Source organism: Neofelis nebulosa, chromosome 4 (assembly GCF_028018385.1).
Source record: "Neofelis nebulosa isolate mNeoNeb1 chromosome 4, mNeoNeb1.pri, whole genome shotgun sequence".
In the NCBI taxonomy this organism is placed as follows: domain Eukaryota; kingdom Metazoa; phylum Chordata; class Mammalia; order Carnivora; family Felidae; genus Neofelis; species Neofelis nebulosa.
The window spans coordinates 68,241,377-68,471,195 of NC_080785.1; the positions used below are offsets into that span (position 1 = coordinate 68,241,377).

General features: G+C 37.9%; 2 protein-coding genes, 3 long non-coding RNA genes and 1 pseudogene across 5 annotated transcripts; 3 read left to right on the forward strand and 3 right to left on the reverse strand.

Moving 5' to 3' along the window:
• Window positions 1-2,417: 2,417 nt before the first annotated feature.
• On the reverse strand, window positions 2,418-223,439 carry UMAD1 (UBAP1-MVB12-associated (UMA) domain containing 1). Its single transcript, XM_058728726.1, has 4 exons — window positions 223,297-223,439; window positions 200,846-200,936; window positions 79,122-79,195; window positions 2,418-4,361 (listed from the first exon to the last, which is right to left on the reverse strand). The coding sequence occupies exons 2-4, from the start codon at window positions 200,925-200,927 to the stop codon at window positions 4,104-4,106; spliced, it is 414 nt and encodes a 137-aa protein (XP_058584709.1). The 5' UTR covers window positions 200,928-200,936; window positions 223,297-223,439; the 3' UTR covers window positions 2,418-4,103.
• LOC131510984 (uncharacterized) lies at window positions 26,532-27,430 on the reverse strand. Its single transcript, XR_009261287.1, has 2 exons — window positions 26,838-27,430; window positions 26,532-26,799 (listed from the first exon to the last, which is right to left on the reverse strand). It is a non-coding gene; the product is annotated as an uncharacterized LOC131510984 (long non-coding RNA).
• On the reverse strand, window positions 57,538-61,403 carry LOC131510985 (uncharacterized). The gene is made up of 2 exons (XR_009261288.1): window positions 61,315-61,403; window positions 57,538-59,401 (listed from the first exon to the last, which is right to left on the reverse strand). It is a non-coding gene; the product is annotated as an uncharacterized LOC131510985 (long non-coding RNA).
• Window positions 61,382-121,929, forward strand: LOC131510981 (uncharacterized). The gene is made up of 5 exons (XR_009261284.1): window positions 61,382-61,477; window positions 66,442-66,739; window positions 113,613-113,702; window positions 115,704-116,520; window positions 120,650-121,929. It is a non-coding gene; the product is annotated as an uncharacterized LOC131510981 (long non-coding RNA).
• On the forward strand, window positions 122,485-145,971 carry LOC131508323 (5-azacytidine-induced protein 2-like; annotated as a pseudogene).
• Window positions 223,440-223,479: 40 nt separating the features above from the next.
• RPA3 (replication protein A3) lies at window positions 223,480-227,799 on the forward strand. The gene is made up of 4 exons (XM_058728727.1): window positions 223,480-223,787; window positions 225,105-225,179; window positions 226,550-226,658; window positions 227,442-227,799. The coding sequence occupies exons 1-4, from the start codon at window positions 223,689-223,691 to the stop codon at window positions 227,522-227,524; spliced, it is 366 nt and encodes a 121-aa protein (XP_058584710.1). The 5' UTR covers window positions 223,480-223,688; the 3' UTR covers window positions 227,525-227,799.
• The last annotated feature ends 2,020 nt before the right edge of the window (window positions 227,800-229,819 follow it).

Consider the following 229,819-nt stretch of genomic DNA (forward strand, 5'->3'; position numbering starts at 1 on the left):
AAATAAAAACTTTATTTAATGATGTTTAACATACTGCTATTTTGACTGTGACAGAGCTCCCACACATCAATCAGTACCTCTCTTTCTCTTTTTCATGCACACCTATCCACCAAATCATTTGGCATAGTCATTTTCCTGGCACATAATACTTTATCTTTCAGGCCAATGTAATATCAGTGGAATAAGACTTATTTTGAGAGTTTCAGATTTTTCAATAATATTTAGGTCACGCCCTTAGTAGTAGGACACAAATGCTCTAAAGATAATATCCACAAATCCATATTTCTCAGTGGCTTTAAAAGATGCAACATCCTTCAGCCACCTATCCAATATACTTATATTTCATGTGAATGTTATTAAGGACATAATTAATAAGACAATGTATCATCTCTGAAATTAACATTTTTTGCTAGGTAACCGAAGGCAATGTTCATTTATTGATCATTTGTTATCATGATAGGTAAGGGAGTAAGGTGTGATATATCACTGTTTTAGAACATGGATGAGATTATTTCTTTGGTATTCCATATTTGTCCGTTAGAATTATAAGATTTCAGGACTATGGGAATATTTCTAATTTATCATTTTACTTTGAGAAAGGGAAAAAAGGTGTTGGTGTCAATGAATGTTTACTTAAACCCACAAAACTATTGCGGATTTCCAGAACTGTTAACAAGAGATGTGCCTTTGTTAACACTTAATGGTACAACTTAAATTTTTTTTAATGTTTATTTATTTTTGAGAGAGAGAGAGAGAGAGAGAGAGAGAGAGAGAGTCAGAGCATGAGTGGGGGAGGGGCAAAGAGAGAGGGAGACAAAGAATCCAGAATCGGAGGCAGGATCCAGGCTCCAAGCTTTCAGCACAGAGCCCGACTTGGGGCTTGAACTCACGAACTGTGAGATCACACAAACTGTGGGATCGCACAAACCCCAAGATCTTGACCTAAGCCAAAGTCAGATGCTTAACCAACTGAGCCATCCAGGTGCACCAATGGTACAATATTAAAAGTTCAGGTGAAGGTCGCCTGGGTGGCTCAGTCAGTTAAGCGCCCATCTTCAGCTCAGATCATGATCTCAGGGTTCTTGAGTTCCAGACCCACATTGGATTCTGTGCTGACAGCTCGGAGCCTGGAGCCTGCTTCCATTCTGTTTCCCTCTCTCTCTGCCCCTCCGCCGCTTACACGTGCGCGCTCTCTCAAAAATAAACAAACATTAAAAAATAATTTTAAAGTTCAGTTGATCAAAATTTAACCATATTAAGTTGGTCAGAATTATCTAATTTTGCTTTTAGAAAAAGATGCAAACGACTTTAAAGAAAGCTGGGGAAAAAATACATGCAACTTCCTGAATATATTTTAGGGCTAAAAATAAGATTCAGTCAAATCACTTGTATATTCTCTATCTACTGTACTTTCCACTGATGACTTATATTAATGACAATGACCATGATGCTTAATAATAAGAGGAAGAAAAAATGTTCCTTAAGGAATTCTTAACTAAGGAACTGCAGTGAGTCAACCAACATATTTTAGAATTGTTTTATAGTTAGGTATTTAATATGGAAAAAAATAATAGGGCAAGAGGGACCTACAGTAAATGTAGGTAGCTATTTTTTATATTACTTTTTAAGCAGTTCGGTTCATTCGTATTTTGCATTTTGTTAGACTAGTGTGCATGTGTGGTTAGTAATGAGAATTATAGCAGCACTCTTTCTCAGAACACCTATGGTGTATCAAGCTTTATGCTGCCAAGTATCTGACAAACACCGTCTAAAACTACACAATCCTGCAAGGTGCATACAATTACTATTTAACAAGCAAGAGAACGAAGAGCACCAGAAGTTAGGTAAGTGACCAAGTCCCACAGCTTGTAAGTAAGGGAGCCATTACAAACTCCATCTGGTTGCCTCAAATGCCCGAACTCTTTCCACCAGAGCATACGGCTTTGTTATAATTGATAATTATGAACACTATTAAAATAAATGTCTATCACTAACCAGGTGAGTTAGGTCATTTAACCCCTCTAGGCTTCAAGTTTCTCTTGGGTAAATGAAGTCAGCTGGCTGATCTCTAATGTTTCTTCCAGCTTTAAAATAGTAACATTGACTTATAGACAGGCTTAAGAAAACTAAAATGTTTTTGTTAAAAAACAAAAGAGGTCATGAACACTAGCCCTTACTCAATTTTGGGATGATGAGGATCTGTCTAGAGCAAGGTATTCATGTGATTTCTTCCAAATCTCTCTAGTCCTAGCGATCTTACCATTTTCAGTGTTACTTCTTAAAATTTATAGGTAAGTGGAAATTTCATACTTTGGCTGCACTGCACAAACTATAAACTTAAATCTTTGCCTCACAAAAGATTTAATAACTTGCATTCAGGTATGAATAATATAAAGAAAACCATTTTTCTCTGGATCTGAGAATAATCAAAATATCAGTTTATTTTATTTCACATTTATTTAAATATAACAATTATTTTAGACAAATGAAAATACTTACAAGCATATTTATAACATGGTAGACATAAATATAAATGAAATGTATAAGCATTTTAGATAAAATTTAACGCATATTAGACCAATTGATGACATACTTAACATTTAGCCTCAAGGTACATTAACATGGATATTGAAAAGGCTGTTTTCACAGAAACTGCTATAAAATGTTCACATTTGTGTTAGTAACATGTCACATTTCCTAGACTGATGTTTTATGAAAACTATGTAAAGATTTAATGTAATCAATCACCTCTCATGGGGTAATGTTTTTTGTAAATGAAGCCTATTTTTGTCAATAGAAATGTTCTTTTAACTTTTAAATAATACGCAATTTTTATCAAGACCATGCTACATTTATTAAACAAACATGCATAACACATTAAAACTTGAATGATTCACGTACCTTTTTGCACAGTGTTTAGTTTTGCTATGGCACTCTATCTTTGTGAAAAATATACTTAAAATTTGGCACAGAATCAATAAATTGTATTGCTTCTAATCAAAACAAATGTGATTTAAATTTTCCATGGCATGGAAAATACTCTGTCACAGTTTACCTCTCCCCTTTACAGTTTATTGACCAATGGCAGTTCTGTACTGTTTTAGTTGGAATAAATAAGGGATAGCCAAGAACTGAAAGTCCTAGTTAGGTGTTTTGCCTACACTCTAATTGGAAATGAGTCGATTTTAGTTTTTCTAGCAGTAAAACATTCCCATCTGTATTGTGGCCAACAAATTTCTAAATAAGGGTGTTATCAGCAATAATATGCATCGTCATGAGATGTTTTTCTTTAGGAGGCAGAGAGGTTGAAAGGAAACGTGGATCTCTTCATAAACTGGGAACATATGTGGTAAGGAGAGCAAATGCCAGCTGAAGTAGAAACAGGGGAAGCTCTCTGGAAAGCTGGAGAGAGCACACACTCTGAAGTTGCAACAAGGCAGAAAACAAAGGCAGGAACCCAGGAACCATTCAAGGTGGTAAGGACTGCCGTGGGTTGGAGGAAACTGATACGTATCACTCAAAAGAGACAGCATCCAGAGCAGGTACCACATCTGTGTGTCAGCAAACTACCACTGCTTTGTAGGAAAAGTTTTACATTTCCACCCCAGTGTCTAAATCCGGACTGAAGAGATTAAGCTAACTGGCAACATTTTTTTTTTTTCTTCTGAATTCATTCATAAACACTGTGGAAGAATAAAGGGAGTACCATTAACTCAAACTTCCTCCAAAGCAGACAAGTCACGCTCCATTCGAAGCACAGACTTCAGAGTCGTGGTAACTAAGAAAAGTGCCACAGCTCTTCTAAGACAAACCTGAGGTGTTCTATTTTGAGAGACCGGTTGAAGTCTACTCCTTTCATAGAACCTTGATAGCCTAAGTTTTAAATTTATTATCTGGGGGGAAAGGAGGTAGAACTTTAGTCCCACTTTTATACAAATATCCTTTATTCTAAAAAACAGAGTAATGAACACAATGACATTTGCTTTATGATCCTTGTGTTTCTGGGGACGGTTAAGCAGTGAAATGGCAAAGAACATCAAACGGGTTAAATAAAATAGGCAAAGCTTTGTTGAAAGCTGTTAAGGTGCAAATAGACATAAAGATTACAAATCACAGAGCACTGAATTTTCAAGAGTGAAATCATACCAAAACCGTGATAAATTTTCGCTGACATCATAGGAGAGTAAGTGGTCTGGAAGGTCACTGATGGTGCCCTGCACAGCCAGCACGTGTGGGGCCAAGGTGAAGGGTACGTCGTTGACGAGTTCAGCCATTAATGAGTTGTTTTCCAAAGTCTGGCCTGCCTTATTTTCCACCTCGGGGCCTGCTACAGTCACACTGGATGAGTTTTCTTTGCCAGTCTAAAAATACATATATATTTAAGTCATTTAGACCTTGTGGACTTTGAGGTTTAGAAATGGTAAATGTGGCATTAATATATCAAAATGATGGAGAAATGTGGAATATAGAAATATTCCCAGGTTGGAATGCTGCTATTTACTTACTTGAGAAATACATCCACCTAAATCTCTACTAGGCTTTAAAATGAATCCTAAACCCTTCTCTGACTGAGGCTGACCACTCAGGGCCCCCTAAATACAAGCCTGCATTCTTGCTATTTCCCTAGCCCAGATAAGGTCTACAAAGTCTGGCTCCCAAATCTGATGTAAGCTTCCAGGCTTTATAGAACTCCCAGGTTCCCTGTGAAATTGTAGATGATCATAGTCCAAAGTGGCCCTGCCTGCTTCAGAGAGAATATGGGGCAAACTGACTAGGATATTATTTGGCATTTCATGTTTGTGTTCTTGCTAGTGGCTATTTCCTATGCATATGTCTTATTTCCAACTAGACTCTAGGGTACCTGAGAGCAAGCTATCTATTTGACATTTCTTTGTATTCTTCACCTAGCATAGGTTACCTTGCATACTCTGTATGGATGCATGTATCCTCCACCTTCTATTCCCTAAGATAAACTTGAGCATTTACCTCCCCTGTGTACCCCAAGTATTGATTGATTGCCCGACTTTCGCTGGAACTAGTATGTTATGTTACACAAGCTGATGTATCTTGTTCAATTTCTTTAAGATTGGTAGACCTTGCATATAGTACTTTACCAAAAGATGTGCACTAGGGTGTTCATAGCACTCTACGCAAGCCCCGTACTGGAAACTACCTAAGTATCTATCCACAGGAGATTGAGTAAAAAGTTGTAAGTATGTTTACGAAAATGAGAACGAGTGGCCTGCTGCTCCAAGTGGCTAAAACCTAGCTTAAACCAGGTCAGGACCTGCTCTAGTCAGTCCCCACCTGGGGGATAAAACTCCAGAGTCTTTACAAAGGCCTACAAGGCCCTTCCTGATCTGGCCCCAGTACCTCTCTGACAGTTTCTCCAGCTAGTCTGTCCTGGCTCCCTCTTCTCCAATCCCTCTGCCCCGAAGATTCTTCTCCCAGACCCACCAGGGCTCCTTCTCCCATGTCCTTCTCAGGGAGGCCTTTCCTGCCCACCTTATTTTAACTGTCTCCTGGCCCTCACTCCCCCCACTCCAGCATTCCATCTTCCTCTCCTGCTTTTTCCTCTCCTTAGCCCTCAGTACCTTGTTACATGGTGTATAATTTATTCTAGTATCACCCCTTAGAAGCTTAGGGAGTTTTTATTTCCCATGTTCACTGCTGTATCCCCAGTGCCCAGATCAGTGCGCAGTGCTCAGTATTTGCTGAGTGGATGAAAGCAGACAAGATTTTTGCCTGCATGAGGCTTATATCATAACAGTTGCAAGTGCTGATAAATTCCTTCTGAGTAGAGGAGGATGGTTTTCTGTGTAAGAAATAACAGTTCTGTGAAACTTGTTATTGAAGTGGAAAAGACATACAGAAAAGGGTGCATCATAAGTATTGAGCTTGCTCAATTTTAACCAACCAAATACCTGTGAGCAACCAGCACCCAAAGTAATAAACAGAAATGACCAGCTTCTCCAGAGGCCCTCGAGGTGCTCTCTTTCAGTCACAACCAACTCCCTGCCCCTCAGTCACCATCCTGATTTCTAATAGCACAGGTTGGTATTACCTGTATTTTACATGAAGTCACCATACAGTATGAACTCTTGTTTCTGGCTTCTTTCACTTAATATTTTATGTATGAAATCCATCCATATTGTGGCATGTAGGCATTACAAAAATTTTGAAGAACATATTGTTGCAGAAGAGATGTATTCTTACTGATGTCAAAAGAATTGCTTTGGTTGCTGTGTTGACTATAGCTAATGGTGGGTGTGGGGGGTACTGTGGCCAGGGAAGGAAGCAGGAAGACCAGCTGGGCTTGTGGGTCAGGTGGTGATACTAAGGGTGAGACAGAATGGCTGGAATGTGGATAGACCAAGGAGAAAGCCAATAGGATTTGCTGATGGAATGGATGTGGGGTATGAGAGCAAGAGCAGGATCAAGGATGAAGCCAAAGTTCGTGGCTTAAGCAACAAGGATGGAGTCTCCATTTACAGGGATGGGAAAGGGTGTCATGAGGGAGCAGGCAAGGCAGGAAGATCAGGAGTTGTTCTGGATGTTCCACGTGCCTAACAGACATCCAGGTGGAGCTGTTAGTAGGTAGAGGGATCTCATAGGAGTCTGGAGCTGGAGGAGATCTTGAGAAGAAAGTCTGCTTGGTGTTGTGTTTAAAAGACAACAGGAGGAAGGCAAGTGAGGACAAATAGAACAGACAGCATTTCTAGACATTATACTGCAAATGGGAAAAGAGATATGTGCCGGTTGCTGGAAGGGGATGTGGGGTCAAGAGAGGCTTCTCCCAATTTTTCTTTTGCTTCATGAATTGAGAGAAATGATGGTAGTGATATGCTAATGAGAAGCTCTAGAAAGGAAAACTCCATGGAGATTCTGTAAGAGAGGAACTACTCTCTTCACAAGGCATGCCCAACACAGAACAGAGACCCTCAAGAAATCTGTTAGTAAATGACTTTGAATTAACCAAACACATCCCTAGCAAGAGTTGTCTTATGACATCATAAATAAAACACCAGAGCACTTTCTTAGGATTGCAGCTAGAACAAGGCAAGTGTGCCCTGCTATGACAAAGCTTATTAGAAAGGTCCATGTATGCGGTGGACAGAACCTGCCTCCTGAAACCTGACCGAGGCTTAAAGACAAAGGATCCCTGGGTCAGATGAGAGCACAGGTGTCACTGAGTAACGATGCCACAATTCTAGCCTCTTTAGAAAGTATCACCTATCTATCACTGGTTTCTTCAAGATGACCTACTCACAGGGGCTTACCCTGGAGCAGCACAACAGAGTGTTGAGAGCACAGATTGTAGAGACATACTGCCTGGGTGCAAATCCAAGGTCTCTTGCTTACGCCATGGGCAAGTTCTTTAACTTCCATGTGCTCAGTTTCCTTGGCTGTATTTCAAGATCAATAATAGTACCTATTTCATAGGATTGCTGTGAGGATTAATGAAGTGATGATGTTCCCAAGTAAGTACAATAATGCTTAGCACATGTTAAAGTAAGCAAATAAAGAAAAACTTTAGGAATGGCAGATGCCACTTGGCTTTAGATAAGGTCTGGGATCCATCCATCTCTTTTGTTGCTGACATCCACTGGTGGCTCAAATCATCTTACCTTACCCTCCGCTCTTATATCTTGCCTTCCCTCTTAATCTCACATGCAAATGTTTGTTGGATCTATTAGTAGCATCCCATGCTTGAACTTTCTTCTCTTTCTTCCTTGTATACAGAATGTTCTCCAGTTTCATTAGCCAAATCATCTCCTTTCTTAAACAAAAACATTTTTGAAATCTCACTCTCTCCAATGAGGAGGTACATTACTTGTACCACTTTGCTTGCTTATTTCTTTTTTTAAGGTTTATTCATTTCTCAGAGACAGAGAGACAGAGTGTGAGCGGGGGAGGGGCAGAGAGAGAGAGGGAGACACAGAATCCGAAACAGGCTTCAGGCTCCAAGCTGTCAGCACAGAGCCCCATGCAGGGCTTCAGCTCATGACCCGAGCTGAAGTCGGACGCTTAACCGACTGAGCTACCCGGGTGCCCCACTACTTTGCTTTCTAAATACATCCCTTCTCAGGTTTAACTCTCTGGCAGCAATATTTATTTCTTTGTGCAGGCTTTGATTAATCCCCCTTCCTTTCCTTTACAAATCATTCCTATGTGTCAGAGCACCAATTCCTTAAGGACAAGACTATGGCAAACTGCATCTTGGATAATAAAGGAGTTGAGACATGTGATTCCTTGTTCAAGTTCTCCTGATAAAACTGGCATATGCTTCATCCACCTGGACCTCACTTCTCTCTTCTGTAAAATGAGCAGTGAGGGATGAAAAATGAGGAGGAGAAAGATGGAAGCAAGCTGCATATACTGGACATGACCTTTGAGCCAGCTCCATCTGAGCTGTTTAAATGTACTCTCTCATTTAAGCCCTACCACACCTCTGGGGGTAGTGGGGGGGTGGTGGTGTACTACTATTGACCCCACGGTAAAAATAAGAGGACACAGAAGCACACAAATGTGAAGGAAGTTGTCCCAGGTTACATAGCTAGTCTGTGGTGACATGGAGAATCCAACTCAGTGACCTTTAATGCTCCACATTCTAAGACCCTGCACACCTTAGATGTACTCTGGATAGACTGGCCAGCTGAATGCACAAAGCCTTGAAAATTTCGGGGATGGTATTAGAAAATATGACAGGTGCCAACATAGCATATCTTAGCTTAATTTAGAAGGAAAGGAGACTCTCCTATCTTTTACCATTAGAAAGGACTGAAAAAATCATCAAGGTGACAGATCTTAGACTGAAGGAGGACAGAAAAGCAACTGTAATTTAGGAGGTATTTATCCCCGGAAATAAGTCTACCAGTTGTCTGGATGAACCACAGGGAAAACAGGGACAGTGAAACAAGATTGTCAATAAGTTGATTACTGTCAAAATGGAGAGCTAGAAGCTACGTGGGAATGTGCTTCGGTAGTGTTCCTACCTTTGCACATGTTTGAAAACTGTCCAAAATAGAAAAGTCTCCAAAACTTAAAAATTAATTAAAAATTACCATGGAAAAAGTGTTCCACCAAATGCCTCCTAGAAAGATCTGAATTTCAGCTGTGCTGTATGTATGACTCCAACATCTATCTCTTAACAGTTGGCTAGAGTGCAACATTACAGTCTCCAAGGAGGCTGCCTGCCCTTTGGCAGCAGCGTGAGGGCCATGGTGCAGCTGCTGTTGGCATGCTGAGAGCTGGGAGGGGAGAAACTACAAGGCAAAATGAGAGTAAGTCACAAAGAAAATGTGAGTCAAAATTCAAGGACCCCACACCCGCTACTCTGATCTCTGAGTCTAGCTTGGCAGCCAGTGGAAGCAGAGGTGGGGGCTGAGGGCTGAAACAGGTGCATGAGTTCCCCGGCAAAAAAGCAGCCCTCTCTCTTAGACACAAAGTCTTTCAATTTTTTTCATTTGCATAATAAAATGGGTCTTTAAAGGGAAGAATGAGTATGTTAACCACAATGGAGCGAGAAGAAAAGAATCAATTAACCTTATAGTTAATAGCCAAATTTTTGAAAATTACTTCGAATATTATGTTCATAAGGCATATTCGTTATTTTTGTGATTAATCCTGTTCACAGAAAGGCTGCTATGACAATGTTCTTGAGCAGAAGTTCCTTCATATAATCTAGCTTTAATACTTTTTTCAAATTAGTGTTTAAATAGAAGCATACCATGTCAGATTTTTTTTAATCTTGGGGAGAAAGTAAATTTCTTTATCTGTATCATTACAACAAATGAAGTTTACAAATAATAAGCTATTTTCGTGTTTGTATAAAAATAATTATTTCTTGTTCATCAGCAAACCTGCTAAAAAAATGGGCCAGCCAAGTTTATCTTGTATTCCTCACACTCTATTATCTTTGTTTCAAGTAATTCAAAAAGGTTTAGAGGCACTATTCCTCCCTTTCTTGCAGAGGGGTGGTAAAGATTCACGAGGTTCAATCTGTAAAATCTCAGAGCTTCAGAAAAAAACAGTCCAAGAATACAAGGCACATAACACTTCTCAGTAAAGGCTTAGAGAAATGAAGTCACTTCCCTGGAGCGACAGAAGGTTCGTGGCATCCTGGGAACCTCATGGCACAGAAGCCCCCCAAACCACCATGGAATCTATTAAGGAGTGCCAATTTGCAAACCCGCTAACAATTTGGAGACTTAATTTACGGAGCCATACCCGACTAAAGTATGAAAATGTTATTAATAGGAACGTCACCTATATTTGGCATTTTTTTTAAACCTCCTGCTTTCTTGAGGCAACCTGTGCCTCAGATAAGCAAAGCTAAAATAGTGTCGTATAAAAGCAAAATATTGATGCATTAAAATTTAGAAACCAACCTTAACCAAAACAGTAATAGAACCTATTAGAAGAATATGAAACCAGGTATAAAACACCTATCTAACACATTCAATTTACATACAAAGAAGGTAGCTATTTGCTAAAGCCTATTTCTAGGAAACGAGTTATAGTAAGAAGAGGGAATGTCAAGCTCTGGCTGTCTATGCCTTTAAATTCTAACAACTATAAATAAAAGACATGTTCCTTTGAACAATAGCTTGAACAGGCAACACTGTCACTTTATCTCCCCAGATAACTATCCATTCTATTCTGGCTTCAGCTGGTATCTGCTTGCATTACATCAGCGTCTTGATGGGGGTGGGTTGGGGGGCAAATCTGAGTCAGAAGCATCAGGGGACAAGAGGTTAGAAGGTGATACAAGCAATGGCACAGTTAAGGCCGTACTCAAGCTCCTTATTTTTCTCTAAGAAGCTGGTTGCTAATAAATGTCTGGCTGGCTGATAAAAGCCAGAGGACTGGTCTCTTACACCTACATAAGTCCGAAGCCACAGTCTCCTTTCACTAGGGAGAAATGATATTGCAAAAGTAGAGACTGTTTGCCATTTTTCTGCAAATCCTCCATACCCAGAACAGTAATGCCTGCATATCATGAGGGCTCATTTGTGACCCTTGAATGGCACCGAATCTGGTCCCCTTATTTCTGAGATATTCTAGGCACTTGACTTTTAAATTGTGGGGTTAGGCCAAAGAAACAAACAAAAGCCCAGAACACCTGACCACCGATACAGATAAATTAGGCAGGAGAGAAAGGAACTCACTGAAAACCTACTTCCCATGGGGCCGGGGTTCCCAGTTTGAGGCTGCCACATATTTGAACAGAAAGACCAGGTCAGAAAGTAGATAGATCTTTTCTTTGCTCCTTTCCCTTTCCTTTCTGATCTCTGACATCATTTCAATTTACGTTTTGGCTCATGATTTTTTTTTTGCAGTATTTGTTCCCTTTCCTCTTTCTCCCCCCTCTTCTCCCCCCAGTATTTCCACCTGCCTGTGCTTCCTGCTTCTTCTTTCTTAAAGAAAAAAAAAAAAAAAGTCTCCTGACTTCCTCTTTTCAGAACTCCAGCTGAATGTATGCAAGTGAAGAGGGGGAAGTAGGCAAGCTGGCACTTGCTTCTGTGATCTGTTCCATGCTTTCTTGGAAAAGTGGCTTCACTGAAGCCGGAAAATCTTCTGTACAGCCAACTCTAGCGGGGGGAGCAGTGGAAAGAGGAAAGAGAAGCATTTTAGGAAAGGAACCAGCAAGAAACAGTATGTTCAGCATGGGATCCTGTTTAGTTCTGGTTTGGGAAATAAAAAAGGCTATTCCAGTGATTTAAAAAAAAAAAAACATTTTTAGGAAGTTAATTTATGTAAGTTCATAATCTCTGACCTTAGGCTATCCAGAAATCTCATATTGTGCTGTAGGCCTTCCCTCTCATTCTTGCCAGCACGCTTTCACCCCTGCTCTCCTCTCCCCTGGCCCTACCTCCATTGCCCATCACCACCTGTCTCCTCACTGCCAGCCGGTGGGCTAGCATCCCACTCTACAGAAGAAAGAGGAACCATCAGGTGAGGATCTCCTCTACTTACGGCTCCCCAAAAATGTATCTGCATCTGTACCCCTCCATGCTTCTCCCCTGCCACCAGGGGCATGTTGCCCTCTTCCTACCCAAAGCTAATCCCTTCCCGGTGTTCCACACCCAATCCTGTCCCTAGTCTTCAAGGACATGGCTTCATCCATTAGGAGGTGGCTCCCAATTGCGAATCTTTTATATCGTCAATTCACCATTTACAGGAAATTCTCCTAAGGTCTTTCGCACCCACTGGCATCTTACCCACTGAACACCCACACTATCCTTCTTTTTTTCACAGCCAGGCTGAGCCGATTGTTGACACTTGCTGTCTGCTTCACTCCTCACCCACTGCCATCTGCCCCAGTACTGACACTACTTCGTCCAAGGTTACTAATAATCACACTGTGCTAAACTCAGAAGATGTTCTCAAGTGCTAACTTTATATGACCTCTTTGTAGCACGTAAGATGGGTCACTCTCAGAGTTTTTATTTTCTGGCTTCTGGGCCACTTCTTAGTGTTGCCTCTATCTGTCTAGCTCATTATTCTTTTGCCTATTTCTGAAAAGAAGGTATTCTCCCAGGGTCTCATTTCTGTTCCTTTATTCTTCTTAGTCTCCACACACCCTTGGAGGAGCTTATCCCTATCCATGGGTCCTTCTGCCCTACTCCTCCATTGCCCCAAAGTAGATCCACACACATGCACATATGTCCACACCCATCCTGAAACCACCCTGACTCATGTGTTCACCTCCTTATTATACCTTTTCTTGTGGCACATTAAACTCAACATGTTCTGGGGCGCCTGGGTGGTGCAGTCGGTTAAGCGTCCGACTTCAGCCAGGTCACGATCTCGCAGTCCGTGAGTTCGAGCCCCGCGTCAGGCTCTGGGCTGATGGCTCGGAGCCTGGAGCCTGTTTCCGATTCTGTGTCTCCCTCTCTCTCTCTGCCCCTCCCCCATTCATGCTCTGTCTCTCTCTGTCCCAAAAATAAATAAAAAACGTTGGGAAAAAAAAAAAATTAAAAAAAAAAAAAAACTCAACATGTTCTGAACCTGACTCTCAAGCCCTTCCCAGCTCTACCCCAGCCTAATGCTCTTCTAACTTTTTTTTTTTTTTTTTTGTATAATGAGTACCAAACACAGAAGCCTGAATTGTCTTTTACTTTTCCCTCCCTGTCACTTTCTCCATCCAGTAAATGGCTGACTCCTCCTGATTTTGAGGGTTTTAATGTCTCCCCAAGTTTCATTTCCCATTGGCCCCACTGTCAATTCTCTTACTGCAAGCCACTGCAGTCTCGTGTCATGGATGCTCCCAGAGTGTCCTGCATCTGGCCTCGCTCACCCTACACTATATGCTCCTTCTCGTTGGTGCTATTTCACACACATGCTCTTCCTTGCTTAACACTCCTCAATGCCTTTGGACAAGAGAACAAACTGCATATTGTAGTACATAGCTATGATCTGGATTTGCTTATCCCTCTATTTTCTTTTATTACCATTCCCTAACATCTTCATCCATACCAAGCTACCTGCTATTATCCAAACATGCCAAGCTCCCCCTTTCGCTCTGAGCTTTGGCTCATTCGATTACTACTGCCTTAATTAGGACATCTTTGTCTCTTCTTCTACTCTCTTCATCTTGCCTATTTCAACTTGCCCTTCAGGAGGCACATCAGGACTCTTCTAGAAAGATCTCCCCAAGTAACTCCTCAAACCTGGGCCAAGTGCCTGCCCATGTATTCCCATAACAGCTTGTATGTACTTCTCTCACAGCACAAATCATACTAGACTAGAGTTCTCTGTCACTCTCCTAAAACTATGGGCCGCTCAAAGCCAGGGACAACAGCCTTCATCTACATTTGTCTGGCAATCAGAGCAATGCCTGGCTCATAACTGGTGATCAATACCTGTTTATTGAATGACTAAGTAAGTTTCTTTGTGAACTTTATATTCAGATTTATTCAAACTAAGCCAGGAATTATTATGTTAAGCTGGATTTCCACATCTGTTTTTTTTTAATTTTTTTTTTCTCTAACCAGCTTTTGCTGTTTTTCACATTATCATCCACATGGTGAACCATGGTTAGTATTAAATACAGATAGAACTTAAAACTAGTTTGAGGCTCCAGTTACATCTATTTCCTAAAGAATGAGGTAGATTATTCTTGGCACACAAACTACTTCACAAATGTGTCTCCCAAAGGAAGTTCAATGAAGTGCTGCTACAGTGTAGATGAGGCCGTGGCAGCTGTTTTTACCACAAATCCACCTTTCACTGAGAGAGAGGAAGAAACTAGGCCGGTCTACTCCAAATTCCCCCTAATCAACTGTCTCAGTCCATTCTGGCTGCTATAACAAAATATTATGCACTGGGTGGCATATAAACAACAAAATCTATTTCTCACAGCTCTGAAGGCTAGAAAGTCCAAGATCAAGGTGCGGGCAGATTCAGTGTCTGGTGAGGGCCTGCTTCTTGGTTTGTAGACTGCTCTCTTTTCCCTAAAACATCACATGGCAGAAAAGGCCAGGGCTTTCTCTGGGACCTCTTTTATAATGGCACTAATCCCATGCATGAGGGCTCTACCCTTATGACCTAATCACCTCCCAAAGGTCCCACCTCCTAATACCCTCATAATTGAGGATTAGGTTTCAACATATGAATTTTGGGGGGACACATTCAATCTAGGGCATCAAGCTGCCTTACATGGCTCTTCTCTCCCAGGAACCAGTATTTCTGGTAGAGTCTGAAAGGGCTACAGTGGAGCCTATGCTTGAGGGCAGGGGTGTGGGGAACAGGACCAGCAGCAGGGTGGTAGGACTGGTAAGCACTGTAAGAGGAGGAAAGCCTCAGAGATGAGGGCTGATTAGGAGAGAGGATGGGTGGAAGTCTTAGAGATTATGGAATCATTTATTTAATTTAATTTCTGTTCACCCCCTGTTAAAGAGAAAAGCTTCTGTCTTACTCTTCTGGTTTCCATAAAGAGGGATTTTTCTCTAACCTCTATGGCTGTCTGCCCTGCCCCCTATCCCTCCCCAAGGAGGTAGGCTGAACTACCCAGTTGGTGGATGACAGCCATAGGTCCATGTTTCTAGATAACGGACACTAAACCATCAAAGGTCCTGAGGCCTGGAGAAAGTCTCTTTCTTCTCTCTTTACTTGGACCAGGGGAGACAAGTTGCCGGAGTAAAAGTGTCTTTTGTGCTGACTTACACTTTCCCCACAGGTCTAGACATGAGTTATCGGGAGTGTGGAAGTTCGTTTTAGCTACTGCATTAAGCTGTCTCCTCCAGCCTAGGCTATTTTAGTCAAAAGGGGGACATTTTGTTACTCTGTCTGCTGGCTCTTTGATCCTATTTCTCCATTGGCCCAGGAGGCAGAGGAGGAAAAGGAGCACCCTAAATAGGACATTAGGACCCCACCAATTTCTACCTCCCATGCATCTTCATTTACACCAAAAAAAGAGAGGCCTATTAACCACACCAAACAAACAAAAATAGAGTTGTGCAGATGTTAAATGATCTGGAAATAAAAAATATAACAAACTAATGGTTTTTAAAACTCACATGTGCTATTATATTCTATGAAACAACTTGCTGGTATGGTTTTATCAATTTCAAAATTCAGTTAAATCTGTGGGATAAGACAAGTTCTAATCAGAATCTTGGAAAAATGGCATTTGTTTATTGCTTCATACAGTTTTCAAAGTAGTTTCACACACGTTATTTCATTTGAGCCTCCCACCCCGTTAAATTTGATAGGTTAGCTACTGTTTCAATTCTCATCTTCTAAGGCTCAAAGTTTAAGGACTATCTAAGGTCACATCACTACTAATTGGCAGAGATGCGTACTCTGGCTCTCCTGATTTACAACCGATGCTCCCCCTTCAGTGTAAAGGCCTTCATCAAGGGTATTAAAGTTAACTTGCCTGTTTTTTTGTTTGTTTTAAGGACTTAGGAATTTTTCTATGGCCAAGTGTCATCCGGAGTAGAGAATGACGGTCCAAAAGTACAGACTGTGACACAATAGAAGTAGAGCTTAAAGTAACAGAACAACTAAGCATCTTGTTACTAGGTTAAATCTAGTAAGCAGGATCCAATACGTAATGGCTTAGAAAACTATAGCAACTGATCATAGCCACGGCTACACAATGGCTTAGCCTTTTGTACACAAACTCTTTAAGCTTATTATGTACACCACAGGTCTAAAGAATTTGATATCCCTTATTAGTCACACTGGATTCCACTTAACTTCCCATTTATATAGTTTTATTTTAAGTATCTGTTCAACTTCTTCAGAGCACAGTGCAACAAGGTCATATTTTTTCCAGATAATTTCAAAGAAAAACAATGAAAAATGATCTTTGAGATCTAAGCAGACTAAATATTAGTTTCACTCAAATGCTTGATTTTCGTTTTGTAAAACAACAAAGCACCTCAACCATCTGCATATACAACAAGAAGGGAAATGGAATGCTTCCTTTTTTAGAGATGGTAAGAAAACATAAATACTTTATATACACACTTTTGAGGTAATTAGATACGTAGGCATACTTGTATCATCTTGATTGAGTGGAAATAAATAGCATACGACAGTAGTAGGAAATCCAAAAAGAAAGTAAATCTAAAGATATTAAGTAATAGCTACATGCTGGGCTTTCTTGGTATATGCTTTGATGTAATGAACATTTAAAAATTCATAACCTAAGAATAATATATTTTTTAAGAACAACCATTTAGATGTTGTTAAAAAAATAAACATATGATTATGGCATGTTAAGGTTGTTGTTTGAAGATAGAAAGCTGATCTGTTCTGCTCATAGTTTACTCCGAAAAGTTTATTTTTTGTCATTGTTTATATTATCATTATGTGAAGACATAAATACATGCTAGTATGTACATAGAATTGTCATGTCCATAGCCGAAATCCGAAGACAATGATCAGTAGGACCTCATGTTCACCTTAAACATCTTTCTAAACTCAAGAAACAGAAAAATCTTTAAGAAATAGAAAAATATGGGACAGAAAAAGCCTTATTTTCTTTGTAATTTGAATTTGTGTGTGGAATAGGCCACACACTTGGAAATACTATCGTTGGTGAATATACAATGGAGTACAGAAATTATGAAGGTAGGCTAATTAAATTCCACTCAGAGGGCATGTGAGTGGTAGCATTACCCACACTCGCTGCACCTAACCCAGCACTCTGCTAGAAAAACAATGTTTGGCAAACCGAAATGGTGAGAGGAGTGCTGTGTCACTTGACCTTGGCTCTCATTTGCAAAAAAGGTTGTATTTCAAAATAGAAGATGGGGTTGGAAAAGTAAATACAGCTGTGTTTTCTCCACCCCCGTGTGAGAATGAAGGGGCTACTCAGAATGGCAAGAGGCTGGGTCCCTTCGTGGTATATGCTCAGAGCCCCAAGGAGAGCACTATTATTTTATGGCTAACTCAGGATAATATTTTTTTTTATTGTGGTAAAATATATGCAACATAAAATTTCATCTTAACCATTTTTAAGTGTATAATTTGGTAGAATGAAGTACATTCACAATATTGTGCAACTATTACCACCGTCTATCTCTAGAACTTTTCCATCATCTCAAGCAGAAACTCTGTACCCATTTAACATTTTTCCCTTCCCCCAGCCCCTGGTAACCTCTATGCATTATACTTTCCATCAGTTTGCCTATCTAGGTACCTCTAATTGTACAATGCTCATCCTGTAGTGACTGGGTTATTTCACTTAGCATGTTTTTAGAGACGATGTATGTTGTTTCGTGTATCAGAATTTCATTCCTTTTTAAGGCTAAATAATAATCCATTGTATGTACATACCATATTTTGTTTATCCACTTATCTGTTAATAGACATTTGGGTTGTTTCTACAGTATTTTTAAACTACAGTAAAATTAACGAGATAGAGAATTAGGAAATAATTCAAAAAGGACTCTCAGGTTTCAATGAATATAGGAATACAGAGTATTTATGATATGTGGAGCCACGTTAGCAAGAGCCTGAAGTGAGGGAAATAGAAAATGTTCCCTGCTTATTTTGAATTGTGATTTTTAAGGTATAATAAATTCGTATGCACCTTTTTATAATATATGCTTTGTTTAGTTTTAAAATCATGATTAAAGTAAGCCTTGCCAGCTTAATATTTTATAGATTGAAATCTGAGTATAATTGATGGTATTTCAATCTTGTTTGAAGCAGCACCATTATCTCTAAGACTTTCTACCCACTCTGGAACTCTGTGCTGTAATTCTTTTGTGTGTTATTTTAAGGGTATGAGATGTCATTACCTCCTCTGAGAGAAAGTCTACCCAACAAAATAGAGAGTGAATAATGCTAAGAAATGATTAAAAATGAGAAGCCACAATTGTGCCCAAATTTAGAGGAAAATTTAAAATTCACATAGCTCAATTTTTAAAATTTAATTTAAAATCTTAATTAAAAATTTTTAAATGCCTCAATAGAGTAACCAAAGGAAAATACACGGAATGGTTGAAAAGTGCTTTCAGATCAACAGCAGAAAAACTGCTTAATATATAACCAATTCTTAGGGACATCCTTTTTCAGGATTCCTAAGTTTTTAGGGAGAAAGTGGTAATTATCAGAATATATACTGTTTCTTGTACTTCAAGTTGAAAGTTAATCTGCAAGACTTAGGAAGAGGATTAGATTTAAGTCCCAATGACCATTGTCTCTACTGAAAAAAGCAAATTTAGTTGTAGGAACTGAACTTTGGTAAGGAATCTGGAAGGTACTTTGGTGTACTTTTAAGATTGTTGTATTGTCAGATTATTTTCATTAGAAATAGGTCTAGGAAATCTGGAGAGTTGTGTTTAACAGTTTTTGTTTTACTCTTATGAAGAGCAAGGTGACAAAGTAGAATTTTCCTGAGATTAAGTGGTAAAATCTAGTAAAAAGAAAGGGATTCAGAAAGATGCATGTGTATGACAAAAAAAGCAATGGTTCACTGGAAGTGGCAGTGACTGGTTATCAGAAGTCAAAGGGTGAACATAATTAACCTGATAGAAATGGAAGATAGGATAGGAGAGGAAAGAGCCTCACATAGTTCCCTTCTGGCCACCTAATGACTTCACCATGGGTCAGTTGGGTGATCATGATGACTGAATGAGGGACAGAAAGGCCTCATGAGCGGCGGCGGACGGAAGCAGCAACAGCAGTTAACTCTCTAGAAGCCACCGTTTCCACGGTGGCTATTGGTTACATGAGCACTAGCTTTCTTTTTCCCTCTTTTAAGTTTACTTATTTATTTTGAGAGAGAGAACAACCAGGGGAGGGGTAGCAGGGGACGGAAGGCGGGATGGGTGGGGGGTGGGCAGAGGATCCAAAGGAGGCTCTGTGCTGACAGCGGTGAGCCTGATGCAGGGCTCAAACTCACAAACCATGAGATCATGACCCTGAGCCGAAGTCAGATGTTTAACTGAGCCACCCAGGTGCCCTTGAGGACTAGTTTTCAAAGGTCTGGTATTTCTGGGTAGTTGATTTTCAGAACCTAGTACAGATTTTCTTTTAGCCTTCTAGAAATAATTGCTATGGCTTCAACTGCCAAAGTGTCTTAAAAACAAACACCTGTAATTTCTAAGAGTATTCTTAAATGTATAGAATCTACACTCAGAGTCCAGCAGAGTTTCTGTTTTCCCTTCCATGCCTACTTTGCAGGTACGTTGATGGAAATTCATTAAAGACACTAATTTATGGTCTCCCTGTGATGGTGGAAATAAGGATTTAGATTTGAGTTTTGATGTACACTAATAAGTAAATTCTATTAGTATTACTAATTCTAATTTTATTGACTTTGAGTCTGTTTTAAGGTTCTAATAGTGTACCTCCACTGCTACAGACATCGGATAACATTTAACAAGCACTTTATTGCCAGTCACTGTTCTATGCTCTTTACCTGTGTTATCTCATTGAATGTTTTGTTTATGATGTACATACTATTTTCATCTCCACTGAACAGATGGGGAATACTGAAACCCAAATAATTTAGTCTAACTCTGGAATTGCACTTTTAGCCACTAGTCTATGCTGCCTCCCAAACCCGACACAGTCCAAGGAAACTTCGCTTCATGTCTTTTAAATGTGCCGTTTCTAAAGACTTTTTCAAATTGTTTCAAAAGTATTTTATCAGGGAGTATTTTTTCAGAGTTATGGAATACTTTTCCAAAGATCATACTTTCTTTTTCTCCCAAAACAAAACAAAGAAAAGCATATATAATGTGGAAGAATCCAATTTTTTTGAAGAAAAAAAAAGAACAAGGGAAAACCACTGCATGTTGTATTGTCATTTTTATATCCAGCTGGATATGCTAATTCTATGTGGATCATGGAAACCCTGAAATTACAGACTATTTAGATAAGTTTAATCCCTAAAAAGCAGTGTTGTGATGCCTGAATAACATATTTTTAAAGTAACCTTTTTACCTTAACAAAATATATTCCAGTTATATTTAAGAAAGTAAAGTAACCACACACTGATGACACTTCCTGAGACAAGACTTCTGTGGCCACTGTCCAGTGACAGGAATGGACTGGATTCAACTGCCCACATTCTCTAGCCTATGGCACCTCTGAGCAATGACAAGAAGGTACCAGGTGTTGGGACCCAGGTTGCAATCTGTTCTCAGCAAACAGAGAAGTTACCTTGCCCTTAAGAGGCTCACACATGTGATCTGGGTCTACTTAACATGACTCTTGAACCAACTATATTAAGAGATTATATCACAGGCAAGAAAAGAGAATGAGAACATTTCCGGGACTCAAAGTAGTTGCAAATTTCTGGGTGGACCCTTAAATGTAGAAAAAAAGGGGAAGTACATCATCCCTACTTATGCCCAGAGTAGCACAAATGAAAGCAGTGTTTTCATGCTCAAAGCATACAGTTAATTTTTTAAAGGCCTTGTGTGTTTTTTACTTCGTGTTAATTTAATTGCTTTGAACTACAACCTAAACACAAAAATTGATTAAAGTGATGTACTTCAAAATAGAAATTTCATGGTGATTGCTTGAAAAGATACTTTAAAAAATATCTGGATCACCAACTACAAAAAGTAAAGCAAATCACAAGTTTAAAAACAATTTAAAAATTCTGAGCAGATAATCACTGAGAAGAAAACACAAAAACTTTCACTTTCACATACATTTACTCAATTTGTGCTATTCCTTCAGTTTCCTTTTTCACAACCCAAAAAAACTAATTTGTTTTTGAGAAGAGACCTATACAAACAATATATGTAAAGTATTATGCTTTTTTGGTAGCATGAGCTTTGTACTATCATGGTTTACATGAATTTAAGGAAAATCAATTAATGAATAAACCTTATCAATTAAATAATTAAAACTAAATGATCATCTAGGCTCAGAAAATTTTTTTTAATGTTTTTTTTTTTTTAATTTATTTTTGAGACAGAGAGAGAGACAGAGCATGAGCAGGGGAGGGGCAGAGAGAGAGGGAGACACAGAATCGGAAGCAGGCTACAGGCTCTGAGCTGTCAGCACAGAGCCCGATGTGGGGCCTGAACTCACAAACTGTGAGATCATGACCTGAGCCGAAGTCGGATGCTCAACCGACTGAGCCACCCAGGCGCCCCAGAAAAAAAATTTTTTTTTAAATCAAATACACTTTCACAATGAAAACACTCACTCAACTAGGAACTCAAAGAAACTTTCTCAACCTGATTAAAGGATTTCTCCAGAAAATCCAAGCAAGCATCATACTTAACAATGAAAGACTAGATGCTTTCCCCCTAAGATTAGGAACAAGGCAAGGATGTCCACTTTTGCCACTTCTACTCAACATGTTATTAGATGTTATACCCAGAGCAATTAGGCAATTTATCAGTAACAGATTTTAAAAGAAATAACTGGTACATAGATAGCATCCAGATTAGAAAGGAAGTAAAACTATTTCTATATGTAAGTGACATATGATCTTGTATGTAGGAAAATCTAAGAAATTCATTAAAATACTATAAGAAATTGTAAGTTCAGCAAGGTTGGAGGATACAAGATCAATGTACAAAAATAAGTTGTATTTCTATACATGTGCAGTAAACAATCCAAAAATGAAATTAAGAAACCAATTCCATTTATAGTAGCATCAAGCAATAAAATATTTAGGAATAAATTTAACAAAAGAAGTAAAAAAATTATACTATGAAAACTACAAATCATTATTGAGATTTTAGAAACTCTAAATGGAAAAACATCCCATGTTCATGGATCAGAATACAATATTATCAAGATGGCAATACTCTTCAAAGGCAATTTCTATCAGAATCCCAGCTGATATCTTTGTAGAAATTGACAAGCTGATCCTAAAATTCACATGAAATTCTCAAGTACCCAGAACTGTGAGATAATCTTTAAACAATATTACAGAACAACATTGGAGGACTTGTATTTTCTGATTTCAAAACTTTTTACAAAGCAACAGTAATTAAGACAGTGTGGTACTGGCATAAGGATAGACATATGTATCAATCAAATAGAATTAAAAGTCCAGAAATAAACCTATGATAAACTACTTTTATAGCTGCCTAGCTTTTATTTTTATTATTAAAGTATAATTAATATACAGTGTTATATTAGTTTCAGGAGTATAACATATTGATTCAACAATTCTAGGCATTATTTAGTGCTCTCCATGGTAAGTGTAGTCACCATCTGTCATGTTGTTGTTATTACAATATTATTGACTATATTCCCTATGGTATACTTTCCATCTCTGTGACTTGTTTATTTTATGACTGGAAATTTTCACATCTTAATCACCATCTGTTTTGCCCTCCTCCATCCCCACTTCCCCTCAGGCAACCACCAGTGTGTTCTCTGTACTTAAGAATCTGTTTGTTTTTGAGCAAGGGACAGAGAGGGAGGGAGGAGGAGAGGAGGAAGAGGGAGAGAGAGAGAGCGAGAGAGCAAGAAACAGACTCTTAGCTGTAGAAAAGGAACTGATGGTTAACAGAGGGGAAGGGGTTAGGAGAAATGGGTGAGATAGGTGATGGAGATTAAGGTGGGCACTTGTCCTGATGAGCACTGGATATTGTGTGGAATTGCTGAATCACCATATCCTACACTTTAAATATAACAGTATGTTAACTAACTGGAATTAATGTAACAAACAAATTCTTAGCAATGTGATAAAGACACTGTAAATGAAAACCAATTAAAAAAACAATTCAAGGGGCGCCTGGGTGGCGCAGTCGGTTGAGCGTCCGACTTCAGCCAGGTCACGATCTCGCGGTCCGTGAGTTCAAGCCCCGCGTCAGGCTCTGGGCTGATGGCTCAGAGCCTGGAGCCTGTTTCGGATTCTGTGTCTCCCTCTCTCTCTGCCCCTCCCCCGTTCATGCTCTGTCTCTGTCTGTCCCAAAAATAAATAAAAAAAAAAAAAACGTTGAAAAGAAAAAAAAAAAATAAAAAAAATAAAAAAAAAAAAACAATTCAAGGCAAAAAAGTCTTTTTATTTGTTTTGTTTAGATTCCACATATAAGGGAAATCATGTGGTATTTGTTTTTCTGTGTTCTGACTCATTTCATTTAGCATAATGCCCTCTAGGTTTGCCCAGGTTGTTGCAAATGGCAAAATTTCATTTTTTTTATTGCTGAGTAATATTTCATTGTACATATATATATATACACACACACCTTTATCCATTCATCTATAGATGGACACTTAGGTTGCATCCATATCCATATCTTGGCTATTGTAAATAATGCTGCCATAAACATAGGAGTGCATAGATTTTTTCAAATTAGTGTTTCCATTTTATTTGGGTAAATATCCAATAGTGCAATTACAAGTCATATGGTAATTCTATTATTAATTTTTTGAAGAAACTCCACACTGTTTTCCATAATGGTTGCACCAATTTACATTCTCACCAACAGTACACAAGAGTTCCTTTTTTTCCCACATCCTCACTAACATTTGTTATTGGCCTTTTTTTTTTTTAATCCATGTTAGTTAACATATAGTGTAGTGATGGTTTCAGGAATAGAATTTAGTGATTCATCACTTATATATAACACCGGTGTTCATCCTAACAAGTGCCCTCTTTAATGCCATCACCCAGTTAGCCCATCCCCCTACCCAACTCCCCTCCAGTAACCCTCAGTTTGTTCTCTATATTTAAGAGACTCTTATGGTTTGCTTTCCTCCTATCTTATTTTATTTTTCCTTCCCTTCCCTATGTTCATCTGTTTGCTTTCTTAAATTGAGTAAAATCATATATTTATCTTTTTCTGATTCACTTATTTCACTTAGCATAATACACGCTAGTTTCATCCACACTGTTGCAAATTCTTTTCTTTTTAATACTAGCTATTCTGAAGGTGATAGTCCCATTGTGGTTTTGATTTGCATTTCCCTGATTAGTGATGTTGTACATATTTTCATGTGCTTGTGGGCCATCTGTAGGTCTTCTGTGGAAAAATGTCTATTCTTGTCCTCTGCACATTTTTTAATTAGCATGCTTTTTTTGTTGTTTGTTTGGTTTTTTTTGGGGGGGGTTGTTTGTTTTGGTGTTGAGTTATTTAAGTTCTTTATATAGTTTGGTTTTAACCCTTTGTCAGATATATCATTTGCAAATATCTTCCCCCATCCACTAGGTTGCCTTTTTGTTTTGTTGATGATTTCCTTTGCTGTGCAAAAGCTTTTTACTTTGGTATAGTTCTGATAGTTTACTTTTGCCTTTGTTTCCATAGCCTGGGGAGACCTATCCATAAATATGTTATCCAGGCTGATGTCTAAGAGATTACTACCTATGTTTTCTCTTAGGAGTTTTATGGTTTCAGGTCTCACAGTTAGATCTTTAATACATTTTTTTTTTTTATGTATGGTGTAAGAAAGTGTTTCAGTTTCATTCCTTTGTATGTAGCTGTCTAGTTTTCCTACCAACATTTATTGAAGAAACTGTATTTTCTCCATTGTATATTCTTGCCTCCTTTGTTGTAGATTAATTGACCATATATGCATTGGTTTCTTTCTGGGCACTCTATTCTGTTCCATTGATCTATGTGTCTATTGTTGTGCCAGTATTAACTACACTGTTTTGATTATAATAGCTTTGTAGTGTATCTGAAATCTGGAATTATGATAGCTCAGTTTTGTTCTTCTTTCTCAAGGCTGCTTTGGCTATTGGGGGTCTTTGGTAGTTCCATACAAGTTTTAGAATTATTTGTTCTAGTTCTATGAAAAATGCTACTGGTTTTTTAATAGGGATTGCATCGAATCTGTAGATTGCTTTGAATAATATGGACATTTTAACAATAATAATTCTCTAATTCATGACCATGGTATACCTTTCATATATGTCTGTCATTTTCAGTTTCTTTCATGAATGTCTTCTAGTTTTCTGAGTATATGTCTTTCACCTCCTTGGTTAAACTTATTCCTAGGTATTTTATTCTTTTTGGTGCAATTGTAAATATGATTGTTTTCATCATTTCTCTTTCTGCTCCTTTATTATTAGTGTATAGAAATGCAACTGATTTCTGAATATTAATTTTTGTAATGTATAACTTTACTGCAGTTATCAGTTTTAATAGTGTTTTGGTGGAGCCTGTAGGGTTTTCTCTATATGGTATCATGTCATCTGCAAATAGTGAACATTTCACTTTTCCTTAGCAATTTGGATGCCTTTTTTTTTTCCCTGTCTGACTGCTGTGGTTAGAACTTAGAGTACTATGTTGAATAAAAGTGGTGAGAGTGGACATCCTTACTTTGTTCCTGCTCTTAGAGGAAAAGCTCTCAGTTTTTGCCATTAAGTATGATATTAGCTGTGGGTCTGTCACAAATAACCTTTCTTATGTTGAGGCATGTTTACTATAAACTCATTTTGTTGGGAGTTTTTAATCAGTGGATGTTGTATTTTGTCAAATGCTTTTTCTGCATCTATTGAAATGCTGATATGGTTTTTATCCTTCCTCTTGTTAATGTGATGTGTCATAATGATTGCTTTGCAAATATTGAACCATGCTTGCATCCCTGGAATAAATACCACTTGATTGTGGTGAATGATCCTTTTAATATATTGTTGAATTTCTTTTGCTAATATTTTGTTGAGGATTTTCAAATCTATATTCATCAGAGATAGTGGCCTGTAGGTTTTTTTTTTGTTGTTGTTAATAGTGTCTTTGTCTTATTTGGTATCAGGATAATGCTGGCCTCACAGAATGAATTTGGAAGCCTTCTTTCCTATTTTTTGGAATAATTTGAGAAGGATAGGTATTAACTCTTTAGATGTTTGGTAAACTTCACCTGTGAAGTTATGTGGTCTTGGATTTTTGTTGGGAATTTTGGGTTACTGATTCAAATTCATTACTAGTATCAGTCTGTTCAGATTTTCTATTTTTTCCTGATTTGGTTTTGGAAGATTGGGTGTTCCTAGAAATTTATCCATTTCTTCTAGGTTGTCCAATTTGTTGGCATATAATTTTTCATGACATTCTCTCATAATCCTTTGTATTTTGTGGTGTCAATTGTTATTCTCCTTCTTTTCTGATTTTATTTTTTGGAGTCCTCTCTCTTCTTTTCTTGAGGAGTCTGGCTAAAGGTTTATCAATTTTGTTGACCTATTCAAAGAAACAGCTCTTGGTTTCACTGATCTTTTTTTCTATTGCTTTTTAAGTCTCTATTTCATTTATTTTCATGCTAATATTTATTATTTCTTTTACTAGCTTTGGGCTTTGTTCTTTTTTTAGTTCCTTTAGTTGTAAGGTTCGGTTGTACACTTGAGATTTTTCTTATTTCTTGAGATAGACCTGTATTGCTATAAACTTCCCTCTTAGAACTGCTTTTGAGGGAAAGCTCAAAAGTTCCCTCTTAGAACTGCTTTTGAGGGACACAGCTGCTGTGTCCCAAAGATTTTGGGCCTTTGTGTTTTCATTTTTATTTGTCTCCACATATTTCTTGATTTCGTCCTTGATTTCTTCATTGACCCATTGGTTGTTTAGTAGTATGCTGTTTAGCCTGTGTGTGTTTATTTCTGGTTTTCTTGTAATAGATTTCTAGTTTCATACTATTGTGGTTGGAAGAGATGCTTGATAGGGTTTCAGTCTTTTTAAACTTCTGAGACTTGTTTTGTACACTGACGTGTGGTCTATCCTGGATAATGTACCATGTGTACTTGAAAAGAATGTGTATTCTGTTGTTTTGGGAGGGAATGTTCTGTACATATCTGTTAGGTCCATCTGATTTTATGTGTCATTCAAAGACACTGTTTCCTTATTTTCTTTCCAGATGATGTATCTGTTGATGTAAATGGGGTGTTACAGTTTTCTACTGTTATTGTATTAATGTCCAATTCTCCCAACCAGGTCTCTGCCCCCCTAGTCTTACTGAGGTGATCTTTTCTCTATGATGAGCTGTGCAAAGTCTATTCTGCCAATCTTCAGATCATTTTCAGAATCAGTTGTACAGATGTAGTTTTTTTTTCTCCTTCCTTCCTTCCTTCCTTCCTTCCTTCCTTCCTTCCTTCCTTCCTTCCTTCCTTCCTTCCTTCCTTCTTCTCTTTCTTTCTTTCTTTCTTTCTTTCTTTCTTTCTTTCTTTCTTTCTTTCTTTCTTTCTTTCTTTCTTTCTTTCTTTCGGTGTATCTGTGGAATGAGTTGAGCTCAGGATCCTGCTACTCCACCATCTTCCTACCCCTCTATGATCAACTGATTTTTGACAAAGTACCAAGACCATTCAAAGGGGAAGAACAATCTTTTCAGCAAATGGTGCTAGGACAACTGGATAATCACATACAAAAGGCAACTGGACCCTTATATGACACTATGTACAAAGTGAATTTAAAAAGGATCAAAGCCTGAAATGAGGTCAACTATAAACATCTTAGAAGAAAATATAAGGGTAAACCTAGATGGCCTCTGATTTGGCAATAGTTTCTTAGATATGACACCAAAGCACCAAAGTAATAAAATAAAAAACATAGATATGTTAGACTTTATCAGAATTACAAACTTCTGTGTTTCAACAGACACTATGCAGAACATGAAAATGTAATCAGCAGAATGGGAGAAGATATTTGCAAATCAAATATCTGATAAGGGACTTGCATCTGGAATATATATAAAAAACTCAGGGTGTCTGGGTGGCTCAGTCACTTAAGAGTCCAACTTCAACTCAGGTCATGATCTCACAGCTCATGGGCTTGATCCCCGTGTCGGGCTCTGTGCTGACAGTGCAGAGCCTGGAGCCTGCTTTGGATTCTGTGTCTCCATCTCTCTCTGCCCTCCCCTCCTCGCACTCTCTCTCTCTCTCTCTCTCTCAAAAATAAACATTAAACAAAAAAAACCTCTTATACTCAACAATAAAGGGAAACCCATTTAAAGAATAGGCAAAGGATGTGAACAGACATTTCTTCAAAGCAGATATATGAATGGCTAGTGGGCATATGAAGAGGTGCTTGATGTCATTAGTTATAAAGCAAATGCAAATCAAAACCATAAGATACCCACAGTGAGATTCTTTGCAGCCATTAGGATGGGTATAATAAAAAAAAAATCGGGTAACAACAACTGCTGGCTTGGATGTGGAGAAACTGGATTCATCACACACTGCTAGTGGGAATGTAAGATGATGCAGCCACTTTTGGAAACAGCCAGGCAGTTTCTCAAACAGTTAAACAGAGAGTTATCCTAAGACCCAGCAACTCCACTTCTAGGGTTATACTCAGAAAAATTAAAAACAGGTATTCAAATAAATTCTTGTACATGAATGTTTATAGCAGCATTATTCACAAGAGCCAAAAGGTAGAAACAACCCAAATGTCCATCAACTGATGAACAGATGAACAAAATGTGGTATATTCAATTAATGGAATATTATTCAACAATTAAAGGAGAAAAAAGGAATGAAGTACTATGTGCCTCAGCACAGATGACCCTAAGTGAAAGAAGCCAGTCACAAAAAAACACATATTATTCTATTTATGTAAAATATTCAGAATAGGCAAATCTATTGAGACAGAAAGTAGATTAGTGGTGAAAATTTCAACATTACTTCCAAGAGATTGAAGCTACATCTTTAAGTAAAAGGAATATGGATCAGTTATAGTGTTTTTTATTTTCTCAGCCTCTAAAAGAAACATTTTCATTCTTTGTCAACTTATTTTTAAATATCATAAATCTATATTCATTTTAAAATTTCATTTAACCTAGCTATATTATTTAGATGAACTTGAATATTATAGATTCTACTTGATATAATACACTTAAAAAACACGAATCCACCTTTGTAAGCCCTCATCCGGCCTTGTAATTTCTAGTGGTCCAATATCTTCTCTTCATTTTACAGTTAGTTTCAATCTAGTAATAGTCATCCTCAGATGCATGAAATAATTAAAGAAAAAGAAAACAGGCGGTTCCATCTCACCAAGGGATGTCCTTCTAAAAAAAATAAATTTTAAAGTCTATTATAAAATTTGTAACATATATATTGTTTTGACTGTATGCTAATAAAATAATAATTCAGAAGAAATTCTCTAAGACCTGGCCTTATGATCACAGTAAATATATTTTTTAAAAATAATTTATACCAGTATTTTTTAATGCCAGGAAATATGGTACAGTGATCAATAAAAGACTTTCAAGATAAAGGATAAAATTCTTTGGGGGAAGTGGATGGAAATCTGAGTTCAGGTAGAAAAAGGAATGATGTGAAATTTCTGATTGTTAAAGAGCTTGTTCATGTATTTTTTAAATGGGTGATGTCATGTACCAAATTGCTAGGGGATTTCAATTTCACTGGATATATTTGAAAGAATGATGTAATCATTTTATATTTAAATGTCAATATTTACAATGTGTGGGAAATTCCATCCTTTGCAACAATTACAGTTATGATAGAAAGCTTTTATGACATCTTGTTTTGAAGACTTCTTTTAAGAACAACTGCATATATGTACAAAATTGTTTTCACATTTACTAGATATTACCAATTTGCTCTCCAGAGTAGTTGTTTAGGCTTATAGAGGGTGTGAGCATTTTATGTCTCCACAACCCCACCAGAGCTTGGTGTTTGTCAGCCTTTTTAATCTTTTCCAATCCCAATGTGAAAATATGCTGTATTGTAATTTGCCTTTGCTCTCTATGCTTCACTCCAGCTAACACTTTTAAGTCACATCTTAAATACCATTTCCATGCAGAAGTCTGCTCTGTCCATCCTGTCTTAAAGTGGATCTCCCCCAACCTGTTCTCTATTTCCCTCCACTCGTTATACCCTTCACTCTATTTACCATGGCCTGACATAACTTTACCTGTTTGCCTATTTTTATTTTAGATTAGTTTTTGGTCTGTTGCTCCTACTAAAATGTAAGCTCCCCCAAGGCAAGGTCCCTGACCACTTAATTGTACATGTAGCAGCAGAGCACCTGTCCCACAAAGGACAATAAATACTGCTGAATGAATGAATGTTACAGGCCTAAGTAATGCAGTGGTGGTAACTCTACCCTTCCATCAGAAGACATCTGGTAATCCACTGGGATTGCACAGTCCCTGGCTTGTTTTCTTCCTCTTGGCCACACTTCTTTATTTTATTCTAGATGAGTTTATATGTGTTTACCCCCACAGATGCTTTTGCAGTGAACTATGTTGAATTACAGAAATGATAATATGACAACACTGGTTGAGGGCTCCCCAGCTATGCTCTCTTGGAACAGTTTTTCTGTACCTTGGTTATACTTAATCCTCATATGCCCCCGTTTCCTCATCTGTAAAATGGGAATAAGTGAACCTACTTGTAAGCGGTTGTGATGAATGACTGAAACAACACCGGTAAAGCTCCTTAATATAGTTCCTGGAACACAGTAAATTACCCAGTAAATGTTTGTTATTTTTCCTTGCCAGCTATCATGAAATTTGAAGCTGTCAGTTAAGTCTACCATATTCAGTATTATCCTAAATTTCTACTTAAAGGAAATAATTTATTCTAAGGAATTCAAGTAATATAAAAGCTAATCAAATCTTAAATAACAGACAGACTAACAGCACTGTAAAAATTTCGCATATAGAGTTTTTCAAAGAACAAGGGCACTATCATGAAATTTGAAACTGTCAGTTAAATCTGCCATATTCAGTATTATCCTAAATTTCTACCTAAGGGAAATACTTTATTCTAAGAAATTCAAGTAATAAAAAACTAATCATTATATCTTAAATAACAGGTAGACTACCATCACTGTACAAATTTGGCATAGGGAGTTTTTCAAAGAACAAGAAAAATCATTATCTTTGTAAATTGAGAAAGTAGTTTTAATAAAGCTGGCAGTAAAATATGACAGAATTGACGGAGTATATATAGCTTTAAAAAGATCTTTCCTTCAGAAATACTGATAATTGACCTAATAATTCTAAAAGTAGACTTGACTTTCTAGTTGTCTTTTCTGTTAAGTTTGATGACTGAATAATAAAAGGGCCAATTACAATTTTTATGATGATTTCCTGGCTTCCAAACCCAAGTGATATGGATCCAGCAAGATTTTATAAATTTCTCCCTTTCTCTTTTAACAATGTTCAGAGAATTACTTCTTCTAACAAGCATTTCAGTAACAGGAAGCTGGCTTCAGCATATCCTCTGCTGTCATTTTTGAGGCCACCAGAAGTGTCATTTGACTCCACCTTTCTTGGTGGAAGTGATACATTTGGTACTGAGCATAATTTTAACCAAACTGTGAACATTTCAGACACCAGAGCAACTGTTGATGTTAGGAACTGGAGACTTCCTGCAGTGAAACCACACATTTGTGTAACTTCACCCCCATTGCCAAATGCACTGGAATGCATTAAAAATTGCTAAAATGTCATCTCTTTTGGAAAACATTAATTGTATGTCATTTTATATTGAGATGGCAAACAAAATGCAGATTGACCATAAGGTGCATTTTGATATATTTAGTAGCATAACAGATTCTGTTAAATTTAGTTAAAGTTACTATAGAAAAATAAATGACTAGTTGAAAGAGGCCTCAACAATTTAGCCAATTAATATTAACAAATGTTAAAAATTATCATTTAAAAAATGATATGCCAGATAATGTATCAGTGGTTCACTTCCACTGGTATCTGAAACTTTCAAGAATTCCTTTCCTCATTTAGTAATAAGTTAAAAAATTCCTCATGGGCTTAATTCATATTGGCTTGAATACATCAAGAGATGATTGTCTACTAAAAATATTTTAAGAATTTTGTAAGTACATGTAAAGAAACCAAATGGCTTTAAGAAATTCAGCCAAACAGGTATAAATAATGACCTTCATTCTACAGTTAAAAAATGTGCATCCTAATTATAAAAAATGGCTAAGGCAGTATAATATAGAGGAAAGAAATGAATTAGGAATCAGAAGGTCAACTGCATTCATCTTTTCAAAAAATATTTGAGTCCCTATAATGTGTCTGGCACAATGCTTGGCAGTAGGCAGAGTGGGAAATAAACTGTCATGGTGCTACTTTGGTCAGGATTCTAGCACAGAGGAAAAATTTGACAAAACTCAAGGAAAACAACTGGGAAGTGTTATAAGTAAGGAACAGCAAGCAATAAGAAGAAATGGGGTGGGTAGGCAAAAAGAAATCAATTCTGATTTGCACATATGATCAAGTATTTTTTTTTAAAGGTGAAAACCCTTTAAAAGTATACTTATGGGACTCAACTGCCATACTTAAAATATTTGAAATCTGGGAACAATTATTATTGAAAATTGTTTGTTTCAATAATCTAATTCTTAATACACATCAAGTTTTAAAATCTAATTCTGTTTTAACAGTATCTGGTACAATAAACAAAGCATAACCAAAGATCATCACTATTCTACCATGAGTTAGAAAAGCCAAGTGAAATTCGAGCCTTATTTTTTCTTTTTTAGATTCCACATGTAAGTGAGATCATATGATATTTGTCATTCTCTGAATTATTTCACTTAGCATAATGTCCTCCAGGTCCATCCATGTTGTTACAAATGACAAGATTTCATTCTTTTTTATGGCTGAATTATACACACACACACACACACACACACACACACACACAAAACATTTTCCTTATGCATCATCCACTGATGGACATATAGGTTGCACCCATTTCTTTGGCTAATGCAAAAAATGCTGCAATAAACATGGGGATGCATATACCTTTTCCAGTTTGTGTTTTCTTTTTGTCAGATAAATACCCAGAAATAGAATTGCTGGATCATATGGTAATTTTATTTTTAATTTTCTGAGCCTTCATATTGTTTTCCACAGTGGCTGTACCAATTTACATCCTCACGAACGATGCACAAGAGTTCCCTTTTCCCCACATCCTTGCCAACACTTGCTATTTCTCATCTTTTTTGATAATAGCCATTTTGACTAGTGTGAAGGTTTATCTCATATTTTAATGTGCATTCTCTTGATGATTGTGACATTGAGCACTTTTTCAAGCACCTGTTGGCAATCTGTAGGTCTTCTTGGAAGAATGTCAATTCAGATCTTCTGCCTACGTTTAATTAAAAAAATACTATTCCTGCCCATTTATTAACTGAATTTTTTGGAGGGGGTTTGCTATTGAGTTGTATGAGTTCTGTGTGTATTTTGGATATTAACCCATGATCAGATATAGGATTTGAAAATATCTTCTCCTATGCCGTAAGTTGCCTTTTAATTTTGTTGCTTGTTTTCTTTACTGTGCAGAAGCTTGTTTGATATAGACCCACTTGTTTATTTTTGCTTTTGTCACTTGTGCTTTTTGTGTCATATCCAAAAAATTGTTGCCAAAAACCAATGTCAAGGAGCTTACCACCTGTGTTTTTAGTAGTTTTATGGTTGAAGGTCTTACATTCAAGTCCTTTATCCATTTTGAGTTGATTTTTGTGTATAATGTAAGATAGTGGTCCAGCTTCATTCTTTTGCATGTGGTTGTCCAATCTTCCCAGTGCCACCTACTGAAGACTGTCCTTTCCCCATTGTACACCTTAGCTCTCTTGTCATAAATTAATTGACCATATATGTGTGAGTTTACTTCTGGGCTGTGTATTGGGCTGTGTATTCTGTTCCATTGAGCTATGTATCTGTTTTAATTGCAATAACAAACTATTTTGACTACTGTAGCTTTACAGTATAGTTTGAAATCAGGGAACCGAATGCTTCCTTGGTTAAATTTATTCCTGGGTATTTTATTCTTTTTAATGCAATTGGAAAAATAATACTAGTTTTTAGATGAGCTTTTTATTTTATTTTATTTTTTTTAATGTTTATTTATTTTTGAGACAGAGACAGAGCATGAACGGGGGAGGGGCAGAGAGACAGGGAGACACAGAATCGGAAGCAGGCTCCAGGCTCCGAGCCATCAGCCCAGAGCCCGTCGCGGGGCTCGAACTTACGGACTGTGAGATCGTGACCTGAGCTGAAGTCAGACGCTTAACAGACTGAGCCACCCAGGCGCCCCTAGATGAGCTTTTTAACACAGTCTCATCTATTTGTATTTTGTTTTATAAATGCGGTATTTTATGGATATTATGTTTGCAATGAGAGTATATCCAGCTATAAGTACGGTAAGGATTGTGATAGCTCTCAGATAGTAATTAAGAATTTTTATCTCTTTATGGAAAACAAGGTATCCTCATAACCAGATAGGACCAAGAACTTTTACTTCAATGATAGAGGATTTCTGGGAAAGAGGGGGAATAAAGAGGCAAAAAGTATTTTAAAGATAAGAGCCAACACTTGCTCTTTTATTTTTTCTTTGTACTAAGATAAAATTGGTACTATGAGGTATCATGGACTATTATGCCATCTCTGTATGCTTTACATAGGTGTCATTCAAATCTGCACAGCCACCCTACAGATAAGTGGTATTATCCCTAATTTACAGACAAGGAAAATGAGACACAGATATTAAATAATTGGTCCCAGGTCACAGTCTGTACACCCCCAGAACACTATATTGCTCTTAAGAACTGAACTCTGAATGACTTTTCTACACATGGGTAATTCTTTAGCTCAAATAAAGGCTGTTCTCACAATACCAACACTGAGATCGTTAAAGCTTAGCAAGAGAAAATAACCAGTTGCCTAGCAATTCACCAAGGAAATCTATAGCCAGGAGGCCTTACTTTTTACTAGCATCATTTCCAGGTTATACACTGTAATGATAGTGTGACTTGAGCACACACAATAAAAATTTGAAATTTATGATATATTGTAAGAGTGCAATGAGATTGCAACTTTAGTGCAGTATTCACTAGATCTGTTTAAAAAAATATTTCCAATGCCACAGTGTCCTGTTTTAAGGTTTTCATAAGGAAAATTACCTCCATATTAAGAATAGCTAATAACTAAAATTTCAAACTTATAAAACAAACTAAAATTTTTATACTCACTACAGAAAGAATCTTCGCTCTGACTAAAGGACTGAGTGAACAATTCTTAAGGGGAGACATTTCAACTTATAATAAAAGTATCAGAGTCACAAAAAGCTGGTGTTACTGAAAAGGGCATTGGTCTTAAGATTTGAGTGGAATTTCTAGTCTCAAACTTTACTAAGATGCTATGTGGTATAAAGCAAGTCACTTAATTTTTCTGAATTCTCTTTGTTTTTATTCATCCATAAAATGAAGAGGTTGGATTAGAAGATCTTTAACTCTACAGGTCAGTTCTGTTAAATAGAAATTAATAAGAGCCACGTATATAATTTAAAATTTTTCACTAGCCACAGTAAAAAGAAAAGGAAACAGCTGGAATTAATTTTTAACAATATATTTTACTTAACCCAATATATCTAAGATCTCAGTCCAACAAATAATCGATATAAAAAATGTTGACATATTTTAAATTCTTTTTTCATACTAAGTTTTGAAATCCAGTGTGTATTTTATACACACATTTCAGTTCAGCACATTTCAATTCAGACTACCCACATTCAAGTGCCCAGTAGCCACCTGAGTATAGTTTTAGAAGTCTATGGACAGTGCAGGGGTGCCTGGGTGGCTCAGTTGGTTAGGCGTCTGACTTCGGCTCAGGTCATGATCTCACAGTTTGTGAGTTCAAGCCCCGTGTCGGGCTCTGTGCTGACAGCTCACAGCCTGAAGCCTGCTTCCAATTCTGTGTCTCCCTCTCTCTCTGCCCCTCTTTTGCTCGTGCTCTGTCTCTCTGTCTGTCTCTCTCTCAACAATAAACAAACATTTAAAAAACAAACAAACAAACAAAAAAGTCTATGGACAGTACAGTCTGTTCTCCAATAATTTATATAAAATGTTTCAGGAATACTCCATTATAAAAGTAAGGCACACCAGCAGAAGTTAGGCTTAATAAAAGTGGCTGTTCACACAGTGTGGTTTAATAGCAGCACTGTGAAGGTCCCCAACTACAGAAGTCTGAATATTCACCTTTGATGGACATTTCTTTTACAGAAAACAGAAGTCATCCATGTTTTTCAATACAATATACAATTATTATACAATATAGATTGCAGAAGATAACATATTGACAAATGAAGCTCTTAGTGCAAAGTGAAAATCTTTTTAGAAGCATATGGGCTGTAAATAGTAAAGGGTCCTTAACACATGATGTGTACGTGTTTGAGTTTATCCTATTACTTGGATCACTAGCATCTCCCATGACTTTGGGGAAGTAGGGATGAAGCCTATGGAAAGTAGACCGAAGAAAAAGATTACCCGCTTATGATTCAGCCTTTTATTCTTAAAGTCTAAGTAAAATGGGAAGAAAGGAAAAAAAAATCCAAATAATCACATGCTAGGTGAAGTCATGCCAAAAGAAGGGTTGTCCTTTTGACCTGCACATCAATTAATGGCAACAGTGACACAGCGATGTTGGGAAGGAATTAACACCAGCATCACTGTTGTATAATGCACCCCAGCTCCTCTGAGGAGTATTATTAACATAGTACGTTAGTAGAAGAAGCACAGTCAGACAAGCCACTTTATAACAACCTAAATGATAAATGAAATTCAAACCTTGAGCAGCACCTTGAGAAGAGAAATGGCTAAGAGTATGGCATGGACTGTGCATAATTTGTGCCCTCTTATCAACCAGTTCTCACTTTGAGATTCAGATGAAAGTTCTGCAGTAATTGTACCTGCAGGTGACTACATAATCGCATGTGGGAAGGCTGTGCCAGCCTCTTATTAAGAGGAAGGAGGAAAGGGAACCAGAGTGTCACCAAAGCAACATTAGCTGTGAATTTTTACCATCAGATGGATGAATTTAGGAAGTGTTCCTTCCCACTGGCGAGCCAGAAAGGACCACTGTGTAATAAACCAAGAATTTAGTATCTTGCTCAGTTTATTTTTATAAGCAAACCTCAATTTTAGATAACAATGTGTGTGTGTGTGTGTGTGTGTGTGTGTGTGTGTGTGTGCGCGCGCGTGTGCTCTCCCTGATTGTTTTTTGAGTTGGGCGAGTCAAAACTTTTCAAAGGTTTGGGGGTTACAGAATTGACATTACTGGGCCTGGAACAAGTAATGCCAATTCAGGAAATTCTGTAAGTGGTGGAATTGTAAAGTAGATCATTCTGGCTCCAGAGCCAGAACTTTTTTTTCCTGGATGAAAAGGATGTTATCTGTGAATCTTGCAGCGGTAAGGATTCCCCATTACAGAAAATATGGCAACCCTTTTACTAAGTCTTCTTTTCTATGGGTTCTTCAGGTTATCTCCAGCCTACTATTTGCGTAATATGAACAAGTTTGAATTCACTTCAAACACAGAGCTCAATAAAATGTTAGATGATATTAAATGCCATAACTATAGGCAGTACACTTGATCTTCATTTACTTTCTGTGTGTAAAAATAAGAATAGTATTCTTCACTGCCAATCCCTGCAGAGGCTGATTAAAAGAAATGGGGGTTTACATAAAGCTCTAGAAGCAATCAGAAGAAAAGTACGCTAAGTTCTGAAGATCTTTCATTTTAAAATTAGGTTTACCATTCCTCATTGAATAATTTGCAAGTCTTTAATAATCATTTTAGTACTAGAACCACCCAAGAAGCAATTGATTGGGCCAAGAAAGAGTTTCGTTTTGGCAATGAATCTGGAGAATATACAAGTGGGGGCCATGACAGAGACATCTGCAGGCCAAAGCAAATGGCCTTTCACAAACTTTGTACTCAAGTGCTCAACTTTAAAAACAGGAGGCTTGGTGGGAATGCAACCTGGTGCAGCCACTCTGGAAAACAGTATGGAGGTTCCTCAAAAAACTAAAAATAGAACTACCCTACAACCCAACAATTGCACCACTAGGCATTTAGCCACGGGATACAGGTGTGCTGTTTTGAAGGGGCACATGCACCCCAGTGTTTATAGCAACACCATCAACAATAGCCAAAGTATGGAAAGAGCCCAAATGTCCATCGATGTATAAATGGATAAAGAAGATATGGTATATATATATATGTATATGTGTATATATGTATATATATATGTATATGTGTGTGTGTGTATATATATATATATACATACATATATATATACACACACATATACACATACATACAATGCAGTATTACTCAGCAATCAAAAAGAATGAAATCTTGTCATTTGCAACTACGTGGATGGAACTGGAGGGTATTATGCTAAGTGAAATTAGTCTGTCAGAGAAAGACAAGTATCCTATGACTTCACTCATATGAGGACTTTAAGAGACAAAACAGATGAACATAAGGGAAGGGAAACAAAACTAATATAAAAACAGGGAGGGGGACAAAACAGAAGAGACTATTAAATATGGAGAACAAACTGAGGGTTGCTGGAGGGGTTGTGGGAGGGGGGATGGGCTAAATGGGTAAGGGGTATTAAGGAATCTACTCCTGAAATCATTGTTGCACTATATCTTAACTAATTTGGATGTAAATTTTAAAAAATAAAAAACAAAATTAAAAAAAAACTTTCCTTCCTCATCAGGAAGCAGAAGGTAGATCATGTTAACCAGAATATGTGCAAATCAAAATTAAATTAAAAAAAAAATAAAAACAGGAAGCTTGGGGTACCTGGGTGGTTCAGTCAGTTAAGCATCTGACTCTTGGTTTCAGCTCAGGTCATGATCTCATGGTTCTTGGGTTTCAGCCCTGCATCCGGCTCCATACCAACAGGGCAGAGCCTGCTTGGGATTCTCTCTCTCCCCCTCTCTCTCTGCTCCTCCCCTGCTCATGCTGTCTTTCTCTTTCTCAAAAAAATAAATAAACTTAAAAAAAAAACAGGGGGCAAAAACAGTATTCTGTATGTTTCTTAAAGTGGCAAGGAGACTTTAGTTTATGCCAACTAGATTCACATAATAGATTTTAAAATTTGTGCATCCAGACTGCTGTTTGAAGGGCTGGCTGTATGGGATGGACCATCTTAAACAGAATTATATTTAAGAAATGCAAGATTCTCCACTTGGCAGATTATGGTCCATGGTACCCCTCTTCATGGACACAGGACAGGGTGTTTAAGGTTTTTATAACTATTCCCCACAGACTGAAAGCTCTGGGAAGGCACAGACCATGTCTATCTTGTTCATAATTATACTCTATCTCCATTCCTGAGAAGCATGCCTGGCATAGAATAGATGCGTAGGAAATATTTGTTGAATGGTAAAAGAAAAGAATTTTCTGAGGAAGCGTTGAAAGAAAATGGACCTCCAGCTACCAAGATTTCTGAAAGATAGATATTGAATAAGAGATGTGCTCTTGATTTTTTCCCTAGGGTAATAGCTGTTTTCAGCTAGTGAACTTATTTTCAGTGAAACAGTCACACACAGCAGTCCATAAAATAAAAAAGGTTAACTTCATTTACCTTGCTGTATTGTACTCAACACCATCACAGGAAAATGCCTACAGATTATCAGAAAATATAATGCTGTTTTTCTTTTAGACCTTAATAAAGTATCCTACATTTTTGATCACAGTAAAATGTTTAGAAGGTTTTTTTAATGTTTGTTTATTTTTTAGAGGGAGAGACAGAGCAGGGGAGGGACAAAGAGAGAGAGAGGGAGACACAGAATCCAAAGTAGGTTCCGGGCTCCGAGCTGTCAGCACAGAGCCCAGCGTGGGCTCAAACCCACGAACCGCAAGATCATGACCTGAGCCTAAGTTGGACCCTTAACCGACTGAGCCACCCAGGTGCCCCCACGGTAAAACGTTTTAAATGTCCTAAGTTCCTATGCTCATATTGGCAATACCAAATCAAGTTTTACCTATTTATTTATTTTTATTTCTTTTGGAGAGAGAGAGAGAGAAAGAGCGCCTGTACACATAAGTGGGGGAGGGGCAGAGTGAGAGAGAGAGAGAGAGAGAGAGAGAGAGAGAGAGAGAGAGAGAGAGAGAGAGATCTTAAGCAGATTCCACGCCTGGAATCTGGAGCCCGACATGGGGCTCGATCTTACAACTGTGAGATCATGACCTGAGTCTAAAGCAAGAGTTAGACCCGTAACCAACTGAAACACGTAGGTGCCCCCCGACCAAATCAAGTGTTAAAATCCACCTTTTAAATCAGAAATATAGCTATGATGACAACAACAAAATGAATGAAAATGGCAACAAAAACCATTACATGTAGTAATTTCTAGTTTACGAAGTGTTTGTACATCTATAACCTCCTTTGCTTTTAATAACACACCTGTAAAGATGGTGGCAGTGGAGGTGGGGGGAAGAGGGAGAGATACCCTCATGTTGCAAAGGCAGAAGTGGAGTACATAGAGCTAAAATCACTCCATGTCATGCACAGAGTTAAGTGAATAGTTGGGAAATTTCAAGTGTAAAATAAGGACAGAAACACAGCTGAAGGTATATAAAAGATGACTGGTTTATAAAGCAAACTTTTGTTTAGTTTATTGCCTCTGCTTACCTAACAGAGACACTACAGAAATCACACTCTATACTGTAAAGGATCATTTTTCAGCCTTGTCATCATTATTTTTGTCGGGTAGGAGAAAAGTATATGCCTTCCTATATCAGATGATCGGTTTTTAAATTAGCTCTTCTATTCATTTAATACAAGCTGATGAGAACTATTTTAGAGGACAGATAGGATTGGGGAAAAGCATAGGAGGTTAGGTCTCTTTATAGCAAACTGAAATTTCGTTGGATATAAAGAGAAAGATGTATCTCATTCTTCTTCAAACTAAAATAGAACTAATCTGGAATGTTCCAGATGGGAATATTTTCCAATTATCTCTTTGACATTATCTTTTCTAAGATGTGCCTGCCAGCTTTCTCAGTGATCCAGTGAATCTGTATGAAAACATGCTTTTGTATGCAATTACACAAAAATAAGATTGTTACATTTGTAGTTTGTACCTAGAATTTCTTGCATTCTTTAGTGAGACCATGTCTTGAGAAGTCACTGTAATGCCTATAACTACACATTAGCTTTAAATAGTACTGTTGATCCTGATTAATACAGTTCTTTTTGTAGGGGAGGGGCAAGAATGTGAAAGATACAAAGTAACTGGAAAATATATAATATTAGAGTGTTATATATTTGATGTCTGATTTTGCTCCCCATTCTCAATCCTGCCATGGGAATGCTGAAACACAATTAAAAGGCTTTTAGATGCTTTATGGTAGGGAAACACCCAGCAGTTGCCTAGCCTTCAGGTTAGACCAGAGAAAATGGGTCTAATGGGTGACTGGCTCCCAAGGAAAGGGAGTGGCATCCAACTCCTGACCAGCTGACCTTTGATGCTTGCAGACTGCCATGTGAGGCAATGATGGGCTGAAGCTCCTCCTTGTTTTAGTATTTCTCTGGAAGGTCAAGGAAGAATTTTTAGTGTTTTCCCCCTCCAAATTTCCATTAGGAACCTTCCTTAGTGGTCATCTAAAATTAGTGGGTTTTAACCTCTTGTAAGGCCACTTTGAGAATTTAATAAAAGAATTGGACTCTCTTCTGACGGATAATGCCACTGTCACTAATAATGATGGTAACACAAAATAAAAGCTACTATTTATTGAGTGCACACACTGTATGTAGCGACTTAAGTGTCTTTCAAGGAGACACTGATCCTATGAATCATCCCTTCTTCCTTCCAGACTCCTCCAGCTCATCATACTTTTCTCTACCATGTCTCTTATGACCATTCTCAACAATGCCCATGTTCACGTAGACTCATGGTTCCCCATCCAGAATGAAGATTATAATTACACGGGGAGCTCTTCAAAATAGCAATTCCCCAGAAACCACACACAGAGATCCTGATTTAATTGGTTTGGGGCAGGGTCAGCATTGATGTTCTTTGAAAGCTCCTCAGGTTATGTACAGCCAGGGTTGAAAACCATGAATATACAACCCATCCAACACTCCTTCCTTGCAGGTCCATGTACTCCAGACTTGTTTCTGTTCAGCCTACAACAGCCATGTACTTCCATGGTCAACTTAGACTTTGAGATTGGAAATAAAAATCCTAGCCCCAGCACTCTGTTTTCCCACCATCACCTAACAGTCTGTCTCACACACTCTAGACGTCATACTCTGGTAACTCAGTGACCCCACAAAAATGGCAAATCTTTTTTTTTTTTTTTGGTCCAGAATGTCCTCATGTCTTTTCCTTCTTCATCCAGCTTGGATTGTGTGTTTCATCACTGTAACTGTCTCACTGCATATACCTTCAATTCCATTGCCATGTTTGTTTGCACATGGTTTTCATCTGGTAAAATGTCAACCCCAGCTAAACCCAATTTTATGTCAATGCAAACCTGCATGCACTTGAACAGCTGGATGTGGGTTGGAGGAAAGCACAGAGTCCTGATGACTCCTTTCATTTCAAATTTATGGCCCCAAATCTCTAGAGATCATCTTCAACTTCCCACCAAAAAATCTACCAACTTTGGCACTCCTCCAATCTCCATTAAATTGGTTGAATTGTCCTTAAGGCCAAACCATTTATTTGTGCACTGCATCACTTCTTGAGAACTTTGTTCTTGAAACTGGTAATTCTGACTTTCCACTCCTCTATGAGATCACTTATATTAGCATCCAATACGGTAGAACATCTACTATTAAAAAAAAATCTTAGTATTCCTATCTCCCTCCTAGTGCTCTATCACTCTGTTCTTCTGTATAAAATACCTCCAACAAAAAGGTGTCCATCTTTGCTGTTTCCACACTTCCTTACCCCATCTGCACCATGTATTTTCCTTTATTTCTTAAACAATGGGGACATAAATATATTAAAATATGTCTAAGGTATAAAGAATAAAATACAACAAACACTTATACTTTACCACTCAGTTTAAGGAATAGAACATTATGAGAAACTGAAGTTTGCTCTGTGTCCTTCCATCCCCATCTATTCCTTTCCCTCCTTGACTAGAAAGTAAATGCTATTCTTTTCTTTCCCTCAGCTTTATTGAAATGTAATTGACATACAACATTGTATAAGTTCACGGTGTACAGTGGGATGATTTGGTACATATATAAACATATATGTATGTACACGGTGTTGTCCCAAACATGTAACATTGTGTAAGTTTAAGGTGTCGAATGGGATGATTTCGTATACATATATAAAGTGAAATAATTAGCACAGGAAAGTTACACCGCAGTCAACCTCACATGGTAACCTTTTGTGTGTGTGTAGTAAGAGTATTTAAGATCTACTCTCTTTGCAACTTTCAAGTATTTAATATAGTATTATTAACTTTAGTCACCATTCTATACATTAGTTCCCCAGAACTTAATCATTTTCTAACTGGACATTTGTGCCATTGGCCAGAGTCTCCCCATTTTCTCGCCTCTAGCAACCACAAATCTACTCTGTTTCTGAGTTTAGTCTTTTAGATTCCACCTATAAGTGAGATCATACATTATTTGTCTTACTTTGACTTATTTCATTTAACACTAATGCCCTCAAGGTTGTTTACTGTTGCCACAAGTGGCAGGATTTCCTTCCTTTTTATGGCTAATATTCCTTTATAGATAGATAGATAGATAGATAGATAGATAGATAGATAGATAGATAGATAGATAGGCCTATCTATTGATTTGTATCTATATAGATAAATCTAACTATTGATATATACAGATATAAGGTCAACTAATATATACAGGTGGATATACAGATCTATATACAGATATATCTAGGTATCTCTCTATAGATAAGTCAATCTATATATACCACATTTTCTTTCTCCATTCTTCTGTCAGTAGAACCACTTAGGAGGTTTCCAAATCTTGGCTATTATAAATAATGTTGCAATAATATTTGTGTGCAGATATCGAAGAGAACATTTCATTTCCTTCAAGCATATACCCAGAAATGGAATTGCTGGATCATATGGTAGTTCTATTTTTAGTTTTTTAAGGAACTTCGAAACTGTTTTCCATAGTGGCTGTACCAATTTACATTCCTACCAAGAGGGCACAAGAGTTCCCTTTTTTCCCTATCGTCACCAATGCTCATTATCTCCTTTCTCAGATTCTAGAAATCAGGTGATTTCTCATTGTGGTTTTGATCTGCACTTCCCTGATCATTAGTGATGCCGATTCCCCTTTTCCCGTACCTGTTGGCACTTGGTTTGTCTTCTTTGGAAAAATGTCTGCTCAAGTCCTTTGCCCATATTTTAATTGGTTTATTATTATTTTTTATTTTTTGCTACCAACTTGTATGATTTCTTTATATATTTTGGACATTAACCCCTTATCAGATGTATGATTTGCAAATATTTTCTCCCACTCTATGTTACTTTTTCATTTTGTTGATGGTTTCTTTTGTTCATAAGCTTTTTAAAGTTTGATGTAGTCCCGCTTGTTTTTGTTTTTGTTGCTTGTACTTCTGACGATATATGAAAAAAATCATTGCCAATACTGATGCCAAGGAGCTTACCACATGTTTACTTCTAGTTGTTTTGTTTCAGGTCTTACATTTAAGTCTTTACTTGGATTTAATCTTTGTAAGTATTGTAAGATAAGGGTACAATTTCATTCTTTCTTTGCATGTGAATATCCAGTTTTCTCAACACTGTTTACTGAAGAGACCTTTCCTCATTCACTATTCTTAGCTCCCTTGTCAAATATTAGTTGTCAAATATTAGTGTGAGTTCACTTCTGAGTTCTCAATTCTGTTCCACTAGTCTATGTGTCTGTTTTATGCTAGTAGTATACTGTTTTGATTACTGTAACTTCATAATATAGTTTGAAGTTAGGGAGTGTGATACCTTCAGCTTTATCTTTCTCAACAGTGCTTTGGCTATTTGGGGTCTTTTGTGGTTCCATACAAATTTTAGGATTGTTTGTTCCATTTCTGTGAAAAATGTAATTGAAATTTAGAGAGGGACTGCATTAACTCTATAGATAGATTTGGATAGTATAGACATTTTAACAACATTAAGTCTTCCTAATCCATGGACAGGGTATACCTTTCCATTAACTTATGTCTTCTTCCATTTCTTTCGTCAATGTCTTATTGTTTTCAGTGTACAGAACTTCCATCTGCTTGGTTAAATTTATTCCTAAGTATGTTATTGTTTGATGCTATTATAAGTGAGATTGAAATTTTTTTGTTAGTGTATGGAAACACAAATGATTTCTGTATGTTGATTTTGTATCCAGCAACTTCACTGAATTTGGTTCTTACTGCTAATAGTTTTCTTTGGTGGAGTCTTTAGGGTTTTCTACATAATGCTATTTTGAATTCTGTGTAGGTCTTTGCTTTTTTTTTTAATAGCTGCATAACAAATATTTATAGCTCTAAACAATAGTTTAGTTTTAAATGTTTTGAACTTCTTATCAGTGTATTTATCCTTCTGTGGTTGCTTTCTTCTCTTATCACTATATTAAGATTCATTCATACTGTCAGGTGAAGCAGTTCTAAATCCATATACACATCCTCAGACGTGAAATCATTTCATTATTCATTTGTGAATAAGTATTATTTATTATTCTATGGATGATGAATATTTGTATTGTTTCCAATTGCTACTATCATTAATAGTGCTACAGTGATCATTCTTATGCACATTCATTGGTGTGCAAGAGTTCTTCTAGGATATATATCTAGGAGTGGAACTGCTTGGTCATTAAGGAATCACATATTCAATTTATGAAAAATGCCAAATTACCAAATTATTGTTAAAAGTGGTTTTACAAATTTTATTTGTTGATTGGAGGTTGGTTGATTATAAGATAACAATTTAAAGAATTTTTTTTTATGTTTGCTCCATGGTCCAGTATGTGACTTATTTTTATAAATGTTCCATGCATCCCTGAAAATAATGTTTATTCTGTATAGGTATGTGGTCATATCAACCTTGTTATGTCTGATGTTCAAATCATTCACATCCTTCCTGATTACTGTATATCTCAGTGGTCAGCACACTGGGCCAAATCTGGCCTGTAGTCTGTTGCTAAAAATGGTGTAAAAAGAAGTATGTGACAGAGACCATATACGTCCTACAAAGCCTAGCATTTACTATATGGCTCAGAAAAAGTTTGCTGATCCCTCAGCTATTTGATACATCAATTACTAAGAGAGGCATAGTCCAGTCTCCAACTCTGGTGTTAGATTTTTCCTTTTATCCTTGTGTTTTTGTCCATTTTTACTTTATAGAATTTTAATCCATGTTACTGGGGCATACAGCTTTGGAATTGTTATGTTGTCCTGGTGAAATGAACCTTTTACTAAGATCTAGTGACCTTCTGTCTCTAGTAATACCTTTGCTTTCAAGGCCACTCTGACTTTATTTTTAGTTATGTCATCTTTTTTTCTTCATCCTTTCTCTACCCTTAGGATTTACATGGATTTTGTGTAAATTACAATACTGTATTTAGATTTCTTTTAAGCTAATGTTTTCCAATCAATCTAATAAACTTTGCTTTTTTAACAGAGGCTTTTGTTAATTTACTGATATTATAGTGACTGATACGTTTGCATTTATTCTATCATCCTATGTGTACTTTTTGTCTCCTGTTTTCTACTTTTTTACTTTCTTTTAGGTTGACTGAATGCTTTTCTTTGTAAATATTCACTAATTAAACACTTTTTTAATGTTTATTTTTTTTGGGAGAGAGAGAGCAGAGTGGGAGAGGGGCAGAGAGAGAGGGAGACACGGAATCAGAAGCAGGCTCCAGGTCTGAGCTCTCAGCACAGAGCCCAACACAGGGCCTGAACCCACAAACCATGAGATCATGACCTGAGCTGACGCTGGATGTTTAATTGACTGAACCATCCAGGTGCCCCTGAAATATCCACTAATTTCAAAGTTGTATTATCTCCTTTATTTTAGTAATTACCCTAGAAATATTAGCATGCACACTTAAAAAAGAGCACATAAGTTCATGATTTTATCATCCTCCTACGTAAAACAAAGACTTTAAAATGCTTTAATTTCAACTACTTCTCTCTTAGGTTATTTGCTATAATCCATTACTGTTTTTGTTTTCTAAATTGATTTTAGCTGATATTTGTTTCATATGGGTCACTTTCTTAGTTTATCATTCCTTTATACAGTTTAGGTGTTCCATCTGGGATCATTTTTCTTCCGCTTGAAGTGTATCATTTAGAATTTCCTTTAGAAGAGGGTCTGTTGGTGTAAATTCTCCCAGGTTTTGTATATCTAAAAAGAAGTTTATTTGCCCTTATTCTTGAAAATGATGCTGAATGTGGAATTCTCGGTTTACAATAATACTTTCTCATCATTTTGAAGATACTAATTCACTGCCTTCAGGTTCCATTGTTTTTGGCAAGTCAGCTGTAAGTCTCTTATTTCTTGGAGATAATCTTTTAAGATATTTTATTTGTCTTTGATGTTGTGTAGCTTCAGTATCCTATGTCTAATGTGGATTTCTGGTGTGTGTGTGTGTGTGTGTGTGTGTGTGTGTGTGTGTTTTAATTTTTTGGGCTTCCTAAATCTTAAGATTGGTATCTTTCACCAGTTTTGGAAAGTTATTAGCTCCTACCTTTTAAAATACTGTCTCTGCCCCATTCTCTGAGTTGGAACTTTCTGCTTCTGGGATTCCATTAAGATGCACTTTAGACCTCCTCATTCATTACATTATATATTACATTATAATATTAGCTATTCTATTAACCATTATTTTATTATAATGCAATATATAAAATTAGCACTCTCCATGCTATGATTTTGCATTTCTGTTTATTTGTTACATTCTAAGTAACTCCTTAAGATCAATCTTCTAGCCCATAAAATCTCTCTTCATCTATGTCTTATATGCTAAATGTCAACCTATGCATTGAATTACTACTTTTAATTCCTAATGTTCTGTTTTGTCCTTTTCCACATATGCTTGATATTTTTTAAAAGTCTCATAATCCTTAACATATTTCAAGTTTGTTTTTAATCCTTTAAATATAATAAGCACACTTATCTTGTATTATATGAGACATACTAACCAATATCTGAGCAATATGCAGATTTGATTCTGCTGTGTCTATTAATTTAGCATGTGTACAACCCTGTTTCTTTATGGATTTTGTAAGTTTTGACTGAAGAATCAATATTGCTTTGAATTCTGTGAAAATATTTTAGGTCTGATTAAAAGGAGTTCATCTAGAGGGTTTTAAGTTTGCATCTGCCAGAAACTTGGGAAGCCATCAATCCAGACAAATTTAAGTTCTTGACTTCAGGTTTCTTTGAACCTTTAAAACGTATCACCAAGTAACTGAAAAATGTAATAGCAAAATTTAAAAAGATAAAATAACAAATAGAGAACAGAAGGAAAACAAGTGAGATCTAAGCTACTAATGAATATTTTGAGGAAGAAACCAAACTTGAGTCCCACATAATTTGCTATATATGGTAAATTTGTAAATTTCAAAGATAAAATAAACTATAGAATGAAACAGAAAAGACAAAACAAGCTACCTACTTATAAGACAATGAAGTAATATGTATAATTTGGGGGCAACCAAAGATTGTAACATGAGAATTTTATAGCCAGTAAAACTGTCCATTTGTAAAGAAAACAAAAAAACAAGTTTTAAATATATAAGAGCTTAAGATAATTATTCAAGCCATTTTAAAAGTAATTATATAAAGTTTAGCATCAAAATTAGGAAATTCAGGAAGATAAAATTATTTTATAAAGACTGATGGTAACCATTAAAAGTTAAATATAGAGGTAAATCAATTTAATTGTGGATATGAAACCCAATTATGAATAGGTACTTAATACAATTGATTAAATCTGACACTTAAGATTACATTAATAAAGACTATAAGTAAGGAGTATGGAAATTTTATATGTTACAAAGGGGAAAACAAAAGATGTAATTCTCAGATTTGACAGTCAAAATTTAGATCAGAGAGTGTTTTTAGAGAAAGTAAAAAGAGCCACTTATGTAAACAAAAGTGTTAACATCTTCCATATCATTGGAGAAAAAAAAAAAAAAAAAGATATTATCCAGAGGAATGAAAAGAATAAAAGGAAACAAAGAAACACCAGAAAACCTAAAATAAGATAGCTGAGATGTGTGATCTTAAATCAGTTATTTCAAGAAATGTGTTTTAAAGCCCTTCAATAAAGGACAAATAATCTCCTTTTGTTACTTAAAACCTTCATCTTATTGTGCTGCCTATCATGCTGGCACACAATTCTATTTTATTTTCTTCATAGAACATGCTACTCTTAGAATTGTTCTGTTTATTGCCCAATTCTCTGCCCTAGAATATAAACCTCATAAGAGAGGAATATGGCTGTCTCCTTCATGCCTGTATGGCTAGAACCTCAATAAATGTGTTGTATTAATCAGCAAATGAATGAATGACTAGAAATAACCAAGATTAAAAATAAAAAAGGCAAACCAAAAACCAGGATTAGAATAAAATGTCATGTAAAAAGTAACAGGAAAATGCTTTTAAAAACATATAGACCATATTTTGTTGTTGATAAGGACAGAATCCATAATTTAAGAGTCACAAATACTATTCCATCCAAAACAGGACCAACATATAGAAAAGAAAACAAAAACAGAAATACAGACAGACCTAGAATTACAACGATGATGAGCAGCTAATATACTTCTAATTATCTAATAAGAACAGAATATTTGAATAATTTACCTTTTTGATGTGTATATTTGTTCTGTATATGTATATAAATTACTTGGTACTCAACGGAGTATTTTCTAAGTAGACATATATTGTTGACTCAATCATTACTAAAAAGTACTTACTAGATTCCACTGGGGAGGGGGGAAGCTTGACAAACTTTATTCCCCCAAAGCTACTAGAAAAATTATTCATGGAACTGAAATAAAAATTTTGAATAGACATAAATTTATCTAGATGAGAAAAAAATTTTACATCTAAGTATCTGGAAACCATTACTAAGACTGACCTAACATTTTTGTAAATGTCAGATTTATCTATACCTTTTAAGGAACACAATATCAAACAGACAAATCACAGGAAGATCTCATAAGCACGAATGAGTGAACGGAACAATGGAAAAATGCTTTTTGAAGGCAGTATAGTTCAACAGCACCACAGGTTAAATGATCAATTTTCTACACAAAAATGAATTTGATATCAGGATGCTGTGTGTAATTCTATGTGCTATGCCTTCAGGAATGATATGTGTTGTTCTGATGTATAATCATTGCCAAAAAGTTTGTATTGTTACAAGCCCTGGGAAGGACATATAATACAATTAGGCGAAATACATTGTATAATAGTAGATGGTGACAGGTACTATGAAGAAAAATAAAGCAGAAAGGAGGCATGGAGCATGATGGAGTGGGGAGTTACCATTTTATCAGAGGGTAACTGAAGAAACACTTGTAGGAGATGCAAGAAGGGTGTTCCAGGCCAGAACAACCAATGCAAGGGCTCTGAGGCAGGAGTTTGAACAACCAGGAGGCAGTGAGACTGAAAGAGTATAAATAAAGGAAATGGTAGTAGGAGAAGAAGCCACTAGGAAACCAGATTGTATAGGGCCTTGAGGTTGCAGTCAAAGACTTTGGCTTGTACTTGAAAGTCAACTGCCTTGTGTTTGAAAAGAATTACTGTGTCCTTTCTGTAGTTGAGAACAGACTGCTGAACAACAAAGATGGAAGAAAGGAGTTAAGAAGCTACTATAATAATCCAGACAGTAGATAATATTTGCTTGAACTGAGGTGGCAGTGAAGAGGGCAAGAAGTGATGGATCTGGAAGTAGCTGAAGGTATAGCTGATAGAATTTGCTGGTACATTGGCTGTACGTATGAGAGATAGGAGGAGTCAGCAGAACGCCAAAGATTCAGCCTGAGCAACCAGAAGGATAATGTTTCATTATTTGCACTTTATAGAGAAGGTAACTAGATATATTCCAAAGCTCATAGTCTTTCCACAATGCCCCATTACTTAAGGAAAAAGGTGACGGAAATTATGTGTACAGAGCATCTACCATATGGATTATGGACTTTTCATTTTACCAATGACCGTTGAGAAGACTTTTTTTTTCCTCAATAATTGGTAATAAGTCCCTGAATCATGAGATTTATTGTTTAGTGACATGGTGAAGCATGAAAATGTAAAAAGGTTGGAAAGAGGCTAGGAAATTTATGGATGACAGAATTATATGAGGTTATCTGGGGGTTTTAGGGATACCTGGGTAGATCTCCACATTCTTGGGGCTGCTGGCATGATAAATTATCCATAGAACCTCCTTACAAACCAGTGTTTGACAGAATGAGATGGGGAACAGACTTTCCTAAGATTAGAGATGAGAGTACTATTTTGCTCTGGCTTCTTTATTTCAATTATTTTAAAAAGAAACTTTTAAAAGTAACTAGTAATATTGTAGCTACTTTTCAGTGACTAAAAAAATATTTTTAAAGCACACACACAGAGTTGTGTTTTGGACACTTAGCATGTATATAAAAGCACTCCAATTAGTTTTTCATAGTATAAAGGTTAATAGGCTCTAAGAAATGTATTTAATTTCTTCAAGCTTTCTGTTTATATGCTCTCATTTGTCATGTTAACAAGGCGCCCCAGCAATACCAGCTGATTTTGCTGTTGTTGAGATAAAATATACTTCCCTTCTACCATTCTTATTGGAAACATTACATTTGCTATCTAGAATTAATCTTCTTCTATCCTGCTATCGTTGTCTGTTTGTATAAACATGCCACAGTGTGGTAATTCCCAAGAGTTAGTGCTATTAAATCTCCCCCCCTCCTGACATCTCTATTTCAGTGAAAGGTACTTCTCTTTCTTCCCAGGCATCTTGACCTAGCTCCTTCCTGTCCTTCACCTCCACGTCAGGAGAGTTGCCAATATCAAGTAATACTAAGTCCTCAGCATACCTCGTGTGTCTAACGACTCCCCTTTTCACTCCCAATGCTAACAGTCCACAGAGATGACTGGTCTTCATTCTGGCACCATCTCCAAAGGCACCTCTCCTCTTCTACTCCGTCACACTGCACTTCATCCGGGATGCAGCGAGCCTGCTTCCCTTTTAGGCCTGGCACTGGTCATATTGCTCTATCAAAACCCCTATCATTGCTTCAATCTGACAGTTGAGATAAGTATGAATTTTGCTCCCTCCCTTGAAGGCTCTCCACAGTGTGGTCCCAGGCTGCCTTTCTACCTCCTACCACTTCCTTCACAAGGTCACTACAACTCTAGCAAAACCAACCACCACCCTTCCCTGAACCTGCCTCCATTTTAGCATTTTGCTGCCTTCACTCACCCAAAAACGTTCCCTCTTCTCTATCAAACTTTCCATTTTGTCTACCAAAATGTTGACCTGTCCTTCAGGTCCTATCTCAAATGCAGCTTTAGAGAAGCTTCTGCTGATGTCCCTGGATCAGTGTAATCCCCATTTCTACCAAACACCCTACCCCAGCACTTTGTTTGTACAACACTTACTGGAGTGTGCAGACCTGAACACCTTTCTCATCGTCAACTCTTGATACTAAGCTCCTAGAAGGTGACAAGTGTGCTTTGCTCAGCTCTGAATCTCCCATGGTGTAGGATGGTGTTCTGCACAAAGTCAAGTTCAAGGATGATCAGTGAGAAGTGTCAAAGTGTAAATATCTTAAAAGAGGCTGTTTTAAACTTCTCATTAAAAGCCATGAACATCCCCCCTTCCCTCAATAACAGGAGAGCAGTGGGTACAACAGTACCTTCCTGGTCTCTTCAGTATTCTTTCTACTCTTCTCTATATATAGAATTTACATTATAGTGATTAAAAATCCCATGTAAAACGGTGTCACAAAGCCACATCTGGGAAGAGAGGATCAGTACTAATCTGTTTCTTACTTGCTATTTAGTGAGTAAGGGTAATAAGAGATGATATGTTTGGATTAGAGACAGAAAAGAAATGGAGTTTTCAAGGGAGAAAAACATTACAAAAGAAAAACCTGTTTCACAAAATGCAGCCTGTGGAAAATCTTTCAGCTGAATGTCAAGATTAAGAAAAATCAATAAAACCTTTGAAACCAGAACTACGTGAAAGGGTTTTTAGGCTTGATGGCAAAATACAATGCTAGGGCTTCAAGAAAATAAAATCTTTCTCCAGTAACTGCAAGAGCAATTCTTCAACATTCAGGAGCCTCCACAGCCTCAAAATATGCGTAGCACAAATTGCTTATTACACAGATAGGGACAGTTAAGATTCAAAGGGCCAGCATTTTCAAAGGACTTTTACCAAGGCTGTAATTAGTTGTTCTGGCAAAAACTGCATACACGTCTAATTGCACACACAATTGGCTAATTGTATCTTCAAAATAAAGGGTAAAGGGTTAATTGTATCCACATCTGGCCACAAAGAAAGAGGTTGTCCTTTGAAAATATGACACTACACTTAGATGAAAATTTGCATTAAACAACCATCCCTATTACTACTAATAATTATAATAATACCACATGCTTACAAATTAATACCTTTCATCATGATCCTGAAAACACTTTACAAACATTAATTAATCCTACAATACTCCTATGAGGTATGAAAAGGCAATTATCTCAATGGTGTCAATGAGGAAATACAGGAAAGTTAGGTAATTGTCAAAAAGCCACAAAGGGAATTGGAGTTCCTAGCCCCTGGCTCTGAACACAGGACCAGGTCACCAGGGAGGTTCAGTGGGGAGTCTGGTTCAGATAATCAGTACAAATGAGGCTAAACCCAGTGCAAAACTACGTAATCAAACTTCAGAACAGTGAAAACTGACCTCTGATTTGGAGACTATTTTGACTTCTTTTACTCAAAAGAACACAAACTATCAAGAATGGAGCTACTAAAAGGCATCCATATCAGTAAAGTGAAGTTAAACTTTCACTACTTCCAGAGGACATGATACCATACATAGAAAATCCTAAAGACCCCACCAAAAAAAACAAAAAAAAAACAAAACTATGACAAATAATAAATTCATTAAATTTCAGTATTGAGTCAAGTTGCAGGATACAAAATTGATACACAGAAGTTGGTTGTGTTTTACATGATAATAACGAAGTAGTAAAAAGACAAATTAAGTAGACAATTTCATTTCCAGTTGCACCAAAACAATAACCTGCCAAGGAGGTGGAAGACTTAGACACTGAAAACTATAAAACACTGACGAAGGAAATCAAAGTGAACACCAACAAATGGAAAAATAGGAAAATATCTCAGACCCAGAGCAGTCTACAGATTCAGTGCAATTGCTATCAAAATTCCAATAGCATCTGTAATACAACTAGAACAAATAATCCTAAAATTTGTATGGAACCACAAAAGGACCTTGAATAGCCAAAGCAGTCTTGAGAGAGAAGAACAAAGCTGGAGGTATCAGAATATCAGATTTCAAGTAGTGCTACAAAGCTGTAGTGATCAAATACTGGCACAAAAATAGACACATAGATCAACAGAACAAAGAGCCCAGAGATAAATCCACGCTTGTATGGACAAACAAAGGTAAGAATATACAATGAGGAAAAGACAGTCTTTTCAACAAATGGTGCTGGGGAAGCTGGACAGTTACATGTGGAAGAATAAACCTGGACCACTTTCTTACACTATATACAAAAATAAACTCAAAATGGATTAAAAACCTAAATATGATACCTAAACCATAGAATTCCTAGAGGAAAACAGAGGCAATACTTTCTCTGACATCAACTACAGCTATGTATCCTTAGGAAAGGGAAATAAAAGCAAAAAGAAACTATTGGGACTGCATCAATATAAGAAGCTTCTACACGGTGAAGGAAACCAACAAAACAAAAAAACAACCTACTAAAGAGAAGCAGGTATTTATAAAATTTTTTTTTTTTTAACGTTTATTTATTTTTGAGACAGAGAGAGACAGAGCATGAATGGGGGAGGGTCAGAGAGAGGGAGACACAGAATCCGAAACAGGCTCCGGGCTCTGAGCTGTCAGCACAGGGGCCCGATGCGGGGCTCGAACTCACGGACCGCGAGATCGTGACCTGAGCCGAAGTCGGCGCTCAACCGACTGAGCCACCCAGGCGCCCCGAGAAGCAGGTATTTATAAAAGAGATATCCAATAAGGGGTTAATAGCCAAAATATATGAGTAACTTCTCCAACTCAACACCCCAAAAATACTCTGATTAAAAAATGGACAAAAAGGGGCATCTGGCTGGTCCAGTCAGCAGAGCACATGACTCTTGATCTCAGGGTCATGAGTTCGAGCCCCACATTGGGCTTAAGATTACTTGGAAAAAAAAAACCCGGCAGAGGCTCTGAATGGCCATTTTTCCAAAGAAGACCTACAGATGGCCCAGAGACACATGGAAAGATGTACAACATCACTCATCATCAGGGAAATGCAAGTCAAAACCTCAATAAGCTATCGCCTGACCCCTGTCAGAATGGCTAGAATCAAAAAGACAAGAAATAACAGGAGTTGGCAAGGATGTGGAGAAAAACAAAATTTCTTGTACCCCTGGTGGGAATGCTAACTGCTGCAACCACTGGAAAACAGCATTGGTGGGCGGGGGAGGGGCTCAAAAAATTAAAAACGGAAATACCATACGATCTAGTAATTCCACTACTGGGTATTTCCCTAAGAAAACAAAAACACTGATTTGAAAAGATATATGTACCTCTATGTTTATTGTAGCATTACTTACAATAGTCAAGATATGGAAGCAACCCAAGTGTCCACTGATAAAGGGATGAATAAGGAAGATGTGGTATGTGTGTAAAAATGTATGTATACATACGTACATATATGTATACATATATACACACATACACACAATGGAATATTACTCAGCCATCATCAAAAAGAATGAGCTCTTGCTATCTGTGACAACATAGATGGACCTAGAGGGTATTATGCTAAGTGAAATAAGTTCGAGAAAGACAAATACTGTATAATTACACTTACATATAGAAAATAAATAAACAAAAGGCAGAAACTGATCCAGAACTACAGAGAACAAACTGACAGTTGCCAGAAGGAGGGAGAAATACAGGCTTCTAGTTATAGAATGAATAAGTCACAAGAATAAAAGGTACACCATACGGGAAGTAGTGAATTGTATTCCAATAGCCCTGTGTGGTGACAGATGGTAGCTGCTCTTATGGTTTGCATAGTATCACATATAACCTTGTTGAATTACTATGTTGTACCCCTGAAACTAATGTAACATGTGACAACTATACTTCAAATAAAAAAAAAATGAATGGAACTAACAAGTAGAACTTGTTGTTCCTTGGTTTGATTTTATGATCAAATATGACAGATAATAAAAAAAATAGTATATAGAATCATATAATGCACCCCCAATGAATGGAACTTTGAAAAATATGTAAAGGGACGGGGCACCTGGGTGGCTCAGTCAGTTAAACATCTGACTCTTGATTTCAGCTCAGGTCATGATCTCACAGTTTGTGGGTTCAAGTCCTGCATTGGGCTCTGGGCTGACAGCGGAGCCTGCTTCGGATTCTCTGTCCCCCTCTCCCTCTGACCCCCCCCCTCTCTCTCTTAACAAATAAACATCTAAAAAACATGTAAGAGGAGTAAGTTTCTGCAAGAGAAAGTCTGGCTGTGGCAGCTCTGAGTTGAGGACATGGTGGGCATAAAGATAGGAGGTGAGGGGCTAAACCAGTAAAAGTAATGGTACCTTAATTCTAACTGTTCTGAATTTACATCAGATTACTAGTCTTGAGCACTCAATTTACACAAGCCCGGAATATCTAACTTAATACAAACAATACAAATAAATTTCCTTATAAATGAATAAGTGTATCATTAGTATTTATATAATCTTAATATTTTATCTAAGAATGAGAGATATAGGAGGATTCATTTTTAACAACAAAATACACATTTTAAGAACTGCTTATTTTTCAGAGAGCATGTGCACACATGTATGAGAGGGAGAGGGGCAGAGAGAAAGGAGAGAGAATCCCCACTGACCATGCAGAGCCCAACCTGGGGCTCGATCTCACAGATCATGAAATCATGACCTGAGCCGAAATCAAGAGGGGGACACTTAACTGAGTCACCGAGGTGCCCCCGGTTTATTGTTTATAATTAAGAAAAATTCTTGTAGCCACTTCAGGAAATTGATGAGAAATTCTGTATGCAGATACTTATATAAAGATGTAGGGATGGAAATATGCTCCAATTCAATTCACTTATCTGGTGGAGACAGTGCTAGAAGATACAAAGATGAGCAAGACACAGTTCCTGATTCCACAGACACATGGTCTATGCATTTATTTATATTTACTCAAGCGTTAGTATAGCCCTTCCTACAAAGGTTTTGAGGCAATACCTGATAGAAGATTAAAGAAAATACTGAAGTATATAGGGACAAGGAAAAGTAGAAAACATGCTAAAAGGAAGAATCAGTATGACTGTTTTTCTATATTTCAAAGTTGGTCCAAAGTTACTGGGTACCCATAGCAAAAAAAAAAAAAAAAAAAGAGAGAAAGAAAGGACTAGGGAGAGTAGAGACAGAGGGTGTGGTGTGGGGAGGGAGGGAAGAAGAAAGGGGGTGGAAGGAGGGAGAAGGAGAGAGACACATACACAAAGGGACAAAGACACTAGGACACAGAACTAAATTTTTTAAATGCCTTATAGAAGTAAAAACCCACTTAGTATGGGAGTGCCTAAAACAGAGACCCTGGCTTCCGATGGGGGGACCAGGGAAAACAGTTACATTCTGGGCTAGGCTTGAAGGTCAGGGCTGACCTCCACTGGGGCTACTGCGGAAAGGGCATTCCACCATGTGCCCAGCAAGCAAGGCAGAGAGCTATGCAAGCAGGAGGCATGTCTGGGAAGTGGAAGTAATAGAATGCAGCCCTGGAGGGGCCTGGCAGGAGCTGCAGGCTCACTGGTAAATGCCAAGCTCAGTTTTATGTGGTTCTGTTAAGTAACAGGTGACACTAGATGTTTGACAGGGGACGGGGGGAGGTGGGAATACCACTTTTTTCTTTCTTTTTCCTTTCTTAAGTACAAAATTCTGACACCATGTAAAGAATATACCAGAAAGGCAAAAGCCATGAGAAAGATCTGTCAGGAGGCTCTGTAATAAATCAGATGAGGGATGATAGGGTCTGATCTCTGGTCCTGGCATAGGAGAGGTAAAGGAAAGGACAAACAAGACACTCTCTGACAGGACTTAGTAAATAATTAAATGCAAGGAAAAAGGATGAGTCGTCCATGACTCAAGACCTTAAATTCTACCTGACCAAGGACATCCAGAAGGCTGATACTGCATCTTTTTCTTAGCTTTTATTAGGACTGGTGTAAAATTAACATATACCTTTACATCGTAAATATTTTTCATCACTGATATGAAGTATAGGGAATTGATTTTCAAAAGGATATCAGATTATTAACTGTATCTTTCTTTAGAATAAAAATGAAATGTGCTATTTCAGCGAGACCCATGATATGGACCTAAAGCACTATGGTTTTATTTCTAGCTCAGGCTTCAGCCTTTTTTTCTGTTCATTTACATTTATAAAAAGTAAAATGAGCTTTAATTTTTTATCCAGAGAGTCAAATGACCTGCACTCACTGAGTGTATTTGTATACCTCTCCCACATTGCCATGGATAATGCAGAAGTACGATCAATGCTGATGCTTAAAAATCATTTGCTGAATGAATACATTTAAAATTTGAAGTCAAATAGAAATCACCTGTTCCCCAAACCTATAACCAGCTTTTACTGATAGAATTAGACTGCCTGTTAAATGTAGGTATGTCATTGCTACTGTTCATTATATGACAATTTAAAATTTTCATCCAAAATCTATTTCCTATATAATTTACCCTCCTCACCAAATTTGGTTTTCTAAAAAATTGCTAGCTGCTATATCCAAAGCCAAGTCCTCATTAGCGTTAGTGCTAAGAATTGCCATAGATAGAACAAGAAAATGTTTGGTAGATATTGCAATGCACTTACAATGTTTCCTTCAAAAGTGACATGACTATACGGTCATTATATATAGAAATTTTACCTTATAATAATGTTCCTTCTTTGTGTTTTGATGAAAAACCACTGATTCTTTCGTCTACTTCTTGTTAGCGAGTGACCTGCTAATCACATACAAAATACAAGTTGAACTTTGAGATCTGGCCTTTAAAGGCCTTGATGATCTGTCTGGGTCAACTGACTTTGAAACGTAATTCTCTCTAACTTGGTCAGTGATTCCTGAAGAGTGAGGGTTTGTATCACCGGTTATGCAGGTGCTGAGGAGAAGAGTCATTGGGAAGCTGGGTTTCAGGAGGACTTCATGGGCAATAAGGCAGGCAGAGTAGGGGGCAAGATAGGTTGGGTTATCTCCTTTCTTTTCTGGATCCCAGGCTTTCGTGGCAGCTAAGCCCTGGCACGTGCAAGCATGACAGTGTGCACACAGACAGAGGTTGGCTGGGATGGTGTCCCTGAGGACTGACCTAGCTGCAGTTACTTCAGAACTAGGGGCTCTGCAAGCCTGTGGCAGAACTGGAGCTCCCAATTCTGATTCACTGACTTGGCAGTAAGTGTTTGGGTTGAGTCTGATACATCCAAATTCAAGTTTGAGTCACATAGTAGCTGAGTGCCTTGGGGTGCCTGGCTGGTTCAGTAGGCACAGCATGTGACTCTTGATCTTAGGGTTGGGTGTGGGGCCTACTTTAAAAAATTTGTAAAATAAATTGTTTTAAATAAAAAAATTTTAAAAACTGCTTCTAGGAAAATCTATTATAATATTAACTACAATAAGCTGTTTTTTCTAAGTATTTTTTATTTGAATTGATCCCATAAAAACGAGATAACACATTATTTGCCCTAATTTGGTTGTAAGATTATTGGTTGTCTATCAGTGGGCTGTTTCCCTTCTTTCTTAATTATAGGTAAGTATCTCGGCAATATACCTAGCAACAACATTTCCCAACCATCCCTACTAGTAAATACAGCCAAGTGAAAGCTATTGAATTGGGCTTTTGGAAAAGCTATTTAAAGGGGGCTTGCTTTTGCCTCAATCTCCTCCTTTAATGGCTGGAGATGCAGCAGCCATCTGGTAATCAGGAGGCAACCTGGTGTTTTAAAGCCACACGTTAAGGGTGGTGGGGCAGAAAGACAGAAGTCTAGTACATTGATGGTATCATGGAGCCATTGTACTGGCCCTCAATTGCTGAACCCAGGACATTTTTCAATGGAAAAAACAAACAAACCCTGATTCGTTGAAACCACCAGTTTATGATTGTCCATTATAGGCAGTCAAATGCAATTCCTGATTCATCCATGTATATACACTTTACAGATAGCACCTAGGTAATACTATTTGAGGGGAGATGAAAAGATCCCCAGTTTTTTCAAACACACTTTTTTCCTCGGTATTATGAAGTATATATTTACTATAAAGTGTATCATGCCAGTATTATTCATTCTTTGGAAATAGGGATTAAAAGCATTCATTAAAATGCAAGTGTTATCTGAGAGGAGTTACACTTTAAGCTGTCAATATAATTGAATATCTTGTTGTGAATTAATTTATTAATTAACTTCCATGATTGGGTAGGTCCCAAGGGGATGGAACATAAAGACAGATAAGTTTGAAGACTAGTCCAGAAAAGGAGCAATGTCAGGCTACTATAGTAAGAATCACTACTTCCTTATCTAGTGCCCTGCCCCCCACCTCCTGACCTCCAACCCATGACACAGTTCCCACCCCAAAAAGACTGATGGGCAGCCTTAGAGGTAGAAAGCACAAGAAACAAAAGGAGATACAGAACCTGAAGGCAAACTTCTATTACTCTATTATGTAAGGCTGCCACAACCACCCCTCTGTATGGGAGTACTTTACCCTATAAAAAAACTCCACAGTTAACTAATAAACAGCACTGGTAGATTAGTCATTCAGCTGATAATTGAGTCACTTCTCTATCTACCAACTGCTGTGAAAGAAAGGACAAAACTTGTGTCAGGGAGCAGCTAAAGCATGGGACCAGTTCAAGGGGACTGGATTTACCTAAAGTTTGATCTAGTGGATGACCAATCATTTCAGGAACTCAAACACATCTCCAAATGCTTGTTGTTTTCCAGGCTCTGCGCTAGAAACCAGAGATTTGGCAATGATGATGATGATGTCTTGTCCTCAGAAAACTTAGCAAACTTCTACAGCACAAAGGCATGTGAGTAAACCACTGCACAAGTGTATGCAAAAGTTGAAGTAGGAGAACAGAATTCACTGTAAGGATACGGAAGTGTGATCAGGGAAAGCCTCCCAGAGCAAATGATGCCTATACAGGGTTTTCAAAGATGAACAGGATTTTGCTAGGAAGATATAAGGAGATATACATTCCGGTCAGAGGGAACAATACACAAAAAGCTGGAGATAATGAAGAAGCTGGAGATAATAAAGTGGCATGTTTGAAGCATTTCAAATATTTTGCTATTTCTGTAGCATCAAGTGCTGAGGAAGAAGTAAAAGAGGGAATTGAGTAGAGCCCAGATCAGGAAGGGCACTGAATGCCATGCTAAGCAGCATGGACTTTCTCTGATAAGTAGTCACTGAAACAGACTGTGTAAGATTGTGGTGTGGTGAGATTTATGTTTTAGAAAAATTGCTGTTAGCTGTCAGTTTGGTAGGGAGTGAGGTTGGAGGAAGAAATATCACCTAGGAAACCTCAGTAATAATGCAGATGACAAGGGATGAGGACGTGCATTTTGAGTGGCTCTTCTCAGCATCTGTTATGTGGAGGGCAAGGTAGGAGAAGGGAGAGCATAGGGAAGTTTAAAATCTTTCACTTGGATGGCAGTGTTCACTTTGGAAAAGTCACTTTTCACCTGCCCTCCTCATTTATAAAATACACTGAATATGCATGTTCTCTCTGAATTCACTTGTTTTGAAGTTTTAAAAATCTGCTAGAGAGTTCCTACTAAATGAACCAAAAACACGGGTAAGGAGGATAATCCAAATTCTGCTATAGGTGGTCTCTTAGCTTTCAGAATAAGCCTTATCACTTTGTAAGAGACTACTTTCTCCTTTTTATTAAAATGAAAAGCAGGCAAGAGGAGAATAGAGTGTGCCCTTTTCTATCTTCCTCCAATGTGTGGATAAATGAGAAAACATACTGGAAGCACTTTGAGCTTCCAAGAATTGTAACTATATTATGATATACCTAAGAACTGGGTTGTGGTGGGACGGTCAGCAATCAGCATTGTGCAGAACATCCAAGCATAGAATTAACATAGCTCTGGAGTTCTTTGAATTAATAAGAAAGCTGAACTATGGTTATGGTTGCCAGATCAAATATAGATGACTTTTGTAGCCTAAGTATGACCCAAATATTGCACGGGATAAACTTATGCTAAAAAAAAATCTGTCATATATCTGAAATTCAAACTTAAGTGGGCATCTTGGTTTTTTTGTTTTTTATTTGCTACATCTGGAAGTCCTAGTTATGGTAGTACCTTAAGAGGAAAGAGTTGGCTCAATTAATGACCTATTTATCTTATTTGTGGCATTTTGCCTTCTTTTATGCAATTGGAAATGCTTTAGCTACATATGAGGGAATAATGAAGCCCATAACAAAAATGACTGGTAAGTTATAAAAACTTTCCCAGCAATACCAGGAATCTCTTAAACACTGTGCCATTTAAAACAGCAAGGAGCGGAGCATCCACTCCTACCTAATGAAACAGTATATTAACATTAAAAAAAAAAAGAATAATGTTCATTAACATATTGTAAATACTCCAACTTCAAAGACAAGTATTTCTGTAGAGCCAACAGCCAATAATAATATAGAGGTATAAAAACTTTTCTAAAGGAGTAACACTTAGAAAAAAAAAATTAACAAATAATACTTTTCGTGATAAATGACAGAAAAGACAACCCCACCAGCACCAAAAACAGTTTTTCATGCTCACGGAGGTCTTACTAATATGTCCTCAATTGACTGCAAAAAAAAAAAAAAAAAAAAAAAAAAAAAGATGACACGGCCATCTTTGGAATCCAGGGCAAGGTGGAAAGCCCAGCTGTCCAAATCTGGGAATCTTGCAGCGTTTACGCTAAAGCGTTGAGCTATTTTTTATGCAATTTCAGCTCTTTTTTTTTTTTTTATTACTTCCACACCTCTGTCCTCATTAAGGCACACAGATAAACTGGGAGCTACTTATAGGATAGATACCAAATAGTCTGCTGGTGAGATACAGACCTCCACCTTGCATGCATATCAGCTGGAGAAAAAAGAGCCCTTATTCATCAAATTTAAAAAACACTCTCTCATTTCATGCTAATTGTATGGTCCTTTGCATGATGTACAAAAGATTGCCTAAGAGGAAAGGCATTAAAAAGAAAACTACCAGTATTGGAGGGTTTTTTTTTTTTTTTTTTTGGAACAAGATTAACTTATTACGTTTTTAGAGAAATCAAATGACTGACTAATTCAAATATTACATTTATCTTCACAGAATGACCTTTATAGGTTTTATTATTATCAACGCCTATTCAATGGCCTCTCTGCCTAACATAACGTGACCTCATTCTACTAATCTCAGTGCTCCAAAACGTTTTAGGGTGGTGTCAAACAGTTCATAAATTAAAGAATTTAAAATAAAATATACACAGCTCTTCTATGATTTTTCCCCCACAAAGGAAATAGTTAAATCTCACTGGAAAAGAGGCTGATTATTAATAAGTGCCTGTGTCCCAGCTCTTACTACATGCAGACTCTGCTTCGGCTGGTTTCTTATAAAAGCACAGTATGAAAAATTCATTTTTGGTTATAGATATTATCATCAGTAATAATATGTAATGATATAATAAGTGACAGAATATTAGCCAAGGGTTGTATATAAGATGATAAGCCATGATAACTTACGACATACCATCATTTATAGTATATGGTAATATATGAATTGGGTCTTTGAAAACCTGCGTTTAGATTTATGTTACTATAAATATCAACCAATTATTAACGACGTCAAAGCCCTCAGGGGAAGAAAGGTGGAAAGGAGAGAAACAGTAGGTGCAGTTCATTCACTTAGGCTGTGTGACAACAAAGAGGCATTTATTCCTTCCATAACTATCTATCGATTGCTATCAGTCAACTGAACAGGGTTGGCAATTCCAAAGAACAGCTGCTTCAACCTGCAACCCTTGCACGGAGCAAAAGAATAAATGGGCTTCTCAAACTGCCTCCAAAACGGTCTCTTCAAGATGTTAAAAATCTGAATCAAATATGTCGTTAATAACCAATATTAACTATACATATTAAAGATTTTTTTTTTTAGCCTAGTAGATGAGCATAGTCCAAATTTAAGGTGAACCATATATGTGATTTTCAGTTTTCTGGTAACCATAGTAAGAAAGTTAAAAGAAAAAGGTGAAATTAATTTTAATATTCTTTTTTCAGCCCAGTATATCCAGATTATCATAGCAAGGTGTACTCAACATAAAATATTATTGAGATACTTGCGATCTTTTTTTCATGCCAAGCCTTTAAAACCCAGTATATACTTTACACTTCTCGCACATCAGAATTCAGAATAGTCACATTGCAAGTGCCCAATAGCTACATGTGGCAAGTAGTGACCGCATTAGGAAGTATACTTAAAATTTCACAAACTAAGGAAAAAAAACAGCCTTGCTCTTAATTACTACCTAATGTTTTCCTGTGAGTCCAATCTCAAGCCACTAGAGAAGTTACTTGTTCTTTGTGTTAATGAACACAGTGAAAACACAAACTACACCACTAAAAACAAGGATTGAATCCTAAGAAGGTCATGCTCAATTTTCGCTAATAACAAGTATTTATTTATTAAACTACTTATTTTCCCTGGCCGCATTTCTGATCCTGCCACAAATTTCAGGAGTTTTATTTTTTTCTCTGAGGATCTAATTATTAGCCACATCACCGTATATTCAGTGAAATATCCACATCTTTACCATTTGGTCTTTGAACAAAGTAGTGTTCCAAAGTAGTAAATTATGTAATTTCTAAATCCGAACTGGTTATGACTAATTGGTAAGAATCATGGAGTTTCCTCATGAAAAGAGTTCCAAAAAATCAAGAAAAGAATAACTAAAAACAAATGACTATCAAAATACACTAAATTCCAGGCTAACAAGCTCTTGGCCCTTATGAAACTACAAAAGACAGCTTAAGGGCTTGCATGCTAAACTGAAACCCAACAGACCATTTTAAAAAGCTGAGGCAGGGATGATCATTAGTAGAAAAATAAGTGACAGAGAGGTGCCAGTATTTAATCCTCAAATCTGAACATTCAAAATTTACAAGGCGTAATATTTTTTTTAAATGCCAGTTGAGTTTTTTTTTGGTCTCTCATTTGTTGTTAGACAATTTTAATTTCAAGTTTGGGTTTTGATTTGACTGACAATTGCAGGCAATATATTAGGAACCAAAACCAAAAGGTTAATAGAATTATAAATTTCATAATCAACACCTTAAAAAAATGAGATGCACACAGAATACACCTTTAAATCACTTATGAGATTAAGTAATACCTCAGAAAAAGAAAACATTCTCACATTATGCTTTCATCTGTAATTTATATGTAATTTAACCTTATACTTCTCATAATAAATCATTTTCCAATCTCATACTCTCCCGGGGTACCACCTTTCTGCATTAGTAAAACTCCTTAACACTTAACTTGTTAAGGAAAGCAGTGGTTACTGATTCATTTGGTTAATTGATGGTTGGTCTTAAAATTGGCTAGAGTGACAATTACCGCTGAAAACACAGTTATAGCCTCTAATCCTGGGCTTTAGTTATGGTCAACTGTCTTACATGATTTTGCAACGATGAGCTTTTAGCAGTGCAATATGATTTTTTTTTTAACCACAAATTTTCAACAGAGTAGTTATCCAGAAATTTTCAGACATGGAGAGCAATGTTTAACAGAGTTTTGTCCAAAATAGGTGTTCATGAAGTATTTATGGAAATAAATGAAATGGTCTGATATTTCAAATATGCTCTTTGGTAAGAAGCTAGGGAATTATAACTTATTAACCAGGCTAATCAGGTTTTATTTAGGCAATGATAAAGATACCAATGCTAAGTTACTAATAGGATGTTTTGGTGACTAAATAACCTTAGGCTAGAATCTGAACCCATTTTTCTTTCAGAGCAAAACTGCAACTAAGTTGAAAGGACACAATACTGGTTTTGGTTCTCAGTGTCGATAGGCATGAGGTGAAGGTTTAAAAAAAAAAAAAAGTAACACCCATGGAAATTTATCCAGCTAAAAATGGTACACCTCTTTCTGATCTGCTTCAGTGGCCCTTCTGCACAAGTGTGATTTCTGCCCAGCATGGTAAGAAACTGTAAACCACAACGGGGCAAGGCCAGGTAATGATGGCGCACGCGCCTCAAAGTCATTGGATTTGGTTCTGTAAGCAGCTGAAGAGCCCCTGATGTCATCAGGTAAGGCAGCTCCGTGGTCAGATCTGTGGGCAAATGGACTGAATGATGGCAAAATCTGAAGATAAGGAGGCCATTTCAGAAACTCTTCTCTGCAGTCCGTGTGGGAGATATTCAAGTCTGAATGACTGCAGCTGTGGTGGGGAGGTAGTGGAAAGGGCAGGTGAGGTAGAAACAAAATGACTTGGTGACCAACTGGCTTTAGAGTAGAGAGAGAGGTAGAAAAAGTCAAGGATAATTCCCTGGCTACTGACTTGAGAAGATACCTGTCTCCATGTCACATCATCCTATCAGCTTCCAATTTTGAATTCTGGCTTCCTGAGAATGGTTACTGGGGCTTTGCCATATTCCCTTTGTCCTAAGGAATGTCCCTAGGGGCTACTGACTCTAGAGGCAGAAACACAGAGGCAGCAACCACCAGCTGAGTGGTGATGATGAGAGGGAAGCACCAGCCTCGTCTATATAACCTTCAGCAACCAGCAGCTCTTTACATGATGTTCAGTTTAATTCTGTACACAAATAATTAGGTCAAATGTAGTTATTATGGACCCCAGTAGTACAAGGCACTATGGAAAATAAAAGCCGAGTGCAAGAGCAGGTTTCTTGAGAGTTAGACAGGAAAGCCATGCAGTGCAAAGCAAAGATTCTGTGGTTAGTCAGGTGCAAGTCCGACTTCTGGCTCCATTACTGTCACTGGTTGTGTGATCTTGGGAAACTGATATCCTTGACACTTGATTGCCTCCTCAGTGAAATATATAGATAATATAGCCTACCTCATCTGTAAAAATTAATGAGATATATATGTAAAATTCCTACCCACACCATGCCTACCTTATCATAGGTTCAAAAGGTAATAATAAAGTAAATATCCTTCTTTATTTCCCATCCCCTTTGACTACTCAAAAACCTCTAGCCTCCAATAGAGTCTAGTTATCTCCAGTGGGTATTTCTCTCTACATCCCTCACTCCCATCTACACCCATGTCTATTGTTAGAAAAATGAAGCTACTAAAAGCAAAATAGGATGATATCTATATCAGAGAGTGTTGCAGTCCATCCAATATTCATCTTTGCTTTCCTCCTCATTAATGAGTGCTGATTTTGCTGGGGGTAGCAAAGTACCAAGCTAAAAACATGTTCCAGGCTCCATTGCCATTAGGGGTAGCCATGTGACACATTAGGGCCAATAAATCTTGCTAGAGAGGTTTTGGAAAGTTTCTGGTCACAGGCACTTTTTTCCTTAATGTTTATTTATTTTTTCACTTTTTTGAGAGAGAGAGAGAGAGAGAGAGAGAGAGAGAGAGAGAGAGAAATGAATGAGGATCCCAAAAAGGCTCCACACTGTCAGTGGGGAGTCCAACTCAGGGCTCCATCTCAAGCACCATGAAATCATGAACTAGACTGAAATCATGAACTAGACCGAAATCAAGAGTGGATGCTTAACTGATTGAGCCACCGGCACTTTTATTCTCCCTTCACCATCCTTCCTTTCCCCAACTTCCTGGAAACTGGATATAATGGATGGAGCTGCAATAGCTGTCTTGCAAACCATGAGGAAAAGATCAAGATTCATAGGACATTGGCCTTGATATGCTTGAGTTCCTAAAACAGTGCCTCCACCACCTTCCAAGAGCCTTGTCATTACATGGGACAAATAAAGCCCTAAATTTAAGCTGCTACCTTTTAGGTGTCTGTAACTTTCATCTGGGCACAATTCCTGATTTAATCCCTTTAACCTTACTTTGGCATGATTTTCAAGGCATTAGCCATAATTTCCTTCCAATTGAAACATGTAGAGGGCCCAGTATATGTCAGACACGGTGCATATAGACATATAAATAAAAATTACATATTGACTCATCTAATTCTTATAAAACCTTGCAAGGTAAGTATCTCCACTCCCGTTTTACAGCAAAGGGACATGAAGATCAAAGAGGCTAAGTATTATCAAAGGTACTGGTATATGGCAAAGCCAAGATCTAAGCTCGAGGTCTGGTGATACAGCTCATGTTCTGGCAGCTCTCCATGCTACTGCAGGGGTCCTGTGAATCTGCTACTGTGAAGAATGACCCCAAAGACAAGATCTCTAAGTCAGGTAGTCACTCTTCCTAGATCTTCCATACTTGTCTAAAATCTGGTAAACCATCTAAAAAGTATGTCTAGAGCATGAAGAAAAAGTGTGTGTAGAAGGAGGCCACAGAGTGGTTGATGGGGCAAGCAGGTTGCAGGTGCCTAAGGTACCCTCTGCCTGGAAGCAGCTGGACAAAGTTACTGATCTGGCAAGGAGGCTCTTTTTACCTTTATCCTCCAGTCAACAACAATGCTGAAGAAATCACACTGACTGGAGATCAGTGTGTGAGCCCGAGGCATGGGAGAGACGTTAAATAAGTGCCCCGTGTCCATATATCCTCACAGTAAAAAGCTCATGTATAATTTTATCACATATTTTTAAAAAGAATAAAAAGAAAATTGAAATTGTGTATGTGTGCATATATATCTCTTATAACCTAGAAAAATAAAAACCACGCAGAAGAGATAGACTTATATAAGTGTTGCATAAATATATGTGTGCAAATTTTAACCCTTTTCTCCACCCAAGGAATCTGAAACAGACAAAAAGATTCAAAATAAATTCAAAGATCATGCCCAGGAAAAATACAGGAGCCTAGAGAAGAGGAAAATAAAGTATGCAGATCATATCCTCTAGGGTCCTAAATAATTACTAAAACTAAGCTGTAAATTTAGGTCTGAGCTTCCCCCTGCCACAGGAAAACAGAAAAAAATGATGAGGTACAGACTTCACAATGGCCCTGAGAAAAGGGAATATTACCACCTCAGGAAAAGCAAAATATTTTCTACGGATATAAAAGCAGTAAGAAACCAGAAAACCTAAGTGGGACTTGACACAGGGGAGACTATGTGACGTAGTAGACAATGTCTTAGTAATTCCTTCATAATAAATGTTATAGTGTATTCCACTCAAGTTTCTCACAGAGTTATTCAGTCAAGCTGTAAAACCATTCAGGGAAGGCAATCTTTGCAGGACTAAGGCAATGAGATAGAAATATACTCTGATGGACCGGCTGGATCTAGTGATGACAGACCCAGAATATCTAGATGAACAAATAGCATGTTCTCACAATTAGTCTCCAACCAAAACCAGCTTAATAAGTATGATTATGCAACAGTTTGCACACTCTTTTCAGTTCAAAAGGTCTGAGAAAGTTTTCATAGGCTTTTTATTACTATGGAGTGGGCACTTCAGTCCATTATCACTGTGCTCTCAGGTATAGTTTATGCCAGTCTTCTCTCCTTCAAGTGGCATAACAAGGCAGAGAAAATGTGGGTTGTTTTTATTAAAAAAAAAATTATGGCTTTTGGCTTTTACATTAGGAGTTTCTAGTACACAGACTTTCTATTATATAACTGGTGTTAGAGAAAATTTATGAATTCACACTCATAATGATTTCTTAATTTAAAAGCAATATGTAAAAGGTATGTTCCTAAGGATATGACATCCCCAAAGTGGACATTAAACAGTCCTTGAATGGGTGGAAATTCATGTTAATTATTGACCAGGGTAGAAGAACACAGAAATTCATTTAAAAAAAAAAAAAAAAGAAAAGAAAAAAAAAAGACATGTAAGGAGCAGTGCCTGCTAGGTCTGGAAAGAAATGTAAAAATTGACATAAACTTAGCTGAGCTTCACTAAAGTGTAAATTTTTTCTGTGTCTTCATATTGGTCCGTCCTCAGTTAAGTGTATTTACAACAAGAATCCTCAGTAAGGTACAAAGGAGAATATTCAGAAAATGCCAACTAGACCAAATACATATCTGCATGCTCCTTTTCCAATGCAAAAGAGCCAGATGAAATTCGTCTTTCAAAAAAGAATTTCTGGTTGTGTAAAGACCACATAAATATGGCTGGGCTTTAATTTAAACTCCCTATATAGTCACAAGAAGTTACAACTGTAACATGAACCGAAGGAGGAAAAAATAAGGACCATTTGTTCCTAATTAAAAAACAGGGGATTAGAAAAAAGATGGCTATGGGAAATAGGGAACAGTTGTTCTCCCAACATGGACCTCTCACCCTGCTGATTTTGTGGTTTTTAAAACTACAAAAGTGGGAAAACTGGAAAAATGACAACAAAATAACTACCAAAATATCAACAAAATATCTGCTTTTTAAAAATAATATTTTCTAATTTGGAGATGGACAACTAGATTCGCTAAGCAAAGCAGTGAGTATTTCCACATTTTGCCTCTTCCTCCTCCACATATCTAATAAACATACATTGGATTGGACGTGGCTCCATGCAATGCAATGACAAGGTTCCAATTCTCTGATTCTAATTGCAATCAATTGCAATAAATCAGCAGAGGAGGCAGGCGGTTAAAGTTCTACAACTTTAACAAACTAAGATCGGTGAAGTTAAATAAATATCATTGTGGTCACTTTAAGCTACCTAGCCTCATCAAGCAGAGCTACAAAAGCAGCAGGTTAGCAGGTTTCTGGCAAGGAATAATTGGTGCTGAGCAACACACTGTGTACATGAGCAGAAACATTGCGTAAAACTCCCATTACTGGCTTACCCACACCATATGTGCATTTTGGATGGAAACAGGGGCAGCTCTCATACACCTCACATAGTTTGGCCTTACTGACTAGGATGAATGAACATTATGTTGCAGTGTGTTAGTTAACCCCAATGGAAACCAGAAAACGTCAGAATTGTGACCTTTCAGTTATAATTTTTTCCAGTGAAACTGAAATTAGGACAAAGAGGTAGTGGGAAAAAAATATACAAATTTGAGGTTCTGGAAAAGATCTTTACAAACTCTGATAAACATGCCTCAAGTTAATTCATCTTGCCAGTGTTCTGGGCAGTCAACAACCTATGCTAATCTGATCGTCTAATATAAAAAGTTTATAGATTTTAAGAAATAATACAGGGCTTCAATTGTTCTTTACCAGTGGCCCAAGATAGATCTTAGAAGCAAGAGCAAGGATTTTGGAAGTCGTTTTTTCAGTTTGATAATTTACCAACAAGGACTATTGGACTATTCCTTTCTAACAAGTATAAAAGCTTAATCAATGCCTAAAATCTTCATAATGCAGCAGATCCCTACCTTCCCGTCCACACACCCACACACCATCATCATAGCAGTAATACAAACATTGGCATTTGGTGGCAAAATTCCAATTCACTCTCCAAAGAGGTCAAGAGCCAGGACTTCCAGGGGCGGGGGGGAGGGGAGGGAACCTCACATACCACATCTAATTCACCTACTTCATTGACTAAGAACTGAAGTTGAACAGAACCTTAACTTGTCCTTGATCAGACATTTGGTGAGCAGAAGAGGCTCCCCAAAATGTACTTTCTACTATATTCTTGCAATACAGTATTTCAAATGAAAATAAAGAGAAAAATTCACTCTACAAAATCTTCTTCCCAAAAGGTGTTCTGTATAGGGGGATGAACACATGGGGGATGAACACACTGAAGAATTAAATTTACCAGTTAAGTGACTGGTAATCCAACTGTGCTTCCCTTCCCCATCAATCAGATATTTGGAAGGGTTTTATATTAGGGGAAACAAAAAACAAAGATCCTTGCACTCATCTGATAAAATTATATTCTCAAAAACTATTATAAAGGGAGAAATAAAGATGTTCGACTAAGAGTCTCGACATCATAGGAACAAAGAAACAAGGTTTTTAGACAAATACATGTTTAAATGAAGAGCCCGCAACATGTTTTAGGGGGAAATACGACTTTATAACCAATACAATGACATTGACAGGTTGATCAATGAGAAAAGTTGGGGTCGTGTGACTTCCAATGAGATGTGAAGAATAACCTCCAAGTCACCTCACTTTTCTCCCTGCTGGAAAGGCCCCTGAGTGAGAGGACAGATGTTTTGACAAATCGTGATCAGATGTGGTGCTCTGTGATCAACTAATTAAGGGATCTTAAACCTAAATGAGCCAAGGCAGAAAAGTACCAACATATCTCCTGAAGATCATCCTCAGTAGCCTACTCCATTGTTTTTATTGCCGTATAAAATAGTTTTTCTATTAAGCAAAAACTGCCCTTGAGTAAATACATTGTTTCCTCATCACCGACCTCACTATCATTTAAAACAGAAGATACACTCATTATAGACAATTGGAAAATAAGAACATTGGAAAGAATGATTTATCTCCTGTATCTATCATCCCAAAGGCAACTCCTCTTAATGCTTTTATGTCCCACATCATCTTTTTCTGCACAGCTTTTACATAGCAGCAATAATACTGTATATACAATTTTGTACTTCATATATTTAACTGAAATAATGAAACCAAGAGTCTCTATTTTTTATTGAAGAATAACCATCAATTGCATGTATGAAAACCGAAAAATAGTCCATTGAATGAATTGCCATCTTTTTTTACACGTAGACCTTCTTGTGGATTAAAAAGACTATTTTCTTAGAATAGAATCCTGGAAGTGGAATTACTGTCAAAGGATATTAATGTCTTTATGGCTCTAGATACTTATTGCCAAAATGCTTTCCAAAAATGGTTGTACCAGTTTAAACTGCCTTCAATATCAATACTCATTATATCCGTATTTGGACTATGTATGTCTTGCAAGAATAAACAGTTTCATAATCATCTTTATAACCCCAGTACTTTAAATTAATAAAGTTAGATACTATGTTATACTAGAAAATTCTTAAAGCTGAAATCCTGACATCTGGTAGAGAAAAGTATGTAAAACTCTTTTTGAGAATCACTCACCCCAGTCTGTCTCCATTTTCCTGTACCACACGACCCCGATTCTTTTCTACACAGAATCCAGTTTTTAATGGGATAATCTTACTCCCCTTTTAAGAAATGATAGCCAAAGTCTACATCATATGGAATCTACAAAGCTCAAGGCTATTTTCATTCATTTTAATGACTATCTGAAATAAAAAACAAGAAAATTAGTCCCTATAGAATCAGAAGGCTCCTCCAGTTCTGTTAAAAGACTTAAGGGAAGCACAAAAACACATTAGAAGAAAAGTGGACATGTTTCATTAATATGTGCATTCCATGCCTATTTCAACAACAACAACAAAACTTATGTTTCCTAAATTACTGAACGGTGAATTCCAGATGTAACTCAACTATTTTCAAATACACAAATTAAAAAAAAAAAAAAACAACACAAATCCACTGTACTACAGTGGAAATGGGATGAACAAAGTCCCCCAAATCTTTACTTTCCAGAGATTCTAGTATTATGCACTCAACAATTTTAGCAAGCATTTTGTTGTTGCTACCTCAATTACTGTTTTGCAAGTGCTGCCTATTAAATTTCCTAGCACAAATTGGCTGTAAGATTGTTTTAGGTCGTCATTAAGAAATTTATATTAAATATGCAATAAGCTACTTCGGTTAAACAGAAGTTGGGGGGATATTAGTGTCACAGTTTATTATAATAAATAATTTTTGTGTCTTCTGTCAGCATAACCACAGTAGTATCTCAGTACCACCAGCTGATAATAATCTTTATAAATCCTACTTTGCAGCTATGCCATCTGTTAGTTATTATTTTATATGTGTTTCCATATGCATATGTGAATTAGTTGTCACTCAAGACAAATATATAAATAGAATTGCGGTTTTGTGGGGAGATTTTTATTGGCGTGTTTTTGTGTTTTGTTATCTTTAGGCCAGTGCACTAAATAAACATATTCCTCAGTCTTGGAAACCAAAACTAAATTCAAATTTTAAAATAATTTTTACGGTACAAATAAATTTAAGTTCAATACACACTTAATCTAAAAATCTATTAAAACTAGGTTGAAATTAAGAGTCAACAAAACTGGAGATGATTAAAGAAACTGAAACTTACATACTCATAGCTCTCAAAATATACCTACAAAACCAAAAAAGAATAGGCCCACTAGAAAAATAAGTAGCTAATATGGTTCCAGTTTTCACAACACAGAACACTTTCCATGATTGAAGATGAGAAAATAATGACTAATTACTTGCTTACTTGTAATGTTTATTCCCTGAAAAGATCAGAATGACAAAAACTCAAAACAGCACCCCCCCTCCATGAATCTGGATTTATACCCCTGAGCTGTAAGTAATAGGCTCCTAGACTGGCAGAAGGTAATAAGTAGCCATAACATCATTACAACTCATAACCAAATTTTACCCAGAAAGGCAACAAGATAAGAAAAAGAAAAAAAAAAAAAAAAAAAAAAGGAACAGAAGGAGGTGGATAATCCCCCAATTGGATAATTAGTTCCAAATTATAACTCTTTCCCCAAGTGCTAGAGTCTAATGACTTTAATTTTAATGAACCCAAACCTGGGTTTATAGGAGCTCAAGCTCTACACACCAAAAACATGATGAATTCTGTTAAAAGTTACCAGTCGTTCTTAAAAACAGAGACTAAAGCACAACTTGAGAGTAACCACGTTTGGTGACTACATGGTTTGATATCTCTTTAAGTTATGCTATTTTAGGTGATGATACTTTGGGATCATATAGAGAGTATGCCAAGGTAGAAACAGTAGTAACTAAAGTCATCATTAAAAGGAACCCTAAAATATTTAGGGAAGGGGACTGAATAAGACAAGTATACTGAGAAATTAATGTTTGTCTGAAAGGAATGCCTTATTATTTTCAGTTCACAAAGTAAAAAGTCCCACTAACTAATACAAATAAATATGCTGCCTTTCATAGTCTTTTGTGTAAAAATGTATCAACATAGCTCATAATCCAAATCTGTAAAAATTCACTTATTGATGTCCAAACCACACCCCCTTTTTGCAAATTATATTCCGCCTAGATGCTAGAGTCCTGATGTCGGGAGAGAGCTGTATTTGGAGAAGGAACACATTTTTTAAGTATACTTGGGCTATGAGGTGTAAGGAAAAATAGCACACAGTACTTAACAAAATATTTAACTACCATTAAAGCTACAGTACAGCATAGGCCGAGTTACATTCTTTTTTAACCCTTTATCATCTATCATTGAAATGCCTGTGTAGAAAGTCGTTTCATACTATGATTTGCTTCTAGATTTCTAAAACTTTTTTTTTCAAGTGTTTACTAAAATGTTCTTAATGAAGGATTTTATCAAGGAATATCACAGGAATTTATCATATAGGAATTAACTGTATAAATAGTAAGAAACATTAGTTCATGGTTCAATGCTCATCTAGTGCATTAGGCCTCCCTAATATTTCTTCCTTCACTGAAATCTCACTTACCTTTGTAGTTATGGAATTTATGAAATTTATTTATTCCATTTTATATTATAGTAATTGTTGGGGTTTTCTAATTTTCCATGAATAGATTGAGAATTTCTGCTTCTATAGCTGAGAGTCACAGTTGTATTTATCTTTATAGTCTCTCCACCCCAGGCCCAACAATTCCTTGAGAATAGCAGGCAATCTCGATGTTTATCTGAACTCACCAGAAAACCTATTTTGATATACTAAAAGCCACCCTCTCCAAAAGGTCCTTAGGAAAGGGAGTTCTATTTTGGCAACTATAAGTCTTATTTTTAGACATTATGGAACCCATACTAATTTACCAAACATTCTCATTATAAATAATATTTCAACATTTCTTATATAGCCATTAAAAACTAAAATAATGAGAATCCTTCCTGTGAAGGTACAATAGTAACAATTTCTTAATCAGACGTATATCTTTTTTTTTTAATGCTTATTTATTTTTGAGGGAGAGACAGGGAGACACAGAATCTGAAGTAGGCTCCAGGCTCTGAGCTGTCAGCACAGAGTCTGACGTAGGGCTTGAACTCAAACTGTGAGATCTTGACTCGCGCCAAAGTTGGACACTCAACTGACTGAGCCACCCAGGGTGGCTTTTTTTTTTTTTTTTAAACTGAAATCATACTTTTCCTTGCTAATGTAGTAAGAATGTCAATAGTGTAAATTAATAGATTTTTATGGGTAACTTATAAGAAATAAGAAAACTTTACAGTGATGAAAAAAAAATATAGCCCATGTGTTTATAGTGTAAGGAAAAAAACAGGATTTAATGAAGAGACTCACAAGACAGCATTTGCTGTCTTTTTTCCCTTTGTTAACTGATTTGTTCATTTATCCGCCCCAGAATCAATGACAGGGCTTCTCTGTCACACCACATGTGTTTGACACTAGGTTAGTGGCTGAAGCTTTAAAGCTGGTTAACTAAAGGTATAGGCTCCATCGTCCAGGAACTGGCATGATAGTGAAGTCATAAAAGACAGCACAAGCAGTACAAGGACATTGAGGCCATCTCTGGCTGGGAATGTAGGGAGAGTTCACAAAGGAGGTGCCGTATGAACAGCGTTTTGTTCTTAAGCTTTATTTAGCAGGTTTCAAGGCATTTGGGGGGCCTGAAGTAATAAAACCTGCTGTTTTTTTCAGAAAGGGATTTGGAAAAGACACTGCTCATCTAATAACAGTCTAGTGAACAGACAAAGGCCTAGCTGAAGAGTAAGGAACCAGACTTGGAAGGGTATTTGTGAGGTAGAATCAGTAAGAATTGATAGACTTGATAAGAATGTTGGCGACAGTGAGTCAAGATGACATTTTTAGGCCTTTAACTTGGCAGGCAGATGATGACATTACAGGAAATCTAGATTACAATTAACAGGTATTTACTGAGCACCTTGCATGTATCAGACACTATTCTAGGCCCACAGAGTCAGTTTTCATTCTAGTCAGAGGAGGCAGACAGTAAATAAATGAATAATCTGAGAATTAATAAAGTTTGTGCAGGAAATAAGATGGGGCTATGTGACAGTGATGGAGGGAAAAAGATACTTTAGCTGAGGTAGTCCTGAAAAATGACACTGGAACTAAGACCTGAATGACCTTAACAAAGGGACAGCAAATTGCAGAGGCTGAGGTGGGAAGGAGCTTAACATGACCAGGGGACAGAACAGCAGCTGGTAGGTGGGGTTGGTGTTTGGGGGTGTGGAGAGGATGGGGATGAGAGAGCACGTGTTGCTCCTGGTAGCCCGCCATAATATACAGCATGTGTTCTAGTTACAGTGGGCAGACAGCAGGTTTTAAGCCAAAGAGTGATGTGATCTCATTCATATTTCCATCTGCTGTGTGGAGAATGGACTTAAGGAGAGTCCTGGTGAGAGTGGTGGCTCACACCCGAGTTCTAACGGTGTCGGTGCTGAGAAGGAGTCAGATTTCACAGGTAGGTAGAGGGAGAGATGACCAGGCTTACTGATGGGCTGCATGTGGAGCGTGAGGAAGAGAGAGGCAGGGGTACATTAGGGGCTTTGATTGTAATGTTTTTTAACGTTTATTTATTTTTTGAGAGACAGAGAGCAGGAGCTGGGGAGGGGCACAGAGAGAGGGAGACACGGAATCCAAAGCAGGCTCCAGGTTCTGAGCTGTTACCATAGAGCTTGATGCGGGGCTTGAACCCACATCAGGAATCAGTATTTCTTCTTTGGTCACGTAAAGCCTGAACTGCCTAGAAACTTGTAAGTGAAATGGTACATAGGCGGTTGGATATAGTCTGGAGCTCATGGGAGAGGTCTCATGGAGATTTACTTGGGGAGTCATCAGTCTTCACGTAAGTTAAAACCACGAGACTGGGTAAGATTCATGTTGACTGATCAAGATTTTATTCATGCATTCATTTAACAAATCTTTTTGACTACCTATCCTGTGCTAGGCTTTGGGACTACGGTGATGAACCAAACAGGCCAGGTCCCCGACCTCCCTCCAGCTGTATGCAGCAACACCCTCCTGTACCACAGGAAGAATTAAGTAGGGGTATGTCACCATGTAGAAAGTTCCAAAATTCATGGGTATGTCTTCTACCAAATAATTAACATTCCCCCTAAATCTTAAAAATGATTATGTTAGTGATTAAAGAATGTTAGGATGTTTCTACACAGTATATGAAAAGGATCTGAATTACATTTTGAAGTACCCACAAGGAAAAAATAATTTTCTCATGTGGAAAAGAACCAATACCCTAGTCTTTCTACTGAACACTGTCAAGGAATATACTTTGATGCTGGAAATGGTAATGTAATACAGTTCTAAATAGGTTATTTGCAAACCTGTCTTTATAGGTTCAGGTATTACCTATTAATTCGAATGTATTAGAAAATAATCACTCAAAAATAGTTCATATGTTCTAACTTAAGTGCTCTCTTCCTCTTTTTTCAACTGAAAGATTCCATATCCAGCACTAGGAAAAGCTTAGCACTGGTGAAATCACCTGTCTTCTTTGTACTTGGCACCTATGTAGCAAGAGTAGAAGTTACTATTTATCCTCAGAGGAATATATAATCAGAGTGACTTGTTGAGTTTTGCCCCAAAAGGGCTTACTGAGTTTCACTTACCTCCAAAGGTTGGTTGCCTTCTTCTTCTGAAGTTTTACCTCTTGCTGCCATTCTTTGCTCATGTGCCGTATCTCCTATGAAGTGAAAAGAAAAAAAGAAAAAAAACAAAACACCTTTACCACACCATTGAGGCCAAGTGTCTTCAATTTATTTAAAATATCTTTTGTTGCCATATGTTTCACACTATGGAAGCAACCACTGTTTCCTTTGTTTCAAAGTAACTTAATTTTTAAGCACAGTAATTTTATAGAGGTTTCAGAAATCATCCATATATACACACATGCACACACACACACACACACACACACACACACACATATATAAACAATGTAAACCAGAGATCCAGAGATGTATCCTGCTTTGATATAGGTTTACTCTGGAAAAATCAAGTGAATTCGTATTTTGTAAATCAAGTCATATTTCAAATAAGTGAGGAGAGTTTATGACTTAAGGAAAATAAGGCAAGTTACTTTCAAATTAAAAGTCTCTATAATAGGAACTGCCCTCCATATTAGTTTTTTTTTTTTAAATAAGGGTAACTATAAGTGTTTACTTGTGTGTCTGTAGATTTGCCTCCAAGTAGATATGGATATTTGCATGTAATAATTAACCAAATGTTACACAATCTTCACAGAAGGAAAGAACAATGAACAAATTCATAAATTAGCCTTCAGTTAATACTTTGATTCCTAAGGCTGATGCCTGGGTGGCTTATATTACAAAATGAAGTTGGTAATAGGCTGGCTCCATGGACATAGGACAGACACAAACATAGGTTAAGTATAAGCATAATTTAATTTATTAATGACTTATTTTAATATATTAACTATATCTAATGATCTGTGATTAAAACATGGTAGGGAAAGAAACAATTAGCCTACTTATTTAAGGCAAAGTGAGAGGTTGGTTTAATAATTTGTAAACTGCTCTTCCTGTAAAATTAAGCCAGCTCAGGAATGCCCACAACAAGGAAGATTGTAAGATTCATAGATGATGATGTGGCCAACATTAAAGGTTAAGAATTTGTTAATAAGGAAGGTCACAAGTCTTGATTGGAGATAACAAAGTATGCAAGTCCTGGCTGAGCATAAGTATTTTTTTTTTTTATGAAACACAAAAGTTTAGCATACCAATGGCGATAATCAGGGAAGAGCCTCACTGAAATTTTAAAGAATTAGCCTGTTAGGCACATGAAAAGGTGTTCAACGTCGCTCCTCATCAGGGAAATACAAATCAAAACCACACTCAGATACCACCTCACGCCAGTCAGAGTGGCCAAAATGAAGAAATCAGGAGACTATAGATGCTGGAGAGGATGTGGAGAGACGGGAACCCTCTTGCACTCTTGGTGGGAATGCAAATTGGTGCAGCCGCTCTGGAAAGCAGTGTGGAGGTTCCTCAGAAAATTAAAAATAGACCTACCCTATGACCCAGCAATAGCACTGCTAGGAATTTATCCAAGGGATACAGGAGTACTGATGCATAGGGGCACTTGTACCCCAATGTTTATAGCAGCACTCTCAACAATCGCCAAAGTATGGAAAGAGCCTAAATGTCCATCAACTGATGAATGGATAAAGAAATTGTGGTTTATATACACAATGGAATACTACGTGGCAATGAGAAAGAATGAAATATGGCCTTTTGTAGCAACGTGGATGGAACTGGAGAGTGTGATGCTAAGTGAAATAAGCCATACAGAGAAAGACAGATACCATATGGTTTCACTCTTATGTGGATCCTGAGAAACGTAACAGAAACCCATGGGGGAGGGGAAGAAAAAAAAAAAGAAAAGAGGTTAGAGTGGGAGAGAGCCAAAGCATAAGAGACTGTTAAAAACTGAGAACAAACTGAGGGTTGATGGGGGGTGGGAGGGAGGGCAGGGTGGGTGATGGGTATTGAGGAGGGCACCTTTTGGGATGAGCACTGGGTGTTGTATGGAAACCAATTTGACAGTAAATTTCATATATTAAAAAATAAAAAAAAATAAAAAAAATAAAAAAAAAAAAAGAATTAGCCTGTTAAATTCTAACATCGTGAAGCATTAAATTGGTATTTTATTTACTTAAGATAAAGTATCTGTCCTCCCCACCAAATGTTTAAAATGCAAGCATATCGATGCATATTCCAGTTTATAAGCTCCGTTCTCAGCTATGTGCAACATTATCATTGGGCAAGACCTAGCACATAATAGGTATTCAATAAATACTAGCTGAATAAATTAGTGAACTTCTCCTTATAGTTTCTAGTCCATAAAACTGAGATAAAATATTAGGTGGCATGTGATAAAAGCTATATTTGAGCATACAGTTAAGGTCCTTCTACACATATTCGTGAAACTTAAAAGGCAACTGTAATTTTTTAAACATTTTTTAAAAAGTTTATGTATTTTGAGAGACAGATCCCAAGCACGTGAGCACAGCTGGGGAGGCAGACAGAGAGGGAGAGAGAGAATCCCAAGCAGGCTCCACCCTGTCAGCACAGAGCCTGATGTGGGGCTTGATCTCCTCAACTGTGAGATCATGACTGGAGCCAAAATCGGGAGTCAGATGCTCACCTCAAAGACAACGGTATTAAATACCACTACAGTGTATTGCTTCTAGGGATCTGTAATTGTGGTATAAGTTATTAGATTTTAAAAACAACGATTTATAAATAAAAAATACTACTGAAACCAAAGCATTAGGAACTTTTGGGTTGTATCTATTGGATAATAAAGATAATAGCTATTAAGTGACCAATTACATCAACCTACTTTTGTGACCTAGCATGTCAAACCATTTTGATTGGTTTTTCAAGTGATTGTTTAAACTGACCATTTATCTCGAAGAGCTTTCTTTTCAGAAATCTATCTTCTCTCTGAAAGTTAGGGACAAGATAATCAACCTCCAGTTTATAGGTGGCAAAACCAATGCAAGGGGAGTTTCATTTCCTTGGCTAGCGGCGTGAAGTAGCAAAGGTAATGCAAAGGTCTGCACATTAAGGTCAAAGTATGTTTAATAACTCACATGCCTGACGCTTATTATATGCATCGTCCAATATTAAAGGTCATTTACGCAAGAGTTTTTCCCTTTTAAAATGACTACTGCTCTATCCCATAGCCACACAAACACTTTTTGGCTAAAATCATTTGACACAAAGTCTGTACTTCCTTTGCCATTTTCTGACTTCAAGCTGGGTATCTGCACAAAGCTTTCTCCATTTCTCCCTACTGCTTGAATAACCAGAAAGGTTATCAGTCAGTGTTCCTGACATCACACAACACATCTGCCTGGAAGCGATTGTAGAATCACTATTTACTGAAATGCCATGTCTGGCGATGACTCAGATAGGACAATAACTGATTACAAGGAAAAATGCCATCTGCAAGATTATTCTCTATAAACAAAGGCACAGAATGAAAACTACACAAACAAATGGAAAACAGGTCACAATGAAATATGATTTTTGAAGGTTTTTTTCTTCTCATTGAAGAATTTTATCATGAGAAAAATTCAGTTATTTTCTCTAATTTTTTATAACCTACATGAAAGTTAGATACTTCAACAATAAATAAAGATGCATGTGACAAATGGGATATAAGGTACTTTATTTTTCAAGTTGTCAGTTAACTAATTGATACACTGGATAGATTACAAGTTTTCATTTGCTAGTCAGCTGTTTAAAAAGAACAACCAACATGTTCACAGAACTCTACATTTCCAAGTTTTTTTTTGTTTGTTTTGTTTTTTTACAGCACCGCATTTGATTCTCACTATGGTGAAGTAAGACATCCTCCCCATCCACCCTGTCTCCCCAGTTTAGGGAGAATGAACCCTAAGGGGCAGAGGCACTCAGTGACTTGCCCAAAGTCTCCCAAGTAGAAGGCAGTCACAGTGGGACTTAGAATCCTTCTGACACCTCTAGAGTTTCTGTGGTCTGGTGGAAGGTTCCAATGAATGTGGGCCAAGGTGGGAGGAATCAAATCTGAGTTAAAGAACAGTGAAGAGAAGAGCCCAAGGATGTGAAAGGGAGCTTTGAACACAGGATCTTGGACTGATCCAACCCGCTGGGCCCCTAAACACTTCTCTCTACTCTTTTCTTCTTCCATAAGCCCCATAGATTATCTGTTCTCTTCCCTTTCCATTGATGATGTCTCTCTCCTTCCTTCCCATCCTTCAAAGCAAACACAGTCCCCCTGATGTTTTTCCAGAAGTTTCTAAGGCTGGAAACACTTTCACAAAAGGCAAAATCCCTCTTATACTACAACCATGCAATTTCCTTGGTTTAAAATGTAGTTGTTATTTAGAATAAACAATAAAGCCTAAATATACACACTAAGGAAGCCCTTTTGGAACTCAAAGGGCTGAAGTGAAAATCATCCATATTTTAGATTAGATATTGGTAAGTTTTTCCACTTAAAGTCCTAGACAGCAAACATTTTAGACTTTGTGGGCCCTACTGTTTCTGTCACAAAATTCTCAACTCTACCCTTGTGGCTGAGAACTGTCAGAGAAAATATATAAAGTAACAAATGTGGCTATGTTCCAATAAAATTTTATTTACAAAAACAAGTTTCGGGGCGCCTGGGTGGTGCAGTCGGTTAAGCGTCCGACTTCAGCCACGTCACGATCTCGCGGTCCGTGAGTTCGAGCCCCGCGTCCGGCTCTGGGCTGATGGCTCGGAGCCTGGAGCCTGTTTCCGATTCTGTGTCTCCCTCTCTCTCTGCCCCTCCCCCGTTCATGCTCTGTCTCTCTCTGTCCCAAAAATAAAAAATAAAAAACGTTGAAAAAAAAAAAATTAAAAAAAAAAAAAAAAAAAAAAACAAGTTTCAAGCTGTAGTTTCCTAATCTCTGGGGGTTTATTATTTTTATTTATTTTTTTATTAAATAATCTCAATGCCCAACATGGGCCTCGAACTCATGACCCTGAGCTCAAGAGTTGCAGGCTCTACCAACTGAGCCAGGTGTCCCTCCAGATCCCTATTTTAGAGACTATATGTATTCTATCTTTTCTAGGATAAAAAGCTGAATTGGGTTTTAGTTATAGGAGGAGACAGGGGATGGTCATTAGGGTATCATCATGATCCTATTCTACTGGGTGAATTGGGTCAAAGGAGAGGAGAAATGGTGGTCAAGAGTGAGCACTAGGTATAAAGAGAAGGATAAAAGGAGAGAAATCCCCAGTGACGGAAGGGGAACCCCAATGCCTATTTGGGTTACCCAGAGGACACTTGTTTTGGCAGGAGAGGGGGTGGGGGAGTATCCTTACTCTTAGGCCTCCTTCAATGTGGAAGAAAATCTAGTAACATTAACCCCAGGCCTCCCTCCACCATCCCATCCATCGCTTGGTAATTTGGGGACCTTGTGCATGTGATTCTGCCCATTCCTCTTCCCCTTCTGTTGAGAATGAGAGGACTCCAGGCAGCATGTGGTTCTGTCTGCTCTGACCCTCCACAGGGACCTCCTCCCACCTGGGGAAACCTGCTCCAGCCCAGCATTTCCTGCAACTGGATGGGGCTCAAGCTAATTTTTGGGGTTCAGAAACCTATCTGGTCCTTGACAGATCTTTAACATCAGCTCAATAGGCAATAAAAGTGAGAATTTGGTCTCTACTTGTTGGGGTTTGCCCCCCTCAATTGGTTAGATCTTATCTGAAGAAGAGAGGTGTACCCGCTGCAAGACCCTAGGGTCTAACAGGACTGGGAATGGGCTGATGAGGACAGGGCTGGAGCCTACCTAAATATGAAAAGCTGTGAATACAGAAAACTATTTTCTTTCTTTTAACCAGAAAAGAATTATCTAGAACTGCTTATCTGAGAATGCAGTCTACAAAACACTAGTTTCGAGGGGTTCACATGGAAGAAATATTTCTATGGTCAAAAGTATGAGAAAAATCTGCAGAATGTGTTCCCTTCCAGTTGATTTCCAATGCACTTTAACATATTAAAGCCTGTGAGAAATTCTTCAGTAAAGAACTTTACAACTTTTTTTCACAATGTATTTGACTATGGAGCATTGTATTCACTGATACCTATTAAACATTTCACAGGGGTCTATGAACACACCATGGGAAATGCTGATAGAACATTTCTAAAGTTAAAATTGGTTAGGGAATATATCATTCTTACCTGACTCTTCAGTAGACCCTCAAAATTGCCAAACTTGTTATTCAGCTTTCGAAGAGTCATTTTCCACAGTGCTAACCTACACTTATTTTCTTTTCTCTATCTTTTCACAACCCCCTTGTCAGTTTATCCAATGGCATTTGGGGCGGACTAGCAGGATGTGTCTGCATTCTACTACATACTTCTGATTCCAGAAGAGTTGATAATCCATAGAGGAGAACAGGAGAGCCAGGCACCTTGAAGACACAGGAGAAAGCCCCAGTGATCAGAAATATCTCCCCCACATATTCCGCCAATTAGAGATTCATTAGGGTTAATGAGCTCCTCTTTTAAAATGCAAATACCCTCTGGGAGTGTTTGCTTATTAGTCATTCACCAAGTGAAGTAGTGGAAAGAACAGTGGAATGGCCACTCCATTAGCTCCTTTTCATTCTTCAGTCACACACTCATTATATGAGGCAGCCCGGTGTGTCAAGGGAATGGCTTTGGAATCTGACAGAACTCGACCCTAATCCTTTACCAAATCCATGACCTTGTGCAAGGTACTTAGCTTCTCAGAGCCTCAATTTCCTCATCAGAAAAATGGGAATAATGATACATAATAAGGCTGCTACAAAGATGAAAACGAGAGAACATGTTAAATGCTAACTGCAAAGAAGCCAGGGCGGGGAGTAGAGTTGGAGAAGATAAAGGTTTCGTCTTAAGCATAGTCCTCTGTGCTTCTGCCCTTGTCACATAGCTGTTGCTGTTGCCCGCCCCAGAGGAGAGAGGATAGGAGAAGCCTCATGTGTAATCTCATTTAGTGCTCTTGGCAGTGTTGTGAGGTAGGCTTTATTATATCCACATAAGAATGGCAGGCCCAGTGTTGGAATCCAAGTCCACTGACAATGCCAGATCATTACATAATCTCACGCTGCCTCCCATTACTTATCAAAACTTGAGTTCTCCAACTCTGCCTAATACACTTCACACTGGAGTCTCCTCCAGTTTGGATTAGTTTTCCCTTCCATGTTTTCCAATACTATCCTTTTGCTCCTTGTTTTCCATTATAATGAAGAATGGAAGAAAGCACAAGTACTAATTGCTCAAGACATGCCCTGCCCAGGAGCCCACTGCTGTATTCTGATGACAACTGTTCTAACCCCAAGGCGGGGGGGGGGGGGGGGGGGGGGGGGAAAGAATCAAGAAGAGCAATCGGCTAAGCCACAGAGGGAAGTTAGCAAACCAAAATGGCAAAGGGTTCAAGCTGACTAGGAATTAAAGAAGAGCAAATTAAGAGGACACCAAGAACATATTACCGAAATTATTATGCCCCAAATTCACTAAGGACAGGATGCAACTGATACAGTGGCATCATTCTGATAACAGAAGTCAATAAACATCTGTTTATTTGACTGTGGAGGGTGTGGTGAGGGGAACAGGTAAGAAAGTTCGACACACACAGTAATGGCTGATAAAAAGAATGAATTCTAAATGCTTGTTAAAATAAATTTTTAAAAAATGTTTATTTATTTTGGAGAGAGAGACAGAGCATGAGCAAGGGAGGGAAAGGGAGACACAGAATCCAAAGCAGGCTTCAGGCTCAGAGCTGTCAGCACAGGACTCTAAGCAGGGCTCGAACCCACCAACTGTGAGATCATGACGGGTCTAAAGTCAAATGCTTAACTGACTCAGCCACCCAGGCACCCCCGAATGCTTGTTAAAATATGAAAAAAAATTAAGGGTTCAACAGAACAATCTTTTTACAACATTAGTGTGGAACTTAATATATATTTGTATACAACTTTTAGGCATCATGTTAGATTTTAATCTTCTGACTGCCATTAAAATCACACAGCTAAAACCTTGCTTACTACTTTAAGAACTTAGGGTCACACTGAGTACTGAAATACTCAGGGAAGTAAAAATATCAGCAAATCTGAGGTCGGACCCACTGATCAGTCCTACTGGCCTGCTCTTAATTAACTTTTCCTGGGATGTCACAGATATCTTTAGGTCTGAGTCTTGTTATGTTGTAGCTATGGGTAATAATTTTTCTGGAAGATCTCAAAGCAACCAGAAACATCAATTAAGCTGTAACACTATGTTCAACAGTTAAACCCAGGTATTCTTACCTTTGGACTGGAAGACTAGAGATGCAAAAGCCCCACCCCACCCCACCCCCAATTAATTTTGTACAGTATTGCATTATGCTGTACAAATCTGCCTTCAAAGGATTTTTATTACTCTCTTTCCTCAATGTGAATATACTTATATACTACAAGAGTAAGTTCGGCTGACCATTCCTGACTCTGGATGGCAAAATGTTGAAAGAAAGCTCTACAAAGGGCTGCTCTGAGCCTTCCACTGACAACAGGTTCTATAGGCTCTGTGAAAACAAACAAGACTGACACAAAAAGGATTTTCAGTGTGTATGGCCTGAGGCCAAAATTTGTAAATAGAAAAGGGTAGGCTCACTCTACTAGGTTATCTGGTATCCTGAGACACAGACTCAAATGCGATGCCTGTTGTAGGTAAAATGATGGCATTGATCTATCACTAATAATGCACCCTAGGTAGGAGACATATTGACATCATGTCACTCACAGTCAGAGTGTTCAGTCTCCTTACCAACCAACAGAATAAATTTGTGAAATTACTGGTGGATGTCAGGGGTTCTCTACAGTCCGTTTTCAACATAGAAAAATAAGTGATCCCATGAGATCCAATGTATGTTTCAAACGTAGCATCAATTGGCCCAATCAGAGATATTAGATTGGTAAGCTTCTCAATCTCTTGAAATGGAGTTCTCAGACTGATAGAAGGGTTTTAGTCTAATAGAAAACTGCAAAGAAACTTTCTAGCAGAAACAATAAGACCGGTATATGAAATTTAATCAGCTTCAAGTTTCATTCAATCAAGAAATATTTGTTAAACACATGCTGTGTACATATATCATGCTGGCCACCATGTGAACTAGTGCAGTCCTTTCCCCAGGCTCACAGCATTTACATTCTGGAAGGGATTACAACCCCAGCAAATGCAAATCACAAAAACTGGCTGTAGAAACAAGCCAAAAACTAAAAATTATGGGAGTCCCCAGTTGTTAAGGAATAGAAAGTTTCACGGAGCACCCTGTGAAAAAGGTGGCCAGCTGTAACAAAACCAAATTTCATTAATAGGGCTTTTCCCCCACTACAGTGACCGTGCCTTTCATTATATATATATATACACATATACATACATATGCACACACACACATATATATGTACATATACATATATGTGTGTGTATATATGTATATATTCATCAGTATCATTAGTCAAATATTAAACATGGTCTTATATCACTTACACAAAAGTCTGAAGACAATATTTCTGAAAATACATCCACATTATTTGAAGAAAAGCTGGTATTAAAAGAAATGAATCACTTGCAAATCACAGATCACAATTAGAAGCAAAGCTACACATGGCAGATAGGATGAGGTGGCATGATGTGGTAACTGGATAAAGACCTAGAGTTTGATTTCAAAATGCAGAAGAACCTGGTTGGTTTTATTGAAGATGTCACACTTGTCATTTGGTTATACAACATAAATGTGTGAAATCACTATCCTGAGGATCACAATATACTGTGCTATCTTTAAAATATTCACATAAGAAAAAAAAAGAAGTGGTCCCTTTAAGAACACAGGTAAACCTAGACACCACAAGGCCTGAGGAAGTCCTCACCTGTTTACTGGCCCCTTACTGAAGCAGGCGGACAGCCACAGTGAATAGCCACTTAGCATCCTGAGGAAGAAGGGCCTTGAATGAAAAAGGGCCCAGATCAAAGTTTAGGGTTGCCAGCTCAGGCCTGGCCATCCTTTTGCTATATTTATAAAACTTATATAATATATATATATATATATATATATATATATATATATATATATACATACACACACACACACACACAGTGGAAAAGAAAGTGCATTTATTTATTTAAATATATAAACAGAGTGGAAAAGAAAGTGCATCATGGGATAGCCAGGGATCAATGTGCCCCACAGTCAGGCAGAGAGCAGAGCCTTGACATGCATTAACACAGGTAAATTCTGAGACATCTCCCTCCCAGTGGGGCAGTACGTCTCACATTTCAGTGTGTGTAAGGATCACCGGGGGTGCAAATTCCTGAGTCTCACAAGACATTCAGACTTGTGAACTCTGGTGAAACACTTAAGAGTCAAAAGTTTTAGCAAGCGTTCCAGGAGATTCTAATGCAGGTAGTTCATGAATAACACTTGGAGAAACACTGAAACAGACTTAGATAACCTTAGATGGCTGACAGATTACCATCTGCTTAATTTTTGGAATGACTGTCCCCTCCCTCCTCCTCTCCTTCCTCCCCACATTGTTTAAATATGTAGAGAGTACGTGTCTCTGTGTTAAGGTTGGGGCTCAATAAGGTAAGTTCTCAAAAGAACTGAAAGCAGGGTCTTGAAGAAGTATCTGTACACTCATGTTTAGAACAGCAGCATTCACTGGAGCCAAAAGGTGGACATAGCCCAAGCATCCATCAACAGATGAATGGATAAACAAAATATGATGCATGCACACAATGGAACATTATCGAGCCTCAGAAGGAAGGAAATTCTGACACATGCTGCAACATGAATGAACCTTCAAGACATTACGCTAAGTGAAATAAATCAGTCATAAAAAGACAAATACTGTATGATTCCCTTTATATGAGGTGCCTAGAATAGTCAAATTCATAGAGGCAGAAAGTAGAATGGTGGTTGCTAGGGCAGGAGGGAGGGAGGAATGGAAAGATGTTTTAATAGGCACGAGAGTATGAGTTTTGCAAAGAATGAGTAACAACACTCTGAATGTACTTTACTGAACTGTATGTTTAAAAATGGTTAAGATGGTAAAATTTATGTGTATTTTACCACAATTAAATATAAGACACTTAAAAAAATGTTTATTTTGAGAGAGAGAGAGAGAGAGAGCGTGTGCACACCTGCGAGCAGGAAAGGGGCAGAGAGAGAATCCCAAGCAGGCTCCACGCTGAGCTCAGCACAGAGTCCAGCCCAGCGCACAGTCCGACACGGGGCTCGATCCCACAAACAATGATATCATGACCTGAGCTGAAATCGCGACGCTTCACTGACTGAGCCACCCACGTGCCCCTAAATATAAAACATTTTAAAAATAAGATAGATTATCCTCTTAGAACAATAAAGTGATAGAAGTTAAAGATATGTCTCCTACCGGTTAATACTCTATTTTATAATTTATTCTAGTTTCATTTTAATAAGTGTTCTCATATAAATCTTTATTCCATATTCTTGTTATTTTAATAAATTCACATATTTAAAGAAAAAAGGAAAATCAAGTGAAGGAAGTTGTGTTTTCTGTCTCTCTGCCACAGAATTGGTTATGGCTCAATAAAGGGCCTGGCTGTAAGCAACAGTTTGAGTAGCTGTTCAATTCCAATGCACTGCAGTAAAAACTAAGAACCAGTGTCAGGAGAGCACATTTTGGCCTCTCTGCACTAGTACAACGAAGTTGTTTCTGTAGACATGTACCTGCAAGCTTATCTGTGCTCACAGTAAACAACACAGTGTTAGTGATGGGGAATACCAATATGCTGTACTTAAACATCTCAACTGCTGGTTATAAAAATAGAAACTTTTGAGTAACTTGAATCAAGAAACCTAAAATATAAAGTACCAGATATACAGATAGAGCACAATTATAGATTATACAACCTCACAGTTAACGTGCATACCCTTTAATGCTCTAAAGCAAAAACAAAACAAAACAAAACAAAACAAAACAAAAAAACCCGAAACTTCCTTTAGGGAACAGACATTTTTCCATCACCTTAAGCTCTGATGTCACTAGGATGAGGAGGGGAGGTTGTAGACAATGAAATCCAGGTGTTCAGGGGAAGGGGTTCAATGTCAACAAATCACTTCTTTTTTTTTTTTTTTAACTTTTTTTTTTAACGTTTATTTATTTTTGAGACAGAGCATGAACAGGGGAGGGGCAGAGAGAGAGGGAGACACAGAATCGGAAGCAGGCTCCAGGCTCTGAGCCATCAGCCCGGAGCCCGACGCGGGGCTCGAACTCACGGACCGCGAGATCGTGACCTGAGCTGAAGTCAGATGCTTAACCGAGTGAGCCACCCAGGCGCCCCTTTAAATTTTTTTTTTTAAATTTTTTTTTTTAACAAATCACTTCTAAGGTGCTCACTGCTGGCTTGTGCTTTCCCACAGAAATCCCACCTATGAGATTAACAGAGTTAATGGAAGGAAAAAAGAGAGTAACAGGGGAGGAGGCAATGGGCAAATGAGACTTTAAAAGCCTGAGACTAGGACCTCAGGAGCTCCAAAACAGGCTAATAGTACAAAACCAGAAAGGTGAAAAGGAAAAGCCTATTAAGAAGGAAGAAGCATTCATGACCATGAGTGGCATGGATAACAGTAAGAGAATTTGCTTCATTATAGGGTGAAAAGTGATGATGAAAAGGGCAAAGACCATTGCTTGCCTGAAATGCTTCTCAACCCACACCTCAATAAGCTAATATTTATTCAGTCTTCACATCTCAGCTTCCACCTCCCTAACCCACGCTCCCTTTCCACACTCCCGTATGTTCTTGTTCCTCTCCAAAGCACCTCACACATTTGCAATCATTTAACTGTACACACTCACTTGTTTAATTAGCTGTTGTTCCCACTAGACTGACAGTTCCACCAAGGCAGTGATGTGTTTATTTTATTTGTCACAATACTCCCAGCATTTAGCATGGTGACCGGTACCAAGAATGCACATAGTAGGCCCTTAGGAAATAGCTATTTTCTGACTGATGCATTACTGCAAACGTGGCATTGTCAAAAGGACGTTGTAAAGGAAGCTGAAGAGGATGCACCATGATTGGTCAAAGGAAATAAATTTATTCATAGCGCTTAGGACTGGGTGAAAGAGGTTGAACAAAAGGCTTAAGGAGAGATCAATAAGCACAGCTCTGATGTCAAGTTTGGACAAGATTTCTGTAACAAGGAAGCAAGAGGTAGACCAGCTGTAAAATACTTGGAAACACTTCTGAGCAGTCTGTTAAGGGTAGAACCAAAAGGACAAAGAGTCAATAGTGACTTTGAAATCAGAGAAGAGATTTTTACTGGGTTCTATGTAATTACAGTGAGTTTAAGATAATGGCATGAAATAGGAATGGTAGCTGGGATTCCAAAGGACTTCTGATAAAATATTTTTATTTATCTTATGGTATTCAGTGCTGTATTGGTAAGTTCACTGGTGTGTATTTAATAAATTTTACAATATCTTCTTAAAAAAAACATAGTACCACTTTAGAATATATACTAATATATTTGTGATACAAAATGTCTCTAAAAATAGTTGTAATGTTCAAAAGAATCTACAATTCTTTCAGTTTGTAAAGAAGGATTCGCTCATTTCATGACTGGTTAAACAGTATAACTATTTGCCATCTTAAAGTTAGGAAAATTGAAGATGGTTTATGTGCTTTAAACTTATATTTCTAATTTATTACTTCCTAATTCCACAGTATTGCTCAGTTTCATAAATTTGACATTCTTGAAATCAGGGTTTGTTTAGTAAACCCTCACTATATATTTATACCTTCATGACTCAGTGATTTCAAATGAATTCAGTAGTCTTCTACGGGCAGGCTTAGTGAAACTAGGATTCATTTGGACATGTGCCTAATTGCAACACATTAAAAAAAAGTTCCAATCTCAAGCAGCTCCTTTTTTTTTTTTTTAAGGCTTAAAAGACTAGGACAGAAAGACAAACATATTAACCAACCAGCTCTGTTATGCAAAGTCGTCTCAGAGTAGCTGCCTCATTCCAATCAACCTGTCTCGATCTGATTCCTTAACTTCTGAACTTCCCTACCTCACCCACCTCCACACTTAATAAAGCAAACCTCCTACCTGTTGCTATCAAGATTCTCTCTCCTCACCTTACCCGAAGGCACATCAGCCCCAGTGAGAACAAGGCAATAGGGAGAGCCTAACAATCAAAGAAAAAAAGCAAAAAAAAAAAACAACAAAAAACAAAAAACAAAAAACAAAACCCAACCCAGCTCTCCCAACAAGGCTTCCTGAGGAGGAAATTACTATATACTTACTTCTCTATATAGGGCCAGATGATCTATAGACCATGCATCTACTTACACATCATAGAACAGAAGACGCTGGTAGGAAAAGCATAAAGAATATGGTTTCTTGTTAAGCCTGACTCTAAAATTATACCAAATAGTGGACTTAGGAAGACAGACTGGGAGACCATATAACAGAAGTGGGATTAAAAGAGCTGGAGAATTTAGGTTGGTTTCGGCCCTGAGTTCTCAAAATAGTAAGTGGACCCATTTTCAAACATGAGTAGACAACAGAATCATTCTACTATGGTCTCAATGTGTCCTCTCAAAATTCATATGTTGCAATCCTAACCCCCCAAAGATGATGGTATTAGGAGGTGGGGCCTTTGGGAGGTACATAAGTCATGATGATAGAGGTTTCATGAATAGGATTAGTGCCTTATATAAGAGACCCCACAGAGCTCCCTAGCCCCTCTTACCTGGTGAGGACATGGGGAGCAGATACCTGCTCTGAACCATGAGGAGAGCCCTCACCAGAAAGCAACCGTGCTGGCGCCTTGATCTTGGACTCTCCAGCCTTCTGTATCATGAAAAATTAATTTCCATTGTTTATAAACTACCTAGTCTCTGATATTTTGTTATAGCAGTTCAAATGGACTAAGACACATTCCAAAATTAAAATAAGTAAATTATGTGGGGCATATCTATCATTTCTGATTATCCAAATATCTGTTTCCCTGTAAGATTGGTGAGATAGTCTTTTACTTCCCAATTTTTATGGGAAGAACATTTTTTTGAAAGTCAGTCAGCCTATCTGTCTATCCATCTGTCCATCCATCCATCCAGGTCACTCTTGCTCCTTCTCTCCCTTCCTGAAGAATCGAGTCCCAGCAGGTAGGCAGTGGCAGGATTTCAGAGCCCAGGTGAGGAGAGGAGGATGTGGGGGAGACTGTGGCAGCAATGGTGTGGTTCAGACTGTTGGAGTCCAAGCAGGGTGAAGATGGATCTAGAACATCTCTGCCATAAAGGGCTCAAACAATGAGGAGGACAATTTGAAGGGGCTCCCACTGACCAAGTCTGGGACATTTTAAGCATCAAAATAAGTAATGATAACAAAAGACTATAATCCATTAAAAATATCCAGGGTTGCCTGGGTGGCTCAGTCATTTAAGCATTTGACTCTTGGTTTCAGCTCAGGTCATGATCTCCCATGTCATGAGATGGAGCCCTGCATTGGGCTCTATGCTGACAGCACAGAGCCTGCTTGGCATTCTCTCTCTTCCTCTTTCTTTGTCCCTCCCCACCCCCCCGCCTCTCTCTCTCTAAAAATAAATAAATGAGAAAATATATCCATAAATCAGAAAATAGTTTTCAAAATCCATGCACCCATGCTCATATAAATAAAAGAATAAAAAAAGAAGTGAAGGAAGCTATTCCTTGCAGTAGAATGCCAACTGATGAATGCAGAAGGAATGAAGGAATTAGAAGATCACCATTTGGCAACTGTCACAGTAATAATTAATTCAGCCAAGAAGCCTAGATAGATGCTAAAACTAGTGGGTGGGAGGTTGATAAGAAACAGGATATTACACAGTCTGAAAGCACCACTCCCCACATACGGATCATAAAGAGAGAATGAGTAATTTTACAATAGAGAAATCTGGTAGACATAACTAAGTAAGTGATCATGGAATGTAACAAATAGGAATTGTGCACTCCCTTATAGGATGCAGTGAGAAGAACAAATGCTTCCGTGATATTCCTAACAGAAATGCATCACCTAAATCCAATTTTGAGGATGGATCAGATAAACCCAAACCAAAGGATGTTTAGTAAAATAAATAGTTTGCAATCTTCCAAAGTATCTAGGGATTGAAAAGTCAAGAAGAGACTGAAGAACCGATCCAGACTGAAGGAGACTAAAGGGACAGGACAACTCAGTGCAACATATAAGTGTGAACAGGATCCTTTTGCTATGAAGTACATCATTTGAACAAAACCTAAACAGTGGTCTATGGCTTCGATGGTTAATTTCCTGATTTTGATGACTGATGTAGGAGATAGGTCTGCTTTTAGCAACTAAACTCTTTGGAAGTAATGACAGGTCATCTTACTAATTTACTCTCAAATGGTAAAACAAAAAGCTCTTTGTTTTTTGCAACTTTTCTGTCAGTTCAAAAATTATTTCAAAATAAACAGAAAATAAATAAGAAGAGTAATTAAGATGGTTAGAATACATAGATATGATACAAAGATAGATACCAGACAGAAATATAGGTGGAGGTGGAGATAAGGATCTCAATGGCTCCATTAACCCATTAACTCACCAACTCAAACAGAAGCAATCCTTTACTCTTTCCACCTTTTTACCATTTTCACTTGTAAATGACTCCACAGAAAAGTAGTATGCACAACCACTCAGGTATGTTTCATAGACAACAAAAACTCTAACATAGGTCAGACCATTGAGCAACCTCTTTCTAAGGAGAGGCAGAAACTAACTCAACAATAGAATCAGATTATACAATAACCTGTAACCAGGCTAGTCTTGTTTATTTTCTTATACGGCACTCGTCTTTAAGAGATTTTAAGCATTTTTTTCCCCTACTTTCTAAGGAAATTGTGACAACTTCATGAAAGGGGATAATCCCTTCACAACAACATTAAGAAGGAATACTTTTGCTTATTTAACAGGTAAGGAAAATACTGAAAAAGAGATTTAAAGTTCCCAGCATCACAAAATGCCTAAGTGGTAGAGTCGGTATTCAAATTAAACTCTGTCTGGGTTTAAGGCCCATGTTCTTTCTAACATAATTATAAAAGGAAACCGTTTACTCTGAATTCTCTCCATGAATAATATCTGCCTTCAGAATGGCATACTGTCATGCGCAAACTGGATCCATGTATTGTCTTCATTTTCCTCTTCATTTTGCCTCCTTTTTGTGAATGTATTGAATTGGAGTAGACTGAGCACAGTGTCTATTTCTGGTTTTATTTCACTTAACCAGAAGTACACTCACCATGTACTTTTATAACATTGTGCCAGGGGTGCCTGGGTGGCTCAGTCAGTTAAGCATCCAACTTTGGCTCAGGTCACGCTCTCACAGTTCCTGAGTTTGAGCCCCGCATGGGGTTCTGCACAGAGCCTGCTTCAGATCCTCTATCTCCCTCCCTCCCTGCCCCTCCCTTGCTTGCATGCATGCTCTTTCCCTCTCCCTTTCTCTCCAAAATAAACAAATTTATAAAAATTAAAAAAAAAACAAAAAAACAACTGTGCAAAAACAAACCAAATACCATGTGGAACAAGGTGCCTGTTGAAGCAGTTTTGTTGTTGGTTTTTAACTATGCTGGTGGTGTAATCATTTCTGGCTCTTATGTTTCATTTCTATTTTCTCTTAAGGATTTGGAACCAGTTTTACATCTCTCTAATGAAAGCACATCACTTTACCTCTACAGTTTCCAATAGTTCATTGGGAGCTAAGACTCGGAAGCAACCTTTGAGCTAATCTTGACTGCTGCCCTCCATCCTTGCTCATGAACCCACTTTACAAGTGAGATCGGGAACAAGGTGGCCTCATTGCTCATTCTAGTTCTCTCCTCCCAGCGTAACAAACATCCACAGAAACACTCCCTACAGCCTCTGCCTTTTTAAAAATATAATTTCTATTCTACAAAAGATAGGATTCTTATGTTCTCATACTCTAATTCTACTGCCATTATAGAGATAGTGAATTCTTTTTATTTTGACAAAGTACATATATATTTTACTAACACCAGCCTTGGCTTACAGACCACATAGGGCAAGTTACAACTATCTGTAGTTGATCTGACCTAGTTTCACTTTACAAATTAGATAAGACAGTGCAACCATCCTGTCTCTTATGAGGATTAAATGAGATCCTAGTTGTTATTTTCCTAAAAATCAGCAAAACCATCATCCCAAAAGAGGATCTCATTTCTAGATCAGACTTGGCCAGTGGATATGGGTGTCCACACAAGAGATTATGTACCAGACATTCTGCTATTGTTGCTGATGTAGGCACAGAAGGTCAATAATGTGGATTAACCAGGATTAAAGTATTATTTTCTGATTACATTTATGCTTCAACTTTCTACGTATTTAAAACTATTCTTAAGATTAAGCAATAAAAAAAAACCTACAATTTAAAATGAATAAAAGTCATAAGGCAACAAATTTAAATGTTTAAAAAATCAGAAGTCAACTATTTAAACTAAGAAAAAATTATTTTTATTATATATGCAGCAACATGTATATATATGACCTAGACATATTTTCTTACCTCTGAGAAGGTGATACAAAAAATGTGACACAAACATGTATATCTCACATGTGCATATGTGTAAAGCTTTCAAATAAATAAATGGTATATAAGGAGACAGAGAATTATGGGAAATATCCAGAAGAACAGAAAGATATAGGAGAATGTAGGGGGAAAATTTAGAGAACAAAACTGAAAGATTTTCATTTTTTCCCTTATTTACTCTGAAGTTTGTTTTCTATTAGTATTTAAAAAACTTCTTCCCAAATTACTGTATTCCTAAAAAGAAACAGAGAAGCAAAATAGACAAGTAAGAAAAGAGAAGTTTAAAAAATGAGAGAATGGAAAAAAGTACATTTAGAGCAACACAAATGGTAAGTGACATGGTTTTCTTTGTAGGAGCGATTTACCTAATGTGATAGACTATTTTCACATTTAAACATTTCATTAATTTTATGTTTAACTCTGTGACTTGCTTCTTAATTCAAAATATAAGGCTAGAGAAAATGGTTTGGATTTGGCTGAGACAGCACTGCAATGCATGAAAAAATGGAGTTTACAAATGATCAGAATTCTACAATTCTATTTTTAAAACAGTTTTCCAGGTTACTGTTTTTCTCTATCTTTATCCCAGATATCAATTTCTCTCTTTCTGAATTTAGAAACTAAATGGTCACAAACCCCAAAGCATAAATGGTAGCAAACTGAAACCAAAAACTGTTAGCATTAATAAAAGCTCAATAAGGAGAATAAATACAAAATAAATATATGAAACTCTGTAGATTTCCAATAACTAGTTATCAAATATAAAGAAATTATCCAATTCCCAAGAGCCACAAAATATGTGTGGAAATTAAAAAATTTTGAAAGCTAGGTCCCTTGTGAAAAACTTATAAAACTTTACTAAGGAGTGCTTAATAAAAATACTTGAATAAATGGAGAATCATCCCTGGATAGGATTATATACATAGAAATATGTCAATTCCTATTACATAAATTTTAGAAATACCAGTAAGGTAATTCCAATGAAATCCTCATTTTTTCTGCCTGAAGTTGGCAGTCTATATATTTTAAGACTGTACTTGCAAAAATTTAAAACACAAGAACAATCAGATAATTTTTTAAGAGATTCAGAAAAAGAATTTGTGCCTTATACACTATTACACTTTCAAAAATCTAAATTGATTAAAAAATTAATGAACTAGAAAGAAGACAGATCAGTGACACAGAAAATTCAGAAATGGATCCTAGGATATAGAAGACTTTAGTACATTCGGTTCACGTCAATGAAATTTAACTGAATACCTAGGTGTCGGGTACTGTGTCAACAGAAAAGTCAACTGGTATTATCTTTCCAGAAAGCAACATGGCAATGTGTATTAAGAATTATTATTTTTTTTAACGTTTATTTATTTTTGAGACAGAGAGAGACAGAGCATTAACGGGGGAGGGGCAGAGAGAGAGGGAGACACATAATCGGAAGCAGGCTCCAGGCTCTGAGCCATCAGCCCAGAGCCCGACGCGGGGCTCGAACTCACGGACCGTGAGATCGTGACCTGAGCTGAAGTCGGACGCTTAACCGACTGAGCCACCCAGGCGCCCCTATTAAGAATTTTTAAAGAGTTTATATCCTTTTAGTCTGTAAATGCATTTCTAGAACATATTCTAAGGAGTGGTCAGGCATTAGTTTAAGTATTTATACAAAGATGTTTGCAATAGTAAAAACCTGGCAAAAATAATAGGAGAATTAATAAATGAATTATAGTATATCTGTACAATGGGATAATATATAGCCATTATGTTTTAAGACATATTAATATAGGTTCACACAACAGAATAATATGTAACAATGAAAATAGTCAACTACACCCACATATAATGTGAGTGAATCTCACAAACATATTTTTTAGTGGAAGAGCAAGACACAAAAAGTACACAAATATGAGTGTATTTAATATGCATTTCATACACAAAAACAATCTCCGCTTTAAGAAGTCAGGGTAGCTTTGGGGAGCTGGATAAAGTAGCTGAAGGGGGCTTTGGGGGGAGATTCTAGGATTCTGTAATTTCTATTTCATAATCTAGAGGCTAATGACATTGTATGAGAAATCATTGAAATTAAAATGTGTACATCTCTGTATGTATGCTATTCATCAATAAAAAGGGTCTCAAAATTAATGACATGAAAAATTTTCCCCAATATTAAAAGTAAGAAGAAAATGAGGCTACAAAACTGTGCATGAAACAGAGTCTCAGTTGCGTGAATAAAAGAACAGCATGGAAAAATTGCCCGAAGGAAACCGGCAGTTGGGGGCATAAGATGGGGTTGCGGAGGATCAGAGGAGCTGGTACAAAACAGGAAAAGAGCCCTATGGTATCTTTTAAGAGTCATTTATTAGGAAAGCTTGGCTTGGAGAAGAGATGGTGATGGCCAGAGGCTGTGTGGAATAAAGGGAGAACTTGCTTAAATTCTGATGGAAAAGAGTCAATAGAGAGGGAAAGGTACAAGAAATATACTGAAAAAGAGCCAATTAATGCCTCTTTGCAGGCTGGTAATTTTATACATAGGAAGCAAACTCAGAAAAGGGGTAAAAAGGGCTTGACTGCGATAGGTACACAAAACAGTTCTTTTTCACAGAGCTTTGCAAATTATTAACATGTCAAGAAACTTGACAGTTTTCCTGTGTACATCCACTTGTATTCTTTCATGAAGACTTCAGATCATCATATTATCCAGATTAGGAAATTGTTACAAGAGTTTTAGCCAAATGATAATATCTCTCACTTCAGAAGACTTCAGGCCAAAATAAAGACCAGGTCAAGTATAATGACAGCAGATCTGGCAGCAAGTAGCATTTCTACCACATGTTAGCTCTGTGATTTGAGGCAAGTTACTTAACCTTGCTGTGTCTGAGTGGCTACATCTGAAAAATGATGAAGACAATAATAGGTTGATAAGAGGCTTAAATGAGATCATCCACATAAAATGCTGAGTCCAACATGGGGCAGAGAAGAAACCCTCAACAATTATGAATTGTTACCATCACTTATTTTTTTTAATCTGGAGGCAAAGTTTCTAAGATGTCTTCAAATTTAGAAACAGCAAAACAGGGGCGCCTGGGTGGCGCAGTCGGTTAAGCGTCTGACTTCAGCCAGGTCACGATCTCGCGGTCCGTGAGTTCGAGCCCCGCGTCAGGCTCTGGGCTGATGGCTCGGAGCCTGGAGCCTGTTTCCGATTCTGTGTCTCCCTCTCTCTCTGCCCCTCCCCCGTTCATGCTCTGTCTCTCTCTGTCCCAAAAATAGAAAAAAAAAAAAAAAGTTGAAAAAAAAAAGAAACAGCAAAACAAAGACCAAGAACATAAGTAGGTAATGAAGCTGCCCCTAATTCACAGCAAATAATTTCAGCAAAGAATATGCTTTCTCTCAAATTTTTATTTAAAAAAATGTTAAATCTATAGAAAATTTGAAAGAATAGTACAATAAACATCCTCTATTATTCCCCTTCACCTATATTAACCAATTGTTAAATTTTCCTATATTTACTTTCTCTCTCTCTCTCTCATACAAACACACATATACAACCAGTATTGCAGAAGCCAAGACTTCAATTGGTTGGCTTGTTATGTAGAAGGGCATGCCCCATCTATCTGTCTTGTGTACAAAAAAAGTCAGCCTTTTTCAGAGAATCCAATTTATCACATAAGACCTAATTAATACTAAAGCTGCAATAATTGGGAGAACCAATGGAGGATTATGCACTGAGAGTAGGTAAGAAGATATTTTGGACAACTCCCCTTTGGGAAAGACAAAGGGCTCAGAGCTCTAGTCTTAGGTCTGTCAATATGGAGAAAGCAAGGACTTTCATAAACAGGCAAAGAAGCCTGACACAGCTGGACCAGGCTAAGAGTTAGACATGTCACTGAATAAAGTCACTGGCAAAGGACTTTGAGAAATATCCCTGTGTGTGCATGGGCATTTTTCCCCTTAGCTATACTGAACAGAACATTTACACAATGCATCTCCACACCCTTTTTAGGCATCTAAATTATCATGCACGTCTGATAGTTGAGCAGAAAATCCAAAGGACACTAAAGACTTTGTCTCCAATAATTACACATCTGAAAATGCATTCTATAGATACTAGGTTGAACCATGTAAATTTTTTTCTAGATTAAAAAGTCAGTATGGGCAATTTCATGTATTCACATATATTTGTTCAAGTAGGAAATGTCATATGTATAAGGATATTCCCTGCAATACTGTTTACAAAAGTGGGAGTCTGGAAATAACCTAGTATCTACATATTATGCATAGATGTGTGTGCATTATATATACAATCTATGTAATATATATATAATATTACACAACTGCCTCTGTATATATATGTATGGAAGGTATACATTTAAATACATAATGGAATATTATGCAACTGTCAAAAGAAAAAGAATTATGAGGCTATCGCCTTATAAATTTAAGATACATTGTTAAGTGAAAAATGTAAAATATTCAATATAGTAAACTATCTTTTGGGTAAAAGCAGGGAGGAGAGTAAAAAAATATGTTTGCATTTGCTTGTATACATATAAATTCTGGAAGAAAACACAAGAAGTTAATAGTTGTTTACTTTTGGGGAATTATATGAATTGTATAATGTAAGACAGATTTTGCAGTAGACTTTTCACTGCATCTCTCTTTATGTATTTTGAACCATTTGTATGTATTATCTAGTCAGAACAATTTAACTAAGACTGTCTGAGAAAAAAAATTAAGGTATTCCATGTTTAGATGGGGAACCAGAAACTGGAAGATGATTCTAGCTATGGTTTCTGTATGCAACAATGCAACATTAAGTTGCAATCATCTCAATGAAATCCATTTCTAGTGTTTGTATGGTAAACATTATAGATTTAACATATAAAAAATTGATGGTTTCCCATCAGAGAAGACAAAAATATCCAGTAGACCTTTTTTAAAAGAGCAACTTTTTATTTTGAGATAATTATACATTCATTAGTTATGTATTACATAGTTGCATAAATAGTATTGAAAATTTCCATTTATCCTTCACCTCGCTTCCCCCCACCCCCAATGTTACTATCCCTAACACCTGGCAACCAACCACTAATCTGTTCTCCATCTCTATAACTTTGTCATTGGAGAATATTGTAAAAGTGGAATCATATGGTATGTAATCTTTTCAGATTGGCTTTTAATTATTTTAACAATCTCAATCCCCATATTTCATTTTCCTATATGCTTTTTTTAAAGCCAGAGTTGTTGAGGGATAATTTACATTCTGTAATATTCATCCTTTTCAGTGTGTAGTTCTATGAATTTTTTTACAGTTTTATTGTGGTATAATTAATGTATAACAGACTGCACATTTTCAAGTGTCAAACTTGATCAGTTTTGACATGTGTATACATTTGTGAAAGCATCATCACAATCAACCTAATGAATATATCCATCACTCCCCAAAATTTCCCCATGCTCCTTTGCAATCCATTCGTCCTACACCACATTCCCATTCACAAACAACAACTCTGCTTTCCATCACTGGATTTTCTAGATTTTTATACAACGGGACTCATACAGCATGCAGTAAAAACCTTGGCGTGGAATGGCTGGGTCACGCGGTAGGTCTCCCTTTAGCTTTTTAAAAACCTTTGGAACATCCAAAATGACTGTACCATTTCACCTTCCTACCAGCAATAATATATGCAAGTTCCCATTCCTCCACAACCTCCCAACATTTGGTAGGGTCAGTAACTGTGATCTTAGCCATTCCAGTGGGTGTAGTGGTAGCTCACTGTGGTTTTAATTTACATTTCCCTAAGAACTGATGATGTTAAACATCTTTTCATGGGCTTATTTACCATTAATAGATCTATTCAAATCTTTTGCCCATTTTTAAAAATGAGGCTGTTGCTTCTTATTACGCAATTTTGAAAGTTCTTTGTATTCTGGATACAAGTCTTTTACGAGATAAGTTTAAATATTGTTTCCCAATCTGAGGCTTTTTTCATCTTCTTGACAATGCCTCTCTAAAAGAATATTTGCTTTGAAGAAGTCTAATTCATCAATATTTTCTCTTTTCTGGATCACATTTTTTTGTGTTATATCTGAAAAATATTTATCCAAATGTCACAAAGATTTCCACCTATGTTGTTACCAGTTTTATAGATTTTTATCTTATATTTAGGTCTGCTACCCAATTTGAATTAATTTTTCTAAATTGTGTGAGCCTTGTACAGCATTTTAGGGAACACCCACCCTTAGAGGCTGAGGAAGAGAGAAAAGCAGTCAGTGAAGAGAACAAGGAATGTACTGACACAGAGAAGCCAAAGGGTGAGGGCTGTAATTAGGAGAGGTGAGGCTGTGAAGGTGGGCATGGAACTTCACATGGAGACCAGTGGAAGCAAACACAGAGTAATGGTCACTGGACTTCAGCATGAGATCACCAGCTGCCTTTGAGACACAAGTTTCAATATGAAACAGACAGAAGCCAGACTAAATGGGATCAAAATAAAGCATGGATGGCAAAGATAGAAAGTATTCAAATCACTCTTAAAAATTTCATTCATGGAAATAAAAAAAAAAAACACATAGGACACTGAACACAGAGTCTCTTGACTATGAAGGAGAACCAGGTGAAAAGAATAAGAGAAAGGAGATCATCGGTGAAGCAAAGTTTGGGATGAAGTAAGATGAGAATGTGTCAAGAACACAGTCTACCTTTTGCATGGAGGCGACAGAAGGAGAGAAGGAAATGGATAAAGACAGGGATACTTCAAGATGGTAGGCCAGGGAAGCTCAAGGGCCTTGCTTAGCCCTCCTGGCAAAGTAGGGGAGGAATTTTTCTGTGCAGACTGAAAAGTGGGGGCTGGGCAGGGACTTGAGGAGGGTGAAAGGGTTTGGAATTGGCGTTGTGGGGGAAGTGGTGTGTCGGGGGTCCAACTGAGATAAATAATGCGGTTCTTAAGAGCTCTAATAACACTCAATGTTTGTCAAATTTAATGTCTGCTGCATTCTCTCCTTGCTGCCAAGAGTTCCTCCCCATTCCCACCCCTCCAGAAAAGATACAGATGGGCCAACTGGTTCCATAACTACACCATAGGACTTTACTGCCCCACAACTGTCTTTCTCTCTCTCTCTCCCCTTCTTTCTTTCCTAAGACTCATAACCTGTTTGGTATGTAGAGTACATACTGCATTTCCACCTTATACACGGAGAAACAGAGGCTGGAAAGGACTTCCCCAAAACACTCGGCTAGCTGGGACTTAAATTCAGATCTTTTGATTTTAATTCCAGTGATCAGAATTTCCAGTAATTTCTTCATTGCAACACACTCCTCCCTTCAATGCTCTCCGTTGCCATTCTTACTTTAAAACTTGGCCTCAGAGAATTTCTTTATTGTTATTCTACTTTTCCAATCCACCCCACACTCTTCTTGATTCACCTTCCTGAACTCAACTTTGCCCAGGCTCTGTAGATGCAGGAGTCTGAAGAAGAGTTTGGTGCACATGAGGGCTCGATTCAAACAGAAAAGTCAACTATCAAGCTGCAGCCACGGTTTGACATTTAGAATAAACTCAGGTCTGACTCTGAGTTTTCTTAGGGCTTCTGGTGAGGAAAGACATAAGGAATCAAGCGAGAATGGCCACCAAAGAGTAGGGAAGGGACAGTTGGGATTCTTCTCAAGAACAGCCAGTGTAGAGTCCTCCTCTGAGAATTGCCAGGATAAGGGCTTGAAGACTGGAAACAGCTTACAACTTATGGGCTGGAACTCCCTGCCCACTCCGCTCCCTTCCTATGGCTTTCCAGAATCCGCTCAGACATAAAACCCGAGTCTTCCATACACAGTCATTACTATAGGATAAACTCTTATTTTGTTTTTTAATGTGTTGAGCAATCCAGATAAAAACTTATGATCAATGAATGTCTAGTACGAATCTTGGTTTATTTATGAGCACAATAGTTTTTTTTTTTTAATTCAGCTTCCTCTGACCTTGTAACAGTTATTTTTCTACTGTAGACTATGATGCAAATTAAGGCATTTCTATTCTTATTTCAAAGTCTGCTGCATAAAATAAGTATATGCTTTTCAAAGCCAATTGACAGCCTAATGTTCCACATTTAACTACAACAAATCAACACTTCACCAGATTATTTCATTCTCATTTCACTAATTCAGTTAAAAATTTATCAAGAAAACTGTGATTTTCATCTCATAGTTTCTCATCATCAAAAACAGTTAATTCTCATGTTCAACTTGTATACAAAGTGAATCTAAAAAGCAGCCTCAAAACACTTTCTCTACAAAAGTAGATCACTAACTTTCATAATGCACTAAAGTCAACGTAAACATAATTGTGCAGTTCCTGATTTTAAACGTTATTTGGAAAGCAGATCTCTCACAAGCCAAATCATCTTAAAACCCCTACTTTTTAGTTTGAAACTGTCACAAAAGCAAACAATTTTTCTGTCGTAGGGTATCTTATATCTGTTAGAGCTAAGTGATACTGTGAAATAGTAAAATCTTGTAGAGCAGAATTGTAGTGATATTTCTGCTTTTTAAGGATTAAAGAAAAATGAATAAATTTAAGGTGAATGCTCCCCCTTTTTCAAGGCTTCTTCTGTTATATTTAATCCACTTTCACACAGTTTTTCTTAATTACACTACAGCTGTCTGGTAAGGCACAACTGACCACTTCCATCATGAAAACAAACTGTAACCCACCATCCAAAGTTCTCGATTAAAAAGCAAATGTTTTTGTGAGCCCAGAGAAAACGGGCACAGCTGCTCCATTTCACGAGGCGGGCACCTCTACTCCATTCAGCTGTGAAGAATGGCAATGACTGTAAATTGTTCTTCCTGATCGGTTCCACAATAAAAACAAACCACACTACTTTCAATTTTTCAAAGCCAATTTTTTTTAAGCCTCCAGTACACTGGAAACAAGAGTTGTGTTCTTCTGATTCATGGCCTTTGATTTCTGCATAAATGTCCCTGTATGCATGTAAAAACAGGTCCCTGCAGGATACTCACAGAGACTGTATATATTAACTTACCAGATGTACCAGAAGATAGAAACGCCATCAGCCTACCTTTTAAAGCGAGATACTATTGAACAGTTTAAACTGCCTGTGACTAAAGCATGGCTGTAAAGCACACACCGTGCGTGGAGGGACACTAGGTAGTTCATGAGAAACCGCGGCATGCTTACAGAAAGGGCAGCAAATGGGTTTGAACTTGCCTTTTGATGCTCTCGGTCAAAATCCATCCTGTGGAATTAAGGTCAGGTCACACACATCTGCATTTGCAAGTAGAACACTTGGACTCTGATAATAGCTAAAATTATTGACAGAGTTTTGTTAAGAAACTTCTAAATGTTCCTGATTTACCCACAGCATTCAAACAGTATCTAGGATTTAAAGTTGAGGTCTCCAGAGTCTATTCCCGAACAAACACCAACTTAAAAATAGTTGAGCATGCCTCCTCTATATTTATATCAATATATAATTGACTTATTTGCAAACATGGAGCACTGAACTGATCTCTAATGAATGTTCAAAAACACACAAAAATTGGCAGGTTTTTTTTTTTTTACGTTTATTCATTTATTATTTTGGAGAGAGAGGGAGCGAGAGAGCGCACAAACAGGGGAGGGGCTGAGAGAGAAATGGAGACACACAATCAACAGAATCTCAAGCAGGCTCTAGGCTCTGAGCTGTCAGCACTGAGGACGATGGGGGAGCTCAAACTCACTTAACTGTGAGATCATGACCTGAACCGAAGTTGGACGCTTAACCGGCTGAGCCACCCAGGAGCCTCAGTTTTTTCTTAGGGTAAGATAGAAATAATTTGTAAATGGAAGTTTTATGACTTTCTTTGCACACCTCCAGGGGGCCCTCTTGCACAGCTCCTGAGGCACTGCCCACCTCCTACCACCTCCCATGGAGGCCCAAAGTGGGATCCGGCTAATATGAGGCCAACTTAAGTTGTTAGTGGCTTTTGGATGAATTCTTGGATTGCTATAAATTTCTACCCCTGCCCCGAAAAAGATTTTTTGCACAAACATAAGGATATAATCTAGTTTATAACAGTGTTTAATTTTGACTCACGACTGGAGTGTTGCAGTGGAATGTAAATGTGACCAAACATCATGGAGATAAAAACAAAAATGTTCAGATTTGCGAACTTCCACTATGGTGGCAAAACCGCTGGCATGAAGTTACCAACGATTTCTCTCTAACAAGTCAGTCATCAAGATCGCCTACATCAATAAACAAGTTGCTATTGAAAATAAAATCCTGTGGCTGCTGAGTGATTGTTCCCTGAGCACACTAGTCACCCAACTTTTCCATGTGTCTCCTATTGACATCCCAAACTATCTGATTAACAAATGCATTCTTTCCAGAAACCCTAGCAACATGTGATTTCAGGCAAAGGAACTTCTTCCCAAGTGTTAACTCTGTTTTCAGCGGGTTCTATCAATAATGGCATATATTAGATATTGATTGAGTCTACACAATTTTAATAAGGAAATACATATCAGCCTTTTCTTCAAGGAGCTAAAACAAATCTAACAAAAATTACACAAGGCACCCATGCATGCATGCAGGCACGTGCGCACGTGCACACACACACACACACACACACACACCCCACTCTTTATCCTTCTTTCTCTCTGGCTATTTGTTCTCTGTTTCCTTCATAGGTTCCTCTTATTCTACCTCCTCTGTTATTCCCCAAGGCCATTTTCTTCTTACTCCATCACTTGGAGATCTCACCCAACACTATACCTCAAGATATACCAGTATGTCTTTTGACTACCAATGTTGTTTCTAAAGAACCAACATTTTTCTTGAGCTACAGATCATACTTCCAATTGCCTACTCAATTTCTCCAACTGGATGCCCTAAGGGCAGTTCACCCCAACACTTCCAAAAGGGAACACACTGTCTTCTCCCTAAAACTTGCTCCTCCTTCTGTATTCACTCCCTCAATTCTGGGGGTCATCAGGGATTTCTCCATCTCCTTCTAATCTCCTATCCATTTGAAGTCTGATCAGTTCTACCTCCTGTATACCTCTCAGATTTGTCAGCTCCTCCCCACAGTCACCACTTTATCTTCAACACCCTCGTAGCTGATCTTTCCCTCAAATTTCTGCTTTCCTTCACTTCCTCCTCCACCTCATGGCCAGGTAATCTTTCTAAATCCTCAGACCACCTTCCTTGCTTAAGTAAGAAGAAACACAGGACATCTTGAGAAAAAAAGAAAAGTCAAAGAATGCAGTTTCAAGGCTAGGAGAGATCTGAGAATGTTAAGGAACTAAAAGGAAAGAGCCTGTAATAAGGAAGAAATAAGAGCACAGATGATCAACACAGGAAGGTCCCACAGCCCAAAGCAAGCTCAAGAGCACTGCAGGAGGAGTCGGTGCTGAAAAAAGTGAACACATACTTCCCTCTGAGGCAGAAAGACTGTAAGGATGGCGGGAGGCAAAGGGAAGTCTGGATGTGGAGGGGAGGCAGACTGAGGCAGCACATGCCAGATCCTACCTATTTCCTCAGAAAAATGACAAGGGCAATTAGTCATTACTTTAAAAGGGGGGGGGGGGTCATGAGAGCTGAGGTTCCTGAGAAAAGTTGCTGCAGTTTAGAATACTCACTATGGTAATTAAAAAATGCAGCTCATTAGAAACAGGTTGGAAAATTTTTTTTTTTAAAAGAGAAGAGGGGCACCCAGGTGGCTCAGTCAGTTAAGCGCTTGACTTTGGCTCAGGTCATGATCTCACGGTTCATGGGTTGGAGCCCTGTGTTGGGCTCTGTGCTGACAGCTCAGAGCCTGGAGCTGGCTCCCGATTCTGTGTCTCCCTTTCTCTCTTTGCCCCTCCCCTGCTCATGCTCTCTGTCTCTCAAAAATGAATAGATTTTAAGAAAAAAAAAATTTTTTTAAAGAGAAGAGAGTCCTCCTGAGCTCTGAGCTAAGGGTATAAATCAAAAATCTGTACCAGAGTCAACCAGCACAGTAAGAGGAACGCTGGTTGAAAAGGTGGTGGGCAGGAGACCAGGGGAAAGTATGTTTACTGTGCTGATGGGTTTTAAGTCCCCAACAGCTCTCAATACCCACTTTCATCCATGTAGCTCTGTTTCCCCAAGGCCTGTGGCAACTTCTTTCCTCTTTTCTCCTGGACCCTGTGTTCCGACCACCATGACCATGCTGTACCATTTCTAGAACATGCTGTGCTGTCAGAACTCTGTCTTAGGACATGCTGCTTCTTCCATATATATGTACTTCCCTCTGTCCCTCTCCACCTCCCTCCATTCTTTATGGAAACAAAAAAGAACGGTCCAAAATAAATTTGATTGCCCAAGGTCAGCAGGCCACCAAGACAACTACCTGGGTACAGAGTACACACTCTACAAGCATTTGATGAGTGAAGACATCATAGGATTTGTAGGGAAAACCGTCCGGTGAGTGAGACAGGTTTTCTGAGGCATGTGAAGAGAAGAGAATAAGTATCTTCGAGTCCTCTGGCCTCCCACAGTACGGAATAAACTTGTATATTATTTCTGAGGTTCTTGTTTTGATGACTCAATTTAGAACTTAAAATATGATAAAGTTCACTATATCTTAATAAGCAGACACATTATTTTTTTTTGAGATTTTTTTTGCATAAGTTAACGCCATTGAAGTTTCCCTAATTGACAGAAGAAGATTTATGCAGTATTCACTGAGGGTCCTATCTCTAGAACTACTCCCTTACCATGTTACCCTCAAAGACAAATGAGTATTTGTGCAAACTGCAGACATGCAAAAGCTAAATTTCTGGACAGATGAACAAAAGGGGACATCTGGTCTTGGTGCTTCTGCTCTTTTCTAAATTCAGAGTTCTAAAATTTCTAATGCACTGGTCCTTTCATTTCTATCCATTATCTCTCCTCCCTTTAATCATCCCTATCTAGTGCCACAGAGATGGACGAGTATTATTTACTCGCTCATTCACTAATTCAGTAAATATTTACCGACCTACCTAATGCATTATAGACAGCAGGGAAAATGCAAACATGAGTGAGAGAAGAAGGGGAAGGACAAATTCATGTACCAACTATTAAACTATTAAATACAATAAAGTGAGTGTTATAATATAGATGTGTCTTCATTCAGCAAATATCAAACCCCTAGTATATATCTGGCAGGATCTTAAGCCTCAGGATTGAGCAGTGTAACTAACAAGAAATACACACACACACACACACACACACACACACACACACACACACACACACAAAACCTTGGCCTCAAGGAGTGTAATTAGTTAACAACACAGCAAAGTCAAGCAGATGCACTGAAGGCAGCAAATCCTCAAGACTGGGAGGAGGGCACAGGCCCCGTCACAGAAGCTGCCATCAGCTGACCTGGGAGGAGGAGCAGAAACACTAGGCAGGAGAGGAGGCCAGGAGCCAAACAACACAGGCGCGTTCAATACGGTGTAGAGTCACAACAGCAGAAATACTTGCTCCAGCAGGAAACCCAAAGGGATGAAAAGTAACCCAAAATATTGCAGTGGGCTGAACATGAGGTCGGCAAAACTGTGCTCCTCTTTATGGGAAAACAAGGACTGCTTTTCTATCTCCACTGCTCTCCAGAGGCACAGAGAAATAAAATTTTGTGTGCAATGAATTTGACTAAATTTTCGTTTTAAAATGTGATAAATCTGCCAGGGTACTAGGTATAAAAAAAAAACACATTAAATAACAAATAAGCAAGCAAAACCATAAAGAACCAAAACAAATGAACTTCCAAATTACTACCTGCTGGACTTAGAATTTGAAAAAAGCCTTTGTAAGATAAGAGAGTTATGAACATGGAAAAAAACCCTAATTAAAAAGTCAGTAGGTTCACTTTCAGAGTAAGGTGTGTATGTTACACAAGTCAATATTTACGTATCTGAGAGAAAGCAAATTACTAGGACACAAAAAAGCAAGAAGGGTAATGAGAAAGCATATATTTAAGTCTGAGAAGTGTAGAGCACAGAGGCGGAGAACCAGACTGCCTGGGATCTCATCTCAGCCTTGCCTCCTGCTAGCTTTGTAACCTTAGGCAAGTTACTTACTCTGAGCTCCATGTATGTAATACAGAGGTATAATAATAGTATCTACCTCAAAGCATTATTTTGAGGATTAGACTAGTCAATTTATGTAAAGCTCTTAAAATAGTACTTGGCACCTAAGTATAAACTGTTATTATTGGGGGGGGGGTAATTGTTATTATGATCTGGAGCAGAGTACTTTACTGTAGAATTCATATTAGCCCCTGATGATCTCCTGGAAAATTGTTTATCCTCTTACAAAACTTGGTCAAAATGCTGCTTTATTAATGAAATAATGCCAGCTACTAATACCCTGGAGTTGAAATCTAAAATAAACGTGCTTAACAATGCACACTATTTAATCCTACTTTTGGTTACCAGCTTAATTTCTTGGAATGCTCGCTATTCACGATAAATAGTCACCGCCATCTCTGAAGCAATACACTCATGCCATCATTTTAAAGGGAGCAGACTTTAAAAGACAGAACTTGAAAGAGTCGCCTAGATTTCATCAGACAAGAGGTTCCATGAAAGCCGAATAGGCAAGAGTGCTTACAAAATCCACCAAAATACAAACTGCACCAGACTCTGAGTTTCCATGAGGGCAGGGACTTCTGTGGCCCTCATCAACATACCAGCAACATCTAGACCCATACAGAACATGGCAAGATCATAATATTTTCTAATAAGTGAACAATAGGGCTTCAAATGAACTGTCCAAATCTTAAATAAATGATCCATTACACATCTGTAGGAAATTACATATATATTTAAATGATTAAAAAGGAGTTTTAGGTAAGTTTTTAAACAATCGCACCTTTGAGCTTTAAAGGAGTGCTGAGTTTATCCTTAACGCTAACCAGCTCACAATGGAAGAAGGGGGGAAAGAAAAATTAAGCACCTTGGAGTTCTTCTAGATTGCCTAAAGAGGGTTGTATGTTTTTACACCAAAGTAGCACCTGCACCATTTAGAAGAATAAATTCAACGAGAAGTGGTTATGAATCTATAAATTATAAGGCTTTGGGGGTTCCTTTATTATGTGAGTAACAGCACGCATTCTTCTGGGTCTGCAGCTGCTGTACTACTTCTAAACTGCATGAGGACTTATTTTACTCACAACAAAGTTTGAAACCTGAGGCAGTATCAGTTTATTCATCAGATGAACTTTAATGCTATACAGTAAAAGTTTTACTTCCTAATATAAATTGTTGGCCTGCAGATACAAGTAACAAATAATAATAGGTCACTGGGTTTGCCTGCGATAAGCAAGAACTTGTAGTAAAATATATTTTTAAAAATTGAGTTTAACTACATATATACCCGGGAAGAAAAAAAAAAAGACAAGTAAATTTTGCTGCTTCTTGGCAAGGTTGCTCTAGAATAATCTGATGCCATGGCACAATCACAATTTTATTAAGATGAGAAAATTGCTACAATTCAGTTCTAAGTGCCATGTTTGGATCCTAACAAAAGAGCCTGTGCCAAACAAATGACCAGAAGGGCAATTCTGATTAAAACTATTATTTCACTACAAAAATGAGTTGTGACTGAGAAGAACTGTTCTACCATTTATATATAATACTTTTATGTGTATACACATACACACACACACACACACACACACACACACACACAATACTTTCTTGGCTACAAATTTAATAAGTGTTCAGAAAAATATCCCAAAGACACTAAATCGGGGCAAGAGAATTATTTCCAAGATTTTGGGTAGGACCATATTTTATTTCTAAAACTTCAGATAGATATCTATGCCTATTAAATGAGCCTGTAAGAACCCCAGGTCTCCCTCCAGCTACCAGCCCTCCTCCCTCCTGTCTTGAATAGTTCAAGTCACCATTCCCCAACTGAATCTACAGTAAATTCCTATCAACCTTCTTTCAGTTCTACAAGCACACTGGGCTCTCAGTACACAACACCAAGGTCAGCCCCATCTTCCCTCCTCCTACAGTTCCTGCTTGCTCATCTACTAGGGTAAGTGCTCCTAAGTACACAACACCTCTGGACCTGCCACTTTATTAACTGTTTAATGATCGCTCTCCCCAGCTGATTGAAAGTCATGTGGCCAATGATCTTACGTGTCTTGCTTACCGTAGTGTATCCCCACTCCCTGGCACAGTGCCTAGTGTAGAGCCGGAAGCTCAGTGAATATTTATTGAATGTATGAAAGATTTCTCGGTTGCTCAGCCAAAATTATTGCCCATAACCAGAATGTAAACTTTCAAGGCCAGAGACTGCCTAATACTTGGTGCAGGCCTGGCTCTACCCCTGGCATAGAGATGGAACTCAAGAAATGACTGATAGTTCAATAAAAGATAACAATTCAATGACCTAAACAATTTTTGATTTTAAAAAGTAACTTTTAGGGCTTTAATATTAAGCTAAAAATATTATTAAATTTGCTTAATGTATCTAATTTCTGTTTTTGAGCTTAAATAAGAAAATATCAAAACCATTTTAATCTAAGTTAGAAGTTTCATAAGTCACTAGTAGTTTGAGACAATGGTATTGCTTTATTAAATATCATCATCATCATCATCATCAAGCACTAGAGTGTTGTTGCAAGAAACAGAAGGAATATTTTGAGAGAAAGATCTCAAGACCCGATTAAGAATTTGGCTACCAGAAGAAAGGGACAGAAAAGAAGGGACATAAAAGGCAAAGTGGTGAAAGATAGGATATAGTGAGGGTTAGAAGGAGTTCAGCCTTTTGATCAGTGAGACGCTGTCCTCACCAGCATAGGTGGAAAGCTGTGGATTGGTTAGATTGGGAATGGAAAGACTGAGAACAGAGCCTCAATAAATTGAGTATTTAAATTTAAGAAGCCAATAAAACATCTGATTTGACGTGTCCTTAAGAAAAGTAGTGATAATAAGAATTACAGCAAAGATGGGTCAGCACTAGCAAACAGTGACAGGTGGAGACAAATATGATCAGTGCTGAGACAAAATAGCAGGTGTATACAGGGAAGGAAGTGCTCTGAAAGCAGAGGGCCAATTGCAGAGGTAAGAAATTAAACCAGTCAAAGAAATTCTAGAAGCCAAGATCAAAAAAGGTGCTAAGAGAAAGGGCAGGGTACCCTGGCAAAGACATCTAAATGGTCCTAGACTATAAACACTGAACCAAAGATTGTAAACAATTAGGCAGAGTAATCTGACCAGTATAGACAACAGTAGAAATACTACCTCATTGTTAGAACATGCTGTTTCTAATCAATTCTGGCACTGTTACTTAGTGAAGTTCTTCATGAACTCCAAACTTACTTCAAGAGACCCAGCTCCCATCACTGCCCTATGATGCTCTTTTGTAATCTACACAATTGGCCTAGATGTTAAGAATTGCCTATAAAAGTGTTCACACTAATCCCAGCTTCTATGGTCTCAATTTAATCTCAACAATTTTGTCTTTCAACAAGTTGCTTATATCCATCATGTAAGTTCATATTGTTTTATTACTTAAACAAAAGGTAAGACCTTTTATTTTTAAAACCTTTTTTTTTTTTTTGAGGTCAATTCTTCCCTATTCCAAACACTGTAATTTCTGTTTTCCAAATTACTCACAACATCAGTGGCTACTGTTTCTGGAAGTTTGGGGGTTAGTATAGGACAAATGTGTTCTTGACACTGTCAGTTTGTAAGAGATTTCTGCTTCCTTTCTTTTTACTGTAATGAGTTTGCAAGATGGCTCCCCAAGTGGCAACAGGTCTTTGTGCCTGCCATATCCCATTGCAACATTATACCTGCTTTGCTGTCTGATAGCACGTTGGCTCCCTTTCAGCATTACTAAGCATTTTCTCCCATTGAATATCTCTTTCAGATTACTTGCCCTTAGATGTATTATCTTACTGTTTCCTGTGATACTTTCAAATCTTTTTAAGCATCTTTGAGGTACTTCTCTTATTTCGCTATTTGAGATACTTCCCAATTTACTATCACCTATAAAACTGGTGGGCATACTGTTCGTTTCTGATTTTAGGTTTTTAAGGAAGATGCCAAGGAAAACTAGGGGATATGCCTCCATGCAGCTACATTTTTCATCGTCAGAAGAATGAATTTAAATAAAAGTTGCAAGCCATCACGTTGTCACTAAAGCTGCACTGTTTACTTAGGACACAAATCGTACGCTCCGTTTTGTGACTAGCTTTAAACAAAAGTTAAAATGATTCTTCAGCGGCTTGTATTTCGTTTAATATGTATACTTGGTTCATTTTCACTCATTCTTTTCTGCGGGATTGAGTTAATGTAGAAGAAAGGACTCTTTTTAAAAAGCAAAAGTAATTTTTTGTTTAAATTTCAAACCTTAAGTACATTTAACATTTTTAAATTCACATGGCTTTGGTTCTCCAGTAATTGTAAAACTGTCATTGGTTTTACTTAACTCTAAGGCACCTTAACTAAACAGCAATAACCCATTCAAGTATTTTACATTCTACCTCACTGTATTTATGAGAGTTACATTTTTTTCCTACTAGGCTGTTTGTAATTTTCTTTTGCCTGTACTCAAAACATATTTTAAAATATAATTTGGCTAGGGAATTTCAGGGTATTTATTTCCTAAGTACTGGGCTCACATAAACATAAGACCAGTTTTATATCCTTGCTTATTTAATATCACTCTAGTTTTCTCTAATTTCTTTGGATAGTACCAACTTAAAAGCAACTTAAATAAAATTTCTAAGAATCAAGTCGATATTATTCGATGTATTTTTAGTTAAATTCTGTTAAATCTTAATTTTCAGAGTATGTTTCTGACTTCAGAATCTTTCAAGGAAACACATTCTAATCCAACTCAGGTAAGTTACGAGTTAAACGTGTACAATTCAGAAAAGAAATATGGCAAGTCACGTATGTGGCTCAGTCTTAGAGTGATGTTTACACAGGGGGTCCTGGCTCTGTCTGCACTATATTATGACCCTTGTCATCGCCTGCCCTGGAGCAGTTACATATGTGTCTACTTCTCCCATTAAGCCAGTCTCTCCTGAAGGGCAGAAGCAATCTGAAACCTTTGTATCTTCAGTGAAGCCTCCCACAGCACTTTGCACAAAGCAGACACACAACACATGTTTGCAAAGCTGTGTCAGAAGAGCAAAGTTCTTGATCTCCCTTGACATACAACCCCATGAAAAATGAAAGCAAAAGTAACCTAGGTGAATGGGTTGGGGGCAGGTGCAGGTGGTAGGGTTAAGAATGTTAACAAGCAACCTCAAATGAAAATATTTAAATGTGATCTTGCTTATTAACTCATCACTAATCTACTTGTACAAAAGTCGAGATTTAAAAAAAAAAAAGAAAAAAGAAAGGTAAGTTTTCATCCTTCCCAAATTAGAAGACAGGGAAGCTTCATTATTTGGTTTGAAAGTATTTTCTGAATTATACATGCCCATATGACACAGCCAATATTAACAATTTGTTCTCCTGGTGTTGCCACTACTGAACAATGATGAACAGATCAACAGTACAGGAATTCCCCAACAAAGAGTGACCCATTGTGTAGAAAACAGATCCTAAAACAAGGAACTGTATTTAGTGTATGTTCCTACTTTCTGAATTCTGGCACACCCTTAGTCCCTAGCACCAAAGAGTCAGTCTCTCAGTAAACCTGAAACTAATCTTTCAAAGGCAATGTAATTCAACAAACATTTATTGTGCATCCACTGTATGCAAAGGCAGTAAGAATGAAAATCTGAGGGGAAAAAGGGCCTGCAAAGGAGACTGAGAAGCAATGATCAGGAAAGAAGGAAAAGATACAGGGGAGAGAGGGGGTGAACGGAACCCAAAAGAGCGAGGTGATTGGTAACCATTCTCAGATGTCACAAAGGGTGGAAAGCTGAGACTCCAGAAGAAAAGACAGAATTCTGTGTAAATGCAAAATACTGGGATCAATGAACAAAATGAAGAACTTGTAGAATCTTCCATGTTTAGAATAATTGTTTTATGAACCTATTCCCCAAGAATAAGTTCCAGTTATACTAATGTTACTACCAATTTCCCTACCATTCAGACTTGAAATTTCTTCCTTTTCCCTCTGATAACTAATGTGACCAGTTACCACGTCCTATCACTCATACCCACATGATTATGGTTGCAGATATGGTAGTATAGGTTGTGTACTGCACAAGAGTGCCACATCTACAGGGAGGAGTGTTCACATTATAGATGCATAGGTTTAATTTTCCAGTAGATGGCAGTCAAGTGTCTTATTGTAATTAAGTAAATATATTACAACAATTTTCTAACAGATGGAAGTAAAATGTCTTAAAGACAGGGCATCTTTTTAATTCCCAGAATGCACTGAGCGGGTCAGTGGTAGCTCTGTTCACAATGCTTCCCACCTGTATTCTAGTATTCATTCTGCCTCCAGCCATGACAGATCCGACTCCTATGACATCTTTCAACGGCTTCCACCCTGATCCCTTAATTTCTCCACACCTGAGTCTATACCATAAATATCTGAAAAGTTTCCCAAAGAAAAGTTCCACTAGTATAACGTTGCTTTCCCAGAAGCCTTCAGTGGCTCTATGTCATAGTCTCTTCAACCTCACGCTCAAGGCCCTTCATACTATGTCCTTAATCTTCCTTTCCAGTCTAGTCATTCACTACTAACCAAGAGACACCCTACTCCCAGTCACAACTAATTACTGTCTGCCTTCCGTATATCCTGTCCTTTCCTATTTTGCTATCTTTGTCCATGCCATTTCCTCTGCCTGGAATTTTCTCCAAACCCTGTCTTCCTGCTAGAAGTTCTAAATTACATTCAGTAGTATATTTTGGGAAGAGGTTTTGGATGACTAAATACTGTCTTCAGCAAGCATCAAAACAAACCAAACAAGAGCAAAAAAGAAAGTATTCCCCTCCTCGGTTTTTGCAGGTATTCCTGTGAAGTATTGGTACATAACAAACTACTCCAAACTTAGCACTTAAAACAAGGACAATTTTTATCAGACCTCACAAATCTGTGGGCCTGAAATTTGGAAAGAGCTGAGCACTTCTGTTTTCTGTAGTAGTGCGAATAGTCTCTCAGATATTGGTAGTCAGCTGGCAGATGGGCTATCTGGAGGGTCCCCACTTCTCCTGCTTGTCACGGACCTACAAGGTCTTCGTTCTTTAGGGCCCAGCTGAAATTCCCCTTCTCCCAAGAATCCTTTCCACGCCCTTGAGTCAGGTTTAATCTCTCATTGCTTCAGATTCTCTAGTACCCTTTTCTTTGTTATAGGACTTTGCCTATTCGTCACCTTACACTAGGTTTTCATTTATGTAAGGAGAAGAGAGAAAAAGGCCAAGGGAATAGCAGAATGCTTTGGCTATATGAATTCTCATTCAAGTTTAAAGAGGAAACAAAATATTCAATGTGACTCGAACTCTGGAGGAATCAAGTACAGGGACTGATCTACATGTAGACAACATATTTTACTTATGTGTAGAGTCATGTTTACTCTAAATTATTAGTTTTTGTAATTACTCTGGATTCCAGGAAAGAAACAAAACTGGGTAGAAAAACTGAGTGTCTTGTGTCATCATGCTTAATGATAATTTCTAATATTGCATATATTTTGTCCTCAAAAATGTTCAAAATGGAACTTTCCCTTCCATCAGTAAAATTTATATCCTACAGAAAATACTGCAGAGACACACTAATGGGACTGGGAAATTATACTAATTAAAATCCAATGATTCAAACTATCCAGTTTAAATAACCCATATAAAAAGTATAATTTTGAGCTAGGAAAGACAGAAAAGATGTAGTTCAGACTTATTTTGATGACGAAAATAATGAGGCCCACAAAATGTGACCAGACTAAAAAGAATTCACTCCCTGTAGAAAAACAAACAAAACAAAACCTAAGCTACATAGATCTGTGAAATAAAACATGTATAGAAACACTGATGGCAACATGGTCTGTAAGAGAGAGAGTGTGTAAATGTCTACTGCCACGAGAAGGGATAAATAAACTATGCTATCTTCATGCACAGAAATACCTTACAACAGCTTAAATGACTGAGAGTTACCATCAACATGGAGGAATTTGACAAACACAACACTATGTAAAGAAAGCAAATTGCAGCAGAAGGCAACAAAAATGACAGCACTTATATAAACTTTTAATTAGGAAAACAATACAATATACAGTTTGGAATTATACATAGTATGCGGTATAAGAAAATGGCATGTGGATGAGTGGCTACCTCTCTAGGGGTTGAAGGTGTATACAAGCAGCTTCTGTGGTATCCATCCATAATGTTGTTCCTGAACCGAGTGGCGGGGACATGGATGCATGTTGTATTCTACTTTATAACTGTAAAGCTTTATTATCTTATAAGAATATTCCAAGGTAAGGCACCTGGGTGGCTTAGTTGGTTAAGCATCCAACTTCAGCCCAGATCATGATCTCACCATTCTTGAGTTCAGGCCCCACGTCGGGCTCTGTGCTGACCGCTCAGAGCCTGGAGCCTGCTTCTGTTTCTGTGTCTCCCTCTCTCTCTCTGCCCCTGCCCCGCTTGTGCTCTGTCTCTGTCTCTCAAAAATAAAATTAATGTAAAAAAAATTTTTTTTAAACAAAAAAAATATTACAAGGTAAAAAAAAAAAAAAAAAAAAAAAAAGAGCAAGAGACCCATAAAAACTTCTCTTCCACTTTTGTCTTTTGAGATAGTCACTAAAAAATTCTGCATAAAACAGAGAAATAACAGTTGTACTGTCAACCCCACTGCTGAGGGGTTCAAAACCACTGGGATAGGCTATGATATGAGAGACAGGAAGCAAAGAAGTTTCTGGTTCTCAAAATAACATAACAAAAACAAACAAAAAACCCACATAAGCAAACACATTTTTAAAACAATTTTAAATAAATCACACTCCAGCCCCTTCCCTCAATTTTTGCATGTTAATTTTTTTTTTAATTTTTTAATGTTTCTTTATTTTTCAGAGACAGAGCATGAGCAGGGGAGGGGCAGAGAGAGGGAGACACAGAATCTGAAGAGGGCTCCAGGCTCTGAGCTGTCAGCAAAGAGCCCCATGTCAGGCTCGAACTCAAGAGTGGTGAGATCATGGCCTGAGCCAAAGTCGATGCTTAACCAATGAAGCCACCCAAGCACCCCGCATGTTAATTTCTAAGAGCGCCTCACAACCCCAAAGCCTTCACTCTGGATGGACCAAAAGGAGGTAAGATCAAACACCACCAAGACCCTGCTGCACCTCCTGGGATGATGGCAGCAGCAGAATCAACAACATAACTAGGATTCAAGGAGAACATACTGTGTAGCAGGCACGGATAGCCTAGAGCTATCTGCATTCTCCGCATTCTCTATTCAATCCGTAGAACGCCCCTACAAGGTGGGGACTCCTATCACGTTCAATTCAGAGAGGCGAAAGGGCTTGCCAAGGCCACACAGCTAGCAAGTGGTGGAGCTGGGAACCTAGCCAGACCCCGACACATAATCAGTGTTACTCTGCCTTTCTGTCTACCCAAAAGTATAATGATCAGATATCTGTAAATTAACCCATCTTCAAAAAAAGTTACTTCATTTACATCTGGCTGCAAAACATGTTTAATTACTTTAAAGCAGCTTTGCTGTGGTGATTGAAGTATTTCCCCTTCTGCAGCACAGCACAAAGAACTTTATAGATCACTCTCCTACAAAACCACCTGTACTATGTCCACATGGTTGTCAAGGTTAAAAACGAATACAAATAATAACAGAAGCAATTCCAAGGGGGAATTTTTCTTTTGTGGGAGAGGATTAGATGGAAACATTCTAAAAAATGAAAAAGAGGCACCATCTGGAATAATTTTATTTTCTCACATCTTGGATACCTCATAGTGTGCAACAATGTCAAAAATAAAGGATCAAGAGTCCTGAAGTTAAGGAGTTTCAAAATCTCAGAATCTAACAAGACACCTTGACTATCCAATATAATTGATCATTGCTTATGAAGAGACACCTCTCTGGAGTTTCCTTCCTACCTTCTTGCCTTCCTTCCTTCCTTCCTTCCTTCCTTCCTTCCTTCCTTCCTACCTTCCTTCCTACCTTCCTTCCTACCTTCCTTCCTACCTTCCTTCCTACCTTCCTTCCTTCTTTCCTTCCTTCCTTCTTTCCTTCCTTCCTTCTTTCCTTCCTTCCTTCTTTCCTTCCTTCCTTCCTACCTTCCTTCCTACCTTCCTTCCTACCTTCCTTCCTTCCTACCTTCCTTCCTTCCTACCATCCTTCCTCCCTTCTTTCCTTCCTTCCTACCTTCCTCCCTTCTTTCCTTCCTTCCTTCCTACCTTCCTCCCTTCTTTCCTTCCTTCCTTCCTACCTTCCTCCCTACCTTCCCACCTTCCTTCCCACTTACCTTCCTTCCTTCCTACTTACCTTCCTTCCTTCCTACCTTCCTCCCTTCTTTCCTTCCTTCCTTCCTACCTTCCTCCCTACCTTCCCACCTTCCTTCCCACTTACCTTCCTTCCTTCCTACTTACCTTCCTTCCTTCCTACTTACCTTCCTTCCTTCCTACTTACCTTCTTATCTACCTTCCTTCCTACCTTCCTCCCTCCCTTTCTACTTCCCTTCCTTCCTAACTTCCTTTCTTTTTTTTAACTAACCACTAATACATTCTTATCATTCTCTCTTAATACAAGTAATAACTCCTCTCTCAAAGAAAGGCAAAGTTTTACTCATTTAAAACAAAAACTTTTAATGCATATTACTTTGCCACAAAACCGGTCAATATGCAGGTGTTCAGTCAAACTCGTCATTTCTTCTGGGGTGAGTGGGTACCCCGCGATGTGGCAGTACCCAGCAATCCTGGGAAGACTTTCAGCAGCATGTAAGCCAGTGGTCCCCAACTTGTGCTACACAGAATCACCCAGAAACCTACAAGGAATTCTGAGCAGACTAGAACTCTAAATGTCATTGGTCCAACAGCTGGGTCTTCTTTAGTTAAGATAAATAAGGGAATATTTTCTCCATCTTCGGTTGGCAAGGATTACTTGCACAGGACCCACAAAGTGCTTAACCGAAAGGTTAAAATTCAACACTATATGGAAATGTATAATTCAACATTAAAATTAAAAATTTGTTGATCAAGACACTCCCACAGTGTGGGACGCAATAGGGACTAGCACATACACCAAAGAACTATGTAACAGCTACAGCCATCCATCCGCCAGAGGAGTATCAGCCCTCCACAACGAGGACCATCGTCAGAACCTGCATCAGGACAAGCCTCAAGTCAGCCCAAGCCATGGGCTGTTTGATATGAGACAGTGAATGCCCCTTTTCAGCTAAGCCAGGATCAGCTAGATTTTCTGTCACTTCCTTCATGAACAGTGTTAAACACATTCTGACCAGACCTACTTACACTTTAATTCTCAACTTCTCTGAACACCTTGACGAGCTTGTTTTCTGTCAGTCCTCCACATGCCCTCACTCCTGATTTCATTAAAACCAGAGTCTGAAAAGTTCTAGTAACTTCAAAGTGAAGTGGCCACTTGCCCAGACTCACACATAAATGACTATCTTTTCATTTTTCAATCATTGTCTTCACCCCCTGGCGTCCTATTTCATACCACCCTCAGTTTAGAGCTCACTGCTTCTCTGCAATCACTTCATATTCTTTTCTCTCTGCTTCCCTCATCCCTGATTTCTTCAGTCCCCTGCTCCCAGCCCACGATGCTCTTAACACACGCTACTTACTGAAAGCAACATGGTTCCCTTGTTTATTCATTTGTTCATCCAGCACATTCATTCAGTGATAAATGTGCTCCAGTCCATGTGTTTCTAACTATCACCGTACCTTGCACCATAATCCCTTTAGCTGTCAATAATCATAAATCCTCCAAAATTCTACATTCCTAAATTTTAAGGTTTAATAGGTCACAGTAGTCTGCCTTACACTGGTGGCACCAGAACAGCAACATTACACGCACTGTGAGCCAACACATTTTTATTTTTCATTGTTTAATTTTAAAAGTTGCTTCTTATTTTGTACTGCTCCAATAAAAAAGGTTTTTTTCCTAAAGTTTTTCTGCAAAACTCTTCCTTTACTTTTAATAGGCTTGGAAACCATGTTGGAGTTTGCTTGCCAACGTAAAAGGCTTTTCCTTAAGTCTGGCATAGGCTGGACGGCAGTTAGAGGCATGGAGAGAAGGCAGACAGATTTTTCTCCTTTTGCACACTGATTAAAAAAAGTGTCACCAGATGTGAAAAGGAAAATTTAGACTCTCAATTCTGAAATTTAATCTAGCAATAAAGAAGCACCAAATTCTTAAGACACAGTGTACTTCAACTATCTGCCATAACACCATTTCCTCCCTCAAATGTGCTCTTGATTACAGAGTGCCTGCAACATTTTTTACTCTGGTTAACAAGGTTTATTTTTCCTCCAGTGAGTGCTATTGGGGAGGAAAACACCGGATTTCTTTGCTTTAAGAGGAGCTGGTGGTGGTCAGATAAGTGAGGAACTAAGTAAGACTTTACATTTGATTAATAAGAGACTTTGTTTTACTGGTGACATTCCTGACAGAGTTTTTAAAAAAAGACTCAAGTACCTGTGTTTAATCCCCATCTACACATTAACAGATGCACATGCTACCCTGAACTTAGCAGAAGAACAGAGAGGACACAGCAGGTCAGGCCTTAGAGACCTACTAAAGACTTGGGATTTTATTTTGAGAGTGATCTGAAGCCATGGAAGGGTTTTAAACACAGGAGTGACATGATCTCACTTAAATTAAAAAAAAAAAAAAAAAAATCACTCCAGGGCCACCTGGGTGGCTCAGTCGCTTAAGCGTCTGACTCTTGAGTTTGGCTCAGGTGAGGATCTCATAGTTTTGTGAGTTCCAGCCCCACATCGGGCTCTGTACAGAGCCTGCTTGGGATTCCTCTCTCCTTCTCTCTCTCTTACCATCCCCTGCTCGAGCTCTCTTCTCTGTCTCTCAAAATAAATAAGTAAACTTAAAAAAAATTTTTTAAAAAATCACTCCAGCATCTATGTGGGAAAAAAAGATCATACAAACAGAAAAGAATATTATGCAGCTAATAAATGAGATATCTGTAAGTTAGTGAGCAAAACATATAATTAAGTTAAAAAGCTAAGATGTAGAATAGTGCATGCAGAGTATTATCCTTTGTGGAAAAAAGTGTATATGCATCACACAGGTGCACACACGCGCGCGTGCGCACACACAAAGGTGCACACCAGTGTCATATAGATTTCACAAAATTCATGGCTGAAGTAAATTAACATACCCAAGTTGTTCTAAACATATTTAGCAGTATTTTTAATCAGTGAATTGGGTAGTGGTTTCACATTTCAATTTAAATTCATTAAATTAAATTTTAATGAAATTAAATGGAATTTAAATTAAGTTAAAAATTCAGTACCTTAGTCACACTTAAAGGGCTCCATAGCCACGTGTGCCCAGTGTCTACTTTATTGGACAAAACAGATCTAAACATCTGAAGAAAATACACAGGAAAAGTTAAACCTTTCTTACAGGTTTTCTTCTGAGCTGAGAAATGGGGGATGGGGGAGGGAGCTTCTACGTCTCATGCTAGGCATTTGGGAATACGTGTGCTGCATGATATTTTTTCACATTACAAACTATCAACTACAGACAGGTGGTGTGGGGTCTGAAGCTTACAGTTTTAGAGCCCTTTTAAAGATGAAGAATACAAAGTTAGGAACACAAAATTAGATACAAATGATAACGCACGCAGAATAAGAAAAATGACCAAAAGTTAAATTGTAAACAACTGAAAATACCACAAACTTCACAAAATCCAGAGGAATACTATCCTCTTTTTTATTAATCAATCATCTGGCACACTTTTCTAACGCTTCCTTCCTTAAACTTCTGACTCTGCACATTTTGGCAAATACCAATTTTGTGATATAACGTTCCACATGAAAAAAGGAAGAATTTGGGGTTTCTTCTACTTTGGGCATAGAAATCTTATTGTTTACAAATATATGTTTAAGAAAGCTTCTAACTTCACAACTCTTGTCAGGTAAATTTTTAGGACCATTGTCAAATTTGGAGAAACTTCCATATAATTTCTTTTCATATATAAACTGCGAACTTTCAAAGTTTCTTATGTGGGGAGTACTCCTAAATACTCTTTGAATTGAAGACACTGGTGAACTATAAAGCTCATTATAGACACATATTATCAAGTTTTATGTTATCTTTTTCTGTGTTTGTATTTTGTGGTCAAATCAGCCAAGCAACACAGCTCTTTCCTTCCCCAAGGGATTCATAGGATTCATTCTTCTTCATTAACTGCATTTTCAGACAATTCATCGAGCCTACTTGCTACTTCTGTTCAAAAGTTAGCGCTTTTTGAATTACTGCTTTGGGGAGAATCTGATTTTTGGGGGGGGTATAATATACTTTTTGCCATCAGAAGAATTTCTATTTCATCATTCACCTTTATTGCTTTAATTTTATGTTCTATTATCTGAATGTTCTCAGTTCTTTAATAAATAAAGGTTAAGGTAAAAAATAAAGTAACTCTTCATATTTGCCTAAATTAGGAATCTGTGATGTCTCAGTTGTCTGATTGAAACATTCCAAACCATCTTTCAAGCTGAAGTTAAAGTTACATATTTATTCCCAGTTCAACTTCCCTCTAGCCAGATTGCAACAATGCCTGTGATCACGCCAAAGCAATGCAGCAGGTGAGCAAAGTGATGGAAGGAGGGTCAGGGTAGAGCCAGCAGTTTTAACCGTGTGGTTTAAATATCCTCAAATTCTGAAGAATTTTTGAAAATTTTGCAAAATAATATGGCCATGCGAACACAGAAGCAGAGACCCTCCCAAATCCTTGGAAGCGGCTGGTGTAAGGAAGGGGCCCTGAAACCTAAATCCAATAAATTAGCTCCTGCTAAACTTGACTGATTACAGGTAAACAGAGTAGTTAGAAGATCCAGCTTAAACCAAAGGTCCTTAATCCACCCCCAGAGGAGCTGGGGTAGTGACCACCTGTCACTCCACTCCCACATAAATATTCAATTTTAGGCTGAGTACACTTCTAGAACATCTCATAGCAAAGTCTAATTTACATTCCTGGACTTTCCCACACTGCACAGCTCGGATCGCTTAGTCTTTGTGTTTGCCAAAACTGAAATTCATCTAAGTTGAAATCTTAATTAATCAAAAACTTCTAAGTCTTCTTCAGAAACTTCTTCGGTTGTAGTGTTACCAATCCATTGTTTCAATTGATGCATCCAGCCTCTCTCTCTCTAAAGCTATAGCATCAGTCCTATTTTAACCTAAAAACTCTAAAAGCCTCATTTGTCCCGTATGTCCAAAGGAAATGTCTCTCATTTATAACATATGGATACATGTAAGTGGAGATGACATGAAATAGTCGTCACAGAGTTCAATACTTGTTCATTAGTGGAAGTAATGTAACTAGCGGTACAACACAGGAAACAATAATGACACTATGTGCACACTGGTCAGCTATATCCATAAAGAAGAGCTTGTACAACATCAAACAGACCCTACAAAGTAGGAGGCTCAACTGGATTTTAACACAATTATAGCTGTTTTCAAAATTCATCTCCGATTTTTTTTAAAGTTTATTTATTTTGAGAGAGAGAGAGCATGCATGCCAGCTGAGGAGGGGCAGAGAGACAGGGAGAGAGAGAATCCCAAGCAGGCTCCACGCTGTGAGTGCAGAGCCCTATGTGGGGCTCCATCCCATGAACCATGAGATCATGACCTCAGCTGAAATCTAGAGTCAGACACTTAACAGAGTGAGACACCTAAGCGCCGCTCTTCTTCCATTTTTAACAAAGAATTCCAAGGTCTTATTGGGGGTTATTATTCTTACTAAATATTTTATTTACATTATTTATTATCTCTATTTACCCCTTTACACTTCTCAGTCCAGGAAGAAGTTTCAAACAATTATTGCTTTCACCATATTCTATAAAATCTGAAAAACAGACAGTGAAGAGCACAAACTCTGAGGCCAAAGTGACTGGGTTCAAATCCCTGCTTGGCCACTTTCTACCTGTAACTGAGCAAGTCACTTAATGTCTCTGTGCCTCGGTCATCTTATCTGTAAAATGGGGAAAAATTAATACCTATATCCCCATGGAGATACTGCGAGCATTAAATGAATTCATTTTCATAAATACTCAGGGCAGCACCTGATGCACACCTGGGCTATATACATGTTTGTTAAATACAAGAAAAATAGGCATCCATGTGTAGTATGAAATAGAGAGTGATCAGAGAAGATTAAATCAAAATAGTCATACTAATTTGAGTGGAGTTTTACTATCTTCCATCATGTTACAAATCGCAAACTGCCAAAAGACAGCTAATTCAAATTTAAAACCACAAACATTTCTGAGCCAAATAAATTACATATTATCAATACCTTTTCTGTCTCTGAACACAAGGTAGTCAAACATGGACAAGCAGCTTGGCTCAGTGAGGTCCAATGTATGCAAAATGGCCTCCAGCTGGGAAACTTTAGACATGTCTTTTCATTTCTTGCAACTTCAGTTTCCATATTCGGTCAAATGGGTGTAATACCATCTGAACTTGAGATGTTTGCTTCAATTACTTCACATGAAACACATAAAGAGTTGTTATGTGGCCTGGTGTATCTACCAGATGCTCAATAACTAGTAATCATTATGGTTGTACTTGACCGTTATCATTCTATTGTGTTAATATTCCTCTCCATATATCAAACTATATATTCAAGATCAGTGCCCTCACCATTCTAGCCGGAAAATACAGGAAAATCTATCTTTCCCATTCACTTTTGTTAAGACTGTCAAACATAATCAATGTCTGACCTCGTCCTGGACTAAGATTGAAAAACTCTGGTGAAAGAGATCCTTCATGGATATTTATGAATGCAAATGAGACACATAAGGTCCTTTCATTAGTATTTAATGTTATTAAAGTTTTAACAGAACTTAAATATCACAGAAAAGAGTAATTAAATCTTAGATGTTTTCTGCACAACAGTTTCAGTTTATGTGACCTTTTGTGACAACTTTCAAAAATCTTTATACTTTATGAATCTTTTCATTGTATCTGCATATTAGATCACAGCAAATATCAATGCCTGGTTTCATTTTAGAAAAATATGAAACTAAGATTTATGACCTGCCCTCCTAAACATACCAAGAAGGGAATTCACATAATTTCTCACTATTTCTAGAGGAAGCCTTTGACACCAGTACTGAGAACGCTATAAAATTAAATATTAGAGGCTCAAATTGCTAAATATTCTATAAGCTATGAAAAAAATACTTACCCACTCCCATTCCTGGAAAATGCATTAACTAATGTCCCTCAAATATTTTTCCTTGGATTAGGTGGAAACAGTTCAAACCCCAAGAAGACACATAGCTTTAACTTGGAATGTTGGCTGTTAAGAGTGTGCATTGCTGGAAAGTAATTAAACCACCTTGTATCCTCACTTAAGAGAGATTATAAAAACCCAGAAAAGAGTCCTTCAAGGAAAAAATGTTAAAACTGTTTAAGTTAATTTAGCACATTAAATTTCATGGTATATACTATGGAATTGTTACAGCATTCATTTTAACTTAAAAAAATAACTGATAATATTTGCCTTGGAATCTCATACAATTTTTCTTCACATCTATTGTAAAATACCAACACTAAGTATGGAAAGGCTACAGGCTAGAACTTTTAAAAGCACTAACAAGGGGAAAGTTTTGGAAAAAAAAAAAAAAAGGAAAAAATCCAAATAGCAAATACAGAAATCAGTGCAATCACATCGATTTAAGCAAAGTCCAGAGTATAAAAAAAACCTTGTGTGATGGGAGATCTGTAGCACAGCAATAAAAGGGGATGCAAAGAGGTATTAGGAATCTGGGAACCTTGGTGGTTTCTAGACTTATTGATAACCATGACTGGTTCTAGAATGACAGAGCTAATCCCAAAGTATTATTGTGAAAAATATTCTTTTTCCCCAAAGTTTTCTAAAAATAGAAAACATATTAAAATGTACTATTATTCTCAAAAGAAAACATGATATATAGCATTTAAACAGGTATAAAAAGGCAATAGCTATTACATAAAATTCGGTAAATGTTTGAATCAGCATTATTATATTATCAATTCCCCACCACAGCACAATGTGGATTACTTTACTGTAAATGTAAGTCCAAGGCAAAAATAAAGCTCACCTTACCAGCTCCCATAAAAATAAAAAAATGAAAAAATGAAAATTCTAGGGGCACCTGGTTGGCTCAATCAAGCCAGGTCTTGACTGTGGCTCAGGTCATGATCTCACAATTCATGGGATGGAGCCCCATGTTGGGCTCTGGGCTAACCACACAGAGCCTCCTTGGGATTCTCTCTCTCCCTCTCTCTCTCTCCCCGTTTCCTGCTTGTGTGCACATGTATTCTCTCTCTCTCTCTCTCTCTCTCTCTCTCTCTCTCTCGCTCTCTCTCTCTCTCTCTCTCAAAGAAATAAACTTTTAACAAATTCTGCCAGCTCTAACAAGATTGATTGATTCATTTATATTCCAATTCCAGGATTGGTCATTTGTTTTATAGCAGCAATTTCAAATTATCATTGTTCCATAATAGTTTTATAAGTATTTATTTATGAATTGGTACTGAATTATACTATGTTCTAATCGATGGAACAGAATTTGGTTTCAGGAATTATTATATCATGTAACTTTATTACATAAATATATGACCAATAATAAAATATTTGTATATAAAAGATAACATATAATGAATACAATACAACATAGGCTTTAAACATATGCTTTGTTAGGTGATTACATTTTGTTTTCCTATTTTTCGGCCCAGAAACAGCATATTCTCTGATAACTTAATGGTTTATATTTAATTACTATACTTTCTTCCAAGAACACAAGCAAACTCTCTCTTCCTTTTAGGAAAATTATCTGTTAAATTGAAAATAATGAAGGCCAGATTTTCAGTTACATAGAGAAATAGGGTAATTTGGCAAACAACAATGAAGACTACCCATTTCCAGAAATCTTGACCTAGTGGGCTCAGTCATAGAGGTCAAAGAACCCAAAACATCCATCTCTGCTTTTGAGTTACTACAATGGCAGCAGCCCATCTGGCAGTTTTGACTGGTTCAAAGGTTTATTATTTCTTGGCAAAAATATATTATATAACTGTGAAGTATCACAATAACCTAAGATTTCAAGCTTTGTTTTTTTCTTTTTAAGGATTTTTAAAAAAATTTTTTTTTGACGTTTATTTATTTTTGAGACAGAGAGAGACAGAGCATGAACGGGGGAGGGGCAGAGAGAGGGAGACACAGAATCGGAAACAGGCTCCAGGCTCTGAGCCATCAGCCCAGAGCCTGATGCGGGGCTCGAACTCATGGACTGCGAGATCGTGACCTGAGCTGAAGTTGGACGCTCAACCGACTGAGCCACCCAGGCGCCCCATTAAGGATTTTATTTTTAAGTAATCTCTACACCCAATGAGAGGCTCAAACTCACAAACCCAAGCTCAAGAGCCACGTGCTCTACCGACTGAGCCAGCCAGGCACCCCTAAGAGTTGGAGCTTTGTGGGTGGCACTGTAGAGTAGTGGAGAGAAAACCATCCTCTGCTACCCTGTGGCCCCTACCAAGTCACTTGGTGTGTTTCAACCTCAGCTTCCCACATCCCTAAACCAGTAGAGAAGTGTTTGTCTTGCCTTATTCCAAGGATTTCTCAAAGAATCAAAATTAAGTAGCATGTATGAAACACTCTGTAAGACACAAAGTGTTCAAATGGAGTGGTATTAATAATTACAGCAAAAATCATAGTGATTATTCAGGAAATAGAGCATTTATCTATAATCGGGTTTTCTAAGACTAGGACTCTCTGGGTTTAAGAATTTAAAGAATTGGGGGCACCTGGGTGGCTCAGTCCATTAAGCATCCGACTTTGGCTCAGGTCATGATCTCAAAGCTTGTAGGTTCGAGCCCCCACATCAGACTCACTGCTGTCAGCACAGAGACCACTTCAGATCTTCTGTCTCCCTCCCTCTCTGCTCCTTCCCCTCTCGTGCTCTCTCAAAAATAAGTAAACATTAAAAAAATAATTTAAAATTTATAAAGCAAAAAGCTGAGTGAACCTTCTAAAAAGTAACTTTGAAAAAGTACCAATACTTCTGAGCAAAACAAGGCTAGAGTTGTCCCCTGCCCTAGGACAGACATCAAAATATCTCTACATAGCATGGTCTATTCTCCCCTGGTCACTCCAAAACAGTAAGATTTATGAACCCCTTCCATCTCTATTATTTAGAGAAAAGTCCTCCTAAGCCTAATGGTTAATGAAGGCTTCTCATTACTCATTTTTCACTATGCACTTGAAGGCCACTTTGCCTACTTAACAAACCGGCATCATTTCTAATTAGATATATTGAAGTATCTAAAATAAACACTGCAACAACTTTCAGTAACAACTATACAACACCATTTTTAAAAAGAAATAGGAATGTTTAAAAAATTCGTCTAACCCTTTAGGGCCTTCATACCTGAAGATAGCAATAAAAGGGGAGATCATTTGTGTAAACTGTACCAAAATAATGAGACATTTCCAAGTTTGTGTTTGAAGTTCCTTAAACAAGGTGGCCTTTTTAGTGAGTTGAGATAAAGGTTTAAACCATTTTAGGGACAGAGCATTTGGCTGACATCCTGCCACTTTCTACACCAGATAATTTCGGTTGCTGCTGTTTGTCTCATATGTTTTTTATTCTCCCTCTAGGGAAGTCAAAGCCTTTTCACTTGCAGGCAAATTTTACTGTAGCTCTGGTAACTACTTTACAAGGTGATAAGCATTCACAAGAGGCTTTTATTAGGCCGGTAGCTAAAGGAAAAACTACATGCACATATTTAGACAACATGTGTGAAATGGAAAACTTTAAACATATGAGAGTTCTATGTCAGCCTACTAAAAGTGCATATCCCATGAAAAATATGGGGGTTTAAGGAACTGACATGCTCAACAGGCTAAACAATATCTAAATTTGTATATTTTCATTTCCATTAACTCAACATAATAGCTTTTTAATGAAGTATATCAAGTCAGCGTCTGCTAACCCACTGCTATCTGATTTTTCCCAGATTTTGTTTTCCTTTATCACTTTTCCAAATGATTTTGCAAAATTAGAACAGAATCCCTTGGTTTTACCATGTTTCTTCCATTCAGCCCCATGGGTAGCGTCCCAAAGAAGTCAATGGTCTGAACTGGAATATGTGCAAGCTATGAGGACAACCAAACATTCATATAGGAGGCTATTAGTTAAGACACATTTAAGGTTCAAAAGCACACTGAGGAAAGAAAAGATCATCAGTTATCAGAAAGATGCCTGTCATGAGGTATCTTAAGATAGGCCTTGGAAATCAGATAAGACTTGAGTAAATGGGGAGAAGAAACCACCTAGTCAATGACAAAAATAATGACCCAACGTGATGAGCTTCCAGGGCCCAGGGCTCTGATGAGGGGCAGTGGAAAACATGGCGCAACAGACCATTTGTTGGAAATCACTGTACTAGGTTAGTTTTTACACACCACGAAGTAACATATACTCAATGATATTCAAGCTGATCTCCTTCAGCTACTTGCAAGTTTCTATCATTAATCTAGTCAAATAAACTCTCCCTGGTTTGTAAACATAGAGTGATTTTCCTGACAACGTAACTTTTTGTGACCTTTTCGCTAGATGGTAAACTTACAGAGAGTGAGTTCCATCTCCTACTGCCAGAACTTGGTCCCAGTGTCCAGCACAGTAGCAAGCACCAAAATAAATGCCTCCCAAATGCTACAGCACAGAACACAGGACTTTGCTGGCCCAGAGAAATGTCATTAGGAATAGGAGAGAAGAAACCATCAAATCTCAAAAAAGACAACCTACAGAATAGGAAAAAAAAATTCTAAGTCAGATTTGGTAAGAGACCTGTATCTAGAATATATAAAGAACTTCTGCAACTTAGTAATTGAAAAACAAATACTCAACTTAAAAAATGAGCAGGGGCGCCTGGGTGACAGAGTCAGTTAAGTGCCCAACTTCGGCTCAGGTCATGAGCCTACTGATTTGTGGGATCCTGCTTCAGATTCTCTGTCTCCCTCTCTCTGTGCTCCTCCGCCCGTGCGCGTGCACACACACACACACACACACACACACACTAAAAAAAATTTTTAAAATGAGCAAAAGATCTGAATAGACATTTGTTCAATAGACATATCAATGGCCAATAAGCACATGAAAAGATGCTCATCATTAAGCCACCAGGTAAATGTAAATCAAAACCACTGTGGGTATCACTTCACAACCACTAGGATGACTATCATCAAAAAGACAGTAGCGATCAGTACTGGCCAGGATGTGGAGAAACTGGAATCCCCACACACTTTACTAGGATAGCAAAATGGGCCACTCGCTTTGCAAAAACAGGCTGGAAATTCCTCAAATGGTTAAACATAAAATTACCATTTGATTTAGCAATTCCACTCCTATGCACGAACCACGAGAAATGAAAACATGCCTACACAAAACCTGTATGCAAATTTCATAGCAGCACCATTCTTAATGTCCAAAAAGTAGAAACAACCGAAATGTCCATCAACTAAGGAACAAATAAAATGTGGTGGAGCCACACAATGAAATAGTATTCAGCAATAAGCAAGAATGGAGTGTTGACACATGTTCCAACGTGGAGGAGCCCTGAAAATACACAACTCAAAGAAGCCAGTCACAAAAAATCAGATATTCTATCATTTCATTAATATGAAATGTCTAGAATAGGCAAACCCATTCAGATAGAAACCTGGGGAGAAATGAAGCTTAACTGCTAAAGGGTAGAGTTTCTTTGGGGATGATGAAAATGTTCTAGAGTTGACTGTGGGGATGGCTGCACACCTCTATGATTGTATGAAAAGCCACTGAATTGTACACTTTAAGTAAGTTATTGTCATGGTATGTGAATTATATCTTAATAAAGATTTCATTTTTAAAAATACAGTTTGTTTCGAATGATGAAAAATTTTGGAAATAGATAGTGGTGATGATACCACATTATTGTAAGTGTCGTTAGTATCACTAAAATGGTTAAAGTGGAAAACTTTATGTTATATATATTTTACCACAATAAAAGAATTTTTTGTCAACAGTGCAAAACAGAAAAATCCAACTTAATTATTAGTAAAGTACTTCTCTAGTACATTCATGTTATCCAAAGTAGGAAAATCCCAAATCTATAAGATTTTATAAGCCCATACATGTACAGAGGAAAAATATTAACATGATCTTGGAAAATTTATTCAAATAAACCAATTAGTGTAACAAGAAAAAAATCTATAAAGGACATCAAAAATCAATTATTACTGAACATTCTGTTTTCAATTTTATAATTTATATACTTTGTATTTGTGGTTCTTTAACCTGCCTTAATGCTGTTTTTCACAGATGATGTTTCTTAACTGCTTTGCTATATCCTATTGTGAGAAAATTAAGCAACTGTTGTAATTCAAGTTTTAACAAATAGCATTTCTACTATCCTTTGCCAATTATGCTGTGGTGGAATCTGTGTAACATTTCACACCACATTTTTTCTCTTGCTTTGATTTTAGATCAACTTATTTCTAAGAATGTGAATTTGTATACATTTCCTTTTGACTCACCAGACTAGATCTGATTATGTTGCTTCTGGACCAATTCTAGACAGATACTTAAACAGAAATGCACACTGATGTGAAAAACTAAAAATAACATTTAAAAATATAGCGCCTCTTTCAGGTTTCAACAGGAATGTAAATGTACATATACACATACAGACCAAGCAAAAACAACCTACTCCATAACCTATGTGCTTTACCATAAATATTTCTCTGCAAGTCTTCCCTAATATACTGAGAATTATTATTTAACATGATTATACTTGCATGTTTATCACTTTGATGGGCTTAGTATACAGCAAGTCTACTGTAACAGAGACAGGAATATTCCATCAGAGTGCCATTTTAGACCAAATAAAGCATTAACATCAGAAGCCAGAAAAATTTAAATGTCAAATACTAACTTTCTCATCCATCAAGATTCTTTTAAATGAATGAACACAGAATTTCAAATCTTTGATTATTCGTATATATTTGCTTTTCAACTGACAATCTTGAAAATCACTTTATCTGAAAATTTTGGTTGTATTAAGTTAATGAATTAAAAGAATTAATCCTTCTAAGAAGCTGTGACTTGGAAGAGGCACCTTGAGGAACAGAGCAACAAATACAGGCATAAATTATGTCTTAACGAATTATGATCATGTAGACACTATGGTGTCTGGTGAAATCTCAGTTTCTGTGATGAAAAAGAACTGTAATCTTTTTAAATTCGAGAAATAATTACTGACAAACATAAATGCAAGGGCTAGGAGACACCAGAAACTATATTTTTTATAAAATCCTTTAAAAACCAGTACATTTATGAAGTGCACGCTTTGTTAAAGATATTTTCTTCAGCATTTTACACACTTAGCTTTATTAAGTAAACCCTCACAAAAATTTTGTGAGGTAGGTATTCATTATGAATAGGCATTTCACACATGAGAAAACGGAGGATGAGGAGATTAAGTAGCCTGTGCAAATCTGCAGGAGTAAGAATTAGAGCTGGGATTGGAGCCAAGTCCATGGTCTTTCCATTAGAACATTCTTCCTTCCGGCAGCAAACAGCCTATCATTTAGCAAGATAATTCAGTAGCATCAGCTACTGCAACTACAAAAGGGCTCAGGGAATACCAGACACATTCCTGAGTCTGATTGGTTCAGCTATATTACCCAGATAAGAAGGAGCAATTGAACACGTATGCATGGCAATCCCTACTTACTTTGCCAAGTTTTGGCACACGAGAACGAACAAGGAAAGAACCAAAACTAAATTCAACATTAACACTTATGTATCTTAAAGCTCTATGAATCCAGGGGCGCCTGGGTGGCGCAGTCGGTTAAGCGTCCGACTTCAGCCAGGTCACGATCTCGCGGTCCGTGAGTTCGAGCCCCGCGTCAGGCTCTGGGCTGATGGCTCGGAGCCTGGAGCCTGTTTCCGATTCTGTGTCTCCCTCTCTCTCTGCCCCTCCCCCGTTCATGCTCTGTCTCTCTCTGTCCCAAAAATAAATTAAAAAAAAACGTTGAAAAAAAAAAAAAAAACTCTATGAATCCAACCAGCAGAGACAAGTTAATGATAATACATGGAAATGGAACACAGGACGCAGGTTTTATAAAAATCTTGTCAACTTGCATTCTGCATGTTGTATATTCCCCACTCTGTATTTTGGACATGTGTTTGAACACGTCTTTGTTAACTGTACATTCAGAAAAAGTAGTCTAAAATAGAGTCCACCCAAGATCATCTCATTGGTTAACTTCATTTTTAGTTACACTGTGGTTTGTTTTTTGGATACCAATAAATAAAAAGGCATTTTCTAGGAAAAACATACATGCACATAAATTATAAGACTTACTACAATTCTACAAATTTATACACAAGGATGGGCCTAATTCTTACCAAAGCACTTCCACCCTGGCTTTCATAACCCATTCTCTTTAATATTCCTCTTGATTCCAGCTGTTCTTTCTCAGCCCCTTGTGAGTTTTTTCCTACACTACTCAAGCTCTAAGTTTTAGATTTCCCCAGCTCTCTTTCTCAACATGCCTTCCTTATGTAATCACATCCATTCACAGAGATGTAAATCCTGAAATTTACACTAGAAGCCCAAACCTCTGCTATAAACCTCCATTACTACATAAAAGTTACTTTGTCTAAAAACTGAACTCTTGATCTTCCCCCCCCACCCCCAAACCTTCTCCTTCTCTGGACTTCGGTAACCTCTACCCTGCGGCTCATGAGAGCAGACATGGAGATTCGTTCTAGGGTACCTCCTTGTCCCCAAATTTAATCCATCACCAAGTCCCCAAATACATACGCAACACATCCATTTTTCTCCATTTCTATGGTCACCATCCTAGTCCAAGTTATCACCATCTCTCGCCTAGACTATTTATTATTGATTTAGGCCACTTCCTATCCATTCTCTTCAACAACAACGAGTGAGGTCTTCAAGTTAAAACAAACAAACAGGGGTGCCTGGGTGGCTCAGTCAGTTAAGCATTCGACTCTGGCTCAGGTCATGATCTCACGGTTCGTGGGTTTGAGCCCGGCATCGGGCTCTGTACTGACAGATCGGAGCCTGGAGCCCGTTTCAGATTCTGTCTCCCTTTCTCTCTGTCCCTCCCTGGCTCGCATTCTGTCTCTGTCTCTCTCTCTCAAAAGTAAATAAACATTAAAAAAAAGAAACAAAACAAAACAGATACCATTACTCCTCTGCTTAAAAACCTTTCAATAATATCCCCTTGTACTTTAGAACAAAATTCAAACTACCAAGTCTTGTATACTGTGACCTGTCTCTTCTCCATCTTCATTCTGTGTTCTTTGCTTCCCTCTCCATACTTCAGTGTTACTGGTCTTCTTTCAGTTCTTTCAGGAAGTCAGAATCCCCACTGCCTCTGGGCTTTTGCACATGCTGGTTCCTCTACTACCACCTAGGTCTATCCATGTTGTTGCAAATGGATACACACACACACACACACACACACACACACGGGTGTGTGTGTGTGTGTGTGTGTGTGTGTGTGTGTGTGTTAAATGCCTGGCTCTTCTACCAGGCTATGAAACTATAAAATTCATGACGACAGGGACTATATCTTGATACTCCCAAAATAACGAACACTTTGCAAAGTATCTGCCATCTAATGGGTGCTTTATAAATATTTCCTGAGTTACTGGTGAAGAGTTCCCTTCTCTACCAACACCCCATTCCCAGGCCCTGAAAGCAACCATTGTAACAATTTCCTTTTTATCTTCCCAGATATGGAAACATGTTTAAAAGGGAAAGCATTCACAATAGCCAAGATATGGAAGCAAGCCATGTGTCCACTGACAGATGAATGGATAAATAAGATATGAGATATATACACACACACACACACACACACACACACACACACAATAGAACATTACTCAGCCATAAAAAAGAATGAAGTCTTGCCATTTGCAACAACATGGATAGACCTAGGTGGTAGTATGCTAAGTGAATTAAGTCTGAGAAAGACCAATGCCATATGATTTCACTTACATGTGGAATCCAAAAAACAAAACAAACAAAACAGACTCTAACATAGAGAAAAAAACCTGGAGGTCACCAGAGGGGAGGTTGGAAGGAGGATGGGTGAAATAGGTAAAGGGGATTAAGAGGTACAAACTTCCAGTTATAAAGTAAATAGGCCATGGAGATGAATAGTACAGCACAGGGAATATAGTCAATAACACTGTAATAAAATTGTATGGTTAGCAGATGGTGAACTACATTTAGTGTGGTGAGCACCGAGTAATGTACAGAATTGTCAGATCACTGTGTTGTACATCTCAAAGTAATGTAATATTGTATGTCAACTATGTTTTAGCAATTTTAAAGAGGGGAAAGAGCTCAAACATAAACCTATTTTAGTATGTTTTCCTAGTACAAATGTTCACATTGCATTTAAATCTAATAAAAATTTTTAGAAAGATAATTAAATAGTGCTAGAGCCTAGATAATTAAAATGTAGTAAAAACACCTGTTGACTATAAAAAGGAACTGTTACACAGAAAGAGGCCATTACCATGTGAATCGTCAACACGTCAACAAACCTCTGCTGAGCATCTATTACGTACTAGGCTCTATGCTACACAAGACAGGTGGCTCACGTCAGTAACTAATTAACCAACAACTTTATCACTATGGTAAGTTTTAAGAGTCAGTTGGTAAGAAAGCTTTTTCCAAAGAATTCTAATTACAAAGTGGTTAGTTTCATTACATCAAAAAAATTAAATATTTTAGTTAGCAGTAGAAAAATCACTTTATTTTGTTATTTTTTTAAGTTTAATTTTTTTTTTTTTTTAAGAGAGGGAGAGAGAGAAAGAGCATGAGCATGAGCAGGGGAGAGGCAGAGAGAGAGGAAGACACAGAATTGGAATCAGGCTCCAGGCTCCTGTCAGCACAGAGCCCAACCCGAGGCTCAAACCCACGAACCCCAAAATCATGACCTGATCCTAAGTCAGACGCTTAACTGACTGATCCACCCACTTTATTTTGTCAGTTTATAAATGTATTGGATTTTTAGTCCGTTGATTTAAGAGTCCCATATTTGAGGAAAAAGAAATGCAGGTTGTGCTCGGTCCTTATCATATTAATTGTAGTTAACTGAAAAGTTCACAGTTCTTTCTCAGCAAGCCAGTGGTGTCATGTGTATTCAAGTTAATGTTGGCTTAATAAGCGGGGAGAATCTCAGCTTTCATTGTAATTGTTTTCATTCACTGTATTAAAAATTGTTTAAAAAAAAACTACTTTATTTTTTTTTCCTTGCACTTAAAAGGATTCAAACTTCTAATAAGTTAAACACCTGGGGAAACTTCATTAAGCACTATTCCCTGAAATTATTGCTTCACCATGCAAAATGGGGGCTTTATAACCTGAAGAAGTTAATGTAACGTGCACTACTGCTCAGGGATTCACAGTGGCAGTGGGAGACGCTGCCATGCTATTAACTTAATTAATGTTTCCATCAAATGAATGGAGTGCAGGAAAAAAAAAGTATGCCTAAAAATCAGGGTTTAACAAGGATTTAGAGAAACAGTGAATTCCTGATTTCAGTATTCAGCTGAGGAAGACTTTAAATTTATTTCTGCTCACAAACTGTCTTTAATTCTCATAGCTACATGTCAAGACATAAACGGACTCTGGATGAAGTCCAGAGAAACGGAAACGGAAACAGATTACGAAATCTATTGACTGCTATAGGTAGTAAGCTATAAAAAGGGTTATGAAGCTTCAGAATGGGAAGAGTAATACAAAAGGCAGATTATAAGAGTGGACAGTGTTATGAACGGTTACACAAGGAATGTCCTACTTGAATTTGCTCACCAAATTTCAAAATTCTTCAGATTTCTACACCAAAGCCAATCCCAACTTAAAATCTGAAACAATTTAGGTCAAATAAAGTATTACCTTAAGCTGTGAAGAGAAAACATCAATCTTATACGAACTGGTGTAAAGCTAAATTTACAACAGTTTGAAGGAGGATTAACAGGACACTTTTAGTTGATATGTGACACACAGGGTAGTCGTGAATTCTCACACAACATCTTTCAGGTGGATGTAAAAAATATACAGGTTTGGACGAAATAACGGAACTCTTTTGCTTCGTATTAAAATTTGCTACTGACCAGTTTTCAACGAAAGTTTTAGCCTGCTGTTCAGAATTTCAAATATGCCTCATGCCTTGAAAGTAGTAGTGATTCCAGGGTTTCAAGAACTTTTAAAAATTATGCTCCTATTAGAGGGAAATAAAGGGGGCTCACCACATAGTAATTAGATACTTAGCAGTCTTAACTTGTTTAAGCTGCCTTCCTATTTTCCCCATTGACACAGGAACTGCAAAGCTTTACTCAGATTTCTCTACAGGCAAGCCCTGGCTAACCTTCCTGTGCTCCCCTTGGTACAAAGACGTACAATCTGAACATCTTTATAGGTTTCTTGAACCAATCAATGACAAGTGGGGTCATTTCTTCTACTGTTCATGAATTCATCATCTTTCCAAAGTGGCAACTGGAAAATCCTATAATTTCTCAGAAGATCATGAAATACCTTGATTAGTATAAACTTATATTTTTTATGTATATATTTTTATGTATATATTTCAAGAAATACCAACTGCTTTTGACTCTAATATAAATATCCCAAGTTTCTGAAGGTTTTGCTCAACCTGCTGCGTCATTAGAAACACCAGTCAGCTTCCTTGAGAAAAATGGATCTTGAAGAATCCATTTAGCTTTGATAGCTTTGATATTTCTGACCGTTTTTGGACAGCAAAGATACTGAGGTTAAACCTTACTACACAAGAGTAAATAATCATTTCAAAGAAACACTGGCTGAGCTACTGACGCTTGCTGCAAAGAACTGTTTTAGTTTGTTGAGCACAACATGGAAAGGGCAGATGTTAGGAATGGGGAGAAATGCCAGATCTCACCTGACGTTACAGCAACTTACTGCGAATATGGTGAATTTCACAGAGGCGAAGCAAAATAATGACAGTGAGACAGAGACTAACTGCTCGGTGAGACCTCGAATGCCTGCTGATACAGTTCATTACTAAGTATGTGTATGGTCTCATCTGCGCTCTGTCAAATTAAAAAGTTGTTAATTTCACAAACTAGGCTAAGCTCTTAGTTTAAAAATACATAGCCTAAGCTACTTAAGGTATACTTGTGTAATAATTAACCAACATCTGAAAGACTTCATTTTAAAAGTTTATAACTCATTCAGATATTAGGCCTGAATAATGGGGCCGAGAAGTAAAAGTCGTTTCTTACCCTTTCTCTTAAAATTTCTGCCAGCTCGCTAAGGTATTCGAACAACAGGATTCCATTCCGTAGCCCGTCTCTCCTTTTTATTTCCTTTTCCCATTCTCTGTCTCACCTGGGAACTCTATCTCACCTGTGAACATTGACCTTGAAACTCAGGCTACCAGCTAATTCTAAATGCAGCTGTGTCAAGGCAACTGAACATGGCAGGTGTAAAAAAAAAAACAAAAAACAAAATGAAACACTGGCACTGTACTGTCCAGGGCAAAGACAGTGCCACTTTTGAGCATCAGCAGCATTCCACAGAGGAGGAAGGCTGGGGCTTCTGGCCTATAAAAACACAAAAGCAGGAGAAGCACATAAAGAAATGCCTACATGTGTTGTTAAGTAGCCACAGCCCTGAGAGCTCAAAAAAGGAGCAAATTATTGGTAAAGCTAAAGCAAGAAAATGTTCTTAATGCATAGAATTTGTCACATAACCATAAACCATAGTATATTTGGTTAGAAGGACATATAAAGTTCATTTATATCCAGTGCTTAATGGAAGTTTTTTTTTACATTCATATTATTTCGTAATGCTTTAATATTGAGGCAATGACCTAGTGTCAACTGACCTTGAACAATAGTCCATTAAATGTCACCAGATCCTGCCTGAACCAGTGGTTAGCATCAAATACTACCCTAAGGTATCCAACTCAAATAGAGATGATTTAAATTTTATGACTTGATGAATACAGCAGTGATTTATTTTCTGGCACCATGGGCACAGGGAGAACAAGCTTCTGTTTTGTTTGTTTCATTTTCAAGTTCAGCGAGTCAGATCCCATACTGGAAAAATTTCATAAAGTATAGTAAATCCTTCCAATGCCTACTCTATGTCTTGGTCATATGCTGAACATCTTTAAGAAAGTGCACTAATTCTTTTAATAGCTAACTATTGTTTAATATTCTGTAGACACTTTTATCAATTCAAAATAATTATAATCCTATACATATCAAAATGACATTTTTCTATTAGTTTGGCTTTCTATTAGTTTGGATTTTAGAATCCATGTTTTCAATTGATAACGTGAAAAATTGGATTATGTCGTTGCTTGGTTTAAGGTGATTAGTAAGACAACATTTTAATAACACTGTATCTTCCATTACATAATAATGGCTAATGTTTACTTTGGACTTAGTGTATACACATGCTGGGCTAAGCCTTTGGTATACATCATCTCATTTAATCTTTATAACAATCTGATAAATTAGGCATTATTATTCCATTTTAAACATGGGGAAACTGAGGCAAAAAGATAGTAAGTGTCCTGCCCAAAGACCAATAGCTAATTAATGTTAGATATACCAGATTTGAACTCTGGTCTAATGAGCTTCAGAAGCCAAGCCCCTGGACAGTAGGGTAGACGGTCTCTCACTGGGATCTCCTACTGTAATTCAATACAGATAACATGCAGGAAATGATATGGTCCAATAAGCCATGAGAATTACTCAGGCTAGCTTCCTACCAATGATGAAGGACCAGTCAGTAAGGAAAACCTAAATTAAATCTCAGGATGAGTTCTGTAAGTCAAATCTATAGACGCTTATTGAGAACATGCAAAAGAGAGGAGAGGCAAAGAAAGAAACACACTTCAAGAAAAAGAAAATACTCAGGATTAGCTCAAAAGAAATGAATACACCAACTTTATACTATGGTGCTTCTACATTTTATCATAAAACCTGGGTACTATAAAATTATGCAACCTTCCCACATTAGACACTCTTTCTTATATAACTACACATAAAAAGACAATATGCCAAGCTTCAAGACCACCAGTTTAGCAAAAATGTGCAGATAAACAAAGCAAAAACAATCATTTTCTGTTAGATGAAAGTGTAAGGGTCACTAAAACTGTGTAAATCTCAGCATATACATCAAAATAATGGTACAACCATTGATGTGTCATCAAAACGAATAAAACTGTCATAGGTTAAATAAATCAAGTAATACTGAGTGTTTCCTACTAATTTTGCTTTTTACTTCTACTGTGGCGGTAGTCTTTCTTGAGGCTTTTGATCCTCCAACATGACCTAGATGATCTGCTCTGGAGATTAAATAATGGACCATACAAAACCCAAACTTAAGAACTGGAGACAGGCTTAGGCAGAAACCTCGGCTTTCTGCTGGTCAGAAGGAGAAACTGCTGTTGAGTGAGCACCCATTCTGTGCCCTGCGGTGGGCTGCACAGTTCACATCAATTATCAGATATAAACATCACGGCAGCCCTACTGAGACCATGTCATCATCCTCCTTTCAAAACTGAGGAAACTGAAGCCCAGAGAGGTTAATTAACTCACCAAAGTCCCAGCCGGCAAGTAGCAGAGCAGAGATTCAGACCCAGATGTCTGATTCAGTAGACAATGAGTTTCTCCTAAATTAATATGTAAAAATTATACATTTTTGTGAGCTTAACTCCTTTTTCTCCAGAAGACACCAGGACTCTCAAAATGTAGGTTTCCAGAACCTGTGGGGCAGGGGTGCAGACCAAGCCAAGACAAGGCACACCCTCATGGAGCAAGGCAGCCATCACTTCAGGAGAAGCAGAGGGGTCTTTGGGGAAACCAGAGGCCCTGTGACCTCTGGCCACCCCAGTTGTTTTCAGTTTGTTTTCTAACACAAGGGGAGGAGAAGTGACCATCTCTTTAGGCAGCCATTGCAAGCCAGCCTCCAGCCATGCTGGATTACTTGTTAGGGGATGACACCTGCCCTCCAAATTGTGGAAAAGCTCTGAGTGACACAGTGACTCTCATCTCAACCCACTGAGGTACAAGTCTGTTATTTCTTATTTTGCCCTGTCATTTTATATGAAGACATTAAGAAATAACTTTAGGATTCAAAGAGAGAGAACTGATTCTTAAAGAATAAGACTTCTGGAAGAAACATTTATAGGAACTTGATTAGATGAAGAAAAATATGTTCTGTGAAAAAAAAACCAAATAAATAAGGGTTCTGTGCACATCAGAAGGCCTGCATGGATAAGATCATCTGAAGAGCACATTAGAACAAAATGAATAAAGACAACTAAACCTGAAAGTATTGAGTGAACAGATACAATCTAAATAAACAGAACTCTTCCAGATAAAGACAGAAGTAGAAACTCACAGGCAAAGAGGCACATACATCTACCTTCATCAAACTGGAGAGGTGGAAAAATGGAGCTGTACCTGAAGACCAATGGTTGAGCACAAGTGCTGGGACTCAGGAGGAAGAAATGCAGTGATCTCAGAATTGAACTACAAAAATCTAAAACACTAAAAAAAGGGATCATTCTCAGGAAGACGGTCTGACTAGCAGGCATCTCCAAAGACTATGCTTCTCAAGTCATACTATGCAACATTCGTACTGGGAACCAAGGAGAGAAATGACTAATTTATATCAGTGACTTAAGTGCAGCCTGAACTAATAACACTGAAAACCCCAACTGCAATCTGGAAGGCCCAAAAGAATGCACTGAAGTCATTGGGAAGGATAACACAGAAATCCATTTGATGTATTTTACCAGAATATTCAAAAGACAATACTATCTCTCAAAAGACAATACCAAATGGCAAAGCCCTTTGTAATAAATATCACCACTTCTCCTTTATCAGGAGATAGAAACATTTTATCCGAAAAAGCAATTCTCCAGTCATGGGCACACAATGAAAGATCCATTCCTAATGGTGGCACAAGATTTCAGGAACACAACTACTACTGCAAAAATTGTATGGGAGGGAACTCGTGGGTGTTCCCAGGTCCTCCAAAACTGAGTAAGGTGACCTTCGGGGAAGCTAAAACTTTAGGATCCACATAATCAAAACTGACTTTATAGAAATTAATTCTGAAGATGAAGACGTGACATCTTTCCCAGTGTTTCTCCAAGAAATGTGTGTAACAAACTAAAAGTGGACTTGGAAAGTCCACATTCTTGTACCTTAAAAATTACCTTTAAATTATACTATTTTTCCTTCAAATCTAATACCATTATGGGTTATTTCTAGCTATAATATCTGTGCCCTCCAGAGTGCTATGCTATCAATCAGCCAACGTCAACTTTTCTCTTTGACTGACCTTGCAACAATATTCATTTAAGGCATAATCACTCTTCGCGGACAAATCATTGTCTATTAAACAGTAATTTATATGATGTGTTCCTGAACATTTTTTTACACCATTGGTTTTATGAAACCCAAGTGTTCCATGGTTGAAACCACTAAAATAACACCACCCTGTTCACAATAGAGCATTAAGTATACTTTAAGGAGCATAAATAAAACACTTTCTAATCTTATATTTATTATATAATACAATTCAAATTGAATGAAAATGTTTTTTAGTATCAGAGTTTTAAGTCTTAGATATTTTGTGAGTATTATGGGAGACTGCAAAGCATTTTTAATTAATGCATTTGGGATTAAAAACATTGTTTTTTTAATGAAAAATAAAATTAGTTGGCATACCATTTCACTTCAGAAACAAAAAGATATAAAGTGATAATGAAAATTAATGGAAATTATAGGTGACTATTTCATTTTAAGGGAATGAATGGAAAATGAAAGATCACAAAAGCTTCTCGAAGGCTAGGCATTTACTCTGAGTATGGTGTGGTATATGGCTTCCTTTTAACCATGTTCCTCAAGATCTTAAGTATTTATGATGAAAATAGTAATGGTTTCTTCATACTTTTCCATAAAATTGAGAATAATGAATCTTTCTATTTTACTTTGGTGAAAGCCAAAATAAGAAGAGAGATTTAACTCTGAAAAGTAAAAGCACCAAAATATAGCTAAATTAAATAGATCAGATAATTTCAAAAGCATAAGCTTCCTACATTCATGAACTTAAGGGTTCAAATCTAAAAGCCTTAGTTAAAATGAAAAGTCTTAATAAGTAAAAGTTAGCTACCACACCAAAGTACAGAACCCAGAGAATTTCTGGGAACTGATGGGATTCACATCCACACCAGGGTAAATCTAATGGTTTAATTTCACCTAGCTTTCTACAGTAGAGTCACCTCTGAGACTCCATGGGCAAACAGCAGTCTCTCCAGGATTACAGAACTGGGTACAATATCTGAAAAGGAATGCTTTAACTAAGCTTATAATTCTACACTAACTTTATAATAACTTTATTTTTAAGTTTATCTATTCTGAGAGAGAGAAATCGCAAGCTGAGGAGGGGCAGAGAGTGAGGAGAGGGCAAGAATCCCAAGCACGCTTTGCACTGACAGCATGGAGCCCAACGTAGGGCTCAAACTTATGAACCGTGAGATCTTGACCTGAGCGGAAGTTGGACGCTTAACCGACTGAGCCACACAGGTGCCCCTAACTTCATAATAACTTTGATCATAATAATGTGGATCAAAAGGTTTTTTTTTATAAGGTGGGGAAGGATAAAACTATGCAACTAAGGCATACACTGCTAATTCTTAACAATAACCACAAAAAAAGAAAGAAAGAAAATGTTGATCGCAATCATTTGAAGATACAAGAAAATTACAAATTCAGAATTATCTAAAAGAGCCAGAAATTGCACTCATATTTTCTTCTCTAAAGAGAGATACTTGTACTATGTATTATAGAAATCAAAAATTTTATCAGCAAGGGGGAAATTTGTCTTGGTGTGTGGTAGCTGGATTCAAGATAGTTCCATGTTACTAATACAAATAGAGTAGGTTAAGCACATAAAATAGGTAAGTATAAATAACCCATATGTTTTCATAAACATTTAAAGAAAGATTCAGTGACAAGTTGAAAATTAATAAGATATTTTTACAGGAATATTGAAATTCCTAACTTCAATTGACATGGGACTGGCTAGTAGGAAACACTGCCCTGGGATTAATTCTACACGGTGTCTGGCCAACATACTAGCCTGTGTAGACATAATTACCACAAATTGCTATGTTTTCTGTGTACCATCCATTTCACGTAATCATATTAATTTCAAAGCATGAGCAATATCTATTCTAACAAGAGGACCACAATTCTAATTTAGGAATATGAAATTTATACTGGTTTGCTTTGTTCTCTCGGATAACAATCATATGGCTGGGGAAAAGATATTCCCACTAAACCAATAAATATAATCAACAAAGGAAATGCATCAGTGAAGGACCCAAAAATGTCAGCCTTCAGTGCACACTTATAGCCTAGTAATATCTTCAGAACTATATGCCAAGACCACTGATGTCTTTCTGAGGTTTAACTTGGCATCCATCCGACGACCCAGAGATTCTGGAGTTTCCTGCCAGATAAAGGACAAATATACCAACTGGGTCTGGTGCGTTACTTGCTGCTGTTTTAAAAAAACAATGCCAGATTGCAACACTCTTTGTCGACAAAAATGTCTGACATTTCTGGCTTAAGACCTTTTGAGTCTAATAAATAGCTCCATTTCTTATGACAGAGGTTTCTTTCATTGATGGATTTATTAAATAAATAAGCAGTTCATCAGTTTACAGAATGTGTTATTTCACACAATTTACTATGAAAGAACTAGCAGGTGGTACTATTAAGAGCCATCAGTAGTAGGAATTGTTTCATAGATGACCAACTCAATCTACATTTGGAACACTGCCATCCTTTATAAGGTTTTTCCATATAACACATTCGAAGTTTTAGTGCACATCTACTCAGGGTGTTTATGAAATCCTTGTGCAACTTTAAACTTGACCTATCCCACTGAACTATATTTTATGGGACTCTGTTAAAACTGCTGTGTATTCATCCAGACCACATTCTTTAAAGGAACTTCAAGCCAGGATCATGAATGCAATTTATGAAATCACTCGGCAGCAGCTGGAGAATGTTTTCAATGAGGTGGAAAATCAGACTGAATGTTGGATCACCAAAAAATGGTGGTTATGTTGAAGTCTATAAATTTAAACTGCAATGTTAAAGTCTTACTCACACTGATTTAAGTCATTTTTAATTTTTTTCTGTCACAAATACAACAAAGATTAAGGTTTAAAGTTAACATGGAAATTTTTAAAACACCCAAAATGGCTATGATGTTATATATTTCTGTTAGAAATTTTATTATTTTTCCCATGTTAGAAGACTAACAGCAACCCATTAGAAAATGTTTTACAGTATCCTAAAAAGGCTAACATATATTTTATAGATCACTGATTCTCCAATTGACTTAAACCACATTTAAAAAATTCTACTATTTATAAAGATGCATATTTGTAAGTAAACCATTTCCTAATGGGTTGTTAAAAGAGAAAAATCAGCAGGAGAGAGATTCATTCACATGTAAAAAGAGAACATGGCTAAATGCGATGTAGTACCCTGGATTTAATCCCAGAACAACAACAACAACAAAACATATATGGAGAAACTGGTAAAATCCAGACAAACTCTGTGGTTTAGTTAATACTATTGTACTAATATTTATTTCTTTGTTCTAACAAATCTACTTTGGCTGTGTAAGATGTGGATGAAAAATATATTTCCAAAATGCTCTATAGTATCTTTGCAACTTTTCTATAAACCTAAAATTATTCCAAAATAAATTTTTAGCTTTTTTTCTTAAAGTTTATTTATTTTGAGAAAGAGAGAGAGAGAAAGAGAGCGAGCACATGCACATGAGTAGGGGAGGGGCAGAGAGAGAGAATCCCAAGCAGGCTCTGAGCTGTCAGCACAGAGCCAGATGCAGGGCTCAATTGCATGAACCATGAGATCATGACCTGAGCCAAGATCAAGAGTCACAGGCTTAACTGACTGAGCCACCCAGGTACCCCCAAATTTTATTAGTTTTTTAAATGTGATGAGAATATTGGTACCTTCCGTAATTACCTTTTTCTCTACCTTACCTATAATCACTGACTGGGACACATTTTATTTTCCAAAGTCGGCCAAAACATCTCCCATCATATGTGTTCCTTAGCAAGATTTTCCCATCAAGACATGGTATTTATTTCTCTATGCCTTGAATCTGGGAACACCCTGAGGCTCTTTGACCAAAACAACATGGTGGAAATGATGCTGTATCAGTTCTGGGGGTAGCTCTTAGCCGGCCTGCTAGCTTCTACTTACTGTGTGTCTGGATTAGTGATTCTTAGAACCCAGCCACCATTTTATGAGAAACCCAAGTGATATGGAGAAGCTATGTACAGGTAATCTTTTTCTCAGCCTTAGCTTGACCTAGCATCTACCGATAGTCATATGAGTAAGACACTCTGGATATCAAGCCCAGTCCAGCTTTCTAATGATGGCAACCCTAGCCAACACCTGATTACAACCACATGAAAGAGTTCAACTACGAGCAGCCCAGCTACATTCAGTCAACCCACAGAACTATGATAATAACAAATTGTCATTTTTGTGCCACTAAGTCTTGGTAGCTTGTTAAACAACAAAAGATAACTGGGACACTGGCAATTAACAAAAAGGAAGTTTATGCCCAGATGTATTCATGGAGGTGTCAGAAACAGAAGGTCTGACACAGAAGATCTGGAAAAAAAAAAAAATTTGTTTCTCTTTTCTCTTTTCTGCCTACTTATTTCTCCTCACAGAATTTATTGATTATAGCAGTTGAGGATGATAAGCAAATTTTAGAAAAAAAACACTCAACTGGAACTTCACAGGAGAATCAACTTTTTTATATTTACCAAAAGTAAAACTTATCAGTTCACTAATGTCAATGATATTTTCTTAAAAGGGACAAGAATTACTCACTGCATTTGCTTACTAAATAACAAGAATACTGTCATGAATCTCAATGGCTGGAGCAAGAATTCCAAGCAGAAGCTATAAGAATATTTATCTAAAAAAAAAAAAAACAACTATATATATCTCTATATATAGATATATAATTATATATAAGTTAATATATATATATATATATATAACCCAAAGAATAATAGCTAACATTTATATCAGATATCCCTCACAGTCCCATGAGGTGGATCCTCTTACTTTCTCCATTTATAGATCAGGAAAATGAAGCTTAGCAATGTTAAGCAACTTGCCAAGGTCACCAGGTCAGTTAGGGTAGGAGCTAAGCTTCAAATCCAATTTGCGTCCACCGTGTGAGCCCTTTCACTACATTTCAGGTTATATTTTTATACCTAAGATACCTAAGGCATCTTTTTTTTTTTTTTTTAAATTTTTTTTCAACGTTTTTTTTATTTATTTTTGGGACAGAGAGAGACAGAGCATGAACGGGGGAGGTGCAGAGAGAGGGAGACACAGAATCAGAAACAGGCTCCAGGCTCCGAGCCATCAGCCCAGAGCCTGACGCGGGGCTCAAACTCGCGGACCGCGAGATCGTGACCTGGCTGAAGTCGGACGCCTAACCGACTGCGCCACCCAGGCGCCCCACCTAAGGCATCTTTTATCCATTTTAATAGACCATTAAAAAAATCATTCCAAACAACTAATCAAATAGCTTATTTCAAACTTGGTCTAAAATTACATTTCAAAAAAGAGACTTAAATTATTTCAAAAATTTTTTTCTAAAATATCTTTTTTTACTGGGCCAGTGCTATAGAAAAAAATGTTTGTGCCCTGCCCCCAAACCCCATCAAATTCATATGTTAAAATCCTAACTCCCAAGGGGATGGTTTTGGAGGTGGGGCTTTTGGATCCCACCTTTGGGAGGTGGGGTGATTGGGTCATGACAGTGGAGCTTCATGAATGGGTTTAGTGCCTTTATGAAAGCGACCCCAGACAGATCCCTTATCCCTTCCACCATGTGAGGACATGGCTAAAAGTCAGCCATCTTTGAACCAGTAAGTGGTCCATCACCAGACACCAAATCTACCAGTGCCTTGATCATGGACTTCCTTGTCTCCAAAACTGTAAGAAATAAATTTGTGTTGTTTATAAGCCACCTAGTTGATGGAAATTGTCTTACAGCACCCAAGGAGAGTAAGACAGGTAGCTTATAAATAGACAATTTAGCAAAAAGTCTTTTGGGTTATTTAATTACTATGAGCAAATCAAATACCTGGGAGTCTTGAACATTATACTCTAAAATGAAAAGTGACCCAATCCTCTTGATCTTTACCTCTAAAAATCTCTCTGGAAGGTATTTTTCCCCTTTATTGAACTTCCCTACTAGTTCAGGGCTTCATCATTTCTTGCCTAGACCATTACAAATGGCTCCCAAAGGTCTTCTGTGTCTCAAACCTGTTTCCTCTACAGACCATGGCCCATGCGGCTACCATAGTTCTGTTTTTTAAACAAATATTTGATTATTTTACTCCTTCCATTCAGAAGAAAAAAAAACTTTCAAAGTTTGATTTGAAAATCAAAGTTCACCAGTTTGAAATGCAAAGCCCCCACTCCCACTGCTGCCCTCTCCAGTCCCAGCCATCTTTCAGGTATCACTTCTCATTGTATTTCATCAGATACTATTTGCTTTGAAAATCATCATTTTTCAATATCCTGCTTATGATTTTATAAACTCAAGTTTGAGTACTCCCAAGTTTTGTTTTTATGAAAAATGCATGCTTATCATCATATACCCACTTCTTAAGCCTAACCATTCGGATCATCTGGCTCAATCAGGAGTGGAGGAGAAAGTGATACCCAGTACACCTCTGAAGGAGTTAAACATGAGGATGTGGGCATATTTTTTTTCCTCTAAAAAAAGAATGAACTAGGCAACTATGGATGCAATTAAAAGTCGGGAGGTCTAACACTAGAAAAAGGAAGCGACGTTGGATGAGACACCATCATCTGCTTAAAGTGAGGGCTAGCAGAAAGCTCAAGTGAACACGTCATCAACCTTTGTGGGCAGGTTAGCACAGTGGTTCTCAACTTGGCTGCACATTAGAATCATCTGGGGATGTGGAACCCTTGAATATGCTCCAGGCCTATTACATCAGAACCTCCAGGGGTGGAATCAAGTCTCCAGGGGTGGAATCAAACACACTCAGGTGATTCTAATATGCAGTCAAGGTTGACATTCACTCTGTTCAAAGACACAGCTGATGAACAAGGACCAAAGAAGAGTGCTGATGGCGCAGATAACTAGAAAGCAACCATATATTCTAGTGTCCACAAGCACAGTTATGATTTTCTCTGGGAATGTTTAGTAGCCTGGGAACAGAGGCAGATAAAAGGAAAGGCTGGGTTTATCCAAAGGGGATCCAAAATGGATCCAAAAGGATCAAAATAACTGAGGGGTCCCATCTCACAGCACTGCAGTGACTGACCACAGGCTCCAGACTGGATAAGGAGTCAGGAAGCGGTGAGAGATTGAGCAAATGACAACTGTCAATTAGATAAGCCAACGGTGGCATGCAAGAGGGACATCTTGACTTCAGAGAAGAGGATTTCTGGGTTTAAGGTTTAAGATTTAAGATTTCAGGTGAGGCCCCAATCTAAGTGATTAGATAATGTAAAGCAAGGCCACAGCAGAGAACTGGTAGAGTAGAAAAGGTAAAATCATTGGCTGGGAAAGTCTTTGGAGAACAAGGGATTGAGGTTACGGTGTTAGCTGGGGCACCATCATGGATGTTAGAGATACCCAGGCTGATTACAGGACCTGGGAAAGGGAGACAGCCAAGTCCAAGGGCCTGGGAAGTCTGGAGCATAACCTAGAGCGAGAAGATGGTGTCCTTATGAATGATGTAGAAGAGAAATGGACTGAGGTGGCAGGGTGGAAGCAGAACGACAAGTGATCTCAGAAGCCAAGTCCTAAGTGTGTGAGAACGAGCAGCATCCATCTGAAAGGGCTGAATCCTCTCAACCAAAGGAAGACAATGGAGGAGCATCTTTTCAAACCATATTTGTTCATGTCACTCTCACAGCTTCATGTTCATCAGCAGTTTCCACTTAAAGATAAACATATTAGCAGAGCCCATGAGGTCTAGTGTGAAGGTCTGCCTGACTCCCTCCTGGCTCTCTGCACATCAGCCTATAGGCCTTTATTCCGATTCACCAAAAGTGCCATTTGCCCTACCACCAAAAAGCCATTATGATTTCTTGTTGCCTCAGTCTGGAACCCTCTCCCTTCCTTCCTCTCTCCATTCAGTTAACTTACACACGCTTCCGCTCTCAGCTCAAATTTTACTTAGGGAAGACTTCCTCAAACTTCCACACATGGTCATCTGCTCTCACAGCACTTATCAATGCTGTAGTTTTACACTTGTTTAGGTGATCATATAATTAAAGTCTGTCTCTCCAACTGGACTGTCAGTTCCAGGAGGGCACAGACTGTAGAATGGCATATGGTAGACCCACTACAAATGCTATTGAATGAATGAATACATGAATGGATATGCAAATGAACAGTGAAAAGGCACTAGATGGATTCTTGATACTATTCTCATAGCAGCAAGAGATAACATTCCTCGAGTACTTCTTCCTATATGTGAGATATGGCTACTCACTGAATCGACACATCAACCTCCATAATAGGTTTTACCATCCCAATTTTATAAATGAGGAAATTGGTGCTCAGATTAAATGACTTGCCTGTCACCGCCCGCCCCCCCACCCCCACCCCCCCCCGAGCCAGGATTCTCCCAGGTAGAGGTACTCTATCTCTACATACAGCTGGCAACAGGGGTACCTACAGTGAAAGCCAAATTATTGCACAAAACAGCAACTCTAGATGTTTACACATATCTGGACTTGGATCAGTGTGCCTGGCTTCAAGCTGGTACTCTTCACCATGATATTTTACAATAGAATGGAGGTCCCAAGGGTGCAAACTGGGTCAGTGGAGAATACAATTGGGTGGGGAGCTCAAAAAAAAAAAATCACTGAGGGGACAGGTAGACAAATCCTCATGGGCAGTCACAAACGATGAGAGAGAGGAGGAGGAGGAGGCAGAATAAGAAGTTGACTCACTGACTCACAGAGATCTTCCCTGAGATGGAAGGGAGTTTTCATTCAAGTGAAGCATCAGGAAGGGTAACCAGTTCCTGCTCATATGGAAGCTCTTCCATATTTTATGGGGCAAAACTCTGAAATCCTCATTTAGTACTAACTCAAATACCTGAGCTTCTTTTAAAGCAAAACCGGGTTCTAATGGCAGGAACCCCAATGGCTTGTGCTCACACAGAAGTAGAGTGGTTTTCGGTTGGGAACAGTACTAAACTGGTTCCTTGACATTGCAAACACAATTCCAACTTGCCCACGGCGCCAGGTCCAAAGCACATGAACCTCTAGACACAAATAGAGTATGTGAGGAAAGAAATTTCACGGTTTTTCTTTTAATCTAGTTTTGGTCAAAATCCAAATAAGAGACATTCACATGCTGTATTAGTTTCCTAGGGCTGCCATATTAAGTACCACAAACTTGGTGGATTAAAATGATAGAAATTTATTCTCTCACAATTCTGGAGCCTAGAAGTCTGAAAGCAGGGGTCAGCAGGGCCATGTTCTCTCTGAAGTCTCTAGGGGAGGACGCTTCCTTGCTTCTTCCAAGAATTGCCTAGGTTGCTGGAAATCCTTGGTGTTCTTTGGTTTGTAGCTTCCTCACTCCAGTCTCTGCCTCCATCACTACACAGCCTTGTGTGTGCGTGTGTGTATCTCTGGGTTCAAATGTCACTCTTCTTATAAAGACACCAGTCATAAAGATTCACTCTAATAAATATGACCTCATCTGAATCTGATTACAACTGCAAAGACTTTATTTCCAGAAAAGGTTATATTCATAGGTACTAGAGGTTAGTGGGTCTTTTTTTTTTTTTTTTTTTTTTTTTAGTAAATGAATACCTTCATTTATTTGTTTTTTACATTAGTTAATATTCAATTTTTTGCTTAGAAGCACAAAATCCTAATTAGCACAGGAAGATCTAAAGAAAGTATCCTAATATGAGACTATTAAGAATTTATTAATTTATATATTAAAAATAAACATTGGGGCCCATCGGTGGCTCAGTCAGTTAAGTGTCTACTCTTGATTTTGGCTCAGGTCATGATCTCAGGGTTGTGAGATCGAGCCCTGCATCGGCTCTACACTGACAGCATGGAGCCTGCTTGGGATTCCCTCTCTCCCTTTCTCTGCCGCTCCCCTGTTCTCTCTTTGGATTTTGTGTCTTCCTCTCTCTCTGCCCCTCCCTCGCTTGAGCAGTCTCTCTCTCATGCACAAATAAACTTAAAAAAAAAATAATTAACAAAATAAACATGTTAACTATTCTAGAATAAAATAAGAAATAAAAAATAAAAATAAACACTTGTATCTCTCAGGAAAATCACTATAATCAATTGGAAATTTAGCCAGCTACTAGGATATAAGGGGGAAAAAATCCTTAACAATTAAGGCATATAAAAATCTCTACCTCCACACCTTCCGCTTAACTCCTTCAAGCCTTTTTGTTCCCTGCTCTACTCCCCGGTTTTACTGAGATATAATCAACCAACAAAATTGTATTAGTTTAAGGTACACAACATAGTGATTTGATACATGTCTGTATCACAAAAAGATTACCACAATAAGTTCAGTTACCATCACAGGAGACTCAAGTCAAACTGCAACACACGCTAACCCCTCATTCCTCCAGGGAGTCCAAATGCTACCTTTCTACAAATTCAGATTACCAGAACGTGGCACACCTGCATTCAATTCACTTCATGAGTGAGTTCTTCAGTAAAATGCCCTTTTTAAAAAAGTTTAAATAAAAACATATGAAAAAATACGCTGGTTTCTTCTACAAAACCACAACTGAATACAATAATCATTATGTCTTTTCAAAAGGCCTTTTTATAATTACCATGAGAAAAGTTTACCTGTCCTGATGATAATGAAAAGTTTTCTTTGCAAATTAGGAAGCTAGGTAGTTTATACTATAGTAGCAAACTTACGCTTAGTAGTCTACACTATAGTAGTATACTTACACTTAATCGTCTATACTATAATACTATAGTAGTCTTGGTTGTATCAGAATCACTGCGTAGGAGGGTAGGGAGGAAGATGATGAAAATGCGTGTCTAGGACCCACACCTAACCCACAAAATCAGAATTAATGGGGATGAGGCCCAGACATATGCACACCTTTTTTTTTTTTTTAATATATATTTTTGAGAGAGAGAGAGAGACAGCGCAAACAAGGAAGGGGCAGAGAGAGGGAGACCCAGAATCCGAAGCAGGCTCCAGGCTCTGAGTTATTAGCACAGAGCCCGACTTAGGGCTTGAACCCATGAACTGTGAGATCATGACCTGAGCCAAAGTTGGACGCTTAACTGACTGAGCCACCCAGGTGCCCCAGCATATGAACTTCTGACAAGCATCCAAAGTGATTCTGATGTACACAAAGTGTGAGTACTACCAGGTGACGGTTTGACAATTTTTTCACCCCCTTTCCAACCCTTTATTCTCAGGGGTGTGTAGTTTGCAAGTTATATTTCAATGGTCTTATGGAGTTCATGTCCTTTATTGAAAGCTATACATTTTTCTATTTAAATTTAACATTAATAGGCAGTTTCTAAGCATTCTACCTCTGAGATACTCATTTGAAATAATACCTGTGACTGTACTTTAAGTCCAATGCATTTTTTTTTCCCCAAAGATGACATACATTCTCAAACAGATGGCTCTATTCATCCTCACCACTCAGGAGTACGCTGCAAGAAACTATTATTCTCTTCAAAGATGAAAAATAAAGGTTCAAGCCCAACTCAAACTGAGTATTTATTAAACACCTTTAATGCTCAAGACACTGTTAAATATCACCTCATCAGGAGAGGTTATACTGCTAGGGAGGTAACTCTCTGAATATGGAAAGGTTAGTGTTGCACTGAAACACTCCCCTGGCCCCTGATTCACCAGCTCCTGCGTGCACAGAATTGCACAGTCTGAACAGGGGAATTATCTTAATTGATCAGTATAAGCAGTCGTGAACAATTCGGCATAAGAGCGCCAAGTACTTTCTTCTTGCCATGCTATTTTTCTCATCTTCATTTCACATGTAAAAATTAATTAAAACCTCTCAAATTTAAGGCTATCAAGTACCACAAAGAACTATTGTCACTAAGGCGAAAAATATATATATTGGTTTCCACGGGTTTCTATAGTTGAAAGTATGTGAAAAATTATTTAGTTGGTTTGAAGTCTTTTGTGAAATCCCTTGCGAGACCCAACTGTTGACTGTGGTTAGAATACGTTCAAAAGTATAATCAGATTGCATCATCGCCATCACCTGCTCAGAGGCAAGTTGAAGAAACATGTGCTCATGAAGCTGAGGCTGCCTTATTGTACTACGCTCTCATGTGGGCTTGCCAGAGAGATTAGTCACCAGTTTGCAGCTGGTTTCAAATTCAGTTGCTGCGATACCAGTGCAGATGCAGTGGCTTACCCTAATTATACTGCTCCAGTTTAATCTTTCCACTTGTAGCGTACTATATACTGGATCGAATGCAAGACTCTGAAAATTGGTTTCAAACAGAAGAGACTTCAAACTCACACACTCGTGACCCTCCCCGACAGCCTGCTAATCCTATTTCATCACTGTATCACTGGGGTCTTCTGAATCCATCCCAAAGGTGTCTTTACCTACCTCAGCCATCACGGAATCTCATTAACAAAAAAGGCAGGAAAAGCTGTTCTTAAAAAAACCACTTTTGAAATAAAAGTTTTGTCATCTCCAAAGGTACTTTTTAATATTTATTTACAAGAATTTCCATTTTCTCCCTGCTTGCAATTCAACATACTAGCAAATCCTAAGGAAATTAATCTTAGTCAGTGGTTTCTAAATTTGAATGATGATCAAAATCACCCCAGAGGCTTTTAAAAAGACCCACAGATTTCCCTAGCTTTATCTAGGACCTACTGAGTCATAATTTAGAGGTGAATAAAGCTTATGATGGTACTGCTTCTGAGAGAGAGAGAGAGAGAGAGAGAGAGAGAGAAAGAAAGAAAGAAAGAAAGAAAGAAAGAAAGAAAGAAAGAAAGAGAGAGAGAAAGAAAGAAAAAAAGAAAGAAAGAAAGAAAGAAAGAAAGAAAGAAAGAAAGAGAAAGAAAGAAAGAGAAAGAAAGAAAGAAAGAAAGAAAGAAAGAAAGAAAGAAAGAAAGAAAGAAAGAAAAAGAAAAGGAAGGAAGAAAGAAAAGGAAGGAAGGAAGGAAGGAAGAAAGAACAGGTTTTTGCCTATCTCAGGCAGGTCTCTTTGTTGCCTATTCCTATTTGTAATAAATGCCCTTGTGTCAGGTATGAGGTCTATACAAGGAAGTGGGGTAAATTAGAACTCTTTAAACAACAAAAAAAAAAGAAATAAAATCCTAGCACCACAAATCCATAGAAGATAATCAGAGGAGAGGCTGCAAGAGGATATTTGTGGGTGTGAACAATAAAGGCGAGGGGTAAAACACGTATTTTCATATAGTCATTATTTTTCAGGCATCTGTTTCAATTTGCTGGATGCATTATAGTTTTTTCTCGAAGATAACATTTCCTTATGATTTTGACAGTATACATTTTAAACTTTATGCATTTCTATTCTCTTGTTTCTTAATAATGCATTCATGCCACATTAAGTGGTAAACAAGAATAGGCAATCCATGCCTTCGCCACACATACCATATCCTGTATGGTATTAAAAAATTAATATACTGAAGATAGTTCTATGAGTAAAATAAAGTATATTATAAGAAATTCACATCAACATATTACAGAATACCCCTGGGGATAAAGACAACACATTAAAGTTACAGTGAAAACATCTGAAAAAAAAAATCACTCAAGTTCTGCAATATCTCTCCTTACCAAATGAATAATGTCAGTTTTACTCTATCGTCTGATCTAAAATTTAGAATTTATTATATACAAATATGAAGTTAAGCATTCTGCTGTAACAGGTTACTCAATACACTGCTAAAATAATGAATCACTGTGTCAATTTTAAATTTTTTTTTTAATGTTTATTTTTGAGACAGAGACACAGCATGAACGGGGGAGGGGCAGAGAGGGAGGGAGACACAGAATCTGAAACAGGCTCCAGGCTCTGAGCACTCAGCACAGAGCCCGACGCGGGGTTTGAACTCACGGACTGCAAGATCATGACCTGAGCCGAAGTCGGACGCTCAACTGACTGAGCCACCCAGGTGCCCCCACTGTGTCAATTTTAAAAACTGGATTTCCCTAAAGGCTAAAAGCTACACAACAATGATAAATAGAATCTACAGTACTTTCAGGTACTCTGTTGAGTATTTTTAAATAACTAGTAAACACCCAGCTTAGTTGATGGCCAACTTGCCCAGACAGACTTTCCTATGACAGAATATGTTAATCTGACAATTATTTATGGCCAGTTATAAACGTAAACAGCAGTGATGAGATTCAAACAAAATCTGAAGGTCAAATTTCAACTGACTCTCTCATCCTGACCCCAGTTCCTGACCCATACTGTTACAAATTAATTTCTCTGTTATTTAATATTTGTTTTATATGTTCAAAATATAACACAAGTTGTCTTACAACACTCAATATTGTTGATGCCCTAGAGAGGGCAAAATAGATGGATTCAATGAGGCAGAGGCCATCTTCTCCAATATGACTGTAACTACTTCTTTATTTAATAAGCATTCAGTTAAGTGGGAAATTATTTACAAATGCATGCCTTCAACATTACATTTTAATTCAAAACAAGTGGATTATATGCATTTAATAAAGTAAATATTTTGAAGTTACTTAGAAGAAATACAATTTTTCCTGGCATTGTCTTTTCCCATATTATATTGTTGAACGCTGATTCAGGCCGTTATTCCGTACAACATAAAAATGTTTCTAGGGCATCTATATTATATGACGAGTAATTTTTGGTGCTAGATTGCTCTTATCTTCTCCTTCTCTTCATATTTAGATCCATCCTTTTCTGTCACAGCCTGTACGGTTTCTGCATCAACCATAATTGCATTTAAAACAAACAAAAAACCGTGACTATTAGCTTACCGTATTGAGGCTCTTACTCATTGACAGAAGTCTTCCATTTGAGGTGGAACAACAACAACAAACTATGTTGTTCAGTAACTCCTGTAATTCAGAATGTTCTTACATCATAGTTTTCACCAAAGTTTAGTAAATGCTTCAGTGGATTTTGCTATGTGCTCTCACTTATACCTACTGTTTTTAAAATGTTTGATGTTATCTATTTTATATGACTGCCAGTTTTGTCTCATACTGTTTTTTCCAAATTAAAATTCAAAGCTCTTGAGGCACCTGGGTGGCTCAGTTGGTTAAGCATCCAACTTCGGGTCAGGTCATGATCTCACAGCTCATGGGTTTGAGCTCTGCGTCGGGCTCTGTGCTGAGAGCTCAGAGCCTGGAGCCTCCTTCGGATTCTGTGTCTCCCTCTCTCTCTGCCTGAACCCCACTTGCCCTCTGTCTCTGTCTTTCAAATATGAATAAACGTTAAAAAAAAAAAAGTTTTTTGTAATTCAAAACTCTTTTCTTCATATCTCCTCTTTAAACACTCCAAAATCTTCTGATTTGAAGGTTACAGCAAAGACATTACATTCAATGGCAATCTATGGCATTTAGGTCACTTTCTCGAAGATCCTACGGGCAGGGATGGGAAGAAACTTAAAGTACAGGGAACAACACTGTCATTTCAGTTAAGTTTATTTTCAAGTGTTTCTGTGCTGACGGTACATATGAATAGGAGAAAACTCTAGAAAAATTTAGGAAGTCCATTAGGTAAAACATGAAGAACCATATAAAGTATGTTATTCTCGAGTTGTAGGATTTGTGAATTTGCCTATAACAAAAACTACAGTTTGTTAGTTTGAGTTGCATTGCTGCCTATGACAACAGTTAGTCTCTCTGAATTTTTGTTTTGCTGCCACGTGCTCTGCTTTTCTATGTCAACATTTGGAGAACAGTTTCAACTACATGGCATAATTGACCTGCAATAAAACTGTCATTATAGATAAAAGACAAGTTCTTTGTAAGTTTTTGAATGGGTTGCTCAGAAGACAATTTCTCCCTACAAGTGGCCAACACCCACATCTGACTTTCCCCCAACTTTCCACCCATCTGTTGCTTGCTTTAGCATTCTCACATAGGAAAGATTTGTGGGGAGGGGCTGTATTTGTAGAAGAGCCACCTGATGAGATTTCTGAGCCTTTCTTCTTAGTAAGCCCACCACCTAATTTGTTGTATACAACTTCCGATTGTTTTGAAGCAGATGAGAATTTAAAGACATTTGCAAATCAGTCTGATGGTTTTATAAGTTATGGCAGCCACACCTAAACTGACAGCTCTTTCTTTTTTATTTTAGCAATTAAATGATGGATTATTTCCACAGCACTTAACTATGTTTTTGTAGAAATAATTACTTCTTTGTTATACTTACATATTTTTTAAATTGCATTGTGCAATTACAGAAACAAACACGCATGTGTAGGAGCAAAGAGTGTGACATATGAACAGATCACCAGTCTGCTGGAGGAGCAGAAGCATGTCCGCTCAGTAGAGAAGAGCCGGTACACTGCCAATATTCAGGGCTTCGCGGAAAAGGTGAACACTGATCATTTTGCAAACTCACCTAAGTGGAGGTCATTTAAGACTTCCCTTCTATACTATTCTTTGGGGAAAACATGGGACCCCTCTTTTCCAAAGTAATGGACAAAAGAGGCACTGAAATGGAAGCAAAGGTATTTTGGAAGAAATTAAAGAAAAATAACATTTGACTTCCCCAGTCTTTGTCAAGGGCCAGTCCTATACTTCCAATTCTTATTTCAAAGATACACTTGTTATTATTATATTTGTAAATAAAGGTTGTGTGGGGAGGATTGGTGCATATGTAATTAAATAACAGAAGTCAATCACAGAATTTTTCAATAGAAATGTTTACTTAGTGAAACAAAACTCCTATTTCAAAAAATTACACAATAAAAGCAACATTTCCATCTTGATACAGACAATATTGTATCTTAATTAATGCTGAAATCTGACAATCAGAACTCTACCGGTCAAACCTAAAATAGCTGATGCTGACTATCCACAAAGCTGTGAGCAGCATAGAAGAACCTAAAAATGCTAACATGAACAGATAAAAAATTTTCCATTTGTATTTAACTGGGTTACTCTCTTTGGCAACAACACAAAGCTTCCTCTAATGTAATTACTTCAATGAATCAGCAATGAAGATGGAAAGAATTTCAGCCACAAAAATTAAGAATTCCTGAATGGAGGGGTGGCTGGGTGGCTCGTTTGGTTAAGTGTCCGACTTCAGATCAGGTCATGATCTCACCATCAATGGATTCGAGACCCGTGATGGGCTCTGTGCTGACAGCTCGGAGCCTGGAGCTGCTTCAGATCCTGTGTCTTCCTCTCTCTCTACCCCTCCCCTGCTCACGCTCCATCTCTCTCTCTCTCTCAAAAATAAATAAACATGGAAAAAAAAAAAAGATTTCCTGAATGGAATTTCTAACAATATTTGCAGAATAAACGCATTTAACTTGAGGCTTTAATGACTCCAGAAAAAAACAAAAAGCCCAGCTCACAACAATAGACAGTTGTTTGGAAGACCAGATGAAATCAGATATGTCATTGTGCGCTGAAATGTTTAAAGCACTAGGAAATATTAGGCATTCTTACTAATTAATATGTATTAGTTAACTCAGGGTGCCTGGGTGGCTCAGTCAGTTAAGCATCTGACTCTTGGTTTCAGCTCAGGTCATGATCTCATGGTTGGTAAGACCAGCCCCACACTGGGCTCCACGCAGACAATGCAGAGCCTGCTTGGAATTCTCTCCTTTTCTCTCTCTCTGTGCCCCTTCCCCACTCATGAGCTCACACGTACTCTCTCTCTCTCAAAAATAAACTTATTATGATGTAAAACTTCTTGAATAAAGATCTCAAAACTTATATTTCAGGACTTTTGAAATTTTCAACAGTTAATAACTCTCTGAAAGTTAGACTCTAAGTAGTCCGCTAATAAATGTGGGTTCAATAGGATATTCAGTTTTATAAAATCTTCCATGAAAAAAGGAGTTTTAGGCCAGTATGGAAATGCTGAACACTATAAACCCAAGAAGATATTTTCAGGACAGTAATAAACACTAAAAAGTTCTTGCAAAACATCTTTTACCATTTTAAGCTAATTTCCCAAACTTAATTTACACACAAGACTCCTTTTTTACATCAACTATTAACATTCCAAAAAACTAGTAAATGTTAATGTTTCTAATTTAACTCAAATATTACGAATTCTTCTCTTACTCTGTCCAAGTATGAAAGATTTGAGATCAATTTACATTGGTAATTTACCTTTTGTCATCTGTTATACATGACATGTTTTCACCACTAATTCTAGGTGAAATATATATCTATATTAAACTACATGTTGAAAAACCAGCAATAAGGGCACCTGAATGGCTCAGTTAGTTGAGCATCTTGACTCTTGATTTCAATTCAGGTCATGATCTCATGGTTCATGGGACTGAGCCCCGAGTCAGGCTCAGTGTTGACAGCACAGAGCCTGCTTAGAATTCTCCCCCCACCCTCCCCTGCTCACATTCTCTTTCTTAAAAAAAAAAAAAAAAAAAAAAAAGATTCTTTCTCTGTCTCTCTCTCTGCCCCTCTCCTGTCCACACATGCTCTTTCTCTCAAAATAAGTAAACATTTAAAAATTTATATTAAAAAAAGGGGGCACATGGATGGCTCAGTTGGTTAAGCATCTGACTCTTGATTTTGGCTCAGGTCATGATCTCACGGTTCAGGGATGGAGCCCTTTGATGGGCTCTGCACTGATAGGGAGGAGTCTGCTTGGGATGCTCTCTCTTCCTCTTTCTCTGCCCTTCCCATGCTCTTGCACTCACACATGCTCTCTCTTAAAATAAATTAATTAAAAAAAGAAAAACAGCAATAAAGTCATCTAAAATCCAATTAAATAAATACAAGAAGGTAATAATGCATAAAAAATAAAAAATCAAATGTCAAAATTAATAGCATTCATAACAATAAAACAATAGTTTTTTCACAAAAACAAACATTTAAGGTCTGTCACATCAGCAGGAAGTTACAAAGTTGAGACAAAAAATTAGAGAGAATTACCTTGTTCTTCTTTTAAGTAATAATAATTCTGACCTTGAAATGGAAGTATAGAGGACAATAAACAGGCTACTGCCAGGGCTTACAAGCTTGAGCTGTTAAAAACAGCTTTTGTAACAACAGAAATTTCTTCCAAGCTCTTTATACTCTAAAGTGCTAAAAAGGTAAGTGGAATATAAAAATCCATCAAAATAGAATTTATCCTCACAAAAGTTAAAAATTATCCCTTTCCTCCCAAAATATTCTATAAATGTCATGTACTAGGCTGTGAATTAAATCTCAACACATTTAAAGATTATCATTTGGCCCACATTCTCTGACCACAATGCATTAAATTAAAAACCTTCACCAAAAATATAACCAAAACAAAACATCTCATATACTTGGAAATCTTAAAATATTTTTAAACAACTCAGCAATGAAGTATAGAGAGTGAAAAATATATAAAACTGAAAACTAGTGGAAATAATACAAATTAAATTTGGAGGCTGCTAATTTGCATTTGAAGGGAAATACAGAGCATTTTAATGAATATATTAGAATATTAAAAAGCTAAAAATTGATGAGCCTAAAGTAAGCAACCAGCCTAAGAAGTCAGAATGAGACTAACAAAACAAATCCCAAAGAAAATGAAAAAAATTTTAGTTAGAAACAAAAGAACAATGAAATAGGATATAACAATGCAATAAAGAGGACGATAAATTCTAAAGTCAATCTTTGAAAAGACTAAGCAAATAGCAAAGGAAAAAGCAAACAATATTCGGGAGAGAAATCCAACATAACAACAAAAATCCCGGAGATTAAAAAAAAAAGATGTTATTTTAAAATCTCTCTGGCAATAAATTGTGAATTTTTTTTTAAATGAGCAATCTCCATTGAAACTATAACTTAACCATATTGACTCCGTAGACTAGTCATTAATTATTAATAAATTCATTCAGTAGATAAAAAGCTACCCACTAAGGAAACACCAGGCCCAGAAAATTTTGCAAGTGAATTCTAATAAAATCAAATGTTATACAAATTTTTCCAACAAATTGTTTAGAAATAAGGAACACTCCCCACTCCATTTAATGAGTCTAATGTAACCCTTAACCAAACTTTTCAAAGACAGCACAAGAATGGAAAATTACAAATCTCACTCATAAAAATGTGTTGCAAAAATCTCAAGCCAAATATAAGCTAAGCGAATCCAATAATTTATTTTTAAAAATATCAAAAATAAAATATACTTTGACTTTACTTGAGGAATGCAAAGTTGTTTATACATTAAAGATTAAAGCAAAAAGTTACTTGATCAAGGGATCTAAAAAAAGGCATTTGATAACACTGCCAATTTATAATAAAAAAAAAAACAAATTAAGAGTAACCTGATAAACAGTATATACTGTATTTACTAGTTGAACACCGTAAACATTATAAGCGTTCTCTTCACAATCAAAAATGGAAAAAAGATGCTTGCTTTCACATTTCAACATACTTGACAGAGATCCTAGATAACTCAATGAGATAAAAAATAAAAGCCTTAATGATTGGAAAGAAACAAAACTCTGAAATTATTTAATGTTTATGATTACCTACTTAGAAAATCCAGAAGAACCTAAATTATTAGAATTAAAACTTTCATCAAGATGGTTGCCACAAAAATCTACATGTTTTTATACTGGCAACAAACAGAACATACAATCTTTAAAAAGAAAACATTTTCAGAATGACAACAAAGTGAACACCCACATACCCACCACTCAATTTAAGAAATAGAATTTATGGTTAACCATGAAGTCGCCCTATCTCACTCTCCCTTCCCCCCACTTCAGAAGTAAATTCTCTCTAAATTCTGTGTTTCTTATTCTCTGTTTTAATAGTGCTACCATATTTGTTTATATCCCTAGTTTAATGTTTCAGAACCATATAAGTGGAATCACAATGACAATGTATACACAATGCTCTTTAGCAATTCGCATTTCTCATTCCACATCATTTATTTATCTGGGATTTATCCTTATTGCTGCATGTACCTTGAGTTGCTTTGTTTTTATATGAAAGTGCATTGTACAAATAAACCACAGATTATAGATCTATTCTGATGATGAACATGTGCTTTACTTTGTTTTACCATTAAAAGCAACATTGTTATTGGATATTTGTAGCTAACACCCCCCCAAAAAAAACAAAAACAAAAACAAAAACAAAAACAAAAAGAAAACAAAAAAAAAAAAAGGAAAAGAAGAAAGAACCTTGACTTAGGTCTAACACTTTATACAAAAATTACTCAAAACAGACCGCTGGGTTTATGGTATTTTTGCGATAGCAGCCCAAAGGGACTAAGACAGCATAAGCAAGAGGCAACAATAATATCTGGTCAGATCTATCACTTTAATGACCTTAACCCCAGCTGGTCACAAGACAGCATTACAAAATGTAATACAGGGACACATCAACAGACCCTTGTCTGGGACAAACGATTTCTAAGCAAACTCTAGTTAACCTACACACCTAGCTTTGTCCCTGCAGACTCAGTGCCTGACCTGTCAGCTCTAAGTCTCCCAATGGTTCACCTTCTCTCTAGAGTTTCTTCTGCTTTGTTTTACAGCATTCTACCCAACTTGGTTGGTGATTTAAAAAATTTTTTTTTCAACGTTTTTTATTTATTTTTGGGACAGAGAGAGATAGAGCATGAGCGGGGGAGGGGCAGAGAGAGAGGGAGACACAGAATCGGAAACAGGCTCCAGGCTCCGAGCCATCAGCCCAGAGCCCGACGCAGGGCTCGAACTCACAGACCGCAAGATCGTGACCTGGCTGAAGTCGGACGCTTAACCGACTGTGCCACCCAGGCGCCCCGGTTGGTGATTTTTAAAATGAACACTGACCTATGGCCAATCCAGCTTACCCTCAGGGCTTATCTTCACAAAAGATGGTGAGGTAAACAAAGGGTAAGTCTTCCGGACTCTCATTGGTTAAGACCACAACTGAGCAAGTTTCCACTGTTCACATCCACACAAGTTAGTATCACTTAAATCTACATTGCAAGTAACCTCGAGCATGATATCAGTATTCACACATATATAATTCTGATAAATTTGAGAATATGGATAGAGAAACAAAAAAATAGAAGTTCATTTCAGACAAATAGGAAAGAACATTCCTTAACCATGATAAGAAATTTGTAAAATAGGTGAGGAATTATTATGCAAGGTGCCAAAAGACAGGGTATTGAATAGTTAATTAGCATTTTTTTAAAATGTTTATTTATTTTTGAGACAATGTGAGAGACAGCATGCAAGCAGCGGAAGGGCAGACAGAGGGAGACACAGAATCTGAAGCGGGCTCCAGGCTCTGAGCTGTCAGCCCAGGGCCCGATGCGAGGCTCGAACTCACAAACTGTGAGGTCATGACCTGAGCCAAAGTTGGAAGCTTAACCAACTGAGCCACTCAGGCACCCCAAGTTAATTAGCATTTTTAAGGTTAGGGCTCTGTTTCTCCTCCCCTTCTCTTACCTTCACCTCACTTCTCCCTCCCTCCCTACCAAACCCACACACAGTCTCTCTCTCTGCTGGTTAAGAAATTCATAAAAGAGACCCATAACTGCCTATATTTGTATTACACAATATACACATGTGTATTTGGTATTTTGCATTCTTTCTTTTAAACACATTTAATGGCAAAAAAAAAAATCCTAATATTTATGCCCACTGTATCTGTTGAAACACTTTGTCTCCATGGGTACTCATTTCAGTCAAATTAGCTTAGCGTGTACTGACTGTAAAATTTTAAGATGGCCAAAACATAGGAAAGCATATTGTTATATTAGTAGTAGAATTTGCATCTACTTTTGAGTTCTATCCTACAAAGGACAAATATACTGACTCATTTTAAAAGGTTTCCTTTAAATGTTTCAAGTTATAAAGCATGCAGTTTGTAAAAGATAACTATTAATTCCTTAATAGAGCATTAAACCTGGTCCCATTATATCCAAAATGGTAAATGCTGTCTAGCAAATATGTGGGTGATTAAATTAGGGTCTCTGTCCTTTGGGTGCCTGTTTAGTATAGAAACAATTTATAATACATATACCTCTACAAACTCAAGCTGAGCAATCAATAATTTTGTCTTCCTTCGTCTACAAGCAGCTTATTCAACATTAACTAGTAAATCAAGGGTGAAAGGGAGGGTTGTAAATCACGAAGAAAAGATTCATTTTACTCTTAATTCCCACTTGAATCTATGTAAAATGTTAAGTTACAGACAGTTAAGGAGAAGCTGTTGTTTTTGAATATGTAATTGCTATTTAGATGATAATGGCGTGGATGTCGCAGTAGAACCAGGATCCAAATTTGAATAAGGTCTTAATGAAGGAGGCGAGGAGAAGAATGAGGAATGAAATACAACAGTGTCAGCAACAGACCTTAATGAAGCAAATTACTCTCAGTACCTTTGTAATTCAGGAGGAGCTGCATAAAAAAAGTGACAACTAACGGATCAAAAGCAGGACCTTTGCAAACTAAACATGCTTAAAACATGACATCACTGTCTGGGCAACAAGGCATTGTGGAAGGCAGCCTCCGTGTTTGGGTTTTGCAGCTCAGATCGCAAAATAACTACATTAAAAGATCTGGCTAGGCAGACCAGTTTCCTTAGAAAGCATCTTTATATTTCAAGTTAATGACATTTGTGAACAGAAAAAGAATGTAAATGTCCAAAGATATCTTGGCTGATTTTTTAAAAGCACTAGATGTTAACAGTAAGAATAGTTTTAAGGCAAAATTAAGCTGAATTCTGAAACCTATAAAACTAAAGAGGTCTTTTTTTTTTTTTAAGTTCCAAACTATCATCTATTCTCTTATTAGATTTATGAAGCACACAATGCATTCTGCTTAACAGGTGATAGAATCGCTGTGCATATTCCTCTTAAAATCAATTTCACTTTTTGCAAAATCGCATTTAGGCAACATGAGAGCATATGGCATTCCCAGTGCCAAATGGAACATACGTTTAGCATGTTTAAATGATTTACCAAAGGTAACATTGATGATGGTGCTAGAAGCGGAACACAAGGCTTCTGATTTCCAGGGAAGTCATTCAAGGCAAGTGAAAAGTGCCATAGTTACAGATTTAATTTGATTCCCAGAAGGGTATTTTCTCGTCTTCTAAGTAACAATAATTTAATGACCAAATCCATTTCATATTAATTTTATAGGCAGGCCAACAAACGTGGTGGATATACTTTTTGCTGTACAGACTGATATTCACAAAGGGCCACAAAAATTGATTTTTGCCTATTTATCCCAACTCCTCAAATATGTGTAGAAATAATAATCCTCCTATCCAAAGAACGCTAGCATTTATCGTTATGTATTTCTGACAAGAAAAAACTTCTCAATACTAATTAATAAGTGCCCTGACACAGTCACGTTACAGTTTCTAGGGACCGACTAAAAATAATTTAACTTCAAAGATACGAATGAGACAAAAACATAAGCCTGGCAATAAGAACGATTTGCTGTCATCTCCCTGGGCCACTGCTAAGATCTTAGGCACCACTGCAAATGTTTGTACTGTATTGGATTATTTTTTAAATCTAAGTTAAGATGGTCTATCCAAAAATAACAGAAACAACACACAGGATGGAGAACATACTGGTTAAGAGCACAGACTCAGGCAATCTAGTTTAAAATCCCAGCTCTGGCACTTATTAACTGTGCAATCTTGGGCAAGTTATTCAACTTCTCTCACAATTAGCTTCCCCATCTGTGAGTTGGGGATAACAGTACTAAGTTCTTAGAGCTGCTATGAAGATAAAATGAGTTAAGATCATGTGTCATCATGGTTATTTTCAGTGTGTGTCTTTAGATGAGTTACTTAAGCTTCGTGTACCTCATTTTCCCAACTCTAAAAAATAACAATACCTAATGTTTTTAGCTACAATTTAATTGAAGCTTCGGAAAGTGCTTAAAAAGACCAAAAACAGTCAGTGCGCCTGGGTGGCTGAGTCGTTTAAGCATCCGACTCTTGATCTCAGCTCAGGTACTGATCTCACGGTCTTGATCTCAGTGTTGTGAGTCCAACCAAGCCCTGCATTGGGCTTTGCATTGGGCACAAAGCCTATTTAAAAAAAGAAAATCATACACATACTATTACCATTGTTATATTAGTTTTAATTTTTCTTATTAGAATCACTAAACCTTGTGCAATTCCTATGTTCTGCTGATACTTCTTGAACTTGTCCTTCTCTCTTCCCATCGCATGGCCTCTAACCAGCAATGCTGACAAGTGTGCTAACATGACAGGCCCCACTGTCTCCACCTCTTCTAGCCTTTCCTCAACCCTACATCAATCATTCATTTTGTAGGGTTTTTTGATGATTTTTTTTCTTTTCAAAAAGATCATCTGATTTTTGGTCTGATTCAACATGGCTTTTACATATTTTTATTAATCCCTACTCACTCTCTTCCCAAAATCACACACCACACGCAAACACTACTGGGTATCGTCTACTCTTTTGAACACCTAGACTCCATGAGAACTTCGAATGCTGACTTTCACAGCTTATTCTAGGGAACACTGATTTCATCTACTTTTGTTCCATGCAAAATAGCAACACAGATTTTTAATAATAGATTACAGGGCACAGATACTTTTTGTTTTTAAATATGTTCAACAGTTTAAGCCTGAATTTTAATTCACTGCCTTAAAATGGAAATACTCAAATGATTATCAAAGTAATACATTAGATAAGTACAGTACTTAGAGCCAGATGATTATATAAAATACCTATTAAGCATTCTGTGATGAACACACTGAACGTGAACACTGCACAAAGCAGGTGACCCAATCCAATCATATTTACTTTACCCTACACATTTTATTATGTTTACAACATAACTTGAGTGAGTACCTTCTTGGAACACTTGAAGTTACTTTTATTGATTTCATTCATTGGAGGACTTCAAAGCACTCTAATAATGTAGGTGGTTATTATGATTAAAACTGCAAAGATCCTACTTTTTATCAGCCAGTTATGTTTCCAAAACACAATCTTAATTTTCCTGAAAAAAAAAAAATTGTAGTGCATCATTTATATAAACTTCATTACAATCCTCCTGAAAGTGCATGTCCTCATTTCTTTTTTTTCTTTTATTTATTTTGAGACACACACACACACACACACACACACACACACACACACACAGAATCTGAAGCAGGCTCCAGGCTCCAAGCTGTCAGCACAAAGCCAGACGCGGGGCTCGAACCCACGAACCAGGAGATCATGACCTGAGCCGAAGTCAGACGCTTAACCGACTGAGCCACCCAGACGGCCCTATATGCTCATTTCTTATTTTATGCAGTTCGGTTGGAGCTGGTCTAAGCAGAGATCTCTTCTGACCATTGCATAAAGGTTTTAAAAAGAAAGACTGGTTTGCAAGATGTGAGAATAGGAGCTCCCTTCAATTCAGAATAATAAAAAGGTCAGAGAGAACGTCAGCAGTGCTGAGTTATGTGGCTCCTGTGGTATCATTTCTCTTCTGCATGTGGACCTGCATGCTGGCTCAGGCCACACTCTCTCTCCATCCAGAAAATGAACACTGTTCAGGATCAGTCTCATCTTCCCTATTTTACTCCTACCCAAATAAAACACAGCACTATTTTTTTCAATTGATGACCATTTTATGATTAAAAACTGTAAATTAAACTGACATTTTGGTATAGAAGCATTCTCTAAGGCAACAGTACTTTTTAAAATTTATTTTTAATTAACTAACTAATTTTAAAAAAATTTTAATGTTTATTTATTATGAGAGAGAGGGTAGGGAAGGGCAGAGAGAGGAGAAAGAGAATCCCAAGCAGGCTCCATGCTGTCAGCACAGAGCCTGCCACGGCGCTCGATCCCACGAACTGTGCCAAAACCAAGAGTCAGACGCTTAACTCACTGAGCCACCGGGGCGCCAACCCCACACCTACCCCCCCACCAAGGCATCAGTTCTTAAACTTTGTGATCTCAAGACCAGTGTTATGCTCTCAAAAATATTGAGGACGTCAAAGAGCTTTTATTTGTGTCAGTTATATCTATTGATATTTTATCATATTAGAAATCAAAACAGAAATTTTAAATATATTTATTAATTCACTTAAAATTACATTTTGCATGTTAACATAAATAGCATGTTTTTATGAAAAATGACTATATTAAAATACACAAATGTAGTGGAAAGACAGGCATCTTATATTTGTGAAAATCTCCTTTAATTTTTGGGTGTTTTTAAACTTTTTTTTATGTTTATTAATTTTGGAGACAGAGAGAGAGACAGAGTGTGAGCAGGGGAGGGGCGGAGAGAGGGAGACACAGAATCCGAAGCGGGCTCCAGGCTCTGAGCTGTGGGCACAGAACCCAACGCGGGGCTCGAACTCACAAACTGTGAGATCACAACCTGAGCTGAAGTCAGACGCTTAACTGACTGAGCCACCCAGGGGCCCCTAAAATCTTTTTTAATTTTTGGCTTAAGAGTGGACAGCTGGATTCTCCTATCTGCCTCTGCATTCAGGCTGTTGTGATCCACTGTTTGGCTGAAGTATGTTAAAACCCAGGGTCACACAGATAATGCACTTGGAAGAAGGAAGGCTTCATGGAGTCCATGGAAGTATCTCCTTGAGAACTGCCGTTCTAAAGTAGGTGTGTGTAATTATATTAAAACATAATTAAACATCTCACTGGCCGAACAAGAAATAAGTAAAAACAAACAAACAAAAAAAGAACAATCTCTCAGGGGCTCACCCTACGCCTCTGAATTGGTTAAGACAAATTCTTGGAATCATCTGCACTGAAGGCAGCTGTACTCTGGGATGGTTTAAGGTCTGGGTGGCTCAGTCGGTTGAGCATCCAACTTTGGCTCAGGTCATGATCTCACAGCTTGTGAGTTTGAGCCCCGCGTCAGGCTCTGTGCTGACAGCTCAGAGCCTGGAGCCTGCTTCGGGAATTCTGTGTGTCCCTCTCTCTGCCCCTCACCCGCTCACACTGTGTCTCTCTCTCAAAAATAAATAAATTTAAAAAAAAAAAAAAAAAAGACCTGGGTCAGGACCTCTGGAATTCACTGCAGGTTAGAAAAGATGCTTTTTAAATTAATAGGCTATTTCTTGCCACATATGTGGTTACATCCATACGGTGGACAAAGTTTATTGTTCTTTGTATTTAATAAATGAAAAATTAAGAGTCCTAACAAATTGGTACTTCACTTTTTAAAAAGTTACAATTTCTACAGGTGAAATAAATTGGAGTGAAAATTGGTTCTTCATTCTAAATGTTGATGAAAGACTGGTTTAAGCGGCAACCTTACATAAGAACAGGAATTTGTAATTCAGTAATTCAAGGAACTGACATGATTCTTACTGGAGAACCCTCATTTTAGGCACATTTTCAAACTCTTAGAAAAAAAGAGTTACAAACACTGAGTGGGTTTTAATCGCCATTTTAGTGAGCCACAGTAATTATTTTTGGCAAATAAAATAAACTACATCTGTGCCCAATTATACGAAGAGTCATTCACTCAAAGTTTGGCAAGGAAGAATTTCAAAAGCAGGCAGTAAATTTAGTGTAGTACTACCAGAAGACTGGCTGATGGCATTCTCCTGAAATTCTGCTGTGGCTAGTCTTATGACTTCAAAGAACACATAATAAATTTATATTCCAACAGAACTGAAGAATAAATATAAGCAAAAACCAAGTGCCTTTCCCCTGCATCTAGGAAAGGGAAGTTGTACAGGTGGGCATAGCAACTGCTCATCAACACAAACTATTTGCTTTGTGAGCATTTTTTACAGAAAAGAAAACGGGGTACTCATGGTCAGGTAGGGTGGGTAGTCTCACAGCTCGAATTAGGATCAAATTTTACTCACAGTAACATATTTCAAAGATTATAACAGAGGTCAGTGGAAAAATAAGATTCAATTTAAAGAAAATCACTTTACAGGTTATTTTTAAAATATCTGTCTAATGCATTAATAGGTGCCTCTCAGGGAGCCTGGGTGGCTCAGTTGATTGTCAGACTTCAGCTCAGGTCATGATCTCACAGTTCATGGATTCAAGCTCCACGTTGGGCTCTGTACTAACAGCTCAGACCCTGGAACCTGCTTCAAATTCTGTGTCTCCCTCTCTCTCTGCCCCTCTCCCACTTGCACTCTGTCTCTCTCTCTCTCAAAAATAAACAAACAGTAAAAAAAATTAAAAATAAATAAATAAATAAAAGAAAACAGGTGCCTTTCATTTTCGTCCTTGAGGGCTGTTCATTTAGAAATTTTAAGAAATGATTAAAAAGGGGTGCCTGGGTGGCTCAGTCACTTAAGTGTCCAACTTCAGCTCAGGTTATAATCTCATGGTTCATGGGTTTGAGACCTGCATTGGGCTCTGTGCTGATAGCTCTGAGCCTGGAGCCTGCTTTGGATTCTGTGTCTCCCTCCCTCTCTGCCCTTCCCCTGCTCCTACTCTGTCTCTCTCTCGCTCACTCTCTCAAAAATAAACATTAAAAAAAAATTAAAAAATAAATAAATAGGAGCACCTGGGTGGCTCAGTTGGTTGGGCATCCAACATCGGCTCAGGTCATGATCTCATGGCTTGTGAGTTCAAACCCCGTGTCGGGCTCTGTGCTGACAGCTCAGAGCCTGTAGCCTGCTTCATGTTCTGTGTCTCTCTCTCTCTCTCTGCCCCTCCCCAACTCATGCTGTCTCTCTGTCTCTCAAAAATAAATAAACATTAAAAAAAATTTTAAAAATAAAAAAAATAAATAAATAACCTTAAAAAAAAAAAAGAAAAAGCAATTTGAGTGTGACTGAAACCCAGGTTTCCTGCCTTCCAGACCAGAATTCTCCTACTTCATAAAATATCATATTTTAAAAATTAGACCTAATAAAATATGTAACATTAACACTGTACTGAAGTATTTCTTTAGAAGTGCAGGACTTCCAGGCCCTGAACAAGAATATCAATTATATTACCAACTTGTGAAAGAGTGAGTTAATAGAAATTTCGAGTCCTAAAATGTGAAATAGCCTGTCATTTCTGTACCGATATTCTCAAATGCCATATTTTTTAAAGCCAAGCTACAAATAATTTATCCCATAAAACTTAGCTTTCAATCATAATAATGGAAGTAATGGAAAAGCAAGATAATTAGACATCTATGTAGCGATCACTTCTCTACCTTGGGAATCCCTCTGCAGAATTCAACTACATGTGAATATATTTCCATATACCTTTTCTGCCTGGGTTTCAATCTGAATTTCAGCTCCACTCTTTATTAATCATGACCTCCTCTTGTTGAGGAAATTCATAAAAGAAGACAAGAGAGGTCAGAAATAGAGAAGTACACCTGAGAGCACAGAAATAGCAAAAATGGTTACAGTGAAATCTTAGAAAAGATAAAGAAAAATGGCAGAAATTGAAGACATCTGGGTGTCCTCAGTAGCAAGGGATCGGAGGCACACGTAAGAAAGAGCGTCTCCCGTGAACTAACCACAGTGGGACCTACACCTGCAAGATCTTGGATATGCAAAGGGGAGGCTAATAAACAGGCATGCGAGCCTGTTTAGGATGTTCTGTTAATCATCCTAATCACACTAGTCTAAGGCCAGGACCCTGCAAGGCAGGAGAGTAAGGTCAACTCTCAATCAGAAAAGCAGAGAGATGCAGAACATTTAAGTGAAGGAGGTGAGGGGATCAGAAAAAAAAAGGCTACTTTATAAATATTTCATCCTCCACAAAGCAACACAAATTTACAAGCCTGGGAGAGAGAGAGAAATCTGGAAGCATTCTTAACAAACAAGGCATAGGAAGCAGAACCAAGCAGTACAGCTTCCAGTATCATTTTTTGAAGGTGTGAAGTGTCATGTGAATTGTCGTTAGTGCACTTTACTGCTTTCTTTCAGCAAATGCGGAAACTGTCACAGACACAGCTCCAACTGAAGGCCCCCAACCTTAGTTTCCCCTTAAGGTTTGAAGTTATAGGCTACAACTTCATCCTTATTAAGAATTTTCTGGGCCCCAGGCTCCACAGTGAGGGAGGAAACTATATGGTTCACTCCTCTAAAGCTATATGTATATATTTAAAAGGTAAGATGGGTTCCATTCTGCCTCACACATTTTTCTCTATGCGGAACAGAACATGCTAATTAAACGCTGACACACAAGTGAAATATTAAACAAATCTCTGCAGAGGTCCAGGTGTCAATTATATGATTATTTCTTTCCATAAATGTTTAGGTTTAGAGGATCTCCACACCCGCCCCCCCCCCGGGAAAGAATTACTTCCTTCAGTGAGCATCTCTAAATATTTGAAAGGCTTATAAGTGGGTAAAACATCACCACCCTTCATGAGAAGAAAGTATTTTTACTTTGACTTTGATTCAGAACTTTCCCTCTCTTTAAATATAGTTTTCTGGATATAATCTGACTAGAAGTAAGCAGGAGATTTATTTCCACTTATATAAATAGTATTATTTATTACTCAGAGACTAGTTTAGAGGTTTTACAATGCAAATTCATCTACTCTCTCTCACTCAACTCAAATATTTACTGAACACCTAATATTTATATGGCATTATATGAGCACTAAGATTGTAGACCCTCACAAGTTGTGGTTCCCTGGCAGTTGTGAAACTGAAAAATCTATCTGCCCTTCGTCAGTGAAGCTTTAGGGGAAAATGTGAAAAGCTTGGAGGAAGGAAATAGTCTTTCTGGTCCTAAACTTAGAACTAAATCTATTTCCAAGATGACCTTCCAGATTGGAACATCACATCCACAGACCACCCTAGGGATGCGGGGAGTTTCTGAAGTGAAAATTTCCAGTGCTCCTGGTTTAGGTCAGTCTGGTGCCACTATTTTTAAACAGTTTAAGATTTTCCTATTTTAATGTAAGTAAAAATAAAACAAATCTGCACTTTGAATTCATAAATTCTTATAAAATTCAAAGGAAATTAAAATCTCAACTTCAGGCCCAAGTTTATGAATGGTTGGTTAAAGCATAAACATATTTAACTTTCAAATCATCAGTTAAAAAAAGAATCTAAGGGACTTAAAAAACTCATTCTATATTACCTTAAAAAAAAAAATGAGCCCAAAAAGAAGGAAAAGCACAAAATTAAGAAAGGTCTGACATTCCCCCTAATCAGTGACATCAGCACCCCATCCAGTCGGGGGAAACCAATACTTATATGTTGCAGAAAAATTCAAGGTCTACTTTTGGGGATGCAAATCACTTTGAGAGGTGTTCATTTTAAGACAAGATTCTCATCCACCTCACCGTTAAATACTTGCTAAGGAAGAGAGGTGGGTCACGATAACAGGGGCTGAAGAGGCCAGGAGGGAAAGAGGTCGCTACAAACAGAACCCAAGAAGCAAAGCTGTAGTCCCCACAGGAAAACCTGGCTATCGGACAGTTCAAAAGCCTGGACTGAACTGCCCAAACAGGATCTCCAACTATATGATCTACCACAAAAAAAGGAAAAATATTCAGACAAGCTAACGTCTGCTGCAATGATTCAATCTCAAGCATGTTTTGTTAAGTCACATGGGTCTGGTTCGAGAAGCAACTTCTAAGGAAAAGGCTAAGTTCTAAAAACACTGAAAGTCAACAAACATTTCTCACTTGAAACTTCTACCAATTTGGTTGAAACTGATGGCAAAGAGGGAGGGGGAAATTGCAGTCACATATACTTATTAAAAAAAAACACTAAAGGAATAAGTCTCTATAGTTAGTTTTTAAAGTGAGAATTGCTATATATTGCAACCTTCTCATAGAAATTTGACCTATCTATATCTTCATTAATTTCATCAAAAAAAAAAAAAAAGATTTGATGAAGCTTATAGCAATTCACAATAAATAAAATCCCTTCACCAGCACAGTGTTTAGCCAATGGGCACTCAATAAGTATTTGAGTAGGCACTTGATAAGTATTTATTGAATAAATGATTAACTTACTGGAAATTCAGGAATGGTTTACAAGGATTCTGTGAATCTCGTGAACTTGTAGGTGAAATATTGGGCCCATGGGTACATGGGCATTTTTTCAACAGATCCTCATACAGTCCATATCCAAAAAAGGATACAGCTTACTTTGAGTAATGGATGAATTATTTATCTTTCAGGCAGTCCACTATTAATATTGCTTGCTACTGAGATTCTGATAAGAACTTGACAACCAAAAGATTCAGATAACACACTTTCTGGGTAGAACCTGAAGTCCAGAAATTCTCTATTTCTAATTAAAAGCAGAACTAAATGCTTGGACAATCAAACAAGTAGAGGGTCAGACTGATAAGGAATCCACTCCAAGCAATGGCAACTCCCCCAAAGACAAGGCCATTTAACAGCCCTTATGAAGTGGGCTGAGGGAATACCAAAATTTTCCTACAAAACACTTCTGGTCTCATTAAACACAGTTATTTAAGCAACCAAGGAATTCTGATTTATGCTTCTCAAACTGGAGGATGAATACCTCCAGGAGTATATGTGGCATGTGAGAAGATACACAATGACAAAGGAAAAACACTGCAAATCTTTTAGCATCTCATTTACTGTTTGATGTTACACAAATTAAAGCATTTTATGTTAAGGGGCACCTGGGTGGCTCAGTTGGTTAAGCATGGGACTCTTGGTTTCGGCTCAGGTCATGATCTCATGGTTTCATGAGTTTGAGCACCACATCAGGCTCCGTGCTGGCAGCATGGAGCCTGCTTGGGATTCTCTCTCCCTCTGTCTCTGCCCATTCCCCGCTCATGCTGTCTCCGTCTCTCTCAAATAAATAAACTTAAAAAAATAATAAAGCATTTAAATTTTTTTTAAGTTTACTTATTCACTTCGAGAGAGAAAGAGCACAAGAGGGGTAGAGACAGAGAGAAGGAGAGACAGAATCCCAAGCAGGCTCCACACCATCAGTGCCTGATGTGGGGCCTGAACTCATAAACGATGAGATCATGACCAGAGCCGAGATCAAGAGTCGGATGTTTAATCGACTATGTCACCCAGGCACTCCCAGAAAAAAAGCATTTCATGTTAAAACAATCACAGCTATACTATGCACTGAGTGCAAATTTCACATGAGTTGAAGATAACACTAGCTCTGTCGGGGAAAAAAAAATCCTTGAGACAAAGTGTCCACCCCAAAGGCTTTAGGGGGTGCATATTCACGCTCCTTCACCATTGGGGTGCTTTGGAAGATAAGTTCAAGCAGAATTGCCACAGAGAGACACAATAATTGTTCAGATTGGATTTTACATTAGCCATTTTTTAAAGTCTCTGAAGGATACCTATATGCTATCTGTTTTAAAGCAGATACGTTCAAGGAAACCCTTCAAGATGAAATGGGTAAGTTATCTGTTTCATCGGTCTTTTAGAGATAAGCAAATTGAATATTGCAACTTGTCTGGCAAACACGACGATTCTGATGTTAGAGCAATAAATACTACGCAGTTCTTTTGGATGAAAATTAGATAGCAGAAGTAGCAGGCAGTGAGGGACGTGTCCAAAAGAAAAAACAAAATCTACACAATCAGCACTGTTGTAGAAGATTGTAATCTCCCCCTTCAGTCTAGCAAAGGGTCAGGTGCACAGTTCATCAAGAAGTGGTATGTGCTCATCAAGATTTTAATGGGTGAAAAAAATAAGAATTTAAAAAAATAAAAAAGTGCAGGGGCACCTTTTAACTGATGTGTCCCAGTCAATGAAGCATCAAACTCTTGATCTCAGCTTAGGTCTTGATCTCACCATTGTGAGTTCAAGCCCCACACTGGACTCCTTGCTGGGCCTGAAGTCTACTCAAAACATAAAAATAAAATAATAAAATAATGAAAAATAAAAAGAAGTGCAAAACAACCTAATTTACCCTGGCTGAAAATTACCTGATCTGCCACAAGAATATTCCTAGAGTCTGCTTAGAACACACACTAAGACTGAAGTTCTATAGAACTTGGAGCAAGGAGAGAAGGTGTTTACTAAGCGCGCCGAGTTTAGGTCATCGCTGGTTCCATTTCACATAGTCAGATGCCCAGGAAAAATCAATAAATCTGGGACCAGTTTTATGTTGTTCTTAACAGGTTTCAGATGGGATGTCTGAAAAGGGAAGTCAACAAAACAAAACAAAACAAAACAAAACAAAACAAAACAAAACAAAACAAAATGGGAGAGAGTCTACATCTGAGTCTGGTCTGACAGGCCCTACCCATGGAGTTATCAAGGGCAAACCAGTTGGCAAGGATCAGTGCCCGCTAATCAAATCTGACTTTGAGCAGTTCTAGAGGCAGAAAATCTTTACAGAGTACTTTATTTAGCTTGAGCTTGTGAGTCATTTGTTCTGTACGAGGGAGAGTTACTGGCAACAAATAAGGAAGAGCCTTGAGATCGATAAATTTCAGGCAGTTGACATCAGTTAATAGCTGGGGAAAAATATGCTTCTCCACGATCAAATGGGATCTGAATTTCCCCAACTTTACTTACCAAATTCATACCACAAATTATTCTATTCTCAATTCAGGCCTCATGGCCAATTCTAGTGGCTACACTCAGGTCTTCTAAGAAGTGTTTTTTTTCTAGAAAATTATTATTTTATGCTAAGACACATCTATTAATATATGATATAATTTTTACAAAGCATCTTTATCATGAAAATTCACAAATCAGGCCATATTTGGTTTTATGATTTTTTAAATCTAATCATTCTTAGCAATTTCAACTCTGAAAGAGTTTCATATGAACTCAAGAAGAAAACAAATCACACTGATAATAGTATTAACAGAAACACACAGAGATACAGTAGGTTAAAAGAACCTCATATAAAGAAAGGTTGACAATCCATCTCTCTTCCACACCCTTGCATTACTAAACCCAACTATGAGTGCATAAAATGTAATAATGTGAATAATGCTGCTTAATTTATAATCAACATTTATGATCAAGTGAGAAGACAGGTGTAGAAAAATAAAGAACCTAAAGATGATACCTGACTGATAATTAGCAACATACAAAGATATAAAAGATGCTGAGTCTACTAAGAACAAGAGTGGACATATCCGTGTCGAGGTGCACATGCTCAGAAGCAAGGTTTCTTCATTCAGGGCCATGGTACAAGGGGGTGGGGGTAGGGGTCAGATTCTGTCCATAAAATTTCACTGCCAGAAATTCAGTGTGTTACAGCTGCTAATGCCAAAGAACATGAAAAGCCTGACTGTTCTTGCTCTGAGACTAAATATTTAGGAAGTTCTATGGCTACAAGTAACAAGGAAAGAGCATGGTTGAGAAGCAGGTAACAAAAATTAAATGGACAGAATCAGAGTAAAAATCAATTTACTAGGTCTAGAAAAAGTTAGGAGGACAAAGTTAGCAGATTTTTTTCTCTTCACATCCTTTCTTAATAGAACATAACCATTCTTTGCTATAAATCAATCCCAAAGTTGGCTGAGCTTGAAAATTCTGTCTGAGATCAACTATGATGGGGGAAATGTTGACAAGTAAACAAATGATTGAACGCTTACCTGCTTGGGAGCAATAGTGCTCTTCTCTACCTGGAGAACATGCTAAGTTCCTTCTTCAAAATGTTCAAATGTCACCCAGAGATAAACTCCCAACTACTTAACAGTGCTCTTCTGTAAGTGTGGAAAAAAACCAAAGGCTTGTTTTCTTTTAAAATTAAACTTTCTGATATATTTGCTACACGTGCCTAATGATTTGATTGAAATAAAAACTCAGCCTTCGGCCAAGACATCATTAACAGACATTCCAGATCAACTGACAATAACGGCAGTGAAGACAGATTGCCGTCCTCAGAGAGACCTTTATTAAATAACCAACATGTAAAAATAACACGTGCTTTTAACTTTATTAACTAAACAATCAATACAAAAAACCAATGCAGAGGAAAAATTATTATATATATATTCACAGTATAATTAGAATTTAAAAGTTTAAACTTAAAATTCCAGAGAAACAATTGTGCAAAATAATTTAATAAGATGACATAAAACTTCATATTCATGTTACTAAAATTACTGAGTAGACTATAATAAACTACATAGATATGTATGCAAATGGATTTTAATGCAATCCATTAAAAATGATACAGCTTACATAAAAATGTTTTAAATATAATAAAATTTCACCTTAAAATTGACCTTAATGTTTAAAGGATGTCTCCTAATACACTAGAAGTTCCTGATACACACAGGAATAAAAGGATCATCAACATCCTGGAAAACATGAGAGAAACTCAAATAAAAAGTTCCTTAACTTCTTTCCCCAAGATATATTTTCCTCCTAGAAATGCTATAAATTATTAAGTTATTGCGAGATGAATGAAAAGTTTAGGATGAGATTTTCTTGTATTATTATAACTCTAGCCTTAAATCTACCAAAATAATATATATAATTACTAATATAAATATTTTAAGAGAAGCTAACAGTATTTATATCTACTCAATAAATGTTCAGTGAACTGAATTATATCCTGAAAACAGGAAGCACAAAGAAATTTCAGTAGTAAAGTAAAATGCCCATCTACTTTTGGGAGAACTATGGGAGAATCGGGATTCAGAGGCCTATCTCTTTGGGGCTCCTTTAGACTTTGGGTTTAGATAAGTACTATATGTTCATTACAATAAATAGAACTAATCAAATTGGGTACATATAAGTAATAAAAAGGAGAAAAAAATTAAATCACCTGAATTCATAAGGTCCATAGGCAAATAAGTGTTTTTCCTTCCAGAGATTTTTAGCATATAAAATATGTATAAGAGAAAGGTTCATGCTATACAATGGGATATTACTCAGCCATCAAAAAAGAATGAAATCTTGCCATTTGCAATGACATGGATGGAGCTCAAGAGAATAAGCCAAGCAAAATAAGTCAGAGAAAGACCTGTATGACTTCAATGATACGTGGGATTTAAGAAACAAATGAGCAAAGAGAGAGAGAAACCAAGAAACAGACAAGTATAGAGAACAAACTGATGGTTACCAGAAGGGAGGTGGGGGAGGGGTGATGGGGAAAATAGGTGACGGGGGCTAAGGAGTGGACTTGTTGCAATGAGTACTGGGTGGTGTATAGAAGTGTCAAATCACGATTTTGTATATCTGAAACTAATATAACACTATATATTAACTACACCAGAATGAATAAAAGCTTAAAGGTTTGTCCTATAAACTGCATCTGTTTATGTTTTCATGACAAACTACCAAAAGTAGAATTTCTAAGGCAAAAGGTCTACTTCTTTAAAGCTTCTGATACAAACTGTCAATTTTTCTCCCAGGAGGAGTATGTAAATATAAATTCCCACCAGCTGGAGGCAGGCTGGTACACACAGCACTCAATTCATTTGCTGGTTTCTCTTACACTTGCACCCAGAGTAACTCTTCTCTCTTGGGAAGTCTTTTTGCTCCTGTTGCGACCACCTCAGGAGTACATTTAAAAAATTTCAATTTCTGGGGTGCCTGGGTGGTTCAGTCCGTTGAATGCCCGACTTCGGCTCAGGTCAGGATCTCGTGGTTCGTTGAGTTTGAGCCCCACATCGTGTTCGCTGCCGTCAGCCTGTCAGCGCAAAGCCTTCTTCAGATCTTCTACCTCCCCCATCACTGCCCCTCCCCCACTTGCACTCTCCCCTAAATAATTAAATTTTTTTAAACATTTTCAATTTCCAGCATCACTGCTACCAACACCAAAGTTATTGCTGTAGCTGCCTATGTTGTTTCGCTGATGGGAACTGCCTCCCCATTTGCCTCCATTACCACCAGTCCCTCCTCTATCTGCAGACCACCTGTTTTCCAGAATGAAGAAAGATGGTGATGTGTATGCCTGCAGTACAAGAACAGGGAACAGAGTACTCTGCTTCCTTCTCTGGATGGAACCCCAGTGGTAGAGAGGGGTAACTGTGACATCCTAGGTGTTTGAGATGTAAGGCTCAACACACTGTACTATGTGCAGATTAGTTGGTTCCTTCCTAGTCTGACTGTAGCCCAGACTCTGCCATTAAGCTACCTGTCACCCTTGGGTTTTAGCATGGTTATAAAATGTTTCCCTAAATATTTAATAAAAGATTTGTCAGGGATACACTGGGTCTACTAGCTAGATAAAATTTTTAAAAAACCTTCATACTGACTTTTGTTTCACAGTTGGTACACTGATTTCTTGCCCTCTTGAAGAAGAGCTCAATGTATCAGAACATGCTTTACTACCATCGATTTATTCCAACAAAGATAAGAATAAATTGAGGGATTTGTGAATCTCTTTAAATACATAAATCAAAAAAAGTATTACTGAAATGTTAAGCTATTAAAAACAAACCAAAACTTTGGAGATAACAATCTAATTTCCTCTCTCATTTACTAGATGAGGAATCTGTGTCCCAGTAAAGTGATCTGAACTGTATAAGATAAAAACTGCCATTTTCTTTGAAATGTAATCTCGGGGTGCCTGGGTGGTTCAGTCAGTTAAGCATCAGACTTCGGCTCAGGTCATAATATCTCAGTTCACGAGTTCAAGCCCCACGTCGGGCTCTGTGCTGACAGCTCAGAGCCTGGAGCCTGCTTCGGATTCTGTGTCTCCCTCTCTCTCTGCCCCTCCCCGGCTCACCTTGTCTCTCTCTGTCTCAAAAATAAATAAGCTTTGAAATGTAATCTGTTCCCACAGTGAATGTCATGAAGCCTCTGAAAGTCAAAATGCTCTTTCCGGGGGCGCCTGGGTGGCTCAGTCAGTTAAGTGACTTGATTTGGGCTCATATGGTTCAAGCTCCAAGTTGGGACTCAGCGTGGAGACTGCTAGGGATTTTCTCTCTCTTTCTCTCTCTCTTTCTGCCTCTCCCCCACTCATACTCTCACTCTAAAATAAATACATATGTTTAAAAAATGCTCTTTGCACAACATTATGAAATACTGATACTTAAAATTCTATCACACAAACTACAGTTTTAGACAAAATTTTATGTTTAGTTATTCTAAGTTTAAATTGCTATTAATATTCAATTTATTTTATTTTATAGGTTATCAAATAAAACATAAAACCATGACTATGACTAACAAATGTTCAAACAGCAAAGCAGTCACAGAAGTACATATAATTGTCTGTTTGCAAGTTATTCCTCTAATTACCATTTGCTCCTATTCATACATGTTAATGGCCTAATACCTGCTTGTAAAATTAATGCTGGTTTTCTCTAGAAGTTAAGGAAATTTTCAGAATGAAAACTTTAAATTCCATCAGGTCATTTTTTCCTACAAACTGTAAAAAGACCACCATTATTCAATTTTGTCTGTGTAACATCCCTGCCCTGTTCCAGGAAGGTGCACACAGAACACAACTTGAGAAATACGTGTTTGTACCATACTGAGCCCTACGCGCTTCAAGGTCCTGTAAACTTGGAGACCTAAAGAAGCTGAAAGAAAATGCATTCTTTCAGGGAATAGAAAACATTTAAGTCTATCTGAACTGAGAATATTAAAATATACTTAGATTCATTAGCATATTTTAGTAACAGGTAGAAACCATAATTGAATTTTTGTGGTGGTAAATTTAAACCACCTTTGGCAATACAAAGATGCCCACAGGCTGGAAAGGCATTTCTGTCTCACCAGGAAGGGAATCCTTTTACTCTAATTGGTTCATACAGTAATTTGGTATTTTATCTGAAATAGCTTCTATACTATATTTACCTTCCTTTCTCTCCTTAGCAAACAAAAGAATTTACATAAAGTACTTTGAATATATAACTCTCAATCAGGAAATATTTACATATGAGGCTGTTTAGAATTATCCCTAAAATCTCCTTCAACAACTAGTAATTATATATGGCATCATTCCCACCCTTCAACAGCAGAATGTAATAAATTGTAGCTGGATTTATAATTAAAAAATGCAAACGTTTAAAAATAAGATTAACTTTAAAAACTCTTCTTTAAAATTTGACACACAGCATGATTGACATACAGTTCAAGTATAAATATAACATATAATTGGTTTTAAACTTTAAATAGTGACTTTAAAACTATAAATTTGGGATGATAAAAAGAAACATATACATTTCAATTTTTCCCCCAAATTTCCACATTTAAAAAAAGGATGACAATTTCATTTATCGCCTTCAGCATTTTTGGAAATGGTACGTTTCTAAATATATAACACATGAAGATATGTGAGTCATATAGATGAGCTGCTTTAAGACTGTATTAAGTGTAAGAACATATCATTAGCAGGATTGCTGACTTTGCAAAATTCCTGGTCCAGATTCGCACAGGTATCTCCTGCTTAATATCAGTAATCCATTCCTGAGAATTGGACTTGTAAGAAAATGCATTAGGGATCCCATTTCCCATTACTCTGGGCGGGAAAAATTATAATGTGTTGCACATCAATTTGAACTTACAAACCAGGGACACCTGGCTGGCTCAATCAGAAGAGCATGCAACTCTTGATCTGGGAGTCACAGGTTCAAGCCCCACAGTGGGTGTAGAGATTACTTAAATAAATAAAACTTGAAAAAAAAAGATAATCTTATTAAAAAAAATAAAAATAAACCTACCAACCAATTTCTTCAAATATAACTAAGATATGGTAAATTGCCTACACACAAGTAGCAAACTATTATGTTAGTATGTTAAACTTGCTTCCTGATCACCAAATGGTTAATATGATTGTTCACCAATATGATTGTTGCTTTGTAGCAGCAACAGAGCCCTCCCTGGGCACCAGCAACATCCAGGATGCACACAGCCTTTCTGATGCCAATAGGGACATCTTTCAAAATGTTTACATGTGACCCTGACAACCTGTTCATTTCATTTGCAATGTAATTCAAGGCTATTCCCATACACTGTTTTGTTAAATTGAGTTTTGGAGGGCATAAGTGCAAACTTTTCCTTTATACACATCAAATGAAGAAATATAAATTATATATATATATAAACTCTATGAAGTCTGGACATTACAAACATACCTGTCAAACATCAGTCCAGCCATTTTCAGCTGCACATAACAGAAGTGTATCTAAAAGTGGCTTAAACTTTAATGAGGGAATCTACTATCTCACCTAGGAAGAAGTCCAGAGGTTGACAGATCCCAGGCTAGTAAATGTATCAGTTCAAAAATGTCATCATGGACCAAATTGCTTCCTCATTTTATTCTGCCATCTTCAACATGTTATCTCTGTCCCGAGCTACCTCCCCTCAGCAAAGGTGGCACCCGTGTATGCAACCTCATCAGACATTTCGTCCGGATAAAACCGCTGCCAGGGGAAGAGCCTGGAGATCTCTCCAGTAACTGCCTGTGAGCCCCTCAGCCGGCTTTCCTTCACATCCAATCAGGCAGAAATGTCACAGGTCTCCATTCTGAAACTAACTGCTGGCAAGGTGGATCGGGCCACCCCTACTCGCTTACACACATTAGAACTGACCTCCCAGGGCTAAGAATGAAGCCATTCTCTCCTGAAACACAGGGCCACGAAGAGGAAGTGAATACTCAGAAGTGTGGAAGAAAAGGGAACAAATTTGGAATAGGCAAACCTGTTCTGAATGCTTATTCAGTTTGTATTAATAACTAAAATTAGTATAATTTAAGTCCAGGTGACAGGTGACATAAGTTCAACAGAGATCCATTTTCACTGGAAAAACACCTTAATAGAAGACATTACCAAGTTTTCTAACCAAATACTAAATGATCTAGAAGTCATTCCAAAACCTGTTGACAATATGTAGATTGCAGATAAATTTTATAGAAGTAACTGTGCTATTAGGGAAGATACACGGCAGACAAGATGTCTGTAAGGAGGTTATAATACAAGTGGTAAAATTCAGAAAAATGCAAGTTTAAATAACATTACAAAACAATGATGTAGGAGGTACTACAAGATACTATGTGATTGAGGAGCAAATAAATGATGAGAAAAGGTGTACTAGGAGATGAAGGACAAGCCATCCAGAAACAGTAGAGACCTCGAGACAGAATTTCATCTGAGATCTGGAGACTGAACAGGATACAGACAAAGTGAAACAGGCTGGGCATTCTGCATAAGGAAATACAGGCCTGCAGTCCTGGAGCAGAAAACATCCCAGTTAGAACAGTAAGAGCTCCATGCAAAAGCAAACCAAGAATAAACTATCGTTACTAATTACTAATTAGATGTTTACTACAACTAGTGAAAGAGTTCTCCAGTCACAACTTAGGATCTGTTCATCTCTATTATCATTTCCCTGCTTTTAGTTTTTGAATGAAAAAACTAATTGCAGTATCATGTCCCAAATGCATCAGTGGAAAAGTATACACATTTATTCACACCAGACTGACAAGACAGAGAAACACCAACAAACTAATGAACTGTATGGGACTATGCATATGGTACAAGTCATTCTACCAAACACCTGGTGTCTGACATTATTGTGTTGTAATGTTATTTAATTTTTATTTTTGTACGTCTTGCCACTTAGGTTGTAACTTCCTTACAGATATCCCATGTACTATGTATCTTACATTACAGTAATTATTCCCTGATTTTCTTTTAGCTGCTCAAAAGTCATTCTATTTTCTGAAGCCAAACTAGTAAAAGTGACCAATGAGATATGATGCATCTCTGACAATGACTATGCTACTTCTGACACTAAAATAAAAATAACCTGGGGAGTCTGGGCTAAGTCTCAGTCAGTTAAGAGTCAGACTTCGGTTCAGGTTGATCTCCTGGTTTGTGGGTTCGAGACCTGTGTCGGGCTCTGTGCTGACAACTCGGAGCCTGGAGCCTGCTTTGGATTCTGTGTCTCCTCTCTCTGCCCCTCCCCTGCTTGCACTCTGTGTCTCTCTCTCTCAAAAATAAATAAACATTAAAGAAAGAAAATAAAAATAAAAATAAAAATACCCTAAGATCACACAACCCAAGGGGCTTGTAAACATGGGTATACATAGCAACATCTACAAAAGTGATTCTTTAACCTTTGAAGGGTCACAGACCTTTGAGATTCTGACGAAATGCAAAGACCCTTCTCAGAAAAATGTAAATACAAAATTTTGCCCATAAGTTCAGGAGGTTTACAGACCACTCCGCTCAGCCCCCTAATGTCATCATGGCTAAGAACCCCTAACATAGGGAGACCAACAGACAATGGCTGGCTGTCACAGTTATCAACTCTTTCAACCAATCCATCAACAAACTATTTTAAGGGTTACAGTTTTCCTCTGGCACTGCCAAGCATATTTTCGCCTTGTACATCAGGAAATAATAGATGCCAGAAATAAAAATAAATCATTCCATAAGTTGAGAACTGAGTTATGTGACTTAGAATACTGAAAATTTTCAGAACAATGACTCCTTTAAGTCACTAACACTATAATGTAAGGCTTTAGTATACTTAATACTTCTCATTAAAAATATAATGTATGTACGTGTTTGTATGTATATATAAAATACATGTAAAATTAATCATAAAAGTATGACTTTCTAATGAAAATAACGATTGTAAGATATTGATCAGTTTATAACCTAACTGATGACCACAGTGTAGCAGAAATTTTTTAAAATTCCAGTATAGTTGACATACAGTACTGTATTAGTTTCAAGTATACAATATACTGATTCAAAAAATTCCTACTCAGGTCATCAAGTGTACTCTTAATCCGCTTCCTGTACTTCAGCCATCTCCCCACCCACCTTTCCTCTGGCAATCATCAGTTTGTCCTCTACAATTAAGAGTCGGAGTTTTCTTTCTTTCTTTCTTTCTTTCTTTCTTTCTTTCTTTCTTTCTTTCTTTCTTTCTTTCTTTCTTTCTTTCAAGTTTATTTATTTTAAGAGACAGTGCAAGTGGAGAAGAAGCAGAGAGAGAGGGAGAGAATCCCAAGCAGGTTCCATGCTGTCACCATGGGGTTCATCATGGGGCTCAATCCCACAAACTGTGAGATCATGACCTAGAGTCGGATGCTCTAACCAACTGTGCCACTCAGGTACCCCAATTTGCTTTGTTTCTTAAATTCCACATGAATGAGATCATATAGTGTTAGTTGTCTTTCTCTGACTTATTTCACTTAGCATTACACTCTCTACATCCATCCACATGTTGCAAATGGCAAGATTCGTCTTTACAGCTGAGTAATATTCCATTGTGTGTGTGCATACACATTCCCTTCTTTATCAATGGATACTTGGGCTGCATCCATAATTTGCATATTGTAAATAATGCTGCAGTAACCATAGGGGAATATATATCCCTTCGAATTAGTGCTCTCGTACTCTCTGGATAAATACCCAGTGGTGGAATTATTGGATCAAACGGTAATTCTATTTTTGATTTTTTGTGGAAAACCTCCATATTGTTTTCCACAGTGGCTGCACCAGTTTGCATTCCCACCACCGGTGCATGAGGGTTCCTTTTCCTCCACATCCTTGCCAACACTTGCTATTTCTTGTCTTTTTTATTTTAACCATTCTGACACCTTATTTTTAGGAGCATCTTTTTATGTGTCTGTTGGCCATGTGTATGTCTTCTTTGGAAAAAATGTCTATTTAAGTCCTCTGTCCATTTTTTAATTGGATTATTTGGGTTTTTTTGGTGTTGAATTGTGTAAGTTCTTTATATGTTTTGAATATTAACCCCTTACCAGATATCTCATTTGGAAACATTTTCTCCCATTCATTAGTTTGCCTTTTTATTTTGGTGTAGTCCTAACAGTTTATTTTCGCTTTTGTTTCCCTTGCCTCAGGAGACATCTAGAAAGATGTTTCTACAGCCGATGTCAGAGAAATTACTTCCTATGTTCTCTTCCAGAAGTTTTATAGTTTCAGGTATCACATTTAGGTCTTTGATTTATTTTGAGTTCATTTCTGTGTATGGTGTCAGAAAGTGGTTCAGTTTCATTCTTTTGCATGTAGCTGTCCAGTTTTCCCAGCATCATTTGTCTTTTCCCCCATTGTATATTCTTGTCTCTTTTGTCATAGAAATGCCACGTGCATTGCTTTTTTAAATGCGGATTCTTGGGCTATGACTCCAAAGATTGTGTTTCACTAAGTATGGGTCAGGCCCAGGAATCTGTAGCATTTTTAACAAAGAGCAGAGCACCTGCGACAGACAAAGTCCTCAAGCATGTTGACTTAGTGATCACTACAATAAGACTCCATCACACAAATTTAATGTTTCACTTCTGGCTTAGTTTATTTGATAACGCTATTCTGAGATAACACCATAATTCTGTCATGATATAATAAAGGAAGAAGATACATTTTTCAGAAATTCACATTTATGAAGATTAATGTGTAATCCTAAGTAAGAACCCTCTCCTTCATAATAGGCTTTGGTCACATTCAAAGGGAAAAAACTGATGCTGAGTATGATAACCACTAAAACACAAAAGAATACTGTCTTATTATTAAGATTACCAGAAAGACAATATTTAGGTCTTCCAACCCCATCTGAATTATTACCAGTATGAAGTGCAATGCTCACACTGTACATTCTACTTCGATTCTCATCCTTGTACTTTATTTCCTTAGCAGGATGAAATAAAAATAAACTTTTAAGTTAAAATATAAAAGTACTCATCACAATTTTTCAGTTAGTCTCATATGTGGAAGATATAGCACTAGGAAAGCCTGGAAGGAAACACGAGAGGAAACTCATTTATGGAATATGGTGTGCACACTTACATTTTCTCCCTACTGGTATCGTACTAAGTAAGTGCCCTCCAGGAAACAGCACCATAGTAAAGCAGGCAATGACCCCCGAATAGCTATACTAAAAATATGACTACCTGAAGTGTTTAGTTCAAAGAAAAAGTACCTTGGAGTTGCTCTGGTGAGTGTATAGGTGTTAATCTGTCAAACAGATATACCTTATGACTGAAGACAAAAAGAGTTAGAGGCCACCTGGAATTGACATTTGTATAATTAAGTTAATAAAATGCTTCCCAATTGTTTCACTGATTAAAAAAAAAAAAAAAAAAGATTAAGGTTCCAGATATATTGCTTTAAGAAACTCAAAGCTTTCTGTTTCTTTATCTATTTGATGTTTGAAAGGAAGTGTGTTTAACCCAGATTTTGTGGTTTTATTTGCTTTTTGTTTGTTTGTTTATGGCTCAAGTACGGTGGAAGTGAAGCTGTAACTCTATATTTTTATGAGGTCTTTTTCAAAGTGTTTCATGGCATACAATTACTAAATTACAGAGAGTGAACTGCGGTGGTTCTCAGCCCTGCGTGTATGGTGGAACTGTCTGGGAAACTCTAAAAAAAAAAAAACAAAAACAAAAACCTCACGTCTGGGCCAAACCCCAGGCCTATCTAACCAGAATGCAGGGATTCTAGAGGCCCCAGCATCAGTATATTTTCAAAGTGCCCCCTGATGCACAGGAGGGTCAGCATGGAGTTAGAGAGACAGGTCATCCAATTGACATTGCTGAGCCCCAGTATGTGAATGACTTTTTCTCAATTAATTGTAATGAAACAGAGGGCTCAGTTCTGCTTCTCAGTATGGTCAACTCCTCTCCTTTGCCCTAAAAAAGTTCCTTCTAATTTGCGCAGTCAAGGAGACAAGGCGGGGCAGTACACCCCACACAGGATAGCCTTGCCTGAACACTTTCAGCTCTCAAGTGCCACCATATGAACAGGTGAACCAGAATTAGGAACCAGGGAATGTGACAATTCTGTCAATTCTACCACTAGACACACAGAGTTGTGTGTAATCTGAGTTTTTCTGGATATCATGATACATGGGTAAAGAGGTATTAATATGATCAGTTGCTTTTTTAATCCATAAACACTCATTTTTTTTTTAAGATTTGGTATACTTCTGTTTGAAGAACAGAGAATAAAAACAGGAAGCACACTCTAAAAATCTGTTCAGTTTTTGTCTTTGTTGTTTTAATTAAAGACTTCAGGCCTAGACAAAGCAAAGTAACTTACTGTCCCTCATTCCTTGGAATGTAAATTTTTATCGTACACAGCTATATTTCCACTTTTGAATAAAGGAAGGAACATTGAGGCAAAGAGATCATCTAAACATTCCATATAAAAACGGAATAGTTTAGGGGCGCCTGGGTGGCGCAGTCGGTTAAGCGTCCGACTTCAGCCAGGTCACGATCTCGCGGTCCGTGAGTTCGAGCCCCGCGTCAGGCTCTGGGCTGATGGCTCGGAGCCTGGAGCCTGTTTCCGATTCTGTGTCTCCCTCTCTCTCTGCCCCTCCCCCGTTCATGCTCTGTCTCTCTCTGTCCCAAAAATAAATAAAAAATGTTGAAAAAAAAAAAAATTAAAAAAAAAAAAAACGGAATAGTTTAGCTTTAGCATGTATGCATGGTTTGAATGATTCTGAGAATGAGGAATTCAGTAGGGGTCAATCTTAAAAATTACCCACATGTTTCAAATTCTGATTTATCATTTCAACTGGAAAACACTAGGTGAGACTCAGTTACAGTTACACATTGCAATATCAATATTGAAAGGATGAAATCCAAGCTGCTAAATTACTAAACTCTGATTCTCAATTCAGTGTTACAAAATAATTAGTTTAAAGGAGACCACAGGTCCTTATGCCCTACTTTCAGAAGCACCTGCATATGCTGAATGTCAGTTGTACTATAACCCAATTTCTTCAGTCTCTATGGTAGTATTTGCCCCGTTTCATTCTGCCTGCTCCAAAGTTCTACTCAATACTGGTCAACAATGTCAGTGAACATAACAACAATAATCTAAATTATTCCTTTTCATCTCCGATTCCGTGGGTTTTTTTTTTTTAAATTGCTGTTCTTTTTCCTTCTTTTTGCTATAACATAATAAGCCAATTCATGCCTTTGTCTTAGTTTCAGAAGGAATTATATGCCAACATCTAGGCAACAGATACCCTTTTCCTTAATTTAAAATAACTATGAGGTTGCACACTACAGTAGTAAATTTGTAATCAACTTAAAGATAATGTCTTAAAATTACAATTAAACATGTCATAACACAAGAAAACCCTGGTAATTACAAATAGTACCATGCTTGCTAGGGTTTTAAACAGTAGTATAAAACTAAGAAAAATCGCCACCCAGTGATGCAAATGAAAACTGCAATTTGTTTTTGTGTAAAATGAGTACCCTGGAGGATTACTTCAACTTCATTACTGAATGAACGAATAGCTATTACCTTCTTATGTGAATAGGAACTGGTTACAAGGGAAAGGATGTTTTTCTACGAGGCTTTTTTCTCCCCTTTTTCTTATTCAGCACACTCGACATTTTACAAAGGCTAAACGCTTTGGAAACCTTAACAGGGAGAAAGCTTTCTTTCTGTCCAAAAGTGAGCTAATTGTATACGAACAACCCAGATATTCCTATTATCAACAAAGTGCCTAGGCTCTGCTTGGACCCAAAATTTCAAGTCATGGGGTATTTACTTCAGCAGTGCCATCTAGTAATTGTCACCTGAAACCTATTTGTGTTAAGTAGGAAGGCCTTCCCAGGGTAAAAGGTCCTCTCAAGTGGGAAAAGAGAGATAATTTATACCTCTAACAACATAATTTACTCTCACCGTTTAAGAAAAAAGTATAAAGACTACATACAATGATAATCTAAAAAATTCTGTAGACTCCATATTGGTAAGTTGTTGCCATAAATATAACTGTTTCTCAGTCTTCACTTAGTTTTATCACTTCCCAAATACAACAAAACCCATCGTATATATTTATTTTCCTGCAATGTGTCTACTGCACATGAGGACCAAGAAATAACCAAAATATATGTGTGTCAAACATGAAACATGTTAATAACAGCATTTCATATCTACCATTTGACCTATTTGACATTTTCCAAAATATTTCACACCGTATGCACTGAAACTAAAGTAGGTATTACATTTGTCAGTGTATAATCACATGATAAAAAAGCGTAACTTAGTGGAACAAATCGGCTTAAAAAAAAGAAGTAACCACTCCTTTTTTTTTTTTTTTTTTTTTTTTGAGAGAGCGCCAGTGCATGAGGGAGGGGCAAAGGAAGAGGGAGAGAAAGAACCTTAAGCAGGCCCTGTGCTCAGCACAGAGCCTGGTAAGGGGACCCAATATCGTGACTGTGAGATCGTGACCTGAGCCAATCAAGAGTTGGATGCTTAACCCACTTACCCAACTGAGCCACCTAGGTGCCCCTCACCACTCTGTTTTTTGTTTTGTTTTGTTTTTTAATGTTTATTTATTCTTGAGAGATAGAGACAGCATGAGCAGGGGAGGGACAGAGAGAGAAGGAGACACAGAATCTGAAGCAGGCTCCAAGCTCTGAGCTGTCAGCACAGAGCCCAACGCGGAGCTCGAACCCACGAATTGTGAGATCATGACCTGAGCCGAAGTCGGATGCTCAACCAATTGAGCCACCCAGGTGCCCCTCACCACTCTGTTTTTAAAGACAACCTACTAGGGGCACCTGAGTGGCTCAGTCGGTTAAGAGTCCAGCTTTGGCCCAGGTCATGATCTCACGATCTGTAAGTTCAAGCCCCGCATCAGGCACTCTGCTGTCAGCATGGAGCCTGCTTCAGACCCTCTATCCCCTTCTCTCCCTCTGCCCCTTCCCTACTTATGTGCTTTCTCTCTCTCTCAAAAATAATAAATTTAAAAAAATTTTAGCAAAGACAACCTACTGTATTCCTAATAATCTGTCCTAACCTGTACCAGTCAAATCAACTAGGTCCCTAACTGCTGATGCATTTTTTTATTAACTGCATAATGTATAGCATCCTCCAACCTCAACCTCATTAAGGAGATTACAGTTTTCTGCAATATTTTAAATAGTTTAAAGTGAAAAGTCTGGGGTAGCAAAATTAGCCAAATTTTATGATATACCAACCCTCTTTTACTTAAAAAGCAAAAACAAAGATGGGGTGCCGGGTTAGCTCAGTCAGTTAAGCGTTCAACTTTGACTCGGGTCGTGATCTCGCGGTTCGTAATTTCGAGCCCCACGTCAGGCTCTGGGCTCACAGCTGGGAGCCTGGAGTATGCTTCAGATTCCGTGTCTCCCTCTCTCTCTGCTCCTCCCACACACACACCATCTCTCTCTCTCAAAAATAAACAAACATTAAAAAAAAAGCAAAAACAAAGAAACAGAACACTTTTCTCTTTGAAACACGAAGGAATACAATGTAAAAATTTTTTTAAAGAGCTTAAAACGTCATTAATGTCTTAAAATTTTAAATGATAATATGACATAAAAAAAAAAAAGATGGATAGCTTTGTGGTTAAGAGGATGACGTTCTAAAGTCAGGTTGCCTGGACTAATCCCAGATCTGCTCTACATTAGCTGGAAGAACCCAGAAAAGTTCAGTCCTCACCTGTATGTGGATATAATACTATCATTTCATCCAGAGACTTGTTCTAAGTATTTTATACATATTAACCCATTTAATCCTCTCAATAACCCTATGGGGTTCATACCGGTATCACGCTCATTTTCTCAACACCCTCTCACCCCCAGAAGTTATCTAACTTGCCCCAAACAGCGGAGGGTGGCAAATATACCACCCCAAAATATGGTGCTTGAGCATAAGGATTATTTTGAGCTAAAGGCACTTGAAAAATAGCAGGTGCAAGGAGGGCGCTCTGACCTCTCCTTTCCTTCCCAAAAGCAGGAGATAAAGCCCCCCTCTAGAAGATGCCAGGAGGAAAGAAGCATTCTTATCACCAGAGGTGGAGAGTCAAGGCCAAGAGAACTCTGTACAAACAGACCCTGTTAAAATAACTCTTATCTTCCTTGAGTCTCCCTACACAATCTACTTTTCCACAGTGGCCTCTTTGTTCAACCTGGTACATGAGCACATGGGTTTTGCCATTTCTTTAGGTCTTCATTTTCTTGGTGGGGGGGGGGGGGCTCATGTGTACACATAAAAGCCTGTATATGCTTCTCTCCTGTTCATCTGCCCTTTGTGTATTTACGTCTCAGGCCCAGGCACAGACCCTGAGAGGAGAGAGGAGAATTTCTGCCTCCCCTGTAATGGAGACTCTGGCAAACTATAGAGCCAGGATACAGAGCCAACAAGTCTGGCTCGAGTCAGGATCTCATCTGCCCTTCACTGCAGTGTCTCTGAGGTGTTCCTGAGAAAGAAGGGAGGTGGTGTGATCAATGAGAAGAGAAAGAAGACACAGGAGGAGAGAGCCAAGGCTGATGCTGGCTGACATCCTCACAACTTCAGGAGAGTAACTAAGCTCACAAGATAGTAGGCACGCAGGGATTTTTCATGGAGGGTGGTGAAGGGGTAGAGCTTTGCACCTAGAGACGGGCTCAACACTCATGGACGCTGAAAGAGAAGAAAGCCTCAGCAGACATCTAGGGGACTCGTCTGGCTTGGGTCATTTGAAAGACGGTGACCACCAGCTGACTTCAAACTACATCACTGTCCTGGAACGATGACGGAAGTGATTCCTCACCATGACTGCCAGGGACACTAACGTTACAGGTGAGGTACGGTGCAGGGACAAAACCCACCCAACTCAGTCCAAGATGGTCCTGGGAAAGCACCCTCCAAACACAGCATGTCACCTTTTGGGAAAGTGCCCCCTCAGAGCTTAGGTGTATAAGAGGGAGCAGCTAGAACATGAGAGCAGATGAGGGTAATAAAGTGCTGGAAATTCCCTCATGAATTAGCAAATCTGAAAGTTTCTGTGTCTTCCGAGGCTCGGCTAAAAACTACTTCCTAAACCAGCGTCTCTTCTAGAAGAGGAAAGGTCCACAGCAGATAAGCTTCAGCTGCTGAGGCAGAAGACACTGGAAACTAGGCCCGTGTTGGGCTAGCTACAACTGAAGCATCCATATGCTTTGAGCTACCAGACAGTGGAGATTTTAGAAGGACCAGCAGCAGGGGGTTTTCAGCTGTGGTTAAAACTTACCTCCGAAATGCTGCAATGTCGCAGGCCACACGGCAATTTCAGGTGCTTCACCAGACAGGTGAAGAAGATATATGAAGAAAATTAAAAGTTGCACCTGCTCACAAAGATGTCTGTGTACTACCCTCACATCCTTTAAATGACTATCTGATTACAAAAAGAGTAATGTTGATTTCTAAACATGATACAAGAGAAAACAGCAAAGCTCTCTGCACATGTGTTAAGACTACAGAGAAACACAGAACAGAGTTTGGAAAACCAGGCTTTGTTGAAGCACATTTCTGAGAGAAGAGTTTTGTGTGAAATGCTTAAAGAAGCAGACCAGAGGCATCCCTGAGGTTTAGTTAGTGAGGCTAATTCAGGAGGTAAGAGGGGAGCAACACTGGCAGCTTTCAAGGAACAGAAGTTGGGACTGATGGAGCCAGTTCGGACCTGGAAGCTGAGGCATAAATTCTTGATGCGATAAGAAGGGCCAGAGGAGCGGTCATGTGTATGGGACCCCAGTTTATACCCATCAGAAAGTTCCCCAGAAAAACCACTGGCCCTGGTCAAACAATGCCTCACTATTTTGCCTCAGGCACAGGGGATGTGGACAGAGAGAAAACAATGCTGAGCACCCAAATTATTGCCCCTATCCTAGGACATAGGCAGCAGATTCAGGAAAACTGCCAGAAGGGAAGGGGAATCTGCCAGCACTGCAGATCCTGGCCTGACAGAACTTGACTGTGTCAAAGATGGGACATTCATAGGTAACATTTAGCCGCAAGAAAAACTGTAATCTGGTCTTCCAGAGATTAAGGCCTAGAAATGGAAGAGGGCCAGATGGGTGAAACGCTCGTGTCCTTTCTGTGAGAGACCAGATCCTAAAGAGAAGGGCTGAAGAGGCAGAGACCTACCCACCCAAACTTGTAACAGTGTGGAGAAAGAGGCATGGCATGAACCCAGCTCTGAGAGGGCCGAAGCTGAAAATTCAAGATCACCTTTAAATCCAAGGCACCAACCTCCACTTTTCAAGACATGTGAAGCATTTGTCCATGTAAGGGGACCCTGGTCTGACTGGGCCAAGATAGAGATCCTAAGAGGAAGGAAACCAGAATCTGGAAAGAGAGATACCTGAGAAACATCCCAGGGAGCAAATACCCTATGAGTTCATGCAACTCCTCTCAGGGAAAAAGCAGAATTTGGCGGGAGGAAGTCCAGAGTGGGAGAGGATGTGAGTTACGTGGGAACACTGGGTTTTAGCTCATCACCCCTGGGGACAGAACTTCTGGGAAGAACTATACAAAGACTGCAAGTCTCTTCCTCAGGGGAAAGACACACGACACACGAAGGAAATGTTATTTTTCAGAATTCGCCTTGGAAAGAGCATAGTATTTGTTTGAAAGAAATTTTTTTAAAGCCTCCAAAATAGTAATAACTGCAGGTATCAATTTTATAATAGAAAATAATCCAATCTTAACAAACATTTAGGAGACACTATGTAACATATTTCGATTTAAAAAGTATACTTCATTCAGCAAATGATTTATTGGATGCCTAATTTAATTTCAGATGCTAATTTAAGAGGCGAGGTTTGCTGCTATTTATAAAACAGAACTTGACTTTATCAAGGATCCTTCAAGACTTTTGGTTTTTTGCAATTAAAAAGGTAGACCAGCTTATCAGATAGAAAAAAAAGATACGATTTTTACACATATAATTTGAAGGATGCAGCCAAAGTAATATATAAGAAGAGTGCGACTTGACAAAAATATTCTAAGTGACTGGGGAGATTTATTTTTATAGATTTCATATACATAAATTAATTCAGGTATTAGTGAGAATTAAAAATCAATCACATAATTTCAAAGTAAACTTTTAAAGGAACAATAACTCATCCAATTATGATTTTGTTTCTGTAAAAGGCTCACCTAAAAGGACAAATCCATCGGCTTCTGTCTCTGGTACTGTGGGCTTTTTAGATTCCGGAGACTTTCTGAAGAAGTGAAACATTGCTGCTATCTGAAACAGAAACACCACGCAATGTCAGATTCAGAGCAAACTGTAAAAGTCTTAGTAAAATGCCAAACATAAATATATCACAATGATTACTTTAAGGAATTCCATTACCAGACTTAAAAACATAAGCCCTCTCTTGGTGTCAGAAGACAAAAAGAGAAATTAAGGGGCACAGACTTCCAGTTCCAAACCACACGGGCCTTGAATCATGCAACCTCTCTCAATTTCTCAACATGCAGGAAATAACCCAAGAAATTATTATATGTAAAACTAAAATCAACAGGTAACCCTAGGATATGGAACGATCTCACTAACTATAAATCAGACACTGGAATGGGAAAAGAAAAAGAAAATGAAACAAAAACTTGTCCAGGCTTCTTGTCATGCCAGGGTCATAAAACTGAGGCCACCTAAAAAAAGAAAGGAAGGCACTTCAAACATCATCTACAGGTTAGTTACTTGATTCAGACACTCAGGACTGTATCCACTGCAACCAACTTTAAATTCCCATCAATGCAGATCTTTGTGTTGGTAAGACTGTGTGCTCCCCCCAACACACACACACACACACACACACACACACACGCACGCGCACACATCTTTCCTCTTTACACTCAGGGAGGACACCGACTCCTAGAAAACAACTGGGAAAGAAGCTGAAGGGAACGCAGGAGGACACATCACATTCTGAGGACAGTCCCTATAAGCAAAGCAATGTAACAGCAAAGAAAGGAAGTCCTGCTGGCAGTAAGTGCTCCACACTTTAGTTTTCAAATATTCCACCCATACCAGAAAATCAAGCAGGGAGGGCAAATAAAGATCCTATCTGAGCAAAGGCCTTCTAGAAACTGAGTTCTAGAAACTGAGAAGTGTACTGGGGTTTGTGGAGGTTGACACACCCTTAGCTGCAGACCTGGGTGGACGGTAAAGGAGCCGATTTGTTGACAGAAAACATATTTGGCCAAGTTCACTTTTAAAGAAATAAAAACTGGGGCTCCTGGGTGGCTCAGTCAGTTAAGCGTCTGACTTCGGCTCAGGTCATGATCTCACGGTTGGTGGGTTCAAGCCCTGCTTCAGGCTCTGTGCTGACAGCTTAGAGCCTGGAGACTGCTTCTGTCTCAAAAATAAACATAAAAAAAACTTAAAGGAATAAAAACTGGAGAAGAAAGGGGCTCCTGGGTGGCTCAGTCGGTTAAGCATCTGACTTTGGCTCAGGTCATGATCTCACGGTTCATAGGTTCGAGCCCCGCGTCGGGCTCTGTGCTGACAGCTCGGAGCCTGGAGCCTGCTTCGGATTCTGTGTCTCCCTCTCTCTCTGTTGCTCCCCTGCCCTCACTCTGTCTCTCTCTCATTCTCTAAAAAATAAATAAAGATTAAAAAGAATTTTTTTTTAATTAAAAAGGATAAAAATAAAAATTTTTAAAAAACTGGAGAAGTAAAAGACAAGGCATGTGATAAAGACAACAGTTCAGTAAAAGAAAAGGAACAGCCTCTGAAATCCTCAAAGAAAATGCTTACTGGATATAGTGACGGGTCCAAAAGAAAGGTCTGGAGATAGTTTGGCACCCTCAGCAGAGGACAAGGAGATACGGCTTGTGTGGAACTGGTGAAAAAACGAGGTTAGATGCAAAGCAAATGCAGAAGATGAAAAGACAAAGAGTGACATGCTAAGAACAACTGAGTAAGATCAAGAGAAACCTGTGCGAGGAAGAAACGGGATCAGAAGAGAACTGGTTGGTTTACAAGCAGGAATGTAAGAAAAGAGAGCTCAGATTCAAAGGCTTGACAGACTGGAAAAGGCAACTGACTTCCCAACCCCAAGCAGTTGAAAATGAAGCGGAGAAGGCCTCTGAAAGAACAACTGATTAAAACTCAACATTGGGTCAGGATCAAATCAAGAGGACACAACGGCTACACCTGATATTAAACCTCAATGTGGATCAGTGCGGCACATAGTAAATTCCTTCACTTGGGATAAAATGTTTCAGGAAAAACAGATGAAGAGGATAAGTCTTCAGCTGAAGGTTGGCAGAAAAAAGGTACCCTCAAATAATTAAAGGGAGGAGGCACATGTGGGGTGAAAAAGATGAGAAATGTAGCAAATCTGAGAGACCTCTAGCAAAAATTGTAGGTCTGGCTATTGACACATGAAGCTGATTGGAATCAAGCTGGGAAGCCAACAAAATTTTTGAGAGCTGTGTGGCCAAAATAACTACTACTAGTCTGGATTAAAACAGGACTATGACTACTGGATTTTTAGGACAACCTATAGACAGGAAGCTGCCAGAGAAAACTGCTCAACCCCCAAAGACATCCTACTCTCTAGGGCCCACTTCAGTGGGAGCCAAGGAAGTTAATGGAAAAAGAAAAAAAAAAAAAAGAGAGAACAACGGATTGGGAGCCTTTCCCGGGAAGCAGAATCTGGGCATAATTAATGAATATCCTCCAAACCAAGGTGGGGTTCCCCCCAAAAGCCTGCTCAGTGGGATTTCAGAATTGCTACCACTCCATGACGGTTGCGTATCTCCAGTTCCTCCCCTTTCTGAATGGGAGTGGTTTGGGCAGGGTGTTTCCCAGTTCCACCAGAGTGGGAGGGGACATAAGGGACAGGTCTTCTTAATTCAGGAATTCTCCAGACCAAGAGATGGCACAAGAGGGCCTGATGGGATGATAAGGGACTTCAGGCACTGCTGTGACTGAATGGGGCAATTTGGGTTACTTGCCCTTGGGGAGGGGTGAGTTATTTTGCCTACAATGAGAAGAGCTGTTATATGTGATGACCACAAGTGAGAACCACAGAATCATTAGGGTTGTTCACTGGCTCTCTGCCTTACAGAGCCCTAGGACTACAGTTTACTTCCCTCCTCGGAGGTAGGTATGGCCATGTGGCTTTGCTTAGTTCACTGCATCACTGGGGTGCTACAGCAAGGAGCTTTGCGAACACAGAGAAAGAGAAGCCCTTTAAAAAGTGGTTCCTGTTCTAACATATAAAGATAAGCCTTCTAACAGAAGGACTCAAATTTCCAACACTTTTTCATGTCTGGCCACAAAACAGAAATGGAACGAACATGGAAATTACAAAAGTGGTTCTGGTAAGCCAGTCTCAACCCCCAAAAGTTTAACTATGTTATTACAAAACCCAGACCAAACTCCGGTAGTGCAAGAATCTCTCTTTTATTTTTTTTCATGTTTAATGTTTATTTATTTTTCAGAGGGAGAGAGAGCACAAGCAGGGGAGGGGCAGAGAGAGAGGGAGACGCGGAAGCAGGGTCTAGGCTCCGAGCTGTCAGCACAGAGCCCGATGCAGGGCTTACAAACCGGAGATCATGACCTGAGCCGAAGTCAAATGCTTAACCAACTGAGCCACCCAGGAGCCCGAAGAATCTTTTTAATTAAAGTATTTTGTACAGCGGTTATAACTTAAGTGAAGCATTTAAGTTTTTCATGATCCAAAACAATGAATTTAAACTATATACAGGCTGCATCAGTTTGTTGTTAGTATGACTGATTGGCGATCATAATATTATAGCCCCTTCTTTAAGAACATTATAAACATCAGAAAAGGAAGGATGACTTAGGTTCCAAGAGTCAAGAAACTTCCAGGCAGGGAAGAAACAGAAGAATCAGTAAGAGAAAGGAAGCAGAGACAGTATGAAAGAGCTCAGAATGGCAGCAAAGAATAGTTTGCTACAAATATTCATCTGAAACAGCTCTAAAATTCTTACAAAAGTACCAATTGCCCTCACACCCATCACTCCACCAGTGTGACCACCACTCAACTCCCTCCTCAGGATGTTTTCACGTGAAAATCACGTTCCAATTTTACAATACAAGTCTTGGGATTCCCTTTTATGATGAACAGTACTGCTGGCACTAATAATTCTTCATTCCACAAGTATCTAAAGTCAGTCCATCCATGTATCTTTATAGAAATCGCTCCATGCACGAAAAGACTATGCCCCTGGACACCATGATGTACAACCAAATTATCTTTATCACATGATATTTTTTCCTATCACTGAAATACACAGGTAGGTCCCCACTCCAGCAGCCAGATTGAGTTGTCTTGCTTAAGACTAGAAACAAGGGAGGAAAAGAGGAGTAACTAAAACCCTACTAACATTTACTGAGCTCCTACAGTGTCAGTCACTATACCAGAATGTCTTACATGTGCTATCCCGTAACTCAGAGACATCTCGCCATGCACACCCAAGTATTCACAACGTGTAAGCAGAAGAACTGAAGTAGATTAAGCATTGGTCCAAATTTATGTGGCCGCTAAACAGCACAACTAGAATTTTAAACCAAGTCCTCTCAGAACCAAAACTTAAAGTTTTTCATCAACAAAGCCCCACAGACAAGGAGCCCTTCGCACTTAGGAGGCTTGTGTTGGACTTTAATATAACGGCTCCCAATATTAGTCACATCCATTTCATTAATTCCATTTCTATCTTTATCCATCTCTTCTTTCCCAAGCCTTGCTCAGCTCTAGGTTCAAAAGACATTTACTAATTCCACAACATCTAACTTCAAGAACTTCATTTACTTTCTATTTTATAAACATTTATTAAGTGCTTAGGCCAGATACTGACTGAGCGTTGCAGACACAAGCATTCAACTTCTATCCCGGACGAACAAACACTGCAGCCTCAGCCCACCACATTTCTGAGGCCATCCACAGCAAAAATGAGAGTAATTTAAGAGCCCTAATCCCCAAGCGGAGGAAGCTGGTAACGGTCCTGCTGCCCCAAGCGGAGTTTATGGTAAACCCTAAGCACTCATGCTTCTGATGGACGTGGCCTTCACAGTTGGGCTTCTGCTCGGACTTCCCAAGTATATTCTGGTCTCATTTCCTTCCTTGCAATTTTGAATATTTTAAGAATTGTCTATAATAAGTGAACTTTACACTCATAAACAGGAAAAATACCAACATTTATAATTAAAAATCCCTCAGGAGCCAGCAGCAGCATTGTTACCTGGCTGAGCTGGGATCCACGCCAGAGTGAATGTCTCCTAGGTCCCAAACAAGGGAACCCTGGAGCTACTTAATAGAGATGGGGGACAAAGAATTCACTTGCCCAAGTCACAGACTGGGAGAAAATACTTGCAAGTCACATATCAGTTAAAGAACATGTATCTGGAAAACATATAGAACTCTTAAAACTCAGTGACGAGAAAACAACTCAGTAAAAAGTGGGCAAAAGATATGAACAGACACTTCACCAAAGATGGCACACAATCACACGAAAAGATGTTCAACATCGTTAGTCATTAGACAAATGCAAGTTAAAATCTCAGCGAAATACCACTATGTACCTATTCAAATATTTAAAACTTTTTAAAAGGCTTGCCGTGCTAACATAAACACACACCTAGCATATGACCCAGACTCTCTACTTCCAGGTATTTACCCAAGAGAGCTGGAAACATATGTCTACACATGTCCACAAAAGTCATACAGCATTTTTAGTAATAGCCAAAACCCGGAAACAACACAAATGTCCAAAACCAGATAAATGGCTGAATGCTGGCATATCCCTATTACTGTTTAGCAATAAAATGGAACGAAGTCCTAAGATATGCTACAACATGCATAAATCTCAACATAATCATAATAATAATGATAAGCTGAGTGAAAGAAGCCAGAAAAAAGAGTTCATATTGTATGATTCCATTTATATGAACTTCTAGAAAGTGCAAACTAATGTGTAGTGATGGAAAGCAGATCAGTGATTTCCTGGGGAATGGGGACATACAGGGAAGGGGGAGAGGAAGGAGGGGTTATAAAGAAGCATAAGGAAACTCTGGGGGTGATGAATATGTCCATTATGGTGATCACAGGGATGGTCTGAGGGGTACCAACAGAACTCAAAACTCATCACACTGGACACTCTCAATATGTGCAATTTATTGTATGTTTATAAAATACCTCAATAATACTATTTTAAAAATTCATTATTAGCACAATATTCTAGATGTCATATAAACGTTCAGTTCACAATGATTTGGAAAATCATCTCAAATCACTTAAACCACTGTGTGTGTGTGTGTGTGTGTATGTGTGTGTGTGTGTGTGTTACAGATAGTCTTTGTGTAAAAAGCAAAATGCTTCTTTTCTCTATGCATTCACACAGGACTGAAAAATAAAAGGACAGTGTCTTCACTTCTAATGGTATACAGAGACTGCATATAAAAGGGCTAGCCTGATCACTAGGCAAGGCAGACCCTATTGTTCTGAAGGGGCACAGGGCAGGGTAGGTAATGTATTTATTTTTTCCTATTATTTTAAGTCTTACCTTTTAAGTAGTATTACCCATGACAAAAGATTAAGGCAACATGGTTTTCTCAATCTGATGATCTTCTTTCCATTTCAACAGACTTCTAAATAATGTAAATACATCAAATAGACTATAGTTCCTATCTGTGACTGATCAACAACAGCCATTTAACTGTAAGAAGAATAACATACAAGTTTCCCCTGCTATCTGAAAGTAGAGTGTTTCTATGAAACCTTTCATAAGCCAAAATGGCATAAAGTGAAGAAGCCATCGCCATTAATTTACATGGAAAATTTTTTTCAACATTCCCAGACCCTAAGATAACCTCTCTTGGGCTTTTTTTGGATACCTTAGGATACATCTTGCTAAGGCACACACAGAATAAATGCAGATGAAACCCAGATGCTCACGGACTCAGTTCAGAGCTCTGGTGGGCTTGATGCTGAGATTCTGAGTGTAGTGCCCAGGCAAGGAGCTCGGCAGGGTCACTCTCGCTGCTTAGAGTGCACACTGCCTCTAGAATAGCCCGTAGTAAACAAACACTGAACATATTTTCACTTTTCTCCTTTTCTCATAGAAGTGAAAAATCCTCTTCAGATTTGTTTCAAGTTAGCGAAAACGAGTACTAAGGTAGGTCTTTCGCAAGAGCAACAGCAGCATGCATAATATGAACTTTCAAAACGCAGGGGATACCTGTATGGAAGCCCGTGCGCACGCTCACACACACACACACACACACACACACACACACACACACACACACACACACTGTTTTTTCTTCATATTTGCTCCGGAAGGATTCAAAAAGGATCAGTGAGAATTACAAGAACCCTGCTGGACTTCACAAATAGGTAGCCTTGACTCCCAACTTCACCTGCTGGGTACGGTACAGACACAAACAAGAAGAAGGAAGGTCTTTCCTGTAAGAAGGGTCATGATGAACAAAGAGCACAGTGTGTTTAGAGGACAGCAAAGGGAGTGACCTCAACAGAGGCATGTAGATAAGCAGCAGAAATCAAGACTGCAAAAAAAAAAAAAAAAAAAAAAAGACATCAAGAAATCAAGACTGCAAAAGAAAGGTAGAGACAAATGACTGAAAGGGCTGAAAAGTTAAGAAAATGTTAGACTATCCGGAGTGGCATATCAGTGTTTGTTTAATGTTACTGTACAGTCTAGGATCTTGAGGAAATTAGTGTTTCAGAAAGATTAAGTTTAAAATGATATGCTGAAGAGGCTGATTGAGAGCACGGAGTTATAAAGTTAGAAAGTTGTAGCAAGAAGGGAATGGATTAGGACAGGAGACATCTGAATGAAAAAGAAGGGATGTGCAGAACTATGGAGCAGGGCCTAGGGACTCTGGACTCTACAAAACACAGAGGGAAAGGAATTAATACAAGGGGACTGAAAGTTCAAGCCTGACAGACTGAAAAAAGTGATAGAATAAGAAAAGTAGGAAAGGGAAGCTCATTTTAAAAGAAGAAAACAGAATGAATTCCATTTCAGACAAGTCAGATGTAGGGCACCAGCAACTGGTACAAATGTAAATATGTAAAATGCAGTCGGGAAAACAGGACCTAGTGCCCCAGAGAAAGGGAGTGTGTAGCACTTAAGCATGTAAGTGGTAGCTAAAATCAGGAACATCAGTGTTACTACAAACAGAAAAATGTAAAAGTTCAGGGACTAAGATCATGATCTCTAAGATCTCAAATTATACTATGAAAACACATCCCCTTAATTATCACCAAAGTGATGTGTACCCTCCCTTTTCTTCAAATTTTCAAAAACATACTTGGCTGTCTTATCAGGACTTAGATGTTAACTCGACTATATTGTTTCACGTTTCAAAACTGCAGAAATGACTGACCTCTTCAGCACAACCCGGGGGTGGTAAATTCAAATGCCAAGCAGCTAAGTACGCATGAAGCCAGCCTCCTGTGAGACAGAAGGAGTTTGAAGAGAGCGTGGGCCCGGGCTCCCAAAGGCGCCTTGAGAAAAGGAGGGAGGGAAGGGGAGAGATGCCCAGGGAGCCGCGAGGAGGAGCCCTTCACCAAAACAAGGCTTGTGAGGGCTTGAGTCAGGAACCAGGGGAAAAAGCTTTTGAAGGTTTTGAACTAGGAAAGCCTGGAGTCCAATTTGCACTGGCTGTTATGGGCAAGGCTAAAACAACAATAACAACAGTAACCACTACAAACAAACACAGGACCAGGCTGAAGCTGTGGCTGGCTCATCTCTCCCCCATGGAGAGGATCTCAAAGCATCTAGAAAGCTCTCTCCTGAAGATCTAAAGCCACCTCAGTCTGAAGGGCCCCTGTTAACACCTGTGAATGGGCCCAGGAGGCTGGGGTTACCTACTGCTGCTCCATCTGACCCAGTCCTTAGAGAACCTTCTAGCTGAATAGACCTCAAGCAGCTTTTTAATATGTCATTTTAGCTGATATGATTTACTTGTAGTTATTTAATAATCTGTTTTAGCATCTTTTTTGTATATTCTTTACAGTATGTCTCTTTACTGTATTTATTTTATACTACTTATATCCTTTCTGTAGTTTTCCTTGTTTCTTAAAAAAAAAAGAACAGGCTTGTTAATTATGAAAGTAATTTCTATTTTGTGTGCGGAGAGGAGACAGGCATGTTTATTCTTAGAAAACAAAAATACGGAAAAATATATACCAAACCTAATTGTTGTTGCTACCAGGATGCATGGCCAGTTTATATTCACTTTATAGTTCTTTTGTGGTAATTGCATTTTTCTATTTTCTATTAAAAAACAAAACAAAATAAAACACATGGGGCGCCTGGGTGGCTCAGTTGGTTGAGCGTCCACTTTGGCTCAGGGTCATGATCTCACGGTTCGTGGGTTTGAGCCCCGCATCAGGCTTTGTGCGGATAGCTCAAGAGCCTGGAGCCCGTTTGGGCTTCTGTGTCTCCCTTTCTCTCTGCCCCTTCCCCCACTCAGCCTCTCTCTTTCATTCAAAAATAAATAAAAAATTAAAAAGAAAACCACAACAGAAGGCACCTTTGGCATTTCCAATCACAGGTCCATGTAGGAATGTGGGCCCAGTATCACCGAGTCTGATATTTCAAGAGAAAGCAGAAATCAGATTATTTTGGAAAAAAAATCTACTCTTTAGCTGATAGCAAGAAACTCAAAATATGTAAAAATACTCCAGAGACTGAATAAATCTTCCACAAACTGGACGTGGCCTTCAGGTGCAAAATTTTAAACCTAGGCCAGGAATGGGCTTAATAGCTTGCATCTGATCAGTATAAAGAAAAATTGTGAAAGGATTTGGAATTCAGTGAATATTCTGGCTAGCTTATCCATCTGGGTTATTGTAACCTTTGTTTATCTTTGACTAGGTTATATTACAACTCTGTAGGAGGTAACCTGTAGAAAATGGATAGTCATGCAAATAATTCCTGTCCACAGAAATGTATCTGGTAGAAGGCATCAATTACAGCTTTGTGGGAATGACCAGTTTTACACCATTTATAAATTCAGCATTCCCCCTTTGACTATAAATGTGCGGTAATACTTTGAGTTCTCTTTTGAAGTAGTTATATCTTACTAGTTCCCTGCTTAATGGACTCAGTAAAGTCTCTGGCAGATTTTGTATCTGTATAAGAGAGAGGACTCTAAGCTCTTTTTAAATTTATCCATTAACTCTGGACTACCAATTAGGATTACCAAAGATTCTCCTCTGTTTTGCCATCCCACATTGGTGTTTTATTGTTGAAGGTTTGTGACATTGATATAATAGGGGAAAGGTGCAGACATCTGGGAGGATAAGCAAGAGGGGAGCAAGGAAAGAAACTGATGTCACAGACGAGCTCCCCTGAAGTATGAAAGCCAATTAATTAAACTGAAGCATTAACATAAATTTTATTTCCAACTCTCAGATTTTTTAACTGCTCCACCCCCCAAAAAGAAAAAAAGCACTCAGAAAAGGAAAAAAACAAAGAACTGAATCTTGGATCTATAGCTGTGTTTCAAACTGCAGGTCCCGACCTTTTAGTGGAAATAAACTCAATTTAGTGGGTCATGACCACATTTTTAAATAGAATGAAACAGAAAAAAAGGTGCCTGGGTGACACAGTCGGCTGAGCATGTGACTCTTGATTTCAGCTCAGGTCATGATCTCAGCATCGTGAGATCGAGCCCCATGTCAGGCTTTGTGCTGACTGTGGAGCGTGCCCCTGCATCTCTCTTTCTCTGCCCCTCTCCCCTGCATGCTCTCTCTTTTCTCTAAAATAAAAAGAAAGAAGAAAAGGAAGCAAAAAAGATTATCAAGAGAGCATCATATATGGTAAAAAATGTTTTACGAACTTTTGCTTTTGGGTGCATGTGCTAGGTTATGATATGAAATGTATTTCTTAGTTCAGGTTACAGGCAAAAGAGTCTCAAAGCCACTAATCATACTTTCGTGCTCACATACCCCCTAAAAGAATTGTGAAAAATTATGCATCCCTGCATTTTTTAAGGTAATATCTAAAATTTTCCATTGAAAATTATAAAGGATGTAGTTTCTAGCACATTATAAATATCCACATGTTGAAAAAAAAATGTTGTAACATTCTTTTAAACTTATCCAATGGTGGGGCTCCTGGGTGGCTCAGTCGGTTAAGCATCTGACTTTGGCTCAGGTCATGATCTCATGGTTCGTGAGTTTGAGCCCTGCATCAGGTTCTGTGCTGACAGCTCAGAGCCCGGAACCTGCTTCGGATTCTGTGTCTCCCTCTCTCTCTCTACCCCTCCCCTGATCGCACTCTGTCTCTCTCTTTCTCTCTCTCTCAAAAATAAATAAATGTTAAAAAATACTAAAAATAAAAATAATAAATAAATAAACAATTTATCCAATGGAGGAGGCACCTGGGTGGCTCAGTCAGTTGAACATCTGACTCTTGATTTCTGCTCAGGTCATGATCTCACGGTTCGTGGGATAGAGCCCTGTCAGCGTAGAGCCTGCTTGGGATTCTCTCTCTCTGTCTCTCTCTATGCCCCTCCCCTGAGTGTTCTCTCGAGCGCGCAAAATGAATAAACATTTTTAAAAAATAAACATCCAATGAAATCTAAAAACCAGAGCATTTTAACATCCACCATCAACCATTTAAAAAACAGGTGAACAAGCTCTTTTCTAACAGTAAGAAATTTTACATTGTTCTTTTTTCTTCTTGTAGTAGTATTTTCATTCCATTTCTGCTGGTCTGGAGTAGCTCACAGATGCCCTCAGCACGCACCAGTGCAGCTTTTACAACGTACCCAGATGAATACAGAGTGGTGGTGGTGACCTCGCTGTGAAGACTGCCTGCCCTCTAATATAACACTTTGAACCTTTTCACTTGTCACCTAACCGGAAAGTGACATCATGTGCATATCTAATAGCCGTTAAAAATTGAAGATATAGGATTTAATAAAACTCACTTCCCTAACATGATCCTATCGTTGCTTTTAGCAAATTGATAAATTAAACAGGTATGATTTTTAACCAAAACAGAATACCTAAAATACTTATAAAGTTGGAAGATCTCAAGCTACGAATTGATAATTATATAGCATCGGGCAAGGCAGGATTCTGGAAGAGTGGAAAGGAGCTCCAGAGGCCTTCACAGTGCAGATTCCAACAGGGCCCAGGCTGGCACTTTTTTTCTTCATTTTGTAGTTTTTTTTCCTGGATCTGGGTCGGGGGGTGTTTCCAGTTGATCACCACAGCTTGATGACTTTTAACGGCTGGCTTTATTTGCCACAGAGGCTGCAGCTGATAATCTCAACTGCCAGCTTTTCACTAGTGTGGAAGACACATACCGCTCAGAGCTGTTGCCATAATAATAAGATCCCGCTATCATGGAAGCATTATATAATCCGGAATTACTAATTTTCTGGAATTTTCTCTAGCAGAACTGTTTTTCAAGCGTATGATAAAGTCATCTTGGAAAGTCACAGTTGGCCCAAGAAAATTTTAGGATAGAACCTTTCTTCTCAGATCCTTTTTCCATCATTGCATACAGATGGTTTCACCAAGGGTAAAATGGATCTGATGCAATTTTACTCTCCTCCATTACTTTGTAAATAAATATGACCCCCAAAGTCTCTGTTAGAATCGTCAGGGAAGCTTTGTGTAGTTTTGTTGTTGTTGTTGTTGTTGGATTCGGGGATTTTCATTGGTTTGTTTTCCTTTTAATTAGCTGTCCTTTTATTTTCGGGATCAAGACTGGTATCCTGATAGTGGTAAGAATTGACTGTTTTCTTCCTTTACTGCCCCTTATTTATAAAACAAAATAAAAAAACAGAACAGCATAGTAATGTCTCCCCTGATTCTACTAATTTAGGAAGGTAAAATCTCCCATTACATTAAACCAGGGTTTCTCCATCTCTTCACTCTAAGCATTGGGATAATTCCTCGCTGTAACCTGTAACCTGTTCCTCTAAGGATGGGTGCGATCACCTAATATGTGATGCGCTCCAGTCAGCAGATATCTTAATTTCAAAAGGTTTTACCTTCTTAAAAAAAAAAAAAATCCCTTTTTAATGCAGTACATGTGAAAACCATAGTTTTGTGTTTTTTTTTTTTTCTAAAGAAAGATGCTATGGGAATGCAAGCTGGTGCAGCCACTCTGGAAAACAGTATGGAGGTTCCTCAAAAATCCAAAAATAGAACTACCCTGTGACCCAGCAATTGCACTACTAGGCATTTATCCAAGGGATACAGGTGTGCTGTTTCGAAGGGACACATGCACCCCCATGTTTATAGCAGCACTATCGACAATAGCCAAAGTATGGAAAGAGCCCAAATGTCCATCGATGGATGAATGGATGTGGTATATACATACAATGGAGTATTACTCGGCAATCAAAAAGAATGAAATCTTACCATTTACAAATACGTGGAAGGAACTCAAGGGTATTATGCTAAGTGAAATTAGTCAGAGAAAGACAAAGATCATATGAATTCACTCATATAAGGACTTTAAGAGACAAAACAGATGAACATAAGGGAAGGGAAACAAAAATAATATAAAAACAGGGAGGGGGACAAAACAGAAGAGACTCATAAATATAGAGAACAAACTGAGGGTTACAGGAGGGGTCCTGGGAGGGGGGATGGGCTAAATGGGTAAGGGCACTAAGGAATCTACTCCCGAAATCATTGTTGCACTATATGCTAACTAATTTGGATGTAAGTTAAAAAAAGATAAAAAATAAAACAAGTTAAAATAAAAAAAAAATAAAGAAAGATGCTAAATAGTGTGAAGAGATATAGAAATTTAGAAGATAAAGCTGTTGCCTTTTAAGAGCTTGCAACCAAATTTTGCTTATGATTTATATCATTTGGGTCTCATTCATTCACCAAGAAGGTAATTTAGAGTCAAGTTTTAATGTCACCCTGACTGTAAAGTAATGACACAATGATATGTTTTTATGTTTTAGAAAAGCTACAAACATAATTCTACCTAAATGCCACCAAAAAGCCATTTAAGTTTTTTTTTTTATTAAGTAAAATAAAATTGTTTTAAATAAACTCTACCCCTGACGTGGGGTTCAAACTCATAGCATCAAGATTAAGAGTCACATGCTCTACCAACTGAACTAGCCAGGCATCCCAAAACCATTTAAGTTTTGCTTTAAATAACACAGATTCCAACGAATACAATACTAATTTCTACCCACTGCATTCAATGTTGCTACTCTGAAATAAAAAAAATCCTGAAAAAGACTCCAGACAACTCTATCAAAAAGCATCTGTTCACATAAAACAAATATCTTGGGGCATATTTAAACAATGTTCTATGGGAGAATGCAGTCCTAAGGGAGAATGATGTACGGTCACACCTCTTTACGACTCTCTACAGCACAGAGAAACCTAGAATGAATAGAAATAAGAATAATAAAACATTCAGTGCAAGTCTTCAAATTGCTCTAGCTGCTCACTTAAATACATTTAACACATAACAGGAACCATCACATTCAGCTTCCAAAAGGACTCACTCCCAAAATTGTCTATAAAGTCTCCATTATTTGACTTTCTTTTCCTTTCTTTTCTTTTAACTCATAAACAACAGATTTATATTTTATAATTCTGGAGGCTTGGAAGTTCAAGATCAAGATGTCAGCAGATTCACTGTCTGGTGAGAACTTGCTGTCTGGTCCATACACAGCTGTCCTCCCCCTGTCCCCTCACATAGTGGGGACTTTCAAAACAACCTAATGTATCATCAAAAGTCTCTACCTGCTCTCCAAATAAAAGCAAACTGCTATGGGGTTACTTGCCTGGCTCAGTCGGTAGAGCATGAGACTCTTGATCTCAGGTTCATGAGTTCAAGCCCTGTGATGGGCATGAAGCCCACTTAAAAAACTAAATAAACTGCTAAAATCTAGTCATTTGTTCACTTGTTCACTTTTTTTTTTTTTCCAACGTTTTTTATTTATTTTTGGGACAGAGAGAGACAGAGCATGAACGAGGGAGGAGCAGAGAGAGAGGGAGACACAGAATCGGAAACAGGCTCCAGGCTCCGAGCCATCAGCCCAGAGCCCGACGCGGGGCTCGAACTCACGGACCGCGAGATCGTGACCTGGCTGAAGTCGGACGCTTAACCGACTGCGCCACCCAGGCGCCCCACTTGTTCACTTTTTAATTCATTCAACCAACATGTTTTAAAGGCCAAATACCAGCCAGGCACAGTGTTATGCCCTAGAGAAACAAAACCAGACAAGGCCCTTTCTCCAAATTCAAGGGAGTCCCCAGTCTATTTGCTGCCTTCTGGCCTGCTTCTCTACCACCTCCTCTGTGCAGGTGGGTACGAAGCATGGTGCTGAGACCTGGGTAAAAACAGCACTAGCACAGCAAGTAGCTAACAAGTCGCTAACAGTCTAGTTAAGAGGTATTGCTATCTGTCTGAAGACTTGCTTCAGACTCCCAAGGAGGTAAAAGGCTGGCTGTTTTACCTCCTTCCCAAGTTTTCATCAAAATGCACATAAAGAAGACAAAACCTGGCAACAGCTCTGTCAACCATATGTCAAAGTCTGACTCAAATTCCCATCAGTGCACAATCACAGGGGTCTGACCAAGAAGGACAATGGAGCCAGAATTCATTACTATACTCTCTGCCACTTTTATACCTTCTGAAATCCTAGCCACTGAATGACCATTGTAAAACAGCTTAAATTTGTTTTTGACTGACTGATCGTGTGAAAGGATGAAGAGTATTTATGGTAATGTCTTAAATATAAATAGGTTTTATGTACGCCCAAGCTAACAAAAGAATAAAGAAACCCCATTAGAAACCAGAAAGGACTTGGGGCGCCTGGGTGGCGCAGTCGGTTAAGCGTCCGACTTCAGCCAGGTCACGATCTCGCGGTCCGTGAGTTCGAGCCCCGCGTCAGGCTCTGGGCTGATGGCTCGGAGCCTGGAGCCTGTTTCCGATTCTGTGTCTCCCTCTCTCTCTGCCCCTCCCCCGTTCATGCTCTGTCTCTCTCTGTCCCAAAAATAAATAAAAAACGTTGAAAAAAAAAAATTAAAAAAAAAAAGAAACCAGAAAGGACATGGGTCTACAAATCCGCAGGAGTATATGCAAGTACTGAAGCTAATGTTTTCCTTATGGCCTCACTGCTGAGTTCTAATGGCTAAAAGTCTGGGTTTTAATGATCTGTGCCCCATAGGGACAAGGACAAAGTCTGGGGCTCAAACACCTTGGGAGGTAGGAAACATGAATCTTCTCTGAAGAAACACACCCTCAGACTAAATCTCAAAGAAATCACCCAAAACTTCCAAGAAATATGAATTCATGATCAAAAATGACTATACAAATGAACAAACAAGCCACAGCAAGGGTAAGTCAACAGAATCAAAAAACTCTACAGAATGAGACCCATTAGGACTGTGGGTGTCAAAACTAGGTTATAAACAGATATACTTTATATCCTGTAATATTTGAAGAAATAAAGGAGACCAGAAACTATGACAAGAGAATATCAACTCCTAAGATCTAGGAGTTGATAAAAAAACAAAAAAACAAAAAACAAAAAAAAAAAAAAAAAAAAACAAGGTTTCCAGAAACAAGCAAATAAAAAATAGTATTGAAATGAGATACAGCAAATAAGTCACAACTTCATAAAGAATTAGTAAACTGGAAGATATGAAAGAAATTATCCAGATATCAAAGAATCAAAACCGATGAATTATAAAACAGAGGTCAAGAGCACACGAGAACGTCTTATTTCTAATCAGAGTTCTAGAAGGAGTTAGATAATAAGAGAGAGGCACTATTCAAAGGGATGATGGTTGAAAATGTCCTGATGCTAATAAAACAAGAATTATCAGATTCACGAAGCACAATGTATCTTCCAGCAAACTAAATGAGAGAAATCCACATCAGGATATATTATACAGTAAAACTGCAGAACACCAAAGACAAACTGAAGATCAAGCAGATAGAGACATGAAAACTTACAACATAATCACAGTTTCAAAGAAAAGTAAGTATTATAAGAGCAAAGTAGCATCAAGGTAGTTTTGAAAGACAGGAACTGTCCATTTAGAATTCTACACCACATAAAGAGGGGTAAACCCATCCTTTGAGAACAAGGATAAAATAAACATATTCAGAAAAATACATACCCATGGAGTTTATTACCAAAGATCCTCACTAAAAGAACCTCAAAAAGAGAGGAAATGATACCAAAGAAAAGGTTGAGATGTAAATATGTAAATATAAGATGTAAATAAGATAAAAAAGTAAATAATTCTAAGTTGGTACCAACTGCATAAAGCAATAATAATGCAAAATTTGGGGGGTTACAAGAAATCAAGATAGAACTAGGGGCGCTTGGGTGGCTCAGTCAGTTAAGTGTCCAACTTTGGCTCAGGTCATGATCTCGTGGTTTGTGAGTTCGAGCCCCGCATTGGGCTCTGTGCTGACAGCTCAGAGCCTGGAGCCTGCTTCGGATCTGTGTCTCCTCCTCTCTCTGCCCTTCCCATGCTCATGCTCTCTCTGTCTCTCAACAATAAATAAACATTAAAAAAAATTTTAAAAAAAGAACTAAAACTCTAGACAGCAGCATAAAAATAGGGAGAAAGGTAAATAGGGATACAGGTTCTTGTCGTGACACAGAGTACAGTAACTTTAGACTTTAAGTTCAATATGCATGTTAAAGGGTGACCACAAAAATTGTAAAAACGATACATAACATTTAAACTAATAGACAGGAGGGGTGTCTGGGTGGCTCAGTCAGTTAAGCATCTCACTCTTGATTTCAGCTCAGATCTTGATCTCAGCATCATGAGTTCATCATGGTTCATTAGAGCCATGTTGGGCTGTGTACTGGGCATAGAGCCTAATTAAAATAAAACAAACAAACTACTAAGTAATACAAACAAATAAAATGAAATTAGGGAAAAAAACTTGAAAGGTCAATTCAAAAGAAGGCAAGAGAGGGGAAAAAATAAACAACAAAAAAGCAGAACACAGGATGCACAAAATGACTATAAAAATGAATCCAAAAATATCAATAACCACAATCAATGTAAATGAACAAAAGATAGGAAAACTGAACCTCCAGCTACAGGCTTGGGATTCTAGCTCTCAAAATAAATTAAAATTAAAAGTAAAAATATATATACCATTCATGATAGCAACCAAAACAAGGTAGCTAGAAATAAATCTAATCTAAAAATCAAAACTTTTCTATAGAAAATGATGAAACTTTTTGGAAAGATGTTAATAAGACCAAAGTAGGTCAAAAAAAGTAAAAGTTGTCCTTATATGTTACTTCTCCTGAAATCAATCCAAAGAGTCAATGCAATTGTGATCAAATCTCAATATGATCTTTCATGGAACTCAACAAGCTAAATTCGTAGACAGCCACAAAGAGGCGAGAATTATGAAGATATTCCTTAATAACACAAGATAGAAAAACTTGCCCCCCAGACATCAAAAATTAATACAGGGCCAGAGTATTGAGGAGCCTGCTACCGCTGGTACAGGGAGAAACAGACCAACAGAACAGAACCAAAGCTCAGGAACAGACCCACACATATAGGAAAACCTAGGTGATGCAGAAGGTTTGTTGTTGATGGTGATGTAGTCAATAAATGATGCTGGGACTGAAATGAAAACAAAAAACTCACAACAATGGGTAGCTCAGTCAGTTAAACATCCCCCCCCCTTTTTTTTTTATCTATTTAGAGAGAAAGAGAGAGAGAGCACACAAATGAGCAGGGGAGAGGCAGAGAGAATCCCAAGCAGGCTCTGCACTGCCAGTACACGGCCCAACATAGGGCTCAAACTCATGAACCTGTGAGATCATGATCTGTGCTGAAAACAAGAGTGGGATGGTTAACCTACTAAGCCACCCAGGCTCCCCAAAGCATCCCACTCTTGATCTCAGGGTAGTGAGTTCAAGCCCTGGATTGGTCTCCACACTGGGCATGGAGCCTACTGAAAAAAAATACAAAAACAAAAGAAATTGGATACCTATCTGACAACATACATAACTCAATTCTAAATGATGGATTATTTTTAAATATGAAAGACAAACTATGTTTTTAAATATATAATATCTTTAAGAGCTTGTTTTAAGAAAAGATTCTTAAATGAGAATTTTTAATTGACTTTTTCAACTATATTAAACAAAAGGGGGAAACATTTTAAATATATTAAAAGAGTTCCTTCCAATAAAAGAAAGGGGGAAAAACGGAAAGAAAGAAAAAAATTGATAAGTCAAAAACTCGGAAACGCAGTATTGCTATCCGCACTAATACAGAAAGCTCCCAAAAATTAGTAAGAATGGGGGCACCTGGGTGGTTCAGTCCATTAAGCATCCGACTTGGGCTCAGGTCCTGATCTCAAGGCTCAACTCAAACCCTTCATTGGGCTCTGCACTGACAGCTCAGAGCCTGGAGCCTGCTTGGGGTTCTGTGTCTTCCTCTCTCTCTCAGACTCTCCCCTGCTCATGTGTGCACGTGTGCGCACTCTTTCTCTGTCTCAAAAATAAGCACTAAAAAAAATTAAAAATCAGCATAAAAGAACAAAACACTGACACACACAAATGTCCAAAAAATATTTGAAAAGCTGTTCAATCTTATTAGTAATCAGGGAGAGCAAATTATAACCACAAGAAACTATTTTATCTCCATCAGATTAGGGGTAAAAAACTTTCAGAGTTGCCAAAAATGTGCATCAACTGAAATTCTCCTATACTTCTGATAAAACAATAAATTGGTATGACTAGTTGGAGTTCAGTATAGTTGACCTTTGAACAATGTGGGGATGGGGTGCACACCCTACCCACCCCTACAGTGGTGGAAAAATGAATATAATTTTTGACTCCCTCCAAAACTTAACTACTAATAGTCTACTATTGACAGGAAGCCTTACCAGAAGCCATAAACAACTGATAAACACATATTTTATATGTTATATGCATTATATACTGTATTCTTCCAATATAGTAGAAAAAAGAAAATATTAATTAAAAAAACTTTTTAAATGTTTATTTATTTTTGAGAGCGAGAGAGTGCAAGCAGGAGACAGGCAGAGAGAAGAGGGAGACACAGAATCCGAGGCTGGCTCCAGGCTCCAAGCTGTGAGCACAGAGCCCCATGAAGGGCTGGAACTCACGAACTCACCATGAGATCATGACCTGAGCTGAAGTCGGATGCTTACCCAGCTAAGCCAGCCAGGCATCCCCCAAAAAAGAAGGGTTTTTTTTTTAATTTTTAGTGTTTATTTATTTTTGAGAGAGAGAGACAGAGCTTAAGCTAGGCAGGGGCAGAGAGACAGGGAGACACAGAATTCAAAGCAGGTTCCAGGCTCTGAGCTGTCAGCACAGAGACTGATGAGGGGCTGGAGCTCACCAACCATGAGATAATGACCTGAGTCAAAGTTGGATGCTTAACCGACTGAGCCACTCAGGCTCCTCTAAAAAAGAAAGTATTATTAAGAAAATCTTGAATAAATACATTTACAGTACTGTACTATATTTATAAAAAAAAATTGGAAACAAGTGGACCTATGCAATTCAAACCTGTGTTGTTCAAGGGTCAACTGTATTTGGTTTTACTAGTAAAGTTGGAGACACACACCCTAAGTTCTACTGATATACCTCTGCACAAGTATACCAACTAATAGGTACAAAAATATGCATGCATAGCAGCCCCATATGCAATCAAAATGTCAGTAACACAGCAAAACAGCTGAATGAAAAGAATAAACTCACCTACATATGTCAACATGGATTAATCTCAAAAACAACCAAAATAAACAAGTCAAAGGATATATATCCTATGATTCCATTTATAGAAAGGTCAAAACCAGCAAAATCAAACATACCATGAAAGAATGCCAACATGTGTGATAAACTATATAGAAAAGCTTAGAGTGCTGAACACAAATTTCAAGATAGTGTTTATTTGTGGCTCCTCTAGAGGGGAATATAACTGAGGAAGCACAAACTACTAATTGGCTAAATTCCATTTCTTCAGCTGAATGAGTTCATTTAATTTCTCTGGAAACTATGCATAACAGCCATATATACTCTTCTCTGTGCATTATGTATTACACAATACATTTAAATGACTCCAAAAATATCCAAAAATATGTTTTAAATTATTTTCTTGTTCATCTTTCTGTTGTTGTTGTTGTTTTTAAAGGCCATTGGTATGTGAAAGTGGTCTTTTAATTATAATAAAACAATGATATTAGCATCTGGTACATTAAGGGCTGCTTTTTTTTTAAACTGCTATTAAAGATATTCATGCCTACCTTACCCTTTATAACGCACATCAACTTGTTTCCCAAAACAACAGTGTGCAAAATAAGTCAAGGTTTTGCACAAAAATATAAACTTTATGGACTTGAGCCAGTACAACCACCATTCTTGTATACACTAACTCACATGCACCCTGCATCTGGCTAAAGAAATCCTTTAAATTTGTTTTCGTGACAGCTAAATTAAAAGACAAATATATTCAGCTAAATAAACACTGAGGGAGGGTATCATTTAATTATGGCACATCTATCTTAAATTGCCACATGAAATCTCAAAAAGAATCTTCTTTGCTTAAGGCAACTACGAGACTAAATTAGGAGCCTCCGTCTAGTGCCTGAATTTGAATGGTGACAACTCAGGATCTTTAAGCAAATTCATGGACTCAGTTTCCAAAAAGTGATAATACTCCAATAAAAAAAGTTGTTGTTCTCCCCCCCCCCCCCTATTTCCGCAGTAGCGTTGGCAGGTATTTTTATGAGCGCTCATTCTAGAATATCCCTGGCAAGGCAGTACCAATCCCAGGAGATAAAGCTCTGAAATCAACATTCACATGAACCAGCTAAGGTTTTAAGAAACCCCCCACCCCCGAATCTCGTTGAAACAAACATTTTATCTTCGAAGCCTCCAACGTCCTGGTGCGTAGAGGGCAATGTGGGGGGAAGATTGCCGGGGAGTTGAGTCCGTGAATCACATGGACAAAACTTAGCTGGCATCTTGCAAAACATTCATATTATCTAACCCTTTCACTTCGTGATAAGTAAACTATGTCTCAGGGAGAAGCGCACCTGCTCAGGATCTAACATATTTAAATTCGTCTCCTCTCCTAGCTCAGTGATCCTTACCCCCACCCATTCTGAAAAGCATCAATTTGTTGCTAACACGCAGGAGGCGAGAAAACTCGCACTTCCTTAGTGTGGCCAGGTTACAAGGGCTAGAAAAAGTCGAGTATTAGGTCAGCCCTTCTTCTAACAGGTGGGAAACCGAATGGTAAGTGACGCAGCTTAAGCGGTTAAATCACCGACCCTCTGCACTTAGCAGCAAGAGCCTGACAAAAACAATGTAAGATCGCTGGAGACCCCCCACTTCCCGTCTCCAGGAAGGCAGGTGTCAAAAACACCCGATCCCTCCATTTCAGCAAAGAATCCCGCGCTTCCCACGCAGAACCGGGAAGAGGGGAGGCGGGGAAACGCGAACGGTCTATGCGCAGCACCAAGAACGCCGCGGCGGGGCAAGCACCGAGTCCCGCCTCTCTCATCTGCATCCGTCGATAGGGGAGAAAGAGAAACACTAAGGTTGCGGCGCCTCCCGCGAGAAGAGGTACCTGAGGCTAGCGCCGCAGTCCCCCGTCGCTACCGCACCGGAGCCCAACACCCTGCTTCCGGGGTCAAATCCGGCCGGGAGGCCCGAGATCGCGGGAGGGAGCCTCAAACCCCTCCCCACCCAAGCCCCGCCTCCACTGCCCACTCTGCGGAGGACCCGGGCAACTTCCGGGACGCTGCGCGTCACTAAGCAGCAGATCCCCGTTTCCGGAAGTAGCCTTCCGTGCTCGGTCCCTCTACTGTACAGCTCGAGTTTGATCGAGATTTCTGCACGTTTGATTGGTGAAGTGAGAGTGTTGGTCTCCGCTGATTGGTGCCGGCGTCCCATAGACGCCGCGGGGCTCACAATTTCTGTAGTCTGTTTCCCGCCGGCCGTAGGTCTCGCACCGCAATCATGGTGGACGTCATGGAGTTGCCCAGGTCGCGCATCAACGCCAGCATGCTGTCTCGGTTCATCGACAAGCCGGTCTGCTTCGTAGGGAGGCTGGAAAAGGTGCGCGCGCTCGCCGCCCTCGGCTCCCCGCTTGGTAGCCGAGAGGAAGGACCCCGTGACCGCCCGGGTCGCAGCCTCTGGGTGGTGAGGGAGGGTGAAGAAAGACAGGCCTTAGAACATTACTGCGCTCCCGATTGCTTCATTTTGCACAAGGCGACTGTTGGCACGCTTTTTAGCTACTGCAGCCCCATTTTGGCGCCACATTCATGGCGCGGGATCGCGACTTTTTAGTATGCGCTCCGTTCTAATTCTAGCTCCCTCCACTCTGGTTCTTTTTGTATTTATTTACATAAAGAAAATTAGAGACCTGACTCACACATCTACCTTCTGACGTCTTAATTTAGCTAGTCTTGACTTCTCTATTTTTCTAGTTTCCTTCTCATGCAATTTTGTCTCTTCTCAATCCTCGTTTTCTCATTTAGGTCACGTCGCCATAAAACATTCTTCCAATGTTTTATAGCAGATCTATGTCCCTTCCAGATCCTATATCAGTATGTTTTCTTACTCCAGTGTTAAGAGTACATACAGAGCTTTCATCCTACTGATGAAAAGCAGACCCAAAGCTTCCCAATCAGTGAACCGAGAAAGCTGAGGAAAAGAAAACTACTAGAAAGCCTTAGTAGTTCATTTCACCCCACATCCTCTCCGTGAAATAGGTGGTGTTCCGACTTCACAGGTAGGGAAACTGAGTAGGAGTGATGTATGGTTAAAACGCTCACTGCCACAGCAAGTAGCAAAGCTGGCATTCAAACCAGATCTGACTTCACTCTTTACATCTAACAGTAGTTATAATACTTCTAACAAACAGTTCTCGCTTTACTTAATCATGCTTAATTTTTTGATTTAAGATTTTAAGTAATCTATACACCCAAGGTAGGTCTGGAACTCACAACCCTGAGATCAAGAGTGGCCACTCTCTACGGACCGAGCCAGCCAGGCGCAGGCATCATGCTTAATTTTTAAAATACACCCCCAGGTGGGATACATACTATTTAAATCATGGGTGCTAGTAGATCTCACTTTTAGACAGTATGGACCCTATTTAATTTGTTGTTAGTGCAGGGTTACCAGATTTAGCAAATAAAAATACAGGATATATTTGTACTAAAAAGTATTGTTTATCTGAAATTCAAATTTAACTATGTGTCCTTTCACCAGATACAGTAACACAAGATTATAATTTGAACCAAATAAACCGTTCCAAGACTGTTTGGGTCAATCTGCTGATCTTTTATCAAACTTTTAATATTTTTAATGAGATTTTAATGGTTTTGTTTATGTGGTTGTTGTTTTTTTAATTTCGTGTTTCTTTTTTAGATTCATCCCACTGGAAAAATGTTTATTCTTTCAGATGGAGAAGGAAAAAATGGAACCATTGAGTTGATGGAGCCTGTATGTTTAAGTATTAATTCTATGTATCTGATAGTTAATTCTTCATCTTGCTGATGTTTCTGAGTCTTGCAGTGGATGTATAAAGCATGGACCCTATTTAATTTGTTGTTAGTGCAGGGTTACCAGATTTAGCAAATAAAAATACAGGGTATATTTGTACTAAAAAGTATTGTTTATCTGAAACAAAATAGCTTGATGAGTTTATAAAACCTCCCTGCTCTAAAGTTAAACTTTTGTCCTTTTCTTACATTATAGATACCTTTACGTTTCTAACCAATGATTCTTTGGGCTCCATGATTTTCTAATTTTTAAAATATCACCTTAACTGGGTGACAATTCCCATTCCTATGAAAGACCATAAAATCACATTAAAAAAATCTCTTAAGTCGGGGCACCTGGGTGGCTCAGTCGGTTAAGCGTCCGACTTCGGCTCAGGTCGTGATCTCACGGTCCGTGAGTTCAAGCCCCGCGTCAGGCTCTGTGCTGACTGCTCAGAGCCTGGAGCCTGTTTCAGATTCTGTGTCTTCCTCTCTCTCTGACCCTCCCCCATTCATGCTCTGTCTCTCTCTGTCTCAAAAATAAATAAACGTTAAAAATTTAAAAAAACAAAAAAAATCTCAAGTCATTTTTTCCTTTCTCAAGAGTTTTACATTTTTTTAATTCTATTTTCTATTTTTGTTTACATGTACTTTTAGTTATCACTTACTGTTCTTACATTTAAAAAAATTTTTTAAATGTTTATTTATTTTGGGGAGAGAGAGAAAGAGAGAGACAAGGCATGAGTGGGGAAGGGGCAAAGAGAGAGGGAGACACAGAATCCAAAGCAGGCTCCAGGCTCTGAGCTGTCAGCACAGAGACCAATGCAGGGCTAGAACTCATGAACCGCAGTATCATGACCTGAGCTGAAGGTGGTCGCTTTACCCACTGTGCCACCCAGGCACCCCTGTTTTTGTTTTGTTTATTGTACTCAATTTTCTTGTTTTTTTATGAAGACAAATACATGTGCTGTTTAGTTAATATGTACAGGACACACTGCACAAGATATAGAAACTAGAAAATTCCTTTCAATGTGTCCTTTTAAACAAGTACTCCTTGTAGAAAGCGGGACATTCTCAGTATCTTTAAGTGATTTTGTCTTCAACTTGAACATTTAACTGGATCTTTGGACCAGAAGCTACTGCTAAAGGTAATTGAATTATGACATGCTGACATTAAGTACTCAAACATTTTTAACAAATTACAATTCAGTTTTTATGTTGGTAAATTTTAAAATGATTATGTTACATAGAATGAAAGATGAGTAAACTGTAGCACTATTTCCAAGTTATCACCTTGAAACCCCAAGTTGACGATTTGTTCTTTTGTGTCAGCTTGATGAAGAAATCTCTGGAATTGTGGAAGTAGTTGGAAGAGTGACAGCCAAAGCAACCATTCTGTGTACATCTTATGTCCAGTTTAAAGAAGATAACCATCCTTTTGGTAAATAAAGCATTCTAGTATTTAGAAATTTCATGTAATTAGGAGGAAAACAATTTTATTCTTAACTGGAGATGTTTTGGTCTTCAGTCTCAATCCTGCCATCTTTCAATTTCTATAGAATTTTCTCATCCCAAAGGAAAATAGGAGAACATTTTGGCACACTTTTTTTTTTAATTTATTTTGAGAGTGCACACACGCACATGCAAGTGAGTGAGGAAGGGGCAGAGAAAGAGAGGGTGAGAGAGAATCCCAAGCAGGACAGTGTAGAGCCCAATTCAGGGCTTGAACCCACGAACTGTGAGATTATGACCTGAGCCAAAATCAAGAATTGGATGCTTAACTGACTGAGCCACCCAGGAACCCCAATAAGCAATGCTTAAAGAAACTCAGTAAAGATTAATATTTGTGGGAAGAGAAACTTAAAGAACATGGCAAACAAAAATAATGTCATCAGGCTTTTTGTTTTAATATATGGATTGAAAGCATTAAATAATGCATAATGCCTTAAACACAACCAGGCAAGAACTGTGCCTGTACATTGGATATCAAGATGAATAGTCGCCTATACCCTGTGTCTTATTTTTTAGAGCCACAGGTAAATAAATATGACGATCTGTATCTGTTTTAGAAGACAGATTGTGAAAATAAGTTGACCTCTAAAAGGGAAAGAAAAGAGAAATAAGTAGAAATCTTTTAGATAATAAATGATGTTACATCTTTCCATTGTAGATTGTGTTTGCTAAAATGTTTTGTTTTGTTTTGTTTTGTTTCGTTTTGTTTTAGATCTTGGACTTTACAATGAAGCTGTGAAAATTACCCAGGAATTCCCTCAGTTTTTTCCTTTGGGAGTTGTGGAGTATGATTGATCTTGATGAACACGCTGACGACTGTTAAAAGAAGCCCTGATATCTGAGGATGAGATTTCTGTGATTTTTAATAGTTAATTTGTTCTCTTTTTAATTTCACTTACCTAACTGTATTTAGATATTGCAATATCTCACTTTTGACGGAACCTATCTGTATATTGACAGTTCTCCTTTAAGTCCTCGTAAAGACTCACTTCTCTGGTTATGTGTGGTCAGGTCAAATGCAGTTGCCTTGAGTTTAGTTTTCTGTTTTATTAATAAAAGCTGAAATGGTACATGCTGTTGATCATTTCATTCTTACTCTTTTAGTCATGTATTCATTCACAAACTTGGAATTTCATAGCTATAAGGTCAGGCTTCAAACTGCCAAGTAAAACTCTGGGCCAACTGTGTAATGATTTTCATTTATTAAAGGCAATCAGAATCCCACATCTTTTATATTTGTGAGTACCTATATCTGGGTTCTCCAGAGAACCAGAACCAAATAAAACATATACCAAAACTATTGTATGGATATACCCCTTTTATCTATTCATCATTTGGAAATTTGGGTGGTTTCTACCATTTGAATATAATGAATAATGCTATCATGAGCATTCACGGATAAGTTTCTGTGTATACATATTTTTTATTTCTTTTGGGTATATACCTATAAGTGGAATTACTGCATCAAATGGTAAATATACTTAAATTTCTGAGGAACTGCCAAATTTCTGCAAAGCGGCTGTAGCATTTCACATTCCTAGCAGCAGCGTTTAAGAATTCTAATTTCCCCACATCCTCACCAACAGTTACTATAATCTGACTTTTTTATTATAGCCATCCTAATGGATGTGAAGTGGTATCTTATTGTGGTTTTGATTTGCTCTGTTATCTTTAAAACTACCATAAGCCACTCCATTGCCCAGAACTTGAATATCTCCAGTCCTTTTCACTGCCACTGCCCCTGTAAGATTAGACAATTGTCATTTCTCACTTGAACTATTGCAACAGCCCTAACTGTACCTGGCCTTCCAGTTTCCTGGCTCTTTGTGTCTCCCAACCAATCCAATTGCATTAAACACAGTCATAATCATCATACTATAAAGTTCACAAACCGGATAAGTTTAGAAAAGGGAAAACCTCCTGGGAAGTTTACAGTGGAGAAATATGGCCAATGCTACCTTAACGAAGTGATCAAGGTTGACATCACCAGTAATGACATGGCAGAAATCACATGCCCTCTATAATGTGATTAAAAAGGCACGTCACAACTCTGGTATTTTTTTCAAAAACCCTTAACACCAGTCTATTCCTCAGAAAATATCAGACCCAAATTGAAGAACATTCTATAAACTGATCAGTAGCCCTCAAAACTGTCAAGGTCATGATAAACAAGAAAAGAGAAACTCAGAGAGCAGAGAAGACTAAGCCTGGATTGGTTCCTGGAACAGAAAAAGACATCAAAGGAAAAACCAGTGAAATCTGAATAAAGTCTGGAGTTTAGTTAATATAATATATACCACAGTTGGTTTCTTAGTTTTGACATAGGTACAATGGTAATGTAGCACTAAGGGGGAAGGACTCTGTGTGAGGTGTTGGACAAGAACTCTCTCTCACAACTTCTCTGTAAATCTAAAATTACTCCACAATAAACCGTATATTTAAAAAAAGATGAACAGTCTCCAGAGGCTCTCCACTGACGACCCGAGGTCCACATTTCCAATTAACAGCTGCCCTTCACAATCTGACCATGTCTCACCTGAGTTCTGAAACCTACTCTCCCTTGAAACTACTGTCCATCCAGCACCGATATGCTGTTCCTGGAACACACTAGACCCTTTAAGACCTGGTGCCACTGAACTTGGTCTCTACTCTGAATGCAATGTCTAGAAAGGAAAACATTCTCTACGCTTCCCTAACAGGCAAGCAGAGTTAGTTACTCATGTTATATTTCTTTCTTTATACCTCTTATCACACTTAACTTGCTGATAACCTTTTTAATTTTCAGATAAATTTATTATGCTTATCTATTATAAATATATATTTAATATATAATTTATATGATGCTTAATTGTGTTAATACATTTTATATAATGTAAATACATGTATTAAATACATGTACACATACAGTAGTTCCCCAATCTTATCCATGGGAAATATGTTTCCAAGACCTCCAGTGGATGTGTCAGATAGTATCATCCCTAACTCTACTGTTCCTTCTTATACACACATACATACATACCTATGATAAAGTTTAATTTCTAAAGTAGGCACATTAAAAGATTAATAATAGCTAATGATAAATTAGAACAA

Coding starts and splice junctions, on each gene's coding strand:
- UMAD1 (XM_058728726.1), bottom strand. CDS start 200,927: ATGTTTCACTTCTTCAGAAAGTCTCCGGAATCTAAAAAGCCCACAGTA. Junction 79,196..200,845: donor CGATGGATTTGTCCTTTTAG/GTGAGCCTTTTA, acceptor TTCACTTCATAG/GAGATACGGCACATGAGCAA. Junction 4,362..79,121: donor AAGGCAACCAACCTTTGGAG/GTAAGTGAAACT, acceptor ATGTATTTTTAG/ACTGGCAAAGAAAACTCATC.
- RPA3 (XM_058728727.1), top strand. CDS start 223,689: ATGGTGGACGTCATGGAGTTGCCCAGGTCGCGCATCAACGCCAGCATG. Junction 223,788..225,104: donor TCGTAGGGAGGCTGGAAAAG/GTGCGCGCGCTC, acceptor TTTCTTTTTTAG/ATTCATCCCACTGGAAAAAT. Junction 226,659..227,441: donor AGAAGATAACCATCCTTTTG/GTAAATAAAGCA, acceptor GTTTTGTTTTAG/ATCTTGGACTTTACAATGAA.